At 38.1% G+C, this 288358-nt stretch overlaps 5 protein-coding genes and 1 non-coding gene across 8 annotated transcripts; 5 read left to right on the forward strand and 1 right to left on the reverse strand.

Annotated features, from left to right (window-relative positions):
* The first annotated feature begins 26152 nt into the window (after nt 1-26152).
* On the forward strand, nt 26153-39431 carry LOC145768671 (placenta-specific gene 8 protein-like). Of its 3 annotated transcripts, XM_082580232.1 has the most exons (6): nt 26153-26190; nt 33663-33746; nt 33919-34005; nt 34421-34700; nt 36673-36830; nt 38040-39431. In XM_082580232.1, the coding sequence occupies exons 3-6, from the start codon at nt 34000-34002 to the stop codon at nt 38145-38147; spliced, it is 552 nt and encodes a 183-aa protein (XP_082436358.1). In that variant the 5' UTR covers nt 26153-26190; nt 33663-33746; nt 33919-33999; the 3' UTR covers nt 38148-39431. The 3 variants fall into 3 exon arrangements, with proteins under 3 accessions (XP_082436358.1, XP_082436357.1, XP_082436356.1); XM_082580231.1 differs by lacking the exon at nt 26153-26190 and having other exon boundaries at nt 33507-33746; XM_082580230.1 differs by lacking the exon at nt 26153-26190 and having other exon boundaries at nt 33508-33746; nt 33907-34005.
* Nucleotides 39432-43873: 4442 nt separating this feature from the next.
* LOC145768935 (uncharacterized) lies at nt 43874-47693 on the reverse strand. Its single transcript, XM_082580537.1, has 3 exons — nt 45897-47693; nt 44800-45363; nt 43874-43999 (listed from the first exon to the last, which is right to left on the reverse strand). Exons 1-3 carry the CDS (start codon nt 47691-47693, stop codon nt 43874-43876), a joined length of 2487 nt encoding a protein of 828 aa, XP_082436663.1.
* An 18746-nt stretch (nt 47694-66439) lies between these two features.
* Trnar-ucu (transfer RNA arginine (anticodon UCU)) lies at nt 66440-66513 on the forward strand. The gene has a single exon. It is a non-coding gene; the product is annotated as a tRNA-Arg (tRNA).
* Nucleotides 66514-69398: 2885 nt separating this feature from the next.
* On the forward strand, nt 69399-201106 carry LOC145768217 (dynein axonemal heavy chain 5-like). The gene is made up of 89 exons (XM_082579705.1): nt 69399-69511; nt 74658-74720; nt 79461-79599; nt 83518-83615; nt 87083-87259; nt 87428-87614; nt 88151-88218; nt 88987-89178; nt 90046-90157; nt 91729-91897; nt 92320-92460; nt 93388-93478; nt 93924-94109; nt 94529-94702; nt 95080-95235; nt 95797-96029; nt 96706-96857; nt 101127-101280; nt 101837-101978; nt 102189-102315; nt 105490-105683; nt 106758-106898; nt 107077-107292; nt 107543-107701; nt 111753-111919; nt 113635-113832; nt 114198-114405; nt 115040-115243; nt 115540-115668; nt 118411-118610; nt 119133-119286; nt 120197-120359; nt 120974-121077; nt 122580-122708; nt 123034-123153; nt 123436-123531; nt 129887-130033; nt 130306-130478; nt 131008-131186; nt 131649-131836; nt 132034-132228; nt 133254-133496; nt 133899-134062; nt 134691-134826; nt 135562-135754; nt 136234-136353; nt 137034-137178; nt 137894-138024; nt 141051-141229; nt 142763-142906; nt 143184-143356; nt 144262-144454; nt 144678-144830; nt 149701-149841; nt 150281-150374; nt 150727-150875; nt 151733-151887; nt 152346-152499; nt 152925-153089; nt 153376-153564; nt 155757-155913; nt 156268-156425; nt 156975-157097; nt 157311-157406; nt 158362-158481; nt 158814-158981; nt 165343-165480; nt 165741-165857; nt 166585-166725; nt 170890-170949; nt 171854-171988; nt 175328-175483; nt 176115-176297; nt 176691-176837; nt 179871-180082; nt 180452-180642; nt 181110-181248; nt 182123-182291; nt 186977-187112; nt 189386-189525; nt 191197-191373; nt 191694-191882; nt 192603-192756; nt 193048-193187; nt 193543-193737; nt 194109-194258; nt 194858-194986; nt 198263-198469; nt 198977-201106. The coding sequence occupies exons 1-89, from the start codon at nt 69458-69460 to the stop codon at nt 199202-199204; spliced, it is 13755 nt and encodes a 4584-aa protein (XP_082435831.1). The 5' UTR covers nt 69399-69457; the 3' UTR covers nt 199205-201106.
* A 21785-nt stretch (nt 201107-222891) lies between these two features.
* On the forward strand, nt 222892-247100 carry LOC145768936 (tolloid-like protein 2). Its single transcript, XM_082580538.1, has 18 exons — nt 222892-223041; nt 230268-230439; nt 231055-231108; nt 231569-231753; nt 232980-233133; nt 233324-233362; nt 236398-236576; nt 238818-238971; nt 239873-239938; nt 240044-240082; nt 240248-240429; nt 240508-240658; nt 241398-241442; nt 242184-242365; nt 243382-243529; nt 245651-245704; nt 246318-246502; nt 246948-247100. The coding sequence occupies exons 1-18, from the start codon at nt 222892-222894 to the stop codon at nt 247098-247100; spliced, it is 2292 nt and encodes a 763-aa protein (XP_082436664.1).
* A 4933-nt stretch (nt 247101-252033) lies between these two features.
* On the forward strand, nt 252034-287054 carry LOC145768937 (uncharacterized). The gene is made up of 16 exons (XM_082580539.1): nt 252034-252079; nt 254131-254309; nt 254562-254706; nt 259374-259493; nt 260018-260205; nt 261577-261739; nt 265534-265736; nt 269704-269860; nt 270799-270975; nt 278880-279059; nt 279280-279357; nt 279445-279613; nt 284360-284438; nt 285286-285431; nt 285594-285699; nt 286388-287054. Exons 1-16 carry the CDS (start codon nt 252034-252036, stop codon nt 286517-286519), a joined length of 2268 nt encoding a protein of 755 aa, XP_082436665.1. The 3' UTR covers nt 286520-287054.
* Nucleotides 287055-288358: the final 1304 nt, after the last annotated feature.

A 288358-nucleotide genomic window follows, 5' to 3' on the forward strand; every position in this document is an offset into this window, starting at 1 on the left:
ATGAACATCAATCACAGTTTAATTTACATAACCTTTTCCAGACGCCTGTTCAATCAGTGGGTGGACCAATGCAATCCACACGCTTTCAAGCTGTTTCAGGAGGTCTCGGGGCCGCGGCTAAAGGTCTTTCGAAGGCTCTAGAGCCAAGGCCTGCGAATTATAACCGAAGGCCTGCGAATTATAATCCTCCCCCAGAGCGTACAGGTCACGGGGCCGCCATCAGAAGTAATGCTTTGCCCCCTTGACAGTTTTCTGCGCTGCTACTTTTTGATCGCCCAGCTACACGTAATTTGAGTGGTTGTGAAAGGCATATCGCGTCTTCTGATTTTAACTTGTGTAAGGAGCGTGATCGGGCTGTGCATGTGACTGAGCCCCCTCAGCCCTTTAAGGAATATAGCTTGTCTTCTCCCGCTAAATTGAGTTCTCAACAACAGGATTGCTTTTTTGAATACCAAAATAGTAGGACGTTTTTTGATAAGGCGGCCTTGATTGGTTATGATGGTAATAATATGCCATTTATCTTCTTTAAAAATCGTGTTACGGCCTTAATGGCAGCTTCGCCCTTTAAAGGAACTCGTTTGATTTTGTTACCAGCAGCTTGTGTTAGAACAGCTGCACAAACGATTGCTAATTTGGTTTCCGACACTCCTGGCTTGTCAGAGGAAGACAGGATAGAAATGTCGTTAACTCGTTTGTCCAACGTTTTGGAGTTCGTAGAAGTCTTTTTGCCGAACCAGAAATTAGGAAGTATACCGCTATGGTAGCAAATTAACTTCGATCTTTTCCAGTGATTTGAAAGAGTTTAAAGATGAATTGTCGCAGTGTTTGCTTTACGCGCAAGCTTATGGTCAGCGAGATAAATTGGAAGGACGTTTTGTTTTGGATTTGTCGAAGCGACTCACATTTGACGCTAAGCAGCGTTATCTTGACTTTTTAGGTGATCAGTATGGTAGCACTAATGCGTCTACTTTTCAGAGTTTGTTCGAATTTGTAGTACGGGAGGAAACGCGCAAGTCGACTGATTTTAGCATTATGCTAATGGGCGATTCTGGTGAGTCGCAGCATTTTAAAAAGTTTGGCAAAGGAAAATTGCCTTCATGTCCGGTTAAGCAGACGTCGGTAAAACCCCATGATAATGTGATGTCAGGGAGTTCGCAGCAGTGGCGTAGCAACGCAATATGCCGCCCTTGGATTTTTGCACGAAACGCCGCCCTTACCCCCTCTTGACACCGTCGTAAAAGCTGATTAAAATTCCACATAACAGAAGAATTAAAGCAGTTTTGTTTAATTTTATTGAAAGTTCAAAATAAAACCACTTCTTACTCAGATAGTTGAAGGATTCTTTGTCTCCTTTTACTCTAATCACTGGCTTGAATGGCCCTTCTTTATTCTGAAACCTTTCGGGCCCTAGTTTGATTATCTCAACTCTCAAGCTATGAGTTAATGTTTCTGGACAAGTAGCCACATCGTTATGAGAATAATAGATAGCATCTGTTTTATCTTCATCTGACAGTGTTTCATTCACAGGCTTTCAGTGGTCACTTTGTTATTGTTTTGCTCGAGATAGCCTACACTTCTTCTTCCGTCACAGTTTGAGGTACCGTAGAGATTTAGGCTACTGTGCTAATCTCTTCTGTTTTTTTTTAGCAGAGGCAATTTTTACGAACTTCAAAATGACTCCTTCATTCTTTTTAAGCTAGTTCCTCTTCTCTAGCTTTCTTTTTCTTTCTAAAAAAAATCTTCACTTTCTTTTACTCTCGTCATAGGCAAAAATTACCTTAAAAAATGGCAAACTTAAATCTTGTTCTGGAATCTGCAGCACATTAATTAAAAACAATAACCATAATTGCAAATTTGCTGAGTTAAGCTAAGTGATCTATTTCAGACCTGAAACTTTAAACCTTTCACTAACCTAACCCATCTTCACACATGAAGATAGAGGAATCCAGTCTATCTACCACAGACAGATAGGGTGGCAGTTGACTCGATGACCTCACGGTCCATTCCTGTCTCCTCCCGAAAGTGAATTAAACTTAAAACTAATCTGAACTTAACTACCGTACCAAAGCTAAATTGACTGAACAATGCTATAGCTTACAAGTTACAACCGACATTCTATCATTACTTCAACAGCATGAGTATCATTAAACCGTCACAAATAGGGGAGAGTGGGGTTAGTTGGAAGGCGGGGTTAGTTGAAAAATGATCATTTTTTTAACTCTCGATAACTTGTTTAAATATTTACTGCCAACATGACTGTGAGGTAGTTTATAAAAACACATAATCCATGTTAGTTTCGATTTGTTGAGTCAAGGTATACCTGTTTGGCTGACAAATTTCTATTTTCTTACTTTCAAAGTAAAATTTTTGGCATATTAAAAAACATCTTATGCGTCGATATCGTTAAAAATAGACAGAAGTTTTTTGGTGTGTGTCAGCTGTAGGTGTTCAACAACACTAAGACATAAACAAATTTTAGTCCAATGCACCATGCTTGAATATTTTAGGAAAATAGTTTGTCACATGCTAATGGGGTTAGTTGGAAAATAGTGGGTGGGGTTAGTTGGAAAATGGTTTGATAACGGTATGACTATATGTAGTACGATACGAGTATATCGTCGTGGTATAATAATAAGTAGTATAAGCTCCAATGGGTTTGTTTTAAGCAGACATACATTGTGAAATTGTAATTTGAATACTTTGGAAAGTGTTTATATACGGCATCACAAGTTTTAACAATGCGTTTATTATTAAAAAATGGTTTTACGATGATCAGGTGTAGAATTCATTGCATTTAATTTTAAAGCAGGTAAACATATTTGCTTACAACCCCATGTAAATGTTTGTTGGTTGAAAAAAGGGTATCCAGTTCATTAGTGGGCATTAAACTGACGTTTTTCAACTAACCCCAGGCATGGGGTTAGTTGAAAAATCAATTGAATGTTTGTTTATTTTAAATTTTCATTAAAAGCTGAATTGACTCGCAATACTTATTTTTGGTTGTATGATAGAGGACACCATAGATGATAATTTAAGCCACTTCACGTGGTCAGGTTATGCACCAATTGGTTTAAATTTCACTTTAAAAAAAAGTCTTTCCGACTAGCCCCACTCTCCCCTACCACATGGTGATTGGTGAGGCACAATCTAAAAAAGTTGCAAATTAGTTTATAGGCATAACTTGTTTAATTTTTTGGCTTCACTTTGATCAGTGTTAACTTAGGTCGTTTAAGTCTGAGTCTCTCCGAGAATAAATTAATGTGACTGTCTTCGTTCGCTTAAACTTGAAAACGTTATCACATTTTTTTGCCCTCTAGCAACGTGCCACCCCTGGATTTATCCACAAGATCCAATGGGTAGCCTAGTTACGCCACTGGTTCGCAGTACTCGACTGCTGTTGGCGCACTGTTCGTCACGGGGTCAAGTAGAATATCATTTTTTGTCTAATTGTAAAGATTTTTTGCGCTTGACACCTAAAGATCGGAGAGATGTCATTGTGAAAGCTGGCAAATGTTTGAATTGTTTGCGCCAGCATATGATTAGGGTTTGCGTTCATGCAAACAACTGTCATAAGTGTGGGCCTAATAACAATAGGAAACACATTTTTCTTCTGCATGATTTTTATGTGACGTCACGTGATTCTCTGGATTCGGTCGGCAAAGATGATGCTTGTGCTAGAGTTCCTGTGCGTAATGTTAAGATTGGAAATGCTAAAGCAGCCTTTAACCGCATTACTGCTGCTCGTGTTTTGAATCCAATAACTGGTAAATCGAAGTTGGTGTATTGTCAGCATGATCCTGGTTCGCAGTTGACGTTTGTTTCGAGTGATTTGGTATGCGAACTTGGCCTTAAACCGTACGATAAAGTGTCGTTTAAAATGGATACTCTGGCTGGTCAGAAAGCTACTTGTGCTGACCTTGTTAAACTCAAAATCAAGTCGTTAGAGACGGATGAACTGTTTTGTGATGTATCCTCGGTTGTTCAGTCTAGGGTGGGGTGAACCAAAAATTTTGCTTTGTTTCGTTGATATTTCTGTGGAACAACATAAAACGACCAGAAACCGAATTTGAAGAAATTTTGACCTTGGGAACCTACCCACTTTTTGGGTTGAAAATTCTGCCTTTATTAAAAAATATGCAAAACATGCTTATGAAAATAGAACTTTAAAGACACTTTTTTTGGCTATGTTCAATATACTATTTTACATTGCGCTAATTATGACTTGGACTAGCTTCTAATATAAGTTTTGTTTAGGTTTTGAGATTCGATTGCTTTAATTTTTTTGCAAAAACATGCAATTTTTTCCAAAAATCGAATAGCATTGCATTTTAAAATCACTTTTGGGAATATAGAATGACAGTCATGCAAAATCAACTGGATTCAACAGTCACTAATTCAATTGTAGCACAAATATACTAGCACTTGATTTTAGTGTTAACAGTATCTACAAATGTGCTTGGCTGTAGTGCGCCTTTGTGTCTGCAATAGGAATCAGATTCCTGGAAGCTATACCAGCTCGGATGAATCCATGTCTTCTATCAAACCCATACACTTTGTACGATGCATCAGTCATCAGCGGTTTGGATAGCTTTTCACTTCTATTTTGCTTTCACGGTATGAGATGATGTCATCAGATGTAATTGTGGTTGTGAAGATAGGTTCATAACATAAATCTACGGTGATGTCGGAATAATAGTTGGCCTCATAATTTATCGTTGGAACAACAAACTTCCAAACGGATCTATCATCAATATTTGCCCCATTGCGAATTTTCTATATTGCCATGAAGTAAGCACAGATAAGCCACATTAACTTGTGTCCTATCTTTTCTTCAATACAGTGAATTGCTCCTCCATTGCAACCAGTGTTGACGTTGGTTGAATCGCACCCAATCACTTTCAGCGCATTATTGATACCATATTTACCAGTGAACTCAAGAATGGCTTCACTAATTGCTGCTGCATTTCCACTTTGAACTGCTAAATGAGTAAGGTATTCACCGTGTGGTTGCTCCACCAAAACATAATGTTCTTCTTTCACATGTGTTAGCCCCCTTGTATCCTCACGATGAACAAGAGTCTGGTCTTTTCTGCCATCAAAATAGATTGCATCAATTTGTTCATCTGCATCATTTGGCCGAGAATCATCAATTAATTTGTTTTTGAATACATTTCTTTCCCTCCTCACTTTGTTTTTGTCGATTATCATTGTCTGATCTAGTTCGGCCACTAAGCCAAGGTCGCAAAGTAGTGCCGTAGGGGAAGCTCGGGTTAGTTGAGCCACTGGGTTAGTTGATCCACCCTTTTTAATTCTTAAATGTTGTGAGGTAACCACATTTTATCATCACGTGATCTTAAACTTTCTCATCGCGTGGTCTCCCGTCTGGTTTGAGTTGACGATTGATATTATATGTGGTGCTAAAGTTAAAAAGTTGTGTTTGACCTTGGAAAGTAGATTTCGAAAATAGACGTAGGCTATGTCCAATAATATTTTTTTATACTTGGTTACTGAGACAGTTTCATTTAATTTGTTTGGTAGCTTACCAAACAAGCCACATTCTGAATAAAAAGCGGCATGGTGTGCCATGAAGTTTTGCTGTAGTTTTAACATTTTCATGGTGGTATAGTTAAGGTGTTAGTTGAACCACTGCCTTCGGTGTTAGTTGAGCCAGTGTATAAGGGGGGTGTTAATGCTTACGATACCTCCACACACCTTACATAGATTGTAGCCGTTGGATAAGTTTGTTTACGGTCCAATAAATCTGTTTGAACTACATAAAACTTAACAAAAGCTCATAAACGTGGTCAAGCTGTAATGAAATGGTGTTATTTGGATGCCGTAGCAATACGTTCATTATTTTATCTGCACATTGAGTTACGAGCGACTCTTGGAACAATTGTTAACCTGTTTTCATACGTTGATATTATTACTTTAAATATAAACTAAGGTTTGGAAAAGAAACTTGGTTAAATTTGTGTTTTCAAAAATAATAAATGAGGCTCAACTAATCCCAGTTTGTGGCTCAACTAACCCTTACCGTGGTGTTAGTTGAGCCATTTGAATACTAGTCTTTAAACACCTGTGGAACCGGTTGTCGTCGTTCGATAAGGCTTGTACTTCCAACAAATATTGTTTAATATACGCAGAAGGTAGAGCACTGTGAACGAATAAATAAAAGCAACTCATATAAATAAAAAGTGAAAAAATGCAAAAAGTGGCTCAACTAACCCGACCTTCCCCTACATATTGTTGCAGTAGCACGGTCAGATAAACCATATCTATCAGCTTCTCGTGCGACGTGTTTTAACTGTAGTCTCATTTGGTCACCTAAACAGAGAAAAGAAACATAAATTAATCAGATTATTGTCTGCTAAAACACAGAATCATGCTTTCAAACTGCATGAAGTACCTGTGAGTAGATCAGTTAATGGCAGATATGGTTCATCAGAGATTGAAGAATCGCCACTTTCCGATGAATTATCAGTAGAAAATATAACACCGGTGTCTGGATCAGAATCTTTTTGCAAATCCACTTCCATGAGTGTCTCTTGTGAATGAGACTTAGCCCTTCTTTCCAATGTTTTGGCAATCTTTTTGGTTGTCTTGCAGTCCAATTGTGACATCTGCATATGACCTTTACTATCGATTTTGCGACGTTGATCCATGACAAACAATAATTCTTCACGTGGTATCTACATAAGGAAATTGAGAGGTTTAAGAAACAACCAATTTTCCAGCAGAAGGAGTGTTTTTTATGCATATAAGCATAACTAATTATCGATTTGGCCTCAAAATCAAATACAGCGGCAGAGTGAAGTTTTCCGATTTTTGAAGTGCTGTTGCCGGGAAATTATTCCATGAATAGAGAGCAGAGCAGAATGCCGCTGAATGGAAAGACGTCTTGAAATGAGTTGCTCAAGCGCACACCTCAAGAGTCGAACTTGCGCCGCGTGATCTTGAGCCGGACGGAGCTAAAGACTGCAGCCCTCGCTGCTGTATTTTTATACTCTACAAACACATCAAACGAGTGTAATTTTCAAAGGTTCTTCAATGGCGCTATAGTATTTATACCATTGTGTAGTAGGGCAGGTCGATTTTAAAATATGATATGGAATAAAGTACCGGTAGTTGCCAATAAGTGAAAAACATCTTTCGCAAGTAAAAAAAAATAAGTAAAGTGCAACGATCGCTGCGGAAATACAATTAAATTCTTAAAAGTTGCTCCCGCGTTTTTTTTGAAAAAAGCTAATATGTAGCGCCGTTAGCGGAAGTCGTCATAACAGCCGCAAACACGCGATGACTTTTTCCATACTTTATAGACGATGTAGGCCTACCTAATCACAGTAAGTTAGCAGAATTTTATAAGAATAGGAGACCTGAACAGTGAAAAAGTTATTGTTTAGCTCGAATTGAAATTAAGCACTTAATTCAGTGATAGATTGTAGGCCTAGTGCTTGTTATGAGCCTGACGCGTCTCTAGATACTTAGGCTATTCATTAGATTGAGTATCTGAAACCTGGAATATTTCAACAAAAATAGCAGAAAAGATTAATGCTTTTGAAATGTGGTGCTTCCGTAGAATGCAACGCATTTCATGGCTGGCAAAGAAAACAAATAAAGAAATTCTACACCAAGTGAACCAAACCAGAACTCTGTTAAAAAGTATGAAAACCAGACAATATAAATTTCTCGGCCATGTAGTAAGAAAGCAAAAACTGGAGCATCTCTCTTTAACTAGTAAAATTTTTGGAAAGCGGGCACCTGGCAGACAAAGACAAACACATCTGGAACAATTTAACGACAAAACAGAAACAATCATCCATGCAATATATAATAGGAACATTTGGTCTAATTATTCATCTGAGGCCGTCGATGCTTGGTGCAGGCAAGGCAATTGAAGAAGAAGAAGCCTAATCAGCTTATCATTACAGCATTGGAGATGTGCTTCTTATGAATATAATAGATCGTTTTGAGAAATGATTTGAAAAGCTAGTTAATCAGTCGATCTAAACAAAGCTTTTTTTAAATCTTATTTAATTTCAGCTAGTATGTGATAAACTTTCTTGTTTACAAACTCTTATTGAAACATGCCAAAAGAAAATCCGCGTTTAACACGACAAAGTGAACAGCATCATGGAGGAGGCCCTTGCGAGAATATAGATGCAAAACAATATATAACTGCTTATTCCTTTTGTGCCTATATATAGATAACTTATATGGTGTGACACATGAGCAGATACCAAGGCACACTACAGTATTTACGAAGGCTACTTTATATTTTACGCATAGCCTAGGCTACGACTTACCATGTAAATTAAACAGTGCTTTGTACCTGCTCTAAATAGGCGATAAACTTTTTAATCACATTGTGTAGCCTATGCTGACGACGTGCGTTGCATCTCTCCAAGCAGGGCCGGATTTAGCTGATGGGGGGCCCGGGGCACTTTTAGATCGGGGGGCCCCCGTGCAAAAAAATTTTTCAAGCCTACGGCGCGAAAAACCATCTCTACGTCTACAGTAGCATCAGTCCAGTACTGCACAGCATTTTGAAGAAACTTTAAAGGCCAAAAGGAAAAAAATAACACAAAATCACATTTTTTCCACATAGGGGGGCCCTTCAAAAGTCGGGGGGCCCGGGGCAACTGCCCCCTCTGCCCCCCCCTAAATCCGGGCCTGTCTCCAAGTATTGTCATTTCTAAAGTTTGCCATTTTCCTCAGAATAATATAGAAAAGTTTTGGTGTGTGTGTGTATTTATACCTACGTTTTTAAAATGTGTTCATACCTCATACCTGTGAGGAAGATGATAGTGAACCCTGTTTATGAAACTTTTTAAAAAGTTGTGAAAGGGCATTTCAGGCCTCAGCGACGGTCATGCAAGACCGTTTTACGAATGTCTTTGCATTTTAAAGGTTTGGGACCCCGGATTTTTGACTAGCAGTAAAATTTCTCAGGTTTATTAATGGCATAGTTGACGCGTATTGATTGACGTTGTGCTTTACGTTGGATTGCTATTCGTCATGACGCAAATTTTTAGCTTGAGTAAATATTAGAACAAACGTTGCTTTAGCACAATGGTTCCCAACCTGGGGGTCGCAGAGCATTTTATAGGGGATCGCGAAGCTGTTGCTCATGCAACAACAAAAGTGAATGTAAGTAGGACGAGGTACCGGTCCGCTAGTAGTATGTGCCAGGCTCCGTTTTAATGACGTTTCATTGCGCCCGAAATGAAAATTTTCCGTTTCGATTGGTCTGCCAGACTCGTAGTCTGTTTGCATGCGATGACCGAAATGAGATTCGTGGCGGTCTGGATTTCATATAGGTAATTCAACAGAAATGAAACCAAAATGAAGCGGTTGCGGGTGATGTAAACACACCGCAATGAGATCCTAGCAACGAGATTAGCCCTAGTGCTAATAGTTTGTGGTCTGTTTAAGTATTTATTTGTAGTGTAGGAGGAAGAGAGAACTTGAACATTACATCAGTGCAATAGCTTCGTGTTTTTGAAGTCATAATGATAGATATTTTCAACTGGTACTGGAATGCTGGTTGTTTAATTTAAGTGAGCAATTTGCAATTGCGAACCAGCAATACAAAGTCACTCTCTCAATTTTGGTGTGAAATGTATGATTCATACCCACAGATTTCTAAGCTGGCTTTTCAAGTATTACAGCCCTTCGCTGCGACGTATCTAAGTGAGAGTGGTTTTTCAGCTCTTCTGCATATGAAAACGAAGGAAAGAAATAGAATGGATGTGGAAGACGACATGAAACTGGCTCTGTCTAGCCAACGTCTAGCACGCAATCTCGAATTTCACGGTTAGCTGCAGACCTACAAGGTCAACCATCGCATTGATTTGTCAATAAATGCAAGAAAAACATTTTTAGTGCTGCCTTTTGTTGTATTATTTGTTAATAGTATACTTGCATTTAGGAAAGAATATAAGTGGGGGTCGCAGTATCTACGAAATTTTTTAAAAGGGGTCACCAAGACAAAAAGGTTGGGAACCACTGCTTTAGCATTTCTGCAATCTTCTAGAACTCGTTTGATTGCAGCAACTTCTCTGAAACATTGCAATAAATCTAGATTAACTTGTGGAAGTGCTTTAGAGGTAGGCACAATTATCTTGCAAATTTGGTAGCAAAAAAAGAGTTTGACTGCAAATTTTAGTGCTTTGATTGCAGACAGATAATGGTCAGCTTTTGCAGCCGCACTTGTATCACTTCACTCAGCAAGTCCCGTAGACTAGAGCTAAACTGTAAATGCCGAATAAGTTAAATCAAAGAAATACATCTTCTTTTTAATGATCTTTTCTACACCTTTTCAATAGCTTACAATCGATTACATGTACAAAAATATTTTGGGAAGGAAAGAGGGCAAGGCTATTGCTCTCTTTGCGCTGCCTTACTACACCACTGCGTACAAGTCAGACTTCCTGCACCAGCTAACACATCAAATCTAGACAGAAGTATTAAATTTCTGTCAAAAAAAGCTCTGGAGGAGAGTAGGCTACAGTCATGATCAATCATCAGTAGTTAAGGCACGACCTATTAGAAAACGGCCGAATATGAGACTATACCTCCAGGGTGCGGTTGGAAAGTCTTACAGTATTGCCAAATTGTGCTCATCGTACATACCTAATCTCCGATTATTAAAAGCGCCAACAACATGTTCATTCAGGTGTAAGTATTGTGTTATTTTTTTTACATAGCCTACTTTTGAAAATGGAAAAATGACAGGTTTGTTACGGCTATGATAGTAACAATTAAAACTATTAGAAATTTTCCCAAATAGCAACATATTCAGTGGTGTTCTAATAGGCGTGGTTGAAGTATTTCAAAAAAGGCGTTAGGAATACTTTTGAATATAAATGTTGTATTTCCAGACGTTTAATACAAAATAAGCAATAATAATAGTAGTAGCCAACCAAGTGAGAAAACCATTTACCTCTTGTACTTACTAATAATAATAATGTTATGGTTTTATTTATTGTCGCTCTACAACAGCTAAGGTCTTTTAGCGACAGGGCTCATTTTTAATTTATATCAGGTTTACGATGTTATCACATTATCACCCGACTCATTCTCACTGCGCTGTGCAGGATAGAACACAATCGGTACCGTTTTTAAAGTCTTCGGTTTGACCCGACCTGGAATCGATCTCAGATCTACCAGCACCAGAGCCGAAGGCGAAACCACTCGGCCACTGAGCTGGTGACTCTTGTACTTACTGATTCAGTGTATAAAAGCAACGCAATATATAGTAAGAAAGAAACGCAAAACAATCAACTAAGGAACGTGGTACAGAACGCTCAATTGATTACACGCGCAGTGCGGTGGTAATCAATTCCAACGTCTGTACCAGAAAACGCTGAATGTGATTATGTAGTGAGGCAGGTCACAAGTTTACATAAAATCAACGTAAATAAAATGACGACTATAACAATAAATTAGCCACAAAAGCCTTTAAGAAAATAAACTATAATAAGAAGATTTTGCCCCTTAACCAAAAAAAACAGCTAATAGGATCATCAGTAAACACGTCTGCACTGCCAAACACTAAGACAAATGTAGGATACTTTCAGTAGCCCTCACTGCGAATCTAGCATGCAGGATGTAGATCGCCTCGTCAAGGATTGCCCAGCCACAAAATCAGCAGCGGATATGAAGCAATGCTCGCATGTGTGGTGACCTCACTGTCTTTCTCAATGAAGCTCTTTAGCTCCTCTAAGCGTACACTCTCACAAACGTAATGCTTTTTTCTAATCGTCCACAAAAAGGAGAGATTCGACACTAGCGTCATTTAAATGGTACAGTGTTCTTGAATACCGACGTGATTATGAAAATACAGTGAAGCAATTACAATAAGCTCATTCATGGTCTGTTACGAGACTTATTGAGTTGTAGGAGTCGAGATCTAGAACTACAATAGTTCAAACAGGCCAGCCTAGATCCCCCACATGTGGTGACGTTTTTAAACAATATGGTTGAAGCTCCAAAGACACTGCATATGAGATGTGCAAACTTAAAGACTCTACTAGTATAAAAAAATTGTGAATACCGTTTTGAAACAAAGTGGAAAACGACAAAAATCACCAAGCTTTTCGTGTAATTTTTAACAAAAAGTTAGGCTACATGTTGCTTTTGACTCTTCAAATAAAATATTGATTTAATTACACCAACGAATAATGGTGTTGCATTGAATCAGCGCAAGTTTTTTTCTTGATGGCAATTAGGTTGCTGCGTGATTTTTTCTTGATATATATTATGACTGAACATTAGGCTACTGGTAGCTAGGCCAGTCTTGCTTGCATCGTTACAAAGCAATGCATATGTTTAGCATGAGCAGAAATTCTACTGCATCCTTATTGTGAAGTTCACAATAGCCGACTTTGAAAGAGACTCGTTTTTTTCGTTTTTGGACAAGCAACGAGTTTTACTGCAAAGCAAAAAGATTTAACATTCTCAGTCGTTTTCTTTGCACAACATTCAACATCAGAAGGCTCTTTTTGCATTTGCTTCATCTTGTTGCTAACTTTGATTGCTATTCTATTTTTTTACATTTTGATCTAGAAAACAAGGAAATGGAAACAGTTGTTCTTGGCTCCATTAACTTTTTAGCTACGTTTAGCTTGAATGTTTAATCATGATTGATCTATCACAAAAGTTTCGTCTTTTATTGTAGGCACACCAGACCATCAGGCAATTCTGTTATCACAATTTACGCTTTGGTTTTCAAAGAACTCTGCATGCTGCCACATGATGTTATTGTTTCTCATGATGTTATTGTTTCTCAAGTTCATGATGGAATGATGGAAGACTGTCTTTCATTCAAATCTTCCATCCCTTTTCATCCTTGACATTTTCCATCCCATCAATTGGTTAAGATCTACGTTAATTTGATGTAACTAAGCGAGCAAAGAGAGCAGAAAAGATTTCTGCATCTACAGGTGATTGATGCTTTTTTGGACCGGCTACTACTGCTATTGCTAGCATTAACAAACAGAGTTTGCACATGGAACGTTTGAAATATCCCGAAACATTCATTTGCTGTTCCGGATTTTTTTCCTTTTGCGCAATGTAAGGAGCCTGTTCTCTTCTATGCCTCCATGCAAAAAGCAACCAAGCGGAAATGGGAGTGCTCAACTGCTTGTTGAGTACATCACGCACAGCTACACAGCGAATAACCTTTTTCGTGAAAAAACTCTGAAACAGACATAGTCAGCATCGACGTTGAATAAACATTAAACAACATGGTATAGAGAAAAATGAGATGATCCAATTGGCAGTAAAGTGACCAAAGTGGAACTCAACTAAACGTATGTAAACGTGTGCCTCATTAGAGCTGTACTTTGTAATAAGCCTTGTGGTACAGATTGGACAAATATTGAAATATATGCTAGGCAAGTCGGGCCAACACAAAGGTGCTTTGGTGTTCAATTAGGTTTACAATATTGTTATATAAAAGTGCTGGTTATGTTTTAAATTGTCTGTTTCAATTAAAAGTAGGCTATTTCACCAAATAAAGAACAGTAAAAAAAAAACGATATTTAGGTAGATTTGATTGCATTCGTGAAAAATGTTAATAAGTGGAACTATTCAGAAACTGCAAGTCCACAGATCACATTGAAGCAGGTGTTTATTTGTAATTTGAGCATTTTAGCTGCGATATCAGTGACGAGAATGCATCTATCTCAAATACCATGCTTTGTAGCATTATAATTTTTTTTTATATTGAGTTATGCGAGTTTAAAAAAATCACAAAAACAAACTTATCTTCATAAATAATGTAAATTTTTCATGACGTCAAAGGTGATGAACTGTTTTATTTTGATCAACAACGCACCGGTACAAAATAATTGACACGGCGAGAAGACCACCATAGCCAGGTCAGGGACTTTAAAAAACCGGCCAGCCACATCCCTCGGCGGCGGGGAGCGGCGTGAATAAGAAATTTCTTAGATTTTGAAACGAAATTCTTTACAAAGAAACTTAATTCAAAACAAAAAAGGTAAACCGAAGCATTTTTGAGACGAAATCGAACAAGTTTTCGTTTTATCCTTGCAAAATTTGTTTAGATCAACCCTGCATTCGTTTTTAGTTAAATTGTTTCCGAAATCCGTTCATAGCCGTCATGCTTCAGTAAATGTTGCTGAAGCTCGCTTGAATGATTTAACAATAGCCTACATCACTGCGGGAATTTGGTCATGCTTGAAATGTTCTTGTGAAATTTGATCCAATATTTCGTCGTTTTTACGTTTAACGAAGTCTGGGAAAAGTTAAGTTACCTAACCGCAGCATTGAATGAGCCAGTTCAGCATTTTAATGGCTGCAACTTTCAAAGTGGAAAACAGACATAACGCGTCAGCGCCTGCCTGCCGCAGTGCTGAACTGCCGCGATGTCGTTTGTTCTGATCACACAACGTTTAGACCAGTCGTGAGTTACGTCCAACTCGCAGCCGAGTTGACGTTTTGTGCGGTTTTGTAGATGATGAAATGTACTTGGTTCAATGTCGAAAATGGAAGTAAATTGTTTTAGTGTCATCAGTTAATTTTTTTTAGTAGATTTGGCATACTGTCCACAGTTTACATAAAATTGTCCAACCTGTTGACCCAAACACAAAATAACTCTCTGAACATCACTTTTACGTCACAATGGTGTCTTTTTCGTGATTCAGAATTCAATCTGTATGCCTCAGGCTACTTGAAGGTTATTGACGGCTATTTGAGATATAGGACAAGGCAAATTTTACTTAGATGTGGCTATGCCTCAGATACTTTGGTCAAAACAATTCAAGTTTTTTCGAGATTTGGCTGAAAGTTGGTTTTGGGTATTTGCACCAACACAGTGTTCGATAGAAAGTTATCCACCGCGGCCACAGAGACAATTATTGTAAAAAGCTGTTACGTTAACAAACGAGTCTAGTTTCTAATTATGTGATTGAAATTTTAAGCTGAGCTATAGGCTTATCAGATTATAGACCAGCTGAGGGATAAGCTATGTACATTGTACAAGCCATTTGATCAGAAATGACACGAACGGCTAAAGATGATTACTGATTAGTTTTGTTTTAGACAATTTTTTTATATTGTCCTGGTAAGCCACTTAGCAGACTGCAGTAGCGACAACAATAGATTAGTAATAATGTTATAGGTTGGCGAAATCGCAGCTGCTCGCTGTACTAGTGAGTGCTCAGCCTTCTGCTGATAGCCGGGAAGAACGCCCCTTTCTTCACAATGTCCTCTGCCCTGGCGCCTGCTGGTTTTGTTGGCTCTTTCTTTGTTTCCACAAAGATAAGATTTAAACTGACTGGTAAAGCGGTGGTCGAATAAATTTGTGGCAGAATACGGTGCGATACTGATGAGCCCAGCCTCATGGGCGAAACACGTGTCTGTCGCTGTCAATTCTTGCTACAAATCGGCTGCCGAGAAACACAATGTTATGGTTGTTAATTGTTATGTTGCGTAACAATAGCTAAGGTCTTTTAGGGACAGGCTCATGTTTAATTTTATATCAGATGTACGATGTGCTTTGAAGGTAGTTGGGATAAGGAAAAGGGGACGTCCAAAACGAATATGGAAGGAACAGGTAAAGACTAAGGCATGCAATGTCGGACTAAATGAAGACGATAGGCCTACAATGGACAAAACGAGATGGAGAATAGGAGTGAAGGCAATCGCTGCAAGGAAAGAATCGGCCACCCCCACTTCTTCAATTGCCTTGCCTGAACCAGGCATCGACGGTTTCAGATGAATAATAATTAGACCCACGCTAGTGGAGACAAAACCGAATTTTGGATGATGATGATGATGATGTTACCACATTCGATATAGTTTTTAGTCATCGATTTGACTACACCTGGAATCGATTTCAAATCTACCACCACCAGAGAGGAAGGCGATAACTACTTGGCCACTAAACTGATTCGATAGGTTGGTGTTTGTAGTTGCGCCAGTTTTGCACTCGTGTTGCTGAATTGCATGCCTTTGTGAGTCAGCCAGCATACGTCACCGTCGCCACTGACTCTTTCAGGAAATAGCATCTGAGATCGAGCAGCGATGTACTTTAGTTTTCAGAGGTATCGCCACTAACTCTTTCAGGAAATAGCATCTGAGATCGAGCAGCGATGTACTTTAGTTTTCAGAGATGTTTAAAGATGCAAAAATTGCTTTGAGGAAATTCATAACATAAAATTCAATTTTTTAAAAACTACTCTAAAGTTCCGATTGTTTTTTTTTTTCCTGAGCATGATTATATGGGGGCATCTTGATTTCTGCTTAATGCTGACATCACAAAAAAGTGAAAAGAAACAATTCAAGATGAAAACGAATTATTGGTTCATAAGGTTATGCAGATATAGGCTACTAGGAGTACTGCAGTGGCGTAGCCAAGGGGGGGGGGGTTGCAACCCCCCCTTTGGCACGCGTGTGACGTCACGATATTGAGAATGATGCTTTCAGTCTAAAAAAAATTGCTTAATTTTAAACAAAATTGCATTAAAAGAGCAAGTTTTGCCAATACCAAACATCTTAGCCAGGAATTAGCAACAAGAAAACATAGAGACTTAGCTTTATTTTCGAAAAATGCTGAAGAAAACATGATCTTATCCTTTTGCTATACCACCAGACACCACCATTTTACAGGAATATTCGTAACTACATTTTTGTTGAAAATGCTCTCAGAATGCACCAAATTCAAAGTAATTTTTCAAAATTTTCTGGGGGAGGTCCCCCAGACCCCGCCGTTGGATCGTCAAAACCCCCCCCCCCCCCTTTCAAAATTCCTGGCTACGCTACTCCTGGAGTAGGATTTATCATAAACTGCACTTTCTAAATTGGCATTACGCCTTAAAAACTGTTTTCAGTGCCCGTTTAACATTGTCATGGAAGGAGTCAACTGAGAACCGCTAGCTTGGCTTCATAGATCTTCAACGGAGCTGTAACATTTCTTCTTTAAAAGTATTCAGCGTTGGATGATCTCCCCAGCTACAGGCAACAGTAGACATGGTGCATGCTTGCAAACTTTATCATACTTATGCACACCAGTATTTTCTGGTGAACCCTCGCTCTTCATCCCTTCGTACTTACGCCCCTGTGAGGCTGTTATGGCGCATCCTGGAGTGGCGCTGCCTTTGACGTTGTGCAATGTGGAAACAAGACCGCGCAACACCTCAAACATCAAAATAAAATGAACGAAAAAGTTAATATTGACTTGGTCTTGAAATCAATTCTCTTTCGACAATCTTTTGAAAAGAAAATGGTTTTTATTTTGTCGAAACGAAAACTTCCTTCGTCTTGTCATCGATTCTGAGCTAAGTAGGCTAATTTTGTTGATGTAAATTTTGTATAATTTTACAACTACCGTAAAATTTAGTGTAGGCCTATGGCCTTAGGCCATTTACTTTCAGCAAAGACATGAGTATACTGACGTAGGCAGACAGGATTGTTTTTGTAGGGACACAACATTTTTAAGATTACTGATTTTAATTGCTGAAGCAAAATGTGTTCAAAAGTATAGCATACCTCTGTAAAAGGCCGTTGAGAGAATATTTTGGGTATGGCACCAAAAAAAATTATGAAAAAGGAAGTCAATTTATCAACGAAAAAGGTTGTTTAGGTTTGACGTAATTGCATCATAGTAAAAAGATACTCGATGTTTTATTCCAGTTCCTAGTCTATTAGAAAGGTTCCGGACTATCCAAAAGTGTTCCCTAGGACTTCGACCACCCTATCAGCGCTACTGTAGCTTACAGTGCATTTCGATTTGTGTTTAAAAATACAATGCGTTGATACTGTTAAGCATAATATGATTTACGAATAGAGTATAAATTGTCAAATTTTACAAAGTGTAGCCTACAATACACTTTGTAGTGCTACTAAGCCTAAATTTCATGCAATGAAGTTATTTTACATTCAAAAAGCAGTGGGTTACAGTTACACAATATTTTCTCAAAATGAAATAAAACCTTTGCGTTGAAACAAACATTTATAATTTTCAAATTATTTTCATTTTGAACACCCCTATCTAATCAAAATGAACTTTTCTTTTAACATATTTTTCTTTTGAACAATTCTAGTCAATGCTGCCAAGAAATAAATTGGGTCTGAATGGCTTGTGACAAACGTCATGCCACTGTCACAATAATTACAAGTAGTTTTTTTTTCGCTGAGATTTTTCGGTCATTTTTTCTGATGAAAATATTTCTTTTCAAGTAGCTGATACAAACCAAAATTTACACTTCCTAACTAGCCACAACATTAACTTTGAAACAGCGTTGTGGTGTCATTTTGACCAAATTAACTATATATTTTTTCGGACATTTTGCTAAAAAATCGGTCAATGACCAATAAATGACCGAAAAAAAACCCAGCAAATAGCTCACTGAACTAAAGACGGTACATCTGTGGAAGAAGAACGTGGCGTAGCATCGTGAGTTGATCACTTTACTTTGCATACGCTTTGGGAAATCCCTTATGTAATAGCTTACTTTTGTGAAAATCGTTTGACAGGTTTCCTGTTTTTTTCGCTCTGTTTGTGTCTCACAGTCTCTCTGATAGCTTGTCAGTAAAACGTTTTGGTTGTTTTGAAAGAGTTAGTTGGAACTCAATATTTGATACTTTTATATCCGAAAATTGTACGGATTGCGGGTCAAAGTTATGATAATGCTGCCAATATGAGTGGCAAGTATAACGGTCTTCAAGCTCTTCTGCGCGAGAAATGTAGTGTAGCTTAATATGTCCCTTGCACAGCACATTCACTTAATTTAATCGGTAGCCTAAATGTCCTGTAGAAACATGCCGTTCTGCCGCTGAGCTTTTTGAATAGTTGCAAAGCCTTTATTCATGGCTCTCGTCTACTCATCGTTGGCAAGTCCATCGAAAATTCCTAGATGGTTTGCCTGTTTTGAAGACATTATCTGATACAAGATGGTCAGTTAGATATGATGCAGTTCTTCTTCTATCGAGTCTTCTAAAGTTCGTTGATACCGTACACTACAGATTGACACATTCTTCCGCAACGGAGTTATACACTGACAGGTCCCACCTACTGCACCGGGTGGCAAGCCGAGGGCAAACAAGAAGGTGATTTGCTGCATAGGCGTAGCCAGGGGGGGGGGGGGGGCGAAAAGGGCCATGCTCCCTAAATTTTCCAAGTTTGGATTCCAAAGTTGAGCCCTTTGTTGAAAATATAATAAAGTTTGTAGAAATTTATATCGTTTTCCAAGACATCTGGCTATTAACCCAAGGACTTGTTTTCGACACACAGAAAGACACCAATAAATTTTGCAAATTGTAAATCGCGCAAAATTTACGCGATTTACGTTTCTTTGAACTATTGTAATTTGTGGAAGCAATTTCAGAATGGCTTACTCTGTTGGGTTTTTGTGTAGTTATGGAGTTTTTGTGTAGCTGAGTTTTTAGTGTTCTCTCATTTTAGCCGCAGTTTTTGCCCGTTCGTGTGTAAGAGCTATCTTTAATAAGTTAATAGCTGTTTATCTGCTAATAAATTTCATACAAATATTACCCTAAAAGTGTTTTCAGAAAGCGCTATAATCCATTATTTAAGTGTAATTTTTCAAAATTTTTCCGGGGGGCATGCCCCCGGACTCCCCTAGAATACGCGTGCCTTCGGCACACTCTAACCCCCCTACCACTTTTATTGCTTCAACCCACCAGGATACGCCACTGCACATCAACTGGCAATGGATTTAAATCAAACACTTTGTTGTTCTCTTCAATTCATCAAATATTTGGCCCCCCACAATTTTTTTCTGGCTACGCTACTGGTCCGCTGTTTGGGGCTCGGTGCCACAGATACATGCAACTGGGCCCGTGTCATAGCTCCACTCCACTCCACCATTAATTTTTCGCGAAAAATGTCACTTGATAAGGGCCCCCATTTTCAGCTCAGCCCAGGGCCCCATAAACCCTTAATCCGGCCCTGGTAAAGGTTGTCAATTCAAATCATCAGTGTAAGTAGAACGGATAAAAATATTAAACAGGTTATACTTTGTGCTACAACAAACTTGCTGGTTGCATTGATTTGTCACATTTTGCAGAAATTTCCAGATTTTGCCAACTTTGGGCCACTGCTTAAATGAATTTTTTTTTAAATTATATTTTTGGCCTTTACTGTTTTCCCCAGATGACCCAATAGGGTTTAACATCATCAGATGTTGAAAAACAAAGACAATTTGATTTTGGAGGTTTTAGTCAGACTGTTAATTTTTCAATAACAGTCTGATTGAGCGTTTTTTGACTTATTTTTTCTGATTTTCTACTGTTTCCCCCAGGCATATTTAAAGAAGGGGATACGAAGGCTTTTAATACCTCTGACAGTAGAAGGGCTTTTGTTTATTGTCAATAATCTCTGTTTACCGTAAAATAACAGTGCTCACTGCATGCTCATGGTTCAGGCATCGCTAGCAGTTTAATAAATCTTGTTATATAATATCCTGCATTGCGCTACTAGCATCAGGCCTGGATGCTCACCGCATGCTCATGGTTACTTGTTAATTTCAACTACCCGTATAGTGGCTTTACTTCTAGCCTACTGCAAAGGCTTTGTTAAGAAAAACAGCTTACTGGTAACTTTTAAACTGTCTTTCCAAACAAGTAGGCTATTCTTTAAATATGCGCTATGTAACGTTTTCTAACTGTCTTTGGTAGCTGACCAGGGCGTCCGAGAGAAGTCAGCACTGGTCGGGAAACAATACGAAAAATGGGCACCATAATATTTTTTAGCAAATATAGCCTACAACTAATTTGTATCTTGCGTTGCACGTTCGTGTTAAGCTGAAATTAGCCTACTTTCCTCAGCATGAAAAAAACTTCGTCCAATGTAAAAATCATCAATAATCACTGAATTACACTTGCAGCTAAAATGCCATTGAGGCAAACTATTTTGTCTAGAAAGCTTTGTAATTTGTAAACATACAATAGGCCTACACTACAGGCAACGAAAATAGTTCAACCAAGCATTTAATTCAGGAGTGTCCAAACTTTTTCCCACGCGAGCCAGATTTGATAATAAGTGTTTGCGGGCCAATAGCCACAATAATTTTTCTGAAAACTGCAAGTTGAATTTATATGATTTTTGTGTGTCTGCAGGCCAAAAATAACACATTGTACAACAACAAGGGCGGGCCATAGAAAAACGTTTCCTGGGCCGGAGTTGGCCCGCGGGCCGGACTTTGGATATCCCTGATTTATTTCAACCCTTTCTGGACTTTTTGCAATGCAAAGTTACGGATCGCAGCATCAAATGATAAGATTTTGCGACGTCTGAACTGATGCACAGCATGTATAGTTAGGCCTTTCAATCGGTTTTGAGTCATAGGCCTACTGGAGCGCAAACAATTCTTTACAAATTTCAGTAATTGCTAAAACCACGTTCTCAAAGCGCAACCGTTGGAGGTAGCTACCGGAACACAAAAAAAAATCATAACAAAACTATTTGGAAAAACCTTTCGAAAGTTGCAATCCATGATTCCTTGTGTAGAGATTATGGGGTGTTCTGGTTTGCGGCTGAAGTTTGCTGTGTGGCTTTCTGTCAAAAGCACCAACTCATCAAAAATGTCTTGAAAAATGTCATTGTTGTAGCCTACAAATGGTTTAAATTTGTCCACATGCCCGCAACTGCACAACAGACATACGGTGAAATTTTCATGGAACTTCAAACTCATCGACGATATGTTTGAGTTTGTTGATACATTTGTCAATTCCAACAACTATCGAATCCTTTGCAAAGTACGGTAGAATCCATTTCCTTCGAATGATTCAGCTAGTTAAGTGGAGTTATAAAAGCGTTTTGTCCTCAGGAAAAAAAAATCATTTTATTTTAAATTTAGAATCTTGTTTAGGACCGAAAGGTAGAGTATATCGGAGCTGTGTGCGTCCTGCAATGCTATATGGTAGCGAGACATGGATATTGAGAGAAAGTGAACTGGCAATCCTGAGAAGAACGGAAAGGTCAATGGTGAGAGCAATGTGTGGGGTGAAAACGAGAAGGGAAAAAAGGACTGAAGAATTGTTGGATATGCTAGAGATGAGAGAGACCATAGACCAACTGGCAAGGGCAAATGGAGTAAGATGGTATGGACATGTGATAAGGAGGGAGGAAGGAAGTTTTCTTAGAAAGGCACTAGATCTAAAGGTGGATGGGAAGAGGAAACGCGGTCGTCCAAGAAGAACGTGGAAACAACAAGTGAAGGATGAATTTAAAAAAAGTCGGACTGAAGGAGGAAGATGCAAGGGACAGGGTGAAATGGAAAAAAGGGATTAAAACAATTGCTGCGCGGAAACAATCGGCCACCCCCACTAGTGGAGAACAAACCGACGATGGATTATGATGATGATGATGATGATGAATTGCCACTGCAACTTTAGCTTGCGAGTAGTAGCCTACTCTTCTCAGCTTTCTGTTACTTAGATTACATCTTTCTTTAATTTCATTAAGTTCATCAGTGAATCTTGTTTAGGACCGTAATCCACATAATGCAAAGCAGTCACAAATTTAAAACTGCTAGTTGTAGGCTACTTCAGCATTGACTCAGCTTCTGATCAAGCTCTTGTTGATTCCAACTTGATTCATTTAAGAAACGTCTTTCGAGCTTCAATTTCAAAAAGGTAATGTAAAGGATTGGGTTTGACCGCACCACGCCTTGATTACCCTCTCGAAGTCAATTTTCTTTGCAAGATGATAGGACAGCTTTCTTTAGATTTTTCAGAATTTTTCCTCTGACTGGGCTATAACTTTAAAGATACCACAAGCTTACAGATAAATAATCAATTACTCCAAAAATGATAAGACATTTGAACAACGCTGTCTGTAGACAACATTATGAATTCCAACTAGATTTAAGCAACAACATCCGTAAACAAAAAACTCAAATAAAGAAAAAACTCACTACCTTCCAAAATCACATCATGAGAAGCATGACCAACAAAAGGCTACTTGACCACACAAAAACAGAAGATCTTTTAACTATGACAAAATTACATCCAATTGCAGCAATAATAATAAAATCAAAAGTTTAGAACTGTTCGGCCACACTAAAAGATCACAATTCGGAATCAGCAAAATTTGCACAGAAGGCAAAGTAGAAGGAAAAAGAAAACGTGGCAGACAACCAAAACGATGGCAAGACAACATCCAATCATGGACCGGACTCAACTTGGCGACACTGGGCGACCCGGCTCAAAATCGCCACTCTTGGAAGCAAATAACTCATGTTGATGCGCAATCTGCTGCAGGCGGAGATGATGACTGATGATGATGATGATCCATAAACAAAAAATATACAGGATTTACTTTCTTTAATCGTGTTTGGACTGATACCTTTAACTTTCCCAGATAACTTATGTTGGATACAACATCTTATGCCTGGCCAACGCAGATTTTGAAGTTAAGGTTCAGTTGTCAAGCAAAAATAGTTCCCGCTTAGCTAAAACAGCACCAGTTTTCAAGTTGAAACTATCAATACAATCGAAACCGTTCAGTGATACAGAAATCATTTCAGCTTCAGATTTTACGTCTTGAAGCTGTTCAACATTGCCTACCTTAGCACGAAAATGATTTGTTCTTGATGAGAAGCATCGAGAGTGACATTTACAATGATTGAGAAATACTTGGAACTGCGCACTTCATTTAAGAATTTGTTGATTATATAGTTGGTACATTTTTACTTTAGTACGAAAAATGGGCCCCCCTCAAAAGTGCAAAAACAAAAAACTACTCGTTTTTCCTTTACAATCTTTTGCTAGGGGGGAAACTGGCCCGACTCCCCCCCTCTCGGAGCCACTGTAGCTGAATGTGCCAGCTGCACTACAAAACTTTCTGCAATTTTGAAAAGAACCTTATGTTTCACGCGCTACACACTACCGCCCAGGTAGTGTCATAAGAATAAGGCAATCGCTGTGAGCCTTCGCATCCCTTTCTTTAGATATCCCTGGTTTTCCCAAAGCAACAAAAAGCTTTTATGTATATTATTAAGAGACAGCAAAAAAAAAACATCTCAGAAAATGTCAGTCAAACACCAACAGTAGCGGTAATCAAAATCTGCAAAATGTAACAAATCAGGCCGCATCTCCAAGTGGCCATGCTGGTTGAAAAAAAAAAAAAAACTGACAACAGTTAGTCAGTTACACTGTGGCTGCTATTAAAGAAAACGAATCACCTATCTTTGGAAAAGCGTTTTGCGTTTGATTAAAGTAGCGTATGGTGCATATATAACGTTTCATTTTGATTTATCCTCATGTTGTAATTTTCATTTTACGTGTTGTAGTATCGTTTTTTAGAACATAAATATGAAGTTTGTCTCAGTGATGCAATTAGGTCGGATATAGCCTACTGCTGCCATAGGCAATGCTATTAATTTAGCAAATGACTTAGCGGAAGTAACTCACCACGTTCTGAGTCGTGAAGTGACTCACTTCGCTTGGTTGAAGTGTGATGCTTTGAACCATAGCGACCTTGCTCAGCACAGGCTCTGTCAACGTGAGATTCTTCGTTTACGGTAAATGACTGGAATCTAATGTAATATTAAATACAAAGTCTACAGCACAGGCATCCAACATGTTGGTCCCGGTCTATCGGGCACTGACCCCAAGTCGACCGCGACAGTTTTTTCCTGCACTGGCTTTTTTAGAAATCGCTTGTTTAGGGAGAGAGGCCGAAACGGACATTTGTTTTTTTAAAAAACTACAAATAAAAAAACACTTTTTGTCTATTTTCTAAAACTACTTGAATGAATATCCCACACAAAAAAATTGAAAAACTTTCGTGTCACACTCGTCAACCAAGAGGTCAAAATGGCTTTTTCAGTACGGTACCGTACTTTGTTATAAAAACTCGGTCTTCTAAAATGTGATGATATTTAGGTGTATTTTGAAAATTTCTGCTTTTCTTTTAGTTTGAACATTGGTGGACATGAATCAACATCCTTCAAAAAATGGGGTTTCTAGATATTTTAGTTTTGGTTATAATTAGGCTATAGACTTTCTTGGGTTGCTTATTTGGGGCAAAACGGACATATCGATATCACTTGCAGCCAGGGCCGGATTTAGACCATGAGAGGCCCTATGCTATTCCATTTGTGAGGCCCCTCCCTATTTTTGAGCTCAGAATTTCTCTCTAAACAACATCACATGTCATTGCTTAATGTTAAAAATATGAGTGCATTAAACTCTTCGTTCTTTTCATTTTCCACATTCATGGGTGCAAATTTTTAATTAATGAAATAAAAATTTAGTTTAGGCAGTTTTGCCTTTAATTTTAATTTTTTTGATCAAACAACCGTTACAATAATTGTAAAGTTTATTTACGAGGACATAAGAAATAGTTACAGCCATCAAATAGAGTAAGAGTACAATTTTGGTAAAGAGGTCACTTTCTTCAACCACAGACATATACAACAAAGCAACCACACGGCATTTAACATAATCCATTAAAATTGAACATAAACTATAAGCTACAAACGTTTTCGGCCATACACACGTTAGCCCTTATGAAGTAACAAAAAAATAACTGCTTATCATATCTACAATGAAAATGAATAACTGATCTAAACCAGTGGCGTACCGTGTCCACTTCAGTGACGGCAAAGCAACAGCGGGGGATTTGGGGAGTCTCCCCCAGAACATTTTTAAAATTAACATTGAATTTGGTGCGTTCTGGGAGCATTTTCAGCACAAATTCTGAACATGAACAGAACTGACAAAAATAATGTTGTCGGAATGGAGAAGAATACAAAATAGATATTTATTTGACAGCGCCTGTTGAATGTTTGAACGCCTATTGAATACATAATTAAGGTGTTTCAGCAATAAGGTACAATACCAGTAACATACAAACACTCTAATTACAAAACGATTAGATGTGTTGTTTTAGAATGCTGCATCAATGATATTGGCTGTTGCCATAAGCTTTGTTGCAGATTCAGACAAGCTAGTCCTACTTTACTGGCACTTGGTGCATAAAAAACATTTTATCTTATCTTGTTTCCAACTCTGATCACCTTAAATTCTAATCCAACAAGCTAAAACTTGCTATTACCTGGGATTCCCCCAATGACGCGCCAAGGTGTTCAGATCAACGAGTGAACAGCCTGGCTGAACTAAAACCATTGCTGTTTTCGCTGCCTTGTGACGTCATAGCACTTTCCAAGCTGTCGGTGCACACCCAGCTTAAAGGTAATGACCGAAAAAAATTAAAGGCAATGACCTTAAACGTTGGAGTATTAAAATTAGAAGGGGACGAGTTTTGCAATTGAAAAGAAAGCAATCAGCATGTAGCAAGATGTTAGAATATCATGAAAGTAAAGAACATCGACAACCAATGGAAATTTTCTTTTTTTCTGGATTTTTTGGGGTGTTCAGTGAACACCTTGAACACCCTAAATATACGCCACTGATCTAAACACTGATTTGAAAAACGAAATGCAAAATGAAACGGCAGAGCATAGGAGAAAGGCACATCACATGGCGTTTAAATTCAATTCAGTGTTTAGATCAGTTATTCGGTGGGATGGCGCAACGGATAAGGCGTTGGCTTTCCAATTATGCAAACCTGGTTCGACTCCCGGCTTCAGCTGGTTGTTGAAAAACACCGCTCACCTCTACCCAGGGTGTAATAAATTGGGTGGGCGTAGTTGCTGAAGTAAAGGCGGCCGAGAGAAAGGAACTGGCCACCCTACTCTCCTTAGTGCCGAAGGCTTAGTACAATGAGACCCTTATCTTCTCATACCCGACACTTGAATCAAGTATGGGACCCCCCTTTTATTCATTTTCATTGTAGATATGATAAGCAGTTATATTTTTGTTACTTGATAAGGGCTAACGTGTGTATGGCCGAAAACGTTTGAAGCTTATAGTTTATGTTCAATTTTAATGGATTATCTTAAATGCCGAGAGTAAGACTAGGCTCCCAAATTTTTTTTCTAGCTTTGGTCAAAGCAAAATCATGCAAAAGTTTATCAAAATTTATCTGTTTAAGTTTGTCACTCTCAATGCACAGAATGCTCAGTGCGGACAACCTTTCTTGAGACATTGTCGATCTCAATTTATTTTTGATGCTTTTGAGCCTTGAGAAAGATCTCTCTCCTGAGCAATTTGATTGATTGAATCTTTATCCTCGGACTGGGAAAGCTTCTTGCAGAGCTTAATCCTGGCAGTTTTGCATACTTGTAGAGGCTTTGAATCACTGACGCAGGCCCGGTCACCGAGATTGACAGAGTTTCCGATTGTTGAAGTCTTGTTGCCAGGGAATTATTCCATTTGCTAGGTGCCGCTGAATGGAGAGCAGTCCTTAACGTGCGTTGCTCAAGCGCACACCCCGAGAGTCGAACCAGCGCCGCTTGATCTTGAAGCTTCTTTGTTCTAGAAGTGATGTGCTAACCAATTGAGCTATCGGTTAGTGACCATTAAGCTTAGAAACAGTCTTAATATTGCTTCCACGTTAGGAAAGGCAGTGTTAATTTTTTCCTTGCATATAATTTCATAAAGATCTTCTTTTTTTTTTCTTTTTTTTTATTATCTTTATCCTGCATTGCGGGAAAGCGGACTTGAGCGCTATACATCGGTGTACGCCTTCCGGCGTACACCTGACCCACGCTGCAGCCGACGGCAATGTCTGTTTCCGGTTGCCTACTATACTTATGACTTAAATTTGGTACTACCCATTACTCGAATCGGATCACTGGGTAGAGGCAATTATCGTAAAGTTTCTTGCCCAGAGAAACAACAGCAAGTGCTGGTAGCTGGAGTCGAACATGCAGGCTCTCGACTGCGAGCCCAACGCGTTAACCACTCGGCCACTGCTGCCTGAGACAAGGAATCTCCATGAGACAAGGATATAAATTGCTCTTCTGTACCGGCAAGCTCTTGGTTTTGTGTTTGTCTCACGTACAAATAAAAATGTAGAAGTTCATCAGCAAGTTTCGTATCAACATCTTCCGGATACGCTTCCTTTAAAAGTTCTACGCCTCGTAGGGGAGATGCAGGACCTATCATACATTTTTTTTTTTTTGCTCTCATTTCTTCAGCTCATATCAAATATAAACAAAATATTTAGAGAATACGGCTCAGGTCAATGTTTATTGACTATGTAAATATCTTGGGAATCGAATTTATTTTTGTGAAGTTAAAACTTATACAAACTTTTTTGAAAAGTGTAGGTATAATAGGTCCTGCCCATGAAGAACCTATTATACACAAGCAAACATTGAAAAAAAACATGTTTTTTTACTTTCATTGCAAAAACAAGCGCATAAAAATGTGAAATAATAATACTTAATGTTTATAAACACTTTAATTGCCAAAGTAACAGAGACAATATAATGTTGCTAGAAAAGTAAGGTTTATTTTCAAAACATACAAAGTTTAATTCTTCAAGTGCCTTAACTTAATAGGTCCTAGACGTTACTGTGAGGATTCATTTTTAAGTCTTAGTTAATACAAAAATATTTACACGAGCAATCACTCTGAAATTTTGTGACAACTTAGGTTAATTACCACACAACTGCAAATAAATGCAAACTTTTGCAAAGAGCTTCAATAACAAAATTTATCGCCTTATTGCTGAACTCCCAAAAGTTTACGTTTTGACCCCAAATTGGAAAATCCTGTGTTTCTCTTGAACCGAAAGCTTTTATCACACGAAACTTCATACAATTTAGTTGGACTAAAATCTTGATCCAAAACCATAAAAACCGAAAACATTCATTTTGAAGTAAAGAAAATACTGCGCTGTATAATAAGTCCTTCTGTATAATAGGTCCTGCATCTCCCGTACAATTTCTACCTTAGTTGCTTTCAGATTAGCAAGAAAGAGGAACATTTCTGCAATGTCACTGTACTCGCTCTTCTTCTTAAATTGGCTTCAAGTGCGTCGAGTATAGAGATAAAGGAATTTATTTCAAACCTGTCCTTTGAAGAGAGTTCACTTAAAGCGTCAGGTGCATTTCTTTGTCTCTAAGTGACAGCTCTGTAGTTAATATTCCGTAAGGTTGCTTTTGCTTGCTGATCAAAGTCATCTCTAATTTCGCTTAGAAAGTCTGTCAAACCAATTGTGTATAGAATTTTTACTCTGAAAAGCATGATATATAAATACTTTAGGTAGGGTTTAAACTGGTCAAGTTTTTAAAAGAATTACAACTTCGAGACCGAATTTCGAGGCCCCTGGACGTTGAGGCCCTAGGCTTCAGCCTGTCTAGCCTATTGGTAAATCCGGCCCTGCTTGCAGCACAGCTTAAAAAAAACAATATTTTTTGGCGTGAAAACTGTTTTCAGACAGATAGCTAGTTTGTTTTGGAGACCTGAAACAGTTTGACAAACAATTCGTTTGATTCTACTTGAATAAGACTACCGGTACTGAAGAAGCTGGCTTTATGGCGGCGAAAGCTTTATTTAAAACAATTTTATTGGTTACCAAACATGACTGTTTTTATTCAAAGATAATCTTTCTAATAAGTTCACAAAAATTTGCTTGACCTTGACAACTAATTAACAAAATGAAATACGAGGCAGAGCGATCTTATACAATATCCGTTTTTTTCCATGCCCGGGGGCCGGGACAAAACAGACACCCACAATAAGAATCATTTTTTGTAAATAAACAAAAAGAAAAACACAAGAAAAGCACATTAACTTTCATACTCTGAGTTGTTGTTGTTAATTGACATCTTAATTCAAAAACCGCAATAGGTCCATAATATCCAATTTGTTTGCTCAAATAGAGCACTTTGAAGTTATCAAGTCCGTTTTGCCCCACCTTCTCTACCTGTTTTTGTAAGTAGGCTACCCCACTAAAAAGTTGTGGTAAGTTTTATACGTGGACTCAGTTGTGAAGGCTGGTTGTTAGTAGAACCAGGCCCGGATTTAAGGGGGGCAGAGGGTGCAGGTGCCCCAGGCCCCCCGACTTTTGAAGGGCCCCCAACGTGGAAAAAATGTGATTTTGTGTTGTTAATTTTTTTTTCTTTCAGCGTTTGAAGTTTCTGCAAAATGCTGTGCAGTGCAGTGCTGGATTAATGCTACTGTAGACGTAGAAGTGGTTTTTCGCGCCGTAGGCCCGAAAAAATTTTTTGCACTGGGCTCCCGATCTAAAAGTGCCCCGGTCCCCCATCAGCTAAATCCGGTCCTGAGTAGAGTCAATCCGGCCCTGAGTAAATCCGGCTCTGAGTAGAGCAATGGAGCTGTTATCGGTAATTAACTGTAACTTTTGAAGTTTTTAAATCTTGCAGATTACTGGTAGGCTACCATAGAAAGATATAGAAGACCACCAACGTGCTAGGACGTTTATCTTTTCGCACTGGCAAGCTCAGAGTAGACACAGATTTTGTGATTTTGATCTTGAAGAACAATAAGATCAAGATCAACATAGAATTGAAATTTAGCTTACGTCCAAGATAGAGGATTTTTTTTAGAACTCGTACTGTACTAGTGTACAAAGTGGCAACCACGAACATTAAGTCACTGTAAATATGATATGTGTTCAACAAAAGTCGATTTGAAGAATCAATCTAGGTAGGTCAGTGTTGCCATTTCAAAATTGAAAAAGTTTTTTGTGTTGATCATAATAAAGAAGTCAACTTCCATATCGACGGTCGAAAACAAAAAAGTTGTAAGTGCATTTTTATGCTTTGGATTAAAAGGTAAAAAAAAACAATTTTCTTTTCATTTTTTAAATTCCGTTAATGCTTTTACTTTGAGCATTAATATCTGTAAGTATAGTAGTAGAATAATAGTAGATAGCCCTAAGTGCATAGGTTTTGAAAATGCAAAAAAGGGAATTTCTCAAAATGTCACTTACGACTTTCTTGTTTTCGACCGTCGATATATACTTTATGATGAAGAAAGGATTCAACTTTGTTCACAATGCTGTTTTGTGAACAAACACAATTTTTGTTCTTTTTTGAGCCAATTTTAGACATTTCAAAAGCTTGGAATGGCGGTGCTAAAAAAATTATACTTTAAAGTCGACTTTAGTCATGTAAAGTAAATTATAGCAGTAAATCAACTAGATCAAGAATTGTTTAGTATAAATTGAGTCAAAGTATCAACAAATTTATCAAATGTAATTTGTAAAAACATAATTATTTCAAAACAAAACTTCGTTACTAAACTTTTCATCAAACTTTCTTATGATTCTACTAATGATCCAATAGGATGCTCAGTGTGACAAAACATTTGAAATAAAGTAAACAATATCACACCAAATCAGAAAAGTCAATTAATATATAGTGATAATAAATTCATTTTTCTGATTTGGTGTGATATTGTTTACTTTATAGTTAAAAACATATGCTGCCTCTTTATTGCATAACTTTTGTATTTTTTTTGGAGCGGTTTATCTCTCCGCAGACCTCTGAACTTTTTTGATAGCAGGCAACAGTATCAAGGTTGCTAGATGAGTAAATGTTGCGACTTTTTCAAAACTGTAATTTTCCTTGACCTTGGGCGTGATGTTGCAATTGTACGCAAACTATAACAACGATTGATAGGTCTAATAGCAACAGCCACTATTATTTTTTTTGTAACATCATTGATTGAAAACTTCATTTTCCCAAGTGCAGAAAAAGTGATCTTGAAATCTTCAAGATCACAATGTTTTGGTGATCTTGATCTTTAAGATCACAATATTTTGGTGATCTTGATCTTCAAGATCACAATGTTTGTAAAAGTGAAGATGTTGCAAGTATTGATGTTGATAACGTTTTCCATGTGCCCTTGCAAAAAGTGCAAACCCAAGAGTGCAAACCCATGCAAAGATGAAAAAATCTACTTCCACTCAAATTTGTATAATATGAGAGAAGTTAGGAGAAACGAGAAAAAAGACGTGTTTGTTTATTTAGTTTCTACATAATTTAACTGCTCGAAAACATTTTGCTACTCAGCCTGGTCAAGTTAGTGATGTTCTTGAACTTAGTGAGACTGAAAAAATGTAGAAAGATATTAACCTGAAATGTAGCCAATAAATACATCAGAAATTTTGACAGCAAGTGTGTTCTTCATTAGGCTACATGTCAAAAGTTGTCTTAATAGGATAGTTATTGTCAGGACCGGTTTAGCGAAATGAATAAGTAAGGAGTTAGATATAAAAGTACCCTTACTCTTATCAAAAACCAGAGTTAAAAAAATCCAAGGTCTTCATCTCCTGTAAGCTTTGAAAATTTGTATAGTTGGCTAAAAGTGCTCATGTCTCTAAAAAAAAGATTTCGAGTGCTTTCGTCTACAGACAAGTTATATCGATGCTTTGCACGAATGCACGTCACAAGGTATGCTTTGAAGAATACAGCACCGGTCATAAATGTTGAAAATCCCGTTATGTTTACACAGAATATGTGGAAATTTACAAGAAAGCTTTGTCCTAGTTAAATCATTTTACAGTGAATGAATTGTATACATTTCGAAAAAGCGTTTTGTAACAAGTAGTCTACCGCCTGTGATCTTGCTATTCGGTTTGGTGAAATGCAAACATCTGGATCAAATACGTGGGCTACTTGTTACCGTAATGGTTTCTTGGTGAGCAAATAATATAACGTAAATGTTTTTGATTCCTATTGTAACTAATAGAACAGATAGGGCTATATCCATAACTAGCCGGGTCTAACAGGATCAAGTCCCCTGCAATTCAATCTCAACACGTATCCATTAATTTATTGATTCTGGCAACTGGCAAGGTTAAATTCATTTAAGTTGCGAGTTGGTTGTGATCTGAAATTAGGTTGTCTAGTTGTCTAAATATTGGATTCATCAAGGACAGATGGCAATGAAAGCCAAAAGCTAACTACAAACAATCATAACCACATCACCATTTTTCTTGCATCTGTTTCATTTTTGATCTGTCATAATTAGCCAGCCGCGACTGTTTAGCAGAGCTGACATAGGCTACAATAGGCTTTGTCAACAAAGAAAAAGCAAAATCAATAGGGTAATAGTTATAATTGGGGAACCTATGTCAAACACAGTTCTCCATTTAGCGGCAACTATACGGAACAAGAAAAGCTTCATATCACATCAACATTTCAATAGCAACAGGACACTTAACCAATGTCGGTAACCGGGACTGCGTCACTAGTTAAAAGTCTCCTCCAATAGTTTGTGTAAAATTGCTAGGTTGAAACTTAAGAAGAGGCCATTTCTCTTCAAAGTTGAATAAATCAGTCAATTAACTGATGATCCTTAAAGATCTAGTCCCCCAATGGTAGGCTGATAGGTGAAAGATCATGATTGACACTGACAGGTTACCAGTTGGCAGTTTGTTTTTAATGTGCAGTCCGGAGGGAAGTCAGGGATTTACTTTGAGATGCCCACATCACTGCCAAGGGCACTGTGAGAAGCATGGAATTGTCGCTACAATTTTTTAGAAGTTTCTTTACAAATGCTACTAAATTCTGAAGTAAGGTTGAATTAAAGCTTGTCTATTTAAAACCAATCGAAAGACAATCCAAAATCTTTAAAATCCCCCCAAAAAATCGGAGCCAAAACGACATATTTTCTAGGTTACCAATTTTTCAAGTTCATTTACAAACACGATTGCATTGATCAGTTGATAAGAACCGCGTGGGGCTAATTTTTTACAACTTTAACAATTCCTTAGCTAGTATCAATCAATCAAGCTCTACTTGAGACAACATTTTTACAAGAAGTTTGAAAATATCTTGCAGGACATTTATTTGGCTCCCCTATTGGTTTTAGCAGTCAATTGGACACCCCGCACTTCCAAAAGTACGTTAGCTACTTGATTGCAGGTAACAGAAAACTTAATTTTCAATAGCTGTAAAGACATGACCAAGGTCAAAATGAGATAAAAAAAGTTGTTTGAAACAGTTTGACTTTTTACTTTTAGCCTTGAAATCTAAGTTGAGTTTTAACTTTGTATTTTATTTCTTTTTGGTGTTTTCATTACAGTCACCATTTCAGGACAATAGATACTACGTTAGGGAAAGAACTGTGGGCTGAATATTTTCTTAGTCAACGAGCAAGCAACCACAATTTTCTGAAATGGAAGTGGGTACTTGTTTTGTCATTATAGTAACTTGATGAAATTTATTTCAGCATTTGATAAGCCTAATTGTAAATGTCATCTGATTGCATACAAAACTGTAACATGTGAGTTGCCTAACTTGTTATCACACTTCAAGTTTCTCTCAAAGCAATTACTACTTGTTCCAATTTATTTACGTACAAGAATATTGGCTTTGCAAATAGAATAAACTTAGTTGTCTCGAGAAAACAAAATATCAGCCTACTTTATATAAAAACTCCGTCAACCCTTAGTTGAGATTTTATGAAGTTACCGTACTCAAGTTCTCGGTTTCTTTAATTTCTGGACGCCATTGCAAAACATATTTTTTTACAATCGTCCAATAACCCCAATGTCACCTCTTATACTTTGTGGTAAAATTCTATTTTTTGTTTCAAGTTTGAAAATAAGCTGGCCCTGGAACCTCAATCTCCACCTCAATACACTCAGACAAGCCAACCAGGTTACGCCCCAGCTCCACAATCAGGTTACGCCCCAGCTCCACAACCAGGTTACGCCCCAGCTCCACAACCAGGTTACGTTCCTCTCCAACAGCAACCCGCAGTGGTAGTGTCCCAGCCAACATCCGTGACTACAACCGTTATCACGACCCAACAGGGGCCTGGGACAAACGCTTGGAGTTCAGGAACTTGTGACTGCTTTAATGACTGCAAAAGCTGTAAGTAATACAAACTTCTTGGAAAGCAGGATGTCAAGTGGTTGTGTTTAAAGCGAGCAAATAGCGAGTTTAATAGATTCAAATTTGCATGTTAAGTAACAGGCATCTGCAATCTGCATTCTGCTTACTTTAATACACGAGTAATTTTTTCACTTTCTGGATATTTTTTTCTGTTTCATCTAGTTTCATCAAACAAATTTCATCGAATTGCAACCAAATGTTGGAAAAAAAGTTCAAATTTGGTGTTTTTCAAGTTGGTTTGTATGGTATATTGGCCATCAGAATCAAAAATGTTAAACTGACTAAACTAATGCCATGACTCTTCTTTTTACCTTGTGATGTTGAAAAACTACATTCTGTTACTTTTAGTGACTTAACATACGGTAGGCCAGTGGTTCCCAACCGGGGTGCCGCGGCATCATCAGTTGCAATTTGCAGTACTCTGAAATGCCGCGACTTATTTCTCATTTGACAATACCATAATTTGAGAAAAATAATTTGAGAAAAAAATCAAAAACAAGTTCAATCGTAATGAAAGTTTTGAAACATGCTGAAAGTTCTTGCCCAAACGTTCGACAAGGCCTAATTGGATAATTTGAGGTGCCGTTGCATTCCCTGCATCCCTATAGCAGCTATTACGCCTATGTGTAAGGATACCGGTAGGCTTACTTGCTTGCGATATAAATTTGTTACTCGTAATTAATTACTCGAATTAAATTTGTTCCATTGGATATGACAAAAGTTAACGTATTTTCTGAGTAAATTGCGGGCCCCCTAATTGGCAGGCCCTGTGCGATCGCACGGTTCGGACACCCCAGAGACCGGCACTGCTAACAGTATCAGAGTTATCACTTTGGGCTGGAGTTTATATCTTGTACCTAGAAACAGATAAACGACAATTGTTTATCTGTACTAATAACAAATAAGATTATAAAAGTTTTATGACAAAAATAACATTTCTATTAAAGAATAGAGATAAAGTGAGATACAGAAATGCTCTTTAAACGCTTGCGTTGAATAGATTACTGGTGTAAAAGTGGACTTATTCGTATGATTCGCACAAAGAAAATCAGCAAGCAAAAACTAAATTTCTGTCCTCGTTTTTTCACTTCTAATGACAGTAGGCTATTATGCATGACTGTGGATGACAGATACAGAATGTCTTCATAACACTCAGCGGATGCGGGATGCTGTTTGCGGAAGTATGCCAACGCTTCCCACGTGTGTTCCGCACGTGAAGCAATCAATATGCAGAGAAGCAGATTTCAACCAAACAGACGTAAATCTTTTAGATTTATATACAACAGCATCAAGAGCCCTTTAGCTCAGTGGTTACGCGCCGGCTCAAGATCAAGTATTTTAGGACTGCTCTCCATTCAACGACACTTAGTGAATGGAATAATTCCCCCAGCATCATAAATTAAGTTGTCTTTCATTGTTTTGTTTTTTTATTATGGAAGTGACTGTTCTTATCCTCTGCATTTTAACTTTCAGTTCGTAATAAGTAGGTTTGGTGGCAGTGCAAATTAAATATATTAATTTCCAAACACTGTTTTAGCGATGCATATTATAAACCTTTTAGTTTTGCCATTTTATTCTTTTGTTGGTGCCAAATTCGTATGTTTACTTTATCGTTCTTTTCTTTTTCTCGCCAGCAACGAAAAATAAAAATGAACTGAATGGGACTTGTAGAACAGACCCTTAGATGATTTTAGGGGTTCGCTGACCGCTGCGTATGTTTTCCATACAGCAGGTTTATTTTATTTTAGAAACAAGTATTGTTTTTTTTTTGGTGAAAAAAAACACTTTCTTTGATAATTTTATTGATATTTGCTCTTCTTAAACATTTATTAAGAAGCGTCTTGTGTTGGGGATCTAAAAATATCCTTGGTACAAATTGTTGCCTTTTTTCTTTCTCATTTATCCCACATTCGAATATAAGTATTTATTTGATGAAATCTGATTGCTTCAGGCTTGTGCGCTTTCTTCTTTGGCAATTGCTACTACGCATGCCTCGCGTCAAGAATGGGAGAAAACTGTTGTGTCGGACTGTCCGGTTACCCTGGAGGATGTGTGCCTGGTGGCCATCTTGCAATGAGATCCAGATTTAGAGGAACTCATAGTATCGGAGTAAGTTTAATCATGATTTATGATTGACAAAAGCAAAACCAGTTTGCTAATTGTTTTTGGTTTCACTTGTAGTTTGTTACTAAAATTGGTTATTATTTAAGTTACTGTATTGAAAAAAATCAAATCTTTATTAATGTATTACCGGTAGGCCTACTTAATGTGTTAATACTGTAAACTTTGGTAGAGAGTTCGCTTTGTTGTAGCTAGTACAGATACAATACGTTTTTATATGTCTTATATAAAAGCAAGTCGTCTAATTTAGTGCTGAAACCAGTAACTTTTGGTAACTAGTTTCATGATCGTGATTTAAGCAGTTGAAAACTAAGCTACAGTGTTCGAAAACACAGGCATCGATGTATTTTTTGTCATATCCTACTGTAAGTTGATTTGCTGAATTAATGGTCGGAGGAAATGGCGTTTAAGTGTAAGGCACCAAGAAAATACAATTCAGCTTGTTGAAATACATTTTAATCAATCAATCAATGTCAAGTTAGTACAGCTAGAAGAGAATAATGTTTTGCTGCTTATGGAGCATGTATTTAGCCACTGTTTCAATTTGCAGTTACTACAAGTAGCTTTGTAGGCCTATGTATTTTCCTTCACTTAAGCAATATTAACACAAAAGCATTTATATAGCTGAATAAATGTCAGTTCGTCGAATTAGGTTATACTTTTGTCACATGTGGTAAATTAGTGTACTTTATCAAGTTTAACATTCAATCCAAAGCACACAACCTAAGACCTTGCAAATTCATACCCAACGTTAACTTTTCCACATGCAAACAATCGATTGGTAACTCTTGTTAACACACCGTTTTTGTAGGATGGTAACGTTACAATTACTAGATAAGTTTTGATAAGGTTTGTTGTGACTGAAATTCACTACAATATTACCCTTGCTTTTGGATGTGGATAGCCTTTTAGCTCGTTTTGTGGGTTACAATACCAAACAGTGGGCTTACACTATTTGTCTATTAAAATCCAGTTGTGAAATCCTATTACTCCAGGTCTTTATTTACATCGCCAATCCATTTGCATTTTTACCCCATAAAATCATTGAGGTACTGTAAGGTAGCCTAATTGCTGATTCAATTACTAATAATTTTATTGCTCCAATGTTAACATTTGAGGTTGGCGTTTGAAATAAAAACAGTATATTTGAAAGAAAAATAGTACACAAGGATATGATTTGTTTCATGTTGTTTTCAGGGTGACATTTGTGGTGATTGCTTCATGACGCAGTGTTGCTTGCCTTGTGCAATGTGTCAGCTGTCACGTGAGATGGATCGGCTTGGATACCCGAACAACGGCTGCTAGTGATGTCATCAACAACACGTCACAAAAACCTCACACAATATTCATCGAGTGTAAAAAATGCAAACAAAGCTATTTACAAACATATTATAACCTACTACGCTTACATCAAAAGGGCGAAAAAAAAAGTTTTGTTTTGGGTAAGCTTCTAAAGCTTCCTAACAGAAAATCGAAAAGTTATACAAAGTGTGATGCAATCCTTTGCTTAACGTATTTAGCTTAGGTTAAATTGTGTTCATACTGTTATTGTGCACTAAGTGTTTAGTATGGTTAAAAGTCATAAAAATATTCCAGATGTGTAGATAAAGCGATCTGTTGCAAACTGATGCTGCGGCTTTGCTGTGGAAACAGCGGAATAAAATTACTTCAACTCGTAGTTCAATATTGCATTCACAATTTGTCAAAAGCAGTGGCATAACTAGGGTATTGTGTTGAACGGAAAAGCATAGTTATAGGACAACCACTAACCACATGCTTCGTGCAAATGCTAGTTTAAAAGTATCTGCAAAGAGGAGCTACTTTGTTCATTTTCCGTTTCAAGGCTCTGTTGGTTGTCTGCAATCAGATCAAGGTCACAACTGATCAGCATGATCGATCTGTTGAAGAAGATTTTATTGCCTCAATTGAGTAAATGTGATTGAATTGACTGTGTAATAACTGTAGCTGAGTTTTAAGACAGTGCTCCAGAACGTAACTAAGCAGGGATATCTATAAATATTGTAACAATCCGAGGTGATTGCTAAACGCGATCAGGTTTTGACCCTCAGCCACTCAGGCGCGATAATGATCATTCAACCTCATAGGTTTTTGCTGATAATGTCGTTAATAACCAGATTGTCCTGTCTACAATCGGATCATAAGCTAAATATCATAAAAAAATTGCAAGCATTCCTGGTTGATCGTCAGCTACGTAGCCTACGTCTCCTTACTATGTAGTTATGCCCCTGCTTTTGTAGGCTATTCTTATTTTGTAAATATAACTGTAGGTCTAAAACATTTCATCACAATCAATCATTGCATTGTAGTAGACTTTTAGTGTTTTTTATTCTTTGTATTTGCAACTGATTTTTTCATACGAACTTTGGCTGTACGAATTTGATTTTGACGAATACTTGGGATATATCATTTCTTTAGGTTTCAAAACAAAAGCGTTTTTATTTTGAAATTGAAACCAAAACTATGTGCCCATTATTTAGGCTTTTAAGTGTTCAGTACTAACACAATGTTTTGTTTCTGTACAAAATCGGCTGTCTTGCTTTTGTTTAGAATTAAATTCTTTGTGCAGAATTGTATTTTCATTTCAAGTAGTCCCAGCATAGGAGCATGTTTCGCTTGGCCATTCAATGCCAAGTAATGTTAGAGCGTGCGATTCTATAATTTTTTCTGATTGTTAAAATGAAGAAGGGGTATATACAGATTATCGATGATGAATGTGGCTTTACATATCGTCATCATCATGGCCATTTATAAGACTTTCAAGCAATCACCAAAACGTTGTTGTTGCGTCGTCATGAATAAATTACCGTAAGCAAGAAAACTATTTTCGCACAAAACAGACAAACAAAGTTCTTCTATACGAACCAATTGAAAGTTTATTTAATTGAAACTGCTGAAACATTCGTTTACACATTTGAAATAGTTGCATAAAAGCTACAATGGCCTTGAATTACTGCAGATTGTCTGCATTGTTTGTTTCTTGAGATTTTCAATGCTCAGCCTAACCTTTTAATGTCAACACAATTTATTTTTCAAAAGTTTTATTCAAATAATTTCATAACATACTTGAGTGCGTACTTGACGCTTAATATGTACACCCAAGGTATCTTTGACGTAGTTTTGGTTCTTTGAAACTATCGACAAAATTGTTTTATTTAGATTCCAGGCTTCACAAATACGCTAGTTCAGGGGTGAGAAAAATTTTTATCTCGAGGGCCGCATTCAGAATCTGAATTTGTTCGAGGGCCGCAGTAAAGTATACGGTAATTAAGATTATAAGCCAAAACATAAAGTCTGAAATACTCAAAACACAAGCTTATATTTATTTTTAAAGTGACAAAAGAAACGGAGATTTTATATACAGTAGCCTACATGTGTTACATAAAAGATATAAAAAAACGTTTGTCTCAAATATTTATTTGAATACAACCCACATCAAGACAACACTTTGCCAGACGTACTTTGAGCGAATTAAACAGAATACATCTGTGAGCAAATTAACATCCACGACTAAAACGAAAAAGGAAGTCTCATGATGCGACAGGCTGAAGTCAGAAATTTCCATTGTGACGCAATCGGCTGTTTAGCAATGGCTGCTTTGACACTAGTAATAGCCATGCATTCATGCAAGATCACATTGTGGCTGGGGAAACAAACTACTACAATGCGACAAAAAAAACTGTAATTTATCTTTATGAAGAAAAGGTTTAATTACATCATTTTAGTAATCAAACTTTTCAATAAGCAATTTTAGGATTATTTTTTTATATAATTGCTTCAGACTTTCGCGGGCCGCACAGAAAGTTGTTTTGGGCCGCATGCGGCCCGCGGGCTGTAGTTTGACCACCTCTGCGCTAGTTCATGTCTGTAAACCCGGTTAGGCCTACGCTGATGAGTCGATTTGAAATCATTTTTGATATTTTATAAAGTTATTCAAATTTTGGGAAAATGTCAACAAACTTTTTCTGGCTTTATTCTCCCTTCAAGTGGGATCACCAGTGCAGATTGCAGTCCTCCACATCACTCTGTCAGCAGCATCTTCCTCCTTCACTCCCACTATTTCCATATCTTCTGTCACACAATCTCTCCATATTCTTTTTGGCCTTCCTTTCTTTTACCTTCCAAATGTCTTATTCTTCCAACATAATCTTCGTCTCTCCTTACGACGTGACCCAATCATTTCAGGCTTGTCTCTCTCAGTCAGGAGAGTTGATCACTGCTTTTAACGTTGTTTGGTAATTTTTTACAGAAGAAAAAAGAGTTATGACAGAGGTGGGAACCACGTCATCAAAATGTATTCCCTAGCCCTAACCTTCTCGAACACGCTGGCTACGGCGAAACGTTCACTTAATCTATTGTCTATCTGTCTATCGGAGCTGTTCCTGTTTTTTTGTTCTACCTCTAACGTCCACTTACGTAATGACGTCACAGACAACTCAGCTTCTGATTGATTTATGCTTTACAGGCGCTTACATAAACTGTTCTGTTAAAGTGACTATACCAGTTGAAGAAGAACAATTGACTGAGCATGATACTTAAAACAACACAAAGCAAAACAAGTTTTGTAACATGCAAGTGTCTCTGTGGCGCAATGGATTAGCGCGCTGGACTTCTAATCCAGAGGTTCCGAGTTCCGGCAGGGATGATGCAACTTTATCTTAACTTTTGTCTCATGTGTCGTGATCAATGATCATTCACTATCACATGTTAGCTGATATTTCACTTGTTAAAAATAATTCAAAGTTATAATATAATCATTTTTATCTAGCAGTTTCCATTTCAATGTATTTACATCCATTTGCCAGGAAAGAGATGGCGAACTAAACTGGAACGCACAATTTCAAACATGAATTGGCCAAGTCGGCTGTACGACATGCATTCTGATTCAATCTTTTTTCAGTTTCTATTTCATTTATCGGTTTCATAGCCGATTGATGAGAGCCCTGGTTTGACGTGCGATAGGGCGCCGGTTCGACACCGCTCAAAAGCATATGTGGCTTTGTCTCAAGAGCATGCAGTGGAGAGTAGCCACCCCTTCGACTGCAGCCCTTCATTTCCCTCATGCTAATTAATTAAAAGTAGGCTACGCTGTTCTGGAGAGAAATGTCTACGGCCCTTCTTAGGGCGATGATCTACTGTGAACTTATTTTATGTGACAACTCATATTTTACTTCACTGCACCGAATCGACTTCTGTCAAAAGATGTCTTGCCTTCTTTCCCATCTACTTTTTCTATCAAGTCCTCTAAATAATTTCAACCTGGTCTGTGCTGCAGTTTGTCTATAGAGAAATGTCTATTACTATGTACTATAGGTGTCTTTCATCTCGTGTTTTGCTTAGCCTTTCAGCTGCACTGTTAATAACATCTTTTCTAATGTCTGGTTGTGCAATCAGGGATTCAGAAGAACGGGATTTCCAACTACGCTAAGATAACTGACAAGAAGAGCTCGGTAGGCACTTTAACGTATTCCACTTTCCCATGACACAGTCTACGATTCCTCGCAAATCAGCTGATTGCAGTCATGTGACTCAGCAAGTGATATTGTGAGCGTTCTTCTCGAAAAAATTTTGATACAGTACCTCAACCACAGACAGATAAAACCAAGCAACCACACGGCATTTAACATAATACATTAAAGTGAACATAAACTACGAACGTTTTCGGCCATACACATGTTAGCCCTTTTCAAGTAGCCTAACAAAAAATAACTGATTTTACATCTACATTGAAAATACATAACTGATCTACACAATGATTATTGAAAAACGAAATGCATAAGAATGAAACGGCAAAACAGGGAGAAAGGCATTTCACATGGCGGTTAATTCCGCGAGGCAAAAAGCGCATCATATTACGAATTAAAGAAAAGACGTTAAGCACATAGGAAACGCCTGCGGCAAACAACTGCGTATTGAGGCGAGGATTGCAGGATTTTATGAGCAAAGCCTCGTGGATTTTAGTGTCAAATTCAGTGAAACATTTACGCACAACTCTAAAAGACTCCAAGGATGGTTTGTTGTTTGAACATGTTCAGCAATCGAATATATGGTCTTTAATGGCATTTCTTCTGTTCAAATTAGTTAAATCTAAGTGCTCCCTCACTCTCGTGGCCAAATGTCGATTGTTTGAGGGACTTTGTAACGTCTTTTTCTACAGCAGCAAAGGTCTTTTCTTGTGATGTTATACAAAGATCATCGGCGTATACAAACCGCTTACTGCGTTAGACACACCAATTGTTCTGCTGTTGGCTTTCCATGTCAAAGGCCATCTTTTCCCATCAAATTGTAATACATGCACATTGCACAACTGCACATCAGCATGAAACTGGCAAAGAACAAACTTAAATATTCAAACTATCATAACATTTTCCATTATAGGTTAGGTACAGCTTATCTGTTTACTTTTTATCGGCATGCTACTCTAGGTTTGTACGTAATATTTTACAAGCCGTGTACAGCTCGGCTTGGCTAAGCGTTCTCCTTGTTATAGTCAGGATCAGGATACACCTAGCTGCGTCCGACAATATCTGCAACCTCCACTTTGTGTTAACGCGCGTCTTTCTCCTCACTGTCCAACAGCAACAGACCAATTGTTCGGAGTTTTAGCGGTTTTCTGTTAAAGAACGAAACACATATGAATAGGCTATTGGCACAGAATACTAAATAGACAGAACGCTAATAATTTTGTTTTAGTTAGTTTGACAATTATGGGTCTATGGTACTATAATAAATTCACAATGTTATTTACCAAACTATTTTGTGTCCACGGTGCAGATAATCCAAAGTGACGCAATTAAGCGGATGATTCCAATATACAGCAACAAACAAAACAATACCACTGCAAAGGTCTAATACAAAGTTTTGCTGTAAAATAAAACAAATAACATACGGTAACTACATTTCAACTATTTCTTTTCTCTGCATTATGACTACTAGGCCTACCTCTAGCTCTGACATTGCAACCATACTCAACAAATGAAATACTGTACATAAAACTCGGTCAGTGAAAGAATTTACATCATAGAAACGACGCTTTCGTTGGTGTTGTCCATCTGCCAATCTTCTTCGCCACACTCGACTTCCCAGAGATACCAATAAGATGAGGTCATCGTCTTTTCGTCGCCGAAGCGAAAACAATCCTTTAGCAATCCAATTTACGCTTCATTTAACTGACCAGCGTGATGACGTCGCACACAACTTACGGCACAAACAAAAAGATATAAAATATTCTACACTCCACCCAAAATATGGTACTACATCTAAACAACATATTTTACAAGCAAAATATTTTAACAATCATTTTCTCCTCTAAGTTGTTCGTCAGCAGGAATGATTAAACACAATTTGGTGATGGGACGTTTAATTTCGTTGTTTTTTGTTTTTACCAAAACCGACCGAACCACTTCATTTTTGTCAGGATACGTCTGTAGTACATGGCCTAAAAGCCATTGTGTTTTTGTTTGTTTGTCTTTATCCTGCATTGCGGGAAAGCAGACTTGAGCGCTATGCATCGGTGTACGCCTTCCGACGTACACCTGACCCACGCTGCAGCCGACGGCAATGTCTGTTTCCGGTTGTCTACTCTACTTATGACTTAAATTTGGTACTACCCATTACTCGAAAATCGATCACTGGGTAGAGGCAATTATCGTAAAGTTTCTTGCCCAGAGAAACAACAGCAAGTGCGGGTGGCTGGAGTCGAACATGCAGGCTCTCGACTGCGAGCCCAACGCGCTAACCACTCGGCCATTGCTGCCGACATCCGTGATCTCGTGATCTCGGATCTCTGCCGTGATCTCGGAACAGATTGATCAACTAACAAGACAATGTCATTTTGCTCCAGATTTTGTCTTAGCTTTTTCCACTTCTGACAATGAGCAATTGTTGGCAAATACTCCTTGATCCACCTTTTCCAAAAGACATCAGCGAGGTATTGTACCTGTCTCCAACGATTAGACCAGTTTACATCACTTTCCGTGGTCTCAGTCAAGGGCAAATTGTTATTTGGTTTTACCATTAGCAAATCGTTCGGTGATAGCGGTTTATCGTTTTTTTCTACAAAGGTGATGGGAGTCAAGGGTCGAGAGTTTACAATTGCTTCTACTTCCACAAACAGTGTGCTCAAATTCTCGTCCGTATATGTATTGCGTGGAGACAAAGACAACAAGATTTTTCGTACTGAGCGTATCAACCTTTCCCACGCTCCCCCGTGGTGTTTGGCTGAAGGGGGATTGAAATGCCAGTCTATTTCCTTCTGAAGAAGGAAGTTTTCAATCCTTTTCTGATTCCAGGTGCGCATAGCACTTCTTATAACCTTTTCCGCTCCGACAAAATTCGTTCCATTGTCGGAATAAATGTGAGCTACCTCGCCTCTTCTGGCGATGAATCGTCTCAAGGCGTTTATGAAGGAATCAATAGTCAAGGAATGTGCAATTTCCAAATGAACTGCTCTTGTTGTTAGGCAGGTAAAGATACATACATATCTCTTAACTAAACTCCTACCCTGTTTTACATTGATAGGACCGAAGTAATCAACACCCGTGGCAAAAAAGGAGGTTGATTTGTTTGCATATGACTTGTCGGTAAATCAGCCATCAGTTGCTCACCAGGTGTCGCATTCTGTTACCTGCATACTGTACAGTCCTTTATCACTCCTCGAATGGCAGAGCTACCTTTCTCCACCCAGTATGCAGTCCGTAGCGCTGTGAAAGTATGGTTTATACTAGAATGATCAGCAGTCACGTGAAAATGTTGAATTACCAGTTTAGTTAGCCATGAATTATGAGGCAAAATGACTGGATGCCTCAAATTGAAGTCTACTGGTGCCTCAGACAGACGTCTGCGAACTCTAAGGGTTTCTTCATGCAAAAAAGGGTTCAACTTAAGCATAGCATTAGGACAATTTTGTTTCGATGCATCTTTACCTTTGGACAAAAGTCGAAACAGTGCTGGGAAACATTTCCTTTGCTCATGTTGTAGCAAACGTTTTTCGGCTACCTTCAACTCATCTACAGATAGCCGCGGAGATGCATTTACCTTGTCAGAAGGCCTTGAACCTTTCGACTTAAGAAACTCAAAGTATCTCAGCCACCAGGCAGTTGCCTTTTTCAATCGATATAGCGATGAAAAACTACTAATCAAACGGTCGGTAGGCGTTTCTGCATTGAAACATGAAAAGACCTGACTGGTAGGAACAACTCGTCTTTCAAACATAGGAAGTTCATCCGACAGTTCAGATAGTTTCTCCAGCTGATACGGCCAATGTTCAGGAGACTCGACCAGGAATTGTGGACCTTTCAACCACCGAGAAGATTCGACAAGTGCACTAGCAGACATACCACGAGACACATCGTCTGCCGGGTTGAGCTTTGTAGGCACATACCTCCAGTTCGCAATCTCACTGTGTCGCTCAATTTCCGCCAGTCGGTTTGCTACGAATACAGGAAATCTCTTGCGGCTGTTGTAAATACTCTGTAACACCGCGGTAGAATCAGACCAGAACACTGATTCACAATCTTTCAACCTCAGCTCCTCCCGAAGTAGTACATCCAACCTCACAGCAGCAACTGCGGCAAGCAGTTCCAATCTTGGAATTGTAGTGGCATTGGAAGGAGAGAGATGACATTTAGACATTAAAAACGTACAGTACGCGTTTGAGTTTTGATCGACCATCCGAAGATATGATACGGCACCATATGCTACACTAGAAGCATCAGCAAAATGGTGCAGCTCATATTTTGTGATGACTCTATCGCCGGGGGGTTTCAGACATCTTTGTTCACGCATGTTCTCTAACAAGGGAAGACTGGCGAGCCACGCCCTCCAGCGGTTAGCATGCTCTTCAGCAATTGGCTCATCCCAGTCGTATTCATTCAAATTTCTCAAGATCAGCTTAGATTCAAGCGACACCGGGGCTACAAATCCAAGTGGATCAAACAAGGAGTGAGACATAGACAAAATCCCCCTCCTCGTATATGGTTTCTCAGGAATTTCCACTTTCACTAAAAACTTGTCTCTTCGAACGTCCCAGTGGACCCCAAGAACACGCTCGTTAGCGCAACTATCCATAGCTAAACTTTTGTAAAACTGAGAATGTTGGTCGTTGGGAACCTCATCAAGCACGTCTTCATTGTTAGACAGCCACTTGGTCAAATTGAAACCGGCCATGCTTACAATCGATCGGAGTTCCTTTATTAAACACTTAGCCTCATCTACGGTTGCCACTGACAACAGACAGTCATCAACATAGAAATTATTGTTCACAACCTCTGAAGTTTTTGCAGAAAACTCATTGCCAAACAGATGCGCGGCATGCTTCAGACAAAACGAGCAACAACTAGGCGATGACGTTGCACCAAATAAATGCACAGTCATCCTATACGGGACAGCAGGCTTCGCGACATCACCGTCAGGCCACCATAGAAAACGAAGTGCGTCTCTGTCATCAGGCTTGACCTTGACCTGATGGAACATCGCTTCAATATCAGCAGTAATGGCTATGGGCTCCTTTCTGAATCTATTCAGGACACCAACCAAGCTATTGATTAAGTCAGGTCCCTGCATAAGGTTTTGATTAAGCGAATCTCCTCTGTACTTTGCTGCGCAATCGAAAACGATTCGCAATTTTTCAGGCTTTTTCGGATTAACAACGCCATGGTGGGGAAGGTACCAAGACAAATCGTTCAATATTTCGTGTTCAGGAACTCTTTCCGCATAGCCTCGCTCGACGTAACCTTGCATCACAGAAACGTATTTCTTACGATAAGTGTCATCCTTTATCAAACGTTTTTTCAATGTCTTCAGCCTGCCTTCTGCAGGGGTCCCACTCGGCATAAAATCATAAAAAATCATAAAATTTTGCTTGATTTGGTAAAAATCATAAAATAGCATAAAATTTAGACACAATCATAAAAAATCATAAAATTTAGTTGTGATGGAGAACTGAGCATGTAAAAATCAAAAAATTGATATAGTGTAATGTGTAACAGTTCCAACCATGATAACAGAACAATTATTCGTGCAACGATTGTGACGCCGTCTGTTGAATGCACTGATTTAGGATAACATGTGGTTGCGTAATCAAGTCCAGCGTTGCCTGTGCAGCTGGAATTAGAAAAGGATCGTAGCTAGATACTTTCATTGCATGTTTTAAACGTCATTAGACATAGGCTAGACAAGTAAACGCTGACAAGATTTGATTGATTGAATCTTTATCCTCGGACTGGGAAAGCTTCTTGCAGAGCTTAATCCTGGCAGTTTCGCATACTTGTAGAGGCTTTGAATCACTGACGCAGGCCCGGTCACCGAGATTGACAGAGTGAAGTTTACGATTGTTGAAGTCTTGTTGCCGGGGAACTATTCCATCCATTAGATGCCGCTGAATGGAGAGCAGTCCTTAACGTGCGTTGCTCAAGCGCACACCCCGAGAGTCGAACCAGCGCCGCTTGATCTTGAAGCTTCTTCGTTCCAGAAGTGACGCGCTAACCAATTGAGCTGTCGGGGCGGACATTGCAGTTATTGTGGGTTATTCAAGACATTGCAGTTATTGTGGGAGAATGGTGAAAGGATAATTTGACAGCAATGTTTTGGGAAAAAGCGTAGGATTAGGCAAGGAAACTATTGAGGCCATTTGCAAGCAATGTGTTACTCAGGCCTCGAAATTCATGGCGGACATGTCCTTAAATCTTGAATGGGACTTCTGACATTATTTCCTGCAGTTTTTGCCTCAGCAAAAAAAATTCAAGTCAAACATTGCATCCACCCAGAGATACAAAAGGATTTCAGAAGCATTAAAAGATCCTTTGATTGAATATATTTCATTTGTATCATTTGCTTCTGGTGACTTTGAACGGTTTTTAGTCCTATTCCAATGTGAAGAGCCACTGATTCACATTCTTTACTCAGCAATCTGCTATCTGATCACGACTTTGTTTAGTAAATTTATCAACAACAAAAAAAAACATCATCCACAGAGTCAGAAAATCTTTTGCTTGATGTCACAAAGAACTTCAGAAGCCGTTGAACTTGATTGATGCTGGAACACGAGCAAAAATTTTAGTCAGTGATATTGCAGTCCTTACTGAAGCTGACAAGAAATTTAAATCTGACTGTCTGAACTTTTTTGTGGTTGCTACAAGTTACCTTTTACATCATTTGTCATTCCATTCATCTGTTCTTAAGCAGGCACAATTTTTGGGATGCAATCTCGATCTTTTCAGGAGGAAAATTTTAAAATTGCCGATACTGCGATCAACCACTTCGGCTTTTTTTTAATTTTTTCTCTTGATCTTTTCAGGGTACGAAATGAGGGTACGAAGTGTTTAGAGTACGAATTAGGTTGCACCCAATTTTTGTACCCAGAAAAATGAAATAATGTTGGAGCTACAACTTCTATCGTCAATCTAACTTGGACAGTCTCCAATTGCCTTAAAAAGTGTCCTGCAAATGCTTTTGCAATTGATGTACATCTGTTTTAAGAGAAGAGCTTTATGATAAGGCAAGACTGCAGTGGTTATGGTATCAATCTAAGGATATTCTAGATGAGTTTTACAAAAAGACTGATCTTGAAAGTAACAAATAGCTACACCAATTCCCAATCTTCTTACTGGACTCAAGCACTAATCAAATATGGTTTAACAGTAACACCCCTACCAAAAGTGTTTCAGAACTAAAAGGGTGCTCATACAAAGTATATGGCTGAGAGTAAGAAAGTGCTCAGGCTACTGTTGAAGCCAACAATATGGCAGAAAAACAAAAGGAAATCGAAAAAATTGAAGATGAAATTAAAAAAAACTGAAGCAAGCATTAAAGCTGCTGATGAAATTATTGGAGATGGGCATGCAAAGCTTCAGGAAGCATTGTCAAACAAAGCGTTGGATCGAAAAGTTTTTCAAGCAGCTGAAGCAAGAATTGACATCGCCGTAATCGTAAAAGAAAATGTGAGAAAGTGCTTGCTAATGCTATATAGGCTCCAACTGAAATAAAAAAGAAAAGATCGTAAAAGGGAATTCTTTACCAATTAACTTTGTCTCAACAAGTTAAGTTGACTTTGAAATTGAACGAACGCCATTTTCAGTCTTATTTCTTTTATTTCTATTTTGTTCGTGTTTCAACTGCCTTGCTGTGAGTGTGAAGTGGCCTAAATTATGCTGACTTGCAATCGGTATCTCTCTCTCTTAGTTTTTGTTTGCATTTTCTTGATCTAGTATGGCTTAGGTTTTTTGTACTTCAGAATCAGAAATTTTATCATCATCATCCTATCAGAAATTTTATCATCATTATCCTATCATTTTTCAATTCAGTGTTGTGAAGAGGCTGCTCTATACTATGAATGGCCGCTATAGTTTTTCATAGGGTCACTTTGGCCACTAGTCGAGTAAGGATCATTGGTTATGATACCTATGGAGGTTTATTTTAAGTTTAGAGTTAAGCCTGAACTTATTTAAAGTAAGGTCATGACTCGGTTCGAGATCTGAAATAGGGCTAGATCAGCTTTGGGTTGCATTAACCATATATAGTGGCCACTCGTATTTTAGAAAAGCCCCTATTAGTGTTAAAATATAGGTCTGTAGCTATTTGAAACTAGGTATTCTACTGTTCTTGCATTTAATTAAGTGACATAGTAGCCAACTAGCCATGTTCTACACTATGGTATTGCAGCTTCCTGAACAGTTGTTTCGTTTATTGTAAAGCACTATTGCATCACATATTTCACTTTCTTCACACATTACATATTCATTTTCTTTATTTTTTAGGCTGGTTGTAGTAAGAGTATAATAATATAATAACTGATTTACGGCACTCAGCAAAGCAGGGTGATCTAGACATTCAGTTTGACCATTTGAGTACCGGTAATGTTACTAAAAAGTTGGTTTACATGAGCCATGCTAGAAAGATCAAGCCACAGCAAATACTGATTAACAGGTCTGTTCCAAAGGAATTATGATAAGTTAGATTTCTGCAGAACCTAGAAGTAGCCTACTGGTTATTCCCAATGTCTTCGCAAGTCTGTTGTTGCGTTGATTTGATTTTTAAAGTGCAGCTTGCTCTGAACTGAGCTAAAAAATTTAACCATATTGAAATAATGTAAAGAATAACAAGCTTACAGTATATTATTATATGTTTTGTACTTCCACTCAAAAGCTGTAGCCTATGTTGGGTTTGACGTGATGACTTGCATTGATTGTTTTTCCGTAATCGCTTTTTATCCTTAAATTGTAAAAAGAAATACTTTAAAAAATTGAATATAACAAAACATCGAGCTCTGATGTAAAATCATAAAAAAAGCATAAAATTTTGATGAAAAATCATAAAATAACCAAAAAAATTCATAAAAAATCATAAAATTTTTGACTTTTTTGGCATAAAATCATAAAAAAAAATAGGAAACTTTTGAGTGGGACCCCTGCTTCTGCCATGGAGCGATTGTTTGGTAACTGAATATCTTTATTTCTCCACAGTAAAGGAAGTTGGAAATGTCCATCAATTAACTCAACAGACGTTTCCATCATATCCAAAGACACTCTATCCTCTCTAGAGTTAGGACAGTCTAACTTTCCAGGGTAAACATGTTGATGAGGTGGCAACAAGATCTCATCATCACGAGAAGCCGACAAGAACATGCAGGAATAGTCACACGTTTTCTCTAATGCGCCCGATGCTTTACAAATGGATGGGCCATACAACACCCAGCCTAGTGGAGTCTTCATAGCAGCAGGAGAGCCTCTTTTGCCGTAGCGACTATCTGACACAGACAGTAAAAATGGCGCATCGGCACCGATTAGAAGGTCAACCGACTTGTCTTCCAATTCGGGAAACCTTATCCCTTTCAGGTGGCTAAGCTCTTCAATTGCTTCAAAGTCCGGGACAGGTTTTGCTCTGACTGGTACCTTGCCAACAGTCAAGACTTCGGACAAACATTCCTCTGTTTCACCATTAAGTGGTTTCACAATCAGAGACAGCACCATGCCCTTCATTGTCTCACGTTTTGTTGCCATAGTCTGAATGGGTACTTCCCTTTCTTCCCCAGTAGCGTTCAATCTTTTGGCAACGCTGACGTCACAAAACGACATTTCCGAACCTGAGTCAAGAAAAGCGTAAGTGGTGACTTCCCTGCCGTTGCAGCTAACCCTCACTGGAACCGTGAGGAGGAAAGGCTTTCCAGAAGACCTTTCACCGTTCACGCTATGGCACGCGTTTGTGCATACTGTGGCATCTTGACCGCCGTCATGCTTGTGCAGCAACGTGTGATGTAGTCCCGTGCATCCTTCCACCGTACAGCTTTCCTTCGACTTGCAATCAGCGGCTATGTGCAATTTTAAAAGGCATCTAAAACACAAGCCTTCCCTTTTTAACATCGCAAAGCGTTCATAACGATTCAAGTCTAGAAATTTACTGCACTTGTCCAACCTGTGCTGGCCCTTGCACAAACAGCATTGTCCAAATCTATTAACACTAAGAGAGGGGGAAAGACTTTCTGGTCCAGTGTTGAAAACCCCAACGTTGTGACGTCGGACAGGAGGTAGTGGCTTAAACTCCTTAGACTTCCTTCCGGGACCGAACACATGACGACCAAATAACGAGTCTGCAATTTCAGACTGCTCACGTACAAAAGCAGCAAAGTCACAAAACTTTGCTTGATGACCTGTTTTTCTTTGGATTTGGACAGAGGTCTTTACCCATTCTACAGCCAAATCATGGGGCAACTTGTCCACTAAATGCAGCATGGTCCCCAATGAGTTGAGGCTCGCATACTCTCCACTGTCTCTGAGCGTTGTTAGAGACTTGTCCAGGACAACGCAGAATTTGGCCAACCCCTCTACATCTTGTGCTCGCAACTGCTTAAAAGCTTTCAGGGTCTCCTCACAGCAGTTCGCTATGATATGAGGCTGGCCATAATCATAGTACAATCTCTGTCGTGCAAACTTGTAGCCCTGAGTTTCATCGGCTGTGTAATGCTCAACCTTTTCTCGAACACGAGGAGAACATTGCTGAAGCAGGTATACCAGCCGCAACTCGTCGCTTGGCAGTTTTGAGGCGATATGCGCTTCAAAGTTATGAACAAACGTTGAATACTGCAATGGGTCACCATCAAATTTCTGGATAATTGGCCTTGGCAAAAAGGAATCTTCTATTGGGCCTCCGCTATGACGACTAGCTCTCTTTTCATCAACTGGTTGCCGCGATTGCGAAAACCCTACCACAGTTGGCTTTTCGCTTTCCTTTGTGTCATCAGTGGCAGGAACATAAACGGACCGTCCAGTGTCTAAATCTACACTACTGTCCCAATTACCATCCGATTGTTGGAGATATTTTGACGGCAGTGAAGCAGAATTATTTCGCATCGAAATAGGTGGACTGCGTTCAGTGGAATTGCGATGCTGGTTGACACTTTCAAAACCAGTCTCATCCAAAACCGTAAATTGGCGACCGCTCTGAGATTCTTCTTCCCAAGCTTCGGCTTCCAATTCAGCCATTTCAATTTCCCTATCCGCCTCTCTCATGGCGGCTGCCCGTTTGGCAGCTTCTTGTCTTTCAGCTTCCAAAAATCGCTCTGCTGTCTGTGCCTTTGCGAGTTTGGCCAATTTCACTTTCACTCTACTCTCTCGTTGCTTGAAGCGTGTCGACGACGCTGCAGAGCTGCGGCTGCCTCGCGAAGAAACATTTGAAACGCTATCAAAAGCAGAAACTGAACTTTCGGGCAAAGGGGGATAACCTTCTTTAACTGACATTTTAAATTTAGGTCTGACGAACAACTTGAGATAAAGTGAATAACAAAACACATGCAATTTAAATCAAACTAGTCAACAATAATCACAATCAGTAGGCTATGTAATAGCAAATATCAATTAAATTGAATTAGTCCACACAACAATAATAGACTAAACAGTAGCCACAGAATCTTACAACACTATAAAGTAAGAAAAGGCACAATTACCATCAGAATGTAATAGCAGATGTCAATTAAATCAAATTAGTCTACAACAACAATAATAGACTAAACAGTAGCCACAGAATCTTACAACACTATAAAGTAAGAAAGGCACAATTACACTAGTTTGAAAACTGATGTAGGGGAGACTGGGGTAAAGTGTGCAATGGGGTAAGATGAGCAACCCCTGTTTTTGGAAAAACGGGTCGGCGGAATTTTTTTATTTTTATTCTGGATGTATCACTCATAATGCCACTTCATTCAATGTATTTGTTATGTCCACTGAGAATTGCATTTTACAACGGCACGCAATTATATCAGATTATATTGCTTATGTCGAAAATTCGAAATTTTTATTTTTTTGCCAAAAACTGAATAACTTTATTGTTACACTATGTAAATCAAATCTGTTTTTTTGTATTGGTAAGCATAAAGTGTGAGGATATTCAATAAAACGTTCAGGTTGGTTAGTCTTGTAGTTTTTTAAATATTTGTAATTTTGTCACAAAAATCAGGATGGGGTAAAGTGTGCAATGCTAGTTGAAGTACTGTATGTTGGAGCAGTTGCTCAACTTACCCCAAAAGAAATAGCCTTAGCTTATTTAATGTTTAAACTGTTGAATTTGTGTCTTTTAAGGTTCGTATTGGATAAAAAAACAGTGTTGTGTTGTGAAGCATAATGCCTCGCAATTATACAAACAAACTGACAGAGGAATGCTTCAACTTAATCGAATTGCTCAACTTACCCCAGGTCACTGCTCAATTTACCCCATACAATTTATGCCGGGGTAAGTTAAGCAACACGCGAATAAGTATCAATATAAAAAAATATAAAAATCGCAAGGTGATAAAACTCAATCTAAAATGTAGCTGATTCACTAGTGCTTTAAGTTCACTCAATTAAAATTTTCCAAAACAAACCGTTCTTTTGTAAAAGCGACTTAAGCAAAAAGGTGCTCATCTTACCCCACCCTCCCCTACGTAATATTTTACAAGCCGTGTACAGCTCGGCTTGGCTAAGCGTTCTCCTTGTTATAGTCAGGATCAGGATACACCTAGCTGCGTCTGACAATATCTGCAACCTCCACTTTGTGTTAACGCGCGTCTTTCTCCTCACTGTCCAACAGCAACAGACCAATTGTTCGGAGTTTTAGCGGTTTTCTATTAAAGCTAAAACCTCAATTGCTAAGGTAACAGGGATCAGTTGTCAGTAGATGTTACAGAAAATATATTTCGCACTTATTCAGTGCATCGTCGGTTCTATGTGCCTTTGTTCTTCTTTTCTTCTTCTTTCTTCTTTCTTTTTTCTTCTTTCTTTTCTTCTTTTTTTTCTATTAAAGAACGAAACACATATGAATAGGCTATTGGCACAGAATACTAAATAGACAGAACGCTAATAATTTTGTTTTAGTTAGTTTGACAATTATGGGTCTATGGTACTATAATAAATTCACAATGTTATTTACCAAACTATTTTGTGTCCACGGTGCAGATCAGGCCCGCAACCAGCAAGTATTTTCGGGGGGGGGCATTTAATTTTTATCAAAGAACAAACATTAAAATGATACATTGTGACATTTAAGATGATGCATTAAAATGATGCATTGTGACATTTTTATAAGTTATGTCCACGACCATTGTTAAGGGACAAGAGTGCGTGGCACTACCATGTTACGGTTCAGTGGTCATAACTTATGTCAATCACGTTTTTGTTTAGTACATCATTAAAGGAAACTAGCCTTTGTAACCGTTTCTCATTTAGCTATGACTACCCAAGGAAGAAAATTACGATAATACAGTAGGCTAATGTGTTCAGTCGATTACAAATTAAATACAATATCTGTAGGCTACGAACTGCATTGGCACGACTGGAGTCATAAATTAATCAATAACATATATTTACATCAACATAAACAAACAGATACATATGACTAAACTCAACACGGTAATTACAAATTACAATCCTGAAACATTTTGTTGGCTCAACAAGTTTTTATGTTTGTAGGCCCAAAGAAGTTGACTTTGCAAATGCAAAATGACATTTTAATTTAGAGCATAATGTCTAACTTTCTACTTGATTTGGCAAGTTCGTTTAACACCAATTCTGCGCTTGGAATTTGAGTACGATGGATTTGCATGAGAGCTAGTCCAGAAAGCCTGTCGTGCCCCATAGTGCTTCTAAAGTAACTTTTCAAGCGTCGTAGACAGCTAAATGTTCTTTCTGCAGAAGCAGTTGTGACTGGAAGTGTAGCTAAAATTATCAAGAGTTTGTAAATGTTTGGATAAAACTCTTTTTGGTATTCTATTGCTGAGACCGCATCAATTGCTCTTGCTGGCCTTTCACCTTCAAGAATTCGTTCCCACTTAATTTTCCACCTGGCAAGTTCATCTATCATGGCTTTGCAGTCAATGTCTCCTTTGTAAAATTGTACTGTACTGTCAATGTCACTATACCTCGTTGAAGCGACATTTCTAGGGGGGGGGGGCGAAAGGGGCCATGGCCCCCCCCCCAAATTTTCAAAGTTTGGATTCCGAAGTTGAGCCCTTTGTTGAAAATATAATAAAATTTGTAGAAACTTATAACGTTTTCCAAGTCATCTGGCTATTAACACCCCAAGGACTTGTTTTAGACACACAGAAAGACACCAATAAATTTTGCAAATCGTAAATCGGGCAAAATTTACGCGATTTACGTTTCTTTTAACTAATTTGTGGAAGCAATTTCAGAATCGCTTACTCTGTTATGTTTTTGTAAAGTTTTTGAGTTTTTGTGTAGCTGAGTTCTTGGTGTTTTCTAATTTGAGCCGCAGGTTTTGCCCGTTCGTGTGTAAGAGCTACCTTTAATAAGTTAATAGCTGTTTATCTGCTAACTTAATAAATTTCATACAAATATTACCCTAAAAGTGATTCCAGAAAGCGATATAATCCATTATTTGAGTGTAATTTTGCAAAAATTTTCCGGGGAATCATGCCCCCGGACCCCCCTAGAATACGCGTGCCTTCGGCACGCTCTTACACCCCACCAGTTTTATTGCTTTCCTTGCTCAACCCACCAGGATACGCCACTGCACATCAGGTGGCGATGGCTTAAATCAAACACTTAGTCGTTCTCTTCAATTCATCAAATGTTTGGCCCACCCCAAAATTTTTTTTCTGGCTACACCTATGTGCATAGAACGCTTAAAAAATTTTCAAAAATTTCGGGGGGGGCAAATGCCCCCAATGCCCCCCCCTGGTTGCGGGCTTGGTGCAGATAATCCAAAGTGACGCAATTAAGCGGATGATTCCAATATACAGCAACAAACAAAACAATACCACTGCAAAGGTCTAATACAAAGTTTTGCTGTGAAATAAAACAAATAACATACGGTAACTACATTTCAACTATTTCTTTTCTCTGCATTATGACTACTAGGCCTACCTCTAGCTCTGACATTGCAACCATACTCAACAAATGAAATACTGTACATAAAACTCGGTCAGTGAAAGAATTTACATCATAGAAACGACGCTTTCGTTGGTGTTGTCCATCTGCCAATCTTCTTCGCCACACTCGACTTCCCAGAGATACCAATAAGATGAGGTCATCGTCTCTTCGTCGCCGAAGCGAAAACAATCCTTTAGCAATCCAATTTACGCTTTATTTAACTGACCAGCGTGATGACGTCGCACACAACTTACGGCACAAACAAAAAGATATAAAATATTCTACAAGGTTGTTCTATTTTGTGTCTAGCCCAGTTTGTTTTTAGAGTTTGTGGCCGTGTTAGAGTTACCTACGTTACTGTACACAAAAATATTTATGAACGCTTTTCCCAAAAAGAGTAGCGCTAGAAGGCTATGGCTTTCGACCAAGACAGCAAATCAATCGTTTTTTATAATGATTTAATATCTGCAGACATAGGCGTAGCCAGGGGGGGCAAAAGGGGCCATGGCCCCCCCCCCCCAAATTTTCAAAGTTTGGATTCCGAAGTTGAACCCTTTTTTGAAAATATAATATAATTTGTATAAATTTATATCGTTTTCCAAGACATCTGGCTATTAACACCCCCAAGGACTTGTTTTAGACACACAGAAAGACACCAATAAATTTAGCAAATCGTAAATCGCGCAAAGTTTACGCGATTTACGTGTCTTTTAACTAATCTGTGGAAGCAATTTCAGAATCGCTTACTCTGTTGGGTTTTTGTGTAGCTGAGTTTTTTGTGTTCTCTAATTTTAGCTGCAGTTTTTGCCCGTTCGTGATAACAGCTACCTTTACTAAGTTAATAGCTGTTTATCTGCGTATAAATTTCATACAAATATTACCCTGAAAGTGTTTCCAGAAAGCGCTATAATCCATTATTTGAGTGTAGCTTTGCAAAAATTTTCCGGGAGAGCATGCCCCCGGACCCCCCTAGAATACGCGTGCCTTCGGCACGCTCTAACCCCCCGCCAGCTTTATTGCTTCCCTTGCTTAACCCACCAGATACGCCACTGCACATCAGGTGGCGATGTCTTAAATCAAACACTTAGTCGTTCTCTTCAATTCATCAAATATTTGGCCCCCAAAATTTCTTTCTGGCTACGCCACTGTCTGCAGACGTCAAATCAATGTTAAAATGGTTGATTTGCTGTCTGAGGAGGTGTGCGCTTGAGCAACGCATTTAAACAAAAATAATTGAAAAGTTTCAAAAAAAAATTTTTTTTTCACTCGCAAAAAAATTAAAAAAAGGATGTCTATCCTAAATGTAAGCATAGATATCCAATACTACGTTACGGTATCAGCAGTGGCAAATTTTTTAAAGTTAACTGGGGGTAACCGGCTAATTTCATGGGACACATATAGCCTATTTCCTATCGGTCCTTAAAGGGTTGGTTTCCACTCAGCGGCACATAGGCTAGTGCAGTGATTCTCAACGTGGTCCAGGTGGACCACTGGTGGTCCACCAGAAATTTTTGTTGGTCCACAGAGAGTTCTATAAATCCTTTATAAAACGTTCTTCAAAATTGTATCATCTACTACAGTAAATTATGTAAGGACTGCATGCAGGTGTAAGAAAAGTATGTAGCAAGTATGATTGTATGTCAGCGTGATGTAAAAGTCCATTAACCATGTTTACTTTGTGATTTTTGTTCGATTTTTCTGGAAGTGCTAGATAAGCATAAGCTCAGCAGTTTTTGAACTTATTTTACTAGTTGACGAGTAGGCTATAGAACTGTTCAAGGCTTAAGTGAAAAGCTGGCAGGCCTAATCAATAAATCATATTTTGCTGTAATTGTTGTGGTGTTGTCGGTGCACGAAGATTGCGCTTCTTCATAGTACAAAGTTTCTTTGAGAGTAGAGCTATTCGCTGTTTCACTGAATGTTAATTAAATTATTTTATAAATGTCACATGCTATATTTTTTCAAACGCTAAATTAAGTAGCTTTCTGCAGTGCTTTCAAATTAACAAAATGTCAGAAGTTCCTGTTGCTGAGAAAGCAAAACTGACAACTGAGACATTACCCATAACCATTTTATTGAAACAATATGTGCATGGTGTTTTGTTAGAATAAAATTTGAAATTAAAATTATGTGTATTCAAGTAGTTAAGTTTGAGTGTGCAAATTAAGAGGGTTTTCTTAATTAGTTAATTACGTATTATTTTATTAAGGACTAAGATTGAACACGCCCTTGAGTTTTCTGACCTATGTGCAATACAGTTTCGACTAGTGGCGTTCATGAGGCGTCAACATAACAAAGTGGTCCATCGGATATATTTTTTTTAAATATGGTCCATGGGTCAAAAAAGGTTGAGAATCACATAGGCTAGTGGATGGAATAAATCACAAACAAAAACAAGCGGAAACTTTACGGTCAGTTTTAGTGATCAGACCTGCGTCAGTGCTTCGCCAACGCCCAAGATTGAGCTCTAAAAGTAGCTTTCTCAATTCCAAGATAAAGATTTCCAAAGTCGAAATCAATCATTAAGTAGGTAAAATTCAAATCAAATTTTATACAGATTCAGGAAAACCATAGTAGCCTCTACACATCACTTTCTAACAGGAAGCGATAGAGGAAAATATAATACTCTAATAAACTAACTAAGATTAAAAGTATAGCAAAAAAGCAGTATTTTCAAAACCAACTGAACATTAACAATAATGAACCCAAAAACATTTGGAGTATTATAAATTCTCTTTTGTCCAATAAAAGAAAACAACCCAAAATGTTGATTGTGTTTGCGTTGATGATAAACTGGAAAGCAATCCAAAAATAATAACTAAGAGTTTTAAAACTTTTTTTGCCAATATCGGAAGCCATCTCGAGGAACGAGTCGCACCTGATAAAACAAATAATTTTAAAGACTTTTTAGGTAAGTTTAATCGTATTTCTTCTATTTTCCTTGAACCACCAGACGTGCACGAAATAATAGAAGAAATACACCATCAAAAATTAAATAAATCAGCAGGGAGTGATGGTATCTCGCCTTATTTTTTTCGAATCTCTTCGAGTATCATAGCCTTTCCTCTTTCCATCCTTTTCGACCACGCATTTTCGAATTGCATATTTGCAGATGTTCTCAAAATTTCTAAACTCATTCTAATTTATAAATCTGGAAGCAAACTTGAAACAAATTATTATAGACCAATTTCTCTACTTGTCATGCTTTTCAAAGATTCTGGAAAAATTAATGTTCAAACGATTGATATCGTTTATAACGCTTTATTGATTTATTCAACGCGTAAAACATACGGTAACCCAAGTTTCTCATATTATTGTGACTTGCCACTATTACATCCCGGCTAGCGGGGCCTGTCATTTTTGCATTGATTCAACGTTTGCTGACGTTGGATCGGTGTAGAGGTGACGAGTTTAGCTGGCTGAGGTCTTATAATTAATTATCACTCCATCGACGTAACTTTATATCAAAGCACGCTTGATATCTGCAAGACATAACTCCCTTGGGTATAATTGGATTTCCGCAAGATGATGTTGTTGTTTTCGCTTGTTTGTTTTATTTGTTTTTGTCATTGTTTCGTGCCATCAAGTTGTAACTATTTTGTGAGTAGTGCAAGGCCTGGTGCGTTGCGCTTGAAAGGGCTTTGCCCGTGGTAGAATTTCTTTGTGGGGTTTTCTTTACCTACCTTGCTCTTCTTTGCTATGAGCTAAACGCATCGATGCGTTCCCCTCACGACCATCAGCACCCACTCGTGATAACGCACCATGGCTGATCTTCATAGCAAATGTTTATTTCTACAATTCTTGAAAATATCAGCTAAAGCTGTAGCCTAATATTTTGGGCTTTTTTTTGTTTTTTTATTTGTAAGATTTTTTTTTATTTCCCTTTCTATCTTAAAATTTTCTGAAGGTGTTGCGACCGTGCCAAATCATTTAACTTAATAATTTATTTCGGTCACAAGCACGTTTTAACGTTCGCGATTTGTCGCTTCTACCTTTTTCTCCATCTTTGCTATGTTGACCTGTATTATTTTTGCTGTGATGGTCAGAAATAAAAACAACTGAACTGAAACAAAAAACATAAATAACCATTCGATATTAACCGTTTTCCTGTGGAGGGGGCTTGGTACTTTTCAAAGCAATATTACTAAAGAACTACGCGATCAACACCTTTGAAATTTTTTTGATGACGTTGCTATGGTCTATACTAGTTTCAGAGATATGACATGATTTTAACAACATACTCTGATATTTTAGCTTGCTACTAGCTAGTTCTTTTGTTTTCAAATTATACGGATAAATATGATTGCTGAGCGCCGCCGTGCGTGGAACTGCGACGCAAATATCTCATGAGTTGGCTTTGTTGTAAAGCATTCAACCATAATGATTCCGCCTTTTGTTTGCAAACATAAGTCTTCAACTACCAATGCCAACACGAGTATACTTGTGCTTTGTGATGTCTAAACCTGGTCTTTTGATAAATAGATAAATCTGGTCTTTTTGTTTGCCAAACTGCATGAGTCTGACTGTTTTAGAAAGAGGAAGACTTGTATTGTCTAAAAGTTAAAAGAAATTACTAGGTTTGTATTTAAATTGTTTCTGCAATTATCAATTATTTACAAAAAACTGTCATTTTTGTGCAAAGTGAGGTATATCCAGTTCTTTCTTTGCAAAACGCGTCAACAACTTCGCGACAACCTTTCTGCTGCAAGCGTACAGTAGTACTTGCCTGACATCTACCGGTGAAGTTTATCGCAGTTTGAAGATTTTTTTCAGATATCTAAACGGAAGCGAAAAAAAATTAAAAAAACACAGAATTTTTGTAGTTTGTCAGAAATTTTAGTCATTTAAGGCATTTTAAAAAGAAAATACACAAAATTTGTAAACATACTGTAAAATACTGTTGAAAATGCTACGACTTTCATGTTTTGATTTTTTTTTCTAGCAATTACTGTTCTCAAAATACAGCAGTTCAAAATCAAAGCCTTTGCTCAAGCTAAATCCTGAAACTTTCATCAAAAAAGCGTGGCACTGAAAGTGGTTGCTTTGATTAATCTTTTAGTTACATTTAAGTTTCTTTGAAATTACTAGAGAGCATGCGATAAACCATGCTGAAAACGATGTCATTTTAAATTGTTTTCTATGGCCAATACATTTTGTTTAATTGTTTCTAACTTATGATAAGGAGCAGTAAGAAATTTCTTGACAAAACTCAGTTTATCTCATAAAACAAACCGACTGATGCGATAAGTTTTTGTTGATTTCTTGTCGGAAAGCAACAAAGAGCGAGTGCTTGACCAGCCAATAAACTTCTGCATGTACGGATACACTAGATAAATATTTATGGATGTTGTTAAAAAGTTTTATAAAAACTAGAGAATAAAGGATATTGAAAAGGACTTGATATCGGCTATCTAAACTTCTCTGCTCTTGTGGAAAAAACACGCTAATTACTGTGCTTTGACAAGCATTGCACATATAATTGTGTCAGCACTGAATCTTTACCTAAATGGCAATTTTGCAGTTGGTTGAGAGATTACAAAATTATTTTTTCTCCACGAGGATTCAAACGTTTTGATATATCTCAAGCTGAAATACTATCAGAATTCAATTTTTTTATTTAAATGTTAGTCTTCTAAAGCTTATTTTTACAAAAGCTTGCCTCAAAACGGGGTAGGCTTGTACCTTTTTCTCAAACAATTTGGACGTTTATGTCATTTGAAGCAAAGTTGTTTGTTGGCTTGTAAGAATCAGAATTCAATGTCTTTTTTGTGACGTATCGTAACGTACGGTAATTTATCAGTCAGCAGCTTTTGTGCCTGTTTGTTTTCGAAGATATTTCGTGACAAAAGATTGGCTTTTGTAATTACGCCATCAATCGCGAAGGTGTATTCTCTGACTGCATCTCAAACGCTATACCATACTCAGCAATTTTCTTGAAGAATTATTGCAAAAAAATAAATATCTGACAAAATAAGAGAAATACGTTGAATTGAATTATTCTTTATACGGATCGTTTTCCCTGTCTCGTAAAACTAATTAAAAACAAGGAAAAAACGATTTTCATCGTTTGCCAGGGAAGTATATAGGCTATATTGAGATTTACCTTGGTTTGCATGATAAAAAATAAAAATCATAACAAAGAATTATTCGAAGTGATTTCCGCAGCTATATGATCCTTCACGATGACATCAATTATTATAGTCTATCAGATGTAAGCTGTTCAAACTTCTTTTTTTTTTGAAAAAGTATGGTTATTCAAGAATATATTACTTAAAGCTTTGGTAGAGAGTTTGCTTTGTTGAACCATAGAGAAATAAAATTTATTTTCTCAATATAATACTTTGCAAATATAGGCTACTTCACTTTTGTGTTTTTACTTCGACTTTGTCACAAGTATGACTTTACACAAATCAACTTTAGTGTGAACCCATCCAGTAATGTCGATAAGTTACTTGCAACGTGAGTCGATTGATCAGAGTAGCCTAAGTGAATCAGAAAGTTGTGGCCAGAACTTCATTATTTTTTATCAAAATGTTTGCACATTGGGAACTGCAATCACTTTGTTCCAAATCAGCAAATCACTTTTTGTCATTAGTTCAACGTTTGCATACGTCTGAACCAATATAAAACAAAATTGGTTTTCTGGGTCTTTGGTTCGGAAAAACATCTTTATGATGTATTGTGACGTAGTCTATCAGTCAACAGCAGTTTGTTCCTTTTGTTTTTGGGTGTGTTTCAGTTACAAAAGATTGGCTTTTGCGGTAACGCCGGCAACCGGAAACTGCTTCTAAAATAATACTATTTCAAAACTTGAAGAGAAAAAAATCTTCTAATGCGTAAGAAATAGATTGCCACAAAATGCATGTCCAACAAATTAGAAAAAAAATGTAATAAATATTATATTGCAATTTACAAATTTAGCTGACGTCGGAAATTTATTTTTTGGATCGTTATGCCACGACTTTGAGTTAGTCACACAGAACGGGACTTCCATTTGGCAATATACAAACGACCTCTTCTATAGCCTACCAATACAATACGATAATATTATTATCCCTACACTTTATCAAAACTCTTTGCAAAATTATTTCATTCGGAGCAAAGTGATCATTGTTGGTAAGTATGGAAACATATCGCTTTTTTAATTCATCGTGACGTAGTTTTCTCAGTCAGGAGTTTTAGACGCTTTTTGTTTTTGAAGTGCATGAAGAGCTCCTCTATCTAACTACCTTTGCACACCAGGTTGTTGTTCAAATACCATGTGACACCATTGCCTTACTTTTCTGTATTCAACCGCTACCCAGAAAGCAAATCCAATACTTTTCACATCGATTCAACTTCTCTAAACGTTGAAACAATATTAAAAACCACTGAATAGCTGCCTGATATGATTTAACCAAATTGGACAGTGTGAGTTTGAAATAAAAACTGAACTAAAGACAATTGACACAAATAAGATGTTTACTCAAGCTCATTGCTTGATTACGTTCTGATATTAAGTGATGACAGTACGTTTGAAAAAGTGTAGACTATAAACATGTGGCTCAAAAATAACTTGAAACAGTTTTTTTGCTATTGTTTGGTCTCATTTTCTGCAAATGTTGAGACAAAGCAAACGATTTTTACAATGCCTCCGGCAAAACAACAAGCAAACGCAAGTCGGACGCCAATTACGATTTCATTGCGTGAAGCGTGGATCACGTTCACGCATAAAAATTAAAATTGAACACCAAAGAATTAGCCTGTCACATTCAATTATAAGGTGATTAAGAAGCGATTTCTCAAGTCAAATGAAAAAAATATGATCAACCATCAAATAATTTGATTTTTCAAGTTGTGCTGTTGAGCAAATTGACAAAATGTTCGATGCTGTGTTGTCATACTCTGTGTCGGTATACTCTCTAAATTGAAATATTTTATCAACCAAAGCTATGCTTCAGCTGTACTCTTCTCTCGTGCATCCTTACCTAAAATACGGACTGACAATTTGGGGCTCGTCATACAAAACACATATAGCAAAGCTTGGTGTTTTGCAAAATAAGGCAGTCAAAGCTGTTGAGAAAGGCAAATGGGCTGACCATGTCACACCCTTTTATAAAAAATACGATATCCTAAAGTTAAAAGATCTATACAACTTTGAAATTGTTAAATTTATGTAGCCAACCAGTTTAGTGTTAATTCATTACCCGGCACTTTTCAAGACTACTAAAATGCAACAAAATTCACAACCTTACTACTCGAAACTCGACCAACCTATAGATTACTATTATTATCGATACATACATAAAAAAAATTTCACCGGGCCCCCCTTTCTAAAAGTGCATCGGGCCCCCATCAGCTAAATACGGCCCTGGTACGTTATATAACGTCCGCGTTTTGTCGCTTCTACTTTTTTCTTGAGCTCTGCTATGTTTGGCATATATTATTTTTTCGGTGTGATGGTCAGAAATAAAAAACAAACTGAACTGAACTTAGGGTTAGGGAATACACTTCGATGACGTAGGTTCAATACCCACCCCTGTTATAACTATCTTTTTCTGTAAATGCCTAGAAAAAGTTTAAAGCACAGATCGTTCTTCTTTGGCTGAGTGCTAGAAGGGTCACAACTGGTTGGCAGCCACTTAAACATGTTCTGATTACGTTAAAGGCCTACTAAATGAAAATTTCAAACGGGAATTAAGCATTAAAATGCGTAAACTGAACATTCAAGAATACATTTCAAGAAATATTACCGAAAAAAAAATGTTTTCAATGGCGCTGGCAAGGCCCAAAAAGTCCAATGTTTTATTTATTTTCATTTTTTTTAAAATAACCAAAAGTGCAAACACTGCTCGAGAATACGTCACAAAAGACAGCAATAACAAAAGCCACGTTACCACATCTGATGGTTTGAGCAAACTGTCTGATGTTTTGATGTTGAAATCTGATGTTTTGATGTACTGTACATACATACATAGCCTACAGTCAAATCGCCTGCAGTAACAATCATTGCGAGATCAGCTGATTGCTAGTCTCTAGTGACGCAGACTGTACAGTCGCACGCTTCGCTGCTGAAGCCCAATCTCGTTTTGAAAGCTCTGACAAAAGCAAGCGCGCAATGGTGGTCAGAGCGCAATGGGGCAAAATTTTATTGGAAATCGTTTTATGGTAGCATGTTAAACAGAAAAAACGTGGAAAATCGCCAAGTCAGACAAAGCAAAACAAGTTTCGCAACATGCAAGTGTCTCTGTGGCGCAATGGATTAGCGCGCTGGACTTCTAATCCAGAGGTTCCGGGTTCGAGTCCCGGCAGGGATGATGCAACTATTTCTATTTAATATATTCCATTTAATCTAATTTTCTATGACAGCCGACTTGAAGACTATATATCACTTTGCTGCTTCCTATCGTCTGTTGTATCGCAGTGTACTGCATGTTATCGCAATGGGCGCAAATAAAAACACGATTATTATTTGATGTGTCCTGTTCAATCACACATAAAAATATTTTAGGGGCCATTGCCTCCCCCCCTTGATTACGCTCCTGCACGCAAGTGACAACCAAATTTTGTCATTTGATTGTAAACATTTTGTGAAATATTAAGGTAAAATAGGAAATATTAGTCAAAGAAAATAATTAACTAACATCGTTTGTTAAAAATAAGCGGATGATTTTCTCAGTGACTATGCAATAAAGCCATTTTCCAAGTAGCAGTTAAAAATGCAACTTTTAACCTTTGTCATATTTCCTTTCCATAAGAAACACACCAGAAATTTAATTTGAATTACGACATAAGTCAGGTCAATCCGTAAAAATACAAAAGTAGGCTATAGCTTTTATTCGATTTTTTGTCTCCTATATGAATCTAGCCAAGCTTGATTGGAAACGGAAATTGTCAAAAAAATGTAATACGAGCTGTAATAAATCACGAAGAGACATTTTTTATCTCAAAAGTTTAAACAGCGAAATGGGACATAAACTGGACGTCGTCGACATGAATCAAATTTAGTTAAATTCTGCTTTAAGTTTTCTTTTTACTTATAGGCATTTTTATGGTGGGCCGCGAGGATACGTTTTTTCTTCTTAGGGGGTCGCTGTGCAGAAGAGGTTGAAAACAATGGACTTCTGAGTGAGTCTGGCTGATAAGCACTAATAACTATGGTACGCCAATCAACTTTCTCTTTTTAAGTACTTACTACAGTACTTGACTGCACTTTGGCTATTGTTGCGTTGTAGCGTACTGTGATCAGTAGCACTGCTCTAACATTGTACGCCATCTTGAACGTCGGGTAGTTCTCTCTCATAGCAACATTTGTGTGAAGATAAAAGTTGTCATATAACTTTTACGTCATAAAGGAAAAGTTTAGTTGTCACATCAAAAAAGCAAATGACAATAAAACAAAGCAAAGAATAGCCTACTTGTAAGAAGAAAACCAGTTACAGGAGGCCAGCGGTGTCAAGCCTTTTTTTACCGAGGGCCACATTTAGAAGAAAACCTCAATGCTCGGGCCAGCTGCGAGGAATGGCACAGCAGACTCCTCTCTCATGCAGTGATGTTAGCTTATCAATATTTGTGAAGGGTGCGTTCTGAATGAACAAAAAGAAACATAGCCTTCAACACCGTTTTCCCTTCGAATTTATTTTAATAACAGACACGACACATAAATTGTTGAAATCAGCACAATTTAGTAGGAGCAGTGATGCTGCACTTTTGCATGGTGGCCGTGAAGTCAGGAGTTAGCCTGGTGGTTGGGGGGCAAAGAACATCGCTAAGATGCCTTTCAGTCATCTTGGTTCTTAATTTGTTCTACTGTAGGTTTGAATCAATAGAAAAAAAACATTTGCTCATATATACTATGTTGAGCCGAACAAACTCATTTTGTTTAGCATTGCGTAGCCTACCATCAAAGGAAACAAGCCCTTTCCAGGCTCGGGTAGAAGTCTTAAATCAGGGGTGGGGAACCTGCGGCCCGCGGGCCGAATGCGGCCCGCGTGACTTTTCCATGTGGCCCGCGTCAAAATTTCTTTACCCAAAATATAATGGAACAACAGCTCAAAAGAGACTTAATAATCATTCGCTATCTCCGCTTGCAGCAGATTCGGCATCAACATGGGTTACTTGACAGGGTTCCATGTGATTTTATGAGCCGTACTGCTTCCATGCTGGCTCAAGGCAGATTGGAAAAGGGTGATATGTCACCAAAGTCAACAAAAGAGACTTAAAGCAAGATTTTTGGACATAAAGAGTAAAGAAATGGAGTTAGATATTTTTTCCTCTCCTTTCAATGTGGTTGCAACTGATGGTTCCTAGTAACTTCCAACATGAAATAGTAGAGCCCCAGAGTGACGGTACGTTGAAAGCGATGTACCAAAACATTCCACTGCTCAACTTTTATCAACGCTACATAAATGCTGCTGATTTTTCAGTCATGCGGAAACATGCTAAAACCTCAATTGCTAAGGTAGCAGGGATCAGTAGTCAGTAGATGTAACAGAAAATATATTTCGCACTTGCTAGTGCATCGTCAGTTCTGATATGCGGAAACATGCTTTGAAATATATGTCTCTGTTTGGAAGCATCTACCGTTGCAAGCAATTTTTTTTTCCAAATTGAATCTAACAAAAAGTCGGCTTCGCTCCAGACTGACTGATAAAAACGTGGAGATGCAGTTAAGAGTTGCAACATCTTCCGTGTCAGCAGACATCACACGACTCACCAAAAATAAAAACTTTCAGCCATCCCACTAGCTGTGAAAGTGAAATAAATCATTGTCTACTTCGCTGCATTTTTTATCTGTAAATAAACTTTCGAAATTTTTAGTGGCCCGCCTGTGTTATTTCTCATTTTATGTGGCCCACAATACTAAAAAGGTTCCCCACCCCTGTCTTAAATGGAGAGAAGGTGATATGGATATCTCAATAAACTGTCACACTGCAAATCGATAAGTTCAATTCGCTCTTCTTGGTGGACTTAGATCAGTCTATGGTTTATTGGTAGATCGTTCAACTGGTTTGGCATCCCTGCTTTAGACGTAGGGCGTAGGCTAGGCAATATTGTAATGATCACAGAATGATTCAGGAATGTAAGCTAATGCCTTCATGTTTAATGTTTTTTTTGTAACCCTATCTCGTTACATCTCTTGTAGAAACTGTAAACCTACCTGTAGGCCATGCAACATTGTCCATATTCTGCAGTCATGATTTATCAAGCAAAATGACTAACTTTTAACACAACCAAACTACATTTGTTGCTCAATCAAGAATGACGTCATCAGACATACTTTTGGATGAGCGTCATCATTATCTATGTATGCAGGTTAGTGAGAGGTACTGTAGAGTAATTTTCACATAGCAAGCAAGCACATTAACGCATACGTGCTTATTAGATTGAAGTAGTTGATTTATGGCTACATAAATTTTGCGAGGGGGAAGGGGGCGAGATGGTGCTCACACCGCCCTGGTATCCACATCATTGTGAAAAGTTTGTACCAACCGAGATTGACGGAGTAAAGATGCCGTTTGTCGTATGTGAATTTTTCCATCCACTATGTGCCACTGACTGAAGAGAGCTGTCCCTGAAGTGCATTGCTCAAGCGCACACTTTGTGAACTGTCGTCTCTTGAAATTTCCACTTCTTCCTTTACGAGTCCAGGCATTTAACATACAGCGCTAAAGGGGTAGACTGTAATTAACAAATCCCATCAACCTCTTTGAAAAACGGCTTGGTGAAACAATGATCGTCAACAAGTCTACATATTTTTACATAGTCGTCCAGCCACAGTTTCGCTTTCATGAAGTGGTCACTGCCATGGATGACTTAGACAAATCCCTTCCTTATAGGAAGCCGCTCCACTTTGTATGTGGATGCGGTGTCCGAATGGTCGGGGACAACTATTTTTAACTTTAAATATAATATGAAGTATCGAGTACAAAAGCAGTAAACACTATAAAGTAGTAAGGGTAACATGATGTATAGACGTAGTAAGACTAGCCTATAGCAGATAGCAGTGCTACTCGAACATTTTTGTACAACGTACCGACAGAGGCATTATTGTCATTCGGCGTTCAGTCACACATTAAAAAAAAACAAAAAACTTACAATAACAAGTCCAATTTTTGGTTTACAAGTGAAGTCTACAAACATTTACAAACAATTTTTCACTAACATATTACCAACCGGTTGTGGTTTTCGAGCTTTTACAATCCTGAGTTTGAGAGTTGCTTTATATATGGTGCCACGCAGGGCTTTTATATTTATATGAGAGTGTCTCAGGGGCGGATTGACCTATGGCGCCGCGGCGCCCCCTAAAATTCCAATTTATTTTTTTATGTCTGCATGCAAATTTCCTTTTTATGCTATACTTTAACTTGTAAATTTCCATTTTACTAACGTAAAACAATGCGTGATGTTTAGTATCGGCAAGTAGACCTACTAACTGCTAATAACCGCTGATAACGGTACAAGAGGCAAACGGACATTAACTAATAATGAAACTTTTTTTAACTCAAGTTTAAATAGTATAATGCATGGTAGCAATCCAGATTTTATGGCAGTTTAGGCAGAGAGATAGGATGGAATGCCATACATCAACCTTTTGGACAGTGAAGCTGGATCATCTGGTCTTGAACACATCTCTGCTAAATTTATTACGTATTTTATTCAAAACATGTTTGTGATCGAATTACTTGTTTGAGGAAATCTAATGTCATTTTTATACGTTGTTAGAAATTACAATTACGTATTGAGACGTTTTTTGCAACATTATCAGCATGTGCGTTTGAATGTTTTTTCTAATGCATTTTTTTTGGGCTATGCACCAGTGAGCTTCAGGCACTCTAGGTTGGTGATTTATTGAAATGGATTTTGGTAGGCTAGTTGCTCCTTTTCATTCACTTGGAGCAATCACTGTTGGATAGCCTAAAGCAGGGGTCACCAAACTACGGCCGGCGGGCCAGAACCGGCCCGCCACGTGCTAAAGAAATAACAGCTGCACTACAACTGTTAAGGAAAAAAGTTACCTAAGTTTTTATAAAGGACTGACGTTGCTGTTTATCATTAGGCCACCACAAATGGGGACAGCCTAGGCCAAACTTGGAAAGATATAATGTTTTTTCAAGAGCACGATGCCCTGTAGTAGGCCTATATCACAGCAGGGAATAACTTTTCAGCAACCTTTCGAATTTCATCATAACTTTGCTATTCCACGGCTAACTTTGTTATTTATTGTGCTCAATTCAAGTCAATGGAGATTCTAAATAGTTGTATATCTTTTTGCAATTTGCATCCGGCCCGCAGCTATTAATCTCGCAGCAATCCGGCCCTCAGAGAAAAAAGTTTGGTGACCCCTGGCCTAAAGTTTTAGTGGAAAATACCTAAATTATCATTTCACGTTCGTTATTGCTTTTAATTGCCACGAGCGGCATTATGGCATTGCCTCAACTTTACAACTAATTGTCACTTGTGGTGTTGATTTGTGATGTGGGAATGATTGGTAGCCTACCTGACTTACAGTAGATAGGCGATTTTATTGATAAAAACGCAAAAAATTTTCCCCAGCCATTTACGGCGAGGTTGTTCCATACTTCTTTGGCGCCCCCTAAAATTTTGCCCTAAATCCGCCACTGGAGTGTCTATATATTTGTTTTTGGCAGTTTTAGTTTTTTTTTATTTTCTTTCCAATAAATTATTTTTTGGCTTTTCTTCATATTTTAAATATAAATGTTTCTTTAGATCAGCGCTCTTTTATCTCAGCGCTCTGGCTCACGCGGATGCGCTATGCAATGAAGTTTAGGAGCAGAAATCACATTAACTGCGTGAAATAAATCATTAAAAGAATATGTGTATGTTTATATTTGACCATGAACCGATTAGTTGTGTTTCCCAGTTATGTTAAAAGTTGACAGCTGTTGGAATAGTAACTACAAATCAGTTCATCAGGGTGCGGCCGAATAACTCGAACAAAAGGCTTTCCTGTAAGCTTTAGGTTTTTGCTGTAAGCAGTCAGTTAGATGATACGGCTCTGAGCAGGTTTTAGTTTAATGGAGACGAAACCGAATGGCTCTTTCAATGCTACAGGTTGCCGAACCGTGCTTTAGATCTACAGATTCAATGAGCCATTGTTGACCAAAACTCCACAGACATTGCGATTTGGGCATACTAGCATCATCTGTTGTTACAAAGCCTTATTTTAAATACAGTTAGTTGTACACGGTTTTCACTCTTTCACTCTTAGTTGTACACTGTAATCCATTTTTGAAAACCGTTTTCCGAATTCAAGAAAATTAAAAAACCTTAGTCGAATTTGCATACGTCTTCATCTTTGTCTTTTGTGAGTCCTTTTCGTTTTGTGCATATCCTATTGGTAGTTATTGCAAAATTGCATATAACCCAGTATTATAGCAAATAGGCTTAATTAGAAAAGAGAAAATGGCAAGGCTTATTGCAAATGTGTTTATGGCATAATGGGTAAAATTTGGAATGTTATAAACTAAAATTGCCTGTGGCAAAATTTTCATGTTAAGTTAAATATTTGTGCTTCTGGAGTGCCCTCCCCCCAATTAAATGAGTCACGTTATGCCATTGAATACTCCATTCCACTTCTAGCGACCGAACCTGATTAGGTCAGGTGTGCTCTTCCATTCGTTGTACGTGGCCGTACCAACGGAGTCTTCTCCACCACACAGCCTTTTCTACTTGGTAGATGACAAACTGTCTTTTCAATTTTTCACTTGATTATTGTCAGTCGTTTTGAACATATCCACCTCATCTTCATCATAGCGTAGTCATTACTGCTCATGCGCTTGATCTCCTCCGCAGTGACTGGTCAGAGGTCACGTCTCACTGGCATAAAGCATTACGCATTAAACCAGTGTTTCTCAATCTTTTTTGGCCCAACGCCCCCTTCATAAACTGGCAGAATTTTACAGCCCCCCCAACAAAAACGATTAATTACGAAAAGCGAATATAAAACAATGAATACTATTAATACTACAAAAAGTTCTCAATGCCAAGCAAAAAGCCAAGCAGAGCTATATAATTACATCAAATATAGGCTAGTTACCAGTCTCTAAAACCCTTACAGCCTGTTTTACCCTAAAAGGGGATCATCAGAAGGTCCTTATTCAAATAGAATTATATTTTTATTAGAATAAGGACCTTTTGATGACCCCCCTTTTAGGGTGAAACAGGCTGTAAGGGATTTATAGACTGGTAATTATATTTGATGAAAAGCAAATATATATTTGCGAGCACGAAAACAGCATAGGCCTACTCCTACTGGTAGTCAATGTGAACCTTGGGCTTGGTGAGAAAGTGCCAGTTTCTTCACATCCGGTGTAAAGGCAGTGAAAAACATTCGAAGATCACCTCTTATGGATATGTCAAGTGGGTTTCGCTGTTTGGTATGTAGCAGAACAACACAGCTGAATCCCTTTTCCACCAAATGCTACCACGAAGATACCAGCTCTTTGACGAAATCGTTACGCTGGGCGGTAGATGGGTTAAACCAGAATGCCCCCTAATAATCAAAATACCCCCCTTAAGCCGAGGTAATCATACCACCCCCATGCAAAATCAAAATGCCCCCCCCCCCCCGGGGGGCGGTACCGCCCCCGTTGAGAACCACTGCTTTAAACACACATGTTATAGGCTACACATGCCATCGAATTAGGAAGGAGATACTTCTGCTCACCAGAATGGAAAAGATATCTCGGAAATTCTTTCATGCAGACCTGATTCTAGCTGTAATGGCGTCCTTACATTCGCCTTTTTGACTAATCATATCGCCAAGATAGCAGAAGGCATAAATGCATTCGTACTGGCCTTTACCCAATTTCAAGTGCGTTATGGCATCTTCTAATGAAGGGGTTTCACTCCACATCTCTTGAACTGGGTAACTGTAATGACTGTGGTCTGTGGCTCATTTGACTTATTTCTTTAGTTAAAACTTCATTATAACCAACTGAACGTGATACAGTATTGCAACTGCTCAATCTTGTCAATACAATATCGGTAAAAAGTATCATGTCGTGAATGTGAACATTGCATATGCATATACTCCTACTTCTTCTACAGTTACATTATTTATGCTCGGGTAAATTGCAGATTTTTTATTAGTTGAATTACTTGAGCAAATTTTTATCTTTACTTAATACTTAAGTGAATACAAATCCTTTGCTTGAATCCAGCTCTAATCTTTATGTTTAAAAAGCATACAATGCAGTAAAATGTTGCAACAATTGGTGAACAAAGAAATCAAAAAATTTCGAATGGCCTCTCTTCCATTTGAGAAAATCTTGCCTACGCCACAATGCAAAAAACAAGATTACGTAATTATTTATATCAAACAATCACACTCTGCATTGATTTCATAACAATTGCGCAATTTCGTGGCAAATGTCGCAACTTTACTAAAGAATGAGTCGCATCATGCAGCACTGCTCAAATTGCTCGAACTGTTTAGGTCGGTCTTGTTCTGGATATGGAGCGACACGAAGTGGAAGCCATTCTTGTGAAAGATCCGAAGGTAAGAAGCCTTGTCTGCTGTAAAAAGTGTATTTTATTTACTTTATCAACAACAGCATGATGGTAGCACTTTAGTAAGCAGCGCATTTTGGTTGTTGTATCTCAAGGTTCAGAATGTAACAATACCTACCAGCTGTCAGAGTGTTGATCAATTACGCAACATTGAGAGTATGATGTTGAACTTGCCGTTAACAGACGTTCAGTCAATGAAAAAGCGACTAATTTTGTAGGCTGATAAGAAACAAGAGAATGGAAACGCCAAAGTTTGTAGCGCGATCAGTTTTCAAAAGGAATCTATAAATTTGAATGCCGCTTTCTTGTCGATCATTGAACTTCGTCCAGGACTTTGAAGCAAAATAATTAGGACTGTGTGAAACATATTTATAGCCTATTGGTTAAACTAGGTAGAATCTTTTAAATACTGTATTTTTATTTTGAACAGTTTGATTAAAGACGTTGCCTGCAAAATTTGTATTAAGCTTACTTGTCTTGCAATGGAAAATGAAACCTACGGCATAAATATTCTTGATTATGTAGTTCAGCGTTTCTTAACCTTTTCTGACTCTAGCACCCCTGTAAACAGGCCTGAACAGTCTAGCACCCCCTAACTATCGTTGACATACGACTACTACAGTGCCGACCGAAAGTTTAGTAGAGGCCGAAATTTTGACATGCCTTCAGATCGCTGGCGATATATTTTGTAATGAAGTCTCTTGTTGTTTAACAAACTGTGCAGTTGTTACAAAGTTGATTCAGAATTTGGTAGCCTATTTGACTTTCATTCACCAACATAAATTCAATTATAACCATATGTATAAGAATCAACTCTCTTAAAACAACAGCACAGTTTGTTAGGCGACAAAAAAATACAAAATATACCGCCAGTGATCAAAAAGCATGTCTAAATTTCGGCTCCGCCACTTTAGCCTGCACTATTGAAAGGAAAGCGATGTACAAATTGATCGTTTTGTTTATTCTTCAAAACTACTAACTGTTGTCATTGGTGATACCTGATAAAATAGGGAAACCCGAGAATAGTGAAAGAACATGGAAAAACTTAAGCATGCTTAAGCTACTCAGCTGGGTAACTACACTACAATGTGATTTCTGTTGTTACTTATGTGTGACCAATTTCTCTATTCGAGGCTTCGTGTTGGTCAAAGTTACTCTCATATCGTGGAGCAAAAAATGTTAAAGGCGGTTCCGGCCAATTGTTTTGATTTGGAGCATGGTGGAGAACGCCTTTTCACACAGGTAGGTAGTCGGAAATGGAACGACCAATTCCAATGCTGCTCGTGCCAATGCAGGATATGCTGTCAACTGATCACACCAGAAATCAGCAAGCGGAAGGACGAAATTTTGTCCGACAACTCTGATTTACCTGCATGTCAATCAGCTCCTCCTTTAGTCTATCACTCATGTCTGCCAAGAAGGGTTGCTGTATCCACTCTGGATATGACTAATTTGTGGGAACGTATTTTGCCATGGTGGTTGCTAGAAGCAACCACCATAGAAGCGAGAGGTGAGCAACAATATTACAACAAAGCACTCACCAGTAAGTTCGCACAAACTACTCAGGATCAATTTGCGTACTTGACTGGGAGATTACAATAACAGCAAATCATGTAAGCTACTTCGAAACAGCAATCATTGATATGACAACTGCTGATACTGGCAGAAAGACGAAAAAATGCAGAAAAGTAAAATGACATTTTTTTGATATTACACTGCATGCATTTAGCACCCCCTACAGTCTATTCCAGCACCCCCAAGGGGTGCTAGCACCCCCAGTTAAGAAACGCTGATGTAGTTGAATGAGTTTCGCTTTTAGCAGCATGATCGTTGCTTACTTTACCGTGTAGATTCAAACGATCTGTTATAGCTTGATGCTGCGGGTTCTTTTTGGCAATATCAAATTACACGAGCTTTCGGAACACAGTTCCCTAGTCATGTGCTATGACGAATGGTGTTGAAGTCAGTGAGTGGTTCTTTAAAGTGGCTCTTTGGTTTAGCTTGAGGCTGCCAGCTGTTGAGTTTCTGTGCTGTTAGGCGTTATTGCTGTGAGGTTTTGTTCGATCAGTTGATTAGTAGATTAGGTGACGTAGTTCTTCCCTTTCGGTGCGGTTGTTGATTTTAGGATTTTGTCTGCTAATGAATATGGCCTCTTTGAAACGTAATTGTACCGCGTCATTTCCTCTTGCAATAATTTTAAATTCAAAGTCTGCGTGGCATTGTTGTTGGTGATCAAATACCGAACTTTTATCCGAGCTGAGATGTAGACTTTGAATTTGAAATTATTGCAAGAGAAAATGACGCGGTACAATTACGTTTCAAAGAGGCCATATTCATTAGCAGACAAAATCCTAAAATCAACAACCGCGCCGAAAGGGAAGAACTACGTCACCTAATCTACTAATCAACTGATCCAACAAAACCTCACAGCAATAACGCCTAACAGCACAGAAACTCAACAGCCGGCAGCCTCAAGCTAAACCAAAGAGCCACTTTAAAGAACCACTCACTGACTTCAACACCACTCGTCATAGCACATGACTAGGGAACTGTGTTCCGAAAGCTCGTGTAATTTGATATTGCCAAAAAGAACCCGCAGCATCAGGCTATAACAGATCGTTTGAATCTACACTGTAAAGTATTCTTGATTATATTTTGAATTTGGTTTATTTTGAAAATGAACATCATTATCATTTTATTTTTTATCAGTAACGCGTCCCGGACAAAAAAGAAGGTACGGTAGGCACTTTAACGTATTTTACTGCGCCAAAGCTGTAACCCAATCATGCGTGATATATGGCTCAATTGTCCTACCTATTTCATCGTAATCATCATCATCATCATCGGCCATGCCTGATCAAGGCGTCGGCTACCGTGAGTCTCCATCGTAATAGATAGGACAATTTTCCTTACAAACTCAATTGATTGCAGTCATTAAGATCCTTCTTGCATTCTGTTCAGTTGCAGAAGAAAAAAGAACAATGGCAGGGGTGGGAATCGAGCCCACTCCATCGAAATGACTACATGCTGAGTCACATGACTGTGATGTCACATGTCATGCATGATGGCGTTACTGCTTTGGCGCAGTAGAATACGTTAACGTGCCTACCATTTACCTGCAACAGTCGATATACCAGCAGGTCAATCAGCCGGTAAGATGACAAAATCTTAAAAAGGTTTAAAACGTGCCTGATTACTAGATCAGGTAGTGTGCGGTTAGCACGGCCACAAAACCAAAAAAAAACAAACAGCAAAAAATAAAACAAAAACAAAGAGAAGCACACATGTAGTAATGAATGACAGCCTAATAAAAAGTGTTGTGGATTGAATTTTCCAGTTCCAATATTGATGTAGATGAGCGGTCATCATAATAATAGGACGGAGAAAGAAAACCGGACATAAAAGAAACCCATCCTCAGCCAAAAGCCCGTTTCTATGTGGCCTAGGAGAGCATAGTATTGAGCTTTTTCCATGGTCAGACTACACATCACACAGTAGCCTACGACGATCGAGATTCGAGATCTAGTGTAAGGTATTGTTTTTCCTCCTGGTGTATGGTGGAATGGATAAGCTGGTAAAGAAGATGATGATGTCCTGATCATCTACCCAGGGTGTAATAAATTGCGTGGGCGTAGTTGCTGAAGAAGGAAAGACGGCCGAGAGAAAGGAACTGGCCACCCTAGTCTCATTGCTGTTGAAGACTTAGCATAATGAGAACCTTATCTTCTCAACCCAGACATAGTCTTTTGCAAGCCTACAGTACAGTACTGTATATGTGTAGTTGAAAACGTTCGCTTTATTTTATTTTTGTTTTACAATGTTAAATGTCGTATTGTTGCTGAGCTATGCCTGCTTATGTAAATTATTTCGGATGATTTACTGAAATCTTCTTCACAAGTCTACAAAACAGTCTGACGTGATCTTCTATAGCGTGTCCGTTTTGCTGAGGTGTTGTTTTAGTTTTTGGACAAAAAGTGACTTTGCATCAATCTTTCTAGCCTAATTGAAGAAAGGAATTCGTTCTGTGTTTTCGCATCTGTGAATTTAAAACTAGCCTACTTTGTTTGATGTAAGTAAATAATAATACAGAATACTATAGCAAACAGAATCTCATCCTGTGATAAAACTATCAAATCTTTATATCTCAGCATGGAGCAAGAGCACTTTAAAGTTTGAAGTATAAACGCTCAACACTTTCAGCCTTTTAAGATTCTTGCACTCATGGCGACATATATGTAGATCGCCATACTTGTACGTATTGTTTTAAAGTTTAAACGCAAATTGCTTGAACTACAAAACTCTTCACTAAAAAACATATTTCAAAACGACTCTTCTACAAAATTATTTATGAATATTCCAATAAAAAACATAAAGTCGGTTTGATTTACTCGAAATTGGTGTAGTCCCCATCAGCAGAGTACAATATTACAAACCTACAGTTTGTTTCTGCTGTGGAGTAAAAGTAAGTTAACACAAACGCAGCCTTTTGTAAATTTGTTTTCAACCCTTCCCATGAAATTTTTCTGCGTACTCCAGTAGCCTTGTTTAGAAACGAAAATTCGTTGCGTTCGTTGCGAGACAAAATTCCGTTATCTTGGTTTTGTTCATGTTTCGGATCAAGTTCTATAGCAAAGAATTTTGCATGGTTTCTAATATAACAATCAGTGCGAACATTCTTACCTAGCCTAGGCTTGCGTATTTTTCCAAACTATGATGTCATATTGTTCAGTTTGATGCCTTCGAAGAGTTTTTTTGCGTTGGCGGCGCGAGAACGCTTTCCATGTTTCACCAACACCAGCCTCCCAGGTGGTATAGACAGAAAGTGACAACAGGACATCACCAAGCGAGAGGTGGACGCCCCCCTATGAGTGAGTGAAGTTGTTTTGTTATAAAATTGCAAATGCATTCGGTGCCAAATGCTTGATTCTTTAATAGTGGTTATTTTTAAGTCAATAGCTAAGTAGGCCTTCTACAAGGGGTGGACATTGCAATGATGGCTATTATGGTCAGTTGGTCACGCCCAAGTACAGGTCAGTTTAATCAATTTTAATCCAGGTTTTAACGACAGGTGTTTGACAAGAACTCTAAGCTAACAAATTTATACCGGTAGTTCACGTTTTGTATTGTAAAGGCAGGTTTATAGTTTAGCCAAAGGTGGGCAGAAACTAGTTATAAAAGTAACTAGTTACTGTAACTAGTTACTTTTGAGTAGGCCTAACTGTAACGGTAAATTCCTTACTATTTTCCAAAAGTAACGATACGCGGTAACTAGTTCCTATTTTAGCACTTTTTCAACAGTTACAAGTTACTTTTGCATTGAAATTTCAGTTTCTAGTTGCCGTTTGTTTCTCTGCACGTGTTTGTGTCTTGCTTTGTGCGTGTTTGCTGCGCTTTGCGCAATAATGCATTTTTCTCGCAGCTGTATCGGCGCAGCACTGCGCATGCGCGGTTCTACTTTTGTTTTGTGGTCTTGTGGAGCAGGGTTGCTATTTTGGCGAATTTATCGCCAAAATCCAGAAATCTGGCTTTTTTAACACGTTTGGCTTCATATTTATGATTTGGCTCTTTTTTGGCGATTTTTGATAACTGATTTGGCTAGATTAATTGTTTTTGGCGATTAATCAATATGCACCAAAGACAGGCAAGACAACAATACAACAGGGTTGAGCATTATAACAATATATTTTACATATTTACAAATAGTTTGACAGTCAAACGTTTTCGGTTTAACTTAAGCCCTCAGCAGGAACCTGAAAATATTTATAAAAATGCAGTAAATTTCAATTTCTTGAAGGTAAGTAACTAACTGAATATAAACATCAAGAAACACGCAGCGATTAAAAGCAATTTCTTGATGCTAATAGTCAGTTAGTTAGTTACCTTCAAGAAGTTGAAATTTATTGCATTTAATGTAACGCTTGCAATGCCTCTAAAAAGATTGTCTGATATCAAAACCAGCAACAGCATTGCTGTTTGCTTGCCGTTGGTGGGCGTTCTTGTGGAAGCAATACAAACCAGACTTGGACATTGGCAGTGATGTACGCGCATACAAAAATATTGACGCCGTCAGCGTAAACACAAACGTTCGAAACACCATACGCCGTATGCGTCAACGTAACTTGTAAAAAAAGTTGGCGGCATCAGCGTCAGCGCATACACTAGTGTAAACTCATTTTGTTTGCTAGGTGCCAAACATTCACACGGTATAAACCACTCGAAACAAACAAGTTTTATTTTGAATTTCCACGAAGAAACACAAACATCTGAACGTGTTCATCTGACCTTTTGCTGTGTTTTAGTATCAATATGTCTTTGCCCATTGAAAACATTCTTTCAACTGCAGCTCTGGAAGGTATTGGCATGTTGTAGCGAAAAAAAGACATTATAAAGTATGCGTTGACGCTATGCGCTAAAAAAACGCGAAAACTTTACGGCGTAGCCTCAAGCGACAACTCCAAAAAAATGTGGCCGTAAGCGTTAGCGCAAACAAAAAGTCTACGCCGCAAGTCTACGGCGTAGATTTTGCGGCGAAAACGTACATCTCTGGTCATTGGTTCGAGGACAGCGACTTTCAGCTTGCGACTGCATTCCACCCACAATTTAGACTTATCTGTGTTTAATGCCTGACAGTTAAGCGACAATGCTGAATTGAAGACCAAAATAAAACAGAACATGTTTCAAACAATTTTCAGTCGTGTTCTCATTGCTTTAAGAATTGGCGCTCCAGTTGTTCCAGGAACGAGGAGGCGACTGATTCTTAACTAATTCATCAACTTATTTTAAAGTATCAGGTTTGGTGGCCGTGCTTAACTATATTTATTGATGCATATACCGCAATATTAGATCCTTTCATGCACGTCTTAAACCATTATTAAGGTTTTGCCACCTTTTCCTTTTGTTAGTTTTGTTACTGTATTTCTTTTTCACAATATCATTTCTTTTGCATTCTGACAAAGAAAAATAAATTGAATTGAATTGAAACAAACTGCTCTGCTGAAGAGGGGAGTATAGCAGTGACACTGAAGTGGATGGTGGTAGAGCCACAGAGGACTTTTTTGCACCACTTTACGCAAAAACCAAGAAAAGAAAGCAATGCGCGTTGAATCTGTTACATGAGTATTTGGAAGCGGATCCTGAGCCCAAGTTAAGCGAATCTAGATTCACAAGCTGACCGATGACAAAACTGTTTTAAAAACATAACACTCCCATTCCGTCAAGTGCTGCAGTGGAAATATTGTTTTCATTGCAGCACTTGTTCATCACCAGACTTTATTTGTTCATCCCCGACGCCGATACACGCCCTATTGGCCTGATACTACCAAGATAGGCATGGGTGCGCCTCAACCGTCTCCGTACGGGCGTCGGGCTTTTCCGCTCAACCATGCACCAATGGGAAATGGCCTCTTCTTCCTCCTCTAGTGAATGTGGTGCCGAGGAACAGACCGCAGACCACATCTTAATCCTGGCAATTTCGCATACTTGTAGAGGCTTTGAATCACTGACGCAGCCCCGGTCACCGAGATTGACAGAGTGAAGTTTCCGATTGTTGAAGTCTTGTTGCCAGGGAATAATTCCATCTGTTAGATGCCGCTAAATGGAGAGCAGTCCTTAATGTGCGTTGCTTAAGCGCATGCCCTGAGAGTCGAACCAGCGCCGCTTGATCTTGAAGCTTCTTCATTCCAGAAGTGACGCGCTAACCAATTGAACTATGGGGGCGGACATTATCAATGACTGTACCATCTTCAAGCCACTTAACGGAGTGGAAGGTCTGCGTGTCATGGATGATGAAACCAAAGACTGGCTGCTCTCTAGTAGGCTAGCCTTCCAGTGTAGTCCGAGAACATCTGGGGCGGTAAAAGGATAGAGCCTCGACCCCAGAGGCTTACACGACGACGACAATTGGGCAAGGACATTTTAAAGCCCAAAAGGGTAGACCTAAGTGACGAGCACTTTGAAATGCTCGTATTTCTCAAAGGAAATAAACATAGCCTATCGTACTGTATAAGCCACTGAGTAATTTTTTTTAAATAAAACATTGTTGGTTTTATACTTGTGCTGTTAGGTTAGCATGGATGGCTCTAACACTATATATCAAACATTGCGGTTATACTGGACTTGCATGCAGAGCTGGCCAGGTGCAGAATTTTATGTTCAGATTTGTGAGTAACTGAAAGTAACTAGTAACTGTAACTAGTAACGGTAACTAGTTACTTTTTAAAATTGGTAACTATAACGGTAACTCAGTTACTATTTTGGCCAAGTAACTGTAACTGGAACTCAGTTACTTTTGAAAGTAACTTTGCCCACCTTTGAGTTTAGCTACCCTGGAGAAAGATTCAGGGTACAGCAGCTGACTGAATATGGAATATTCTTACTTCATTCGAGATAAAGTAATAATTTTAGAGTAATTCATTGCTTTGTGGTGAACTGAAGAAGTATGTGCTACCAAGCCTTGCAAAACGTACGTTCGGTGCTGTTGAATGGAGGAAAGCTGTTCTTGGTGCGTTGCATAGGTGCCCACTTTGATAGTCGAACCTCTTTTTGCCTTATGTTGTCGATTCTTTGTTCACAAAGTTAGGCATTATCCGACTGAGCTATCGATAACCTAAAAACCTCAGTGGTTGGAGTTACGTCGGTAGCGTAAGCCTTTTATTTATTGTAGAATTAAAACTAACGAGGTCAGCTTCCATGAGCTGCGAAGCTATCTTTGGTGTGACAGCAATATATTCACAAACTATCTGTGTATCAATATTGCAATTATTATTATTATCATTTCTTTGTTCTAGTGTCATCCACTGTCACTCTACAATCTGTTCCGGTGGCATCAACAGTTTCTCGAAACACTGACAAAAAGTATTTGTTTTTGACCAACGGCAGTGATGAGGTAACATGAGAGGAAATGTCAAATTATTATCACAATAAGTTAATTATAGTGATAGATGTATTTCTTTAAAAAGTAAAACAAATTTGTGCCTCGAATGTAGAGATACCAGAGTAGTCGGCTGCATAGCCGAGTGGTGAGAGCGCTGGAACGGCAATCGAAAGGGCGCCGGTTCGACATCGCTCAAGAGCATGCGGCTGTGTCTTCGGCAGGAAACTTAAAGGCATGCTTGAAGGTGGACATGAAGATTGGCTTCCTTGCCTTCCCGTCCACTTAATTTACATCTTCAACCACCAGGTGTAAGCCTGGATACGACAAACAAAAAAGACAAAGAGATGTTTAATTTAACTTCCCTAATATTTAGTAAAAAAAAAATGTTAAAAAGGTTATTTGTATGAAGCCAATCGCATCTATGTAGCAGTTTTTCGGATTAAAAGATAATGTTTAATGTGAACTATAGCATGTTTGCTCTCATGGCTGGTCAGTTGAACTTACTTGGCAATAATTGAGCTGCGATCGTTCTTGAACATAAAGAAAACTGTCTGCAAGTAAGTTAGTGGATTATGCGGCAATAAGTAAGCTAAAGTAAGTTAGTTACAAAAAGTAAAATCTTTTTCCTATCTTGGACATTTAATAACTGAAGGTGGGAGGTATGACCATGAAATTCTAAGACGGATAGAAATTGCAAGAACTACATTTGGAAAAATGAAAAATACTTTGACCAATCAACGTTTAAATTTAACAATTCGTCACAGGATCTTAAAATGTTATATCTGGTCAACCCTATTATACAATTCTAAAACTTGGACAATGTCACAAAAAATGGAGAAACGGATCGATGCTTTCGAGCTCTGGACATACAGGCAAATGTTAAAAATTTCATAGAAACAAAAGATCACTAACGATGAAGTAGGCTATACTCCAGATTCAGTTCAAGCAAAATTTTCTTACTTCAATTTTCTTCTTTTGACTATTTGTATTTCGGACACACAATAAGGCAAAACTCGTTACAAAGATCATTAATAGAAGAGAAGATAAACGGTAAAAGAAATTCAGGCAGACCAAGAATGATTTGGACAACAAACATCCCAAAATGGATAAAATTAACTTATGAAAGTGCAGTACGCACAGCTCACTGCCGAGAACAATGGCGCATTGTGTCCAACCCTCAATACGAGGAAGGAACAAAATAATGATGAAGTAAGTTAATGATGAGCAACAGAGAAAGAAGAATTATTGGAACTCGGACAAATTTAAATGATAAGATTTCTATCTGAGAAATTAAATTATTAGAGTTCAAGTTTTTTTTTCTGTTTACATTCTCCAAATAAAGCTTTGGTAGAGAGTTTGCTTTGTTGAACCATAGAAAAATAAAACATAGTAACTTTAGCGGGTTTAGCATACTTTATTTCACACAAAATATAACATAATTAAATAAAATAAACTCAAACGTTTTCGACACGTACGTGTGTCCTCATCAGGAATTAAATCTGCAATACATAAAATGAAAAATCGTAAGATAAATTTGACTATGCACTGTAACTGTAACGACACTCTGGACTGAAAAGCACAAACTGAACAAATGATACGACAATAATTGCGAGTAAATTATGCGGTGGGAAACAGATCACATGAGGTGTAGACTACAGGCATTGGACAAAACAATTAGAACACACACAAAAGGAACGTTGAGCCACAGGCGAATAACTGCCGGTTGAGAGATGGATTGTTACGTTTGATTCTTAAGGCTTCCATGATCTTAGTCTGAAAATCAGATCTGCCTTGAGAGATGATTTTAAATTGGTCGATCGAGACATTGTCAGTGCACGTTTCACAAGAGACGATGTGCTCTTTAATTGCACTTTTAGTTGTTAGGTTTGGGTTTAAGTGCTCCCCGGCCCTTGTCAACAACTGTCTGGTATGTCAACCTTGTATGTTCTGGTATGTATGTTCTGGTGCCTACAGATGCCTTCAGCTTATCTATGTGAAGAAGGATTGTGCAGTCTTGTTGACATCAAGTCAAAAATGAGAAACTTAAAACTGACCTTGATTTTTAACGCAGAACGAGAGAGAGAGAAAATTTTATTCAAATTGTCTCTGTTACTAAACATCATGCGTAAAATATATACCATTGACCTCGACAGTTGAACCAGCGACAATGACCCAAAGTTTGCAAAAAATACCAATTACCATTTTTGTCATTTTGCTTGGTTTCGTGAGAAATGCAGTCAGACCTAATTATTGTTCAAAATGTAACACGCCACCTAGTCCCAGTTTCTAGTTTTATTTATGAAGACAGTTAAATATTAATATGTGTGAGGTATACAAATTTTTTAATAAGCTTTAAGGTATGTTGTTAGAAAGATTGAATATCATAGGTCCAGATCCAGAATCTTAAACTGCATGCCGTCTATGTTCTACCAGTCGACAAAACCATGATTGGAAATCGATTCTCCCAAAAATCCTTGTTTCTCATTCAGTTTGAAAATTCACGTTTTTGCATTTTTCAGTACTATAAATGTAGGTTAATTATCACAAACGTAAATGAAAGCAATGTAGTCTTCGAAACGCTTGCTGAACAGGAGTTTAGTAGGCTATCCATATTTTAGGGTCTTTATTTCTTGATCAGAATACTAGGCGCTTCAACCACTTTGCTCCTAAGGTTTTTTTCCTGTCGGAATGCTATCAATTTCTTGTTGATTACAAAAGCAGTACCGTAACCTTTCGTTGCCATCTTTCTCTTCTGATGGTATTAGTGAGAGATGGCCGATCATCGCAGAAATTTTCAATGGTTGAGTTCTGCTTCCAGCTAATGTTGAGTGACTTTCTTAGAAACCTGGTAGGCTTATGGCATTTATTCAGACAAGCCCTTGGACTTTTTGTTGTCAAGCTGATACCCTAACCAAGTTGAAAAAGAAAGCACAAACTTCTCAGCCAAGCCTTTTTTAAATACTGTTCTGTTTGCAAAATTTTCGACCCACACTTTCCTTCCACAGGTACCTAGACTTCCCTTCCCGGTACATTGCCACCCCAAAATCACGCCGCTCCCCGCCGCCGAGGGATGTGGCGGGCCTGTTCTTTAAAGTCTTTGACCTGGCTATGTTAATTGTGTTCTTCTTGCCCTGTCAATTATTTTGTACTCGTGCGTTGTTGATCAAAATAAAACAGTTCATCATCGATTTTACGATAGAAAAAATATCTGAAACCTGTAGAAAAACTCGCAGAGTTAGCTTTATCAGCGATTTTTCTAGAAGGTAGCTGCTTGAATACCAATTTCGATGAAATATCATTCATCAATAGGCTACCAATTACTAATCAATTACCTAGTTTGGCTTATGTAGGCTACTTACACAACTTAGATAAACTTCGATTTTAGGACTGAAATTTCGTGATTATCGTAGGCCTACTTTTATCTTCAGCTTTTCTGTGTTAAATTTGTTTTTGACTGATGGAATGCTTTGTATTTTCAGCCTCTTCTAGGTCAGTGTTTCTTTTTTGTTCGGCACTCAAATGAAAAAGCGCTGACTACAGAAAACATACAAAAAACTTCCTACTTCGGACATTTTGAAGTTGAAAATAGAGATGTTCTTGGAGGGATTGAATTCTACTTCTCAAAAATTATGCTTCCTGCTTTAAAGGCTACGACGGTAAAAATTTTTAACTTTTTCAGCGTTGATTTGGATGGAATAAATTTGCAAAGGAAATACATTTGTTTTGTTCGTTTCAATAAGCAAATAAATTCCTCATATAGATTTTAATGAGAACGTAAGTAGGCTATTTTGCGTTTTGTTACAATTTCGGCATTTATTTTATAGAATTGGGGACGCTTGCAAGGAAGAAACCTTATAGAACATCGGGGAAAGTTTCTGGAAGAAATGGAAGGTTTCATAAAATGTTTGGGAAACGCACGAACCAGTGTGAAAGAACAACAATTTAAACTCACTCATATTGACTTGGGTGTGGACATTATTGAATGCAGTCCTGCTCACTACGCTTCCCTTGGTATGAATCGGAAGTTGTTGCATTTTTTGTTGTTAGCAGTGAGTAAACCTGTGGTAGACGCGTCACTGATAGAGAAACACCATGTTTCAAAATAAGTCAGCCTCTTGCATAGTCCTATACACAGTTGTACCTTTTACGGGTATAGGCTTACGCCGGCAACGTCCGCATATGTTCCGCAGGGATATCCTCTGCAGTTTAACGTGAAATCGTTTGAAATTTTTCCTATTTTGGGAGTTTGTTGGGAGATCATGAAATGCAAAACAATAAGTTTCAAAGTCGAATTTTAGAGCTTTGGTATTATTTAAACATATGGCAAAAAAAACTAGAAAAAATTAAAATACCTTCAGTAAGTATTATCCATGTTTGTTTGTGGATTGAGTCGGTCTTCAGAAAACTTGTAAAGGAGGGGAAGAAATATTCGGTTGTTCGAGCAAAGGTGAGGCAAGCTGCATACAGCGCGCAAAGCTGACCTGGTAATTTATTAATCTTCGTCCATATGCGTGTTCTTATTTTCCTGCTTGGCATAATTAATGCAGGTTCTGATCCTCAAGTTATTGAAGCACTTGAAAAACAATTGGACCTGTGGATCAAAGAAATAGATCAGGTTGGTGATGTAGATGTCTAAAAATATTTTGAATGACTAGCTAGGTTAGTCGATGAAAACACGATTTCCTTAGTCGATGAAAACCGAAATCGCTATTTCAGAAATAGCCATTTAAAAAAGAATATAAAACGGGAATCAGCAAATCACATCCCGTACTCAAATACTTCATCCAGCGTTCATTGTTAACAAAGGATTTTTATTCTCTGTGTTTAGAAAGGATTTTATTCTCTGTGTAACAAAGGATTTTTATTCATTGCAATATCACAATCATTACACTGTTCGGTGGGCTGGGAGGATCTGGCCGGCGAGTCGTAGTTTGGAGATCCCTGAACTAGATCAGCTAATAGCATAAATTTTATTTAAAACCGTACAAAGAAAGTGTGTAACAGCATATTTCTCAAATCCATCCTGGTGAAAAAATGTTTGCTTTTAGCAAATGACCAAGAACAAATACATTGAGTAAAACTTTTTTAAAAGAAGAGTTTTGCTTTGAAGTTGGCTCTTTGTCCACTCATTGAAAGGATTAACTATGTTTTTAAGTGAAAGTAATTTTCGCTTGTGAACTTGTCTTATTTGACTCGTGTCTTTTCTTACCCTTTTTCTGTAGGCTTATCATAAGTCAACCCAATAGATGTTTACGGGCATAACTGGACATGGATTCTTCTCATAATTGGGTTTACGCCTGACTTTGGGAACTGCAAAGTTTCTGTAATTTGTTTTTGATTACTATTCACAATCTTAACATAACCGAACACACTGCATTATCAGCTTCTGGTTGTGAGCGAACAAATTCAATGCGAGGCTGACGACATCGGCCCGGCCGCTGAGCTGGAGCATTGGAAACGAAGGACCGCTAGGTTTGACTGCCTCTTAGCCGAGATTCGAACCCAGATAGTGCGTTCGGTTACTGCTGCTTTGAATGTTCTGAAGTCGAAAAGCATTAAAAAGTGGAAAGAGATGGTGAGGGTGGTTGTGTGTACTTTTCCAACTAATTGGAGGATAGTGGACAAATTGCGTGTATTTTCTTTAGCACCCTCAAAAACTAGCGTTTCCCTACACCGATGTTTAAGAATTCCATTATTCCCTTGTACTGAAAAAATTAAACACTAGTTGTATTCTATCTAATGTTATATGGAAAAGCCAAAACAACCTGAATCTAAATTAGCTACGACACAGTATTTTTCATCAAACACTTATCAGTTTCAGCCACTCAAGCACGTGTTGTTGAGAAAAAACTAGCCTATTAAAAGCGTCCTACCGAAGTTCACAAGTGTTCTAAACTGTGTTGTCTCACGACAAGACACATTATTATAATATGCTTGACGAAAGACACAATGACTTTTTACAAATAGGCTTCACAAAAACAAAAGGCTTCTTTGGTTTCTTGTTCATTCAACCAATATTTGTAATGAGAAATATGTATCGATAAGACAAAAAAAGCTTGTTAAATGTTACGGTGCAAAATGAAACAATGACTGAGAAGTCTGACATTTGTGCGAACTGCGGGGAAAGCACAAAACGCAAAAATACGTTCAATCTGGCTGAAATTCGTAAAAGCATGCTAAAATGTTTTGCTCATATCTTATCAAACTTGCCCAAACTCTCGACAAATTGAAAAGTTTGGGGGAACGTTTGTACCCCAGTTTTTACACCTAGGCCTATACATATACATGATGAGATAGTGACTTTTGTGTCGTACTAAGATGAGGGTGAAAAAAAGCACGGTCACCGAAGTTAGCTGTCACAGCTTTACACTGAGAAAAATAGCTGTGAAGTAACATTACATTTTATCATTTGGTAATTCGGTTACATCCCTCTTTTGATCAGGATGCGGTCATTACTGACGCAACAAACGAAGCGAAGGACAACGTGAAGTATTTATACACTTTGGTGAAATATTTTGGTCCGTTGGTCAAATGCACACCAAAGAGTTTGCTTGGTGAGTTTCATTTACTATTTTCCCATTATAAATCTTACTTAACATATTCAGCATTAACACACCACTGGCGCACGAATGGGGTGTTTAAAGTATTGTTCTCTTGAAAAATTTTCAGGAACAATTTTTCGCAGTTTTAGGAACCAGCAGTCAAAAATTTTAAACTGCATTGAAATTGTAGCGGACGCTGTGGTCAACACGCGCGCTCATATACAGCCGTCCATGAGGACGGCGACATTCCTGGGCATAACTGGCGAGGAATGACCGAGACACGAAGTCGTCTTCTCTACTACCTTGTTTACAGCATACTGGCGTACTGCATTATTAACTTAATTCAATAGAAAGAATTTCGGAATTGAAGAACTTCGTTTTCACTTTCATTTACAATTGCATCTTGATTACAAATAGAATTTTATGTATTACATGTGGAATCCTTGATTACAAATAGAATTTTACATATTACATCTTACAAGTTACCTTTTACATATTACATTTTACAAGTCATATTTTACAAGTTAGCATCAGGAATCATAGTTTCAGTTTCTTAAAAAGAACTCTGGTTTTGATTGGAAAGGCGCAGCCACAGGCATTACATACTCTACACACGACCATATAACGCAACACAACGGTAGATCTACATGTCAACGAAGTACAGCAGGAACCTGATTCAGGCTCAACGCAAAAATTGATTACAAGACTGCATTCCGAGAGCACCCGGTATTTGTTAATTGGGCCAGAATATTCCAGAATCTGACTTCCCGTCAGTGAGGTGACGCGCGTTACGTCAGAGAAAAAAAACTCTCGAGCGCCACAAAATCGAAATCATCGCTTTCATCGAAACATCTGATTGGCAGGCATTTGTTGCATGTGGCTGAAGCTAAACATTTTTCTTGTAGAAATGTTATACACAAAAGCAGTAGGCTATAAGTTTTATTAGGTAGAAAATGTTGGGGAGTATTCAACACGGGGTAATAAACTTTTCATTAGCAGTTTTATATTGTTAGTTTTATTTCTTTACAATAACATGACAATTTTACTGGTGCTTTTACCCTTCCAAATAAATTTTTAACCAAAGCAAAGTTTCTGACAATGTCCTAAGTGGAATTTCTCTATCCGTAGTTGGAAGTACTAATTAGTTCTTGACACCAGTTAGTAAATTGCCTAGTTGCTGTATTTATCTATCCAAAGAAATCATTTAAAGTAAGTTCCAACTGCCAATGTATTTCATGAAGAATCACCCCGGCATATTGCATCCCCGTATTTATTTGCATCTATTCAAAGTACTAAGTCTAACGTGTTGGGGGCCATATGCCAAAATCCTTGTATTTAGAAAATCATTTTGGTCTCAAGTACGCTTCAACGTTCGCGTTTTGTCGCTTCTACCTTTTCAGGACCCTTGCTACGTCATTCTCATGGGATGCATTTTTGTTTTGATGATCGGAAATAAAAATATTAAATTGAAAACAATCATGTATTCAGCAACCTACCGCAAAAGAGCTCATGTAAAAACAACCACAGCCTACGTAAATACATTAGTTGTAGCTGGACATACATTAATGACACATTTGTCACAGACCACGTTCCAAACCTCTTGAGCAGCGTTCGAATGATCTACAGAGTCTCGCAATTCTACAACACCTCCGAGCGCATGACGTCACTCTTTGTCAAGATCACCAACCAAATGGTGGCGACGTCAAAAGCTTTCATTTATAAGGATGTCAAGAAAATTTGGGACCATCCCAGGTAATGTGACGTTCTATCAGTTTATTTTTTTCTTTTGTTTTGGTTATTTAGGAGCTGTTCAATAGCATTAGATACTCTTGGTAAGAGTAAAAAAATACTGGCGTCAAATGATATTTTAACAGCGACGTGTTGTGTGAATGTGAGTCTACAGAGTTTACTGTAGTCTACAGGTTCCACAAGAATGGGAAATTAAATGTGTGTTGTATGACAAGTTTAGTTACAGTTCTTGTCACGTCCTGCAAGATTTCCATAAATACATTCCCTTTGGATATGCAAGCGTTGGCTTATCCTCATAGCATAGCACAATTGGTAATTAGAGGTGAAATGCAAATAGATTACTGAAAAATATTTAAGCAATCTTTAGGTAGGCCACGAGTTTTCTTTTGAAGTATGGTATACTATAGTTCTTTTTTTTTACACAGGGAAGAACTAATCGATCGTATCGACGACTGCATGAAACTGAACGAAGCTTATCAGAAACGATTCCAAAAAATTAAAGAGAAATTAAGAGAAAATCCCAATGAACCTCAGTTCGAATTTAGTGAAAACTACATTTTTGGAAGGTAAAGCATTATTTGAGCGATGTTTAATATCTAGTTTTGAAAACATAAATTGTCTAACAGGCAGAATGGGCTGCAGAATTGCAATTTGTTTAGGAAAGTTCGATTCCTATAAATGTGATTCCTTGCGTACCACAATTGGAAAAATCAACCACGCTAAGTGGTATTAAGGCGTTATATTACATTAATACGCCTTAACACGTAAGGCGTTAAAAAAGCTCTCATGTACGATTTACTGCATGGAGGAGACCAATGTCGAAACAGTGGCGTCCTGTGTGTAGTTGTATATTTAATTAAATTAATAATAAAACTATTTCTAATTCCCAGTTTGATTTTAATTCCAACCCGACTATATATGCTACTTCCAAAGGGAGTTTGTTTTTCAGAATGTGGCAGTCCCAAACTTGAACGACAAACACAAATCATCATCATCACAAATGGCAGTTTGCGATTATTAGTTAGGAGGCGTCTGCCATGATTAATGGTTGTAAATAACATTGGTTGTAAATTTGAAGTATTATTTGCTACTGATACAGCTGCGGAATAAAAAAAAGTAAAGGAATATTTAAAACGAAAAGATAGTCTAACGTATGTTAAACGAGACTTACCTGCAAAATCACTGGTGAAATTCTAAAGCAAAAAACTTGAAAACCGACAATCCTGTAACAGGTTTATGTGACTTCTTTTTATTTAATTTATTTATGATTAGTTTTCAAACCTGGACAATCAAATGACCATCACAACACACCACCCAAACCACCTTTAGCAGCGAGGAGCCACATGTATGCTTACTATCTAAAGGTTGCCGCAAGACACAAAATGTTTGACTGTTTAGCATAATCTGCTGTACGTGTAGGTATATGTCCATTTGCACTCGTAAATAAAATAAACAAATTATTTTTAACTTTGCTTTCTTGTAAACATCCTCAGATTTGACACTTTTTGTTCGCGATTGAAGCAAATTCGCCAAATGGCAGTAACGATGGAACGTCTCAGCTGTCTCGGAGAGATCAAACTTCAGGTTGGATTCTAAGTTGTTGCAAAATTTTTCACGGCTTCAAACTTGTTATATTGTACCTGCAGACTTTTCACTAAGGTCAATTTAATTTTGTTTAACTAACCACCTCCATCTACCCAACTGTGGATCCATATCATGATTTAGTAAGCCTAGTCGAATGAGCAGCCTAGTCGTGCAACGTGCAGCCACGGCCGGCAAGACCCCTTTTCGACGCCCACAGATAACACCGGTTGTGTTTTGCCAAGACAGTTCACGGCATGCTGGAAGTTGCAGGGAAAGAAGATTCTCTAATGTCTTCCCGTTTACTTGACAAAACTTTCAAGCATAAAGCTTGATTGATTATAAAAAACTAAAAAAAATATTATTGTTTTCTTTGGAATAACTGTTGGAGATTTATTCTGTTATCTTTTACAATACACTAATCTCATATTTTGATATATGTTTTTAGGGAATCGATAGTTACGCCGCTAAGCACAAAGCGATCGTAGCTACTGTGAAGAAGAAAACGTATGACCATTTGAACCACAGATGCCGTGAGTTCGATGACGATTTCATAGATTTCCTCAGTCAGGTAGAAAGCATAAAAGAAGGAATACAGGGTCTGGTGGAACAATACTTCTCGCGTAACATGACGGTGCGGAATATAGTTATTTTGTCAGCTATAAATGTGAACCTATGTATCGAGTGATGAGAAAATAAGCTTCTCATTAGAAGATGCATTTAATACTAACGAGAGTAGGGTGGCTAGTTACTTTTTCTCGCCCACCTTTCCTTCAGTAACTATACCTTATTCATTACACACTGTGCTGAGGTGATCGATTTTTTTTTAACAACAAGCTTAAGCCGAGTGTCGAACCAGTATTGCATTGAAACGCAAAAGTCTTAGCCTCGTTTCTTGGCTTGGTAGATCTCCAATTATTTTAATTTTGTATTGTACGGTTCATTGTTATGTGCAACACTGTGAAGTGGCATGCCTAGTACCACGGTGGCCTCTCTTGTACAACGCCAACTCTTATTTTGGTTTTTCACATGCGGGTTTCCTTTTTCGTTCAGACAGCTCATGCTCTGAAGATTTTGTCAAAGTTCGAAGAAATCAAAGGAATTAAATTAGAGTTGTGGGACAAGTATATGAAAACACTCTTGAACTTTGGAAAAGAAGTTGAATCTACAAAGAAGATGTATGAAAAGCAAAAAGAAGACCCGCCCATTCCACGAAATATGCCACCAGTGAGTCAATAAGTCATGTTGAATAGTGTTCAGTTCATCATCCGTTCACTCGGTTTCGACACTCCATCACACTATAGATCTTATCCATCCACAGCTTTCGATTCCTCCTTCAGTTCTTACATACATGTCCATCCCGCTCTCACTCGTCACCGTATCGAGCCATAATAGTGTACCAAGCATTAACTTACATACTAACTGATCAGCAGATATTACTTAAATGGAGACTGGACAGTTGTTGATGAAGTAACTTCCAAAACTGTATATGCAAAGACTTGAATAATAATTACTTGATCTCATCGATTTTGTCAATTTACAAGCCGTAGATTGCTCTGATAGAACTATTTTGAAAGATTCTTCATTGATTTTTGCTTATACAGATATCCGGTCGCATAAAGTGGGCCCGACATTTATTTCGTCACCTTCAGATTTCTATGGATGTACTGGCGCGGAACGTAGAATTGATCAAAACAACTGATGGACGAAGGATCGTCAAAGCTTACAATAAAGTTGCTGCGGCTTTGACAGAATATGAGGTATTTTAGCGCCAATAAAAAGCTAATTTCAAAGGGGAAACGACGCGTGCTCCCTTTTAACTTTTGGACAAATATTCCGCAATCACTGTAAAGGTCAATAGGAACCTACTCTGCTCATGTAACTTCTCCGCTGCGTGGCTGAGTGGTGAGAGTCCCAGAGCGATGCTTAAAAGGAAGTTTGTTCGACACCGCTCCAGAGCACGTGGCTGCGTTGGGCAAGACAATTTAGGACATTCAAATTACTGTTACCCTATTATACAAACTGTGAAACTCAGTGATTTTTAACTGGTGTGCCGCAAAAATTTGCCAAGTGTTTTGGATTATATGTTGACTTCCAACCTTTGTCGTAAACCTTCATTGTGTTCATGGTTTTCTCACAATGAAGTTTAGATTTTTTGGAGTTTAGTTTGGTGTTGGACAAGATTTTTCAATGGCCTACACAGACATTTTACGCGTGCCACAAAAAAGGTGAAAAAACGCGAATGTAAAAACAGTCAAGAAGCATGACATAAAATAAATCTGTTGTTTGGTTATAAATAAAACTATATTCCGTTTTTGTAGGTGTTGTTCCATCGTGCATGGGGTCGTGGAGTTGAAAACATAAAGCGTGGACTCAACGCTTCCTTGTTAGTCAGGCATCCTGAAACACGTCGAATCTTTGTAAACTTTGACCCCAAAGTTGATGAGTTGATCAGTGAGACTCGTCATATGAAGATGTTGAAGTTGAGCGTACCTGACGCTGCCTTCAAGTTGCTGGCAGTCGACAGTGATAAGTTGAAGTCTCAAGCTGCCAGGTGACCTCAGTACCTGACGAGTGACTATAGTTAATGTCTACTGCTTTTATTTTTGGTTCGGTTTAATTTCAGGTCCGATCATCAAGAGTTTTTAAAACGATGGCTTGTCTTTTTGTGTACAATGCAATAAGGATGAGTCGGTGTGACTGATAATGTACTTACCTCTGTAGTATTACCTGTACACTAAGCTGATAGCGTACAGTTAGGCCACTTGATTCAGTTGTAGAATGTGAAGATAAAATCATCGAACATTGTTACTTTTGTCAGTGAAATCCACTGATCATAATTTAAAGTTAAACTGGAAATAATATTTAGTTAAATGTTTTGTCCTGGAAAAATGTAAGTTTAATCATAATATAACATTGGGAGAGTGCTTGGGCCTGTTTTGAAGCTGTTAAGAATTCTCCTAAAACCCTCCGCCTCTTCCAGTTTAGCTTGTTAAGATTGAATCAAAGACTTTCTTGCTCCAGGCGGATTGACCTCTTTATGCTAAAAATATTTTTTCGGTAAAGTCCACTGAAGCAAAGCGCTCCACAAACCCTCAGATTATTTATTTGTAAAGACAAGCAAAAACTGTTCCTTATGACGTTTGTTTATTGCGTGGAAGTTTTGCTTGTGTGGTCCGGCTCATCAGGTCGGGCTCATCACGTGTACCTCAAACCTGATTTTAATTCAGATTGCAAGGCCTTCTCTTCGACTATTATTCTCTTGTTGGGGAAATTCCTCTGATACTGCAAACTGTCACCGCAAGTCACGTGACCAATTTAGAAGAAGTTTTCATTCCTGGCCTTACGATGATGACCTGGTGTTCTTTGAATGTGGAAAAATGTAAGACAATGATCATATTATTATTCCTGTTTGTACAACGATCAACCTATTAGTCAAGAAATCGCAAAACTACGATTAAGAAGCAGTTGAAGGTCGTTATTTGCTAGAATAGTGTCCGGTAAACATATCAATGTAATCTAAGAAGATTTTCCCAAAATGTCGGGTTACCACTTTTACAAACTTGAAATAGGCTATGCAGAAAAATGGCAAATTAATATATAATAAAGGAATAGAATATATCAAGAGCCCCAGACTAAAGCCTCAATAAAGTGGAGATTTTGCCAAATTTGTCTGAAATCGATTCAAGATGAAGATCAGTGCCGTTGAGAGGTTAATTGAGAGTGCCTTGTACCAAGATTGCAAGACCGAAAAACAAGACAACCATTCAGAAAAAGAACAACAAATGAGGGTAAATAACAGCAAAATTATCGAGAAAAGAGATAGTTTTTATCTCAAGAAAAGCGAAAGTGATCTCTAAAACAAAATGGACTGGAAGCAAATACATCATGGTAAAAAAGGCCACATCTTCTCCAACTTCCCGGGCTCCTCGGGAATCTAACGTATTCGAAAAGAACGGCCTATACCCCCTGTCAATGCGACGTCGATTTTTTATCGTTACCGTATGTTATTCAGCCTTAATTGATGAGGCTTATTACAAGTATTGTGTGCTTTTTGCTCTTAAAGAAGTTGGGAAATGTGGCTGTCAACGAGTTGAGCAGCTTGTTACGGTACCTTCTAATAACTGGAAAAAGGCAACGAAAAATTTCGCTAAACATGCAAAGTGCAACTACCACAATCATGTGTTTCTCGGCAGTCGACTGTAGCAAGAACTCAGCGATAGACACGTGCTTCTATAGTGAGTAGTCAGGTAGTGCTGATGCCAGGAAGATCACTCCTTCTCAACTGTACCATAATCATGCCGTTCATACCGCTAACAGTTTATTGAATATTGGAACTGGTGCAGCAACATCAATTGATCGACACATCAACACTGCTCACACTGCTGTAGTTAAAAAAATCGCAAAAAAATGGTTCCTATAATTAAAACTGTTCTCGATTATGGACGAAATGCGGCTGGTCACTCAGGGGTCATCGTGATAACTGCCCTTTTAAAGTTAGTGAAAAACAACGGGGAAAAGGTAATTTTCGTTCACTGCTTTGGGTTCGTATTGATGCTGGGGATGTCATGTTAAAAATTCATTTGGAAACTTCTGCGATGAATGCTACTGGCATAAGCTGGAAAATTCAAAACCAAATTATAGAATGCGCCAATACGATCATGCTACAAAGCTTGTTTCAAAATTCAATCAATCCCGTTGTTTCACAGTTCTTTCTGATAAAACTACAGACGTATTTTGTGTGGAACAGCTGCTGTCTGTTTGCGTTCACTACTTCAATGAAAATTCCAAAGTACCCTGTAAATTTTTTTTTGCAATTTATAGCGGTAGTTTCCACCGCAGGTCAATCTTGGGCAACTGCTATTACTGAAAGCTTGTTAGCATTTGGAATAATGATATCAAGTATGTAAGAGGCTAGGGATACGATGGAGCAGCAGCCACGTCCGGTAAGCACAATTGTGTACAAGCCAATATCCGAACCAAATGTCCCTTTGCTATATATGTGCAATGTGCATTGCCCGTCACACAGCCTAAACCTAGCGATTTCATCTGCCACTGCAATTCGATGTATTCGCAATTGTTTTGGCATCGTTGAAAGGTTGCGTAACTTTTTTTGAAACACCCAAGCACAACAACGTTTTGACGACCCATATAAAAAAAATTGCCAGATGTAAAACGATCTAAACTGCAACGTCTTTGTCCAACAAGATGGTTTACCCGACATGATGCGGTAATGATAGTAATAGAGTTATTTTATTTTTTGTTGCGACCGTGTCATATTTTAAACTGATTGTTCTGCTTTGGTATCATGCACGTTAAAACGTCCGCGCTTTGTCGCTTTTACCTTTTTCTATACCTCTGCTATGTTTTGCATAATATTGTTTTTTTCGTTGTGATGGTCAGAAATAAAAACAAACTGAAATAAAAACAAACTGTTGTCTCCTCCCTTTGTGAAATATCGCTATGGAATGATAGAGAGTCCTCTTCTTCTGCTAAATTACTACTGTGCGGAATATCTAAACCGGACTTCATATTTTCTCTCCTGATATCGAACGAAATATTTTCGTTCAGTTTGCCACTTAGTAAGCAACTACAAAGCAAACAATTGGATGTGGCAAGTGCAATTACACACGTGAAAGCTCTTGAGCAAGTTTTAATTGACGTGAGGCTGGATGCTGTCGAAAAGTTCAATGCAATTTACACGAAAGGTGCAAAAATTAATTCTGATTTGTTTCAAGACAGCGTTGCACTGAGAAGAATTACTGAACATCAAATTTATCGAAACATTCTTGTTGCAGAAACGCTTGAAGATTATTACCGTATAAATATATTCATTCCATTTATCGACGATTTCATCTCCTAACTTAATACCAATTTTTTTAAAGCATGGCAACATACTTGAGGCGTTTATTCTGTTACTTCCCACTGGACGTCAGTTGATAAACCTAGATAGGCAACTTTTCTCAAATTTTTGTGGACTTTACTGCGAAGATTTGGAGTTGGATTCTGATTCTTTGCTGGAACGAACGGTTTCGCAGTGATGCTAATAACGTGCCTCGACCGACATCGGCAATTGAAGCAATATTGCTATGCGATTCGGACATCTACTGTAATATTTACAGATTGATAAAAATATTTGTTACTTTGCCAGTTACCACTTGTACAAGCGAACGTTCGTTTTCAACACTGAAGAGGATCAAAAGCTATCTGCGAAGTAGCGTGGTAGTGTTGTATATTTTGGTTTGTTTTCGTTGAAACAATGTAGGCTACTTTGCTTTCGTTCCCCTTAGGTCTTATCTTTTGCGTTTTTGTTAATTAGCGCTTCTCGTTTTGTTTCATAATATATTTTGGTTGCACGCCTTTTTGAAAGTATAGTTTGTTGGTTTCATTCTTGCGATTTTGAATACAAGTAGAAAACTTTTGTATGACTCTTGTTGAATGAGGTAAAAATACAACAGGAGAAAAAGGCTAAGTGGATTGGCAATGTTGAACATTCATTGGGAAAATCCAATTTCACCAACAGAAATATTAAATGAACTTCAGAAACATCAAAGACGGTTTGACATCAAATTGTATCTCGTTGGCTGTTGAATTTTGTTTTCGCTCTGGAGGTATGTTACAACCTGTTTCTTTTCGTCCACGAACTTTCTTTGATTTTGCATTTTTACACTAATTAAATGTTTAGCTTACACAAGTCATTGTATAAATGTATGATGGAGGTTAAAAAGTTTGTGTTTATTCTATTAGAAATTTAGGCAAATCAAAACGGGCAGTTTAGCAAAGTAGTGTATATTGGCCCTTATTAGGAGCCTTTAAGAAGGATGTAGGAGCTTGAACGCTCCGCTGGAACCCCTGGCACAGGTTGTGGGCCGTGAGTGCCTTTAAATATTAATCAATAGAATGGGCATAGGCCTGTTGTCACTGTCACTATTGCCGCAAATCACTCGGCCGACATTTCTGAATTAGCCCCATCCTAATTTTTTTTCTGGATGCACTACTGGATACAAATGCGACGCATTTGATATAAACTCAAGGTGGACTTGTGATTCTAAATGCATTTAATAGTTTGACCGCCTTCTGTAGGTTGTCGAGTGCTAGGCAGTTGTTTCAAAACCTACTCAGCTTTAACCAGCACTTCGCCGAGGACTTCTCATTTCTCAAGCCTAAAGTGTATGACACTTATGGTAGCCTACTTATGTGCGTTTCGACACTTGTTTGTGATTACTTCGCTTTCTAGTAGGCTACTCGCTTTTGTTGCATCTTTCCGACATATAACAGCATTGTAAAATAGTTTGTAGCGTATAGTGTAGTCGCAAGATCAACTGCTAGGAATAAAACTGGTCTTTTCTAAATCATTTTTAACTACATTTTAATGACGGTATGTTTTTACCGTTGATAAAATGGCAACCCTCATTCTTCATTTTGCTTACCTTTGCGTAGTACCTCAGATATGCAAATAATTTTTGTGCTAGATTTAATGTTTTGAGTTTTGTGTCTACATATTACGCTGTGTGTGACACGTTCAGATTCATAACTATAACTTACTTATGTATATAATTTTATTATGCAACGTTCGTTTTCGTCAAATCGACGTGCTGTACGTTAAATTGAATGCTTGAGATTAATCTCCGTTTGAAACGTCTTGTTTCAGTTATTGCTTCTATTGAAAAAGCTTTGGCTGACTTTCGATTTTTCGTGAAGCAACTCAACGACACCCTCAAGTGTCGAATTGAAACAATACTAAAAGAGATCGTGGAAACACAGCTCATAGTGATGCCCAAGCAGGAGCCGATGGATATCTATGCGTAAGTAAAATAATACTACAGTACCGGTACTTATTTTTAAAGTTGCAATTTTCATACGAAGAGTGCATCTACTCTAACCTGGTTGCTTAAACTCCAGGAAGAACAACTACATTTTTCTTAAATTTTGTATTTGTTTAATACTTTTTGATATAGAGTATACGAACAGAGTTAAACACGATTCTGCAAACTGAAGTTGTATTGTATTTTATATGGATAAATATTTACGGTTCTTTTTGTTTAACCACTTTTTGATAGCATAGGAATACATGACCTAGGCCAGTACTTCAGGTGAAAGACGTTATTTTGTAATGCACCATGCCTACCCAGACAGCCACTCTATCTGGTCCAAATCTTTACCAGAGCGGGTATGGATCTGGCCAGTCCCTCACCAGATCCGGGCAGATAAAAGTGGCTGTCTGGGTACATATCTAATTACTGTACCTAAGTAGTGAAGTAATCAAATTTACCTTACAGAAGTGCCAAGTTGTTTCATATTTTTTAAAAAGTTATCATCAACACATAAATTTGAAAATTCAACAGAAAACTTCATTTTTAGGTTTACTGAATCTGCAGCAAAGGCTTGCCAGAAAGGAACAAAAAACTTGGTCAGGTTGACAACAGTACTTGAACAATGTGTGAGAGAGCTAATTGACTTACTTAAGTTAAAGCTGAAGAAAAGTGACCGTGAAAACTTGCTGGTTAGTGACGAGAGATCTTTATTCGACTTTGTGTTTTTAGCTTGATGTTAATTCAACTGTTTTGGTTACCTTTTTTATGTTAGAAAATTAGTCCAGCTATAGAAAACCTTTGTCTTGTTGCTTTTACAAATAGAGATTATATTAATGCTTTGACAAATGCAGCTTTGACAAATGCATGCAGCAAGTTAATCTTTGACCCTTCCTATGCAGGAGCCGTATTGTTGCACCCATCCTGAAGCGAAGCAACGTGGGCAGAGGTGCCAGGAATGCTTGGCCTGTGTTTTTTTCAACACTTGCAGTCAGTTTTGTCAGAAGAACACCGACGCTCTCATCAAATGTAAATCTCATAAATTCATTTATTTTTATGATTTGTCAGCTCATCGATGGAGTGGTTAAGTTTGTGCTCATACTTTGGTAGGCCTGGGCTGCATACTATGCTCTTTGTACGAATACAAATATCCGCGTTTCGGCAATTTGGTATACTATAGTCTTCGTTACGAACAAAACTTATGAATATTCCTGCGAAGATATTTTTCTTCGTACGAATATTTTGATTTGTTTGTGAAAAATCACATCGTTTGTACGAAAAATTTTTGCTCTTAAAAAGAGTTTTTTATGCGTCATATCATCATCATCATCATAATCCATCGTCGGTTTGTTCCCCACTAGTGGGGGTGGCCGATTGTTTCCGCGCAGCAATTGTTTTAATCCCTTTTCTCCATTTCACCCTGTCCCTTGCATCTTCCTCCTTCAGTCCGACTTTTTTAAATTCATCCTTCACTTGTTGTTTCCACGTTCTTCTTGGACGACCGCGTTTCCTCTTCCCATCCACCTTTAGATCTAGTGCCTTTCTAAGAAAACTTCCTTCCTCCCTCCTTATCACATGTCCATACCATCTTACTCCATTTGCCCTTGCCAGTTGGTCTATGGTCTCTCTCATCTCTAGCATATCCAACAATTCTTCAGTCCTTTTTTCCCTTCTCGTTTTCACCCCACACATTGCTCTCACCATTGACCTTTCCGTTCTTCTCAGGATTGCCAGTTCACTCTCTCTCAATATCGATGTCTCGCTACCATATAGCATTGCAGGCCGCACACAGCTCCGATATACTTTCCCTTTCATCCTTAGTGAGAATTTTCTGCCATACAACATTTCCCCACATTCCCTGAACTTTGCCCAGCCCAATCTTGCCCTTGTTGTCACCGCTGCTTCACATCCACCACTTCCATTTATCCGATCACCCAGATAACAGAAGTCTGTCACTGTTTCGATGCCATGGCAGAACTCATCATCATGGCCTTCCACTTCATTCCTTCCTTTACTGCATTTCCCACAAACAAAACACTTCGCCAATCTTGTTGCGGCTCTCTTGACATTAGCACATCTTGCATGTACCCACTTTCCACATTCCTTGCATTGCATTGAATTTCTCATCACTCTCTTGCCACATATTCCACAGGGATCTACTTTGCTCTCAACAACTGTTCCTTCTGCTCCACTCACCATCACTTTTGTTTTTTCAAGATTCACCTTCATACCCTTGGTTTCAAATGCTTCTTTCCATTTCTCAAACTTTCTCTGCAGTCCCTCCATACTATTACTTGTCAAGACCAGGTCGTCTGCATACAAAATTTCACTCAATAAGCCCTCCCTCACTCCTTCAGTTACAACGTCAACCACAATAGCAAATATCAGAGGTGACAAAACTGATCCTTGGTGTACACCAACCTTCACAAAAAACACGTTTGAATAATTTGATCCAACTCTCACTTTTGTTCTTGCATCCTCATACATAGACATCACAGCTCTCACTAATACCTCCGGTATACCTCTTTTCCTCATTGCCCACTCCATCACTTTCCTTGGTACTCTGTCAAATGCCTTTTCTAAGTCGACGAAACACATATATAGTTTTCTCTGCTTCTCTCGGTATTCCTCTTGCATTCTTCTCAATATAAACAGAGCATCCACTGTACCTTTTCCTGGCATAAATCCAAACTGCATATCATTTAATTTCACCAATGTTCTCAACCTCTTTTCTAGTATTCGCTCCACAATTTTCATTCCATGCTCTAGTAGTTTTACACCTCTATATGCACTGCAACTTCTCACATCCCCTTTTCTCTTGAACAATGGAACAAGAGTACTATGCTTCCACTCCTCCGGCATTCCCTCTCCATCTAATACCCTTTGGCTAAGTTGTAGCATTACTTCAATTCCCAACTCTCCACTTGCTTTTATCATCTCTACGCTCACTTCTGATGGACCAGCTGCTTTATGCAGTTTCATTTGCCCCATTGCCTCCACCACTTCATCACGAGTAACTTTTCCCACTGGACCCTCCACCAGATCAACCTCTGTCATATGATCCCATACATTCTCCTTATTCATAACATTTTCCATGTGTTCCTTCCACACTTCTCCTCTGCTTTCCGGGCTGAAATGCAACTTCCCATCTCCACTCCTTATACATCTTCCCCCTATAATATCATTCCCATCCTTTTTCATTTGCTTTATGAGTCTGAATACTTTGTTTTGGCTTTCCCCCATTTTATTAAGTTCCTCCTCAGCACCATTCTTCATAGCTCTTGCAACAACCCTCTTTGCCTTCTTTTTCATACTCTTATACTTCTTTTAATTCTCTTCTGACCCATTTTTGCGCCACTGCTTGTATGCATCTCTTTTCTGTGAAATCGCATGCTTCACCTCTTCATCCCACCACCATGTGTCTCCACGATCCCTCCTCACTTTCTTTTTCCCACATACTTCATCACATGCTGCTAGGACACCTTTCTGAAATGAAGCCCACAAGTCCTGCGCACTCATGTTTACCAGTTCTTTTGCTCTTTTCACAAACTTAATTCTCGTTTTTTTTTCCTCCAGTTTCCACACATTTCTCACAAAAACTCGTTCTTTCTTCACAATTTTCTTCACTTTTTTCATATTTAAGTCTCCTACTACTAGTCTATGCTGCAACTCCCACGGAATTACTTTCACATTCTTCAAGTACTTTCTCTGTTCCTGCCCAACCACAATAAAATCAATTTCCGACTCATGTCCTCCTGAGCTGTAAGTCACCTTCCTTTTCTCTTTCTTTTTAAACCATGTGTTGGCAATACAAAGTTTCCTTTCATCACAAAATTCAAGTAGCATTCTTCCTTCCATGTTTCTCTCCCCAAAACCATACCCTCCATGAATGCCCTCGAACCCATTTGCTTGTTTTCCAACATGTCCATTAAAATCTCCTAATCCAAACACCAACTCTTTTGAACTCCGTAAATCCCATTCCTCTGCCAAAACATCATAAAAACTTTCCTTTTCTAAGTAATCCCTACCACATTTAAGTAATCCCTACCACATAGTTTTTCAAAAATTTTTGTAAAAATGGTACTTTTTCGTGAGTTTCTACAAACAATGAAAATTAAAACAAATTAATAATAAATTATTATTTTTCAAATATTTTCATACTCTATTCATTTTCACTGCACAATGATTGTTTATGCTTTGGAGGCACCAAAGAGACTTTGGAAGTCATAAGACGTCGACTAAGAGTTAAGAAATCTACTCCATTTGGGTCGTCGTCTTCTGCTTCTTCTGCATGCACAGAGATTCCTCCTCCAATGTTAAAGTCCGACATCATCCTCTCTCTTCCCAATATCATAATCAAGCCAAGCCTGGATGACATTCAACAAAGTTTGTTCAAGGTATACTCGCCTAGCGTTGAATCGTAATTTCGTCGATATCGGTTAAATCCGAAGCAGATGAGATTAACCTCTTCTGGTTTGATGTTCGATGCGCCAATATCGACTTTTTAAGAGACCGATTACGCTCATTGTTAGGTTACAGTAGTTAATTGAATAAAGATGAAAACATTTTCATACTCAGCTACTGAGCTTAGGCCTTGCGCAGGGATGGCGAATCACTGACCCGCGGGTCACGAAGTGACCCACCACTGGCATTTCAGTGAGTCACTTGAAGATTCAAATATTGTAGGAAAGTGTGAACAAATATTTAAGTGACGAAAGTTCTGTATTTGTAAATGTCATGCCTTGGTCTAATTCTAGTAACTATACTATAGTTACAAGAGTCCTTGTTTTCATACATGAATTTCATAAAATCGAGTACCAGGAATTGTCTCATTTAAGATCCATTCGCTTGCACTAACAAGAGTTCCAGGTTGACATTATTGGAAAGCCATCGCCTTATCCGCTACACCATCCAACCACGGAGTACTAAATCTGAGTAGCCTATAGCCTACCTGAGATAAAACATAAATTCAAATGCATTTTAATATTTTTTGCCTGATCTCCGAATCCATATATACCGACTTAATATCTAAAATTTATTTACCTCATCATTAGTACTTGACTGTGTTTTTTGTAATATATAAGGGACAGATACAATGACTACACAGCCTTTTCCTGCTGCTGTTGTGTTGTATATCTGTAGCTACATTATAGGCTACTGTATGTCACAATATTGTCACAATAGTTGCAAAATAAAATAATTATATATTTATTGAGTTCCACTAAGGATAGGGGGTCTCCTCACAACGAAGCAGCAGGCCAGCGATTCTTCATCAAGTATCAGTTCAGAATTTTTTTTATTATTATTTTTTTTATTCAAATAGAATCTATTTGAATAAGGCACTAATGGTGCTCTGCAGTAGTAGAGCAAAATGCATATGCCATAAATAGGGCTCTGCTGATTCTCCTTGCATTTTTAATAAAAAATACTAAAATAATTGTATCATTGTTATAATGTTGCCACTTTGTCAGATAATCCAGGGGATCCTACAGGCTTGCAAAGTGATCCCACAATGGCAGCAAAGCGTGGCAGCTCAGTGTGAGTTGGAGCAAACGATCGAAAGTCACCAAACTGAAGTTACTTCTCCTTTTGCCATCAAACCCATTTACAAGGCGAGTGAACTTGTCTGGTTAAACACATATTTCAGATGGAACTGAACAGGATTGTTTATCTTTGTTGTCAATCATTTGTTTATAGAGCCCACAACACAATTGCTTTATTTCCGTAGCCAGCCACGGAAACGGAACAAAACTTATCCTTGTTGTGTTTACTCTACGGACTTGTTTTTAGATCATCGGCGACAACAAAGACATAACGAAGATGACCGGACAACTTCAGACCGTGATTGGATCTCTAAAGTCTGAGTGTGGAAAAGTTATTGACAAGGTCAAGGAGGAAGGAGACTTTTCAGTGATCTGGGAGAAAGATGCTGAGACAAAACTTAGGGAGTTTGCGGAGCACAACCCAAGTCTGGCTGAATATCAAGACCAAGTCCGATATTATCATGTAAGGATTTATAGTGTACTGACAGGAACAAACCCCGACAATATAGTGCGATGCCGTTTTAAAAGCGTTGTATCTATAACGAAAAAACAAAGTTTAGGTACACAATAATTCAAAACAAGCTCTAACATATACATACACTGAATCACAATATTATAATATGTACAATGTACATATTTATGTTATTTTTTTTGTAAAACTTTTCTTCGTAACACGAACAACTTTCTATTAAAACTTTACTTTGAACGAGCAGAAACTTGGTGAAGTCGTGGACAGCGTCCAGTCCGAGTTTCGAGAGGGAGCAATGGTCTTCTCAACGGAACAATTCAAGTTTGCACTGAAGACTGAATGTCGCGCAGCTGAAGTAGCGTTTGGTCGGGAACTCAACGCCGCCTCTGGAAGGATTATGGATGTAAGCGCGATTTATGTTTGACATCACAAAATGCAAACGCAGGATCGTAACCAAACCAGGGACCTAGAAGGCGAAGCACCCTCGAAAGCATTTTGCCCTTTCTGTAAAAATCATGCTGAAAACATGACAAAATGTTTTCAATGTAGCCTATGCCTACATGCTTTTGTTTCCTCCAAGCATTGCAACTTAATTGTGATAAGCAAATCTCTACTTTTCATTGCACCAAGTCCCTTTTTTTGTTCTTCAACTAACGAGATGACATGGGTAGTAGGGTGGGCTGTTTTTGACTTTTTTTCGAAATTCAAAAACGGCTAGTCATAAAAAGTGGCACATGCATGAAAAAATTACGTGTGCAAAATTTTATCAGTTTGGGGGTGCATCTTCTGCCCCCGCAGAGGGGTCAAAATTTCAATTTTTTGAAAAAAAAAAGGGGAAATTTCACTTTCCGTTTTAACAGAATTTTTTTTATAATTTTTCTACTGGCTAGTTATAAATTGTAAGTGGGATGTACCCAGAACTTTCCTATGTAAAGGCATGTTCGAAGCTTAAGGTTTACTGCCCCCGCATCGACGACCAAAATGCTGAATTTTCACCAATTTGAAATGTTATTTTGTCATTGCTCAATAAACAAACTTGTCGCAAAAGGGCGAGATGGTGTTAACGCTGTACGCTCATTTATGTTCTGTCCACTGACTTTGCAGGATGATACGAAGTGACAAACTATAAGACGTCGTCTTGCTATTAAAAGCAATAGTAGCTTACGTTTGATCAGTTGCAGCTATAAAACGCAACCTATAATTTACTTCAGAATAAAAGCAATATGATCTGCAGGTTCCGTAAATGCAATGTACTGTACAGTTCCACGTGAATTGTTATCATGATTTTGTTTACACAAATTTGTCATTTACAAACCATTAAACGTTCACTTGATAGGCTACTACAGAACCACATACAAGAGTAAACTTTGTTTGACAGGAATGTAGCCTAACGATAAAAAAGAACTTGTGTTAACAAAAAAAAAACGAAATTGTGTTAAAAATACAACAAACAACAAAGTCTTTTAGCCAGTTCACCAGATTATTGCTCAAATTTAGTTTTGACTGAAGTTTATTGAATCATAAAATCTTGTTTCGACTGGAACCTAGGAATTTTTTTTTCTTGATTGTAATATTGCTTTAATGTAGGCTACCCATCTCTTTCAACGCTGTCCACCACATGTGATGAGCATCTGTTGTGTGTGGCAGAGAAAACGTAGAAAACAACTGTTGTGAAGGCATCTTTGTTTTGATGTGCTCTTTTATAACATTGCTGTCAACACCACGCATCGCTGGAGGTTCCTTAACTGGAATATTTTGCCAGTCTATCATCTCAAAGTAACGTTCGGAACTGAACTGCAATATTGACAGGGTGAATTTTTGCTGACGAGTGCTGTGAGATGATAATATTCTTGAATTGAAAATTCTTCTCCATCCTAGTTCCCTTACATAATTATACTCTTTGGTACAACATATGATTGCAATCAAAATGTTTTCAGGATGGGCATAAAACGCATACCTCTATATTACTTTGTTGAGGATATTGCGAGCTTTATTCAATAGCTTCTGAGCAGAGTGTAGAATTTTAAAGAAATGTTTTTAGCCATTAGTAAAATTGCTTTCCTTTATAATGGTAAACCATACTGGAATATAAACATTCATAATATAGTCCACACGTTCCACCAATACAGCTGACGCGTTAGATGCAACATATAAACGTAGAATTCTATTGGCTGTGTTCAACCAGCATCTTGAGTGGTTCATCATACCTGGACTCCTATATGCGAAATGAATTGATATATCTCCACTTTTCACTGCTCTGTGCATGTGTAGAAGATATTTTTGGTCAGTGCTGAGGTCATTTTCATCAATTTCAATCTCTGGTGCCGGAACTGCTTTATATTTTACAACATCTAGTTGTGTGACAGTGGCTAGCTGCTTTATAATGGGCCCAGTGAAGCTATCAGGTCTGCTAGTATTGCCACATCTTTTATAAGATGCCTAAGAGGCAATTCATTACTATGGAGTAGGCATATTAACCATTGAAGTGGCTTTTGGAAATGATCTTTTTGACCTGTGTTTATTCCGGTTCCATCGCATCCAATTGCCATTACATTATCGTAGCTAATTTTATTGGATCCAAGATATTCAAGAATCCCGGTAGGCTAGCTATTGACACATTAGATCAGTTGGCTGCAGCAAAATGACCAATGAAATGATAGCTTGGCTCCTCAAGTAAAGTAATGTGTTCTTCAACTGCGAAATGTTTTCGAAGTCGCCCAGCAATTTCATTTTGTTTGATGGTTTAATCTTTTCGGCCATCAAACTATATGCTTTGCAAATGTAGGCACATGATAGGCCTACTTTCCATTTGAGTTGTAAACCTCATTTTTTTCTCGCTCTTCTCACTTTGCTTTTATCTATGACAGATTGAGATTCGCTATCCGTTACAACTCCCGCATCTTGTAGAAATGATGAAGCAGTAAGTGCTGCAGACCTATCTGAAATACCAGTAGGCCTACGATCGCATGATTCAGCAAATACTACTAAACTGGAAGTAACCTTGCTTTTTCTGGGGTTTTCCGAGGCAAAACTGGGTTGATAATCAAAATCTTCGCAGCGTTCTCCATTGGATGACAAAGTTTCTGAGCTTGAATAAGAAATTAAAGGTGTTTTAACCAAAGCGCTACTTGTGCCTGCTCCTGGGTCTTCACGTAAAGAACGGAATTGTTCTGATCTTGCGACTCACCTCGGAAAACGTTTAAAATTAGATTTTGTGGCCGATTTATCATGTTTATCAATCACCATTATGCGAGTTGTTCTTTGATCAAGAAGGAACTGTTGTTCTGTAACAGCGACACGATTTTCCTGCGGGCAAGTACATTCCAGAAAATTGGAACACTTAGGCTACCACAACCGATTTTAAATGTTTTTGCTTTGCAGATTCTTTCATTTGGTCCAAATTTTGCTGAAATTTAGGCCCACCTTTAGAATTTGATTTCAAATGGTTATTCATTTTTTTTGTAACTGTTTATCATAAATATGTACTGATGTTCGTACCTCATTCGTATCATCCTGCAAAGTTAATGGATAGAACATAAATGAGCGTACAGCGTTAACACCATCTCGCCCTTTTGCGACAAGTTTGTTTATTGAGCAATGACAAATTAGCATTTCAAATTGGTGAAAATTCAGCATTTTGGTCGTCGATGCGGGGGCAGTAAACCTTAAGCTTCGAACATGCCTTTACATAGGAATGTTCTGGGTACATCCCACTTACAATTTATAACTAGCCAGTAAAAAATTTATAAAAAAAATTATGTTAAAACGGAAAGTGAAATTTCCCCTTTTTTTTCAAAAAATTGAAATTTTGACCCCCCTGCGGGGGCAGAAGATGCACCCCCAAACTGATAAAATTTTGCACACGTAATTTTTTTCATGCATGTGCCACTTTTTATGACTAGCAGTTTTTGAATTTCGAAAAAAAGTCAAAAAACGGCCCACCCTAATGGGTAAGATATATCTCGCACATGAAGAGCATGCATTCAAAAGTAAGCATCTCGTATCCAATCTTTTTAACCGAGCATTAACATCACTCTATTTTCTGATATTGATTGCTACAAACGTAATACCTCTACCACCACACTCTTTAAACTTATCTTTTAAAAGCTGGCCTGAAATACATAGGCTACTGTATTGATTGATGTATTACGGTTATTGGAAGGCTCGCGGTATTAGGAACTTCAAGCACCGTTCCCACATCTTCATGACGTTACAATCAGCTAATATTTCTGGGTCAAATTTTTAGCCAAAACCCACCACTTCAGACACTCCAGGCTTTTCGAAAATGGTGTACCATTTTCGATCACCCTCATGATAGTATGAACTGCTATAAGTTGAATATATATTTACATGTAGATCATCTCTACTATAAATCTGCAGTGTAGATAGTCATAAAGACTGTCACATCTATCGGCGCTGATAATGTAATAATAAGGCACCTCAAACTATTTCAGGAAATTTTCGAGTTTGTGGAAGTGATCGGCAAACGGCTATCGAGACCTCTTGACGACTTAGACAACGTCAGGACATCGATGGAAGCGCTCGGAGAACTACGTCACAATGAGATCCGTATTGACGGATTGGTTGGCCCGTTGGAAGAAACGTACGCTCTGCTGAACAAGTGAGGTTTGCCTACGCTGATGCACATTTTTCAGTTACTGCCTTTTACAGAGGTCATCAACCTCTTACATTTAACTCCTGCCAGCCTTCTAGATAGATTTGCCTGCACTCATTATAATTGGATCGTAATTGGAGCATTTGTCATACCGGCTTTTGCAAACTTATCTTTCCTGCTTTTGTAACTCAACTGATTGATCAAATTTATCTCCGGTTGTCAACTTTGTGTTTTTCATGCAGGTTTCAATAAAACAGACAGTTTTATAAGTTCTGGTAAAAGAAATACAAACTTGTAAAAACAACTTTTGCATTTCAAATATTGTCAGGGTAGGCCAACTGAAAATTGATTATTGTTTTATTTAAACTAGATATATTACACGTTTTTATCATTGTTGTACTGAATTAAAAACTTTGATTTGCTAAAATAAAAATCCAAATTTATTGCATTGAAGTTTAACGTTAAGATTTTTCCCGTTTATAAAACATTTAAAGCTGGTTATTATTTTCAGTTAAAGTCCGAAACTCCTTTCACTTGCTCGCATGATGCGAGATCGTCATACATTGGTATGATCACGCGACATTTGGTGACGAGAGTGGGAGAGCATTTGAATTTAGCTAATTTTAATAAAAACAGTGCAATTAAAGACCTTATTAGAAACTGCCAATCGTGCTCAAATAATAAACCGTCATTGCAGTCTTTCAAAATTGTACGTGAGTGTTTGTCCGAATTCGAAACCAAAATTCATGAGGCATTGATCATCAAATCTTTAAACCCAGGGCTCAACAGACAATTATTTGCTTGCGGAGCTTCTTACCTTTTAACAGTTTTTTGATTGAATTATCACGTCTTGTGCTTTTCGCATTACTTTGTTTTGTGCCACTATCTCTTGTGCTTCTGTCTTTCTTGCGTAATCTGCCTGAGTCCTTGTCTGAACAATCAATTAATTTTACCTCTGAAATACTTGACCCGTTGTGCTGTGTAATTTTCAGTTATCATTTTGTTTGAGAGAGGCAGTTTCTCAAATGTTTAGATTTGATCATATTTTTGCTGTGATACTATATGATTCTTTAGCATTTCTTTTAATAATGTATTTTTTCTTATAGGCTTGAAAAGGGCTATATGACTAGCCGAAAACGTTCGCTTGTTGTTTTTTGTTTTTATAATGTTAAATGTAGTGTTGTTGCTTAGTTATGTCTGTTTATGGTTTAAAAATGAAAAGTCAAGACTGTAGGTTGAAGCCCACCAAATTAAATTGCATAAGCTTTCTGTCAGGTGACCAATTTAGTTATTCGACTTGAAAATTACAAATTTGGCTGCTGCTACGTTAGGTTGTCCAAGTTTGCGTTTTGATGGGCACCTACCGTGTTCACTAATTCATGTTGATTTCTAAAGAATAGTTTTTATTGCACAACTTAGCCTATTTTTTGCTTTTGCGCTAATTTTTAGCTTACTTAGATTTTTTTAGTAAGTTTATTTTTTGTTTTTCAATGGGTGAAGCATCGATAAACAGTAGGCCAATGCTATTGTGATGATGTTATTTCAATTTTATCTTCTTCTTCTCTCTTATTGTCGCTATATGTCAGGGCATCCGTTGGTTAGCCACTGCCTGGTGTCGTCATCGATGGAAATTAGGCCTTCCATACCATGGGGTGGTCTATATAGCCAATTTTATTATTTACTTTCATTGTAAAAGCTGAACTGAAGTACATTTAATCTAGAATGGAAATAGCTTTTGATGATGGAAACTCTGAACGTGTCGACACGCTCAGTTACGCATGGACGACCGTCCTCCAACAGTCACGTGATTCACAGACTCGCTTGCTTGAAGTGCAACCCATATTCAAAGACGACTTGATATCCGGAGTTACCCAGTTCATTCAAGACGTTGATGAATTTGCAGCCAATTATGCAGAAAGGTGATCTGGGCTTGCACAACGTCAATTGTTTTGCTTTTAAATGTCACTTCATATTAGAAACTGGGCCATATCCTGCGTTTTTGCTAAAGCTTTTTACTGTATTACACTTTCCACTCTTTTTTATATCTCTGCCACAGTATGTTATAGCAATTACAATTAACCTAGCCTATTATTTTTTAGCTTTGATTTTCAGGGATAAACTGAAACTGAATTGTACAAGCCACATTACATGCTTTGAAAAAAGGAAATCTGACAATAGTTATTTCAAAAGTTTGTTTAACCTTACAGTATGTTTTTATCTACAAATAATTTCATAGAAAGTTTTAGGTTAAATAACGTAAGATTTATTGGTTATTTTTTCTTAGGGGGCCGAATATACAGGGTATTCCGCCACAAGAGGCAAGCGAGAGATTGAGTATTTTTCAATGTTGCTTTGACTCCCTCTGGCGGAAATTCAGTACTTACTCTGCAGGAGAAGAGCTTTTTGGTTTGAACAAAACCGAATACCCGTCACTGAATAAGATTAAGAAAGAACTCAATCTACTCTCCAAGTTGTATTCCTTATACAATTCGGTATGAGCGAGAAGTGTAGCTGATATTAATTTAAGCAAATGTACTTTGTCACAGGCTAGCCTAAAGATCACAGTGTTTCAAACAGTCATCTGATTCACTTTCATCTCAATGAATCAACGTTGAAAAGTTCATTAATAAGCAATCACAACACGCCATGTCGGCTGGCTATGAATGTCCAATGCTCGTTTGTTTATAGCTTATAGTAAAACTAAGTAATTCGTGTTAGGTATGCATAAATGCAAGTTTAATATAGGGGAAAAAAATTAGGGAGGACACCTAATGTTAGCCTTCTCTTGAAAAATAGACACCTACGATATTTCCGGATTATGCGTTTAGCCTGCAGTACTTCTCGCTATGCATTAAAATTTGTTGCTTACTCCCAGAATTTATCTCTGAACATTCATGAATAAATATTAAGAGGATTTCCCAAAGCATTTGAAACTCATCCAATTATTCAACAAAGGTTTTAAAAACTTAAGTGTGTTAATTTTCCTTACTAAATGTTGATTAAAAAACATCTGCAAAACCACGTGCTTACTTGCTTCTTTCCAGACTTCATCCTACCATTTTGTTCAAAAGAACGGAACTTCCCAACAACTTTGCTTCTGAATAATTATTATGTAAATGTTTTCAGGTTAACAAAAGTGTAGACGGCTACTATGGCGTCGCGTGGCAAGAACTTGATATTGAAAAAGTCAACGAAGAACTTTCGGAATTTCAAAATAAATGTCGTAAGCTGCCACGTGGCCTCAAAGAATGGGAAGCCTTTCTTGACCTCAAAAAGAAGATTGATGACTTTTCAGAATGTTGTCCGCTGCTTGAAATGATGGCGAACAAAGTATTGTGACACTTAATGGATTGCATCTGTAATTGCTATTTCATCGTACTGTACAGTGCACATTGTCCCAACGGAAACGAAATAAAAATAACGACTTAAAAATGCAAATAACTAATATAACATTATTACTATTTGCATCTATAGTTTCTCAGAAAAAAACTATTTAGCCGTTGAGCACACAGATAGCAAGTCGTTGCAATTCTGCTTAAATCAGTTGTAAAAATTTAGTTGTTTGAGGAGATTTTGGGTGAAATAAAAAAAATAATTATTATCAAAGTTACTCCATCTATCCGCAGGCGATGCAAGCGCGACACTGGGAACGAATCGCCAAATTGACCGAACATCAATTTGATGTGGAGTCGGACAACTTTATGTTGCGGAACATTATGGAAGCACCGATTCTGCAGAATAAAGATGACATTGAAGTATTTAAAACTGCGTCTAGATATCTTGAAATTCTTCGATCATACAGTCTTTATTCGTTTGTAAATTGCGTCTTATCAAGTTTTCTTGTGCTTGTCTGCAGCGTGTATTTCTCTTTTCTAGACGTATAGGAATTACGTCTGCAGCATGTGTCACACCGTTTCTGCTTATTGCTCTCGTTCCGGCAGATGTGGGTTTTATTCACTGTCAGATCGTACTAAAGATTCATAAAGATAACACCAAATTTCACACTTGCTTAGCACCCAGCATTTAAAGAATGAATTAATGGCAATTATCATGGCCATGCAATTATGTAGTCTACTTGGCTGCGACTTATTACGGCTTAACCGAAACTGAAAAACGTAACACATTATGCTATGGGTACTGCACTATAAGAAAACACACGATATTGCAATATTATGACACCACGAGATAGAGTGTTCAGTGTTCACTTCTTCGTCGTATGAGCTGTTCTTCCGGACTATATGTTTGGGCATGATGTCATCAGCCACTCGACAGTCTCGTCATCCAGGGCCTTCAGTCCAAGCGTTCCATGTGGTGGTTGATGGATTGGGCAGTCATGGACGACATGATCTACTGTTTGGTCTGTGGCGCCACACTCGCATCCCGGTGAGGGAGCCAGACCCCATCTGCACATGTCTGAACGAAAGCGACCGACGCCGGTTCGTAGGCGGTTAAGCCGGACCCACGCAAGTCTTGCGAGGGACATTCCCGGAGGGTGGGGATCGACGTCGGGTAGGAAATCACGGAGTCGGGAGGTGTTGTTTTGCCACTCCATGTTCCATGTGTAGTTCGTCCAGTGTGCCGCACTTATTCCAAGATCTTCAACGTTGTTCAGAAGCTGTCGTGCGGCGGGCACAAATGGGCGTCTTGATTTCAGTCGCTGCTGTCCTCCAGGTAGGCGCTGGAGTGTACTGTGGAGGAGGTGGTCGGGGTCCAGTGCGCGACGAGCAAGGGAAATCATGGCTCCTTTACGGCGAAGCTCAGCAGGTTGGATACCTGCAAGGATGGGAAGGCAGTCCGTTGGAGTGGGACGCAGGCATCCAGTCACAGTGCGTAGTGCGTCATTGATGGCGGTGTCAATGTGGCGGGTGTGAGAGCTGCGGCACCACACTGGTGCGCAGTACTCAGCGGTAGAATGGACGAGGGCCAAGGTAGCTGTGCGAAGGGTTTTCGCATCAGCTCCCCAGCCGGAACCCGCCAGCCGCCTCAAAAGTGCAACGCGCGCAGATAGTTTTTTGCGCAGTGACTCCAGGTGTCGTCGGTACGTGAGTGACCTGTCCAGGGTTACGCCGAGGTAGGTAGGTTCGGCGCAGTAGGGGAGGTGTTCGTCATCGGTGGTAACGTTGATCTCACGTTTTGCTTCCTTGTTGTTTAAATGGAAGGCCGCCGACACTGTCTTTGCCTTGCTGAGCTGTAGCTTCCATTTCTGGAGATATGTTGATATAGTTGACATGTCCTGGCTTAGGTTCCTCTCCATTGACTGCCAATCTCCGGCTGGATGCAGGAGAGCCAGATCGTCTGCATAAGCATACTTCCTGGAGATGGTGTCAGGCAGGTCGTAGATGTAAGTGTTAAAGAGGAGGGGAGCCAGGACAGAGCCCTGTGGGACGCCGTTCCTGAGTCGACGAAGTCTACTTCGTCGGCCGCTACCGGTGGAAAGGGTAAAACTGCGGTTTTGCACAAGTTCCATAATCATATGGACCATGTGCCTGTCAGGAAGGAGACGGAGTAGTTTGCAGGTAAGGCCGCTGTGCCATACAGTGTCGTAGGCAGCCGTGAGGTCGACAAACACGGCGCCAGCCTTCTTTTTTGCCGAGAAGCTGTCCTCGATGTCTTGGGTCATCAAAGTGACCTGGTCTACGGTTGATCTTCCGTGGCGAAAGCCGGCTTGTTCCCGAGGGAGCTGAGGGTCTATTATCGGTTCGACACGGGCGTAGATAAGTCTCTCGAGTATCTTGAAGGGGATACAGAGCAGAGAGATGGGGCGGTAGCTCTTCGGATTCCCTGGGGGCTTCTTCGGCTTTGGGACTGCAACCACTAGGGCTCTTCTCCAGATTCTTGGGATGCGCAGGTGACGCAAACAGCAGGAAAGGAAGTCTTTTAACCAGGACCTCATAGAGGGGGCAGCTTGGAGTATTAGTTCCGGGCATAGGTGGTCAAGGCCCGGGGATTTGCCTGGCTTTAGGTGCTGGAGGGCGGAGGCAAATTCTTCTGGGGTAAACTCACCAGAGATTTTGCCCTCGACAGGTGTTGGGACCAGTGAGTCTCCTGGAGGAGGATGATGAGGGCTTGATGCTTGGTGGCCAGGTGCTCGATGATGTTGAGCTTGCTGGCCGTGATGCCCTCGGTGTTCAGCTGCAGTACGGTGGGTCGTCGGTACTTTTCGACAGTGCGAGCACTGCCGTGCCTTGAAAAGGGCATTTCCCTACCCACCCTGCGCTGAACAGTCTCATTAGCTCTTGTTTGACAAGCTTCGTTTCGCATACGTATTTTGTATAATTTCGTATGTTACTGACGGGGGGGACCACGTGAAGGTGCTTGTCTTCCTCCCTGTGTTCACTGTTCAGATAAGTCGTTCTTTTTTTTTTATTAATTTTCGATAAGCAAATGTCTAAAGCTGAGCGCTGCCAGTTCTGTAAGATAAACGAACCTATTGCTTTTTTCTGTCATCAACAGTTAAACTCAATAGATTTTGAAACATTACAATTATTCTTTCACAGGATATTTGCATCTCTGCAACAAAAGAAAAAGATATTGAAGCGAAACTGAAGACTTTGGTTGCTGAGTGGGATGGACAAAACTTCACTTTCTCCACTTTCAAGTCCAGAGGAGAACTTCTCTTGAAGGGACAGGACATCCAAGAGATCGTTACTCTTCTAGAAGACAGTCTAATGGTTCTTGCATCATTGCTAAGCAACAGGTTATTGCTGCTATTATATTCGTTCTTGCTGTAGTTGCTACATAAAGTCTGCTTGTCAAAACTTCATGCAGGCTACTGACAACAATATAAAGTTTTAAGAGGCTCCAATATTTTTGGTGCATCTACTGCGTTGAAGTTTATTTTATATTCAGACTATCATGTCGGTTTCCAGTGAAAACTTTTTCTTTTAGATTTAATTTGTTAGACTATGTAGTTCATCTTGTTTGACGAGTTTTCAGTCGTGATATGAACGTATAAACAACTTGCAGATATTTGATAGAGCAATGAATATGTATTCCACATGAGAAAATTTCTTTAATGCCGTTTAGATTGTTTCTTAGAATATAATTGTTTTGTTCTATTTTATTTAATAGACAATCCAACGCTATAGTTATTATTATTATTAAATTATTATTGCGTTGAAGTTGGATCACCACTTTGAGGTTTGACAACCCTGTGTGTTGCTACTTCAAATTCACAAATTTTTCTATTTAAATAAAAAAAAATTTATATATATCACAGATACAATGTTCCATTCAAGGCCAACATTCAGTTGTGGGTTAACAAGTTGAGTGGCACAACAGAAATCATTGAACAGTGGATGACTGTGCAGAATCTGTGGATTTATCTTGAAGCTGTTTTCGTTGGTGGAGACATTGCCAAGCAGCTGCCTCAGGTCAGTTTAGTAGAAATCTTTGCTTTGTGAACCCAGATATTGAACTCATATAATGTGCGAACTATTAAACACCAGTAGAACTTTGAATCCAGAAGCACCGAGCGGTCATTTTTGAACATTTTTCATTTTTAAATGGATATTTTAGAATCTAAACTTGGAGCTTTTACGACTTTTAATCATTTTTCCTCAAGTTTACTTCAATCGGGCAAAATTTTTTGTAACAGTTTTAGTTTTGTGGTATTTAAGCTAATATCTATAAACACTAAGCGATAATTTTTGACCGCTCTTGCATTTTGTACGACCTGGTTATACAATTTGCTTCATTGATCTCTTTTTTGTAAGACTTTTACAAACAACGAAGTTATCATATTTTTGCGTGAAGCAACATCAAACCTTAGAAACATAAAGCAATTATTACGGTATTTATTTTTCTTGCCTTAGGCTAGTCCTTACTCTGCATGTATGTTACTGAAAGTATTGAAAGGTCATTTCTGACCGTCTTTCATTTTCTGCTAAAGGTCTATCTTCCGTTTTAAAACCTGGACTTGGAGCATCCCCGCGACCTTTTATTCATTTGAAAAATGTTTTATATATTTTAATGTTTGTGTTGATTAGTGTACGCATGCGAAACAATATAGGCTAACATATTGCACACAAAAATTCGTTATTTTGAAAGAGGTCGTAAGTGACCACTTTTTTTTTTTAATTGGACAAAAATCTCAGTACTTCAAGCTAGTTTCAACTAGTAATTTAGTATTTAAAAATGAGGAATATGGAACTATTATCATTCAAATGTGCATTGACGGTGTAATAAATAATATAAACTACTTTTCAAAAATTGTTTGATACTACTTTGTTTAAACTATTCTTACACATTATTGATTCACCTTTCACAATGTCCATTGTTTAGGAAGCGAAACGCTTTTCCAACATCGACAAATCGTGGTTGAAGATAATGCAAAGGGCACATGAGACTACAAACGTCGTCTTGTGCTGCGTGGGAGATGAGACACTGACTCAGCTTCTTCCTCATCTCCTCGAGCAGCTCGAAATCTGTCAAAAATCGTTAACAGGTAAAATCATATGTTGGGTATAACATATAAATATAACGCCGTCAGCTGCATCTCCACTGCTTATTCTGTATTCCAAACTTTTTGTGCACAAGCCTATCTATGTTACAAATTAATCTGGATGACCTTAATCTATGGACATTGTTTCGACATTTTTTTCGCGCAAACCCATCCATTCGATGATTTTATTGAAGTGTATTAGCATTTCTCAGACTTGGAGCATTTTTCTCACAGAAAAAGAAGACGCTTTGATCTCAGTTGTTTGTGTTAATGATGAAAGTAAATTTCAATTACCTCAGCAAAGAGTGAGTTACATTCTATACAATGCGACCTTTTCTAACGTTTATTCTACCACAGACGAGGCTTTTGTAGTGACATTCAACATCGGTATCTGTTTTAATAATAATTATAATTAATCTATCTTAACAAGAATCTCAAGTTATTAGCCTACTCTGTTGAAAGCCGAAACCAACGCTTAAAGCGACGACAACTTTCTAAACAAAATTCATAAATAGTAATAACTGTTACTCATATTCACAAATAATTTACAAAAAATTGTTGTTGGTAATCGAACTGTGGTATCTTGCTTCTTAATGAACTCATACTGTTTCCATTAGGATACCTTGAAAAGAAGAGGCTGGTGTTTCCTCGTTTCTTTTTTGTATCCGATCCAGCGTTGTTGGAGATTCTTGGCCAAGCTAGCAACTCTCACACCATACAGGTTAGTATGCTATATTAAGCATTAACCTATCTGATCCGGCCCGCAGCTCCTTTACCAATTATAGTAGGATATTATATGGCCTGCCTAGTAGTATGTTATTTTACAATCGAATGATGTATGGATGGTCATTTTATTTTTGTTTGGATGCGAAACGTGCATAAAACAAAGACGTACAGTGTGCATCCAACGATCTAATGAGAGAGTGCGAAAGACCGTAGCCCTGAAGGCGTATGAGGTCGTCGAGTCTGCACTCTCTCATTCAAACAGTTATGCGAAAGGAAGTATTGCGTTTTTAAATGGCAAATTGACACAAAAAAGAAGAGGGAAGGAAAAACAGAAAAAAAAACAAATACAGATACAGACGCAAGAAATATAAAAAATTATAATAATAACAATGGACATAAAGTCAGGTAGTGGATGTCTCTTTCGCTCTTGATTATTAAAGGAGTGTTTTTTCACATTTTACTGAACAACTTGTAGCCTTTTTTCAAGTTTTTTTTCATATTTTGGGGTAAATTGTCCCATACCTTGATTCCCATGCATTTTAAACTTTCTTGAAATAATTGAAAATTTTGAGAGAGACAGTACTTATCATTAGGGAGTTTGCTAGGCCCACGTCTTTGATTTGCTGCGTTTCTGTTTTTGTAAACAAGGCATTCAGCATAAAGCGCACTAATTTTTCCCAAACACAAAACGTGCTAATTTTTCCAAATTAGTGGGTCAAGCAAGGTAAGAAAAACTTAATCTACTCAAAAATATCTCAAAACAGTAAAGTTCCATGTTTCAAAGGAAAGCCAATGAATCGGAAAATAATACTGTTGCTAGCTACAAGGTAATACGCCACAATTAATAGCAGAAAACAAGAGAGCGTTTAAGATGGCAAATTCGTGAGCGTTTAAGTTGGCAAATTCGCGATAAGATGTATGATGGATTACAAAGAGGGAAGCCTTTTCCTTGGCTATCAGCACAAGGCTGCTGTGGTCGATAGTGTGTGGAAGAATTAGTGGTGCAATACTAATGAACCCAGCCTCATAGGCTAAATGTGGTGTATATCGCTATCTAGCTACAATCGGCTGCGAGAAACATGTGTGATAAATGTTACTGAAACCATATTTCCCAAAAAAATACTCAAATAACACCACAGAACCAACAACTTCACTAAAACCGTAACCCGTCGAACAAAAGAGATGTTTGAAAGCGTAAAATGTAGCCTAACAAATTCTTGAAGATCAATAGTTTTTTCTCAATAGCGATAGATTAAGGCTCAGACACCACATTATTTGTGGGTTGAGTAAACGTTTTAATGTTGTTAAAAAAATTGTTCTGTTGATTCTTATCAAAGGGACTACCATAGGAGCCGATATTCTGTAGGAGTTACGTCAACGTCTTGAAGTCATAAATCTGAATTTGTCATAACTGATGTCATTAGTCTATGGCCTGCCAATACTTTGTAGTTTGGTTTTAGCACGCAGTTAGAAAATGGTTGCTGACCTCTACTTTAGGCTCACCTGCTTGGAATATTCGACAACGTATGCACTGTGACGTTCCACGACAAGGATTATGACCGCATAGTTGGCATCAATTCCAGGGAAAAGGAACATGTTGATCTTGAGAAGTTTGTTATGGCTCAGGTAAACTTATTGAATATTGATGTTGAATTGCTTTAACAAAATCGTTTGTTTTATTATGGTGTTTAAAACTACAATAGCACATTGAAACTATAAATCATTGTATTTTGTAGTCCACTTCTTTCGTAATCGTCTTTTTGATACCAGGCACCAAGATACCAGGCCTGTGAATCATTGTATTTTTGCCGCTATGGTGGGAAGTGGGCATAACTTCCCAAGAAACATAATTATCTGAAGAACATAAACATCTGAGGAAAGTAAATCCGAATAACAGTAAGAGTGTCGCATAACGATGGGGAGCCAATTACGTTTGTTTTTCATCATGTAGGGAAACGTTGAACTGTGGCTGGGAAATTTACTCAAGGAAGTCCAGAATAGCATTCACTGCATTATTAGGCAGGCTTACTACGGAATTGAAGATACAGCTTTTAAAATGTTGGAATTTCAAGTTGGTTTTATTTCAAAATTGTTTTCAGTAATATGATGTTTGATTCAGATAACGTTACTGATATTACAACAGAAAATACTTAGGAGGAAAATGGTTGGAATGCCTGGCTAATCTAATAAATTAAAGAGACCAATTTTGGGTGCTTATTTTATTAACTTATTTTATTTTAACTTATTTTATTAAAAAATGCTTATTTCATTAATTTATTTTATTAGAAAATGTTTATTTTATTAACTTTTCAACAAGTTTGTAACAATCAAGTCAACATTATGTTATTTTCAGTCGATGTTTCCCGCCCAAATTGGTTTACTTGGTATACAAATGATTTGGACTCGTGACAGTGAAGTTGCTTTGAAAAGCGCTAAAGTCGACAAGAAGGTATTTTTTATAAGATATTTTGTACATTCATTTAACATCTGCACATGTTAAAGAAGTACAATTAAGGATGGATTTGCTGATTGTGTCTTGTGTCAACGATGATTCATTTGACCTCGTTCATCTGCGTTATGCTCTCTAAGAATACGCATTGCCATTGTGCAAACTTTAGGAAAGCACTTTAAAACTTTTCTATTTTTTTGGTTGCAAATCTATATTTTTATTGAAACTTTGCTATAAAAATAAATATTAGCATACCGTCATTGTTAGCAAGCATCGATGGAACTAAGTGGGACTTTGTTAGACTTAGCTTGATTGAAGATTTGACTATCAAGATATTTTTTATTCAATTTAACACACCGATTTTTTGAAGTATCTAGATTTCTAACTAAAAAGGGGTTTGACACATTTAACCTTAAATAAACGTAAAGTTTGTTAAGGGATCCACGTAAAGCAGATACTTATGCGTCGAAAATTTAAGAAAAAAAATAGGTTGAATACTTTAACATATTAACGTCCACCTTGTTTCTACTCTACAAGGTGGACGTTAATATGTTAAAGTATTCAACCTATTTTTTTTCTTAAATCTAGATTTCTGCCTGGAAGTTGAAGATTTATATTAACCCCTCGATACTCAAACTCAGATGCGCATAGGAATTTATATTTGTTTGATATTCTTGCAGTAGCTGCTGACATTCAACGTTTTGGAATATTTTTTTTAAATAATTTTTTGTTTGTTTTTGTTTAATAAGTCGTCGTCGTCTGAGCTTCTGGGGCCGAGGGTCTATCCTTTTACCACCCCAGATTCACGATGTTCCCGGACTACACTGGAAGGCTGCTAGAGAGCAGCCAGTCTTTAGTTTCATCATCCATGACGCGCAGACCTTCCACTCCGTTAGGTGGTTTGAAGATGGTACAGTCATTGATGATGTGGTCTGCGGTCTGTTCCTCGGCACCACATTCACAGGAGGAGGAAGAGGCCATTCCCCATTGGTGCATGGTTGAGCGGAAAAGCCCGACGCCCGTACGGAGACGGTTGAGGCGCACCCATGCCTGTCTCTGTAGTGTCAGGCCGATGGGGCGTGTGTCGGCGTCGGGGATGAATGAATGGAGTCTGGTGGTGCTTGACTTCCATTCAGAATTCCATTTATGGTCCGCCCAAGTAGCCGCAGAGATGTCTTGTTCATCAGCTTCGTTGATCAGAAGCCGAGCGGCTGGCACGAATGGGTGTCTTGATTTCAGTCGGCGGGGGTGCCCGTTTGGGAAGGCAGAGATCTTGTGGTGGAGAAGATGGTTAGGCTCCAGTGCCCGTCGACCGAGGGACAGAGTGGCTTCTTCGCGACGAAGCTCAGCAGGTTGGATGCCAGCGAGAATGGGGAGATTGTCCAATGGTGTGGGACGCAGGCATCCGGTCACTGTGCGCAGGGCGCTGTTTATGACAGTGTCGATGTTGTGGCAGTGAGCACTGCGGCACCAGACAGGTGCACAGTACTCTGCTGAAGAGTAGACAAGGGCTAAGGCTGCTATTCGCAAAGTGTCAGCCCTCGCCCCCCAGCTAGAGCCTGCCAGGCGCTTCAGTAATGCAGCGCGGGATGTCAGTTTCTTGCGCAGTGACACCAAATGGTGGCGGTATGTGAGCGATCTGTCTAGTGTCACCCCAAGATACCTTGGCTCGGGGCAGAAGGACAGAGGTTTTCCGTTGTTGTGGACATGTAGCTCACGATCAGCTTCCCGATTGTGTAGGTGGAAAGCTGCCGCCACAGTTTTGGTTTCGCTGAGTTTCAGTCGCCAGTTCTGGAGATAAGCTGAGATGGTTTGCATGTCCTGGCTCAAGGTGTCTTCTAGATTTTCCCACGACTTTGTGGAGTGGAGAATTGCCAGATCGTCCGCATAAGCGTATTTTGCGGAGACCGTGGTTGGCAGGTCGTGGGTGTAGATGTTGAAAAGAAGGGGAGCCAGGACCGATCCCTGTGGGACGCCGTTTTTCAGGCGTCTCAGTCTGCTTCGCCGTGGGTTGCCGGTGGTGAGGGTGAAGCTTCGATTCCTGACGAGTTCCATAATCATATGGACCATATGTCGGTCAGGAAGCAGGCGAAGCAGCTTGTAAGTAAGGCCGCGATGCCATACAGTATCATAGGCAGCTGTGAGATCTAGAAAGACAGCGCCGGCCTTCTTTTTTGCCTCAAAGCAGTCCTCGATGTCTTGGGTCAACAGTGTGACCTGATCTACAGTGGATTTTCCGCGCCGAAACCCAGCTTGCTCTTTTGGAAGGAGCGGGTCGATGATTGGGTTGACGCGGGCATAGATCAGTCTTTCGAGGATCTTGAAAGGAACACAGAGGAGGGATATCGGACGATAACTCCTTGGGTCCTCTGGTGGCTTGTGAGGCTTAGGGATCGCAACTACTAAAGCTCTTCTCCAGATTTTTGGGATTGTGTGGTGGTGCAGGCAGGAAGAGAGGAATCTACGTAACCAGGACTTTAGGGCATGGCCAGCATGGAGCACAAGCTCAGGGCAGATCTTATCGGGCCCTGGAGACTTGTGTGGTTTCACTAGGCGGAGGGCGGTGGAGAATTCCTCTGGAGTGAAGTCTCCAGAGATTGTTTCTTCTGGTGGTGTTTCCACTTGCCATAGGGCAGATACTTCCTTGGCAACAAGGCGGGATGCCTTACGGTCCTTTGTCTTGTACACCCCGTTCTGCACTAGCTGGGAAGCGATGGCATTAGCAGAAACGGGGCACTGACGAGGGGAGTTTGCTGAGCGCCCAGTGAGGTTGTTGATGATGCTCCATGCTTTGCGGCTTGAGTGTGAGAAGTCGATGGTTTGGACAGCTTCGTTCCACCGCTCAAGCTTCTTTGTGTCCAGCCGCTCAAGTAGTCTGGTGGCGGCGGTGTTAGAAGCAGCACCACTTGTGGCGGCTAGGTATGAGCGGTAGAGAGATTCACACTCAGAGTCCCAGCATGGTTTATAGCTGGTTCGATGGCCACGTGGTATTGTGGCCTTTGCCGCAGTTATTATGGCATTGCAGAAGTCCTGGTATGCCTCGTCTGCGTTGCATGTTTCAGTCGGTGGTAACTTTGCAGCAGACTCATTGGTCAGGAGGCTGTATTGATTCCAATCGGCTTTTTTGAAGTTCCATCGCTTCACCGGTGAACTCGGGACAGGAGCCACAAGTTTTGGGGCGATGATGAGGGACGGCCGGTGTTGGGACCGCGGGAACTTCTCAAGCACACGTCTGTCTGGAAGAGAGCTGTCGACACTCGCGAAGGCCAAGTCAGGGTTTGTCCCTGTTCCCCAGCGGCCGGAGTGAAAACTGGCTGGTTCCTTTGGATTGAATAGGAGGGCAAGATGGTTTGTGGAGGCCCAGTCAGCCAGCAATTCTCCGTCGCTGCTTGTGTTGTTGTAGCCCCAGTCGATGTGCTGGCAGTTGAAGTCGCCAGCGTAGAGACTGGGGGAGGGGAACGTTGGAAGGGATGATGGCAACATTCGCGAGGGTGGGGGCTTGTAGATGTTGACGATGTTGTAGTCTGAGATACATATGCACACCCACTCAATCTCGGCATCAGTTGGAGATTGGTCGACAAACGTCCACTTCAGGCTCTCATGCACAAACGTGGCAATGCCGTGCTTCCTGCTTAAGGTAGACCCAGCTAGCATGTAGTTGGGAATGGCTAGCCTATCTGCAGAAATGCAGTGGGTCTCCTGGAGGAGGATGACGAGTGCCCGGTTGGTATGGGCAAGCTGCTCCACAACTTTGGTCTTGCTTGTTGTGTAGCCTTCTATGTTGAGCTGCAGAATGGTGGGGCGTCTGAACTTGCTATCAATTGCCCCTTGCAGCTGTGCCGTCCGGGTGGAGGCTCTTTGTTGACAAATTTCGTTTCTCATCTGGTTGAAAGCAGATGGTACTCACAGGATGGGGCACGAGGAGCCATTTGTCGTCCATTTAATAAGTGTGTTCCTATTTGGGAATATTGGGAACTCGAGGTTAAGGAAAATTTGCATGTTTGTGCACTGGGCTCTGCAATGTGTAAAAGAATAGTCAAAGTCACTTGTGTTTGTTGTGTTTCCACGCCAATGGTATAGATTTAAATGCATATGTTTTACAATATAACAAAATTGCAACAAGCTAAGTACATTCTCCCTGGCCCAGATCGAAGTGCTTTACCCTAAGTATTTGCTAACAATGTTCGTGCGACATCTCTTCTGAATTGCAAGTGGTTCATATTTTTGCCAATCTCCTTGTGAAAGTGCCAAGCTACAACTACGGACATGTTAAAAAAGTGAAGAAAAAGCACAACCAGCACTCCTTATTTGGTAGTCGAGGTTGGTAGCCAGTGAGAAATCAATCAAGGACATCGACTTCTCCCATGAATTTATTGCAATTTTCCATCATCATAGGCTTCCTGTAACTGTTGAGGTTTGCCTTAAGGTATTGTGACAATTTCCTAATTTTTTCCATGGTATTTTAGAAACTTTCCTTGGTTTCTGTTTTGTTGTGCTGCTTGGTTCGGAGCAACCTTGTTCGTCTTTCAGGCTCGGGTGGAATACCTCAACCTCTCCTGTAACCTCATGCATAACATAAGTTTCTAGCAAATCTTCGTCGTCATTTTCTTCATCTGTAACATCACTCTACCTTTCTGGCAGTAAAACCATCAATTCGCAATTCTCTGTATCCCTCATGTCATCAAGCACATCAACTACTTCTGAAGCTGTCAGAAATTGTATGGACATATTCAGCATATTAGCTAAAAGTCGCTTATTCCTTAGATTTGAAATAAGGTTTCGTCTTTGAATATTACCAACAAAAATTTCTCAAAGTTGATACTCTAGACAACACACACATAACCTGCAACACAAATCACCTGGAGGATATCCATAGCAAAGCCACTGCTACGACACAAACCTGTTTGTAAGATGCATTTATTGCTTCACGAAACTTAGTTTTGCTTTACTTTTACTACAGTGCGTTGTATATAGCATAATCACGAGTTCCCAATGTTTCCGTATGGGAACATCACAAAATAATGCAAAAATACCATATCTTATAATTCTTGTACAGACATGAAAATGGGTATGCATATACCCGAAAGGGTATCCACATAAGATTACAACTCAAACGTATTATTTCCACTTCCCGCCTTTAAAATAACGGATAAAATGTGAGACTACCCTTAAAACCAGGGTTGTTGGTATTTTACCCAACCCAAAAAAACCCGGATGGGTTTTTTTAATAAAACCCACTTAAAAAAACCCAAAAAAAAACATAAAAAAACCCAAAGCATCATATTTGTCCAGTTTTTATTGGAAAATTAAAAATTTTTACAAAAACACTACAAAGCACTTACAACAAACTTTAAATTAGGACTTAAGGATGTGATTGTGAAGTAATTTCCAAGAATAAACTGAAAACGCAGTGGATATTGCACAGTACACAAAAATCAAGTAATGTCACTTTGTGTATACTACACTAAAACTCATTTATGCAAGAAGGCCTTATAGTTAAATTGGTGAAAGTACCGTACTACTCTACTGTAGTCTGTATATATGATGTGAAATGCAATTTAGGAGGCTATTTACCAATTACAGATTCTGGATTCTAACGCATGGTTGTTTCAGAGCATTTGCCTAATTGGCCACGCAATCGCTCAATTGCTCATCCATTACTAATTACTATATATAATATATATATATATATATAAATGATAAAAAATATTTAAACATGATGGCATAAATGCTCCTTGCCTTCAAATCTAAACAAATGATGCAATAATGTGATTTCTACCACAGTAGCATCAACTTGGTATAGAAATCAGTGGATGATGCAACATCCAACTTGATCTTGAAACTAATGGATGATGCAACATTCAAGCAACAACAGCCCTAGTGCATTATTTTATTGAGTTATGCAAGCATGTACTGTGAGTGAAAGGCACTTCACTCGTAAAAAGTAGTTTTGAGGTGAAATAAGCATGAATCTATCTTTTTTTGCATCTTTTTTAAAAAAACCCAATAAAACCCCAAAAAAAACGGGTTTTTTTAAAAAAACCCGGGCGGGTTGAGCTTTTTTAAAAAAACCCGGGTTTTTCTCAACCCTGCTTAAAACTCTAATTTTTCCCGAACTTCGACCTTTACACTGGTCTGAATAAACAATTCAAAATAATTTAAATGCGGTTATGGTATAGTGCCAACCTTGTTCTACTTATATGTATCAAAAGATATTCAAATGTTTTTTTCTTTTCTTGCCGCAAATCTGTGCAAAATTTTTGTTCCCAGTTGAGACCGACAAAAGGTCGTCTCGTTGAAGAGTCCAACAGTGCTTTGTAATCATCTACAATATCTTTGCTTCACTCGTATTCAGATCATGCAGACGACCAACCAGCGGTTTTTAGATATGCTCAACGAATTAATCGGCGTGACTACAAAGGATTTGACGAAGATGGAACGAGTCAAATATGAAACACTTGTCACTATTCATGTTCATCAGAGAGATATATTTGATGATCTGGTACGTCTACTGATGTCATTAGATATAAATCGACCCTTTTCTGGTTGACAAGTTTCAATGATCTCAATGTGTTAATCGTTGTATTGTGTTTTTATTCTTTTATCCCTTTTCAAGCGATGACGCAATTGCTTTTTGATCGAAACATTTGTTATTAACCAAATTTGACAAATGGCATTGTCCAAACTTCAAATTTTGATTGCTAACCATGGGTTTATACAGATGTTGTGGTGTGTTTTATCACCTGGCTAACTTTTTACGCTTTTTACCCTCAGGTACACATGCACATAAAGTCGATTGCTGACTTTGAGTGGCTGAAGCAGTCAAGATTTTACTTTCAAGAAGACACAGACCGATGCATTGTATCGATCACTGATGTTAACTTTGATTACCAAAATGAATACTTGGGTTGCACAGACCGCCTGGTGATCACTCCTCTTACTGATAGGTAGTCATAGTTTGTATTTTATAATACAACTTTTTTAAACAAACTTTTTTTCTATTATCAACGCGTGCAAAACGAATATGTACAGCCTGCAACATGCGAAACATTAGCAGGCCAATGAGAAAAAAGGTGCCAATTCTTGTAAGGTGCCAATTCTTGTAAGGTTTGAATTTTGTCTGAACTGTTGTTTTGGTAGTGAGATGCATATCTATAGATAGCCTGGCCACTAAACGTACGGAACACTTCGATCTACAATTTGTGCGGTGTTGCAAACACCGGCTGAAGAATACTGGAAACAGAAATACAAATTAGTGCTTATACTAGAACTTCGAATACTCAAACTTCATTTTTACGTGTTCACAAGGGTGCTTTACTTTTATTGCACTCCCTTTAAAGAGCGCTAAAAATGTTTAAAAATGCTCAGAAATATTTTGTACGGTCACAACAAACGACGGAAGCGAGGAGTTGCGTCTTGGCCTCACTACGAGGCCACGAGGCTACTCTTGTGTTTAACCCTGATTTTTTTCTGCAGGTGTTACATCACACTGGCTCAAGCTCTAGGTATGAGTCTAGGGGCTTCCCCTGCAGGTCCAGCAGGGACAGGGAAGACAGAGACTACAAAAGATATGGGAAAGTGTCTGGGAAAGTATGTGGTCGTTTTTAATTGCTCAGACCAGATGGACTACAGAGGTCTGGGTAGAATCTATAAAGGTGATATTTTTTTTTCTTTTTTCAAAACCTTAGTGTCTGCAGCATGAATTAGTCAACATGGTGTGAAGGTTTCAGAAGTGTCAGCTTTTTGTTGTGTTAATAAAATGGACCCAAGTGAGTGCGAAAACAAGAATGACTGTTTATTTGTATTACTGTGTTTTTAATTTATGTCATAGTGACACACAGCAGGGTTTAAATGAAGTTATTCCTACTTACCCAGCTCTTCTAAGCGGTTCTTCTATGTGCTCACATAAACATTAACTGTGGAAAGTAACACGTTTACGAACTCTTGTGCAGCTGCAAGTTATTGTATACACACTGCTAGAGCACATCATTGATGTTGTTTATTGCTGAGAATCTACATATCTAAATATTTTGATTGTCACTTGTTATCACTGAATTCAAACAAACTGCATGACAGTTGCTCACTATGACGTTCTTGCGAATTATGATCGTTTTTAGGTCTGGCCCAGTCCGGTTCTTGGGGATGTTTTGATGAGTTCAACAGAATCGAGCTCCCCGTCTTGTCAGTGGCTGCCCAACAGATCGCTATCGTCCTCACTTCCAAGAAGGAGCGAAAGAAGAAGTTTATCTTCACTGATGGTGATGTTGTGTCTATGAACCCGGAATTTGGAATCTTCCTCACAATGGTGACAAAAATGTCATTGTGTCGAAATAATAGTTCACTTTATCTGAATTACTTTTTGCATAACAGTATACATTTGAACGCTACCCAAATTCTGAAAAAGTGAGTAATCTATTGATGCTGTAAAAAACAGGGAAGATAAAACAGATAGCTATTGGTCAACTTATCCAATTAAAGTTCATTTACGATTGGCATATTTAGAATCCTGGGTATGCTGGCAGACAGGAGCTTCCAGAAAACTTAAAAATTAACTTCCGTTTGGTGGCGATGATGGTACCAGACAGACAAATCATCATGAGGGTGAAATTGGCAGCTTGCGGCTTTGTAGACAACGTGCAACTTTCTAGAAAGTTCTATACTCTCTACAAGTTATGCGAGGAACAACTTACAAAACAAGTGAGTGAAGTCAATTCACCAAAGCATCCAGCTGACCCCACTCCAATGGTTTAATTTCTGTGGGAACTGTCTTCTTGCTTGACACATTATACAGAATATTTTACATGTGATATTAAGCTTTTTTGAGGATGCAAACCTAAGCTAAAGGTATTGTACTTATGTTGAATTTTTTAATCATGACATGTGGGAAATTAGAACAAATTATTCTGGATTATCTAATGTAGCGTTACTGTTGACAGTAATCCACCCATATACAGTTGCAGTTAGCGTAACAACATTCCGAGCACGATAGTGGTGAGGATGTCCTGAGAACAAAGTCTACAATTTTGTGTAGTAGTTTATTGCAGTAACAAAAAATCAACTTGACACCATCAGAACAAAGCGGAAAGACCGATCTGACGCCCAGAAGTTAAACCCACAACAGAGTGCAGAACTGATTGAAATCAAACTTAACACTGAAGTCCATAACAAAGCTCTCCGGCACATGTCGATACGTATTGAAACGCACTGGTTGCAAGCTGGAACATATACTGATCATCTTGAAAACTATTGAAACTACTTTCCTACATTTCGGCTACATATTGAAACTTCTCGGAACTTCTTGAAACATGTATCGAACTTATGTATTGAAACCAACACATTTTGTAAACTATTGAAGCTTACATATCAAGAGTTAAGAGAAGTCAAGACTTAAGACTCTTGAAGTTCCGGCTTAAGAACTAATTCTAGATTACAAACTTGACCACAAATTATTATTGATTACAAACGGCAAGCAACCAACTAACAACGTAGATGGACGCAAAACTATGTATACCTTATGTAACGCAATTGTGTGAGAGCGGCCACGCGCTCTGGAATTCTAGTCCTAAGGGTTGTGAAAAGCGCAGGAATAAGCTATAAGCCTGCAAGAAGTACACTAATTCCAGAATCAATTATAAGTGACGTCAGAGAGCATAGAAATGATGTGTGCAGGGCTCACAGGAGCTGCACAAGCACTAATTCCAAACATATTTCTTCATCTTAAGGTCCACTATGACTTCGGCCTTCGCAACATCCTTTCTGTTCTGCGAACTCTCGGAGCAGCCAAGAGATCTTGCCCAGGAGATTCTGAAATGAAGATTGTGATGAGAATCTTGCGAGACATGAATCTTTCGAAGTTGGTGGATCAGGATGAACCGCTATTTCTCTCTCTCATCAATGATCTCTTTCCTGGCATCCAACTGGAGAAAGCAGGATACCCACAGATTGAAGCTGCCATAGAACACCAGGTGAAAAAACTATTTCCACAAACTGAGTTGTAAAACTTGAAATATATTTTGATGAACATTGCTTTGGCCTTTAAATAAATCTGGTGCTTGTCAAGTTCAAGTATCAGTTTTGAGGGAGCGTCATGTTGCCAACTTTAACCCAGTTCCGTAGCAGGTGTCTTTGTTGGACACCGAGGTCGATCAGTACAAAGACTATCATCTTCGGAAACAAGGAAGAGTCATAATGTTGTGATGGCATTATTCGAAGTTGCTTTTCTCAACTTTTCTTTTCAGCAGACGCAAAATGATTCCAGGGGAACGATGGCACAAATACAAAACAAGTGTATTAAATAATTTTCAATGAATTGCAATGCAGTCAATATCATATATCACTTTATCTCAACGTTTTCTCATTCATTGCAGACGAGTGAAATGGATTTAGTCTTCCATCCTCCTTGGGTACTCAAGCTCATCCAACTATTTGAGACACAGCGCGTCCGCCACGGCATGATGACGCTTGGGCCAAGTGGGGCCGGTAAAACAAACTGCATTCATATCCTCATGAAGGCCATGACAGAATGCCAAAAGTAAGTGGTGTAGTAGTGATGGTAAACCGACGGGCAGACATTTATTGCTGACCCGCACTTTGCGGCATAAGCTATTGCATATGGACAATGTCAGTCCCAGATAATCAACATTGGAATGTGGGTAAAATGTGGTCCGTCCAGTTTTTTCTGCTGTTGTCTACGGTCGGTTTCTTTTCATTTAAAGTACATTTAGTCACTAGCATGGAGTCTGAATTCTACTTACTGCTCTGGAAAATGCGTAACTTTGATGACCAAGTGGTCTTTCGCCGCCATCCAGTATCAGCACCATACCATGCCGCTGATCATGATCTATGTTGTATCTGTATTCAATGCTTAGTTGTAGTGAAAAAGAAAAAAATCTGAGACTTTTGAAATGAAACATTATTACTTAGAACGGAGTCTACATTGCTGTCAAATTTATAGTTTAATTTTCTCTATTTTCTAATATAGAGACATTATCAAAAATCACCATTCAGCTCTTTATGATATGCTTCATCAATAGTCTTGCTAAGTTACATTTTTTCCTTTAGTTCTAAACATTGGCATTTTCTTTGCAATAACGTCAATTTCGTTAGAGATGTCATCTTATTTAAATAGAATATTAGATGCAAGATCTTTTACTTGTTAGTCCTCACCGGGAGATGAGGATGAACCCGAAAGCCATCACTGCTTCTCAGATGTTTGGATCACTGGACGTGGCGACCAATGATTGGACCGATGGCATATTTTCAACTTTATGGAGGAGAACACACAAGGCTAAGAAGGTATGGAAAATAAAAAAATAGCCAAGGTTTTTGTTCAGAGACGTTCAGTTTCAAAAACTTGAAAACACTTAGTTAATCTGTATGAAAGTATTAGAGCCCATAATACAAAAGTATTTACGACATGTATCCGAAAATCAGAGCTAGTTGAACTTGAAATTAATACCCCTCTATTTATGGCATGTGCTAAGGTGAACGCGGAGATTGATTTCTTTGTATTTTAGTATACTTAAATTTAAAAGTTTTTCCCCACCGGACGCAAGCCCGGATAAGTCTGAATCATAAATATTATTTGGGCGTTTCGACCTCTGTATTTTTTGTCGTTCAGTTTGGTGCACAACGTAAGACAGCTGCGCTATGAAATACAGGAACTTAATCTGAGCAAACCTGGTCACAAAATCTACAATTCTAGCCAGCAAAAAGCTGCCATTTTACATTGTTTTAAAGTTGCTAGACGTTTTACTGGCTAGGATAACCTAAAAGTGTATCGAGATCACATTCAACATATTGGAAAGATGAAACGTAACTTACCAAGTGGTGTTTTTTGCATATTTAACAATGCTTACACATATTGGCCACACTTTAAATTACACTCCTCCCAGTCTCTGTTACACCTTACACCGATTTTGTTTGAGGTATACTACTTCGAAAACTTACTATACTGTACACAGCGTTGAAGGTGTTGGTCAGTGATGTTTCAAAACAAGTGACTAAACGGTATACAAACTTTCAAACCAGGGCGAGAATATTTGGCTTGTGCTTGATGGGCCGGTGGATGCGATTTGGATCGAGAATCTTAATTCCGTTCTAGACGACAACAAGACATTGACTCTCGCGAACGGAGATCGAATCCCCATGGCGCCTACTTGCAAAATCATATTTGAACCTCATAACATTGATAATGCGTCACCAGCCACCGTGTCCAGGAATGGTATGTGTTTCTCAATTCATTGTGATACCATTGCCGTGTAATGTATGTTAATGTAATATAGTGTATTATTGTTTTGCAATAGAGACCAATTCTATTGTTATTGTATGTAGTTTTGAGTAGCGTTTGATATTTCGTATGCTTGAAATTTGGTTGGACAGTAGAGTTTGCTTTTATGATTCATAATATTTTTACCCCGTTCTTTTAATAATCGCTTTACTAGAAAACATTTTCACGTTTTCAACGTTTATTTAGATTTTCCTATACATTACTTTCTAAGTCACAAATAGTTCGGCTATCATAACCAATTACTTTTAAAGCTGCTGATGGTTTCTCAGTATTTATTTCAGTTTCCAACTTTCCGAATCATAACAACATGTAGGAGATAAATTAACCTTTTTGCACAGACATTATGCAATGTACAAGAATAGCACATGCATTAGTTCACCTAAACTTAAACGCGTGATTTTGATTCCATGTAGGAATGGTATATATGAGTTCCTCTATCCTTGATTGGGATCCCATACTGACAGCCTGGCTGAAGAAGCGTCCAGCGGTGATGACAGAAGTGCTACTGGCAGCATTTGAAGGGAGTTTTTGCGGTAAGATAATTTTAACAATATAACCTGTGGAAATTCTAATTTGAATGATATCCAATTTCATTACCAGGAATGCGATATATTATGATGTTTACTGTATTAATTATCAAGACTATTAAACCAGATTTTATCTGGAACCGAAATTAAGGATTACAGGAAACGTATGGTTTCCTTATCAAAAAGAACTCTTTAAATCTATGTAGACTGTAGGCCATCATTTGACTATAGTCAAATCAGTTAGTTTAGTTTATTCATAATTTTATCACCAGAAACAATTTGATCTCATTATCACCATTGGCCATGCCTGGATAAGGTGTCGGATAAGGTGATTTTTCCGTGATAACGACCAATGGTTCATTGTTCTTATTGAATTTACAAAATCCTGGCTTGATCACGTTAAAAGATTTTGTAAAATTGCTAAACGTGGACACCCCCGGTGCCTCTGACCAAGAAGCCGTTCCATTATTGCCGAGTGCTCATAATTTTAATCACCAGGAACAACTTGTTCTAACAGTGTGAAAAGTTGATTAAAGCAGCTTAAGTTGTGTTGATATCGCTTAAGTTTATGTAAAACAGGTAGCCATTCTAGCGCTTATTTTTAACCTCTATATGTTTTACCTTCAAATCAAATAACCTTTGTTTAATTTAGAATTAACTTTACCAACCACAAACATTCGTTATAGCGCTTTTTCATTACGTTGAGACCAGCCTCACAGCCAAGATGCCGGTGTTGGAGTGTATGTACGTACAGCAGCTTCTCAGTTTATTAGAGGGCGTTCTACCTACTCATGATGACAATAAAACAATTGAAAAACAACACTTAGAAAGGTAGACTTGTTAAAATACAGATGCAGTATATTTGTACATTATTTACATATTACATTCTACTGTACAGGTGAGCATTTTTTCTTCAATGGCCATGCCTGAACCAGACATCGACGACCTCAGATGAATATTTAGTCCAAGTAGGCTAATTTCTTTTGAATGATCTATGGATAATGGTTTTTGCCTTGTCATTTAATTGTTTCATGTCATTAAAGCGTCTGTTTGCCAAATGCCAACTTTTCCACAATTTTATTCTTCAAAAATAGAGGTGATAAAGCTTTGGTAAAGAGTTTGCTTTGTTGAACCATAGACAAACAAAACAAGGTAACTTTAACGGGTTTAACATGCTTTATTACAAAGAGATATAACATAATCAAAAAGTCAACTCAAACGTTTTCGACACGAACGTGTGCCCTAATCAGGAATTGCGTACTCATGGGGGAGCACTTAAACCAAAACTTAACAACCAAAATGTTTTGCGTTGGTGGCTAATTAAACTTTATTTTTATTGCAACATTTACAAAATGTAGGACAAAAAGTGTTCACTGTTCACCTTGCCTTTGCTGAGAACAAATAATGACAAAAGTTTTGTATGCTTCGTCTTACTGTCGTGCCATTAGAAATTCCATTTTCATGTTCACAGTTCAAATTCAAGTTTCCTGTAGCCTATTTAAATTCACTTTTTGAAGAATTCGTTCATGAGTTAAACCATTTACAGACTTTATGTTTTCTGTTTGATGTGGTCACTTGGAGCGTTATTGGAACTATTAGACCGAGAGAAAATGGAAATTTTTCTCTATAAATATCAAAAAGATAATGGAGGTTTGAATCTGCCTGTTGTACCCGAAGGTAAGCGTATTCTTACACTGAGTCATAACTAGCAGTGGCGTAGCAATGCAATATACCGCCCTTTGATTTTTGCACGAATTGCCGCCCCCCTTTCAGGGGCGCGGGAACTATTTTTCTCTAGGGGGGGCTGAAGCTGCCGTAGTGTTGTCAGCTTCTGGGGTCAAAGTCCCCAGACCCCCCTTATGAAGGAGAACATTTAAAACTGGTAGTGACCATTAAGCCCCCTCCTGTGTAAAAAACGACGCCAAAACACACACACATTGTAATTTACAACAAATGAAGAACGGCAACAACAAAGCAGCTGTTCAGGAAGTTTAAATGAAAACGAACAAATTAGAAAGTGATATGGAAACGACAGTTTGTGGAAATGAGTTCTCACACGTTTCCGAAGATTGGTTTTCGCTCAGGTGTTTTCTCTATGAACTGTGTCATGAGTTCTTTGACATCGACACTTCGACAGTGTCCAAAATGTTTTGATGGACAACTGGACATGCATCAACCCAAGTTGATTAAGTCTTTTTTGCATCATTAAGCTTCTCAACCACGTTTTCAGGAGTCTTAGAGCAGAAAAAGAACGTTCTGATGATGCAGCTGAAACCGGGAGGCAAAGGCAGAGCTCCACGAATTTTCGCATTTCTTTGAAAAGATCTAGTGCGAGGTTTTAATTGCGATAGTATCTCAGCAACCTTTTGAACAGAGTTTGTGGTTTTTCCACTTACAACATCGCTGAGCAAGGTAAGTTCCGTTTTTAGGCGATCTTTTCTGAGGGCATAGGGTAAGCTGATCTCAGTATCAGATCTTTCCTCACCGTTTGCACAGCTCAGAAGGGCCTTCTCTCTGTTGGCTGCTGTAAGCAGATCCACCTGGTCGAATCTTCGATCAAGCTCAGCTTGAACCAAATCAAGGGCTTCGATGTATTGCCGTTTCCACGCTCCTTCTCCCGCAGACGACAAAGCATCCGATTCCTCTGTGTTGCAAAATCTTGTTGAAGTTTTATTCACTCGGAGATCCTTTGGCGTCTTTAGGTTATTGGCAGAAGCAAAGACGTTCTCTGCTTCCATAAGCTTGGAAACGGATAGCTCAGTTGGTTAGCGCGTCACTTCTGGAACGAAGAAGCTTCAAGATCAAGCGGCGCTAGTTCGACTCTTGGGGTGTGCGCATGAGCAACGCACGTTAAGGACTGCTCTCCATTCTGCTCAATCAATCTTTTTTTAAATTTTTGATCCGCTTGCGGAGAATGGTGATGGATTCCAAAACTGAAGAAGCAGAGATCTTGTTTTGGAGCTGCAGTTGATCGCAAAATAAAGCCGCATCATGTATTATTGTAATGTTCAGAAGTACAGCGTGAAATGTACAGTATCATAAATATTGCAGAATGATGTCCAATAAACGATGAACCGCCGTGTTAGTAGAGAGGGTGGCTAGTACCGCTACTGCGAGGTTGCGAATGATGAGCGTGACCAGTCACGTAACAGGAACTCGATTCATCGAAGCAATTATTGTTCGACTAATTTTCAGAAAATATGTTATGTACCTTAAATTGTCAGAATTTTCTAGGTGGGGGGGCTCAAGCAATTATCGAAAATTCCAGGAGGGGCTGAATTAGCTCTAGGGGGGGCTGCAGCCCCTTCAGCACCCCTACTTCCCGCGCCCCTGTCCCCTTTAACACCGTCATATTAAAGCTGATTAAAATTCCACACAACAGACGAATTAAAGCAATGTTTGTTTAATTTTATCGAAAGTTCAAAATAAAACCACTTCCTACTCAGACAGCTCAAGGTTTCTTTCTCTTTGTGTCCTTCTTTAGTCTAGTCACTGGCTTGACTGGCCCTTCCGGAGTGGCTATCCGAATATAGCAACCATGATCTGAGAACTTCATCACCATTCTTTAGCGTCTTATAAAACCACTTTTTGCTCAGAAAGCTCAATTAAGGATTCCTTCTCTTTGTCTCCTTCTTTAACTACTCTGATCGCCGGCTTGAATGGCCCTTCTTTATTCTGAAACCTTTCGGGCCCTAATTTGATCATCTCAACTCTCATGTTATGAGTTAATATTTCTGGCCAAGTAGCGACATCGTTATGAGAAGAATAGATATCATCCGTTTTATCTTTATCTGAAAATGTCTCATTTATAGGTTGACTTCTTTTAATGATCACTTCGTTATTGTTTTACTTGAGGTACACTTCTTCTGTCTCAACTTGAGGTAGCGATTTACTGTGGCTGTTAACCTCTTCTGTTTCTTTAGCAGAGGAAATTTTTACGAACTTCAAAATGGCTCCTTCATTCTTTTTTAGTTCCTCTTCTCTAGCTTTCTTTTTCTTTCTAAAAAAAGCTCCACTTTCTTTTACTCTTTTCATATGCAAAAATTACCTTAAAAAATTTGCTACCGTACTTAAATCTTGTTCTGGAATCTCCAGCACAACAGTTATAAAACAATAACCATCATTGCCAACTTGCTGAGTGATCTATTTCAGACCTGAAACTTTAAAACTTTTCCCTAACCTAACCCATCTTCACACACAAAGATAGAGGAATCCCATCCATCTACCACAGACCGATGGTAAATCCAAACTTAACTACCAAAGCTAAATTGACTTAACAATGCTATAGCTTACAAGTTACAACCGACATTCTATTATGACTTCAACAGCTTGAGTATCATTATACCGTCACAAATACCACATAGTCAGTCACAATCCAAAAAGGTTGCAAATTAGTTTATACGCATAACTTGTGTAATTTTTTTGGCTTCACTTTGATCAGTGTTAACTTAGGTCGTTTAAGCCTGAATCAGTTTGAGAATAAACTAACGTGACTGTCTTTGTTCATTTAAAACGTTATCACATTTTGCCGCCCTCCAGCAACGTGCCGCCCCTGGATTTATCCACAAGATTCAATGGGTAACTACGCCACTGATAACTAGCACATGAGTTATTTATGTTCGCAAGCGATGTACGTCAGTTGCGGCAAAATATTAATAATAAGTAATTAACAATAAAAAAAACTTGGTTTGTTTCATTTCCAGGTAGTGGTCAGACCATGTTTGAGTACTTTGTAGATGAAAATGGAAATTGGAAACACTGGTCTGAGAAGGTGGCTTCTTACGACTATCCTTCGGACACTACTCCTGACTATCTGTCTATACTTGTTCCTAACGTGGACAACGTCAGAATGGACTACCTGATGCACGCTATAATGAAGCAGGTATAAAGCTTTTGTCGTTGAGTAAAGCAACAAGGATGACGCAGTAGATACGTAGCTCATTTTACAATTATGCGATCTTGGTTCGAATCCCAGGTCAAGCTGATTGTTCAAAAAAAGTCTCTATCCAGGTGTAACGAATTGGGCAGGCGTAGCTGCTGAAGAAAAAGCGGCCGAGTAGAGTTGGACGAGGTTCTATAACTGAGTGAGGCGCTAACTTTTAAAACATATTGATTAACTGTAAGAATCTTTGTTCTCGAACTGAGGTAGCTTTGATCAACAAGTGAATAAAAAAAATGTGGACTAATATACAAGAAATTGGATACTAGTGGCACATTTAAGTATTAAGATTCAAAGAAAATTGTATCCTTTATTGTGGATCCATCTCAGACGATTGTTATGTCCTAGCTTAGTGACAAATTTCTGTCTTCTTCTCAAGTTTTTATTTTTAACAAATTCCATTTATTGCTTAGCACAACTTTTCTCAATAAAATTACACTTTCTAATTGGCGGTAAAATTACGTTTCGCTGGAGTCCGAAATTAAAAATTAAATCAATTCTTATTGGCTTATTAGATTTATTCTTAGAAACCATCATCTCAAATTTTCAAAACAACTTTCTACTGTAATTTTACTACACTGAAGAGATCGGAACATCAAAACACTGGCCACTGTCCGTAGCTACTTTTAATATTGTCTTTGTAAACACTATTTTTAAAGAAATAAAAAAGAGTCAAAAGTTATGCAATTTCAGTTTGTGTGGAGCTACATGTGCTTGAGAGGTTACTGTAATTTTTTTTATTCACGTGTTGATTTATGGATATCAGTTGGTATCCTGTGTGGATCCTTTTCTTGTATCATGGGCCAATCCTATAGATATTTGCTGGTACAACCGTTCATTTTCTTTGAGATACCTTTCTTTACAAGAATAATTCTGACTGTTTCGCATACTTGCAAACGCTTAATGAAATTTTCGCTTGGTGTCTGTAATTTGTTCGATCTACTAGGTGTCGTTGAATGGAGATATGTCCTTGAAATGCGTTACTCAAGCGGACAGCTGCACACCCAGAGAGTCGAACTAGCGCCGCTTGATTTTGTGGTATCCTTCTTCACAAAAGCGAGAGCTGAACTAACTAAGTTATCGGAGTGGATAAATATGCCACTATTTCTGAGTAAAATGTGTGATCCCACGTTAAGCCTAAATCGGTCGTTTTATTTATATATTGAGTTGTTTCTGTCATATCAGGTATACTAATTATACTAAAACAATTAGAAACTAAAATGAAATTTAACTGTCAGCACTTAACTGTCTACCAACAACAACAAAAATACTTAATAGCTGCTTTATATACATAGTCTACACTCTACAGTAAACTACTATTTGCGACAATCACCAAATAAGAGTAAGAATCAGAACCATAAAGTCACCTGTCTCTACTGAAGAAGGAGAATGTATTTAATAATTACTTTTTGTTATTTTGCCAAATGTATCGTTTTGAAGGTATAATATTAACTGTACTTTCTGATGATTTTGCAGAAGAAAGCTGTGTTACTAATAGGCGAACAGGGTACAGCAAAGACGGTGATAGTGAAGGGATACTTGAACAGCAAGTGTGATCCCGAATTTCATGCGACCAAGACTCTCAATTTCTCATCGGCCACAACTCCACTCATGTTCCAGGTTTGCGCCATTTATTGGTGGTGCCATTCGCCTAGAAAGTAAATTTTTTTGAAATTACTTCCGAACATTAAATTAATTACCGTTACAAAATTAAATGTTTCAATGTTGCACTTAAGAAAATTTTCATATTTGAACTAATAAAATTTTAAACAAAAATTATAGATAGAGCAATTGCCGTGCCTGGCTTCAAACGGTTTTTTTGGAGATTCTTTGATGTAACCGTAACTTTAATTTTGATTTGAACTATACTGTTATGCTTGTGACTTCACATATCTAGCGCACCATTGAGAGCTACGTCGACAAGCGAGTGGGGACCACCTTCGGCCCTCCTGCTGGGAAGAAGATGACGGTGTTTGTTGATGACGTCAGCATGCCCGTCATCAACGAATGGGGCGATCAGATAACAAATGAAATAGTTCGGCAGCTCATTGAAAACATGGGGTTCTACAAGTAAGTCATAACTAGATATGTCACAGACGTATGCACATAACTCAGTTTGATCTTAGTGCTCAACAAATGGCTTGAATTTGTTGAAGAAAATTTCACTAATCTAAGAATCTTCTCGCTGATCGAAAAATATTCTCAAGAAAACGTAGTTGTGTCAACGCATCTGACGACAACAAACTTGGTTTTCTTGTATCCAAACCTAAGCTTTGTGGTTGAAGATTTACAGTAGGCTAAAAGAACTGCAAGATGAGAGAGTGAGAAAGAGAGAGAGAGAGAGAGAGAGAGAGAGAGAGAGAGAGAAAGAGATATATGTTTTTTTGTTTGTTCTTTCAACATGGGAAAAATCGAGTAGTTACACAATAGAACACAAATATAATGGTGAAAGGACTGGGAGCACCGAATAATCTTTCGATTTCCTAGTCGAGGTGCTGCCTGTCATTTAGTAACAGCAGTAGTATCGATTGATTAAAAAGTACAATCACTACGTGTAGCACATACAAAGAAATTACACAATTAGACCGACATAGTCAGTTCACGAGTAACGTCATTAAACTAATTAATAACTTTATCTTATGCTGATATATGGAAGCAGAATGAAGGTATATTGAAACCAATCTTAGGGGCATTTTTGTGTAAGTTTGTGACAAATGGAGCCCTTTGGAGACAAATTGAGTCCTTTCGAGCTTCGTGCAGCAGCCCGCAAGCCGCCCAACTTGTTAGGCTACTAAACGTTCAGTTTAAACCATCAAGCTCGAATTAAAATTACCCTAGTCTGTGAAAGTTCTTAAATATTCTGCCATCTCTGCATCAACAATACGACGCATTCCAGTGATCATTTGCTCTATTTAATAATAGCCTTCTCTATGAAATACAACTGAATGTTTTTGTCTGTGTTTGTCGTCTTGTAGTTTGGAGAAGCCAGGAGATTTCACCCATATAGTTGACATCCAGTTTGTGGCTGCTATGATCCAACCAGGAGGAGGAAGGAACGACATCCCACAAAGGTTGAAGAGACAATTTGCCATCTTTAACAGTTGTCTTCCTTCTAATGCCTCTATTGATAAAATTTTTACAACAATTGGCTGTGGATATTTTTGCGAGGTAAGAACTTAACAAAGATCTCGTAGAAGGTTAATTGTGTAGGCCTGTAAGTGATGGTGTTATATAGCACAATTGAAGCCTCGAAACATTGGGTTTCAAACTTGGAAATGACCCCTTATACTCATTAGAAATGTAAGAAGAAATGATTGACCATTTAATTCCTAAAAATTTTTGTGTAACTATTTGACTCCATTTTACATCGGTTAAGCTTTCGTTACTTTAGGAGCGTGGATTTCGCGAAGAAATCCGTGCTGCTCTACCGCTCTTGGTAGCAACCACTCGGCGACTGTGGCAAGCAGTGAAAGGAAAAATGCTTCCAACTCCTGCAAAGTTTCACTACGTCTTCAATCTGAGAGACCTGAGTCGCATTTGGCAGGTAATGCATTGGGTCTTGGAAATATTAGATTCACTTTTAGCTGCATATTGTGATAAGTGCTCATGTCTAAACCGACAAGCAATATTAAAACACGAACATGTCATAGATCTTTGAAATATTTGCAATGAATTTGATTACTACTTGACAATCAGAATTGAGAAAAACTGTAACTAAGAAAATGAACTTTTGTGTTCTTCGTCATCTCAGGCCAGTCTTGTTATTTTGATATTATGGAGATTTTAAAACAAGATGCCAAGTGCCTCATCAAACGCCATTTAAATGTATTAGAATTTAAATATGCTTGTTGAATATTAAATATGCAAGTTGACTAAAGCTAAAGCTTTAGTATTGGCTTGGAAATTTAAAGCTTTGCACATTTGCAAAAGAACCAGTGACTACGGATTTTAAGGTTGATAGTTCACGTGTCGTATGGGTCATTTCATTATAATTTTAAGAGAATTCATGATTTTTTCCACAGGGTTCTTCAATATTCATCATTTTTTTTATATGTTAATCTGTGTAAAAAATGATGAACAGTAAAAAAAACAATTTTTGAAATTTGTTGAGTGGTTTTCGAGATATAGCCGTTGGAAAATTTCACCACTAGGTGGCGATTTTATGCCCGAGCGAGGTGGTCCAGCAAGTCTTTTTGTTAATATATGATGTGTTAGTGACATTTTGAAGTGTAAATATATGTATCCCCCTATTTTTGGGGTCAAGGAATCCAATTCTGAGGTCTAAAATGCATTTAGATCAACCCAAATGGGTCTAAATAGCATTTCAAAATCAATTTCCAGACTTTGCATATGCCGAACTTCTGGAGCCCTTTTTGGCATGTTTGGAAAAGTTTGGGAATTTATTTATTTTTTAATCATGATCTATTAATCCTATTCTACTAGGAAATACATGATTTATAATTTAGTATTGACTATAGAGAAAGTTAAAAGTCTTACAAATAATCTTGTAAATTTCATGCAAAATATATAGAAGTATAATTAACACATGGATTATATATATACTTTTTAACTTTGTCAAGAAATTTTTTTTTTATTAAATCATCAAATTTAAATTACATGAATGATGTACCTGATGCCTTATTCCCTATTTGATCATTAATTCTTGTGACAGTATATATTGCATTTTTCTAGAATTTAAGTCTTACATGATACATGAATTAATTTATAATATTCTGTATTAAATTGTGTTGCAAACGTCAGTTTGAGGAAGATGGAACCCTGCAGTCTTGGAGTTATATTGGACGATGAAAATTGTCACAAAATGAGCTATGTGAGGAAAATGGAATTAAAAGCATTTGCCGAGTATGGGGATAGTGACAAAAAATTAATTTTGTGGAGATCTGAACTCAGATACACTCACAAAGAGTCAGACCTATCAAAAATTTGTCTCCATCATGAAAAACTATTTCTTGGAATTGTCTTCGAAAGAAAGTTTTCTAAATGTTGTAATATACTTAATGTACACAAAAACAAAGCAAAAGGAACCCATAAAATATCAATAAAAATTGCTGAAAAAATGGAACAGAAAAACTTATTTGTCATACCAGGATGGAGAATGTGTGCGTCTTGTTACAAGAACATTTCAGCACTGGAAATACCACGTGTAGCTTCATCAGATGATGACAAGAGCATAACCTCAGACGATTCAGTGGATGCTGAATACTCTAGTGAATTGAAAAAGATAGTCAGTAAGGCTAAGGTTAACAATACGTTGGATGCACTTGACTTGTCACCAATGCATAGCTCACATGGTCTCTCAAAACGCCGTAGAACTGATCAAGGGATAGAAAAAATAAACACAGTTAAGAAGAAGCTAGGGGATTTGTACAGTGGATTGCTTGAGGTAGAAAATATTTCAATGGAGGAAGATATTGTCATTAACATGAAAGAACTTGCCCTGTTGAAGAAAAAGGCTGCTGCACATGATAGATTAAATGAACTGATAAGAGATAAATTACAAGCCACCAAATCTTACGATGAGCAAAAACACATTCTCACATTAATACCGGAAAACTGGACAGTTTCTGAAGCTGCAATTTATTTTAAAGTTTCTGAATATCTAATCAGAGAAGCAAATTTAGTACGAAAAGAGCATGGCATACTGGGACATCCAACACGCAAAACAAGGTTTGGAATTGATGATGAAACGGTGAAAGCTGTATTGAAGTTTTACCAAGATGATGAGAATAGAAGATAATGCCTGGAAAAAAAGACTGTGTTAGCATTGGTAAAAATATCTATGAACAAAAACGTTTGCTTCTTTGCAATGGGAAGGAACTGCATGCCAAATTTTTGGAAAAGCATCCCTTCAAACAAATAGGAATTACCAATTTTTTTTCCCTGAGACCAAAGTGGTGTGTTAATGTTTCGTCCAGTGGAACGCATTCAGTATGTGTATGTGTACATCATCAGAATGCTTTGCTATTAGCTAATGCTGCACACACATCAGATAACGATGACTACAAGTCCTTAATGGCAAAGATAGTGTGTAATGTTGATAATAGAGTTTGCATGATGCATCGGTGTGACAACTGCCCTGGAAAGGAAGGTCTTCGAGAATATTTGGAACAGGTCACACCGCTTGGCAAAGATTCTGATGAAGAACAAGAGATTAAGTTCCAAAGGTGGCAATCAACAGACAGATGTAGCCTTGATACACTAATTCTGCCTCGTTCTAACTTCCTTGATTCATTGGTTACTGCAATAGATGACTTAACTTCCCATTTGTTTCTGGCAAAATGCCAAGCAAGATTTCTCAAAAAACAGAAGGAGGAACTTGATGACAAATCTGTAGTTCTTTTGTTAGATTTTGCTGAAAATTTTCAATTTGTGATACAGGATGAAATACAATCATATCACTGGAATCAAAATCAGTGTACACTACATCCGGTGGCTATGTATTATTTGGAAAATGGTGAGATTAAACAACAATCCCTGTGTATTATATCTGATGATTTGGATCATGATGTCGTATTTGTGTATCAATTGATGGAGAAATTGTCAACTTATGTTGCCACGCAATTTCATAACAAGGTCAAAGTTCTAAAATATTTCTCTGATGGATGTGGTGGGCAGTACAGAAACTATAAAAATATGATGAATCTTTGTTTTCACAAATCAGACTTCAAAGTTGAGGCAACTTGGAGCTTTTTTGCCACAAGTCACGGCAAATCTCCTTGTGATGAGATAGGAGGTACTGTTAAGCGTACGGCCGCCAGAGCAAGTTTACAACGTCCATGTCATAACCAAATTTTAACTGCAGAATCATTGTTTAAATATTGCAAATTACACATGACAGGAATAACTTTCTTTTTCTTTGAGCATTTTACTTTGAAAAAACAACGTGTTGTAATGGCCAAGCGTTTTAAACTTGGATCAACAATTCCTGGTACCCGTTCCTTTCATCATTTTCAACCCCTTTCTTGTTTTTCTATTGGATACAAGAGAACAAGTGAGGATGAACATTTTTCTGGAGTGCACACATTTAATGCTGTACCGAATGTTATTGATATATTAGATACAAATGTCAACGATTATGTTGCTTGTAAGTTTGATGGTCAATGGTGGATAGGTCTTGTTGACGAAATTAATCAAAAAGAAATGGATGCACACGTTACGTTCATGCATCCACCTGGACCAAGTTTAGATTTCAAATGGCCGACTGATAAAGACCAATGTTGGGTTCCATTTACAGAAATTATCTGCATAATTTCAGTACCATTTGCAGCAACTTCAACAGGACGTACCTTTCGAAGCAGTGACAGTGACCGGAGTAACATTGTTGCTAATTTTGATTAATTTGCACCTTGTCAAAATAATAACAATTTCTTCATTTCTCTGCTTGAACCGGTACCTTGTATTAGTTGTTTGTTTCAAGATCATTGATTTACAGTGGCTTACAGCTACAGGTATGAAACTCATTGTGACAATTTAGTAAAATGTTTTAAACATTTCATATTCAGTTGTGTGCTTTTTAAGATAGCAGAAATGAAAATAAGACATTATTTGTATTTTCGGTTTGTATTTGATGAACGCTATATTTACACTATATTAACTATATTAACTATAAGAACTATATTTACACAAAACCTTGGCACTATCACAATAATTGTAATTAATGATTAAATAGTGAATAAGGCATCCTATACATCATTCATGCAATAGCCTATAAATTTGATGAGTTAATAAAAAAAAGTTATTTCTTAACAATGTTAAAAAGTAATCCATCTGTTAATTGTACTTGTATAAATTTTGCATGAAATCTAAAAGATTACTTGTAAGACTTTTAACTTTCTCTATGGTCAATACTAAATTATAAATCATGTATTTCCTAGTTGAATAGGATTAATAGATCATGATTAAAAAAAAAGAAATTCCCAAACTTTTCCAAACATGCCAAAAAGGGCTCCAGAAGTTCGGCATATGCAAAGTCTGGAAATTGATTTTGAAATGCTATTTAGACCCATTTGGGTTGATCTAAATGCATTTTAGACCTCAGAATTGGATTCCTTGACCCCAAAAATAGGGGGATACATATATTTACACTTCAAAATGTCACTAACACATCATATATTAACAAAAAGACTTGCTGGACCACCTCGCTCGGGCATAAAATCGCCACCTAGTGGTGAAATTTTCCAACGGCTAAATCTCGAGAACCCCTCAACAAATTTCAAAAATTGTTTTTTTACTGTTCATCATTTTTCACACTGATTAGCATATATAAAAAAGAGAAATTTTTGGGTACCCTGTATTTTCTCTTAAAATTATAATGAAATGACCCGTATATATGACGCAACGCTTCTTCAAAAAATGCTCTCGAACCAATAATAATCATCACTTCTCTTTCCTAGGGGATGCTGCAAACCACCAACGAATCGACTGAATCTGTGCTGGGTTTGATGATGTTATGGAAGCACGAATGCAGCAGAGTGATTGCTGACCGATTTGTGGGGGAACAAGATTGCGAGTGGTTCAACAAAGCAATGAAGCAGGTAAGTAACAAATTTTGACTTTAACGTTAATGCGTCGTTGCTGGATGTTAGATTGCATCTATTTATAATTTTTAAACGTGTAATTTCGTGGTACAAGTTAAGCTACAGTTACTTTAGGGTATCTAACAATGTTTTAAAAACTAAAACAAAGTTGCGTGGCTTACTGTAATTTGCCGTGGCAAACTACAGAGCATTAGATTATTGGTTGAGATTTCCGATGACAGAATTGTCTATTTAATTTGTGCAGTGGTTGACCACTAAGCCTACATCTCCAGATTAAGTTGTTTTATCAATAGAAACAAAAGTTTTGAGACCGTTTGGCGAAAACACTTTAGGCTACTGTATAATGATCAGCGCTTATTGCATATGGGCAGGATTAGTGGCACAACTAATGTTGTAATGACAGAGACGATCGTTAATCATGAATCATAATTTACAGGTTGTCTTGGAACAGATGGGTGCTGAGCAAAGCAGTTACGTAACAGGCGAACCTTATTTCGTTGATTTCCTGAGAGATGCACCTGAAGCAACAGGTGATAAACTTGTGATTAAATAAATGTGTAAAGGATTCCACTGACATTCCAACGGACGCAGCTCTGTGATGTTCCAATTGTTTTTATTCAGTCAATGATAGTATATCAATAATATACATATCGTGATATTTCAATGTAATGCAACTCAACAAAAGTTCTATTGATTTACAATAATTGTTGACTGATGATTTGTTGTTGATTTATCGTTGTGTAAAAATAAAGATTATGATTTCACAATAGAAACATGCCATTACACAAAGACTGATACTGGCTAGATTAAGAATTCCTAGAAGCTCTTCTTGGGAGACAACTTTTGTCAGGTTGTCATACCAACTATAATAACGTCACGCAGGTGAAGAAGAGGACGACGCGGCATTGGAAGCTCCAAAAGTCTACGAAGCAATCCAAAACTTCGAACAGTTGAGCGAACGACTGCAGTTCCAGCAGTCTATGTACAACGAAGCTATCAGGGGTGCTTCAATGGATCTCGTTTTCTTCAAAGTGAGTGAACTTTCAAAGCACAGGTTTTCAACATTACATTGGGGTCTCGCACGAGTTGGAAACAATGACGAGCTGGATGACTTCATTAAAGTTATTTTTTTATGAAAACATTGAACATTAGTTAACTCTTAAGTGATTATTTAAGGGGATTTCTTCGCCCTCCACCAATTTGTGAGGCATATTTGAAACCCCCTGCTTACCACAATTTGAATATAGATGTTCCCGAAAAGCCTACCTTTCCTACTTCCCATAATGACATTCTTGAACCAACAGTTAATCAAAATGACAGTTGTTAAGACGAAAAGGAAATTTAAGGATTAATTTTCAATTGGAAATAACCTAAACTGCCAAATCCCCAATAGCTTAAATCCCGTAAAATCCCCAATCCCGCAATGCATAAAATCTCTTTTTCAAATCCTTTAAATCTCTAATTCGCAATCCTGATCATCTTGTCTTTGATAAACTGTTGTAGTGCTTCCTCATTAGAGGGATGGCGTGAGGAGACCATGGAATGAAGCAAATACAAATTAATTACATTAGGGTAAACTAATTGTCGGAAGATTTCAATAGACCATACCCTTAAGAAGGGCGTAGGCATTTCTCTCATAATCATGAGAGAAATCAAGAGCTATAGTCAAAGGGGCGCCAGCACTCCGCAATAGACTGTCAAACTAATTGTCAGAAACAATCATTGAAACCTGGAGTTGTTATTGTTAACTGTGATGAACATAAATATCAAAGTCGCGCTTCCATTTGTTGACAGTGACTAATTGATTTGATACTTTTAATTGTGTTCTCATGTAGTCAAAACTAGGTTGTTCCTACTAACGACAAAGGCTAATATTTCCTCCTTGCAGGATGCCATGGTTCATCTTGTCAAGATATCCCGAATATTGAACACAGCCCGTGGCAACGCGCTATTGGTTGGTGTCGGTGGGAGTGGCAAGCAATCTCTCACTAAACTGGCATCATTTATTGCTGGTTACAAAACTTTCCAGATAACTCTTTCCAGGTACGAAAGTGAAAGACGGTTATTCAAATATTCTAAATGAAAAAAAACTTTTGCTTGTTGGCAGAGTGACCAGGTGGTGTTTCACTGCTTGACTGACCAAGTCTCGAAAGGTTGTGAGTTCGATTCCTAACAGGAGCACATGGGTGTGTCATAACAAGAGGCTTAATGACTATTTTTAAATCTGACACGAAAATTGGCTTCTTTGTCTTTACGTTCATGACATCATCACGAAAAGCCATGTGACTCTGCTTGATAAAACCATGGTGGAAACTCTAACCGTAATTTGGTTACTAACTATTTACCATTATCACAGCTGTAACTGAGGATCCTACAGACAATCTGCATTTGCTAATTAGTAATCCACTAATCCCAACTATGGGATAACACTACTTAACCAGCAACTTCATGAAACAATAAGCCAAACTGCAAAACTTTCCTTTATCGTCTTTCTACTTTAGGTCGTACGGAGTAAATAACTTGATGGACGACTTAAAGCTCTTGTACAGGACAGCTGGCCAAGATGGTGATGGCATCACGTTTATCTTCACTGACAACGACATCAAGAATGAAGCTTTTCTTGAGTATTTAAACAACGTTCTTGCATCCGGAGAGGTTTGAAAGAGCTTTCACAAAACAGAAATACTATCAACTTTGTAGACATAAAACGTAGTGCAATGTTAATGCATCCTAAACTAATTAAGTAGCAAAACCGTGTGCCGACATCAACTAATTGAGCTTACAACTCCCATGCTCCTGCTTTGCCGTTGCTGACATCATAAAATTGTCAGCTACATGCTGTGTGTGGCCGAGTAGTTAAAGAGCATCTGGTGGGCACTGTAAAGATAAATGGTTTGACACGTAGCCTACCACAAAGAGTGGACTGTTGTGTCTTCAATAACATGTTTCTAGGTGAAAAAGATGGGTTTCCTTGCCTACTCTCACCACAGTTTACCAAAGCAGGTGGTCACAGTGGTGACTTCACATATCTTGGGATTTTACATAAGCAGTAGCCTGTATTGGAATCTGTTTCCTTTCAGGTTTCAAATTTGTTCGCACGGGATGAGATTGATGAGATGACGCAAAACCTTGTTCCTGTGATGAAGAAAGAGCACCCCCGACGTCCACCAACAAACGAAAACCTTTATGAGTATTTTCTTTCGAGAGCTAAAAGCAACCTCCATGTTGTCCTGTGCTTTTCTCCTGTAAGTGGAAAACATAGCGTTGAAAATAAATCACTAAGTGTTAGCCTATCAAGAAACGAACCATAGCACGACGCTTACAGGTTTCAAAGTAAAATTTGAATTATATCTGAATCCACTAAAAGACGTTTTTATGTAGTCTATGCTCAGTTCAACTCATCATTGCTGGTTAACTATATTAACTACAAGAATGAAAATGTGAACACTATTCGCTGCCACGACTCTTGACACCATTGACACATAATTTGTCAGGTAAATTATTTCAATTTAACAAACTTTGTTGCATTAGGTTGGAGAAAAATTTCGCTCACGTTCCATGAAGTTTCCTGGTCTCATTTCCGGGTGTACAATAGACTGGTTCTCACGGTGGCCACGTGATGCGTTGGTGTCTGTTGCGCGACACTTCATATCAAACTTTCCAATCAAATGCACAGACAAAGAAAAGCGAAGTCTGTTTGGCGTCATGGGCTCTTTTCAGGTGAGACATGCATTATTCTGTGATAAAGGAAAAAAAAGAAATTATGTGATAACAATAAGATGCCCAAATAAATAAGGTGGTTTGTTTCCAATCATACGATTCTGGTTTGATACCAGCTAAGTTGGGTGATGAAAAATGCCGATAACTTGTACACAGGGTGTATAGATATAGTGGATGTGGTTTCTGACGAAGCGGTGGCCGAAGTGGAGAAACTGGCCACTGTATGCTACTCTCATTAATTATTCAAGGTCTACAGTAACTCTTGGAAGTGTCTGCAGCAATTTCTTCCTTGAAAAACCGTCGTGCTGCTGGCCCTGATAACGTCAACAACGAACTCTTCAAATTCTCCAAAGACATAACTTTTGGTTTAATATCACAGATTATTAATGAATCTCTCAAACAACACAAACCAGTAGACACCATCGGCGAAGGCATACTAATTGCTATACCAAAACCCAAGAAACCAAAAGGACCACCAGTTAATCTTCGACCCATTGTGCTCCTCAATAGCATCAGAAAAATCCTCTCCATCATCATTTTGCATCGGATTAGAGACAAAATTGACAGCTTCACTGGACCCTTCCAAACCGGTTTCAAACGTGGCAGAAGCTGTGCTGACATTGTCTGGGCACAACGTATGCTCGTTTTAGTGGTAATGGCCAGAAATGGGACTTCCACAAAATGGGAATAGATATGTCCAAAGTCTTTGACACCATCAAACGCAAAAAAGTCCTTCAAATTTTAGACCAAGCTGGTTGTGATGAAGATGAACTGCGACTAACCCGCACCCTGCTAGCTGGCACGAAACTGTATGTGCGCATTAACAACGAAATGTCCGCAAACTTTGAGACAACCATCGGTTCCCCTCAAGGAGACAGCCTCTCCCCAATACTCTTCACCTGCTACCTATCTGCAGCATTGAGCTCAATGCGAGAGCAGTCCTCCAGACCAAACCCCCATATATCTGACACATGCATGCCTTTGGAAATGGAGTATGCAGACGATGTTGAGTTTCTGGATGAGGAAAGACAGCCACTTGATATGCTACAATCTATTGCTACAAAGAACCTGAAAAACTACAATCTTTTCATGAATGAGACTAAAACTGAATTCACCCACATATTTCTTGCAGACACTAGTGAAACTGATGCTGATAGCCTACCGATTCGAGGAAACGAAAAATGGCGTACACACAAACTTTTGGGATCATCATTGTGCAGCACTGCCGATGTCAAATCTCGCTGCAATTTAGGCAATGTCGCTTTCAGATCACACTGGAAACTATGGAGCAAGAGATCGAGAATCCCATTACAGTTGCGACTAAGATTGTACAACGCGTACTGCATCTCAATTATGATCTACAACTGTAATAGCTGGTCTGTTCCCAAAGCAAGTCTTGAAAGATTGGATGCCTGTCATCAAAGACATTTGCGTGTCATAACTGGTCATACTTGGCCAAACAATCTTATCTCGAACAAAAACCTCTACAAAATATGCAACAGTGAACCATTGTCTTGCAAGATCTCCACCATAAGATGGAACATGTTTGGACACATTCTGAGACTTCACCAGGACTCACCTCCCCAGAAAGCCCTTGAATTTGCGATAATTGGCAGCAAAAAGTACCAAGGCCGAATCGGACGTCACCGTACCAACGTATTACAACTGCTGAGATCTGACATCAGAAAAGCTGGCCTGGGATCCCTGCTCAGCACACCACATCTCCATCGATTGCAAAACATCGCAAAGGACAAAACAGAATGGAGATCCTATCAACCTTGTTGAAAGACTGGTCGAAGCCAGCGGATGCCAAACGATTTGGCTACACTGGCGGCAGAGACAGTTACAATAATAATACAGTAACTCTATTAATACATTGAGAGCCATATAACGTACTCAAATTACCAAACATGGAATTACCTTTTTGTATATACAATACAGTCTAGCGGTGGACTACACAAACATTGATTTGATTTGCCGCAATGCAGTTTGAGTTTGTCTGTTACCGAGTAGGTTTAATTCACATAATCATTAATCAACCAATTAACTTTACTACAGTGGGCACAAACCTTATAGTTTCCAACAAGTCAACACTTACCATGGAACACCTTATCAGTAGCTACAATAATTTATTCTACACAAAGACCGATTTACCTTTCCGGTAATGCAGTTTGAACTTGATTTGATTTTAGGATTTGGTTGCCGAGACCTGCACTGAATACTTTGAACGGTACCGACGTCAGACTTATGTCACCCCCAAGTCATACTTGTCCTTCCTGGAGAGCTATAAGGTTGTTTACAACGAAAAGCTGGCATTTATTGGCAATTTGAATGAAAGGATGACCACCGGTGGGCAGCAGTATTTTTTTTTTCATTTTGAACGCAGTCAGTTTTCTTTTATTTTTTGTGAATACATCAATGCGGTATTTTTTGTAGCCTATCTGGTTTTACCACTTGATAAAGTTAGTGTAGTTGTGAAGAACGAAAAACGCGGGAAATAAAACTGGTTAGGGTTTTCAACATCTTGCCAACTAGCCTGTAGTAACCAGAAGAGCATAAAAGTCGTGGACTAAATAAAATGAAATTAAACTGACCATTCGAAAGTTTATAGATTTCAATAATAACATCTTTATTTCACGTTAAAAACTGAAGTACAAAGCAAAATTGTGGTGAATTTTTATTTATTTTTAATTTTCTTTGCAGGTCTTAACAAGCTTATAGAAGCCACCCAGTCGGTCAACATTCTATCCAAGCAACTCGTGGAAAAGGAAAAAGTCCTCGCCGTAGCTTCGAAAAAAGCGGATGAGGTGCTGGTAGAAGTCACCGCATCGGCGCAAGCTGCTGAAAAAGTCAAAAGCAAGGTGATAGATTAATTAGTGCTCGCGAGGAAAGTGAACTCTATGCTTTAATTTTGCATCAACAATGTTGCACCAGGACAATTGTATGAAGAGCACGCAGATAACTTGGTTGAATTGTTTGACAACATGTGCCTCTTCTATAAATGGCTTTGCTCTTTTACTCAAGCATTCAATTATGCTTTAGTTGTGACTTAATCACGTGTATGAAATCTTTTTAGTCGCGTCAAAACACTTTTTATCTAACATTGTACCTATACTCCGACGCATTCAATTCGGTTATGCAAGTGTATATTTGTACAACAGAGTCGTTGTTATGCTGTAATATTATTTCCACGTAATACTTTGCTCCTGTGGAAGATGCGTTTTTCATTGAATCGTTGATAAAAATCATCGTAGTACCTTATCTTTTTTGTTGTTTAGCAATTCCAAGTCGATAAATAAACAATGCCTAAGCAAAATAAAATATGTTTAATTCCTCTTGCTGTTCTCTGTTACCATGTAACCTATAAAAACCTCTTATGTACAAGAAAGAAAACCTTTATGACCTTTCAGGTCCAAAAAGTAAAGGACAAGGCACAAGGTGTGGCTGATGTCATAAAGGCTGATAAAGCGGTGGCTGAGACTAAACTGGAAGCGGCGAAACCAGCTCTAGCAAAGGCAGAAGCTGCCCTGCAGGTTAGTGATGTAAACTAAAGGTTGGTTCAAGTCAGTTTTGTTATTGATGAGATCTGGTTGTGATGATGCACAAAAAAAACATACACAATGATAACTCAAAGTCAAACTAAGTAGTTCAAACGCAATATGTCTTACTTTCATGACACACAGTGATAACTTAGTAGCCTACATACATGTCATTTAAAATAATCATTATTTTTTCAATATTTTAAGACCATCAAGCCAGCTGATATTGCGACGGTTCGTAAGCTGGGGAAGCCTCCTCATTTAATAATGAGAATCATGGATTGCGTCATCCTACTGATGAGGGTAAGAACTACATGAAATCGTTTTATTGGGGTAGCTTATTAAATGCACAATGAACATGTTGTTGTGCTTCTGTTTTCTTCATTCCTGGTTGGTCAAAACTTCTGATTGATGTTGCCGAATCGAAACCTATTGAGAGCATGTACGTTAGCAAGACACTTCATGATATTCTTGAAATGGACATGAAGATTGACTTCTTTGTTCACATGTTTGGGTCTCACGATAAAGTGTCAAAGAGTGATAGGGAATCGAACACCACATGTTGTGGTTCAGAGTCTATATAGAGTCTCGCTTGGAGCCTGTTTCACAAGAATAAAGGCAAATAAATAAATCTCACAATGAATTGAAGGTGAATAAAGTTTATTGTGTTGTATGCATGCTTTCAAGAATCCTGTTAAATATCTTGTCATTGCACCCATCTGAGCGTCGTGACTGGCTCTCACAGCTCTGCTACGCAGTCTACTTTACTTTGTGAACCAACACCACAACTGGTAGATTGCATGCATTTTGTGCTGTAGTAAGCTAATATTTGCAGGCCTGAAAGTTTGAACTTGATTATCTTCACAACAGACTAAGACCAATGGTTTTTACATGCAAGTTCAAGTTCGGTTTCATTTATTATAGACCACTATCTTTTTTGTTATGTCACTAGACAACTGATCGTATTTTTCATTTTGTCATTGTCCTGCGTTAATAGTACGTCATTCTCTTATTTGTTTTATCAGTGATGAATTGTGTAAGTCTGACACTTTTGCGACGATAAGTTGAGGTTTTTCTTTCATGTTTGGAATTGCTGGTTTATGAGTGATACTTTTTAGGCTATCATACGTTTCAGACATACACCAAGGATATTCTAATAAGTCGGATTTACATTTGTCACAACTTTCTGCCATTCCACAATCCAGTTTCACAGAATACTTTTACAAATTCCGATCAGTAAACCCTCTTGTTTTCTTAGCGACGCATTAACAAAGTAGAGAGTGACCCAGACAGACCATGCATAAAACCGTCTTGGAATGAAGCGCAGAAGCTCATGAACGACACAAAGTTTTTAACCATGCTGCTGGAGTTTAGCAAGGTGCTTTATTAAGTTGAAGACTAATCCGTGCTCTAATTCTTTAAGTTTTTGAAAGTCTTATTTAACTTTTGGTTTGTCTTTTTTTTTTGGTGTTGAGCAGGGACCCGAATTCAATCAACTTTTATTACATGTCAAATTTGATGTCTTTTAGTTTCAGTGTTTTGCAAAACCTAGTTTAATCATATTTTGTTGATTTGTTTAGGAGCAAAATGTAAAGTTTTTCACACTAGTCCGGAAAATTTATGTCAATGGCTACTGGATGGAATGGTAGATTAAAAACTATTTTATTTAAAAATTACTAAATCTGCAAACCTTTTTTTGTTTGAATTTAGGATTCCATAACTGGAGAGATGGTTGATCTCCTGGAACCTTACTTGAACCAAGATGATTACAATTATGATTCTGCTAAGAAGGTTTGCGGCAACGTAGCTGGACTGTTATCGTGGACGGAAGCAATGGCATATTTCTATGGAATCAACAAAGAAGTTCTGCCCCTCAAGGTATGCTTTGGTGTACTGCATTACTGCATTGATTTATACGTTATAGATAACTGCAATCTTACAATTAAATGTAAAATATGTTGAGTTTGACACAAATTTCTTGCCGTAACTTATTTTTTATCACGCTATCATTAGTCTATCTGACTTAGATTTTGAGAAATTAATGTCAACGTATCAAAATTTATCTCAATGTTCTTGGAATAAGAAATGAATGCTAAGAAAAGTTATAGATTTTTGATTCAAGATTTTATTTTTATTGAGTGATTTAATTTTTTTTTGTTATACAATGTACTTTAGGTAGGTGGAGAAACTTTACTATCAAAATATTGTGATAGCCTGTTTTATACAACAGTAGCAGCACAGAAGTTGATTGATCGGTCTATTGAAAGTGACACAGCATGCCAAAGAATCATACACTTCATCTTCTTACAAGTAAATTACAACAGGAAAATGAAAAGTGCCTACGACGGTTTTTGATTTGTTGAGCCAGCTTCATAACAAATATAACAAAAGCGCAAAGAGATAACAACGCAGACATTATACTCATCAGCACATCAACTAGACTGGGTCGGCAACCTTTTTTGCTCTGCGGACCGGTTTCAAAATGAAATTTTTTCGCGGACCGGTCTTTAAAAAAATCTAATGTTCAACAATGAAAATTTATTGCAGCTCATATACTGTAAGGTCATTATTTAATGTGGGCCTTGGGCTTGTTTTGCCTCAACGAGACGATCCCACCTAGGAAATATAGAACTCAACGACACCCGCAATGTTTCTCTCACGTCCAATCTGTTTCGCGGTTTCGTCTTTGTTGCTGCCATTACAGAAAATCCAGACTCGCATAAATAGGATGTCGGAAATGGCAGCAAGGTTTTTAATGCTTTTATGGCAAGGTCAGGGTATTCCGGCAAGACTTTCATCCAAAACGTTGGTAGAGTCGTTGTATGAAAAATAACTTTCAAGCTACCGTCATTAGCAATATCCAGGAGCTGGTCCTGTTGTCGAACAGGTAAGGTCGATTCACCAGGTTTGAAAATAAATGGATTACGGATTCAATCCTTTGCACTTCGATGGTCTTTAGCGCTTGGAAAATAGCGCTTGAATTCCATTAAAAGAGTACGCAAGTGTCTGCTCACAAGTTCGGAGAACTCTTGCTCAGGCTCACTGTCTTTCAAAGTCTCTGCTAATGTTTGAAACATGTCAAAAACCCCTTTGTTTACGCGCTGCTCCCACAATTTTAGTTTTTCTGTAAACGCAGCCACTTTATCTGCCAACTTGAATACAGTTGTCATTTTGCCCTGAAGTGAAAGATTTAGTTCATTGAGCAGATTGAATATGTCACACAAGTAGGCAAGTTTGAGAACCCATTTTTCATCAATAAATTTGCTAGCAAGATCTGAATTTTTCTCCAAAAGAAACCTTTGCAGTGGCTCACTTAGTTCAAAAACTCTGTTCAGTGATTTTCCTCTGGTGAGCCACCTTACTTCTGTGTACAACAGAAGGCATTTGTGCTCGGCATCCATGTCCTCACATATCTGCTCAAACAGCCGAGTGTTCAGTGCATGCGCTTTTATAAGGTTGATCATTTTTACTACATCATTGAATACACTATGAAGCTCGGATGATATTTTTCGGCTAGCCAGCATTTCTCTGTGAATGAAACAATGAGTGGCCTCGCACTCTGGTGCGACCTCCTTAATTCGAGCAGTCAAACCAGACAGACGACCAATCATGGCTGCAGCCCCATCCGTACACAGACCGACACAAAAAGACCAGTTTAGCTTCCCTATGAAATATTCATTCAGAGCCTTCCACAGTTCGGAGGCTGTGGTTTTTTTTGGCAAATACAAAGCACATAACATGTCCTCATGAACATCCTCTTCATAAAGATATCGAACAAAAACTAGCAGCACAGCTTTGTTTTCGATATCAGTAGATTCATCACACTGAATCGCAAACCATGGTGACTTCACCAACCGCTCTAACAGTTGAGCTTCAATGTCTATCGCCATGTCCTCAATACGTCTCGCAACAGTGCGCGCAGAAAGCGAAACCTGCGCTATCTTTTTAGCTGCCGATTCTCCTAAAACTTCACGGCAAATATCACTACACACTGGTAAAATCAATTCTTCTCCGATAGTAAATGGTTTATTAGTCTTAGCGATGCGGTGAGACACCAAGTACGATGCTCTTAGAGCATTTGGCTTTGTTGATAAACCTGTCCTTAGTAATCGTTTTTCAGCTTCGTGATCACTTTTTCTTCTTTCAAAAAAGTCCAAAGGTTTACCTTTTAGTTCGGGATGTTTTGTGTGCAAGTGCCGAATTAGTTTTGAGGGCTTCATAGCGTCGTTTGATAACTTGCTGTTACAAATTAGACAGAGCGGATAAGATGTTTCGGAATCACAAGTTGAAATGAATCCGTACTTTACATAGGACGACTTATAATGGCGAATGAAAGAAGCCTTCCTTTTTTTTGAGGTTGTAGATGTAGACCCCTCGTTTGCGACATCAGATTTTTCAAATACTGTTGGCCCACGGCCATTTCCAAAAAAAACTCAACATAGATGTTTGTTTTGTACTCATTTTTCTCGGATAAATCTGTAATATTTTACCAATTAAGTTTCAGTAACAATTTCTTAGGTCCATCTAATTTACTGAGTGTCGGAATGAGGGTTAATTCACCGTACTACAACCAAAAACCAAATCCAAACCCTAACCCCAACCCTTACTTAATTCTAACCCTAATTCCGAAAAATCGGATATTTCCATATTTTCCTTTCCGACGTCAAGTGTCGGAATTATGGGAATGTTACGGTCTACGGAAACCTAACACTAATCATAACGTTCACCATAAACCTAAATCTAATCCTCAGTCCCCACCCTAAGCTTACCCATAACTTCCTGATAAATTAGCTTTTATTCTAAATATTCCGATACTCCGACGCTCTTTAAATTAGTTGGACCCCAATTTCTGTAGCAGCTGCTTTGTTAAGTGTTATGCTGGTATTACAGTCTAGTCCTACCATAGTTTGACTTTATGAACTTTTAATCAATAGTCAAACTGCTACTCCCAAAAACTTCTGCACTCTATCTTCTAATTTCACACTCACAAATGAATGGTCAACGTAAAAGTTAAGTCACTCTTTTTGAAAATGAATCGCACAGTAACTGTTGCAAAATGGCACCTAGAGAAAAGTTACTATGACGTAATAACAGCATTGCTGCCTCGCCAGTCTCAACAAGCTCAAGAAAATGCACGTGGTAGAGGTTAGCAAGTTTAATGAAGAAAGGACGCCTCTACATGTGTATTGATTAAAAAGATTAATTTGAATTTTTATCAGTTAATCTTAGACCACTATAATAATTCTGAACGTTCACTTAATTTGTAAAAGTATATGAACTCTTCGCGGACCGGCTATGAACTCCTCGCGGACCGGCAGCGGTCCGCGGACCGGTGATTGCCGACCCCTGACTAGACGTTGTCTATGGACGTTACTATTTTATGTAGCCTACAGCAGTTTCCTTTCAGTTTGCGCTTTTTAAGTTCACAGACTTTACCGCAATCCTTCTCTCTGATTGCATATTTCTTTGATAATTTGAATAAATTTAGAAATCATCAGACCAACTTTGATTATTTTGAATCGATAAACAACATATCGCACAGTTTGCAGTTGCAAATAGAATTTTAGTGGTCTTGTGGTAGGCCTATAACTGGATACCTCAGTTTCGTTGATATCCAAGAGAAAACATCTTTCCACTAGTTTTGCATAACATAACATTGGTACAATAAATCTTCTTCTTTCGTATGAAAGGTTGGTTTTTGGACTACGTTTCATTGAGATCAAATGTCCGGGCATTCTTCGAGCAGCCACTTAATTGTAGAGTCCTCCAGCGTTGACAGGCCAACTGCCCTTGGAGGAGTAAACGTCGGGCAGTGGTAGAGGATGTGGTCTGCTTTCTGTTCCTCTGCACCACAGTTGCATGCCGCAGACGTTGATAGGCCCCATTTGTGCATCAAGGATGCGAAGCGCCCAACACCCGTGCGGAGGCGATTCAGCCGTACTCAGGCAGGTCGGTTGAGCTCGTTTCCTCGTGGCATGGGCCCAGCGTCGGGACAAAAGTGTGGAGTCTGGAGGTGTTGTGTGTCCACTCCTCTTGCCAGGTATTGGTGATGGTAATCCAGGATGATGAGGCACTGGTGTTGTACTCCAGCAAGGATTGTGCTTGAGCAACAAAGGGGTTTCTCGATTTGAGGCGTTTCTTTATTACCGATCTGGTGATGTAGCTGTGGAGCGCGTGGTGTGGCTCCAGTGACCGGCGAGCCAGGGAGAGTGTGGCAGCTCTGCACAGGAACTGGTAAAAACTCAGTAGGTGTAGGTTTCAGGCATCCCGATACAATACGCAAGTCGTCGTTGATGGGTTTGTCGAGCAAGTGAGTATGAGCACTACGACACCATAACAGGGGCGCAGTACTCCGCGGTGGAATGGACAAGAGCCAGGGTTGTGGTGCGCAGAGTTGTTGCTGTCGCACCCCAGCTCGTACCTGCCAGTCGACGAATAAGGGCAACGCGTGATGTTACTTTCTTACGGAGTGATTCCAAGTGGTGTCGGTACGTGAGAGTCCTGTCCAAACTAACACCGAGATAGACTGGTGTGGGGTTAAAGGGCAGGATGTTTCCATCGATGTTGATGGTCAGCTCACGCTTTGCTTCCTTAGATTTACTGAGCTTGAGTCTCCACTTGTGGAGGTAGTCTGACATCTTAGCCATATCTTGAGTTAGGGTCCTCTTCAGTGGAGACCATTCCGAAGCGTTATGTACCATAGCCAGGTCGTCTGCATAGGCATACAGCTTAGATGTTGTTGGTGGAAGGTCATGGATGTAAACATTCAAGAGGAGTGGAGCTAAGACGGATCCCTGAGAAACACCGTTCTTGGGGCGTCTTGACCTGCTTCTTCGTCCGCGTCCGGTGGTGAGGGTGAAACTACGGTTGTAGACAAGCTCCATAATCATTCTGACCATGTGCCGGTCGGGAAGAAGGTGAAGAAGTTTACAGGCAAGGCCGCGGTGCCACACTGTGTCATGTGCTGCAGTGAGATCAATGAAACAACGGCACAACTGCACCAGCCTTTTTCTTTTACTCAAAACAATCCTCTATGTCTTGGCTCATGCCAGTGACCTGTTCTACAGTTGATCGGCCACGGCGAAAACCTGCTTGCTCTGGTGGTAAGAGTGGGTCGATGATTGGATCGACTCGGGTGTGGATGAGCCGTTCGAGGATTTTATAGGGTATGCATAGGAGTGAGATAGGACGGTAGCTCCTAGAGTCATCCAGGGGCTTGTTGGGTTTTGGTATGGCTATGACGTCAACTCGTCTCCAGGTTTTGGGTATTTTTAGGTGGTGCAGGCAGGAGGATAGGAAAGCGTGCAACCAAGATGTCAGTGCTTTGCCAGCGTGGAGGATGAACCCTGGGCATATATGGTCTGGGCCCGGTGCTTTGCCTGGCTTTAGGAGGTTTAGAGCATGCTGGAATTCTTCGAGAGTAAAGTCTCGGGATATCTTTTGCTCATGTAGTGTTGGAATCTCCCACAGTTCAGACACTTCCTTAGCCACTTGGCGAGCCGTGCTTTTATCCCCTAAGTGGTATACCCCATTATTCACAAGTTGCGATGCAATGGAGTTGGCTGTAATGGGGCGTTCTCCAAGCGGTTTTCTGGACCTGCCAATTAGCCTGTTAATCGTGGACCATGCTTTACGGCTTGAGTGGGTGAAGTCGATGTTTTGGACAGTCTCTTCCCATCGCTCTCGTCTGTTGTTATCAAGCCTTGTGATTCGTTTGCTGGCCGCTAAGTCTGATGCGTTGCCAGTGGAGGCTTGTGTGGTGCGAAAGAGTGTTTCACATTCTTTATCCCAGCACGGTATGTAGCATTTTCTGCAACCACGAGGAATGCACTTTTTTGCAGCGTAGATGGTTGGGTCGCAGAAGTTCTGGTAGGCTTTGTCCGCGTTAGTAGCGTCTGGGGGAGGAAGCTCTTTAGCGAACTGGTTGGTAATTGTGCCGTAGCGCGTCCAGTCAGCTTTGCGAAAGTTCCATCGCTTTACGGGCTTGCTCGTTATTGGTGTTGCATGACGAGTGGAGGTTATAAGAGAGGGTTGGTGTTGTGACCGTGGGAAATTTCCTAGCACTTGTCTGTCAGGGAGTTGGCAGTTATTATTGGTTCACGCAAATGCTAGTGAAATCGGTAGAATAAATAATGAGCAGTAACTGTAGGCTACCTATTTTACAACTGTACAAGCATTGTTCTTCAATAAGGTCACAATGGCCCTGAAGTTCAATTTTGCAATGTTTTTTCTCATGCAGGCGAACTTGGTTGTGCAAGAGCGCCGTCTAGGGGCTGCAATGTCAGATCTTGCGGAAGCTCAAAAAGTTCTTGATGAAAAACAAGCAGAACTAGACGCAGTGCAAGCCACGTACGACTCTGCTATGAAACACAAGCAGGTTTGGCAAGCGTTATTATGAAACTTTCAATGTTCCAAATTGAGCCAAAGCTAATGATAAAAAAGTCGAATATAAACGTATTCGTGATGAAATCATGGTGGATGTAGAATTGCAGATGGTAGTTATGTGCTCGAGTATCAATTGTTCACTGCTTGCAAAGTGCCGTTTCTTAGTATACAGTAATAAAAAATATATCATACAATCTTGTAGTTTAACATTCCTCCCTGGTGGTCTATTTAACTCAATACGTTTTCAATCAGGATCTAATTGATGATGCAGAAGCTTGCAAGCAAAAGATGACAACTGCAAAGGAACTGATTGGGGGATTGGGAGGAGAAAAGATAAGATGGACAGAGGCCAGTAGAAGATTCCAACAGGTGAACAGTGTCTACATTGTGGCTATTTAAACAGCAAGATTTCTGGAAGTTTGTGCAATTAGAACAAATTTAAGGCTTTTAGAATAAGATAAAGATACTTTAACTGAGTTAGGCTATACCATATTTTTTTTGTCATTAACGTGTCGTTGACAGAAAAGAGAGTACCAGAATCCAAATTAACGGGAAATGGTAGCATAAACAAACAGTGCTTAAAGCATGTATGTAATTTTCATGTATGTTTTTTTGATGATGTAAAATGCATTTCTACAGATTGCACGACTAAAAAACTCAAGATGTAATTTTAACGCATCTTATAAGAAAATACGTGAGACTTGCATCATAGTTAAAATTCTGGTTGCATGTTCATTTGTTCATGTAGTTTATTAGCGAACGGTGTTTGATTTTTTGTTTGAGTTTCTGGGTTCGAAAGTCTATGCTTCTACTACCTTAGATCGTCGATGTTTGGTTGATTGTTGTTGATAGACACAAGCATGTCCCATCAATTATTTTCAAGTGTATGTTCTCAAATCAAACTGAATTTCAACATAGGCTAAGCTCAAAACTAGCATTCATTTTAAGAATAGAATACACACCGAAATATAACAGATACTGCAGCTAATTTATAGAGTCGTGTTAATGCTACGCGACCTTGAGAAACGTTATCGAGATAGTTATTGAGAAACTAAGAATTCTGAATACAAACTTCACTGGTTCTTGCATTTTCCAGGAGATTATTCATTTGGTGGGAGATGTTCTTCTTTGTTGCGGGTTCCTTTCTTACTCCGGACCATTCAAGCAGGAGTTCAGAAGCCTCCTCATCGACAGTTGGAAGAAGGAGATGAGAAGCAGTCAGATTCCCTTCAATGAGGTCATTTGATCAGTTTTTCTGATTGCTACAGGAATCACTTAACCTTTGGTTTGTGACTAGAATGAAAGCAACAGTTGGCTTCTCCGTTTTGTAGAAATTATTTCAACTAGAAAATTAAAAAAAATAACCTCGCGATAAGTCATACAAAAAATTTCGATTAAAGTTTCATTTTGTTTAGTAAAAAAAGTGACTTGATTTCGAAAGGTATTTTTGAAATTGTTTTCCACACTTAGGCTAGTAATCTTCAACAGAAAAATATAACACTTTATTCAAATCCGTTATACTCTACTGACACTAAAACAAAAAATCATAGTTTTAGGCCTACTTGACTAAGTTGCTTCGCTGAAACAAACTGTGGTTTGCATCTGACGCCATCAGAAGTCAAATGTTGTTGCATTGCATCTTTCAAATGCTTTATTATTCTGTTTTTGCCAAACCAAAGCAAAACGTCATTGGATGCAACTGACACAACCGTTATGATTTTATTTATTAAACTACAGTTTTCAAGTATTTCTTCTCATGACTAAATTGTGACTAGATTTTTAATCTGTGGTAATACCCATCTACGAGATCTTGTATTCACAAGATCTCATAAGAAATACTTGTGCTTAACTTTCTCGGCGTTTGACAGCATTATGATTTGTTTTGGAGAGTTCTTGCACCCGAGAATAATCATTGTAGAAACATCATTCATTTCACATTTACACTAGTGTGCTTTATTTGGGTCAAATTGCGCTCAATGAAGTAGTTGTTTTATTCGATTGTAAGCCCCGGTTTTACATTTATGAATCATACTTGCTGCTTGGATTTAAGGATAGCTTACAATCGAGTAAGTTCAACAAGCTTAAGTACCGACCACTACGTATTAGTCATCTTCAAATTAGTATTCTCCATACTATTAATCTTTTTTCCCGCGCTTTTTGGAATCCGCAGTAAGTTGTTTGTTCTCCAGGTCTAAATGTAAAAGTTGAACTCAACGACAAAATAGGCTTAAAGACATCCCATTTTGAGGAAAATTCAGTAGAAATTTTGTTTATGGTCATTTTGATACCAAGATGAAGAGAATCAGTCAGGGATATCTATAACTACGGGATTGGAAACTCTATCCAGTGCTATACATCAGTAGGGTCATCACCCCAGTCAGCAAAGGTTCGTGGGGCCCACTTGGGCTGCATATGGGTTACCCACATTGTACTGCGTGGGCCCCAGTACCTATGTGTCCACGGTTTGCAGAAATGTCCCAAGTGGGCAGCCCACCTACGTCTAATGGGTGGGCAGCCTACCATGAAACCATTATTAAAATGTAAACCGCCGTCGCATTGTATCGTTGTATATATTCAATTTTTATGATTATTGCACTTTAATATAGCATAATGGACCGGTGCAAACGTATATTTTATAATTTTTCATCATGGTGGGTAGCCCACTTCATGCCCACAGAAAGTTTATTTCAAGAAATGAAAATAAATTCCCAGATACATTTTCATGATATGATAACATTATTAAGATAAATTCAATAAAAGATGTCGGGAATCGGTTGTAACGAAAAAAATATGAAGTAGGCCGCGCACTTGGGGCCTAATCGGAAACATCAGATAAACTCACCTTAAGCCCACAAGCCCACGAATGCCCATGGAAATCCCACGTGGGCCCCACGAACCCTTGCTGACTGGGACATTACTACGACTACACAAAGATTAACAAAATAAAATACCGACTAACAGATATTATACAAAATTCGATTTTACAATAATAATACAAAATGTACACTCACATTAAAACTTAATTGATTATAAAAGTACATTTACGCTGCTAGAAAAAAAACAATGAATCCAAAAAATGAATGAATGCAACGAGTCCAAAAACCGCCTACTGTTGTTCTTTAGCATTTTGCGTACTGCAAATTGGATCAGAAGTAAATGAGGAGTGTTCAGCAATGAGTGAAATATGCTCTTGTATCATCAACTTGTTCACAGACCAATCCAGTACGAAACCAATCCGTTTACGATGTCATCAGAACTTAAACCAATAGTCATTCTGGAATTTTTTTAAGCAGCAAACAAAATACAACATGACTGCACTAATGGAATACAAACAAATCAACAAACCAGGCAAGCGTAGACCTTTCAATTTACAGCAGGTGAATTGATTGTTACACTTTTGGTTGTTTGTTTAGCCTACTACTTGCTGCCCTTTGAGGTCAATTTATGTGATTATTTATCAAAGCAGCGCACAAAGAAAAGTGACCCTACTGGTGTATAAAATGGTTTTCAGTTCCACATAGTTTCCAATCCCGTAGTTATAGATATCCCTGGAATCAGTGAAAAATTCGACAAAAAAACGCAATTCAAAGAAGCTTGTATTTAGGCAAGCTATGCGTGTGTTTACTTTGAAGTTTTCTACATGTTCGCGCCAGCAAAGAAAAAGTAAATTGAAGTGACACATATTGACAATTAAGATTGGACATCCGGCATTCTTATCTGCGTCTTGATTACGTCAATTTTGTGGAAGGGCACGAGTAAAGTCATCATTATCAATTTAACCGTCATGTTTTAAAATCAGTGTCGGTGTAAAGATCATTGAAAGCACAGTAGCATCATTTGACAATGTTAAGCTCTTCGTGAGGTGAGATGTTAAGCTTTAGCTGCATGTTTACAGTTTATCATTAAAGGTTCATTGTTGAGTGATCAACACAGTAGCAATGTCATGGTAACGGCATGGTCAGGGCCGTTGACAGGATTTCTCGAGCCCGGTACCAATTTATTTTCGGGCCCCCTTCATCGACAATGTTATGAACATAAAGGTTGTGTACAAACTTTTATTGATGTCGTTTAAGCATGGTCATTTAACAAATCTTGCGCAATCTAAAAATTTCTTGAACCGCAAAACTTACTATCTACATCTAGCGCAAGGGTTCCCAACCTGGAGGCCATGGCCCCCTAGTGGGCCATGAGCCTTTTTCAAGGGGGCCATAGAAAAATTTGAAAAATAATAATTTTTTTAATTTATCATCTCTAAGTCCACTCCAACACTATGTAACAAAAGAAATAAATTAAAATTAAATAAAAATACTAGTACTTTGCCCAAATCTTCATGAAATGGTCTTTAATTCCCGATTGTTTCAAAAATAATAATATAAGATTTTTATGTAAAGTTGACCACATTTTGGGAAAAACTAAGCAAATCGTACCCTAAGCTTATTGAAATTGTCATGCCATTGCTGTTGCCTTTCCCATTAACATATCGTTGTGAATGGGGGTTTTCAACAATGTTACTTCTGAAGACAAAGCAGCGCAGTGTCTTGGATATTCAATATGACATGCGGCTTGCTCTTTCCACCACTAAACCAGCAATTAAGACATTCTCAGAGCAAAAACAAGCTCAACCTTGACATTAACTGCATATGTAGGCCTACAGTAATAACTAATTAATGTACTATCATGTTTATTGTGTGTTGTATTTATATCATTTTATCATTCTAACTACCGGTTACTGTATAAACTAGTTTTTTAATTAAAATGACGTTTCTTAATTTTTCAAAAGGTTGAAAAAATATGGGGAGTCATTGATTTTTCAAAGGGGGTCACGGTGTAAAAAACGTTGGGAACCCTTGATCTAGTGGTTGCTTTTTTGAACTTTTATTCACATGGCGCTAGAGTATGACTTCCCGATTCCATTGATCCATTGATTCCATCCGGCCCCTTTAAATATTCCGCGTCCGAGTGTAAAAGTACCACCTAGACCCCCCTGTCAACGCCCCTGGGCATGGCATCAATGTCATGTAACAATGTCGTTGTATTGTTAAGTCAAAGTGACCAATCTAATGACTGCCATGAAATATGGTCTTGTTACTGAACACTACAAACAGTTTACCACCTTCTATTTTCATAAATTTCGCTAGCATAGCATCCTCAGCATGATCATGTCAAGAGCCTGTTTTGCTGGGTTGGTTCACAAAAAGAAAAGTCTTATCTGCATGAAATAAATGGAAAACGTATTTCTGCAATTTTTTTTTTATTATATAACTTGTAATCATCAAAATCCTTATTATAACTCATCACACAGGACCAACTCAGTACTAACTTCGATTACAATATAGAATCAACACAGTAACGTGGTAGCCTATTAACGGCCTTAATAACAAAGTTATTATGACATCTTTAGAGTCTCGATGTGACTTCAATGCTTGTAGACAACAACACTATCAACGAATGGAACCTGCAGGTAAGTGGACGATCTCAGATGCAAAGGATATGATATTTTCGGTTGATTGTGTTCATTGTAGCAAGGTTGTCATTGCGTCAAGTGGCTATCTTTGTAAATTGTTTACAAAATTAAAAACACAAAAATTTAATGTACATTTAGATTTGTCTTTTTGCACAAGTATTTTTGCTTATCGTTTACTTATTATTTAGTGACATCACGCAACAGGTTCTTAAAAATGACACTTTTGTTCATCTGATGTGAGCCACTGCAGTGGCTTACGTAGCGAGAGTTAAAAAAGTTGCACTCGTCACTAAGAAAACCAGTTTCTCACAGAAATTAATGCCGATTGTGGCGACGTAGTCATTTTAATTGTCTTACGTTGTTAGCTGAGCTACGTAGCCCTATCTCGAATGATTTTAGGGCTGTCTTTCTGCAATTGTAACCTTCGCCGAAGGAAAAGGGGCATTCCCTAGCTAATCAACGACCAATGGCTTGCTGAGTTAGCGTTCATAGTTGTTATCACCACACATCTTCTAATGCCAAATTACACTAGACAACAAAATCAAGAAAGATTGAAAACCACGGGTTCAGGGAGTACTACTACCCGGGCTCAAGATGATTTTAGGAACCCATAACCTTGACAGGTGGCCCAAGAAGTTGAAAAAATACTGCATATTTTTCTGTAGTGCATTAAATCATTTTTATTTTGGAAAAAAACGCTTGCTTTTTGGGTGCAAAAACTTGTTCAGGTTTAAATGCCTTTGTTTTTATTGTGTCTTGACTTGTGAGCTAAAGCTTGTCATTGGGCCCAAACTTGCCTTTTAACGGACAACGCACATCGCATACGACATGATTATCTTCCATTGTCTGATCACAATTTGTAGACTAATGAAATTTTAAGTACGTGCCTTGCTCATTGCAGGGGTTGCCTAGCGACGGTTTGTCAGTGCAAAATGGCATAATCGTCACAAAGGCCGGCCGCTATCCCCTGCTTATTGACCCCCAGACGCAGGGCAAAGCTTGGATAAAGAATCGCGAAAAAACGAATGAGTTGCAAGTAACTTCAAGATTTGTCATCATCACTAGCATTACTTACATAGCCGTACGAGACCAAACCATTTTGGGGGGGCAGAACGTAAATTAACCCAAATCTGCACGCTTTTATAGAAATTGCCAAAATATAATGTATGCGGTGCAAGATAACAGTGAAAAATTAACATAACAAGATCACTAGCGGATCTTCTGGAGCATTTGTTTTAGTTGTAATTACTTCCTGATCATTTGACCAGTGCCGGTCTTAGGGTATTTTGGGCCCTGTGCGGAATGTGCTTTGCGGGCCCCAATGACAATGATCCAATTCAATAGCGTAGCTAAGTATTTTGAAAGAGGAGGGGGGTTTGACGGCTGGCGGGCAAAGCCTGACGGCGTGTTTGCCGACGGCGACACCCAACGGTGTGGGGTCTGGGGGGCCTCCCCCAGAAAATTTTGAAAAATTACTTTGAATTTGGTGCATTCTGAGCGCATGTTCAATAAAAATTTGGGTATGAATATTAACTGTAAAATGGTGCTGTCCGGTGGCATAGCAAAAGGATAAGATCATGTTTTCTCTGGCATTTTTTGGAAATAAAGCTGAGCCTCCATGTTTTCTTGTTGCTAATTTCTAAAGCCGCAATTGACTTCAAGGATAACGGTACTTGCTTGTGAATCGAATTTTTTCCATTGGAAATGACAAAAATTACTGCATTTCCTGAGTAAATTGCGGGCCCCCTAATTTGCGGGCCCTGTGCGATCGCACGGCTTGCACACCCCAAAGACCGGCACTGATTTGACACACAATTTTCAATAGAATTATTACTTTCTGCTTCCTGGCTTAAATCCATAACTATTGGTTCTTTGTTTATAATCTCGGCAGATAATTCTTCCTCATGCAAATCATGATCTAGGCCTACTATTTCTACATTTCTGGCAGATGTCAAATTTACAATTGATACATGAATGGCTTCAGTATTTTCCATATCCTTATTAGTGTTTGCTTCATTAGCAACCTCGGCAATTGTTGACTCTTCATCTGCTCTAAAGCTTGTGTCACTGCTGGAAACATTCCGAGATCTTGTTGTACCGATACTGAAGGTTAACTGCCGTTGCTTTGGATCTTCATTGACTTTTATAAATTTAATGTTACTGTCCTTACTGTGTATCCTCTTCAGGTGTTCTTTTTTGTAATCAGAGTAAAACCTTTATTTGCACACTGTATTCTACCTTTGTACGATATTTTTCTAGAATCCATTGCTTATCTTAAAAATAACTTATCTGTGTTAAAACACCTCATTGAGTATGCATTCAAGTGCTTTAATTAATTCTCCATTGTATAATATTTATGCCAATGAGGTAATATCAAAATTAAGATAGGCATACACATTACACAATACACATCCAGATATAATGTTTTAGGTATGTTGCTCTCATAGTCAAATTTCTGCAGTATTGCAGGCGCTTGCTAACTGCTGACATCAGAACCAAGGGCTATACATCTGCAGTAAACTATAGTACGGTACACATAACCAATGCATGCCATCGTGCAGCAGTAACTGTTGAATGCTTGAGCTAAAAACTAAAAAAATATGCTTTCTACATCATCACAAGAAACACTTTCTATGCATGCAACTTGCCAATTATTTTTTTGCAACCAGAAAAAGCAGGTCAAGGTAATGCAAACAACTGGATCTGTCTCCACAGAACAGAAGTCAAGATATTAATTTAAAAAAGTGGAGCTGACATGTTTCACACAAGATCTTGCGAAGCAAATATTTTGCCAACTTGCATGGCAGGTTTTGAGTTTGGAAAGCTTTGAAATAAATGAATATATTATGATTGGTTTGAGATTATATATTTCAGCAGTAGCATTTTAAATGTTGGTGAAATTAACATGACACAGTTGCATAAACAAACTAAATATATTTTTTTTTTTGGGGCGCAGCTGCATCATTTTAATTTGGGTAGTTTTATAAAAGTAACCAAACAAAGCTAAACAACACCACAACATTTACATTACATTTAACAGGTATAACATTTTTTTGTTAAATGTTGTGGTGTTGCTTAGCTATGTCCGTTTTACTCTAACCTCTCCACCCGAATTGTTTTATAAAAGTATTCACCAGATTTATATAAATTCATATTTTGTAGTTGCCCAAATCAAGATGATGCATTTATGGATATTATGAAAAAAATTAAAGACTTCGTAAATTTTGATGCCGAGGCAACTGCATCATGCCAATTTGGGAAGTTTTATAAATAGACTATGATCAGATACCGTAATTTCATATTTTTTTGTTGCCCAAATCTAAACGATACAGTTATGTAGGCCTAAATAGGAAAAATTAATGAATTTGTACATTTTGGGGAAACTGCCTCACGCTAATTTGGGCAGTTGCATAAACAGACTAATCAGTTTCATCAGATAATTTCATGTTTTCAGCTGCCCAAATCAACACGATGCATTTGTGAAAATAAAAAAAAATAGCTGTAGCCTATAGCAAATTTTGCGTTTTGATTTGGGCAGTTTCACAAAAGTACCGGTATTAGAGACATATTTTGGTGGCTGCCCAAATTGGCATGATGCAGTTGGTTAAATGCATTTCGTACTACAGTTTGATCACCATGCAATACAATACATCAATACAGGTGTGCCAAATGAAAATTTTGCGGCACATTTCTTGTGCAAATAAGAGGCTGTACTTAGTTTGATGGATAAAAGATATTAATTTATAGTTTTTCTTAATTCATGCAATTTTGTAGCTTTTCATATTGCAATTTTTGCCCTAATAATTGCAAGATTTTGCCCGAATTCACGACGTTTTGAAACAACAGGAGGGGCAGCTGCCCCCCTGCCCCCTGGCTCGTACGGCTATGATTACTTATCTGCTCTGCAGTCATCGGTTGAAACTTGATGATCAAGCATTACGAGAAGACCATTTTCCCGATAGTTCAAAGTAGGCCTACAACCAATTCTGAGAATAAAACAAGACCAAGTGACGGTGGTTCAATTCTTGGTGTGTGTTTGAGCAACAGACTTTAAGAAAAACTTTCCGTTACCGACGCCTAATCGAAGGAGTAATTTACTGGCGACGTCACCTTGCTACAGACGGGATAGGCCTATTTGTTGACGGGGTCTTCAGTAGTTCAAGGCCTCTCTATTAGTATGCGAAGTTGTTAAAGTGTAAGACCGATACAGTTGCTTAATGCTTATACGTTATATTTAATGAACATGAATGAGTGCTGTTAAATTTTTTGTTAAGGAAGCTTACAGCATATATAAGAATATTTTTAATAATGATTTGCAATAGTCACAGTCTTATACAATATACATGGTAGTATTCAAAAGCTTGTGTTTATTGAGGTAACCACTCTCAACCATAAGTATTTTCGCACTCATCTTGAAGATGCTTTATCTCTTGGTCGCCCTCTGATGGTAGAAGACATCGGCGAGGAAATAGATCCCGTTCTGGACAATGTCTTGGAGAAGAACTTTATCAAATCTGGCTCTTCGTTCAAAGTAGGATAAAGATATGTTTATATTAATACACAGAGTTTCTCAGCAGGGTGATGAAGTCAACTTTAGGGGAACTGTGAAATGCCATGGCCACCTGGAGATGGAAATGCTAACAAAAACATTGCATTAGTAGGCCTTAGTCTGCTCTAATGTACACCATTACTATACTTTATTAAAACAGTGCCTACTTTAGTAGGTGAATCAGAGAAATCAAGAGCGCAGGCCTACCAGGAAGAATAACTTACTCCATTTTTGTTCTGAGAGTAGCGTGCGTTATGCAAAAGCGTTGTCAAATCTTCTGTAAATTTCTAAACAAACAGCTATTCTTATAGATAAGCCTTGCGAACGTACACGCTAATATTGACTAGAGGCCGATGCAATTTTGATTTTGAACTCTGTGCTAAATATACTTCATATCTCTTTGAAATGATAGTTTTGAGAATCTAAATAGCGAAGGTGTGACCGAAAAATAACAAATCTTTCTATGTTTGCAGTGTTACCAACTTATTTGAGCGATTCTGACTGTTTTCACGCGAAGCCTCCAGTCAAATTTGGAGCTCGTACTGTATGTCGACATGTATTTAATATACTTTGTTTCTTTTAAAATGTATTACTGAGTGCTCTGTAATCACAGGTCAAACTTGGCGATAAAGAAGTTGATGTTATGGAGGGTTTCACTATGTTTCTCAGCACCAAGTTGGCTAACCCAGCCTACACCCCAGAGGTTAGCGCCCGAACATCCATTGTGGACTTCACTGTGACAATGAGGGGGCTAGAAGATCAATTGCTTGCCAGGGTTATTGTGATGGAAAAACAGGTATAGAAAGTAAAAAGTACCGTATATGTAATGTGGATCTTAAAGTAAAGAAATTTTAGTAGCAGCTCATACAGTTATAATGCTTAAAAAGCTTTTAAAACTTACAGAAACTTGCAAACCTGATCAAGTAGTTGCTGTCGATAAAAAAACTGTATCGATTAGCTTGCTTTAGACAGATTAGTTTAAAAGATAGTTTTTGAAATAAATTGCATTTTTTAAAGTAAGCGATGATGCAGTTGTTGAATCCTCCCACCGACACCTCGTCACAACGCGTCATCAGTTATCATCCTTTTAAAAATCCAACTAGCGTTGCTTCCCATGTGCATGGCCTCCACGGAAGGTGATTTTGCTATAATTTAACAACGTGATTAACTGATTATTCAACTTCCCAAGGAACTGGAAGCGGAACGAATTAATCTCTTAGAAGATGTGACTAAAAACAAAAGGAAAATGCAGGAGCTAGAAGACAATCTTCTTTACAGACTTACATCCACTCAAGGATCTCTAGTGGAAGATCATAGTCTGGTTCAAGTTCTTCAGGTAAAAAACAAAAGTAATTTCTTACTTTTCACTTCACATTAAATACTGTAATTATGCTTTGGTGGTAGACTACTCTGTATCTTGGTCTTTGCGCTTGAAAAACGTTAGTGAGGAAAGTTTTTCATTTAATAGATTCTAGACTTACGGTACAGTAAGAATGAACTCCACACACAAAGAAAAGACGGAAACTTCCCTCGGTCTACCTCAGCGACTGAGTCTAAGTCTCTATAAGTTTACAAAACTTGCAAGTTATTCGTAAACTCAATTTTCATCTTTTGTTTGTCAAAAAAATAAATGTGTTCACATGCAATCATAATGCATTGAATATCGATGTAATAAAATATCAATTCGGTGTCACTTTGTTGCCATGTAGTGTTAGACAGTATTTATACCCAGCCAGCAAGCCCAACTAGGGCCCAGTGAAAATGCAAGTTGGCACTTGGGCTTGTGAGCATACCATGTAGGTTATTTATGGGCCACAAATGTGTTAACACAAATCCAATTTTTCATGTTTGTTTAATAATAAAGCTCCAAAACGAGCCCCACCTCTTAATTTCAACTTCTTATCATTTTCTTGTTGTTTGAAAATGAAAGCAGGAAATGTGAGCAATAATGTGAGTTGAATTGTGTGTAGCCCAGTTGTAAAATCATCCTAACATGAGTGATAAATGAGTTCCCAAACGGAATGGCCCGTTTCGGTGAGTCCGATTCGGTGAGTTTCCTATTCGGTGAGAGCCTTTTTCGGAGAGTTCCCTATTTGGTGATTTTTTGAATTTTTTTTTAAATTATTGCGCACCGTAGCCTAATTATCATTGCCGTTTTAGGGTTAGGGGTTAGGAGTTAGGGTTGAGGTTAGGGTTGGGGTTAGGGGTTGGGGTTAGGGTCTTATTTCAACGTTTAGCGACGTTAAAACGATGTAAAAGCGGCAATGATAATTAGGTAATCGAATCGGACTGACCGAATCGGACTCACCGAATAGTAGCAGACCCGTTCCCCAATATAGAAAAAACGATTTTACAAAAGAAAAATATTTTCATTAGCTGTATAAAAATAACTTTTTCAGTGTTATGTCTATACAGCCAATAATTATTGCAAGGATTACTGTGAAATCTCATGTGGTTTCAGACTGGGTAGCCCATTTGCACAACATTTTACAAAATTTAGGCTGAGTTGAATTTTCCACATTAATTCAGAATAAATAATTTAAATTAATACACCATCTGTTATCATGGAAAAATAGGTATTTTTACGCATCTTCTTCTTTCACCTTCCCTTCAACCACAAAGAAAGCTGTTTCCATTACCTCTGAACTCCTTTTTCGGCCTAAGGTTCAGTGGCACATCGCATCCGTCTGTGATCCAGATTGCAAAGAACATCAGATCGACACCACTTGGAAGCGTTTTTTTTTTAATTATTTCATACTGGGATGTCCAATTGGGTAGGAACTTGACAAGTACAGTGTAACTGGGACCCAGTAGGGAAGTTCAGTAAGAACCCAACATATTTCTCCTTTGGTACCCAGATGGGCCCCAATTTTCTGGCTGGGTATACATCTCCCTTTTTCCTTCTCTTTAATGTTATTTCTCAACGTCTATATGCCATTACAACATAAAATTGCTGCGTATGATATATAGGCACTAGGAAAATTGCCCGTCAGATAATTGCCACCCGGAAAATTTCCCGCCGGAAAATTACCCGAGTGGGAATATTGCCCGCCAGAAAATTGCCCGTGTGGGAACATTGCCGTCGAGAACATTGCCACCCGGAAAATTGCCCGTCTTTGAGTAAGAAATAGCTGCGAAAAAAGTCCAGCTGTTAGTCTGTATTGAACCATTGTTCCTCTAATAATTTAAACTTAGCACCCAGCTGTAATAAAAGGCGTGATAAATTTTAATCTGTAAATGCCAAACTAAATGAAAAAATGCTTCTGGGGAATATAAATATCAACTCTCTATTTCATACCGACAAAAGTATAGGCTACAGCTTTACACTGAGTTCTGAGGACAGTCTTCTTTCAGATTCCGTTATTGTCTCAAATTTTGTCTCAAATTTTGTCACCCCAAAATGGTGACCGTCATAAAAAGTGAGCGCGGAAAAGACATTCTTGTAGATGAATCACAATTTATGTATCATCGGAATAAGACGAATGAAAGTGGTATTACGATTTATTGGGAGTGCAGTGAAAGAAAATCTACAAATTGCAAAGCAAGATTACACGCGAACTCGCATATTGATGTTGTTATTGTTAACTAAGAAGTGAAAACTTGCTGATCTGCCATGCACAACGCACATGACACGAACTGTTATGTTGCCACCCTTCTTAATTGTTTTGTATATTATCATGGAATCGTCCGGGTGTTTTGATGGATGTATTCTCATTATTTGCCTTCTGTATGATCGCTTTGGTTAACACATGAGCATTGAGCAACAATAGTAATCATGTAAGTTTCTGATATCAATTAAACCTTCCCCATACTTGTCATTCCCGCATGAAAGTTGTTGCTACTTTCAATGTCTAAATGATAAATTTATGATGTGATGTGCCTTTATTACTGCGAATTACCTAATGTACATTTTCAATCAAGTTTGCTACAGATTAAAGTAGGCTACTTCATGAACTTCGCTTAATATATGACAAAGATCAGTGTCAAAACGTGATAATTAAATCTCGTCGCACCAATCTGGTTGCAAGGGTGCTAAGTTTAGACTATTTGAGGAACAATGGTTCATTACAGACTCACAGCTAGATTTTTTTCGCAGTAATTTCTTACTCAAAGACGGGCGATTTTCCGGGTGGCAATTTTCTCGACGGCAATCTTCCCACACGGGCAATTTTCCGGCGGGCAATATTCCCATACGGGCAATTTTCCGGCGGGAAATTTTCCGGGTGGCAATTTTCCGACGGGCAATCTTCCTGTCACGGATATATATATAAGCAAGAACCACTAATCTTACAATATTTAATATTGCTTTAATGTATAAGAGTGAAAATAAGAGCGAAACTGCATTAGATTTAGAAACGGTCTCCTGCAGGTGACGAAAACAACGGCAGAGGAAGTGAGTGAGAAGTTGTCGATTGCGGAAGAGACGGAGCACAAGATTAGCACGGCACGAGAGGAGTACAGACCAGTGGCTAGTAGAGGATCCATCTTGTACTTCCTCATCACTGAGATGAGCTTGGTCAACGTCATGTATCAAACATCACTTGCTCAAATTCTCGAAGTTTTTGACCAGAGCATACAAAAGTAACGTTGGTTCAATAAAATTCATTGATTTGTAGCAACAGTAAAAGAACGGTAACAGTTTATATCAGTTAGTTGGAGTTGATTGCTTTTTGTTTTATTGGCGCTCTCTTACAGTCTAAACTTGGTTTGTCCCAGCCTATATTGTCCATCCGATTTCGTTAAATGACAATCATCAATGTATGATGGTTGGTGATGGTGATTAGGTCTCAGATCTTTTCATTAAATGAAATTTGACAAGCTTTTTCTCCAAATGACCTAAGATTCCTTGTATCGGGATCAATATTAACGCAATAACGAAACGAAAGAGGTGCTTGGAAGGAAAAAACTGTCGCTAAAATTTAACTTGTGGCATTAACCTATTTTTTACAGATCCGCCAAATCTCCAGTTCCTGCAAAGAGGATTGCTAATATCATAGATTATCTCACTTACGCTATTTACTGCTACACTGCCAGAGGTTTTTATGAGGAACACAAGTATCTTTTCACTCTATTGTTGGCGCTAAAAATCGATCTTCAGTCGGGGAAAGTATCTTCCACTGAATTTGACATTTTGATAAAAGGTAAATTTATTTTTTATATGTATGCAAGGTGTTAACTTTAAGCTTTAACTTTTAACCAGTCTAGCATGAACAGTTATACTGCGACTAACCAACTTCAGCCTCTGGCATTACTATGATGAAATCAAGATATCCATGTGACAATGGTATGCATAGCCTTATGGGAGTCATCGGAAACAATTCATTAACGATAGTTTCTGTCACTTAAATGAACTCCGAGTTAATTTAATTCTTGCTTCGGTCAAAAACCTCTTACGTTACTTGGACTTGTTACTCATACTGTATTATCAGCTAATCAAAAGTTCTAGCATACTTGCAAGCTCTGTACAATGAAAAGAAGGATACCGACCTAAAAACCACCATATTCAACTGTAACGTTGATGCATATAGTCTATACTTTGCACAAAAACTATTACCTTTTTTTACCCTTAATTTTCATAACATTTATTTTTGGTTTCTGAAAATACCAGGCGGGGCTGCTTTGGACTTGAACTCTGTGGAAGCGAAACCCAAAAAGTGGATACTGGATGTCACGTGGTTGAACTTGGTTCGTCTTACTTCACTGCCCATGTTCAAACAGATCACAACTCAAGTGACGTCAAATGACAAGTAGGTCATTGTTGCAAGTGTCAGTCAAAAAATCCATCATTTTCAATGACTGTAAACGCAGATATTGAATCAATATAAAAATGACAAATTTTTCTGTCTGAGAAGATCTATTCATTGCCGAACTTAGCAGTTTCATTATTGCACGATTTTTTTATGTGATGGTCAGAATGAAAAAAGACAAAATAAAAGTGACAAACCTGCTGTAAAGGTGAGATCTAATGAGCAACAGATTCTTTTCATGTAAAATCGGTTTTATGTCTTATTTACAGAGTTTCCAGTTGCATTGCATAGAAGGAACAACCAAAAATAAACAAACGTGTTTTAAAAAACGCCTTTCTGTGTTTAAAAACACATATTACTTTGTTTAGGGACAGTGGAATACTGGGACGACTCAGTTTACTAAATTTTACCGCAATATGGACAGCTGTAGGGTCACTGTTAAATTCAAAAATTGGCAGAACTGCACAAAGTTCTCTTTGGTTTCACGTTAATGCATTCTCATGAAATGAAATGCTATATTTTGCTTGAAATTTGGGGTGTTAAAACATCGGTAAAACCTTACTGCAGCAGTGTGAGGCTACTTACCGTTACCACTGTAGCGTGAAGTCTACTGCTGCATTACCATGACTTAAATAGTATAAAACAAACACGATATCACGAGTTTTGATAGATTTATTTTTGCAATACACACTTTGTACAATGTACATACGTGACAGATCACATGTATTGCACCTGGATATGCAATATATAGAGGTAGACGTCGAGCTGTAGTTGCATCAAATTTTGTCATAACACTATGACTCTCCACTTGTCCACCTTATTTTTGATTGAGCAATCCCCTACTTCTACCATCACTAATTTTGTTTTCACTTAGGGCATGGAAGTCATGGTTTGATGATGATGCCCCTGAAGAGAGGGATACTCCAGATGGGTACAGCAAATCACTAGATGTCTTCCGAAAGTTCCTCTTCATCAGAAGTTGGTGTCCGGATCGGACAACAGCTATGGCTAGATACTACATCGTCGATTCTATTGGAAAACGGGTAAAATATGAGAAAAATGAAATAGCACAGTATATTCTGCGTAAGAAACAAAAAAAAGTTATTATCCATCACCAACTTAATTCAATGCAAAAATTTAAGAAAAGTATGTCTCACATTGTTTTTGCGTCTTATCTGTGACACAGTGACTAAGGTTTGGATACAACAACAGCAGCCATTCGACAAATTAGTCAGGTTCGTTATGTAATTTCGTTCAAAATTTTTGGAGATTAGCAAACCTATACATTTTCGGAAAGCTTAGACCATGAGGAATCCGAAAAACGTTGATTACATTTGCAGAGATGTCCACATGGCCGCCATTTTGAATTTTTAAAATGGCCTTTGAATTTTTAAAATGACAAAATATATATTTTGATATGTTTTGGCTCCTAATAAACTTAGAAACTTCATCAAACATGCTAATTCTATGTTTTAAGGGTCAAGAAATCCATTAGAAGCATACCTAGATACCAAGCGTTAACCACTTTGCAATTATCCGCCATATTGGTTTTCAAAATGGCCGCCGAAAATATATTTCGTTACATTACTACTTATATACAGTGTTACGTCGTATTTGTCCGCTTACAAAAAGTATTTGTCCGTAATTAAGTATAAAAATGAAAATAATGAAATAAAAAAGTATTTATTCATATTTGTTGTCTGCCTGCTGAAAAGGCACCACACATGGAACAATCATTGCAGTATATCAGAAAGCAAATGTTTCAGGAGAACTAATCGTACCAAAGCTCGAACTTACTGCAGTAAAGAACTTATTAATCCTTCCATATCATGTGCCCATTAAGCCATGTGCCAAGCCAAAGCCAGAATTTGACAACAGAGCGCGGAGGTTTGAGGCCAACACAACAGGTGCTGCTCAGTCATATGAACTGACCCAGTTAGGGTGGGTCACAGCATCTACTTTGTCTAGAACAAGAGAAAATTATGAACAGACCAAGATCCACGGATGGGCAGGATACAAGTCACTCATCTCATCTTGCCAACCACTCGCTCATGTTGTGCCCTGCCCCTGCTACCCGAAGTTGCTCACGAGTGGCCTACTATGCTGACTGTGATTCTACAAGTATCCCAGCTGAAGACGTTAGTCGTTGGTCAGGGGTACCCAACTGTGATAATCTTCCACATGGCCCTCTACGAAAAGGCAGTACAGTTGCTAGACGCACGGGTCGACCTGAAAAGAGAAATTGTTTCCAGACTGGGTGATCTGCATGCTGTGATGGCTGCACTAACAGCTCTCGGAACTTCCATAGAGTACTCTGGGATTGATGATGCCTGGATCGAAGCCGATGTGTATGGATCTGCGACCACAAGACAAATTCTCAAGTGTGCGCACTACAAGAGAACTCTTCGTGCACACATCCACACTTACATAGCTTTGCATGAACTGGCCTTGGATCAGTTTTTCACAGAGAAGCCACATCTGAAGATTATCTGCTCAGATCAGAAGATAAGGTCCAGGAGGCATGTACATCGTTATCTGATAACAGAAACATTACTCCTGAATCCATCTCGACTTCTCATGACCATCTGGAACGAATCCTCATAGATGAAGATGTGATGCAGCAATCGAAAGCATGGGAAACGGAGAAGTCCTCTAATGCGATGTTCAAGTCAATGATGAACTATGTTCACCGTGTGGAAACGATCTTATTCTTTGTCAAGGTATCCCGGAATGCAGATCTCAATCTCCATTTGCAAGCTGGTGAGGAACTGAATAAACCCTAGATCGGATAAAGTACAAGTGCCTTTGGCCACGGTATATTGCAGATATGCATGACCTGAAGATCAACCACCCAGCGACTTGGTGTGAACTTCAAGAAGGCAATGTGTCTTTTACCAAGGGTGAGATCCCACTTGTGTCCATTGGTGCAGATTTTGCATGCGAGCAGTTCAACAAGATGATGAAAGTCCGCTCTGGACTAATTGGCATTTCTAACAACAATGCCTGGCAACGGTTTTTCCTGGCTGCACCAAAGATGTCGCGCCTCTCAGAAAAGTTCAAAGAGCAGTTTGGAGACATTTCTTCCAAAAAAAATTCACCCTAAAGTACAACCAGCCATTGTCAGGAAAGAGCATGAAGCTGTTGACAAGATAAAAGCTACCATACTGAGTCATGGAAATCTATTCGCAGTTGAAGGTGATGAGTTGTATAACTTCATCACAGACGCATGTGTTCCACAAAAAAATGTCAAACAGATCCTGACCGTCGATGAGCAGGGACAACAGCTCTACAAAGAGTATGTTGCAGAACGTATTAATGGTGATGTCAGCTTATGGGCACCAGTTATGAAGCAGAACAACTCCATGTACATGTCAAGAAACAAGAAGCAAACAGTCAAGGTTCGTGACCAGACGGTCGATCTGAAAGAAACAAAAGATCTCTACGGGCGCTTCATGGTCCTATCCAGATCAAGCCGGGACATTGACCAGAAGAACGTTATCGGTAACTATGAGTTCACCCTCACACCGAGAGCACTATTCGCTCCAGACGGATCAGTTCTACCATGCACTGATAAATCAAAACTCATCCATTGCCTGCAGCATCTGGTTGAAACTGATGGAACAGAGCATGATGCGCATGAACCAGCATCGGGTGGACAGAGAGTTGACACTGCCAATACAGAACTGTTACCATCGGCATCGCACATGAGTCAGAAAATTTCCATTGTCAATAGCATGGTGGTCGTCCAGAAGATGACAAAGAATACGGGGCCATCACGACAGTCAAAGATCTTAGCCAACACTTCAATGACAAGCTCATGACGTTGACAGCAGAGTTTGACGAGATTATCCTGGTGTTCGACACATACAAGTCTGACTCTTTGAAACAGAAAACAAGAGCAAGACGACGAAAAGACAAAGATCCCGTCTAATACCAAATCATGGATGACACCAGAATCAAGCACATACCACTGAGTAGGTTCCTGTCCCATAACCAAACGAAAGCAGATTTGACACAGTATCTTGCTGAAAAAGTAATCGGATACAACAAGCATTCTCCAAAGCTGGTGATAACTTCAGCGTCAGGCCACACCAGAAGCAATCGGAACATCACGTTTGAAGTGAACAATCACGAAGAAGCTGACACCTTGATGATCTGCCTCGCAGCATCAGCATCACAGCGGAGTCCTGGTGCGCAGTTAGTCTTTTTCAGTCTGGACACAGACGTTCTTGTCCTTGCTGTTGCAAACTACGACCAACTCTGCAAACACTCGTCCATTTCCATGCTATCAGGTACACTGGTGATCGCACCAATATGGAGAGCTCCAGGACAAGAGAAGGCGAAAGCATTAGGCTACCCGTATTCCATACTTTCAGTGGAGCTGATAATGTTGGCAGATTTCAGGATTGGATAAAACCAAGTGGTTCCAACAGTACTTGAAGGCAGGAATGGAAACAATCAATGCACTAATTCAGTTACCTGAGTACAGCACACTATCTCAGAATGTGAAAGAAATGCTGGCCAACTTTGTCTGCACAATGTAGGCTACTGCCCGAAGGGTGTCCACATAAACAACATTCCAGAACTGAGATGGCACCTGTTTTGCAAGAACTTGGCGGAGAATGAAAACTTGTCTCCAACGATTGGTGCATTAGAGGAGCACGTTGAACGCGTGCGAGTTCAGAGTCGTGTCTGGTGCCAAGCCACTTTCAAGTGGCAACAGCTCCTTGATCCACTTCGGCATGGCTACCATCAGCATGAAAGTGGGATTTCACCTATCACAACAAAAAATTTACCTGCACCACAAGCCATTATTCAGCTAGACCGATGCCAATGCAAAACCAACTGCTCAACCCAGAGATGTTCGTGTCGAAGGAACAACTTGACCTGCACCGACTTGTGCCTGTGTGGGACAGACTGCGAAAATGACGTTGACTGTAATGCTGGAAATAAGACTCAGGACAGCTGTTGGAAAATTGAATTGTTTTTTGTTTGTCCAAAATATGACAGTGGCGTGCAGGCTTGCTTCTAATGAATTCCTTAGTCAACATAACTTAGCACTAGCATGTTGAATGAACTTTATATCTCAACTAGTTAGTTGTAATGTACCGTAATGAAATATAATTTCGGCGGCCATTTTGAAAACCAATATGGCGGATAATTGCAAAGTGGTTAACGCTAAGTATCTAGGTATGCTTCTAATGGATTTCTTGACCCTTGAAACATAGAATTAGCATATTTGATAAAGTTTCTAAGTTTATTAGGAGCCGAGATATATCAAAACATATATTTTGCGGCGGCCATTTTTTAAATTCAAAATGGCGGCCATGTGGACATCTCTGCAAATGTAATCAACGTTTTTCGGATTCCTCATGATCTAAGCTTTCCGAAAATGTATAGGTTTGCTAATCTCCAAAAATTTTGAACGAAACTCTTTTTTTTGACATAGTGAACCTGACTAAATTAAGCAAATCAGGCGTTTACGCGCAGCTTAATCTGCAAACTACTGTTTTTTTTACGCACCAACGTTTATCTCTTGATGAAACCGCCGATTACTGATTCACAGATAAATGTCGCGCAAAATGATTCTCAATTAACTAATCAGAAGATTAAGTTAATCGATCGATTAAAAAATCCAGTGTTGGTGCATCTAACAAGTGTCTCTATTTACAATCTTGTCATTCATAATTATATAATGACCCAGTGATTATGTTTGGTTTCCCCTCAGTATGCAGATGGAGTTACATTAAATCTGGAAAAATTGTACGAAGAGAGCAACATCCGAACTCCGATGATATGTCTTCTGTCAATGGGATCTGATCCCACAGAGCAAATCGAAAAACTGGCCAAGAAACTAAACACAAGTGAGCAGAACATAGTCTTACTGGGTGTGCTTGGTTTTGTTGACGAACTGCGCTACTGCTCATCCCGTTGATATTTTTCATCACTAGTATAAAGGAAATTCTTTTTTTTTTTACTGCACTTTTTCTTTAAGCCATTATAAGCAAGATCTTCAGCGGTTACTGATCGTGTGCTTCAAGTAAACAATTTGGGCCTTGAATTGTTATCAATGTAGCAAACAATTATAATTTAGGCTCTAGTGATATCTAAGGGAGTCAAACTAGGCGACAATGCGGTGACGGTGCCTTTGGCAGTAGTTTCTTTATGGCCAGGATTAATATTCTAAAGAGGCTTTCGTAGTCTGAGGATAGAGATCTAACATTCTGTTTCAACAGTTCACAAACAATGCATAGACAATTTTCAATGCATAGACAATTTTCCATCAGCATACTTTGAAGTTAGGAGCTAAATAATAGGTTTTAGAAATCACGCTATGCCTATTGGTCCGTAAAAGTTGTGGTGTTGCAAAGCAAAAAAAAAAGCTCCGCTCTGCACGAAATGAATTGCAAGCTTTTTATTGCTCACTGAGCCATTTAAACCCAAGAAAGGTTACCTTTTTTTTAAATTGCAACTTTTATTTGGTCTAAAACAGGGTTTCCCAAACTGTGGTCCGCGGACCACTGGTGGTCCGCGACGACTGCCCAGGTGGTCCGTGGCCATATGACCAGAAATTAGAAAGTCACACATATACGTTGTACAGTACGTACCCTGTCAAAGATAATTGCCGCAGTTCTTTACAACTTAAATGATTTCGAAAGCTTTTGCTATCCAGTATCGTAAATCTTACTTGTTGCATCTTCGTTGCAGTTTAAAAGTTGTTTTCGAAAAATTCTCGTATTCAACATTCTCATTTAACTTGTTCGAGTGAGGTGGTGTGGTATGGGCATGTTTTGAGAAGGGATGAAGATGATGTTTTGAGAAGAGCGCTGGAGTTGCAAGTGGAGGGTCGTAGAAAACAAGGAAGACCCAAGAAAGCGTGGAAAGGGCAAGTTGAGGAGGAAAGCAGCAAGGTGGGCTTGACAATAGAGGACGCGTTAGACAGATTGATGTGGAGGCAGAGTGTGAAGGCAATTGCGGCACTTGGAGGTGAATCCGGCCACCTTCGGTAATGGGGACATCACCGGATTAAAAACTGGACTACTAGTAAAACTTGTAGCACGCGTATTTCAACTGCGAGAGTTCACTAGTAGCCGATGAAATTTGGCTTGGGAAACTTGCATACCTGGCAGACATTCTTAACTTTCTAAACCAATTGAACTTGTCACTTCAGGGAAGAGATGCGAACATTTTACTGACTCAAAACAAAATAACAGCATTCATCAAGAAACTCAACATATGGAAAACAAGGATAAATGATAATGTTGTTGATATGTTTCCTGTTTTGTGTGGCTACATTACCAAAAAATCCTTAATTAATACAGAGTTGATTTTCTCTGACGTTACACAACATTTGGAATTGCTTTCTGCACATTTCAAGAAGTAGAAAAGAGACATATGAGAATTTTGACTGGATTGTAAACCCTTTTGTTGTTACAAAGACTGATCTGTAAGGAGGCGAAGGAGAAGAGTTAGCCGAATTGTCATCTGATCGAACTTTAATGCTTAGTTTCAATCAAACAGCTGTTGCATTTTTCTGGTTGAGTGTTGTGGAGGAATACCCATTGCTATCTCAAAAGGCAACTAGAATTTTATTGCCTTTTTCCACGACCTGCATGTGTGAGACATCATTTTCTGCTCTTACCAATATAAAGACAAAATACAGGTCCAGACTTTCCGTGGACCCTGACTTACGAGTTTGCCTTTCACAAATAACTCCGAGAATTGATGACTTATGCAATAAGAAGCAATCCCATCCGTCCCATTGATGTTGTCAGTTTTTTAAATAAACAAAATTCGGTTTTATTTATTTTTACCTTTGTATTGGGGGTCCGCGAATAAACAGATTCACAAATAGTGGTCCGTGGCCCAAAAAAGTTTGGGAAACCCTGGTCTAAAAGCTTTAAAACCAAATACAATGTGAAATCTTTATGTTGGTAAATTCATTAATCTAAGGTCTATCTTAACAGTGGTATGTAGGCTATCGTCAAAGTTGAACCATCGGCACTTGGTCTTGCTACGTTTTTCACACGGCAATATGAAATTAAGCTTGCTTAACCGCATTCGTGCGTAGCTTAGAGTCATTAGACTATGTTATGCTATTTCTAAAACGCAAATTGATTAAAGCAATGAATTTTAGGATGCCAAGCAATATCCATGGGGCAGGGTCAGGAGATACACGCTCGAAGAATATTGCAGCAATCCATGCAAGATGGAGGATGGGTGTTGTTCCAAAACTGTCATCTCGGTCTCATGTTCATGGATGAGCTGCTGGAATCTGTAAGTGATCGGATACATCAAGCTATTTTTACTGGTTTGTGCTAGATGCATTGGTAGCCTACAATATTTATAACAAGACCAAGAATCGAAACCCCATCACAAGTAGCCTAAACCAGAGGCTGTAATGATATGTCTTGCATTAAGATGGTCATAACTTGTTGCTGCAACCAGCAGTTGTCAAACATCACTTAGCCCACTTCAAGCTAACAATTACCTCGGAAATAATCCGAAGTGAAGTAGACTATCCTTAATAGCAATTACACCACTGTAAGCAGTGTTGTACGCGTCAATGAAATAAATTGACGGCGTCAGCGTCAGCCCGAATTGCCTAAAAACTTTACGGCGTAAAGTACTGCGTCAGCTCTTAAAGAAATTGACGGCGTCAGCGTCAGCGCTAATCTCTAGCGCTATTTTAGCCAGGGTCTCACAAAACGAAAGCATTTCAACCAAGTTTAGGCTAACAATAGCTAGCCTATGAATAGGCTAAAGAGCAGATATTCTGTTTTGAGACTGTATTGTAATTAGCTGCTTAGCTTATTAGTTATTTCCTTGTAGAAGCACAAGCATTTCAAAACGTTTGTCTGATAATCTGCTGCGTTTCGGACGCATAATGTCCTTTCCAAGTGAAAACATGTATTCCACAGCAGCGCTGGATGGTATTGGTGTGTTGCATTTTAAAAAAAAGTCTTGAAAAGTTTCACTCGGAAAGGTATCACTGTTCCAAGCGTGCTTTGATAGTTTAGCATATATACTGTAAATCTTGTAACGATGTCCATTGCAACAAAATCGCTCTTTTCAGGGGCATACAGCTCTTGAAATAAAGTATCTTCAACCTCCGCGATGACATTCATTGATTTTTCGCTTTCGCTCTCCGAACCCTCGTTCTCGATAGGCTACTACTCACAATATGAGTGATCACCATTTAGCGCACTTCTTCCGCTTGTATTCCAGGTAGCCATTCCAACCAACGCGAAAGCCGGTAATTCAGCTGAGTCGCGCTGGCCAAAATACATTGTAAAACTCTAATTGTGAAACGAGATAACAAAAAGTGACGCATAGCGCTTGACGCTTAAAATCGGCAAAATAGTTGACGGCGCTATCACTTCCGTCAATTAAAAAAAAAATGACGGCGCTAGCCTCAGCGTCAACAAAAAGTTGACGTCGTCAAATTGACGGCGTCAACGTACAACACTGACTGTAAGTTTATGACAAGTTCTTGGCATTGACAAATACATGACACAAACTCAGACAACATGACACAGATAACTTATCGATAAAGTGTGAAGCACAATACAGACTAAGTTTGTTTTTGTTATGTATTGCAATCAAACAAATTAATAGGAATGTTGAAGTGACAGCTTTGATATCACAAATGACATGGTAATAGCACGTAGTTCTGTGCTCTGAAGTCCACTACAAGAACAGTTTTCAGTTCAGCTTGATCTAGTCTAGTGGATGAAATAATTCACTGGCTACAACACCAACAATACGTGGAAACTTTTGAGGCTTTTTCAGTTCGAGGATAAAAATTCCCACAATAAAAAAAATCCATCACGAGTTGTGCCATTGTCAGCTGACATTGAGTTACTTAAAAAAACTGAGCATACTTTCCTTTGATTGAAAGTTCTAGCAGAAAAATGCCGTCTAGTCTAAAAGTAAATTACTGTTTAGCTGCACGGTATAAACAGTGAAACCTGCCACCCCACGATGAGGATATTTATCACTACGGAGGTCAACCCTAAATTTCCCATTACCCTCCTCCAGTCATCTACCAAATTTACAAATGAACCCCCTCAAGGAATGAAAGCGGGGATTTCCAGAACATATGCCTCTGTGACGCAAGATCAGGTAAATAAAATAACTAATTGCTTGCTTTTTTTAACTTCGATTATGTTATTTTTAAAAAATTAATACCATAGGTTATTAATCAAGCGGCAACCGAAACGAAGTTTTGTTTGTGGTATACCTTTTACTCAACCTGAACTATATAGCCTAAATGCGAGGATTCGATATGGTTGCATTTGTGAATTTTTCTTCTGTTTAATAATGGGCTAAGTGTTGATAAATTGAAAAATTTATTTTAACATTCAGCAAATGTTTATATTTTTTTCTGTTTAATGACTTGTGGATTCAAACAAATCTCTGTATATGGCGTCACTATGCGACAGCTGGAAGTAACCAACATGCCGCAATGGCGCCCTCTTCTGTATACGACTGCATTTCTTCACTCGGTGGTACAAGAGAGGCGCAAGTTCGGTCCATTGGGTTGGAATATTCCATACGAATTCAATCAGAGCGACTTCACGGCTAGCGTGCAATTTATACAAAATCATCTTGACGACATAGACCCGAAAAAGGTGAGATGCGCGTGTTCGCCAGATTTCTTTCAGTCTCCAAAGTTAAGGTTTAGATTGCTTGGATCAAGATTGTTGAGGCATTTCTGGTTTGAATAGTCAACAGTTAGCGATTACTCTTTCGTTTCTGACTAAGAAAACTAAGTCATTTTTCGAATTTCTTCCTTGAATATGATCAATAATTTCAATGCTACATGACGTGTAGCCTACTGTTTATACTGCCATAATCACATCATTCCAACAAAAATATTTAGCATTTTAGAAAGTATATTCACGTTTTTTTACTACTTTTTTTCATCAAAACAATATGAAGCTAATATTTTTCCTTATGCCATAAAACTGTTAACAGCTTAATTCTGTTTCACTCCACATAAATTATTGCAGCAATGCTGAATACATGCTGTGGTGAATTTTCAGAAATAATTTGCAGTAGTCCCCGCTTATTAAGCCCACATCGGGACCGGACGATTTGGGACTTCATAAATGAGTAACCTATTAACCTTGGGTTTAATAAGCGGGGACTACTGTATAAGTAAATTCCAGAAAAAAAATAATAAATGACCAAACGCTTGGTCTGATCCACCTCTAAACAAAATATCACGAAATATTACAAGTTGTTCCATGAGGCTGAAATTTTGCTGTGATTCATTTAATGAATTTATACACCACACCAATTAAAATTTTCAGCATGTAAATATATCACTAACCTTCATACTGATGCAGGGCGTGTCCTTCAAGACGGTGAATTACATGATAGGAGAGGTCAACTATGGGGGACGTGTCACCGACGATTATGACAAAAGATTACTCAACACCTTCTGTAAGGTTTGGTTCGGGGAACACATGTTTGATCCAAAATTTGCTTTCTTTGCTAAAGGTAAAACAAATTTCTATACATTTTATAAACCTTATTTGCTTTTGTCGTAGGTAGTGTACTCTAAAATTCACAATTCTACAAATTCATTCCATATGTTTTTCTACTTAAAATGTTTTGGACACAAAAAGCATAAGAGACAAGCCTACAGAAGTTTGAGCAAGAAACTACAATAAAACTCTTTGTATGCAAATACCCTAAACGCAACCCACACATAATTTCAGCAATAAATCATTTTAGCGATACTTTTTTCATCAAAAACATTCCTACAAGTCAGTGCAATATAACGAACAGGTGGCTACGTCATACCACGCTGCATGAACATTGACGACTACCGGAGTGCCATCAGGAATCTTCCGGATGTTGACTCCCCGGAAGTTTTTGGACTCCACCCCAATGCTGATATCGCGTACCAGACGGATTCTTCTAATAAGGTGAATGTAGTATGGAAATGATTCTCACTAACAAACGCATTCCTTTTACGTCTGTAGATTGATCATGGAGTGAAATATATCTTTTTTATTGATTTGTAAGATACACTATTTCTCATGTACAGTAATTATGTTATCGTCTTGCAACGATGATGACTGTATGCTCTTTGACTCAGGTCAGAACTTTCTATAAAATGAAGTGAACCTACGACATTATAAAGCTATGGTTAGTTTGATAGAAGTTGTGGCGCGACGTTATGACATGTAATAGTAACCATAACATTATTTCTTTAAAGATGTAGTTTTACCCGATACAAAAAATTAAAAGAGCTTATTGCACATCTGTTAACCTTTTCAGGTTCTATCAACCATCCAGAGCATTCAGCCAAAAGATTCATCTGGAGGAGGAGGGGAAACCAGAGAGTCGGTTGTGGATCGCATGGCTAGTGAGATGCTAGAAAAGTTACCTGTTGACTATCTTCCTCATCAAGTCAAAGAGAGGATCATCAAGATGGGAGCCACGGACCCTCTAAACATATTCTTACGACAGGAGGTTGGTCATGATTGACATGAAACTGCAATAAAGCGACTTTTAAGGGTGAAATCAGCTAATGTCACAATAGTTGGAATAAGCAAAACTTAAAAAGTCATCTGGATGAAGAGCTGCCGGAGTAATACATGTTTAATCAAATCAAATAAGTATTTCATATTCGTAAGGGCTCAATCTTTGTTACGGCTAGAAGTAAACTTTTGTGTATTCCTGCTAGCATTTCATGAAGTGTTTTAACAAGACAGTGTCGCGTACTCTCTATGAGGATTGAGGAACCAACGGCCTTTGGAGTGCTGAATAAATATTCTTCGTTCGGCCGCTCAGCCAATAAATTCATTCCCTGCAGTGACGTACTTCTCTTTGATCGGTTGCAGGTGGACAGAATGCAGCGCGTCATCGGCTGCGTGAGGTCGACCCTATCCGACCTCCGTCTCGCCATAGAAGGAAGCATCATCATGAACGAAGCACTGCGTGATGCGCTCAATAGCATATACGATGCTCAGGTCCCACAAACATGGGCCAAGGTTAAAAAGCGGTTATGCTTAGGTTTTCTTTTCAATTCTTTTTTTTCAAATAGTTGTTTAAACTTCTCTTTCCTTAGTGTTTTTTCTCGTGATTACTTTACTCAACGAAATTACTGATTGATCTGCAACCTGGGATTATAATTTGCAACAACCCTGGTCAAAATGTGATTACTGGTAATATTATTCTTGTAGGATATAAAGTGAAGAACAAGAACTCAAATAACGTTATCTTTATGCAGCGTAACTGTAATGAAAATATTTTGAGGAAAACTTGTCAAGTAGGCTACGGTAGAGTTTAGAAAAAGTAGACAATCCACGTAACTCTCGCAAATCATCATTCATTGGATTCATATTGAGATTAAAAAAAAGTATCTAGAAATAGCATCATGTGAACAGTATACAATGAAACTCGAACAACACTCCTGAACATCTTTGGCAATATCAAATGAGATTTTCATCCTAAAAAGAAATTTTTGAAACAGTTAAATATAACGATCAATAGATACTATTCTGCATAAGGAGGTCTAAAGCTTGGAAACTGTGAAAAAATATTATCACTCTGTCAAAAAAGTAAACATTTTTCTGACAATGTTTAACAGATCTCTTGGGATTCCTCCAGCATTGGATTCTGGTTCAGTGGCTTGCTTGACCGCAACGCTCAATTCCGAAGCTGGCTTTTTGATGGCAAACCAAATCAGTTCTGGATGACTGGTTTCTTCAACCCTCAGGTAACTCGTATCAGTGTCATAATTCTTTCTAGTTCTTACACGTAAAGCCACTTTGAAAAGATTGATGAATTAGTGATGGTTATCACGGCAACATTTGTTCTCCGAATGTCTGTCGTCAGCAACGCACTCCCTTGCGAAATGCCGCGTCTCCCGCATCGATAGCAAACTCCAGATGGTCATCACTTGTATCCTCTCCATTTCGTAATGTCCGCAGTGATAAGATTGTTGCTGATGCAAATCATCTCCTGCAGAATAATTTCGAGCAAAGTAACCATTCTTGCCACAAGAATAACAAATCATTTCAAAATTTCTCTTAGGAACATTTCCAATTATAAGATCAGCTAAAGGTTTGTTTAAACATAACGCTTTCACAGTCCTTCTACGATACGGAGTTTCAAGGTGTGTATCCTTGCTAACAGTCCTTGTGTTAAAGTGTTATCAATTGACATCACATGGCCGACTTTACCAGTTAACTGAGTTTCTTTTATTAAATCTCTCTTCACCATTGTCCCCGTAGACCCAGTATCACGTAAAACTTTTACCTCTTTATCTCCAACTGTCCCAGTCACTACTGGCATATAATTTTTCAGGTATTAATAGCTTCTTAATCGTCTTTTCCAAATCGTCAATCCAAAACGTTTTACAGCAGCCTTAGAAGAAATTTTTAAGCAACTTAACTGGGAAGAAAAAGGAATCAAAATTGATGGTGAATACATAAACCATTTACGTTTTGCTGATGACATCATCCTTATATCTGAGCAACCTAAACAACTACAAACAATGCTAAGTGAACTCAATACAGAAAGCAAAAAGATTGGCCTTCATATGAACGAAAGTTATGTTTAACAAACTGGCAGACATCGACAACAATATTCTTTTGGACGGAGCGACTATCGAAAAAGTTGATCACTATATATATCTTGGCCAAAAAATTACAACCAACTCCAATAAAGAAGATGAAATCAAAAGAAGAATATCACTTGGATGGCAAGCCTTCGGAAGAGCAAGTTCGATATTTAAGTCAAAACTGCCTCTTTCTGTCAAGAAACAAGTCTACGATCAATGCATCCTTCCAACCGCTACATATGAAGCAGAAACTTGGAACCTTACAAAGAAATTAACATTTAAACTAAGAACTATGCAGAGAGCACATGAACGAATCATGATGGGTTTAACATGGCGAGATAAAAAGATTGCCGAATGGATCAGAAATCAAACGAAATTACGAGATATATTAAGCACAATCAAAAAACTAAAATAGTCCTGGGCAGGTCATATAGCAAGATATCAGGACAATAGATGGACTAAAAAATTAACAACATGGACACCACGAGAAACTAAAAGAAAGAAAGGAAAACCAAAAGTGAGATGGAGGGACGACATTGACAAACAATGCAATACAACCAATTGGTACCAACTAGCACATAATCATGTAAATTGGCATGAAAAGGGGAAGGCTTACGCTCTGCAGTGGGCTCTCACAGGCTGAAAATGATGAATCGTCTTTTCCATCGATGAACGACCGCAAATCTGATTGTCCAACTTGTGTCATTGTGAACAATAATGGCAGAAGTGTTACTGCCATAGATAGCACACCGATATTCAGCTTCTTGCTTTCCAAACCCAGTCTTAATTTTTCTAATTCAAGTTGTGCTCTCTTTTCTTCAGATTTTGTATCCCTTTGTGCCCTTTTCTCTTCTGCTTTACTTTGAGCTCTTTTCTCTTCAGCCTTTTCTTGCGCTCTTTTATCTTCAGCCTCTAGTTCACGTTGAGCTCTTTTCTCTTCAGCCTTAACCTGCGCTTTTTTCAGCTTCACGTTGAGTTCTTCTCAACATCTCGTTGCGCTTTTCTCTTCAGCCTCCAGTTCAACTTTCCTTATTTCACGAGCAGCTCTTCTTTTCTTTCTCTCTTTAGTCAGCTTCTCACTAAGCTTTTTGCTCCATTATCTTACCATATTCTTCAATCACAAACTGGGACTTCTCATTGGTATTCAGGCCCATTTGTTCAGACGTGCTCTGTAAATTTTCAACCATCTCAGTTTTGACAATATTGGTCATTTTGACTGCTTTCTTGATTTGTTCTTCGGTATCCCGCACGAGCCCCCAGAATGTCACAATTCTTTCTAGTTCTTACACGTAAAGAGACTCTGGAAAGATTGATGACGTAGTTTATTGGGATATAAGACGTTAAACAGTCTGGTCGAAAAGTTCTACTTGTGAAATATGAAAAGTTCTTGTGATAGATGAAAATTCTTGAACTGACGAATTGGTTCACCACTTCCCGCACATAAAGAAATCAAATTCTGAATAGTAAACGACTTTGTCGATTTCAAAATAAAGATGCACTACTACTTGCAACAGTTACTTTACAATTGGCAATAACTTTCAATTTTACAGTCTATTCAATATCGGCTAGAACACTCTACAATCGTCTTCTTTATACTTTTCATTAAAACTTCTAATCCCCATAATAAACAACTCTAATCACAACTCTCAACACAACTCTAATAATAACTGTGATCAGATCATGCGCCTATTTATAATAGGTTTGCTTCGACCAGAAGCTTCCAGAGACTATAGGATAATATTACATCGCAACTCATTCTTTTGGTCAACAAGTCAGAGAAGTTTCGATAATTAATCGCACGTATGCAGAAATTTTCTAGAAGCAAATTTCACAATAAAAGATTACGTAGCTAAAGGTTACTATCAGTTAGTAATCGTCGAAACACCACAACTGACTGACACAATAAAATAATTCACCTCTTCTAGAACAATAATGCAGCCTGCTGCCCGAGCTAGGCATATTGATTGTGACCATCAGCGAATGGTTTTTATGTTTTGAATGCTAAAATTGTGATTCTGCCGAGTTGTTTGTGTTGTTAGGTTGTTACATTTGTTGTAGATCCAAAATTAATGTGCTATATACGGTAACACAACATAGATTCCAACACCTGTTTTACCGTCGAAGCTATAAGCTTACTGCTCAAACAATCGGCTTCCGAAAAAAACGACACTCTGTAACTCTAAATAACTTCTTATTTTAGAGTTTTTAGTTTGCGTGTACAGTAAGAATATGATAATGAAGAAATCGACTCTACTGTGCCGAAACCTTTATTCTTGAATTGTAGGCTACAAGTTACCCAACTCGGCTGGTTTTATTTATTTACATGCAGAGAGGTAGACATTTTTAAATCAAATATATACAGCATAAACAATAGAAATCCTCTAGCAGCATTGTCAGTGTTTCTCATCGACAAATACTTACTCCCACCAGGGTTTCCTTACCGCCATGAGACAGGAAATAACACGTCATCACCAGGGATGGGCGCTGGATGGAGTGGTTCTGCATAACGACATCACTAAGATGATAAAAGAAGACATCACGTCACCACCAGAGGAAGGGATTTACGTGTATGGATTGTTTTTGGATGGGGCAGGATGGGATACACGCAACATGAGGCTGAAGGAACCGGCAAATAAAGTTAGTACTTATGAATAACTTTGCGCGTATCATTAAATTGAACTCTTTCAGGGCAGCTTCGCACAGTTGTAGCCTACAATACGTAATAGATTGAAAATGACTTCTTTAGTGAAGTCCACCGATTATACGGACTACATGTATGATTAAGGGCGTAATAAATAGATGTCAAATAATTGCTTGACAACTTAGGTCTAAAATTATTGACCTTTTTCTTATTTGTTGGGTAAAAAACTTGGCACTCTCGTTAAAAATTGGAGATATGCATATTTTTAGCCATTTTCCATTTTGGACGAATTTTTATTTGCACTGCTCGCAAGATATAAGCATGCTGATGTACTGACACCTACAACAAGTTAGCAAGCTTTCATGGACACAACTTGTGAACATTTGCATCAATAAATACAAGGCCCAAGGTCCTTACATTAGTTCACCTCTGCGACCGAGGACCTGTCCTTTTAACATGCCAGAAAGTCAAAGTTATAAGAGTGCACTTAATTTATTCGTCAGGTCTTGTTCACCAGCCTTCCTGTTGCTCATGTTTACGCCATCAACGCCACGAGCAAGGACGCCGTGAAGACACGACCCGGGCACGTCTACTACGACTGTCCGGTGTATAAGAAGCCTAGAAGGACGGACTTGACCTACATTTTTCCATTGAAACTTCACACCACACAGGCCCATGGGTCTGACAGATGGGCACTAAGAGGCGTAGCGCTTTTATGTGATACAAAGTAGGCCTAATCCAGAGTAAATGAGGTAAACTACACCCTAAAGTATAATTGTATAAAATGAATTTCAAAAAACCTAAAATCTTTTTTTACCTTGTAAAGTATTTTTCTTTGATTGTGAAACAAACTCATTGTTTAGGCTATAGAATTCAATCACTTTTCGTGGCCCTTCCATATCATTGCAACATGAAAATCATTGACTTACTGTATTTTAATCTTACCAGTGAACGTAAGCTGACTGAGTTACGAAAATAACGATTGATATATTTTTTTCCAATATTTCTGGTGAACATGGAACTCTAACATGTAGACCGGAGTTTCTAAAATAATAATCAATGGGATTTTAAACGTTGTTTTGACCTTGCTGTAACCATGGAAGTGTAGTTAGAAGTAGATGTGTTCTCTGTGAGTAGCAGTTTTTGAGTGCTGTTTTTCGTTTGTAGATTATAGTCTCACAACATTATTTGCGTACCACTGTAGTGCTCCGATCCTCATTCTCCCATTTGCTTAATAGCAAGAATGGGAGGCGTTCATTTACATTACGTGTATTGTTCGCATTGCCAGTTCTTATTGCCAGACACGTGGACGTTGCTATAATAGCATCTGGACTAGAAGTCAAACGCTAGGCATCATCTTGGCAGTAAACAGGATTGCCATATTGGCGGTTTTGATGCCAACTTTTAGAAATTTAACGTTTTTTAATGGATTCTCGGGTTAAAATATAGCACGGTTGCAACACCTTAGGCCAGGGGTCGGCAACCTTTTTCGCCACTACAGACCGGTTTTAGGCAGGCATATTGTGCGGACTGGCCTTTAGTAAAATACAAATGCTTGTTGCATGCAAATATATTCCAACTCATTTAGTCATCGTAACGCTGTTTTCATTAGAGCCCCGGGCTTGTTTTGCAGCAACTAGCTGTTTCCACCTAGAGATTATGGTAGTCAATGCCACCCTCAGTAAGTTTGTTATGTCCAGCTTACTTCGTAATTTTGTTATGTTTGCTGTCACCACAGAAAAAACCAGCCTCATGATAGGATGTTAAAAACGGTAGCAAGAATTTTAAGATGGTGATGAAAAGAAAGCTGTCGGTTTATGTATTTCTAATCTCTATTATGCTGTTATCGAGTTACAAATTACCTTTATTGCCTATCTTTGTGGTTGTCGGCCAGCTTGGAGCAGCGTACAAATTATGTGTTTATGGCATGCTCATCACGTTATGGCTCCTGCAAATTTCACACAAGGTCTTTGTCTTTATCGTGATATTTTTGTGCCTTTCTGTTCTAGACTTGAAGTCACTGTACAACACAATCCACATCGCTTTTTCGACTCAATCTTTATTAAAAATCTCTTTCGTAGTGCATCATGCCAAGTAGTGTCTTCCCCTAAGCTGTTACACAAACTGCACAGAACTAGGTTGACTTTGTATTTTACAGCCATTGAGTGGCCATTATTGTGTGTGTGAAATTATTTATTAGGTGTATGACCAAATTTATGATAAAGTAGAGCAAATTCTGGTTTCAGGATCCCTGTCGTTGTTTACAGTATTTTCTATTCATTAGGCAGCATTTTTCAAAGATAAACGAAGATGTCGGAATTGTTTGTTACTTAGATTTACCTGCATTGTTTAATCATTCTTTGATCCATTAGTCTGTCCCACGTTGTTACAATAGGATAGTTTATAAATGGCGGGTCTCACAATAGTCGGCCTCTACATTGGCGTAACGTCTTCAGATGTTGAATCAATTATAAAGAAAGCTGGCTTGTTTGTCTTATGTGACGCCTGGCATTATCAATTTTATTTTTCGCCCATTCCAGCAACGTACAGATCACGGCTAAACAAACATGCAGGACATAACAACAAGTAGGGTAGATAAAGCAGCAAAGGGACATGTAGTCATCAAGTCAACTGGTCAGTGTAAGATAAGTGTCATAATTTTATTATTTGTCTTTGCAAAACCGCCATTTCTCCAGTTTATTTCAAAAGCATTTGTGGTGATACATTTCCTGAGTTGAAAACTTTGTCAAAACACGAATGAGAGAATTTCCATAAAATGTTTATTTCTAAACTAGGTTTTTCGTGTCATTACCCAAGGGATGGCGCAGGGGGTAAGGCACCCGCTTTCCAATCATGCATGCAATCCTGGTTCGACTCCCGGCTTGTGCTGGTTGCTGACAAACACCGCTCACCTCTACCCAGGGTGTATTAAATAGGGTGGGCTTTTTGCTTGAATAACTGGACGAGTTTAATTTTTCCCTCCTAGGAGAAAACATCAATGTTTTGCATTGAAATCTAAAATTGATGCGTTGATCAAAACATTAAACATCTGAAAACAAAAAGTTCAAAATGATTTATTTGAAAAACTTAATTCCAATGCAAAAACAAAGTAAGCCTACCAAGCACCTCTCTCTTAAATCTCAGGAAAAACTTGCTGAACTATCTTCTGACTCTAAGTTGCGGCTTGAATTTTCTGGAAAAAAACTTCACACTTTTTTGCTGAACAATGTGAACATTGGAGTGGAATACCCATCATTAACCACTTTCTCCACCCTAGTCTGTACGCAAGCAACCCCAGCGTTAACCTAGAAGCCTACAGGCTTATCTACGACACCGAGAGCAGATTGCTCGGCGGTTGCAAACAACGGGGAGTACCTAAGCCCGCTCTTCTACTGAGTGCCAAGCAGGAATGAAGATTTAACATCATTTTTAAAAGATCTTTGGGATGACCCGATGCGGAATCGAACCCGATATCTACCGACGAAGAGACGAGCACTCAAACCACTAGACCATTCCGTAGGTTTGGTTTCGTTGTTTTCGTCACGATATCTGGAGATTAACTGAAAGTGTTTTGTGTCAAGGCTCGTAAAAGCTTCTCGGATATCCCACCAAGTTTTTGATGAGAAATTACCGTATCATCGGCTTAATTAAGTGTTTTTGAGACTGTGTTTGGTCAGTCGTAGTGTCGATGTTGAGAAGTGATGTCAGGACTTTCTTTCCTGTAGGTCTAATTGAGAGAAACCCGATCGATTCATTCTTACTACAGTATTCCAAGTTGTTGAACTAATTCCTCATTTCTTAATAATTTAATGTCTTGAATAACTTTTTCTCCAGGAATCAAAGATTTTGTCTCAATCAATGAGCTTCATGTATTTATAAGTTGCAAGATACAAGTTTTCCATATTTTTCAAATAACCTCGTAAACCATGCTGACAATCGCTTTTTGGTTTTCATTTTTAAAACTTCGGCTGATGAATTTAAATGTTGTTTCAAATAAATTGAAAACGTATCTAATTTATAACTGTAGCGTAGCGTAACTAATTTAACACCATTGAGCTGCAAAAGTTTGCTTTTGTTTTGTATTATTGTGTGGAATTTCAGGTATTAATCGATTGAAATCTTACTAGAGATGTACCGATATATCGGTATCGGTGATATCGGCCATTTTTTGAGTATCGGTATCGGCATCGGTATCGGCAAAATTTGGCCGATACTGTGGCAGATACTAAACATGTAAAAAAAAGGTGTTTGCTGCGGATTTTCTGCAGAAGCAAAGATATAGATTTTTTAAAGTAGTAACTAACGTCACATTGATGTAGAAAAATAACAACCTGTTCAAACTTTTGATACCTCACACTCCCATGACTTCATGCGCGCACCTTTTGGCATTGTTTGCTTAGTGGTTCTTTCATTCAAACAAAACGTTTTGTTTCAACAGTTTTGCGTTGTTTGATTCTTAAGTTGTGAAGGAGACTCAATTTCTCCAATATTTATTATTTGTGTTTCTTTTTTACTCTCAGCAAAGGATAAAATCAGGCCAAGACTACCCTGGTAGCAAAAATGTATAATTTTGCATCGTTTTTACATTGCTAAACGTTTAAAAAACCCATGTAACTTTGTTGATTTTAGTAAGCTGGTTCTATCAGTTTGTGATTTAATTTCCACCTTTCGTTGTAATAAACTCACCAAGCTCAAACAATGTCATGGCAGAATAAGTAGGCTCAAAATGAAAGCAATGGGACTACGAATCCTCACTAAACTAATCAAAATGGTCTTGTTGCGTCTAAGATGACAACCTCATTGTGAACAAAGGAGCGTTTTTCCCGGCTATCAACACAAGGCTGAGCACTCACTAGTAGGCTACAGCGAGCTGTTGCGATTTGCTACACCGTAATGGTTAGGCGATTGCCTAACCATTACGGTGTAGCTTCCACGCTAGCCATTTAGACCATCCAATCAACTATATGTTTCTCGGCAGCCGTTTTGTAGCAAGAACTGACATCGACAAAAATTGAAATGGCTACTGTGGAAGCTACACCGTTGTGGTTAGCGAATCGCAACTGCTCACTGTACTAGTGAGTGCTCAACCTTGTGCTGATAGCCTGGAAGAACGCTCCTTTCTTCACAAGGAGGTTGTCATCTTAGGCGCAACAAGACCATTTTGATTAGTTTGGTGAAGATTCGTAGTCCAATTGCTTTCATTTTGAGCCTACTTATTCTGCCATGACATTGTTTGAGCTTGGTGAGTTTATTACAACAAAAGGTGGAAATTAAATCACAAACTGATAGAACCAGCTTACTAAAAACAACCAAGTTACACAGGTTTTTTAAACGTTTAGCAATGTAAAAACGATGCAAAATTATACATTTGGCCTGGCAAAAGCTTTGCAATCAAATGACAAGCGCCCTAGGTTGCACATTACTTGTGGAATAGTTTTTGTACGACTACGGTACACAAATCACTTGGTTTACATTTTACATCTTATTATCCATTATTATGATAGCCTATTTGGAGAGTTTGCGCAAACCCTTTATTAATTTTTCAGAAACCCCAATTATGATGTAATGTTTCTTCCCTTATACCCCAGTCCTCAATTACGGTGGTCTATCATTACTAAAACCTACTATTATGACACAACAATGCGGCTGAGATTAGATTCTTGAATCTTTAATAAATTATGCCAATTGAAAGCTTTTTTTAATAGTTTTATGCAAATAAGGTAAAACTTAGCATTTGATATAATTCCTTGCAAATACCAAAATTGCTTCTTTTGTAACACCAAAGTATCGGCCAAAATATCGGTATCATTATCGGTATCGGCCTAAAAAAGTGATATCGGTATCGGCCAAAATATTGGTATCGGTGCATCTCTAAATCTTACATAGCCTATTCATCTTTTCCCTCACATGGTTCACCTGATTCCTAACCGCGGATAAATTGGTCGCCAGGATGGGGTCAGTTTAAACAAGTATTTGACAAATTAGTGCAGCTGACTTCCTCTCCTCTCATACATTTTTTTTTCAAAAAATGATTGATTTACTCGTGCAAACGCATCGTTTACAAACGCTGTAACATATAATCAACGTGCACAGATAAAACATGTCGTGGTGTCACACATTCGTGATCACTACCGCAGCTTTTTGTGCGTATGTTCTCTACTCAGGCCTTTGATAGCACCATCCTATATTGTTCCATTTTTTTCTATAAGCTGGCAGAAATTGTCAAACAGGCTACGAGTTCATTACATCTTAGGCTACATCCTTTCGTTAAATTTTACCTTCCTACGTCACTTGCAACGACACACAAAAATGTTGTTTGTATTGGGTTTCACCCATCGAGAAACCAAAAAAAAACTCATATAGACTGAAGAGAATTCCACTATTCAAAGGCTACCTAAATCGCATTTTGTCATAACAAAGTGACAAATATATGAAAGAAAAATGTTGTTATTTTCTCAACGTAAGTTAAAAGTGAATTTCATTGTTTAAAAATGAGACAAGATTTTTTGATAATTTATCATCGTGATTATTCAATATTATGCCGCTGAACATCTCACTGCTTTACTCTGTTAAGTTATACATGACAAGAAAAGGTTTGTATATATTTCTTATCACGAAAGCATGCCAAACAAAATTAATCTCAAAATCGATCTTTTGTGGTGATGCACCTGGCCTGACTCACAGCTAGACATGCTATCCTACATGTTAATTATGCACTATTTTAAGGCAGAAGTGGCCGCTACCCAATGGTTCAACTTTGAGCAATTTTTCGAGGTCATATTAATGAATACTTCAATTTATTAAATGGCCTAATTGTCGGCCTTGTGATAGCCGTAGGATACCTTGATTCTATTTTAAAAGTTAACATGACTTACGTAACATTTCAATATAAAATCTTGTATCGCAATATTAACTTGCAATACAATTTGTTTATATATCTATAATACAGTAGTTGGTCTCCCCAAACAGTAAAGCAGAACGGTTTGAAATAACTTTCCGGTTCATCAAAATCTTTTGAATAGAATAAAACACACTGGGTAACTGGCTTTTGTGTTTGAACGCAGTGGGCCTTCAATAGTTATTGAAAGATCGCTTTGGACTACACATGGCGGGCCACAAAGTTTACAGACCCCCGATTTATAGCGTAGGCTAACTGTTAGATCTTTACAGTGTAATATAACAAGCAACTATGGTAAACATGCATATCAAATAGTCTATCTCTTGCCAATATTTTACATGTGTGTGTACTAAGAAAATACGGTAGCCTACCATTGGTAACTGACCATACAAAATTTATTCTCACCGAACAAAACTTAAACGATTGTCCAGAAATCTGTTCAGTGTTTGGTAGGCTAGCTTACTAACCATAATACCAATAACGGATATATGACCTTGTAATCCCGAAAAGCTTGCACAGTAGGGTAATCCCAGGTCGAGAAGTGGTCGATTGCGAAAAACACAGTTCTTAGTCATTTTTTGCAAAAAAGGAATTGAAATTTCACCCCCCGAAAAACGGCTTGCGACCCTTATTCAAATAAAGACTGATGATGATCTCCCTTTTGGTAATCTTTTATGTATTTACGAACTTATTGAAATCACTTTAAATGAGATAGTTGATGCTGCATCATTCTTTTTATCAAGCTTGTCAACACGTGGAACTGTTGTTGAACTTATATACAAAGAGTAGCCTACACACTGAGGTTTTTCAATGCCGTTGGAAACGATGCTGACAAATCAATATTTGACATAGGATTACAAATGACCTTGCTTTTTTGCCATAGCGTGGTTACTGGTTAACTTTGGTCTGCACAAAGCAACGTACAAGAACGACGTGAAAAATATCGAATGCTTTTTTATTGCAACCTCTGAGAGCAGTAGGGTAATCCCAGGTCAAGGAATGGTCGATTGCGAAAAACACAGTTCTTAGACATTTTTCGCAAAAAGGATTTGAAAAAATACATTGATTTTCAAGCGTCTTGCTACCCCTGTTAGGGTTGCCACCACCAGGTTGAAAACCACTAGTCTAGGTCAGGAAGACTGATAGGTGGACTGCTAAACACAAAAAAACTCTTAAATTATAATATACAAAGCAAGTTCGATCCAAAAATAAACAAAGAGCTGTTTTTCAAGCATGCAATATTCATAAAATCTGTACGCAGTTCACAAAGCTCAGCCAACGTAATATGCAATTCTGGTTAACAAAAACATCATTAATCTTATGAATTATTTGTAAAAAAATATAGTTTTTAAATTAAATTTTTGAAACTTGTCTAAGCCAAACAAATCGCAGGGCATTAATTATGTTGTTTGTGTCAAAACATGATTTACATCTGCATCTCGAATGATTGTTTCTCCCTATTCCTTTCACAATTAATATGTCGAAGTATTAGAGAAAGGAATTTAGATAACGATTTTTGTCAACGTTTAACGATGTGTTTCTTATGATTAGTCTTTCTTTAGTTTGAAAATATAATATTACTGGTAAGACGTCTTCCATTTAGCAATCTTCAAAAGACGAGTATGTTTTCAAAATCTTTTACTGACCATAAACGATGGAAAAAAGTTTGAAGATGTAATCAGCGAAGCAAAGATCACCTACAAAGCAGTGGGTTGGGCTGCAGGTTTTGCTGGCACACAACACAGCTCTGCAGAAAAAATACTAAGAAATAAAATGGCTGTGAGCTAGCAATACTTAGCCAACTAATCGATATTTGAGTTAGTCAGCCAGAACGTCAAGGGCAGTTAAATACGTACACTCGTACAGTGCTACAGTATCAGCACTACAATATAGTCGATAGCGCTGCAGTATTAGTGAAATACATAATGCACTGCAGTACAATCGATATGCAACTAATCCATCGTTTGCGAGCTGAAACACAACAAACACACAGTAACGCGTTTAAAATAGGAAAGCTTTTAAATCTACAATATACCGTAGCCTAATTATAAAAAATTTAATCGTCATTGAATTTTGATTGGTTTACCAAAACAAAACAAAAAATGGTTTTTAAAATAGTCTCAGCAAAGAGAACATAAAAAATATATCTGAAAAGTTTTCTAAAAATAAAGTAGGCTACTGTATTCTGACTAATTATTATTTTTCTAAGGCGGTCACGGCTGCAGCAGGTGGGGTTGACAAGGGAGTTCAAAAGATATAACCTAATTTTTGAATGGCCAATTATTAGCCTATTTAACCTTCGTCCAGCGGCATAGGTACAATAGTGGCCTAACTTTTGCGTTTTTAAATTCTGATAACTTTTTTACTGTAAGCTCTATATTGACCTGAAATTTCCTGACATCTCTACATTTTTGAATTAGATTGTGTAAGCCAAATTTCAGAAAAAACCTCTGCTCGTTTCTGGGATAGGGTGCAAAGTTGTTTTTACACCCATGCGGCATAGGTACAATTGCACCTCGCTTAGGTATTTTGCATGAAATTAGCGCAAGATAAAATAAATATAAATTTTATTTTTGAAGGAATAATTTTTGTTACAACAAAACAATACAAAACATCTTGCTTACAATTTCAACTGTAACTTAGGGAGCTTTTTTAATCATTTTCACAAAAAAACACACGTTGTCTTTGCGTGTGAATGTTCTTCGCAAATAGGTTGGACCCAAACCACACAGTTTTTAAAGTGTTACGTTGTTTCCGTTTGTGGTTTCGGCAGACATAGCAACTGCCAACAATCATATAGGATATGTCTGAGTGGTGTATTGAAACGTTCGGACCAAAAAAACATATGGAAAGTATACCTACGCTCAGTAGCGGCGCCACGGGGTGGACTGGGGTGGACATGTCCACCCCACTCCTATTTAGAGTCAATGTTGTAATTGTTTGTTTGTTTGTTTGTTTATCTTTATCCTGCATTGCGGGAAAGCGGACTTGAGCGCTATGCATCGGTGTACGCCTTCCGACATACACCTGACCCACGCTGCAGCCGACGGCAATGTCTGTTTTTCGGTTGTCTACTTTACTTATGACTTAAATTTGGTACTACCCATTACTCGAAATCGATCACTAGGTAGAGGCAATTATCGTTAAGTTTCTTGCCCAGAGAAACAACAGCAAGTGCGGGTGGCTGGAGTCGAACATGCAGGCTCTCGACTGCGAGCCCAACGCGCTAACCACTCGGCCACGGCTACGGCCACTCGGCCACGGCCACCACTCGGCCACGGCGGAGTGTATGCGGGGGGTTAGGGGGGCCTAGTGACAGCGTCATAAACTAATTTCAACTTCTTACGTAGCCTATGAATTACTATTACTTTTGCAGCATTGACTTATACGAAGAAATGAAGAATCTTCATTGTTATCGCTCTGTTGTATTGATTGATGATTGTAGTTTAATTTTACCATTTTGAGGTGATGGCTTTTGTCACGTCACAGCTGAGACACAAGCTTTTGTGGTGTTTGCTAGCTCGCCACTTTTTTTTTGTTTCGTAATTGTGACGTAACATTCAAAATATAAGAATTAATGGAAAGAGTCGATGGCCACCCTCAGAAGTCAAAATCTTAAATCAGTAATCATTTATGAGTTAAGTTTAAGTGAAGGTCAATTTTATTTGGCTCGAAGAGGTAATTGGAATATTGCTTCTCTATTTATTTTATCAAAATGTCTGAAAGGGATCAGCCGTCTGAAGTTATACACAGCGATAATCGCGAATTTGTTGTTAAATCTGGCTTCAGCCACTGATAGTTTTTCCGCAGTCGGAGCAGTGCAAAAAGAATTACCGATTTCAAAAGCAATGGTGCCGTATTCACAGTTTGGGTGGAGTACTCGACTTCGATAGATGCTGCATTTTGTTTTATTTGCCGATGTGTTGGCACGCTTGATAAGTTTATCGCTTTCTGATCGCTATGGCATTGAGTTATCCCAGTTGTAGGCTACAGTATAATGTTACAGTTTATGTAGCAGCATTCTTTTGCTCGAGTTTCAATTTATCGGTAGGCCAACCTCCCTACCTGAAATTTAATAGAACAACAGGGGTGGGCACAGTTGTTCAAAGAAAGAGCCGCTTGCGGATAAACCATAAACACCAGCCAGCCGCAAAATCAGCAATAAATGACATATCAGCAATAAAAACACAAGGATTGCTTATCCATATCAGTTTTGTACTTGACTCCCTAATCTCTGAAAATTTGGAGGATGAGTTGTTAATGCTGTGCGATTTAATTCTTCCAAGTGTTCATTTGTCAAGGTTGCACGATGCTTTGATTTTACAAAGTTCCTTACAGAGAATAAAGATTCACAACAATAAGTTGTAGATAAAACAGAAATGAGTCGTAGGCCTACACTGGTCTTTTTGAGTTCTGGATATTTATTCTCTGGAACCTGCGGTAGAACTCAATGGTAGAGTGGCACTGACTGAATTTTTTTAGAACCACGTCTTCTTGCATGTCAGTCAGTTCCATTTCTACAGCGGACATGTTAATGGCGAAAGGTTGGCGAATTGGACAGCAATCCCTGACTACATTAACGTTGAATGGATTGTTGAGAAGGAGCGATCTTCCTGGCGTCAGCACTACCTGACTATACTCACTATAGCAGGGTTTCCCAAACTGTGGTCCGCGGACCATTGGTGGTCCGCGACGACTGCACAGGTGGACCGTGGCGATATGGCAAAAAATTGAAGTCACACATATAGCCTACGTTGTACAGTACGTACCCTGTCAAAGATAATTGCCGCAGTTCTTTACAACTTAAATGATTTCGAAAGCTTTTGCTATCCAGTATCGTAAATCTCACTGGTTGCACCTTCGTTGCAGTTAAAAAGTTGTTTACGAAAAATTCTCGTATTTCTCGTCTACGACGTAATAATATATTCTTATCGCCATTCGGGATTAGCGGTTTTGTTGAGATCATTTCAACCGTTTGCCTACGCAAAAGTTGGTGAAACGAAGATTAGTGAGCGAAAAGTTTGTTGTGGGATAAAGATGAGAAACCAAGTGAAGTTATCGAATAATTTAATTGTGTAATTATACTGCCATTGAATTAGCTGTTAAGTTCAGTATCTTAACTTTAAATTTTAGTGTTGTAGCCCAGTTTAAAGTTATGGATAAATTTTTAAAACGAAAAGAAGATTGTAATGATTCGGAATGTGAAGCCCAGTAGTATGTTTTGTCCAAAAAGAAGAAGAGGATAAGCTTACGAAGATACAATGAGGAGTATATTAAGCTTGGCTTTATTGAATGTCCTTCTGATAATTAAATAAGCAACCTAAATAAGAAGCAATCCCATCCGCCCCATTGATGTTGTCAGTTTTTTAAATAAACGAAATTCGATTTTATTCATTTTTACCTTTGTATTGGGGGTCCCTGAATAAACAGATTAACAAATAGTGGTCCGTGGCGCAAAAAAGTTTGGGAAACCCTGCACTATAGAACAGCGAGCATTGTGTTTCGCTAACTATACCGGTATAGCCTCCACACTAGCCATCAAGACTTTTCCCAAAAACATGTAGCTGAGCCCAGCCTCATGGGCGAAACACGTGTCTATCGCTGAGTTCTTGCTACACTCGACTGCCTAGAAACACATGTTTTTGGGAATAGTGTTGACTTTTTTTTGCTATTTGTTTTTTGGGTTTTGTGGCCGTACTGACATACATGATTTTCCATTCAGGCACGTTTTAAACCTTTCAAGGTTTTGCCACCTTTCCCATTCATTACTTTGTCGATTTTTGTAGTTAGTATCTTTTTCGTCCCGGACGCGTTAATGACGAAAAATAAAATGATGAATGGATTTACAAGGAATCCAATGCATAGCTTTAGCTCCTGTAAATTTACAACGTCACAATTCTATTGTTTAACAAATGGCTACAGTAAGAGACTCCTTTTTGATCTTTGTATTGGGCGCAAATTAGATTTTGAATAAAGTGTCACAAATTTTAATTTTTACCAACCGATTTTAACGCCCCTATCAATGTGGCGCCCATGGCTCAAGCCTTGCCTGCCATACCCTAGGAACGCCACTGCTTGGTTGACAGCGCGAGATAACATTTATAAAGTATAATAATCTTCAGGTTTTTGTAATATTACGATTCAATACAAGAGCCACAAAATTTATGCTGTCGAGCCGCATGCGGCTCGCGAGCCGCAGTTTGCCCACCGTTGGAACAAACTAATGATAGGAAACTGTAAAGCATTATAATATCGGAATAGCGTATAAATGCATTTAACATTTTAAAAGTCATGAAAGCGAAGCTGGAAAGTTTTATTTTAATTGTTGAAGAAATTTAAACCTTGCACATGTTAGCCTAATCTAAATGGTGCTTTAAAAAAGTTTTGAATGTCTTGTTTTGTGCACGTGGAAGGGCGCTCTTCTAGCTGCCTATTTAATTGGTGCTGCCTGGTTGTGCTTCTGTTTATCGGGCTAGTGGCGGTGACACCGGCCTTTGTGCGAATCCTGGCAGAAACTCGTGTCGTGTTGGACTGATTTTTACGATGATAAAAGATGTTCTCTTCTTGGCATGAATACAGAGAAACTATGTTTTTTGAATTACAATTTGAAACTGTTGAACTTTGATTATTGAATTGAACACAAAACAGTAGGCTATTGCGTTTGGTTGTTTCTTTTTTGTTTTTTTTGTTTTTTTTTGTGATTAGTGAGTGATTTTTCCATTACAGCAACCAAAGCATAAACTTTCTTGGACTGGTTTATTGCTTAATAACTTTGTTGGTAACAAAATTTTCGTAGTTGATATATATATCGGTATCGGCCTAAAACTTTCATAAATATCGGCATCGGCCTGAAAAAGTGATATCGGTCGAGCTCTACCCGTGGTTGTGTTTGCCTTCACTTTTGAAATTGTTTGAAAAAAGCGATCTTAATCATTTGTACAGCGATTTGTTTCAGATTATTGCTACTGTTGCTACTTTGCCCGTGACTGTGGCATCTTGTGAACGTATTCACAGCAAAGTTAAGATAATAAACAATTATCTGCGAGCTGCCATGTCATCACAAAGACTTGAACATCTGGTGCAGATCAGCAGTGAGCGAGACATTGCCGATAGCACTGATCTTCAAAAATTAGTGGAAGCTTTTAAACTGACCTGCGAGCGCAAAATAAAACTCTAATGTAGTGATTCTTTAACCTATGGCTATAATGGGTATTATTGGGTAGTAATAGCGCGGCTTCTTAAAAATCTGTTTAAGGGGCCACCCAATAAATTTTTATGAGGCCGCCTATCATTGCAGCAGCTCCATGACATGAAATAACGACATGCTTGCTAACATCAAGATCGTAGTCGGCAATTCTATGGACCGCAGAGGAAATGTATGGGAGCGTTTGGTCCCATAAAACGCCTTAAACATTGGTTATAACCAGCGAAAACTGAATTTTGATATGACACCAAGATTTTGGTAATTTTTGATACCTTCGTACTTTATAAAGCGGATCACTTCCGTTTTATCTATTCTATTGTTCATAATTCAGAGTGCTCTAAATAGAAAACGAGCTTTTGCCCCCTTGCAATTTCTTTTGTTTATTTTTCAATAAATTTCACAACCGAGCTGAAGTGAATCACATCGCAATCGGTAATTTTAGTGACCACACTTTACGGTAGTAGGCTATATTACCTCGAAATATTTTTGTCCACCCCACTCATTTTTGGCTGGCGCCGCCCCTGCCTACGCTGATTTTGATGCAATATATATGACGGTACAATTGTACCTATGCCTTATGTTAGCTTTGAAAAAGTTAGGTCGCCTAACGAAGCTTGAAGGTGTTCAGAATCTTTTGTAGAAAACCCTAAAACCGCTGCAGAATAGAAGAAGAGTATGTTACGGAGTCATATTGTGATATAATGGATTAACTTTCATTCCCGTTTATTTTTTTAATTATACTTTTTATTGTTAGAAACTCTTTGATTGATGGATTTACAGTATGACACGCAATTTCCCGCAACTGTACACTTGTATAGGCTACAGTCTAAGACTAAAACTGAAGATTTGGAAATAACGAAATCTTATTGCTGTAGCACTAAACTGTGTGAATCTATTTTAATAGATATTGTGCATAATATCGATTAGTTGTCATTTTAGCAATGTTGTGATGCAAGAGACAAGTTTTTTTCTGTAAATTAAATGATAAATTCATTTCTATCTAGATTGCCGGTCGCAAAGGAGACTTCAATTTGCAACAATTTCGGACTGGGTGCATTGATAGCATCAAATATTCAAATATTCCAAAGTTGTTGCGATGTGCATCAAATGCTTTGTTACAGTAACATTGACATTTCCTCCAGATTTCGAAAGTCATGGATTGATTCGTGTTTTTGCTAATTTCGAACAAAGATTAAACTCCTGAAATATCTGAATAATAGAAAAACCTTGTAGACTCGAAAGCCTGTTCAACAAACTAGCCTACTCAATTTACCATTGTTTTCATTTTCAGTTATGCTGTTTATAATATACCTACACATTTGATGTATTATAAGCATGGTTGAAAAGCATGGTTGAATAGGAGCGATCTTCCTGGCGTCAGCACTACCTGACTACTCACTATAGAACAGCGAGCATTGTGTTTCGCTAACCATACCGGTGTAGCCTCCACACTAGCCTTCAAGACTTTTCCAAAAATATGTGTTTCTCGGCAGTCGAGTGTAGCAGGAACTCAGCGATAGACACGTGTCTATCGCTGAGTTCCTGCTACACTCGACTGCCGAGAAACATAATATAGCATATTAGTTTGATCATATATTACAGGTTTCTAAGAAAATATCGATAAAATCATCGGTTTTGTGTGAAACATTGAAATGCTGTATGCCTGGACAAACTGATGCTCTAAACCCGCTGAAAGTGGTCAAACAAAATATTAGAATAATTTTTATGATTTCATAAGCATTTTATAACTATTAGTTTGTGTAGATTTTAATTACATAAGAATAAACGAAAAATTGCTCCTTTTTTACAAAATGACCAATAAGTTGTCCATTAGGCCTACTGTAGCTATATGTAGCCAGCAATTTATTTATTGACATGTTTTTTTCTTTAATGAAAACTGTATTGTGGTTGCTAGAATTGTAAAATTTAAAGAATAGTTTTTGTATTTATTTCATCGTTGGTTAGAATAATCTAATAAGCAACTAACCAACATCGACCTTTTCACGATTTTAGAAAGTCAATATCAGCAAAAGCAGCCAACCACTTCTCAAGAACATTGGCATTACTATTCGTAGCCTATACTTAGCATTATTACGCTTATTGGCAGACTACTAAGTCTACGCTTGCTGTTAGTTTACTCTTGTGATGGGTAAAGCCTTTCCTTGTTATGTGCAGGATCAAGCAACATTAAAGTTCCTAAAGATGTATGTTAGTTTTATTTTGCTCGCCACAGAGGTTTTACAAATTCCGTTCTAAACTTTGATGCTTCTGAAACCTGCGTTGCGGGCGCTGATGGATGATGTTTGACTGCTACATCATTGCAAAATCACTACGTTGAATTTATGCAATTTTAAAGCTACAGTAGATTTTTCAAAGGAATGTTTGTTGTTTGATGTCAAACAGAGATAAAATCAACTTTCATGAAATATCCTGTATCTTTTTGTTGTAAAAACAAGAGCTGATTTTACCGTCATGTTTTCAACTTAAATTCTTTTCACCTTTGAAAATATATTAGTAAATGTTTTTGTGACTTACTGATATAGACCATTTCATAAGAAAAGCTATTCTTGCGATATAATGATTCAATGTAGATGGTATCCCAATTGCCCAGTATTAAAGATAGCCCAAATCTCTTGATGTCTTTGTGTTCAACTATAAAACACAAACACTGATTAGCAGGGTAATGTTAACCCCCTGGGGCAATGTTAAATTCAATTTAAAATTATTTTAAATATGAGAGAACATAACGTACAATATCTGCCAAAAGCTCAGAGATATTGAAAATGTTAAGTTTGATTTGTATACGGTACTTCCTCATTTCCAACCTTTGAATTCAAAATGCGAGACAATCTCAACTCTCTTAGATCAATGTTTTGTTGAAGCACCAGAGAAAACATAGAAGTTCCCATCAGCATGCATTGAGCATTCAAACAATGGAAATAAAATTCGATAAACGTGCATTTCTAAGGTTCGCTCGTTGTCTTGCAGTGTAAAGCTATGGGTATTGAGTAGGAGAATTACAGTAGTCTTTATTTTTTTTTTAATTTCGCAGACCTTTTAGTCTACATTGTCATGAATCAAAGACTTCCAGCAAAACATGAGAAAACTATTACTGGTTCAATTTTTAGGAAGTTTTGCTAATTGCAAACATATTACAGATTGCTACTTCTTTCTACCTATTCAATTAAAACACATGGAAATAAAATGACAATGAGTAGGCTACCTTGTTAACTTGTGTCTTGATACCAAAATGTATTTTATTTATTGCTGTAATTGTTGAAGATTTAATTTCGTTTTAAGTTTTGTCAAATTATCTTAATTTTATAAAAAATGCTGTTTGATCAAGAATTAACATAGACAGGGGCGCCGGAAGCGGGGGGGCAGGGGGGGCGGACGCCCCCCCTGCCCTTAATTTTTCTGCAGATGGAGGGGCAAGGGGGGCAATGGTGCCCTTTTAAAGTCATGTAAGCTACTGCACATTTTGCAATATAACTATTTCTGCTGTTCGCTTTTAGCCTATTTATAATCTTTCATTTTGCCTTAAAATAATATTTACGGCACAAAATTTTGCACTGCAACACAGTACAGGCCTTAAAACTCGTTTTTTTTTCGGCAGCCATCGTGGCCTACCGGGAGCTCCTTCTCGGCGGCCAAATCTGCGTGCTTGGAGGCCAAAATACAAAATAAAAATAACGATAGCACAAGTAAATAAAATTAAACTTGCAACAATGCTAAAATGATCACTTAGCGTTGTTAAAGTCTGGGCCTGGGCGACGTCCTACAATAGAATCGTTGCACCACGCAGTAACTGCTTTATCGGGATTGTAATCCAGTAGTGAGGGACCACTCGCACGAGTGTCTCCAATGTGGCTGATTTTAAAGAAGTTCGCCACTCCCCTAGAATTCTTTTTAGCAACGAAAAACAACGTTCGACATGTGTTGACGATGACGGCAAGGTAATGAAATAAGTATTTCAATGATGTGAAGGACATTACTAAAAGAAGCATAATTTTTGCAAAATAAGTTATGATCAAAAAATTTTTCCCCTTGAATGTCAACTAACCTAGTTCTCCTTTTTAACAACGATTCAATGTCCGACAACATCGAATCGACATAAAAACGACAATATTGCCAGCCGATGTAAATATTAGCACTTCGGATTAAGACTTCGTTAAAATAAAAGTCGGGAATTACAAACAAGACTTACAGCGCTGGTGATCACAGATGGATATATTCCATCAATAACAAATTCCCGCACAATGCAACAGTGGCGATTATGACGCGCCGACCTAATTTTGCGTCACTCTTTGATACTACATATTTTCGACAGTTAGTCCACGATCATTCTATTGCGAAATTAAATAATTGGCTAGAAGAGACCGGCGGCCAAACTTGGCCGATTGAGGAGGTAGCACCAGCGGTCATTCAAGCACTACTTAGCGGCCATGGCCGCAGGCTGCTTTAAGGCTTAACAGTAGGTTACATCATTATAACATGGCATGATGCCCTTCTTTGTATACCGGACACTTGCAGGCTATCATTACTCAATACATAGTGAGCTGATAGATTAGCATTGTCGCTATATCTTATCTTGAAACTTAAAAAAAAATTTGGCCTTTTAGTAAACAAAAGTGCCCTTTTTTCGTAATCTTGCCCCCCCAGTCAAAAATCGTTCCGGCGCCCCTGAACATAGACCTAATTTTTACGAATTTTAAAAACAATTTCTCGCTTTTTTATTAGTTGTCTATATCTTGTTACAATTATCGTCATGGCGAAGTGTGAGCTGTGCTAAGCTGCTGACTAAAGTTTGTAGTTCTAAATTCAGCATGGATTAACAGTCTGCTGCCATGAAAGAAGGAAGTTGAACATAGATAGCATGTAATAGAAAAAATGTCTTTTTCTCATGAAGTTCGTTTAGTTGAAAAAACGAATCTATGTTTGTGCTACGTTTTTTGAAATTTTAAACGACACGCCAGGGCGCCCCACAGTTTAAAAACCATTGCTGCGTAAACAATGCAAGATGCAGTAATGTATTCTATCAACAAGATATCAAAAGTAACAATCTTGATAATGTACTGTTAGGATTTTCACAATTTCTTGTTTTAGAAAACTTGCAAAAGCAAGAGAAAAGTAACCATCAGCAATGTGTTTAACATTTACGATGAAGCAAACCTATTACCTGGCCCATTCTGTGGTTACTATTATTTGGAAACAGCCGGTTGCTTTCGTTTATGTGTGAGACTTGTTATGAATAAAGGTTTTCTAACAATGGAAAATAAAAATATTATGCTTATAATGCATAATAAGCATAATATAAAAAAAATAATACTTATTATGCATACACTATTTCAACTGTAGTCTGTGTAGTATGTTACTACAAACTTTAATATATTGCGTGTATTATTAGTAGCCTAACCATAACAATTTAAATAAATTCAGATCTCGATCGATTGTAAATAAAACATAGCCTACTTGGGTAAATAGCCAAGAAATGCAGGTCGTATTTCATTTTGTTGCGTTTCGACCTAAAATTTAAGTACAAGATCAAGTTTCATCTACTAGAAGTAAAAAACGTAAAGTGGCTTATTTTAAGTCAGTAAATTGAAAAACTTGGCTTCAAACGCAAAATAACGTCACAAACGCAAAATAACGATAACGTCAATCAACTTTTTAATATTGCTAATTTGACTAGGTAGCAGTACTGACAATCCGACATGGTTTTGGTTATTTTGAATCGGGTATATGTGTTCTTTTTATCTGCAGTTGTCGTAGCCGACCTAGCGTTCTACGACTTCTCTAAACTTCCTGGTAGCGAAAAAATAATAGCACGAGAAAGAATGATAGCCTATATTATGTAACAGGACAAGCTTTTTTTCAACCGTTAAACTTTTGTTCTGGTAATAAGCAGTAGGGTAGGCTACGTTTTAGTTTTCCTAATTTAATAAGTTAATCAAAAGCTTATTTTTATTTTGCACCAAACAAATCAATTTTTTTAAATCAAAAATATTCCATAAAATGTTTTTTTTTTGTAGGCGGTGAACCGACTCGTGAGAAAAACTCATGTTTCACAATTTTTTTGTTTTAGCTCCCAACTGGTGCTATAATCAAGTCGTATGAAATAACACGCGATGTGGTTGTCACGAGGCCTAAAGATGATCTTTTTGGTCGAAACGAAATGCAATGCCTTACAAAAATTAATTTGAAACACAACGAATAACTATAATAGTTTGAGTTTCGCTTATAGCAGCATGATTGTTGTTTATTTCACAAGTGTGGATACATTTTTGTAGCGAAACGAAACATTTCTGTTCTGAACGCTCAAAAACTTGAATAATAAGAACTGGCAAGTCGAGTTTCTTTTCGTTTGAACTGTCCATAGTTATAAGACTTGCCTTTTTTTTACATAAGACGAAACCAAGATGGAGAATTTTGCGACAAAATTTCTGTTTTGATCAATTGTAGTTGGTCAAAAAAGAGCAATGGTCCACTTTTCAGTTAAAAAATTTGTAATTCAGCGCAAACATTGGTACAGACTAAACTTTTTATTCATGTTTTGTTGGTTGATTTAATGTTCGAGAAATTCAAGAAATATTAAACTGTAGGCCAAAAGTCAAATTTTCGATAGGTCAATAAAGTTGTTTTTATTTATAGTTAGTGAGCAGCTTATCTATGGCCTGATTGCACATCGCAGAGCAGTCTAGGACGAATAACGTTTGGAATTGTGAGTTCCAGTTAGATTATCGTTTTTCTCCAATCGATCAACGTGTAAACAGCAAAATTGCCCGGTATGGCTGAGTGGGTCGTGGGACATCCCCAACACAAAGATTTTGTTTGTTGTAAAATGTTTCTTAGTTGCTGTTGAAATCTACAAAGATCAGAATAGGGCGCAAGCAATCCGCAATGTTGCTTGACATAAATCACTTTCTTTGATAGTTGAAATTTCTGCACTCATATACAACTAACTAACACAGACGGATATACATTATAAGCATTACTAATGTAGACAAACTATATCATATTGAGTTAAACGTACTTTTACAGAACTCAAGAAAACACTAAGTTCTTATTGCAAATATTATCAAAAGTGTGTTTGCAACTTAATTTTTCAATAAAAGCACATATTATAATCTGTTGGTTGGAAATAAGCAGCGTCTGCACGCGCTGCACTATGTTGGATTTTTCTAAAAGGTTGTGCTCAAGTCTTCTGTTTCTGTTTGGTCTCATTTCAACTTCCCAATGTCAAAGAGGAGGTAAAAATATTTTTATTTGAAAGGTATTGGAATCATTTTTCAGAAATTTAAGCAACTTATTAAATTTTCACTTTTTTACTGTGCAAGCTTTAATGTAAACTGAACTTAAACAAACTGCGACAACTTGAACACAATTTTCGACTTGTCCTTCATAAATTGCTTAACTGTTTATACAGTGCAACTTAGTGAATTGTCAGGTATCGTAGAATTGCTGAAACAAGTCAAATTAATTTTTAGAAAGATGCTCACTATAATAAGCTAATATCTTGCTTTGCATTTTTGACAGTTTGAAACGAAAGATAATATTTTGTAGTTAATTAAAATATTGAAAGTAGAAAAAAAAAGGAAAACTTTTTCATTTGCGTTACACCAGAGATACCTTCACATAGCATTGATTCAAGAGCAATGGTCAAGATTTGTTTGCTTGTAGCTTTTTTAACTTCCATACTACGAATAAAGAAAACATAGTAAAATCAAATATGCTATAGTACAGAGATTAATTACTGAAAACGAAAGTAATTTTGGGAGATAATTTGCTGTTTTGTACCACAGGCAAGTAAGGCAACACAATACATAATTTTCTGGATCCTTGACAAGAGCTTATGATATGCTAAAAACTTTTCACTATCCCAATTATTTGTACAGGTGTATATGCCAACGCTCAATCCCATTGCGTAGTTTTGCCTTGCTTGCCAGAAAAGGAATAGCTAATAGATGTGCAATATTCAATAACTAGAGATTCTGTTTCCTTACCACTTACTTACTTCTGTACTAAGTTATTACTTTCATAATTCGTGTTAGCGTAGACTATAATTTGTTTTCTTCGTAAACTTGCCCACAGGATGTGGAGCAACTAACATACAAGCATCCCTCTATAGTCCACAATCAATATCTTCAAGGAACCATCCCAGATCGTATCCATCTAATGAGAACTGCTGGTGGACTATCATTGTTAGAGAGGGAGAGAGGATTGTCCTCACCTTCCAGACGTTTCAAACAGAGTCATGCTGCGACGTTCTCACGGTAGCCTACCTAACATACTTCTGGATTACTGACCTGTTTTATGTATAATGTCTGTAAATAGTTACAGTTGTGGCGTTGCTTCAATTCAAGTTATTATCGTCGGCTGCCAAGTCGAGTGATGCAGGATACTTAAAAGGTATGTCTGAAGGTGAACACGAAGGTTGCGTTCTTTGCTTTCCTGTCCACTCAATTTAAATCTTCAACTACCAAGCGTAAGCCTGAACAAGGCAAAAAAAGTTGTCATTACAAACAACATCATCAGATTAGCCTACCACGTGAGCTTTAACTACACTAAACCTAAAACAAAACTAATACCGGTACTACTAGTGATTGATGTTCGGGTGTAATTAAAAAAAACTTGCATTTTCTAGTATTGCTAATAGACAACGTAGGATTTTTATACACATCCTGCATCAACGATCTTAATTTGAAAGAGCTAGGCTACTTCACATAGATTTTGCCTTTATATTAAGCTATGAACCGTAAGCTATGAACAGTAATATGATAGAAAACTGAAACGTCTCGGCCTAACGACTTGTGATTTTGCCGGACCAATCTTAATGGCATACCTCATTTGTTTATTGCCGAGTTGAAGCAATCAGCTTTATGTAACAATTAGCAGTCGAGTTCAATCTACTTTATTTTTTATCACTAACTCTGCAACAAATGACTCAACAACATAGAAAATAAGTTATAGCAGACCTATTAGGCTACGAGTCAATAAAGTGCCACACAAGCAGTGCGTAGATGAGTTGAGAATATTTAGACATGATTTTAGCTTTTTAACATTTCCGATGAGATTTTGTAGTTTTGCAGATTGCTACCAATTTTTCAGATTTCAGAACCACCAAAATCTTGGCTCAATGCTCCTTGCGTGATTTGGATCTTCTTCACAACTATCCCTGAAACGCTAGATTGAGATTATGAGAAGAAAGTACTGTTGCCTGATTTTCCACTCGCAGAGTCACGAATGAAAAAGTCTTAATACTTGATTGGCCAATGCTAGGAAAGCATACTCTGTTTTTGTATAAGGCTTCTGAAATACAAAGATGAACTTAGACAAAATCAAAATAATGTTTCATTCACTGGAATTACTTCACTGTCATTATTTTATTAACGCAAGTTCTTACACTTAAACCCAAATACATTCAGACTGAATGTAACGCAGCCCAAAGTAAACCAAACGACATTAGGCCTACAATTATCAATTAAACAAATTTTCCTCTGATGGTTGACGTTAAATTTCTGCAACGTGTTTTGTCAATCCGCTGTGTCATTCATAGCATTTGGACCAAATTATATAATGTTATAAATGTGAATCTACAACGGCATTGTGATGTTACGTAGGCTAATACGCAAAGTCAGTTTTATCGGTCAGAATAAACTTTAAATGTTTAATGAATGGTGTAACTTCAACTTCTAGGCCTATTGTCCTACACCAAGCAGTTGAGAAAATCATTTTCAACTTATCCATCGTCTCACTTAAAACAACAATAAACCACTATAAAACCGTATTAGCAATATTTCTTTAGCAATTTAGCGAAAATACTTCCAAACAAGATTGTCCAGGTGTATAACCTAGGGCTACCATATGTCCTCTTTTAAGAGGATTTGTCTTCTTGTATCAAGAAAAATGAATTGTCCTCGGAGGACACTAAAAAATGCTCAAATGTCCTCTTTTTTGACAGTTTGGGTTTTCATGCTTATATTTTCAACGGGATTATATTGCTTGATGACGTTTCAGCGACGGCTTGTTGGCTATTTGTTTTCTAAACATTTTGTATAGGCTACCAATGTGGCCTTAACCTGTTGATTTATAAATTCTACAAGAAATTGGCGCATTTTATGGAACTGTTGTTGAACGTTCATTGCCTGGTTCATTGTAAGATATTAAACGACATTTTAAAGGCCATGCTCACACTTTCACAAAAAAATTATTCTTTTACCTACATACGTTTTATATTGATACAACGCTTGTAGACGTTGTTGATTAGCCTACCAACTGAGTTTAGCTCGTTTGTTACTTGAAAAAAATCGAAACGAATGTCTAAAAGTGCTCCACTCCAACTCCACACTCCAACGCTGTTCGTTCAGGAGCAACTCATGAGTGAAGGAATTCACAGACCCCCTCCATTTCTCACTCTGTCAATCCCAGTGAACGGGTCTGTGTCGGTGGTTCAAGGCCTCCACACAGTGCAGCCTACTGTTTTCGTATTTCTAGCAAATAATTTAACAACTTCGTTAAGGCTGACCATTCCTTGTTGAAAAAAGTTAAGGCTTGACCTAGAGGTCGTGCTTGATATGTCACATTTTGCAGATTTTGTGATCATTGCTGTCTGACTGAAACTGTCTAAAAATTAGGTCTTTTTTTCACTTTTTGCTGACTTTTCAAAATATAAAATCATTTGTTGTCTTAAGGAAGCACTAGAAATGAGAAAAAATAAGTTAAACGTTCAGTCAATCTGTTTTCTTGTTTTTTTTTTTTGTTTTTTTTTGGTAACTTTTGCTGCGTAGGCCTATACAGTAGCCTACTGTAATCTAAAAACATGCAAAAAATTCTTCAAGCGTAAAATTCTACTTGCTGGCGAAACGTGTCCTCTTTTTAGGCGAAGAAAATATGGTAGGCCTAGTACAGGGGTTCTTAACCTTTTTTGTCTCGTTTAGGGGAAGGGAAGGTAATTTGAAACGGAAGGTAATTTGATACACCCCCCCTACAGAAGTGTACAAATAATATTACTCAAAAATATTGTTATTAGGTGGAAGATCTGTGAAAATAATGCCTACAAAAATTGCACCATGCAGCAAACTCGTGTTTTCATGGCATAAAATTGCAAAAATGTGTTTTTTGAGTATTTTCGTAAAATTTTTAACTCATGATTATTTTCGTCTGGAAAATTAAAAAAAAGTTTCTGAAAGATAAAACCAAACTCATTTGACAGTTCATTGATAAAGCTTCAAGGGCATGTCACGTTTTTTCTGCAATGTGCATGCGAGCACACAAAAATCAGAATTTGATAACTTTTTTTGAAAAAGGTAATTTGATACATGTGGAGAAGGTAAATTGATACAGTATATTAAATTCTTTTTTGTGACTGTAGTAAATGTTGTCATTGATCTAGTTGATTTTAATAAGTTATTCTTTATTAACAAGACCTGCTACTTTGAGAAACAACTATTATATAGGCTTTCGTAGGCCTACACGCTGTCTGCTGTCAAAAAATGAGAAAAGCGCAATGCTCTCCCCTTGAATAAGAACTCTAGCCAATGATCCTTCCCATGTCCATTTCGCTGCAGAAGCTTCGCCGCACACATGGGCCTCAACAGTCGTCCTTGCACCCAAGTACGCCAACCACATATTAAATTTTCATTTATTGCTTTGCTGTCAAAGGGGATTCCTGTATTAGCTTTACTGTATCAAATTACCTTCCGGGTGTATCAATTTACCTTCCGTGGAAGGTAAATTGATACATTTGAGTGACGTTTTTAAAATTTCAATTAAAAAAAAAGTAACAAAAATAGAAAAGTGAAAATGTTTTTAAAAAGTGTGTAAGGGATCAGACTTTCATTTCAGCTTAAAATCAATAGTTTGTGTCACGTAATTTTCAGTTAACAGGCAAAAATGTTAAAAGTGTATCAAATTACCTTCCCTTCCCCTACCCCTTGCCGAATAAAAAAAGTAAAATTTACCCCCACCGTTTTGGTGGCCCCTTGTGATATCATCGTGTCCAATCAACCATGCGAAGAAATGCAAAACATCATTTTTTGTCTGGATTTATCTTGACGGGGTCCTGTGAAAAATAATGTCTACTCAAATGACTTCTGTGCTTACTTTCCACGAACACTTTTGGAGATTCTTGGAACAGTCGTTGAAAGAGCTACTCGCATGTCGTCTTTGGGAACAAAGCGAGATCGATGTTTTGTTTTAATAGTTAACAATGAAGAGAACCCTGCTTCACACAGATAAGTAGTTGGAAAAGGTATAATAACTTCAAATGTACGCTTAGTCAGCGTAGGAAACTCTTCGACTAATTCACACCACAACTTGGAAAAGTCACCATTGCACGATAAGAATTTGGAACAAAGCGTTGTTGAACATTGAAGATCAATCAATTCATCTTTGCAAAGATCATCGTCAGCAATACTTTCTAACTTGGCTTCGAAGGGATGAGTTATCCAAAGAGCAGTAGCCTACTGTTAAAACTTTCACCTTCAAAGTAACCGTCAAACTAAAGTTCTTTTTTAAGGCGGCAAAAAGCTGGCATATTTCGACTTCGAGGTCAGAAATCTCGTTTGGAGAATTTGTGTAAATTCCTTTTTGAACTCTTCTACTCCACAGATCTAATTTTGTATGAAAGCCCTGAATTTTATCATGTACAGCTATAATGGTAACACTTTTTCCTTGCATTTGCATATTGAGCTGGTTCAAACTTGAAAAAATGCCTGTCAAGTAAGCCAATGCACCAATAAATTTGTTGTCGCCAAAGTGCTTACTCAACGGGGATTTGCGTTCTCGAAGAAAAACTTCGATTTCACCATGTAGTTCGAAAACTCGAGACAAAACAAGACCCCTATAGAGAGCCACCGAACTTCGGTGTGATAAAGGAGAACAAAGTGTTCTGACCCCATCTGATTACAAACCACTTTGAAAAGACGATGATTAAGAGCATGTGCCCTGATAAAATTCACACATTCAACCACATGCTTCAATACTGCTTTCAAATATTCTGGAAGGGTTTTACTTGCCAGTGCATGTCGATGAAGGGCACAGTGAGTAGAAATGATGTTCGGTCTCCGTTCTTTCACCAGAGTTGTGAAGCCAGACTTAGCACCGAGCATAGATGGGGCACCGTCTGTGCAAAGTGAACCCACATTATTCAAGGATATATTATTTTGTTGAAAGAAATTATCAATTTTTTCCAGTTTGCCAGTATCCATTTTTCCAAAAATGTAGCACACATAAGCTGCTGAAATGAAACTGGTAGTCTACTTGTGTGGAGATAAAAGAAAAAGACGAAAACTTACATTAAGCATAAATTTTGAATCAAAATCGAGTGCAACACTACCAGTTTTTTAATAACTAAAAAAATGAAGTTTGCTTTAATTTATGATTCAGTAAATTTACCCCCTCGGTAGGTGAAATTTACCCCCAGGGGTAAGTTTACCCCCGGTTAAGAACCCTTGGCCTAGTATAACCTAATTATTAAACTGTTAGCCTACCATTTACGTTTAGTTTAGCAGGTTGTTCTCTGGGCAAGTCTTACAAAACCAGAAAAAGCATCACGAAGTATTAAAGTGACAAAACACGACAACGTAAAGAGAAAGCACATTTTTGACTTACCTGCAGAATGCGAACCTAGGTATGCAGCCTATGTGAGATTTCTTGAGCAATCGCAGCACAATATAAAATAGATGCTAACCAATAACCTTGACCTTGAAAAGTAACAGAACGTTAACAAATCAACGTTGAATAAGTTATGAAAATTTATAATGATACTATAAAATAAACAACACTACAACAATTTATGCACTTTCAGTTTTTCTCAGTGCGGTATCTTGGGCCTGTTTGGATGAGTACAAAGTTGACATTCAGACAGGAATAGCAAAAAGACAAACGTGAAGCTCTTGTGATTTTTGAACGCTATTCCATGGAACACTTGTCAAACTCATAGATTTCTAACAAAACACCTGACGATCTTTCAAGAAACACCGGTTGAAAATCACTATTGTAGAGTCTGTAGACAGTGCCGGTCTTTGGGGTGTGCAGTTGTGCACACCGTGCGATCGCACTGGGCCCGCAAATTAGGGGGCCCGCAATTTACTCAGAAAATGCAGTAATTTTGTCATTTCTAATGGAAAAATTCAACAAGTGAATTAGCAACAAGAAAACATAGAGACTCAACGGGTGCAACCTATTTCGTCCCCTGAAAAAATCGAGAAAAAAAAACAACAGAGCCGAAGTCGCTGATCGGAGTTGCCACAAACATTTCAAAATTTTTCTCGATCTTTTCAGGGGACGAAATAGGTCGAAATTTGATTTTGTTACTCTGATTTCAGGGTACGAAATCGGAGTACGAATTTTTCAGGGGACGAAATAAGTTGCATCCAGACTCAACATAGAGATTTATTTCAGAAAAATGCCAAAGAAAGAATGATCTTATCCTTTTGCTATGCCACCGGACAGCACCATTTTGCAGTACCGTAATATTCATACCCAAATTTTTGTTGAACATGCTCTCAGAATGCCCCAAATTCAAAGTACTTTTTCAAAAATTTCTGGGGGAGGGCCCCCAGACCCGCCGCCGCTGGGTGTCGCCTTTGCCGATCACGACATCAGGCTTCGCCCGCCGATCGTCAAACCACCCCCCTCCCCTTTCAAAATACCTAGCTACGCTACTGAATTGGACCATTGTCATTGGGGCCCGCAAAGCATATTCCGCACAGGGCCCGAAATACCCTAAGACCGCACTGCTGTAGACTACTGTATTTTTCTTCATTTTATAATTTAAAAAATTATATTGTATTTAGTGAAATTTTCAAGCAAAAGATAATAAGCAGTTTTGTTATTATGTGATAGTAACTTTTAAAATCTACTGTACTGTGGATAGTAGACACATGGATTCGCAACCCTCTTGGACAACAGATACCAAACGATCAAATGAAGTATAGGCCTAATTCATATGAATGGTTATGTTTAAAATATATAGACAGAAAACGTGCTTTGTAGACAGCCCAAACATGTTTCACGCTCTTATATTTTGTATGGTAATCACAATCAGGCAAGTTATTTTACAATACAGGGAACAAATACCAGAAAAGGTAAATTTGAAAACAAATAACGCCGAAGATCTGTGACCTCACATATGACTGAAGGTTTTCTACTAAACCAGTTTTTCTTGACAAGACTTGTTCAATGGTAGATTAAGTTCTGTAATATAAAATTAACGCCTCTTCTGTGGGATGATGTTCTAGATTAAAAATTTTGCAGTGTATCCTATATTTAAACTTCAAACCAAACCAAACACGTTGTAGCGGCTATAGGCTACGTTTGCGTCAAATTAACATTTGTATGCAGAGCCGTCTGTTTGCACTAATTACATGTCCTTTAAAGCGATTTCCTATATAGCCTGGGGAAAAACAATTGCCGACCATAGCCTTGTTTGTATCTACTCCAAAGTTTATCTAATTGATAATATTTTTGATTATTGTTAGTGACAAAAACTGACAAATATCCATCAATTCATACCCAGATAACAAAATCGGCCATTTTTACTGTACATTGATTTAACGGCTAGAGTGGTTGAATCCATGTAAAAATGACGGATTTTTTCTGTATGGGTACTGTAATGTAAAGTTTTAGAGTTAAAACGTTGAAGGCTACATTTGAGGAATATGGCAGAGATTACAAATGTCTAACCAAAAACTTGAAAGAAAAACTTTTGCAATTACACAGGACCAGGGGCAGATTTAGCTGATGAGGGCCCCGGGGCACTTTAGATCGGGGGGCCCCGTGAAAAATTTTTTTTTGCGCCTGTATAGTAGCATTAATCCAGCACTGCACTGCACTGCACAGCATTTTGCAGAAACTTCGAAGGCTGAGAGAAGAAGAAAAAAATAACACAAAATCACATTTTTCCACGTCGGGGGGGGGGGGGGCCTTCAAAAGGGGGGGTGCGGGGCACCTGCACCCTCTGCCCCCCTCTAAATCCGGGCCTGCACAGGACTGCAGTATATCCTACAACAATCTTCCTGCATCGGGCTATTAGTTGAGCTAAATATCGTTAATTGCCAAAGCACTAGGAAATATTTTGTAAAATATTTTATCTGACTAGACAGCACACACCGAAGTACACAAGTAGAGATTCCGATAAGCATCCAATATAGCCTACCCAAAAAGTGGATCACCAAAATAAACACTTATAATGGGAGACAAAAAAAAATTCTTGTCTGTGAATGAGACATGAGGCTGCTTTTTCATTGCATAAAGCAAATGACTGACGAATTATGCTTTTTGAAAACATGTAAGTTGCTTCAGCAACAACTAAAATTAGTATAGGCTATTTATAAGCCTAGTCAATTGTCAACGCTTTTAACAAAAATAATTAAAAAATAAAACATAGAGAGAGAGAGAGAAGTTCTTTTATTTGCATCAACAGCACATGTGGAAAAACAATACAAGATTACAATGTGAACTAGGTTGTTTTAATGTTTGCTGACGATGATGGGAGTGGCAGAAGGACCGAACTGGTCATCAAGTCTGCCACACCCGTGTGGTGTCATAGCTTATTTGACATGGAACGGTGTCGGAGTTGAACGCAAATATATATTGTATACATTACAAAATAAAAAACAATACACACACGAAATTTAACAGTACAATATTAAACAGGAATACAATAGAGACTGATCATATTAACTTATTGTTTTATTTTGCGCAGTAGCGGATTTAGAAAACAAAATTGTTGGAGCACCAGAGCTGCGACAAAACAAATTTGTTTAGGGCAGTTTAAAATTTGAAATACAAAGACACCGGTATTGTACGTTTTGCGAATGTTTGACTTCAATAACAATGCTTCTTGTTTAATGACCATGCTTTTATTGCCAATGTGGCGACAATGGTCAAAGCTAAATTTCTGTAGAAGATCGAGTTAAAGTTTTGGTTTAAAACTTTTAAAACATCCATTTTTAAATATTGTTTGATTGTGTTGCTTGTTTTCTTTTTATAATAATAAAAAAAAAAAATTCAATACTGTACTATACTCGACTGTCAGTCACATAGTCAGATGTGTATACATAGTGACATAGTCACATAGTGAGTCACATAGTGACATAGTGAGATGTGTAAATGAAGTCAATAATCTTTAGAATGCTCCACAATAAATTTGAATACATCCACTTATTGTGCCACTCTTTATTTATTATACTATTTAGATGGGCTGTAAAGGTCAATATTAATTTGAACTTTTCTTATTCAAATACAATTTTTATAAATTAACTGTGCTGAATATATTAAGATACATGTTGAGATGAACGAATCAGTAAACTAAATTTACCTTAGTATACTGTACAGTATTTATAGCTGCCATTATCATTTATCGGATCCGTTAAGGTTCATTTTAAAGGCATAGTTTTTTGACTGGGTCCAAAATATCATTTGTCTTCGCTATTGTCATTTATGCAAATTCAGGCTGTGAAAACCTTTTAAGTCTTCCTCTTGAAGTTGAGACGTCGTTTCACTTAGCAGAAACCTAAAGGAACCATCGTTAGACGATATGTTGCTTCCAGATGTTTCATAACATTAGCGTTGAAGTTAAAAGTTTTAACATTCATGGTGTGGTCCTGAACTATGCAGAGTGCCTTTATTTAAAAACTATTATCGAAAAACTTACTTTTCGACTATTTAGTTCCGAAATTGCTTCCAGATCTACGATTCACAAGAGGCTATTCAAAGCTCCTCGGCACAAATAGAACGATTGTCTGGGACCATTCGAAGAGCATTTACAGTGACTTCTTTAAACAACTTTGTTGCCATCAACTTTGCGTCTGACAGATCTTTACAATACCGGGGTTTTCGTTTTACCTACCAAGCAATAAGTGAGTTCTTGAGCATTTATTATTTGTAAACATTCATGATTGTATTGCTGCCATAAACAAACTAGGTGAGATACAAACTGTAAGACAACTGATAAGTGGGCTAACTGATAAGTATTAAAAAACTAATTCATGTATTACTGCAATGCGTTGCTTTGCACTAGCTAGCCGTTTATCCAACTTTACCACAGTGAAAGATTGCGAAATTGTTGGTTTGTTTGCCTACATTATTAATTTTTGAACTAAGATTGATTTTTAAGCTATAGTACGCTGTTGTAGCATAAAAATGTTGTCTGCTGATTTAACTGGCAGAATTTCTATTGAGGTATTGAGATATTAGCTATGCTGCTAGTTGTTGCTCATTATTTGCTGAATTGATTTGTAGTTTCTCGTTTATCTGTTAAAAAGTACTAAACTTTTCGTCACTCTTGGGAAGAACCTTAACACTTACCTACTTATAAGTGCGTCATGAATAACGTATTTATTGATATACTGCATAGCTACTACATAATTAAATTGCGCGCAGCTAATTCATTCCTTTCTGATAGGTAAACATACTGTATTTGAATGAAATCTAATGAAAATACTGTTTTAGTATTTCTGTTCTTCATATTTTAGTTGATGCTCCTACCACAGCAGCGATTCCAATCTCCGTCGTAGCAATAAATCGTTGTAAGTTCAATATTTTGCACCAAGACTTTCATCTATATTATAGCCTATATGTCCTTGCTAGACTTCAAGTTACAATATTCTCAAATAAATAAAGTTGGAGATGGATCGTCGTGACGAGATGATGCATTTAAAGTTTCTTTTTATCATCATTGCTATGGGGCAGTGGCACAAAGTGTTTGGCTGCATGCTGCAACTTAGATATCTGTGATAGAACAAAGACGAAATCGATGGATCTCTTTTTTTGTAACTCTTAAAATGAGTAGTAATTTTTATCTGTGTTTCTGTGCTTTTCAGAAAAGTCTTAAATCATCTTATTGATCATATAAAGCTCAGTTTCTTGTTACAAATAAATGTTAAGTAACAGCTAATTTACTACATTGACGGCAGATTTTTAAAACTTTCTAATCGCTTTGAGGTTAATCGCATAACGATTTGAATATTTCGAAAAATAATATTTAAGCACCCAATTCTTGTGGATTTGAGGCTCTGGCGACTGGCGACCCTAGACCATTAAGTTTCCCAGAAATACCTGGTTTGTACAGAAGTAACTCGGACTGTGAATGGAACATTCGTACAGACATTGGTAATATTGTTCAATTTACTATCGGAAAAGTCCATACTGAACAATGCTGCGATTATATTGAGGTAAGTTGTGTGAGCCGAAAAACATGCTTCGATGTTGGGTTGTAGTTTTCAGCAAACTAACTCACTTGAATAAAAATACTTTCAAAACAGATAATAACAAAAACTCTTTTGTGCATTGTAACCAATCTACGGTAGATATCGTTTGAGATCTTAACGAGCAAGAATAATTATGACTATGACTGAGATGTTTGTAATGAGTTTAGGCATTCTTTGTAAAACTCTTTTAACTTTTATGTAAAAAAGTGCATGCCTGAATCATTTAGCAGAGGAAAAAGAGAAGACTCTTCTTATTGGAAATCTTTTTGCCGAAGCGTAGCTTAAAGAAGTGTTGATTTAAAATTGACTTAGTCAAATGTTTAAACTTAAATCAAAAAGTATCAGAGGGGAAATAATCGTTGATTTTAAAAAAAAGTTTATGTCGATCCGCAACCGTTTCAAGAATTATTTTAATGTTACAAACAACAACACAATCTACAGCAAGTCTCTAATATAAGTAACTCATCAACCTGTTTGAATACTTTCTTGCTATAAGGTTGGCTTAAATACATCTTGACTGCCACTGCGAGACATTAACAATTGTAGATATGGTTGGACTTCATTACGATGTCGCACCACACACGACATAAATCGTCTCCTATTGTGGTCAAGATACCAGATCTTTCGTAACATGAAACGTACTTAATTGAACTTGGGATGAAAGCTAAACAGAATCGTTCAGTTAACACGATGTCATTTTCAGAATAATCCATCCAAATATAAATGCCTCAAAACAACTGTAGTATTTAATGCACCAAATTTTGTTGTAACTAGTGTAATAATACCACTATTTCGATGATATAGATACCTATAGTTTGTATGAAATAGTATTATTTGACTGTGAAGAACATTTAATGTTGGCAACGGTTAGGTCTTGTCCTTGTCCTCAATGAATATATCCCATAGCAACTCCAATAAAATTTTCTTTCTTCAATGGAAAAAGAAAAAAAATGATAGATTAAAATTTATATAGAATGTATGAACTTAGAGTTTTTTTTGCAATTGAATTTCCAGGGTTTTGCTTTCATGTGATATTTTGTGTTTTTCTAGCCATTTGTCAATCTGAAAGTTTAATCCAACCCTATAATTCTTTCAAAAATTCAAGCAAATGTAATCCATTGACCTCGGATTTCCAACCACCTATCTTTATTACATAAAATTTATCGTCTTTTATCGGTTTGATGTTTCAGATATGGGAGGAAAATACACAAGTAATTCGTTTGCGTGGCAATTTAGAAGGGATAATCAATACTTACAGCTCCTCCACACATAGAGGATTTCGCATTGTTTTTCATTCAGATAAAAGTGTTAACAGAAGAGGATTTCAAGGTGTCTTCAGAGGAGGTATGTTTCTAGCAATTAAACTTAAAGAAAGTGATTTATTTCTGTTGGAAATGTTAGAGCAGACTGTTGCCGTTTTGTATTAATTTAAGTAACCTGAATGGTAACTACCCTTCATGAAACTTTATAAAACGGAAATGAAGTAGGGCTATCACCACAGATAACTAGTAATATATCTTTTTATTACTTTCAGTTCCTGATCAAAAGCCGTATCCAGGACTTGAACTTATATGTGAGTAGGCTACTAATGTTGAATAAATAACATCTCTTCCAACATCAAACTGGGCCACTAACAAATCACGTGCTAAAGTTAAAGCCACTGCGTATAGCCATTTTATTACGTCTGACAAGCAAATTTTGTTTGTCTTATTTGGAGATTGGGGTAGAGCAGTGCTTCCCAGCCGGTGGGCCACGACCCAGTAGTGTTTCCAGTGACGCTGCTTTCAGGCGCTGTTTCCAGTGGGCCACCAAGCAAGGCATAAATCAAAATAACAAATTCATATTAATCATCATAAATTCAGTCACTAAATTCTGCACTGGAGTGTGCTCATCGTATCTACAATTCTACGTATCAGCAGAAACTGTCTTACAAAAACTATTGCCTTTCACCACCACATGGTTGTGTGAATGTGTGAGTCAGCCTTCTCAAGTTCTCATCCCTCATCATCATCATCGGCCATGCCTGAATAAGGCGTCGGCTACCATGAGTCTGCACAACGATCAATTGTCCATAGTTCTTAGTTTACAAAATCTTGGTTTGTCCTTATTAAAAATTTTTGAAGACATTCAGCGACTGCCCACACCAACCAAAGAATCAAAATAACAAGGTGGAATGTCAAAACCCTCGCAAAACCTGGACAATTAGAAAACCTACTCGCAGAAAAGAAGCGCATGGACATTTCCATTATGGGAATAAGTGAAATGCGTTGGAAAGGAGCTGGTAAGAGCATTCGGGAAGAACACACCATCATTCATTCCGGCGGTAACTAGGCCATGTACGGAGTTAGTATGTTAATTGACCAAAGCAATAGCAAAGTGCATCGCGGGATACTGGGCACTTTCTGATCGTGTCTTACTTGTCTAATTAAATGCAAAACCCTTCAGTCTGTCAATCATACATGTGTAGCCTATGCATCAACATCATCAGCAGAACCGAAAGTTCTCGAAGAATTTTATCTCATCCCTACTGACTGTGACATTCAAGCAGCGCAACCTACTTGATGTTAAAGACGACATACGCTGCGTACTTTCATCGACTGAGCCCAAGATTCAAAATATTCAATGAAAAACACAAAGCGACAAGATGCAACAGCAATCTTCTCATTAAAGTTGTGTGAACAAACTGCTAATTAACATTTTGTGTTATTGTCACTTTATGTTTTCCATTGTATAGCTCAATTGGCCACCACCAAAATCATCCTAGTTTATTGGGCCATGAGCAAAAAAGGTTGGGAATCACTGAGGTAGAGAAATAATGGTTACAACAGAAAGGAAAGGCATACGCAAAGGCCAAGTTGAAAATAGTCATAGTCGTTTTTTAATCAAGCTGCTTTCTAATTTGGCATTAGTGCCAAGATTAATCAAACTTGATCTCTATCACACATGATAGTGTTGGCTTTCTGCCATTGTACGTGTACAAAACAACAAGAGTAGTGTGGTTGGGTTATTTTAGTAGCGTACATTTTTTTGCAAACACGTCGTGGCCGAGAAATTGTTGGAAAAGCTTGAAAATTTGTCAAAAGAGTAAGTCTATTGGAACACAAAGCATCGTACTATTATGTTCAAAAGAAGCGGTATCAATCCGTTTAGGAATTATTTGGGAACCAATCTATTAATGTAACGCAATAGAAATTGTAACATGCGGTCCATTAATAAAGAAACGTAAAAATCATCATAGACACTCACATGACCAACAAGAGTGATTACCGGTACTGCAATTTTTCTTTTTATAAATTATCCCAATGGCATTACCACTTTTAATAGCATACCAATTTTTAGTTCCGTCTTTTAATGAAAAGATGAATTTTACTTTTCCTTGTTTGTGCATGCTTTAAATTCTATTCGGATTCTTTTAAAATATCTTTAGCTTTGTATCAGGCTTTGTCAAGTCGTCAAAAACGTTCGTGAAGATATCTTTTAACGCGCTATTTCACAAGTTTTGGGTAGTCGACTTCGAAATGCGTCATGCAGTGTTTATTGTTTTGTGTACAAACTGTTTTTATTTAGAGCTGTTTAAGCTAATAAATATCGAATTAGTCAGTAGGCAATGCATTCTAACCAAGAAATCGACAATGCACCTGTTACTGTATAGTATAATATACTGTAGTTGCAGACTACGTCATATAGTTTGTTTTATTCTTTTAAAAACATTTTGTATACTACTGTATATGTGACAAATAAGTCTTACTGTGTGTATGGAGTAAAAAAGAAAACGATTTTTGCCGATTTGGTTCCTAAAATTTGCTTTTTATCAAACAATGCGTTAAAAAAACAAATTTGCCCACGAAATAACTAATGGAAACCATGGCCACCTGGAGATGAGACCTGATTTGTCACATTTTTTAGATTTTGATTACCGTTACTGCTAGTGTTTGATTGACATTTTCTGAGATGTTTTTACTTTTTGCTGTCTCTTGATGATATAACAGCTTTTTGTTGCCTTAGGGAAGTAGTAGAAAATGAGAAAACATAAGTTGAAAAACCCTCAATCCGACTGTTATTGAAAAATTAACAGTCTAACTAAAATCTTCGAAATCAAATTGTCTTTTTTTTTTCAACATCTGATGATATTAAAACCTATTGTGTCATCTGGGGAAAACAGTAAAGAAGGCGAAAAAATATAATTTTTAGAAAAATTCATTTAAACAGTCGCCTAAAGTTGGCAAAATCTGGAAATTTCTGCAAAATGTGACAAATCAGTCCGTATCTTTAGATAGCCATGTGGAAACCTAAACTGTTCTGTTTGACTCCTTTGTTAAGAGCGTAGCCTATCTGCTATTGTGAACAAAATACGTAAGAAAAACAAACTGAATTATACAGCATGATAAATTTATTTGTCATGTAGCCTACATTTTTTAGTCTCTCTATTGCGTGACACTAAAGAAACAAAAAACTGAAATCAGTGTGCTATAAATTATTTCATCGTTGTTCAAAAAACATAGTCTGTCATGCACCAAAAGTAGCCTAGTACATCTGTAAAGGCATGTCTCAGCCCCATGATAATCAAATCATCAAATGAAACTAATTAATAAACGATTATACTTTCAGCATTTTGCGGAGAAGATTTCACTGCTCAAGAGTCTCGACAAGATCTTCACTCACCTAACTGGCCTTCATTATACCCTTCATCTGTTGACTGCACGTGGAAGATCACAGCTAGCCCAGGGATGGTGATAGAATTCACTATCTTTGTGGCAAGTATAGAAACATGTTGCGACTATCTGACGGTAAGAGAGTGGGCGGATAGCCATTTTAAGAAAACAGTTTCAAAAAAAGCTATTTTTAAGAATTAGCGTGTTTTATACCATGTCAGTGAATTTCACAACTTAACAACTTGATTATCTGATGACGCAAAACACAAGAAGCTTTGTTAAAAATACTTATGAGATCGATAGATTCAACTTCTCAATTATTCTTGTGATCTTGTAACGTTTTTATGTGATTTAGGACTGTGTACATTGCTTACATTTTTTGCTAAGTGTTAGTGTTTATGCTTACAATTGATATAGGCCTACAGTTGGTCATGAATAGTTATAAACTTTATTACTTCCCACCACAAACAATCTACTTGAACGGAAGTTCTCAATTGGCGGAGGGAAGGCAATTTCCCATTAGGGGAAAGTTTGTATTAATGCAAGCAATCATAATTGAGTAAAACGTCTGTTGTTGGTGTTATATTTATGATGCAAAAAGCAATTGTAATAGCAATTTTTTTTTTTTATTAAATATAGTATCAAGCGCCATCCTACGTTTCCATGCACGTGTCGGCGCTACAGGTACGGCGCCAAAGCAATGAATGTAGGGGGCTAAGTTTTTAGCTGGGGGGGTGCACAATTCTTGTCGAATTCGCTGAGTGCATATGCACATCGGTGCAAGTTATCAACAAAACTTATTTCAAAACCAAACCAGGTACATGTATATCGCGATAAATTATTTACGAAACTTTCTTTTATTATAAAAGAGGAGAGCACGATCGTCTATCAATTGCAATGTAAAAGATACAAAAATAAAACCATATGATCCTAGTGGAGCTCGAATAGCAAGTTACTTGACATGTGCTAGCTGCCGATTCAATATTTCATGTTTTATTCACATGAAGAAGACATAGCAAATTGTTTGCTGTGGCTTGTGATCACAACTACGATAAGTTCACGACGAAGTTCGAAATGTTTCGGCTATGTCGCACATTTTTTGTTATCGTTTACACAGTAATTATATAAAAACAACTTCGACAATTTCTTATCGCTAATTACAGAAGCAATTCATCTTTGTCAATTTTTGGTGCAAATTGCTTTTAAAAATGAGGCTGTAAATAAATTATCTTTTTGATCTTAATCTTAGTCATAGATTGAAAGTTAACAATTTGTATTTTACTGAGCACTTTTGTAGATTTTATACTTATTCATCATAGTTGAAACGTGGTACCACACTGTTACCTAGCAACACGTTTTGAAATAAAATTACAGATAAATTTCTCAACTTTTTCCATATATCTAAATAACTAGTTTTACATTTTATGAATTTAAGATAAACTTTCTAAAAAAATTATTTGCAACTCTGTTTCATGTAGGACTGCATATATAAAAAATTTAACGTAATAGAGAACAACTAGCCTACACGCCCAGTCAAGCCAGTAGTAAAGAGATGCCCAAATAGTATTCGTACGATGTAATGCTTGGAAATTTTGTGTTCAAGGTAAATGTATTACAAAGTCCAAATATTATTAATTATTATATAGTATATATATATTATTATTGTTTCTCGGCAGCCGTTTCTTTACAATATATTATTATTGTTGTTTAAATATAATATATAATAAAATATTATTTGAACTTTATCGTGCATTTATGATGAGCACAAAATTTCTAGGAAATGCATCCTTTGAATCTGTTTTATGTACTTTGTAAGTTATTCGAAAACAACCGCACTGCAAACAATTTTTGTCTGACCCGATAACGCTGTTGGTTAACACAACTTTGCGAACAAAGCATTTGCAAAAATAACAAACCAGCGTCATATACTTTCGAATAGCGGTCTTGAGCAACGCACTTCAAGATAAGTTTTTTCATTTAGCAACACTTCGTGGAAGGAATAATTTACCAACAGTACCATTTTAACAAGCGAGCTTTGTGGATCTTTGTCAAACTTTAAATATAGGCCTACATTGTTAATCTCGGTGACCGGACCTGCGTTCCTAGTTCAAAGCCTCTATAAATATATTATGGGCTAACGCATTTTTAAGTCATAATAACTGCCCACCATCGCCAACCTCTCACAGGCAGTCATGCAGACTTTCAGAATATGAATACTCATATACCATCAAATATCGCTAAATGAACGGAATTTTGTAACATTTTTATCTGACGAGAAAATCACTGTCTCCCGGGCTATTACACTTCTTCTTGTAAGTTTGCATGGCGCATCACAACAAATCAAGACAATAGCCTTATATGTAAATTTTGTCATAGATATCTGACGAGAGCGGCATCACCACTCGTATAACGGGGACAATATCCACAGCTTCACCAAGGATCTTTATCTCAAACTTTACCACCTTGAATATTTCCTTTCACTCTGATGATACCATATCACAACTTGGTTTCCATGCGTCGTTTAGACAAAGTAGAACTTTGCTTATTGTTAGTTTCGTTATATGTGTAAACACTTACGAGTCCAGTTGAATTCGATGTCATTTGATTAAAATCGTACATGCACTAGTATTTTATTCTATCCATGTATCATGTATGTTAATTATGTTACATCCGACGTAAAGTATTGTTTAGGCAATTCACTAGGAATTTGTAAATAACATTTGACCCGTTTTTTTTTTAGCGCCATTAGATATATAACGAAAGTTTTAGTTTAGGCTTTGTTTAGTAACGGGTTTAAAAGCACAAGCCAATTTTATCGTTTTATATTCAGCAACAAAAGCAACAAAATTAGTCGAAATAAATTTTAATTTTTAACCTCTAAGCTTGTTGTCAAGTATGCGCCAATTACACTTTCAGTCAACTGTGTTGACTTTACAGTATGCTTTTACAACTTCTTTTACATTTTTGTATTTGTTTGTTTGTTTGTTTGTTTATCTTTATCCTGCATTGCGGGAAAGCGGACTTGATCGCTATGCATCGGTGTACGCCTTCCGACATACACCTGACTCACGCTGCAGCTGACGGCAATGTCTGTTTCTGGTTGTCTACTCTACTTATGACGTAAATTTGGTACTACCCATTACTCGAAATCGATCTCTAGGTAGAGGCAATTATCGTAAAGTTTCTTGCCCAGAGAAACAACAGCAAGTGCGGGTGGCTGGAGTCGAACATGCAGGCTCTCGACTGCGAGTTCGACTCCGCCAAGCCGTTTAGATACAAAGCGCCAAGCCGTTTAGATATTTTCTATGAATTGTCATGACATACTTCACGTTTTACAAAATACTAAGTAGAAAATTGAAAGATATAAAATTTTTAAAAATCTTGTATGAATAGTTTGAGTAATATTTTAATCTTGTACATTTTTATTTCAGTTTTACCACCAACTACTACACCAATTCCTGCCACAACTGTAGCCACCATTGAACAGACTACTATAGGTAGTAAGCGATTTTTGTTTTAGTTTGTTTCACATAATATGTTAATAGTTTGACTTCATGACTCCCAATGCTACTTATATTAATATTAATGTATTACCGTTTCAGTGTTGGCTTTCCAGTCTATTCTTGGTCTTCCTCCTGTTGGTAAGTAAATTGAGCAACCTCTTGTTGCTAATTCAGTAAAATTGTTGATGGTTGACATCAATCATATTGTGAAAAAAACTATAAGATGAATTATGACCAAAAAAACAGAACTTTTAATTCAAATTTTGATGCTTTTTTAATGAACAAGGTCTCATATTACTTCAGATAGAAATTGCGGATCAGACATTCGAGCTTCCAATGTGACTGGCAGTATCACATCACCGGACCATCCAATCCGGTATCCGTCTAGGGCTAATTGCGTTTGGAGAATATTGCCAGAAGAAGGGGAGATCGTATCTTTTCTAATCGGAGAGATTGACACAGAAAGTTGTTGTGACTACATAGAGGTAAACCATACACGCACTTTTAGAATAACAGATAAAAAAAGTTGAAAAATTAAAACTTCCTCTAGCAAATATTTTCAGATATTCAACGACCAGACAAAGCTTGACCGTTTGAGCGGTCGAATCAACGTTGAAAAGACATACGAATCCGGAGTTAATGCTATGCTGGCCGTTCGATTTGTGTCCGATAAATCTGTCAGCAGAGGAGGGTTTCGAGCAGCTTTCAAAAGTGGTGAGAATATTTATTTAACTTCACACCAAGTATGAAATTGCTCTAACAAATGTCCTAAAGTCACTGCGGTATGTGCTAAGAATTTGATAACATACTAATTTAGGCCGCATAGGTTAACTTTCGAAGCCAATAGCCTACATATACCTTATCCAAAGTTTTGACATACTGTAGATTGCAGTTTAGTTTTTAAACCGTATTTTTGTTACATAATGCTATAATCTACAATACAGTTCATGATTGTAAAATCAATAAATACAGTTTATTTAGCAGCAGTGAGTTTTGCACTTGGTACACAAAATATTATTTTCCCTGAATTTTTAGTACTTATGCATTGGCAATATAACAACAGTCATACAATTATAACCACAATAGGCACATGAACAATTAATCGTTGGTACATCAAGTACTGCAGTCAGACAGGTCAACACTCAAACGCCCATCATATGAAAAAACAATAGCAATTAAGCATTTAAAAACCAAAGCTCTTGCTCTATAAGATGCACGACTTAAAATACAGCACATCTAGGAACTACAGTACAGTAGCAATGTAATAAGTTACTGTATAGATAAAATCAAACTAGTTTTGTTATAAAATGACACTACCGCTGTTTAATTGATTTTTGATAAAAATATTAATCACTTTTCAACATATATATAAGTAACATAGGCTACCGATTAAGTGCAAATTCTGAAGTTGGTTTTACAGTTTAATGTTTTGAACAACAGTTTTCTTGTTTAGTGTCAATTGCAAAGGACTACAACGCACTCACTTTGCCTCCTTTAAGTAAGTGTAAATCTGCTTTTGGCTTTTAATTTATTTTCTCATAATCTTAGAACAGGCAACATCAAGCTTGTGTCACATAAACTAAGAAAACCTGACCAGGTGGATTTGAACTTTTAAAACGTTTTGGCCAACGTGATGTGGTAGGTATATAGTAGTATGTATAGCTACAGTAGACCATGGCCACATGGAGATGAGGCCTGATTTGTCACATTTTTCAGATTTTGATTACCGTTACTGCTAGTGTCTCACTGACATTTTCTGAGATGTTTTCATTTTTTGCTGTCTTTTAATGATATAAAAGCTTTTGTTGCCTTGGGGAAGCAGTAGAACGCTCAATCAGACTGTTATTGAAACATTAACGGCCTGACTAAAATTTTCGAAATCAAATTGTCTTTGTTTTTCAACATCTGATAATTTTAAAACTTATTGCGTCATCTGGGAAAAACAATAAAGAAAGCGTAAAAACATATACTTTTTAGAAAAATTCATTCAAACAGTCGCCAAAAGTTGGCAAAATGTGACAAATCAGGCAGTATCTTTAGGTAGCCATGGGTAGACAAAATACAATAACGAAAAAATTCGAATCTTTGACACTAAGACTCAAAGTTATTTTCACCTTACTTGAGAGATGATTATAAAAGATTATTATTTACACTGACTAAAAAGCATCTTATAAAAGTACTCGAGTTTTGAATGTTCCCAAAATGTTGAATCGTTTTCCAACTTTTTCTAAATACTCAGTTCTGTGTGGTTTTGATTCGGAGGCTATTGAAGAGCCGAGAGATCTTCAGACTCCTGGCTATCCAAGAGCATATCCTCACAGCGTGGAGTGCAGTTGGAACTTACGAGCAGCTTCTGAAAGAATGATTGTCCGATTTACGATACTGACAGGAAAAACAGAACCATGCTGTGATTATTTTGAGGTATTGACAGTCATGCAAAATGCTTTTTACATTTGGCAAAAAAGTATTTTTGCTAGATGGGTCAAAAACGAACCTAAATTTTAGAATCAACCTGCATTCATTTTGTCGCTTAAAACATCTCTATTTATGTAAATTTTAAATGATTGAAAATTAAAACATCGGATGCGTTTTTTAAGAAAAACAAAAAATGCATGAGCCAACTACACAGCTATAATCAACACAGCTTTAATTCAGTAAATTACTTTTTTCAACATAAACATTTTCAGTATATTTTTAAACATATACAATTTCAAGATATTTTTCAATATTTTCAACTTGTACCAAGATGGTTGGTGCGTATCAAACAGAGCAAAGTTTATGTTTGCAAGTACCACTCGTTATTCTTATCAATGCTACATTTGTTGGTTGTTGTACTCGGCTTGTTTGTGTGCAAACTGTAATGTCTCTCATAGCTCATCTTTTTATGAAGGCATAATTTAGCCGAAAACCTTGAATCTAATATGTCTGTAAGTTTTTTGTATTATCTGAATAATGCTATTCAATCATATTGATTTGTTGTCAACTAATATCCGCCCCGCCCCGATATCCGCCCCGATAGCTCAATTGGTTAGCGCGTCACTTCTGGAACGAAAAAGCTTCAAGATCAATAGCGGCGCTGGATCGACTCTCGGGGTGTGCGCTTGAGCAACGCACGTTAAGGACTGCTCTCCATTCAGCAGCATCTAATGGATGGAATAATTCCCTGGCAACAAGACTTCAACAATCGGAAACTTCACTCTGTCAATCTCGGTGACCGGGCCTGCGTCAGTGATTCAAAGCCTCTACAAGTATGCGAAACTCCCGGGATTAAGCTCTGCAAGAAGCTTTTCCAGTCCGAGGATAAAGATTCAATCAATCAACTATTTGTTTGTGGTATTGCAAAGTTATTTTTATTGCAACGCTTTTGTTTTTCGTTCTCAAACAGGTTGTTAAACGAAAAATGTGTAAGCTATTGTTTTTCTGTATTTGGAGTTCAGATATTTGATGGATTCAAAAGCCTAGGGCGTGTCAACGGAAGTATTGCCAATCCAGTCTCCTTCTATTCTACGGGAAGGTCGCTTATGATTCACTTTCAATCAGATGCCAACATAAAGTTTGAAGGATATCGTGCAACATTTCAAGAAGGTGCCTTATTCAGTAGATTAGTAATGTACTGTATTTGCCAGTTTGCATAATCAAATTGAAATCTTATATTTGATTTTTTTGGTTTCTTTTGTCTTTCAATTAATTGTTCTCTTCTGCACGCTGTGCAGTAGTAAAAATTAATTGAATGCTACGAGATATAAAACTTAGATACATTCAAAAAATATGATGCAATTGAAATGTTAGTGTATGTAAAAACAACCATGAAAAGGCAAACACTTGCAATATTATTTTAAATGCTAGCATATTGAAGAATCACTCAGATTACAGTAAATAATGTAGAGACATGTCCTTGAGCAAGAATTTTACATCGTATTTACGTAATGCTTAGTATTTCAGCACCATACATTGCTTGTAAGCCTTATAGCCTACAATATTTCCCAGTTGTTATACGTTTCCTACAGGTTTTTCATGCACGCGCACGGATGAAAAATTAAAACAGTTATTTGTAGCATAACAAGTTTAAAAAATAAGCATTCGCTATGCGATTAAAGACTATAAACAATCAACTTTACTTGCCAATTCTGGTTTCAAATCTTTGTCTAGTTTTCATGTGTTGTGAATGCCACACTTTGTTAATGGAGTTTTTTATGTTTGTATACCCGAGGTGGGAAATCTACGGCCGCGCGCCGGATCCGGTCTGCGTGCACTCCGTGCAGCTTTTGTGCGGCCCGCGACAGTATTCAAAACTGCTCTATGTATCCGATCCTTGACCGCATTAAAAACTGTTGTTTTTTCTTGGTCGGCCAGATACAATTTATGCTATATATCTCTTATATATACCAACGTGTTTTTAGGTTACAATAAGACTTGTAAACTAACCACTAATACTGGTAGAACTAACCCCTATGTCTGTAGGCCTATGAAGGTATTATGTACAATTGTACATCATCAAAATTCATATTGTAAAATTATTGTGCGTGCATTAAAACTGTGTCACTCATACAGTTGTGCTGAGTGGGCAAAAGATAAGACACGATAAAATTTGTAGACTCGCAAAATTTTTGCAGTAACAGTGTGCATTCTTTACAAAGATTTGCACAAAAGGTGAAAAAAAATATTGAAGCGAGTTACGCAATGTCAAAGTTGACAGTAAAAAGCATGTGTGGAAGGAGAATTTTTAAAGGAATGGTTGATGGTAATTGCAGACTTGTTATTGCAGAGAAAAGGCCGTTACTTTCAATGATCGGTTTCTCCAAGGACAGTTACGACGAATTAAATATATCTCTGTAAACTTGAGGGAGCTTAAAGTACGCAAAAAAGGACAAACTGAAAAGAGCTAAAAAGACAATACGAGAATAGATTGATATTAAAGCAATACGAGTTAAATACTAAAAGTTTGTTCTCCTACTCTTATGTTATTGAATAAGCATCGCTGTGGCCGGCCTCAGCATTTTCACTACTTCATTTGGTCCCCTATGCAAAGGTTGCCCAACCCTGTTGTATACAATAAAATCATCATCATCATCAGTCGTTATCTCCGCATGCGGCAGATTGTGCATCAACATGGCTTATTTGCTTCCAAGAGTGGCGATTTTGAGCCAACTCGCCCAGTGTCGTCAAGTGGAGTCCGGTCCATGATTGAATGTTATCTTGCCATCGTTTTGGTTGTCTACAATAAAATAATCCGTGGATTAAAAGAAGTTCTTTCAGTTACGGCAGCAGTGGCCGAGTGGTTAGCGCGTTGGGCTCGCAGTCGAGAGCCTGCATGTTCGACTCCAACTACCCGCACTTGCTGTTGTTTCTCTGGGCAAGAAACTTTACGATAATTGCCTCTACCCAGTGATCGATTTCGAGTAATGGGTAGTACTAAATTTAAGTCATAAGTAGACTAGACAACAGGAAACAGACATTGCCGTCAGCTGCAGCGTGGGTCAGGTGTACGTCGAAAGGCGTACACCCATGCATAGCGCTCAAGTCCGCTTTCCCGCAATGCAGGATAAAGATATGAAAAACAAACAAACAAACAAACCCCTGAAGCCGGGTGATAAACAGAATTGCATTCAAAAAAGTTACATTATGTTAAAATTACTAATTAAGTTACATTATGTCCTCCCTATATCTACTATATTTGTTTTAATAAAAGGTGAACTTTTTATTTAGTCATTTCACCCACCCTGTCCCCTACAACAGCAACTGCACCAACAACCGCCACAGGTCAGTTCACATCGTTAAAAAATTTGTTCTTCCTAAGTCTACGTAAATTCACAATGCACAACAAAGTGTTAAATAAACCAAATATGCTGTTAGGCAATATAGAATCCCAATACGTTTAAAAACACGAAATGTGTGTTATTATAAAGACTGTATTTATTTACATGGAAATACAACTTTGAAGAAATGCTTTTCTTAAAAGTTTTAAGTGTCAACGTTTTACCAAAAAATGCTTTTCTGATCTAATACAAAAAACATTTATGAAGATCACAATGCTACGCACGTAGCCTGCGGAATGGTGTCCAGAGGCTATCACTTTGATTATCACACAAGGTCATTTATGTAGAAATTTAAAAGCATGGAAAATTTTGATAAATCATAATGCTTTTTACAAAATATTGCTTGCAAATTTTTTCTTGAAAATGTTCTTACCATTTTAGCGCGTTCGTTAAAGCTTTATTTCATATTCATAAGCGGCAGCATTGTAATTATGTGCAGTATTATTATTTCCATACAGCAAAACCCATCATGTTTACATTGATTCAGCGTCTGCAGACGTAATGTGAAAACGACTGATTTTGCTGTCTGGGTTGCCATTGATTTGAGTAATTTGCAGAACTCTGTGATTACGAAGTCACAATTGGATCGGGAGATACACGATTCATATCCTCTCCGAATTATCCATTGCCGTATGATGCCAGAGCAAATTGTATTTGGACTGTTCAAGCACAAGAAATCACAAATCGTATTCGGCTGAAGATAGTTGAAATTCGAACAGAACCTTGCTGCGATTTCGTGGAGGTAAATTCAAGCAAATACAGTATCTTCATCAGTTTGAAACTACGCTGTGTTGTGATCTACTTTAGTCCGCTGAACCATTGACCACTAAAAGCAACAGAATACCTTTAGAAAATATGCCTAAATGCCTAGTCCATTAATCAAAATAAAAGAAATTATGATTTACTAAAGAGCAATTGGATTTTCAGTAAGGTGTACTGTAGTTTTATATTTTTGTTTGTGCGTGTGTGCAAGCTAAAAGTAGATTCCAATTGCTTTTTGCTTTAGTAAACTGTATTTTTTATATTTAAACTAGAATAATGTAGTTTTAACAATTGAACTTCATAACGATCAAATTTCATTTGTTAAAAAGTTGCATTTTAAAGCAGGCCTACTTTTGCAATATTGTATGTAACATAACCTTCAATGTCTTCAGTGTCTTCTCATACCTGTTTGTCTTTTTTTTCAGGTAGCATACTTGTCTGGTGATCCTGTCGGCCAGTACGCTGGAACATATTACAACATCACTTTCACCTCACCAGGACCACAAATTATCCTCACCTTTCGGTCTGACCGCTCTGACCAAAGAAAAGGATTCTTGGTCTCCTTTTCAACTGGTTAGTATATCAGTTTTTTTTTTTTTAAAGAAAGCATGAAGGTTTATTAATAGGATAGTCAAATTATGTTAAATGGCGTGTAACAAATTATTTGCTATTAAGTATAACCGGCTTGTAGTAAGTACAGACCCAGTGCACCTACTTAACCGAATTTAAGCGAAACGTCATATACAGTATACGAGTGATTAAGCAAAGACTTCCAAAACAAAACTTTGTTATTAAACTTTTCATGAAATCTTCTAATGATTTAACAGTTTAACTGATGGTCTGATTAGAATGCGTGGTGTGATAAAATGTTTATGCTATAGATTGAGTTTTGCTTTTAGCAGCATGATCGTTGTTTACTTTAAATTTTTGGTTATAGGCAAATTCTTCGTAAGCAATTGTTCCTAAAACAATTGTTCGTAAACTGTTTTTCGTAAAATGAAATCCGTAAAACAATTCTTCGTAAAGCATTTCTTCGTATACATCAAATTTTAACTGCATGCACGAAAAAATGCCTTAAGAAAAATTTTTTTACGAAGAATTAATTTTACGAACAATTGTTTTACGAACAATTGCTCACGAACAATTTGTCGGACAACAATTTTTTTATGTTTAAGTGCCTACCACTGCAGTAATTTCTGAAGACTGGCCTGGTACTCGTGTTTGAGTGTACCATAGATAGGCCTACTTATTAGTCTAGTTTAGGAGAATAGCTGATCATTTGCAGAACATTTTCGCTGTTAACGGGTAGGTTTGGTGACAGTATTAATTAAACGATATTGCAATAGATTAGTTTCGCTTATTGTAGATATATTAACAACCTGTTTTAGCCTGATGCTGCGAGTTCGCTGTGGTAATAGCGAATTGCACTAGCTTTCGGAACACAGTTGGCCAGTCATGTGCTATGACGAATGGTTTTGAGGTCAGTGTAATTCTTAATGCGGCTTTTTTGTTTGGCTTGAGGCTGCTGTCTGTTGAGTTTTTGTGTTGTTAGGCGTTATTGCTGTGAAATTTTGTTGAATCAGTTGATTCTTCTTCTTCGTCGTATGAGCTTTCTTCCGGACTATATGTTTGGGCATGAGGTCATCAGTCACTCGACAGTCTCGTCATCCAGGGCCTTCAGTCCAAGCGTTCCATGTGGTGGTTGATGGATTGGGCAGTCATGGACGACATGGTCTACTGTCTGGTCTGTGGCACCACACTCGCATTCCGGTGAGGGAGCCAGGCCCCATCTGCACATGTCTGAACGAAAGCGACCGACGCCGGTTCGTAGGCGGTTAAGCCGGACCCACGCAAGTCTTGCGAGGGACATTCCAGGAGGGTGGGGATCGACGTCGGGTAGGAAATCACGGAGGTGTTGTTTGCCACTCCGTGTTCCATGTGTAGTTCGTCCAGTGTGCCGCACTTATTCCAAGATTTTCAACGTTGTTCAGAAGCTGTCGTGCGGCGGCACAAATGGGCGTCTTGATTTCAGTCGCTGCTGTTCTCCAGGTCGGCGCTGGCATGTACTGTGGAAGAGGTGGTCGGGGTCCAGGACGCGACGAGCAAGGGAAATCGTGGCTCCTTTACGGCGAACTTCAGCAGGTTGGATGCCTGCAAGGATGGGAAGGCAGTCCGTTGGAGTGGGACGCAGGCATCCAGTCACAGTGCGTAGTGCGTCGTTGATGGCGGTGTCAATGTGGCGGGTGTGAGAGCTGCAGCACCACACTGGTGCGCAGTACTTAGCGGTAGAATGGACGAGGGCCAAGATAGCTGTGCGAAGGGTTTTCGCGTCAGCTCCCAGCCGGAACCCGCCAGCCGCCTCAAAAGTGCAACACGCGCAGACAGTTTTTTGTGCAGTGACTCCAGGTGTCGTCGGTACGTGAGTGACCTGTCCAGGGTTACGCCGAGGTAGGTGGGTTCGGCACAGTATGGCAGGCGTTCGTCATCGGTGGTAATGTTGATCTCACATTTTGCTTCCTTGTTGTTTAGATGGAAGGCCGCCGACACTGTCTTTGCCTTGCTGAGCTGTAGCTTCCATTTCTGGAGATATGTTAATATACAGTAGTTGACATGTCCTGGCTTAGGTTCCTCTCCATTGACTGCCAATCTCCGGCTGGATGTAGGAGAGCCAGGTCGTCTGCGTAAGCATACTTCCTGGAGATGGTGTCAGGCAGGTCATAGATGTAAGTGTTAAAGAGGAGGGGGCCGGGACAGAGCCCTGTGGGATGCCGTTCCTGAGTCGACGTAGTCTACTTCGTCGGCCGCTAACGGTGGAAAGGGTAAAGCTGCGGTTTTGCACAAGTTCCATAATCATATGGACCATGTGCATGTCAGGAAGGAGACGGAGTAGTTTACAGGTAAGGCCGCTGTGCCATACAGTATCGTAGGCAGCCGTGAGATCGACAAACATGGCGCCAGCCTTCTTTTTTGCCGAGAAGCTGTCCTCGGTGTCTTGGGTCATCAAAGTGACCTGGTCTACGGTTGATCTTCCTTGGCGAAAGCCGGCTTGTTTTCGAGGGAGCTGAGGATCTATTATCGGTTCGACACGGGCGTATATAAGTCTCTCGAGTATCTTGAAGGCGATACAGAGCAAAGAGATGGGACGGTAGCTCTTCGGATCCCCTGGGGGCTTCTTCGGCTTTAGGACTACAACCACTAAGGCTCTTCTCCAGATTTTTGGGATGCGCAGGTGACGCAAGCAGCAGGAAAGAAAGTCTTTTGACCAGGACCTCATAGTGGGTGCAGTTTGGAGTATTAGTTCCGGGCATAGGTGGTCAAGGCCCGAGGATTTGCCTGGCTTTAGGTGCTGGAGAGCGGAGGCAAATTCCTCTGGGGTAAACTCATCAAAGATGTTTCCCTCGACAGGTGTTGGGACCTTCCAGAGGTCCGTCATTTCCTTGAGGACGGACTTGTCTGATTCACGGCCTCTCGTTCTGTGCACTCCATTTTTCACAAGTTGTGAGGCGATGGCATTTGCTGAAATGGGGCATTGGCGACGTGGGGCACGTGATCTGCCAGTGAGGTTATTGAGTGTACTCCATGCTGTGCGACTGGAGTGCGTGAAGTCGATTGAGTCGATGGCTTCTGTCCAGCGCTCCTTTTTCATTGAATCCAATCTTGCCAGCAGGGCTGTTGCTGACTTGGAGGTGGCGTTGCCCTGGGGGGAACGGAGGAAGTCGCGGTAGAGCCTGTCGCACTCTACATCCCAGCAAGGTATGTAGCTTTTTCGTCGACCTCGCGGGATGGAGTCTTTTGCTGCAGATATGATTGCATCACAGAAGTCCTGGTAGACTTCGTCCATTTTGATGGTGTGTGGGGATGGGAGGTACTGCGTAGCTTCGTTTGTGACTTGTGAGGAAGCTGTAGTATTCCCAATCGGCCTTTCTGAAGTTCCATCGCTTGACAGGCTTACTCGGAATAGGTGTGGCGAGCATGGGGGACGTGATAAGCGAGAGTCGATGTTGAGACCTTGGGAACTTCTCTAACACCCGTCTGTCCGCTGGCGATCATCGGGGTCATCACTTGCGAAAGCCAGGTCTGGGTTCGTGCCAGTGTTCCAACAACCGGAGAGGAAGCTCGCTGCGCCGTTAGGATGGTATAAGAGGGCGAGGTTGTTGTTGGTTGCCCAAGCGGTTAGATTTTCTCCGTCGTTGTTGATGAAGTTGTAGCCCCAGTCAGTGTGGTGGCATTTAAAGTCGCCAGCGTAGAGGCTGGGGTGGGGGGAACATTGGGATGGCTGTTGATGTGATTCGCGAAGGTGGAGGCTTGTAGACATTGACGATGTTGTAGCCTGCTACATCTACACAAAGCCACTCGATCTCCGATTGAGCTTGGGATTGATCAACCAAGGACCAGCTCAGCCGATCATGGACAAATGTGGCGCGGCCGTGTTTCCTGATGCAGGTTGCGCCTGCGAGTGTAAAGTTGGTCAGTAGCAACTTATCCACAGATGTGCAGTGGGTCTTCTGGAGGAGGATGATGAGGGCTTGATGCTTGGTGGGCAGGTGCTCGATGATGCTGAGCTTGCTGGCCGTGATGCCCTCGGTGTTCAGCTGCAGTACGGTGGGTCGTCGGTAGTTTTCGACAGTGCGAGCACTGCCGTGCCCTGAAAAGGGCATTCCTCTACCCACCCTGCGCTGAACAGTCTCGTTAGCTCTTGTTTGACAAGCTTCGTTTCGCATACGTTTCATTTATGTTTCGTATGTTACTGACGGGGGGGACCACGTGAAGGTGCTTGTCTTCCCTCCTGTTTTCCTTTCCCTCTTGTCAATCAGTTGATTAATAGATTAGGTGACAAAGTTCTTCCCTTTCGGCACGGTTGTTGATCTTTGGATTTTGTCTACTTTTAAAAATAGCCTCTTAGAAGCGCAATTGTACCGCATCGTTTACTCTGGCAATGATTAGTAAACTCAAGTCGGCGAGACACTATTGTTGATGATCAAAGACCGAAATTTTATCTGAGCGTCTTTTATCTGTTTTCTGAGCGTCAGAAGAGGAAGACCTTCTTTATTTTACGATCCGCGTCGTCGCTCATAAAAGAAAATTCAAAATGTATTGGGTTATTTAGTGTTTTGGGGTTTTGTCTATTTTGCTGGTGTCGTCGTTGTCTGGGTGGTTGCTTAAGAAAGTCCTTGGGGGTATCCGTTGTCCTCGATCGTCTTCTCGAATTTCGTCAGGTGTGGTATTGCTCTGTTGGGTGAGGAAAATCTGTACTTTCTTCTCTGTATTTCGTTTAGGAGTGAGTTCTTCTTCTACGACGATCGAGAACATCGGATACTCCAAGGACGTTCTTGCGCTGTTTCCATCAATATCGTGGTCCATAAATAATATCGACATGCACGACTACCAAGAAATCAAGAGAATTATTATCTATCTGGAGAGTAGGCTATATTACACTAGGACCACTACGCTATTCGAACGTTACCATTAAATAACCACCAAATATTTATCTTAGTGGAATATGATGAAAGTATGACAACAACCACAACAGCAACACCAGCAGTAACTTCAAGTTCTGGTCAGTATTTACAACTATTTATTCATACTTTTCTGCATAGTCAAGAAATGAATTCAATATCACTTGTAATGTTTTTGATGCAGTTTAAACTTAAGTTTGTAGGCTATGAACTCACTTTGTTTTCAGATTTTTGTTGTGGAACGTCAATTTGACAAAATAAAATTGTTTGATACTATTTAACCGAAATTTGTGGAAAATATAGATTATTTGTAATGACAACAGCCTTAATTTTTAATAAAATACGAAGTCGTCGTCGTCGTCGTGTGAGCCTCTGGGCCGAGGATCTATCCTTTTACCACCCCAGATTCACGATGTTCCCGGACTACACTGGAAGGCTACTAGAGAGCAGCCAGTCTTTAGTTTCATCATCCATGACACGCAGACCTTCCACTCCGCTAGGTGGCTTGAAGATGGAATAGTCATTGATGATGTGGTCTGCGGTCTGTTCCTCGGCACCACATTCACAGGAGGAGGAAGAGGCCATTCCCCATTGGTGCATGATTGAGCGGAAAACCCGACTCCTGTACGGAGACGGTTGAGGCGCACCCATGCCTGTCTTGCAAGTGTTAGGCCGATGGGGCGTGTGTCGGCGTCGGGGATGAACGAATAAAGTCTGGTGGCGGTCGACTTCCATTCAGAACTCCATTTATGGTCCGCACAAGCAGCCGCAGAGATACCCTGTACATCAGCTTCGTTGATCAGAAGTTGAGCGGCTGGCACAAATGGGTGTCTTGACTTCAGTCGACGGAGGTGCTCGTTTGGGAGAGCAGAGATCTTGTGGTGGAGAAGGTGGTTAGGCTCCAGTGCCCGTCGACCGAGGGACAGAGTGGCTTCTTCGCGACGAAGCTCAGCGTGTTAGATGCCAGCGAGAATGGGGAGATTGTCCAATGGTGTGGGACGCAGGCATCCGGTCACTGTGCGCAGTGCGCTGTTTATGACAGTGTCGATGTTATGACAGTGAGCACTGCGGCACCAAACAGGTGCACAGTACGCTGCTGAAGAGTAGACAAGGGCTAAGGCTGCTATATACGCAATGTGTCAGTCCGCGCCCCCCAGCTAGAGCCTGCCAGGCGCTTGAGTAGCGCAGCGCGGGATGTGAGTTTCTTGCGCAGTGACACCAAATGGTGGCGGTATGTGAGCGATCTGTCTAGTGTTACCCCAAGATATCTTGGTTCGAGGCAGAAGGACAGAGATTTTCCCTTGTTTTGGACGTGTAGCTCACAATCAGCTTCCCGATTATGGAGGGGGAAAGCTGCCGCCACAGTTTTGGTTTCGCTGAGTTTCAGTCGCCAGTTCTGGAGATAGGCTGAGAGAGTTTTCATGTCCTGGCTCAAGGTGTCTTCTAGATTTTCCCACGACGTTGTGGAGTGAAGAATTGCCAGGTCGTCCGCATAAGCGTATTTTGCGGAGACCGTAGTTGGCAGGTCGTGGGTGTAGATGTTGAAAAAAAGTAGAGCCAGGACCGATACCTGTGGGACGCCGTTTTTCAGGCGTCTCAGTCTGCTTCGCCGTGAGCTACCGGTGGTGAGGGTGAAGCTTCGATTCCTGACAAGTTCCATAATCATATGAACCATATGTCGGTCAGGAAGCAGGCAAAGCAGCTTGCAAATAAGGCCGCGATGCCATACGGTGTCATAGGCAGCTGTAAAATCTAGAAAGACAGCGCCGGCCTTCTTTTTGCCTCAAAGCAATTCTCGATGTCTTGGGTTAAGAGTGTGACCTAATCTACGGTGGATTTTCTGCGCCGAAACCCAGCTTGCTTTTTTGTGAAGGAGCGGGTCGATGATTGGGTTGACGCGGGCATAGATCAGTCTTTCGAGGATCTTGAAAGGAACACAGAGGAGGGATATCGGACGATAACTCCTTGGGTCCTCTGGTGGCTTGTGAAGTTTAGGGATCGCAACTACTAAAGCTCTTCTCCAGATTTTTGAGATTGTGAGGTGGTGCAGGCAGGAAGAAAGGAATCTACGTAACCAGGACTTTAGGGCATGGCCAGCATGGAGCACAAGCTCTGCTTCAAAGTGAATAACTTATTAATATTTTCCTTGTAGAATGTGGATTTGTAGCTGACGCAATTACGTCTCCTCTTCCTATAAATTCTCCTGGAAGACCTAATAGATTGTATCCAAGCAATCTAAATTGCCAATGGATCTTAAGAGCTCCTGCTGGTGGGAAAATCCAATTGAATTTTACTTTTGTGGAAACGGAAGAATGCTGTGACTTTATTGAGGTACATCGAGCTGCAAAAGATTGTGCTAACGTTTGGTTTAAAAAACAAAATAATTTAGGTTTTCCCGATCTTCTAAGCTAGAAGCCTACTACAAGCTTACAAAATAATAAAATATCGTAGTATGATTGAAACAAAATTTTATATTTAGCGATAGAACTGCATCGAAAGTAGATGTTAGATAAGTAGCCGACTCCAATTTGAAAGCAACGTGTTTTACAAATGCTTAAAATTAAATCTTGTTGTATCCTTCAGGTTTGGGAAAATCGAAGTTACGTCACAGGGCTTAGTGGCAAAATAGATTTTCAATCGATCACCTCTTTAGAAAATATTCTCTTTCTCAACTTCACTTCAGATCACAGCATCCGAAGAGCTGGCTTTGACGCCAATTACCTGTTAAGTACGTGGCGCTAGTTGTAGGCGTTTTCCTAGAAGAAAAAAAAAAACATTCTTTGATTTGGAAAATAAATAAATTAAATAAATAAAATAAAATAAATAAATAAATAAATAAATAAATAAATAAAATAAAATAAAATAAAATAAAATAAAATAAAATAAATAAAACAAATTTGGAAAATAAAAAAAATATACAAAAAGGCAAAAAAATTAAAACCAGAAAAATCAACAGACAACTTCCTGTTTAGCCAAGATGGCAATATGCGATTACAGCCCTACTGGTCAACATGCAACTTGGTACCTCAAATATTTGCATGTAGCGGTTTTAGAATAAATTTGGAGCGTTAATTCAGAAAATAACAAAACTCTTTTGCATCTGCTTTATTGAGACATTGCATATCTATTACATTTATACTTTTAGTTAAAAATGTTTTTCATATCACAATTTTTTCTTGTGTTAACTACAATGATTATATTTGATAATGATCACAATGAAGTTTTGCATTTTGCCATGGTAATTGTCATGATCGGGAAATTTATCATGCGCAACTGCTATGGCATGTAACTACCTTGAAGGAATATTTTGTTGCGTGTGATCCAGGTACGAAAAAAAAATAGAGCTGATGCGAAATATCTTATTTAAACTTTTGAAGCAATGCCACCAATAGGTTACAATTCATAGCAATCTAATGCTTAATGCACCGCCGACAACTGTTTCTTGGCATGTCATTATTGACTATTGAAAGAAACAAAAAAATATATTAGGGGAGAGTGCCCAACAGTGCCCCGGGTGCCTACAGTGCCCCTCCCATCGTTTTTCGCAATCCGTGACAAATTATACACTCAACCGTGCATTACCATGGACACGTGGTCCGTAGAAGCTGCTGAAACGAAGTTAGGCAGAAATAAGTCATTGCTTGTTGATGGCAGAAATGAAAGTTTGTTTTAGGTGGTAAAAAGTAAATTTTCAGAGCTTTATAACTTTTTTTGTTACAGTTTTTACGGTGGCTTCAGGGCTGCTTCACAAGTTTTTCATGCTTGGTCAGTCACTAGACTAGGTTTCAGTAATAACGTTTCAGATCGTAGGCCTCGGTAAAAAAAAACTGACGCCCTTTTATCTTGTAGGCCCGTGATTCCAACAGTGCCCCACCCTGAGGTTTCCTACAGTGCCCCGGTGGAGCACTGTTGGACGCCATGAGATTTTATTAATCAATGTACAGTGCCAAAATGATTATCCACATTTTATGTCATATCAACAATATTATACCGGTAAGTGTTGGGGAGTATTTGGTATCTTTCTAAGTTTCGGCTGTGGAAGAAGCTTCCAGTGCCTGAACTATATGTAGGCCTGTTGTTTAGTAATTTTGTCTGTCAAATTTGGTTATTTTGCTGGCTATGATCATCTCCAGAACTGGCGACTGAAACTCAGCGAAACCAAAACTGTGGCAGCAGCTTTCCACCTCCATAATCGGGAAGCTGATCGTGAGCTACAGGAAAATCTCTGTCCTTCTGCCTCGAACCAAGATATCTTGGGGTGGCACTGGACAGATTGCTCACATACCGCCACCATTTGGTGTCACTGCGCAAGAAACTCACATCCCGCGCTGCGCTACTCAAGCGTCTGGCAGGCTCTAGCTGGGGGGCGAGGGCTGACACATTGCATATATAGCAGCCTTCGCCCTTGTCTACTCTTCAGCAGAGTACTGTGCACCTGTTTGGTGCCGCAGTGCTCACTGCCATAACATCGACACTGCCATAAACAGCGCACTGCGCACAGTGACCGGATGCCTGCGTCCCACACCATTGGACAATCTCCCCATTCTCGCTGGCATCCAACCCGCTGAGCTTCGTCGCGAAGAAGCCACTCTGTCCCTCGGTCGACGGGCACTGGAGCCTAACCACCTTCTCCACCACAAGATCTCTGCTCTCCCAAACGAGCACCTCCGTCGACTGAAATCAAGACACCCATTCGTCCCAGCCGCTCAACTTCTGATCAACGAAGCTGATGTACAAGACATCTCTGCAGCTGCTTGAGCGGACCATAAATGGAGTTCTGAATGGAAGTCAACCGCCACCAACCTCTATTCGTTCATCCCCGACGCCGACACACGCCCCATCGGTCTAACACTACCAAGACAGGCATGGGTGCGCCTCAACCGTCTCCGTACGGGCGTCGGGCTTTTCAACCATGCACCAATGGGGAATGGCCTCTTCCTCCTCCTGTGAATGTGGTGCCGAGGAACAGACCGCAGACCACATCATCAATGACTGCTCCATATTCAAGCCACCTAATGGAGTGGAAGGTCTGCGTGTCATGGATGATGAAACCAAAGACTGGTTGCTCTCTGGTAGCCTTCCAGTGTAGTCCGAGAACATCGTGAATCTGGGGTGGTAAAAGGATAGACCCTCGGCCCCAGACGCTCACACGACGACGGTTATTTTGCTCCATAAACCAAGCCATTTCTTGTGAACCACATGCTAATATAGGCCTACTAAAGTGTGTTGTGTCTGTATCTTGTATTAATTATACCTTCCATGTAGGCCAAATCAATGATGTCTTTAATATCCTGCATTGCATGTTCTTTCACTGATTGACTGTTGAATAAACACCTTCCTTGTCATTGCAATTGGTAGTTAAGTCATAACACCAAAGTTTTTAAAAAGGTAATTACAGCTCTAATTAAATCAACTTGGGCTGTTCTATAAACTACAGCTCAGTGGGTTCGTATGGTTCTTTGAAATCTATTCGCTATCTTTCGTTTAAGCACAGTCACCACGACGGGCAGATAGCATGTCCCACATGCTATGATAATTGTTGCTGTTATATTTTGTGTCTGTGATATTTGCAGAGGTGGGCACCCGCTACTTTTAAAGTAGCGCGCTACCCGCTACCGCTACTTGGGCCAAAGTAGCGCGCGCTACCGCTACCCGCTACCAATTTACAAAAGTAGCGCGCTACCCGCTACCGCTACTCGGGCCAAAGTAGCGCGCGCTATCGCTACTTCTTCCGCTACTTTTGTCTAAAATGACACTAGGAAACACTCAAGTCCCTAGTGACGCAAAAATGACCTTGAAAACGAATGTTATCATTCGTTTACGCTGTCATTTTAAAGTCGTTATAGAAAACACATACTAAGGGAAATTTATTGTTACGCATCAGGGATATCTAAACACGAGCATTTCAAAATGAGAGTCTTTAAGTCCTGCCTGCTTTCGCTTAAGCACATTTTTTCCAACAGAGAAAAGTCTCTCCACCGCAGCACTGGAAGGAATGGGGGTGTTGTATTTAATGAACAGGTGTTTTAACTCGGTATTCGAAAAGCTCAAGGACTTGCTCCTGTCCGTAAAAAAGGCGTCCACAATTGCTGCTTCCTTCTGCACCGACGTTTCACGGAATGGCGCCAACACACCAAAAAACTCATCCTCGGAGTCGTGACTGGTGTTGGTGTCACTCTTCTCGGTAACAACCTGGCTTGCTGTCTCCCGCAACAGTTGACGCAACGACCGAAACTTTGCAACCAAACCGATTATATAGCTGCTTGACCACGCTCAACAGTCGAATTACATCTGTCTTGACTTTTTCTCGCAGTGCGTCAGCATCATCCGTAGAAACGTAGTGCAGAAATTGTAGCCACGACGTCTTGAAGGAGGGATGAAGACATGATGCCATAACGCATTTCATGTTGTTGAAGCACTTGTTGAATCGTTTCTTCACCCCTTCAAGGACTTTCACTTTCAACTCCTCACAGGTCACAAGATCACTGATCTCGGTCAAATTCTTCTCGCAAATTGTGATGGTTGGAAGCAAGACTCCGTAATATGCCTTGGACTCGCCCTGAAGAATGTCTAAAGCCTGGCAGATCGGCTTCATCACACGGAGATATTCGCCGAAGAAGTTGACGTCAGCTAGAAAAGACCAAAACTTTGCAACCAAGCCGATTATATAGCTGCTTGACCACGCTAGTATTGCAAAAAAACAAGCATTTTTTTCAATTTAAATTAAAAAGTAGCGGGTAGCGGGAGTGCGACTGAAAAAAAGTAGCGCCTCTCCCGCTACCGCTACTTTGGAAAAAAATAGCGCCGCTACTGCTGCCGCTACTCCAGCTAAAAATTAGCGCCGCTACCGCTACTTTTACCAAAAAAGTAGCGCCGCTACAAAAGTAGCGCGCTACTGCCCACCTCTGGATATTTGTGTAGCCTATGTACCACTTTTATAAGGTTTTGTCTTGACCTGACCAGCTCAGTGACATCCATCATGTGAAACATTACCGGTACTAACACAAGTTTCATACCTAGGGTAATCATTGCAAAAAGAGTGGCTCAACATTGCAACTAAAGACACCAATTAATTTGATAGGGGCACTGTTGGATCCTACCCGGGGCACTGTTGGATACCATATCCAACAGTGCCCCACTTTGACAGGTGATTTTTAACGCCTGATTATGAAATTTGTGTAAAACTTTTAAACTTTTTTTTATGTGGAAATACTAAAGAAAAGGAGGAATTTTCATAATAGAAAAAAAAATTAAAAAAAATTTTTTTTTGATGTCTAAATCTCAATTTTCCAAAAAGCGGGGCACTGTTGGACACTCTCCCCTATATCACTTTGTCCTCAATGTTATCTTTGAATTGCATGAAAAGTTAATCTTTTTAATAATAATTTATCATAGTACCTCCCCCAACTACTACGACAACTACAACTACTACAACAACCACAACAACAATGCCAACAACTACAACAGAACCAATTACTACTACAACAACGCCTATGCCGACCACGACTATAGCACGTAAGATTTTTCGTTGATCCGTTAAATTGATTTGTGCAAATTTCTGCCAGTGATAGAATGCTCTATAGTAGAAATGCTTTCCAAAGCGATACTGTATGCAGCCTATTATTCAAATAAAACCCAATGACATCAAAATTAATGCTAAACTATCATAGCAATGTACTGCTGCATGTGCAAACGTGAATATTTGTTTGTGGAGGCCTACTTAAACTAGCCAAGTTATAGCCATGAAAGATGTAGGCCTATGTCTTCCGGTTCAACATCCTTTGTGCTATAGGCTACTGTACATACCAAAGAAATTTTGTAAAGTAATTGTACATCACCTTTACTAAAAGATCTTTGCAAAAGATTGAGTTTCACTTTCAGCAGCATGATCGGAAGTAACAGATGTTTGTTAAACAAATTGTATTAGTACAGTTGCGTTAACTGCATTACATATGGTGTAGTTGAAATGTTGATATTCTAACTTGATAGTTCACAATCAATGACTCTCATATTGTTACTGATAATCTTCGTCATTTCAGAGTACGACTTATGTGGATTTGTTCACATACCTCTTGGAGATGCTCCCATTTACATTTCGTCACCTTACTATCCTTCTCCTTATCCCGATAGTAGTAACTGCTCCTGGACGATAGAAAGTCCACCCGGTAGACAAATTGAAGTAGAGTTTGACCACATTGAACTTGAAGCCTGTTGTGACTGCGTAGAGGTAACATTCCCTGCACTTTCTTTGTTAATGCAAACTATTTTGTTAGTAATGTTCCCAAAACGATACGAAAATAATTTGCTAAAAAGGCCAACGTACAGAAAAAAATAGCTTTGGCAGAAACCAACTCATTTTTAAGCATAACAATCCTTTTCAACCTACCACGAGCTGATTTACACACAAGTTTCAGCTGTGTAGCAGTATCTCTTTATACGATTACATAAAAAATCAAAGTGATGGAAAACAACGATCGTTTGTCAAATAAATAAAACTGAGTACAAATTAGTCACTAAACATGATTGATTAATGGAGAGGAGTATTCCAGCTTCAACTGTCCCACTTCTCCCTCGGCTCCTCCGCAAATCAAAAAGCCGACTTTCAGCAAAAACATGCTTTGGCAGAAACCAACTTATTTTCAAGCATTCAACCTACCAAGAGCTGATTCACACACAAGTTTCAGCTGTGTAGCAGTATCACTTGATACGATTAAAAAAAAATCATGAAAAACAACGATCTTTTGTCAAGAAATAAAACTGCGTACAAATTAGTCACCAAACATGATTGATTGCCAAGCAGGCCAATGGGGAGGAGTGTTCCAGCTTCAACTGCCCAAGTTCTCCTCGGCTCCTCCGCAAGTGGCGGATCAAAAACAAACAAAATGTGTTTGGACACAATAATCCCGACAAAACCAACTTTGTGCTTGACGATGACCATCAAGGCAAGATTTCTATAGCACTTGAATTAGTTTAAAATTAAAGTAAAGGGTGAAAAAGGATTTACAACAAAATAAATTTCAGTAGCCCACTACACCTTGAAAGGTTCAAAAAATAAAAAGTACGATATGACGCAAACTAAATTCACTAATCAGCTACAACGTAAATATTGAAGGAGACTGTTCACCACACATTTAATTAAAAAAAACATGGTATTTTCTTCTGGTATCAAACAAGCTAAACCAACTGCCTGTTACAGTATAGCTTATTTTGCAGTAAAAGTATGTAGCCTGATTTGGTTTTTAGTTTTTGAATCTTTATCCTCGGAGTGACAAAGCCTTTGATAGGTTATTCCTGGTAGTTTCGCATACTTGTAGAGGCTTTTGACGCAAGGTCCGGTTACCGAGATTGGCCATTGAAATTGTGTTAACAGAGAATTATTCCATGCACTAAGAGCCGCTGATTGATCACTTCTGAAATGCGTTGCTCAAGCACACACCCTGAGATCTGAACCTGCGTCGCGTGGTCTTGAGTCGAGCGCTTATCCACTGAGCTACCACAACTTTTTAAGTCAGTCCATAATTATTATACAGTCGACTGTAACTTTATTGAACAGTTTATGCTTTTTACCTATTCTTATCGAACTAATATTTTTCTTCAGCTTAAAGATGGGATAGATGGCCGACTAATTATTAGGTCGAGTGAAGGCAACACTTTGCAAAAGAAAAATATCCTTTCGTCAACCAATATCTTGCGATTAGTGTTTATATCCGACCAGTCCGTAGCAAAAAGTGGATTCTTTGCCAGAGTCCAATTGGCACCAGGTAACATCAACACAGTTTACTTCAAACTAAAATTTTATTTTGTTAGCTGTGCAGAATAAGTAGTGTTAGTCCAACAACAACAATCAAAGGACTAATTAACATTTAATTATTCACGCAAATGACAGTAGACTGCCTGGTGAATTGTGAAAAACTATAACTTTGAAGAAATAAGTTTTTCTGCCGTTGCCATTTGAGCTTCTGGGACCAAACTTATTTTTTTTACCTTACGACGCCCCTTTTTTTGAAAGATAATATAATAATCACATTAAAAATTATGTTCTTTCATGAGAAGTATAGACCCTGAACGTGTCTAGTTTACAACGTTTAAACTTTAAACCAAAAATCAACTATCTTGTGGAGATATTTAAAAAAAGATAAGATACAGATGTTTTCAAAGATTGAGAGCAATTTTCTAAAACTTTGCTTTATTTAAATTAGGCTAGGCTACAATTAAGAAGGGGGGAGGGGTAATTTTGATTTCAAATTGAGCCCTGGTTTTAAGATGCAACAGTATATTCTAAGACCTCTGGTATAATTTTGTTTTTTAATTTTTGTCCAAAACCTCCTCCCCAAGTCCGAAAATTACTGTTTGCGTAACATTGCCTTGTATCGCATAAATGTTATTTTTTTATTTATGGCATTTAAAGTTCAATGATTGTTTGCTGTTGTACTAAACCATGTCAAAAATGTTGCAAGACAGCCAAAAACATTTTTTAGGTCTAGGTTTCATTGTAAATCACGGTAAAAGGTTGTTTCGATTGGTGCTCATGACAACGCGCATGCGCAAATGCCTGACGAAAAGTAGCCTACAAATATTCTGATTGAAGAAATAAAGAGTAGGCTACCACATTAAATTGATCCGAAGGTATTGCACAGCTTTTGCCACACAACAATAACTTCGTTAGTATATTATCATTCTTACAAACGCAAAACTTTAAACCTTCTTCTTTGATCGGCCTAGTTACTAACGAAAAAGTTAAATACGGTATATGTAAATATAACTAGCCTATATCCAGTTAAAATTTATTTCGAAGTTCGAAACTTTTACAGGCTTTTTACTCTTTCGTGCACTGAAGTGTATGAATATTTCTAATTCATTTGTGTGCGAATATAATATGTAAAATCTACTCCGGGTCAAAGTGCCTGAAGGCACCATGTTATTGTTTATAATGGGCGTATAGCCTAGGCTATGCAAACTATTCTCCCACGACAAAATAGTCTACTTTCAGACGGGAAATAATTTTCCCCAGAACAAACGTCGAATTTTTTATAGAAATATTTACTTGCTTTTTAAAAACATGCTGCATGTTATAACATAAAATTACGTTTTAAACACTTTAAAAAGTTTAATGACAAAGTCCAATGTAGGCAGGGCCGGATTTAGCCTAAGTGCTGCCCTAAGCAGATGAGAAAAAAAGTGCCGCCCCCAAAAAAATTTTCGATGGTGATTTTCGATTTTTCGATACAATACAGGCACTTGTTCTCATTTGTCCTCAATGCCGCCATTTTTATAAAACTTCATGAAACTAAAGTTCTTTCGTATACTAGTCTTACTTTTTGGCTTGTTTACATACTTTAAGCATCAAGGCAAGTACACAAAATAGCCTGCAACTTTTCCATCAACCTAACATTGACTAAAAACATTTTTTCTAGGCTTCTTCAAATTTACTAACAGTGAAACAAACCGAACAAAAATTAATAAAAATTGCACAGACAAAGCCTAGTCCTCCATACTAAGCGAGACAGATAACTAAAAGAAGCGCTAAGCAGCACATATTGTTGAAAACCAATCAAGCGTAAAGTACTCTAGGGGCGATGACTTGCCATACATGACTTGCCGCACTGTTTATAAATGTGTGCAATGTTATAACATATTTATTAATTGCTATATATCTGAATATATCTGTTGTGAATTATTATATTCACGTACAGTGTTGTCAAAGTAATATATTCGTATAATTTGCCGCCCTAGGCAACTGCCTACTGGTAAATCCGGCCCTAATGTAGGTCATACCCAAAGGTATGCCTGATGTCAAGGCCTATAAGAGGGGGGTATGGAGGGTACGGCGTACCCTTGATGGCCCAGGCCTGTTGTTGGGGGGCCCGAAATTGTGGTTTTATAGTTTACGCGCAAAAATGTTTGGTTAAAACTATCCTAAACGACTGATTTCAAGCATAAAAGTTGTTATTCTTTAGTCCTGGGGGGTGCTGTAATCTAGCAAAAGGGCCCAGAAAGGTAATTGAGTGCTTTGCGAGCAAATTAGGGGCCCAAAGTGATAATTTAATGCTTTAGATGCAAAAATGTCCTGTTAAAAACACTCTAAATTAAATCATAAAAGTTAGCTATTCTCCTGTCCGGGGGGGGAGGGGGAGCATAGTGTAGCAAAAGCAGGTTTGAGAAAAACCCGGGAAAAAAGCACGGGTGTTTTTTTTCTGCTTTTTAAAAATTATTTGACAAAGGTAGTTTCACGCTTATTTCACATCAAAATAAATTTCGGAGTTAGAGCATGAGCCGGAGAATACTTTCGGAGCAGGACCGGAGCCGGAGTAAAAAAAAGTGACTTCTCTCGTTCACCTCTGCTAGTGCTGGGCATGTGCTAAAGTTAATGAAGAAAGGTTAGGATTGGTAAGATGATTAACTTGATTATGTTTGAACAAGATGTTATGTTTGAGCCTTGGTAGAGAGCTTGGCTTGTACCAGATACATATAACACTCAGTAACGTTAACGGATTTAACATTAAACACACAAAAAAAAAACATGAAAAACCTACTAAATCCAACGTTTTCGACACCACATAGTGTCCTCTTCAGAAATAATTATAAGCTACATCTAAGAGAAATAAAAAAATGAATTTAAAAATTTTACATTAAAGATGTACAAGCGACACCTCTCAACAGAACCCTCAACAACTGACACACGAATTCAATGCAGGATACACAAATTGGCGAGGGACAGATCACATGATATGCACAACACAAAATAATAGTTTATTGCAGCCTGATACTATTATTGCGCACAAGTGTCCAATTCTGCAGTAAAATGTTGTGTGGTGTGCAATACGCTTAAGCAAACATCACACTTTTCGCCCAAGACAAAGGGGGCACGGAGTGAGAGGGGGGCCCGGAATGACTCTTCGTACCCCTAGTGAAAATTTCTCTCAGAGGCCCTGCCTGATGTACCGTAATTAGTGATGTAAATTAGTGATGGTTGTACTTGTAACCTTGCTAAAAAAGTAAGTAACGGCAATCAGCTACTTGTAATTATAAAACAATTCAAATGCGCATCTATGAAGGTAGAGTCAAGCTAGTCAATATCTATGGCTGGCTGACCAATGGATATAGGGTCACGGTTAAATGGATATACTGTACAGTAGGGTTAAACCTGTGGCTGGTCTTGTATTGCTGGTCTATGCAATGCAAGGCAATTTTACGCAAAAAGTAATTTTCAAGGTAGGAGGAAGGGGGATTTGAACGGAAATTTCAATTTTTTCAACAAGTGTCTAAGAATATAGCGTACTGTTGTATCTTAAAATCAGCGCTAAAGTTGAATTTGAAAAAAAAAATCGATTAACACCCCTCCCTCTACTACTATTTTCAATGTTACTGTTTACGACATCCATCTGAAAGATTAATATTGCCCTTACAACAAAACATTATATAAACGCCACATAATCTCAAAAAAATGGTGCATAAAAAAGTAAACTTTCTTATTTATGCTGGCTATGTGTTTCAGCAACTAGCTTTACCTTCTTGTCAAAAACAATTTAACATATTATACCGTGTGTTAATTCAGAATCTAACCTTTCGAACCCTGGAACTTGCGGTTTCACCAAAGTGGCCTCTGATATATCATTCGATTTCCATTCGCCTGGATATCCCAATGAATATCCTGCCAACATGGAGTGCAAATGGTTGCTAATCGCTTCTGCTTCCAATCGTCAAATAGAATTGAAAGTTGCAGACTTAAAAGCTGAACAAAGTTACGATAAACTCGAGGTAGGTAGCTGTTCTTTTAGTAATAATGTGAAACACGTTTTAGTAACATTGTAGCAGGCTCAACAGCAGATAGCAATGACGTCGAGAGTAAGACTAGTGTGTTTTGCAATCGCTTGTTCTAGTCAAGACTCTATACCAGTGCTACTCAAACTTTTTAATACAGCGTACCGGCAGATGTAGCCTATTATTCTTATTCGGCGTACCGCGCGGTGACACATTTCAAACTGAAAAAACTAACACTAAAAAGACCAATCTTGGTTTTGCAAGCCTACAATGAATAAATTCACAGTTTTTACTAACGGTGTGTGGTTTTCCAGCTTTTACAATCCTAAGCGCTACTTCATAAGATGGACTTAAACGATTTTAGGTATTTATATGAGAGTATCTGTAGGCTATGTCTGTTTTTGCGAAGCTTTTAATTCGTATCGTTTCATTTCAATTTTTTTTTTATCTTATGTCTAATTTTTGTGTTTTGACTTTTGAATATAAATGTTTCTATAGGTTTCAAGGTTTCATTGAGTCATTGCTGAGCACAACTTTACAAAAGACACATTGCGGTTTTGGCACACCAGCACCATGTTGCTTTAAAGCCAAATTCTGACAACGATGTAGCGTTTGGCTGTTGTCGAACCAAACTTGAACGAATTTGCTGTTGTTGCTGCCAATAGTTTGGCATTTCTAATATAGGCCTAACTTCTTTCATAATCGGAATCAATTAGGTCTGAAAGTGTTTGTTTGTTATTTATGTAGGCTACATTTCCCTATAGGCTACGACCAAGCTTTGTCATTTGAAAAATTAAGTTATAGGCCAGAGTTTCGAACCCTTTAATTGTAAGGTATCAAAAGAGACCTTAGCCCTTAAAAAACAAAAGTGGGTCATGAATTTAATAAGGAAACATGCTAACACAGTATATTAATGCAATATAACCTAGGCTACTTACTGCTGCACCTTTTCAGCAAGTCTTATGATCCTTGGCTGGTATTGCGTATAGTCTTTACGTTCACACATGCAACACTCATATCTGAGTTGAAACGATTGCGTGTGCTTGCATAAAATTCAAGTGCGAAAATAAGAAATCGCACGAATATGAACATCCAAACAACTTTAACAAACTACTGCAAATCTTTTCATGGTTTGAAACAAACTTGGCAGGAAGTTTCGCTTTGTAAGGATTACTGCATATTTTCAGAATGGGTTTCAACAGGAGGTAAGTCACAACCATCTTACATTCATTTTATTTTCAGACCACACAAACCCTAAATTGCCAAGAAGCGTGCAGTCACCGTAAAACGATTTTCAAACAATCAAGAGCACTATAGCTTCACAAAAACTTGTCATAATAATATTCCACTAAAAGGCCTAAATTGCATCAGACTGCTGTATGGCAATTCTGCAGGCTACCTGATGAAAATAGTGTGGGCCTCATTCCAAGTGCTTACTGAAACATGTGTTGTTTTCTGAAATATTTGATTGTCATTTTTATAAAGACAAGCGGATTGCTGTAAATTTATGATGGGTCACTTCGTGACCCGCGGACCAGTGGTTTATCATCCCTATTATATGGGTAAATCGCTTTAGCAACATAAAAAGACATGAAAATATGCCGAGAAAGAAAAACAACCTGAGCATGGTGGAAAACTCAGTCTGATCAAAACAATGCTCCATAAATTATTTTCAAACTAGTTGCGTACCAGCAGTCAACCGGTACGCGTACCACAATTTGAGTAGCACTGCTCTAGACCAGGAGTCCGCAAATACTTGTGGGCGCGACCCAGGGGCGCCGGAACGATTTTTGACTGGGGGGGGAAAGATTACGAAAAAAGGGCACTTTTGTTTACTAAAAGGCCAATTTTTTTTCAAGTTTCAAGATATGATATAGCGATAATGCTAATCTATCAGCTCACTATGTATTGAGTAATAATAGCCTACAAGTGTCCGGTATACAAAGAAGGGCATCATGCGATGTTATAATGATGTAACCTACTGTCAAGCCTTAAAGCAGCCTGCAGCCATGGCCGCTAAGTAGTGCTTGAATGACCGCCGGTGCTACCTCCTCAATCGGCCAAGTTTGGCCGCCGGTCTCTTCTAGCCAATTATTTAATTTCGCAATAGAATGATCGTGGATTGACTGTCGAAAATATGTAGTATCAAAGAGTGACGCAAAATTAGGTCGGCACGTCATAATCGCCACTGTTGCATTGTGCGGGATCATTTGTTATTGATGGAATATATCCAGCTGCGATCACCAGCGCTGTAAGTCTTGTTTGTAATTCCCGACGTTTAGTTTAACAAAGTTTTAATCCGAAGTGCTAATTTACATCGGCTGGCAATATTGTCGTTTTTATGTCGATTCGATGTTGTCGGACATTGAATCGTTATTAAAAAGGAGAACTAGGTTAGTTGATATCCGAGGGGAAAACATTTTTTGATCATATTTTGCAAAATTTATGCTTCTTTTAGTAATGTTCTTCACATCATTAAAATACTTATTTTATTACCTTGCCGTCATCATCAACACATGTCGAAAGTTGTTTTTTGTTGCTAAAAAGAATTCTAGGGGAGTGGCGAACTTCTTTAAAATCAGCCACATTGGGGACACTCGTGCGAGTGTCGTTAGATGGTCCCGCAGTAGCCTACTGGATTACAATCCCGATAAAGCAGTTATTGCGTGGTGCAACGATTCTATTGTAGGACGTTGCCCAGATTTCAACAACGCTAAGTGATCATTTTAGCATTGTGGCAAGTTTAATTCTATTTACTTGTGCTATCGTTATTTTTCTTTTATATTTTGGCCTCCAAGCACGCAGATTTGGTCGCCGAGAAGGAGCTCCCGGTAGGCCACGATGGCTGCCGAAAAAAAGAGTTTTAAGGCCTGTACTGTGTGGCAAAATTTTGTGTCTTAAATATTATTTTGAGGCAAAAATGAAAGATCATAATTAGGCTAAAAGCGAATAGCAAAAATTGTTATATCGCAAAATGTGCAGTAGCTTACATGGCTTTAAAAGGGCACCATTGCCCCCCTGCCCCTCCATCTGCAGAAAAACTGAGGGCAAGGGGGGCATCCGCCCCCCCCCTGCCCCCCACTTCCGGCGCCCCTGGCGCGACCCAAAACACAATCGTTCTAAATATTCGCGACCCAAACGTTTCGGAAGCGTATAATTTTGCGCAAAATACTTTGCAATTTAATATGAATTTTAATACAGCCGTCCCCGCTTGTTAAGCCTACATCGGAACCGGACGATATTGGGCTGATTAAGAAGGTGGGCCTGTTAAGCTGGAAATGATTCTCTGCCACTTCTATATACATTCAGGAATTCCGGAACGGACCAAATTGGGCTTGATAAGCGGGGGCTACTACTACCATTGAAAGTATAAATTTTCTTGTACAAAATTGTATGAAACTTAGCGCATCAAAGAGTATTTGATTGCATTTCATTTAATTTTGCTAAACAAGTCATATTTATAGCAAGTTTAAACTGTTTTGCTACCCAGAGTAGATGGTCTCGCTACGACCCACTATTTGCGGACCCCTGCTCTAGACGACTTCTACACTGATATTCTCAGTAATAATTGTATATTTTACGGTGAGGACTTTGCTTTCAGTTTCATGGAAAACGTTAGGCCTACTACGTTTTCGGACCAGATGCTGGTGACAAGTTTCATTTTTATTTTAAAAACTCTTCAAACCTATTTTTTCTCTTATGTTCGATTTAATGATTGGCACCCATAGTTGACTTTGCCCAGATTCGACAAACGCACTTTCGTAAAAAACAAAAATACTATATTGTAGGCCTTAGCTGTGTGTTTTTTCAACTTGAGTTGTTTCCAACCTTTTAAATGTCCCATTCCAAGTGAAACAGACTGATGATTGATACTTTGATGATAGCAATTTTATGTGCTTTCTGCTATTGCACGTTCAATACCGTTTTGTGTTATGCCATTCATTCTAGATTTATGTTTGTTCAGATTCGAGATGGAAGAAATATACATGCCACTTTGATAGAAACTCTTCACTCACTCAACAAAAGTGGGATATATTCCTCTTCTTCTGGTGCCCTTTATCTAAGTTTTACTTCAGATTTCTCAACAAACTTTAGAGGCTTTCAAGCATCCTTCAGGGAAAGTCAGTGCAAAAAACATTTCACAATATATTTTTTTAAACTGCGTTAACCTGTAAGGCAGCAGCTGTTGCATAGACATTTTGTTGCAAAATGCTGTTTTTTGATAACATATGCTTTAGTGTAAACTTGGCTATATTCATTTTTAGTGCAAACATGCAGAAAAGCAGGTAGACCTAGTTGTAAACAAAGAAGTAGCCTACATTATATATCGAATGCTCAGCCTATTGTTATTAATAAATTATGATGGTGTTTTTGTATGCTTTTCTGCACTTATTACAAAGCTAATTCCAATTCAACAACTAAAAAATTAGTTATCATACAAAAAGTATTCAAGACCCCAATAAATTAAACCAGTTATGTTTGTATGGTGCTGCTCAATCTGTACGAGCACTAACGGATTAAAAAAAAGTTAAGTAATCGGAGTTTTGACAAAGCAACAAACTATCAATAAAAAGTGAAATGAATTTCTGTAAACGTTTCAATTTGATTTAAAATAGAAGTCAAGGTTTGGTGTATAATATTTAATAAATATATTTTTCACGACCACAGAAGGATTTCACTAATTTATTTGTTGGTAATGCTTTGTAAAGTTTTGTGCAGTCTTTCAGTGACATATCTAAAATCTGTCCGCGGCTTCCCTCCTTTTCCTCATAGCCTACACAAGCATATTTCACCTTCCACATCCATCAACACCTGAATTAGTCAATTTAATTGATAAATGGCTGAGTGAGAAATAACTTTACTTCGAAATATGTTTTTATATCTTTAGATGTTGAGACGCACAACAACAATTGCCACCTCTTAATTCCACTGCTGAGAACGCGCGTTCCTAATGCCGCCGGTTGTAGCCTACTAATGAAATGAAACTGAGGGAATGCATGTTTTTTCTTGCTTTTTTTTTTTGTTTTTTTGGTAGTATCTAGTCTTTCTGTTTTTTTAGGCAAGCCAACGAGAGATTATCCAGAACAATGTTACGACATCACCCACATGAGCATTGGAAGTATAGATGTAGTGAAAAATAAAAATCTTATTGCATGCTCCGTTAATTCATCGTGCGTGCTAATAAACTCTACATTCATTGCTGAAAGCCCACAAACCACTACAGAGTATTATGAAGGTAAGTATGCTGTGGCCGTGCATGATGTAGTAGGTTACTCAATTATGAACTTTTCACCAAGCTACGGCACAGCACATAACTTTGAAATTGCGCTCAAAAACAGAAAAAAAATAATAGGCCTACCGATTTTACTAAACTGTTGCATTCTTGAATGATCACTGTCATCCTGTTATTTTTTTAAGACGACTAGTCAAAGGTGGACATCCGCTACTTTAAAAGTAGACCGCTACAATTACTAGTAGCGCGTGCTGCCTCTAATTACCACCAGTCGATAAAAAGTAGTTTGTTCCCAGGACCGCTACTCGGACCGAAAGTAGCCCGCGCTATCGCTAGGTTTTCAGCTATTTTTGTCTAAAACCGACACAGGAAGCATTAATTATTCAAGTAGCCCTACCTTGTGAAGTGAAACTAACCTTACCTCGTTATAGCCTACTGCCCAGTAGAAAAAACTTTTTAGGTGAAATTTATTTTTATGCATTTTTCAAAAATAAAAGAACACAAGCATTTCAAAATGCGAGTCACTGAATCCTGCTCGCTTTGGTTTCAGTCAGCACGTCTTTTCAAACCGAGAAAATTCTCCCCATTGCGGCACTGGAAGAAACATAAGGATGTTGTACTTATGAACAGACCATCCCTGGAACAGATGTTTTATCTCGCTGTTGGGAAAGCTCAAGGACTCCCTTCTGTACGAAAAATGCCACCACAATTGACTTTAGTTTCCGTATCAACGTTTTCTATGATGGCACCAACTAGAGATGTAAAAAAACGTTTTTTTTGTTTTAAAAAAAAACGAGCTCGTTTTTTTTGTTTTTTATCGTTTTTTTTTGTTTTTTATTCGTTTTTTTTTGTTTTTTTTACCTATTTTGACATTAAATGTCACAATATGCAGCAATTAGGGTAAACTCATTGCAATAGCGTCTCTTTCAACAAAGAAACAGTCTCATTACTCGTATAACTTACTTTAAATCAGACTATATGTCTGGTATAGACCTATTTTTTCATTGCAATTTTGTAGATCCCAAGTCTCAACACACGAGCCATAAAGATTTCTCACTGTCTCAAATAGTAGTAACAGTGTCCTATGGTTGGCACATCTCAAGTATTGTCTGTAATTTGGTCCAGCCAGTTGTTAAATGCAGTACCACACTCGTGTACAGTTTCGAAGCCACCTGGGATTTTGGTTAATGGGCATGTTAGGACCAGGTGGTCAGTGTCCTGTTTCTCTACTTAACAAAGGCACTTTTGACCAGCACTCCACACCTTTTCCAGTACAACGTCAAGAGGTTGTTCCAGTTTATGTGCATTTAGTGCAAACTTGATGAAAATCACACAAGCGGTTCTCGAGTTATAAGTGAAGTAACCTTAGCCACTAGGTGGCTTCATAGATAAGGAGCAATAGAAAAATGGCAATATCTCAAGAACCGCTCAACATATTTGGATAATTTTTAGGTCTACCCCATGTTTTCTGGGGTGGGCTATCTGTTTATGAACATTAAAACAAGTTTTGGCTACTACTTTTTCAGATAAAAAGAAATTAACCTCTTGTCGTTACGCACCAATAAAACCATGATGCGTAACTTAAAAAAAAAAAATTTTTTTAATCGAATAGAGGAAATATTGATGAAAAGTTTGGCAAAAGCAGTGTAGTGCTAAAGTCCCAACTTTTAGCCCAAATCACATTTAAATGTAGTGAAAAATGGAAACATTTTGATGTTTTTTATTTTCCCTGAAGAGGTTCAATACTCCTTTGTGATGTCATAGTCATGTTTGTTTTCCCTTAATCACACAGGGCAAAGTTCAGGGAATGTGGGGAAATGTTGCATGGCAGAAAATTTTCACTAAGGATGAAAGGAAAAGTATATCGGAGCTGTGTGCGGCCTGCAATGCTATATGGTAGCGAGACATGGGTATTGAGAGAGAGTGAACTGGCAATCCTGAGAAGAACGGAAAGGTCAATGGTGAGAGCAATGTGTGGGGTGAAAACGAGAAGGGAAAAAAGGACTGAAGAATTGTTGGATATGCTAGAGATGAGAGAGACCATAGACCAACTGGCAAGGGCAAATGGAGTAAGATGGTATGGACATGTGATAAGGAGGGAGGAAGGAAGTTTTCTTAGAAAGGCACTAGATCTAAAGGTGGATGGGAAGAGGAAACGCGGTCGTCCAAGAAGAACGTGGAAACAACAAGTGAAGGATGAGTTTAAAAAAGTCGGACTGAAGGAGGAAGATGCAAGGGACAGGGTGAAATGGAGAAAATGGATTAAGACAATTGCTGCGCGGAAACAATCGTCCACCCCCACTAGTGGGGAACAAACCGACGATGGATTATGATGATGATGACACCATTGTGCTGTCATAGACATTTTTAAAAGAAGTATGGTTGCACTTCATCCATCCAATTTGAACTACTGTAGTTTGCAGGACTTTGAGACTTTAGCACTTTTCTGTTTTTGCCAAACTTTTCATCAATTTTTCCTCTACCCAATAAAAAAAAAAATTAAAGTTACGCATCATGGTTTTATTGGTGCGTAACGACAAGAGGTCAATTCTCACTCCTTTTTACTCCAGCGTAGTTCCCAAATAAAATAAGTTTTCATCTTTGATGTTTGTTTTGTATCTTTATCCTGCATTGCGGAAATATGGGTAAAACTTTATTCTTGTCAGGAAAAGTATTATGAAGCATTTATTCACTATGTGAACACTGAGCAGTGCTGAAAAACTCCACTTCAAAGGGAAAATTTCTTCATTCAGGGTTGGTAGTTACTAGCAATAGTCAGCATGGGTGGTGGGCATTTGAAAGGAACATTAATCTAAACCTTTTCTGACAAATGCACTTACTTTTGACAGCTAAAAATATCAGTGATAAGATCTCTTGCATTATGTCACAAATGATCTGCAGGAAGCAGCATGACAAAGTGTCTAAGACCTCACAACACACGAAAAGAATACTTCTGTTGCAACATTTATAAAGCATACACATCGTTGTTAAGCTATCAGTTAAAAAACATGTTTAAACAAGCTATTGGCAATAGCTTGCATTAGTAAATTACCACAAACAAGGTAATGTGTGTTCTGAATATTGCCATCTTGTTTTTGCCAAAATTTCGTCAACCCATTGAGTGTGTACAAGAATAACCAGCAGGCCTAACGGTATACTAACATCGTAGGCTACCTTCCATAAAGGGCACTTCCATAAAAGGAAAAAGAAATTAACTCATCTACATTATGGCATGTATCAAATTGCATTAATTCAATGTTTGTCAGGTCTACTGCCACAAACATGCCTGAGAATGAAGAAGAAAGTGAAACAAGGTAGGCTATAGGGCTATGCAAAAAACATATGCTGCTGCCAAGCACACACACTTAGGAATTTCAGCACCCCTATAAAACCAATTTTACTAGTTTAATGTTTTTCAAAAGCACTATAATGAAACTAAGCTGCAAATTGTAAAAAATTTGCAACTTTTCCAGAAAAATATGAAAAAAAAAAAAAAAAAAAAACGCGTGTTTTTTTTTACCCAAGTTTTTTTTGAAAAAAAACACGTTTTTTTAAAAAAAAAAACGGTTCGTTTTTTTTGCATTTACAACTCTAGCACCAACACACCAAAAAACTCATTCTCAGAGTCATGACTGGTGTTGGTGTCGCTCTTGTTGGTATCAACGTGGCTTGATGTTTCCCTCAACAGTCGAATAATTTCTGTCTTGATTTTTTTCACGCATTGCCTCAGCATCATTTGAGGAAACGTAATGAAGAAACTGCAGCCATGACGCCTTGAAGGAGAAATAAAGACATGATGCTAGACTGCATTTGATGTCATCAAACCATTTTTTAAATCGCTTCTTCACCCCTTCGAAGACTTTTGATTTTAAACCATAGTAGATCACAAGATTACTGATCTCGGTCAAATTTTGGCACAGATTGTGATTATTGAAAGCAAAAGTCCGTAGTACAATTTCGACTCGCCCTGAAGTACAGTATATCCAAAACCTGGCAGATAGACTTCATCACAGATAGATCGGGTACTCTTTAACCCTTTGTCCTGTGGGGGGGGGGGGGGGTCGGGTGGGACTTGGCGCTTTTCAAAGCAATATCACTAAAGAACTACGCAATCCACACCTTTGAAATTTTTTGACTTTTCCTAAAAATTATTCAAGTATTTATTTCGCTTTAAATGACATTGCTATTGTCTATAGTTTTAGAGATATGAAATGATTTTCATAACATACTCGGATATTTTAGCCTGCTACTAGCTAGTCCTTTTGTTTTCTAATTATACGGATTAATAGGATTACTGAGCGCCGTCGTGCGTGGAACTGCGACGCAGATATCTCGTGAGTTGGCTTTGTTGTAAAGCATTCGACCGTAATGATTCCGCCTTTTGTTTGCAAACTCGAGTTTTGAGTTGCTTTGATTAATCTTTTAATTACATCTGGGTTTCTTTGAAATTATATCAGAGAGTAAGTATACGATAAGCCATGCTGAAAAAGATGTAATTTTACATAGTTTTCTATGGCCAATACATTTTGTTTCTAACTTATAACAAGAAGCCGTACGAAAATTTCTTGACAAAACTCAGTCTATCTCACAAAACAAACAAACTGATGTGGGAAGTTTTTTGTTGATTTCTTGTCGGAAAGCAACAAGGAGTGAGTTTTTGACCCGCCAATAAACTTCTGCATGTACCGGTACACTTATATTCACATAAATATTTATGGATGTTGTTAAAACGTTTTTATAAAAACGAGAGATTGAAGGATACTGAAAAGAACTTGACATCGTCTATCTAAACTGCTCTGCTTTTGTGGAAAAACACGCGCAGCGAAATTGTTGTGCTTTGACAAACATTGCACATACTGTATTGTCAGCAATGAATCTTCACCTAAATGGTAATTTTGCAGTTGCTTGAGAGATTACAAAATTATTTTTTCTCTACGAGAATTGAAAAGTTTGATATAACTCAGCAGAAACACTATTAGGACCAACTCAATAATTTCAAACTTTGTTTTCAAATGTTGATCTTCAAAAGCTTATTTTCACAAAAGCTTACCTCAAAAAGGTGTAGGCATATATCATTTTCTCAATAAATTTGGATGTTTATGTCATTTGGAGCAAAGTTGTTTGCTTGGTTGAAAGAATCTGAAATCAATGCCTTGTTTTTGTAACGTATCGCAACGTAACCTATCAGTCAGCCGCTTTTGAGCCTTTTTGTTTTCGAATACATTTCCGTGACAAAAGATTGGCTTTTGTAATAACGCCATCAACCGCGAAGTTGCATTCTCTGACTGCATCTAAAACGCGATACCATACTCAGCAATTTTTCTAAAAAATTGTTGCACGAAATACATATCTGACAAAATAAGGGAAATATGTTGAATTGAATTATTTTTTATACGGATTGTTTTCCTTGTCTCCTAAAAGTAACTAAAAAAAAATAAAAACGATTTTTATCGTTTGGCATAAAAATATGATATTGAGGTTCACCTTGGTTTGCATGATGAAAAATGAAAATCGTAACAAACAATTGTTCGAAGTGATTTTCACAGCTATTTGATCCTTCGCGATGATATCAATTGTAGTTTCTATTACATGAAACCTGTTCAAACTATTTTTTTTTAAAACTGTGGTTGATTCAAGAATATAATACTTTGTAAATATAACTTACTTTATTTTTGTGTTTTTACTTCGACTTTTTCACAAGCAAGACTTTACACAAAACAACTTCAGTGTGAGCCTACCCAATAATGTCGATAAGTTATTTGCAAAGTGAGTCGATTGACCAGAGTAGCCTCAGTGGACCAGAAAGCTGTGGCCAAAACTTGATTACTTTTATCAAAAGGTTTGCACATTGGGAACAGCAATCACTTTGTTTCAAATCAGCAAATCACTTTTTGTCATTGGTTCAACGTCTGAACTAATATACAACAAAATTGGTTTTCTGGGTCTTTGGTTCGGAAAAACATCATTATGATGTATTGTTACGTGGTCTATCAGCCAGCAGTAGTTTATGCGCCTTTTGTTTTTGGTTATGTATCAATTACAAAAAATGGCTTTTGCAGTAATGCCGTCAACAGCAAACTGCATCTAAAATGTTATTTCAAAATTTGAAGAGAAAGAAATTTTCTAATGTGTAAGAAATAGCTTGACACAAAATGCATGTCCAACAAATTAGAAAAACATGTAGAAAACCTTATCTTGCAAATCTAGTTGACAACATAAAAATGCCGTTTCAATCGCTTAGACACAAACGTGCATTTTAAAAATACCAAAAACCTTCAATTTTGCCGAAGAAAAAAGTCAAAATTTTAGTGATTTTTTTGTATGATAATAACAATCAACCTAAAAAAGATTTTTTTTGCAAGATTTGATATCTTGCTAAATGTATTTATTTTTCCTATCGTTATGCCACGACTTTGAGTTTGTCACGCAGAACGGGAGTTCCCTTTGGCAATGTACAAACGACCTTTTCTATAGCCTACCAATACGATTTGACTAAACGATTATTGTCACTTCACTTTATCAAAATTGTTGCAAAATTATTTCATTCAAAGTAATCATTGTTGGTAGGTATGGAAACAAATCAGTTTTGTAATGCATCGTGACATAGTTTATCAGTCAGGAGTTCTAGACACTTTTTGTTTTTGAAGTGCATGAAGGTCCAAGTTGGAACGAGCTCCTATCGAAGCAAGTAACTACCTTTGGATAGGTTGTGGTTCAAACACCATGTGACAACAATAGGCTAACTTACTTTTCTGTATCAACCGCTAGCTAGAAAGCAAATCAGATACTTTTTACATCGATTCAACGTCTCTAGACGTTGAAACAATGTTAAAAACAAATAAATAGCTCCCTGGGATGTGCTGTAAACTGCAAAGTGTTTCTTGATCATGTATAACCAAATTGGACAGTATGAGTGTGAAAAAAAAACTGAACTGAACACAATTGTTACAAATAAAATGTTTACTAAAGCTCATTGCTTGATTTAGTTTTAATATCAAGCGATGACAGTACATTTGAAAATGTGTAGACTATAACATATGGCTCAAAAATGACTTGAAACAGTTTATTTTGCCGTGATTTTGTCTCATTCTCTGCAAATGTTGAGACAAAGCGAAAGATTTTTGCAATGCCTCGGGCAAAACAACAAGCAAACGCAAGTCAGACGCCAATTACGATTTCATTGAAGCGTGGACGACGTCCACGCGTAAGAGATTAAAATCCAACACAATTGAATTATCCCGTCACACTCAATTATAAAGTAATTAAGAAACGATTTCTCAAGTCAAATAAAAAAATATGACCAACCATCAAATTATTTGATTTTTCAAGTTACTCTGTTGAACAAATTGCAAAAGATTTTCGATGCTATGTTGTCAGATAAATTATCTGCATCATGTGAAAATTTGATTGATCTATTTTGCGTGGTTTTTGAGTTACACGAGCTGAAAGTGATAGTGTCGAACCGACCCCCCCCCCTCCGCAAGTCAACTGGCCAAAATACGTCACAGGAAATAGGGTTAAAGAATACGGAAGTAGATACCTTCTTTTATTACTTTAAATTGGAAAGTAGCGTGAGTGCTACTGAAAACAATGTTGCACCTTTCCGCTACCGCTACATTAAAAAAGCAGCAGCCGTTCCTCCAACAAAGATTCAGCGCCGCTACTGCAGCCGTTTTTCCAACAAAAATGCAGTGCGGCTAGTGCAGCCGTTTCTCCAACAAAGATGTAGCGCCGCTATCGCTACCAAAAAAGTAACGCGCTAGTAGCGGAGCTTCTGTTCACCTTTGTACATAATGGTGTAGACGTATGTATAATGTAATTTTGATTTCACTGCTGTCCTTACTTCCCAGCATTATTCTTCCAGTTATGTGAATAAATATTGGTGTAATCTATCGCTCTTTTCTAAGGTGAAGTGGTATACGGAACATGCATTCCTACATCACAATGCGAATCAACTACGTGTGACCAGCTGGAATCAGTTGTAGCTGATTTGGATGCGGGATACCATATTACTGTGTCGGAGTGTACAGTGACTTGCTGCTCTGGTGATCTTTGCAACAATGGAATTGACTTTGCACCAAGAGCAGGTTTAACATGTGCAGTACGAACTCATGTGATCATGACTAATACAAACTCACAGTTCAACATCGAAAACACAAACTTCATATATGACAGTGCATGATTGTAGTATTTACGTTATACGCATGCACATAACACCAATGCATTGATGTTTATAATAAAAAGCATTTGTAACTTTAAAATCTTTATAATATTGTAAATTCAGCTAAACAGTTAGCCTTTGTTCAGTTCCAGAACCAATGCCACAACGACAAGATAATCCGACCACGTTGACACCAACACCTCTTCGACCCACCAATAGTGATGGTAATCATACATTTTAAAAGCAATGTTGTTTAAAAGGATTAACATAAAATATACTGATAAGAAAATACATACTTGGTTAAAATATAGGTTGTTGGAGATACACGTTGGATCTTGCTTTTCTTGTTGATGGTTCGGGTACGATGGTGCAGGCAGATTTTGACAAGGCGCTGGAATATGTTGGGAAAGTGGCAGAAGGTTTTGATCTTGAGCAAGTCCATGTTGGCGTGATGCAATACTCTTATTGGAATCCAGAGAAGTAAATCAACGAGTTGTCTTTGCTAGTGCAAATGTCGATGAGTTTTTTTTTACCATACATATTATAGTACAATTTGGGTAGAGAGGTAACTCTTTTAAACCATAAACAGACATAACTAAGCAACAACACTACATTTAACATTATAAAAACAAAAAACAACAAGCGAACGTTTTCGGCTAGTCATATAGCCCTTTTCAAGCCTATAAGAAAAATACATTATTGAAAGAAATGCTAAAGAATCATATAGTATCACAGCAAAAATATGGTCAAATCTAAACATTTGAGAAACTGCCTCGCTCACACAAAATGATAACTGAAAATTACACAGCGCAACGGGTCAAGTATTTCAGAGGTAAAAATAATTGATTAATTCATTGCATTGCAGTCATTGCCGTCATTGCCGTCATTGCAGTCTTTTCAAATTGTACGCAAGTGTTTGTCCGAATTCGAAACCAAAATTCATGAGGTATTGATCATCAAATCTTTAAACCCAGGGCTCAACAGGCAATTATTTGCTTGCGGAGCTTCTTACCTTTTAACAGTTTTTTGATTAAATTATCACGTCTTATGCTTTTCGCATTACTTTGTTTTGTGCCACTATCTCTTGTGCTTCTGTCTTTCTTGCGTAATCTGCCTGAGTCCTTGTCTGAACAATCAATTATTTTTACCTCTGAAATACTTGACCCGTTGCGCTGTGTAATTTTCAGTTATCATTTTGTGTGAGCGAGGCAGTTTCTCAAATGTTTAGATTTGACCATATTTTTGCTGTGATACTATATGATTCTTTAGCATTTCTTTCAATAATGTATTTTTCTTATAGGCTTGAAAAGGGCTATATGACTAGCCGAAAACGTTCGCTTGTTGTTTTTTGTTTTTATAATGTTAAATGTAGTGTTGTTGCTTAGTTATGTCTGTTTATACATATTATAGGCTACTATACATATTACTGTCTGAAAACTAGAGGAAAGATGCTCAAACTAGCAACATGGAATGTACGAACATTGCATGCTATAGGGCGTTATGACAATTTAAAACAGGAGATGGAAGAAATGGGAATTGACATTATGGGAGTTAGTGAAACACGATGGAAAGATAATGGTAAAATAGCAGATGATGGTTTCGTAATGATCTATTCAGGCGGATGTAAACATATGCATGGAGTGGGAATTCTAATGAAGAAAAGCGTGGCATCTGCATTGATGGGATATTGGCCAATGTCCAACAGAATTATAATGATGAAACTGCAAGGAACCCCTTTCAACATAAATGTTATACAGGTATATGCACCAACACAAGATCATACAGATGAAGAAATAGAAAAATTCTATGACAATATAAACAATGTTTTATCATACACCAAAAGGAATGAAATTACGTTCATAATGGGAGACTGGAATGCGCAAGTTGGAAACCAATATGAATTTCCAATAACAGGACATTATGGTTTGGGAGAAATGAACCAACGAGGAAGACGACTATTGGAATTTTGCAAACTCAATCAGCTGGTAATAGCAAACACTTTATTTCAACAACCACCTAGACGACTATACACATGGCATAGCCCTGGAGATCAATATCGTAACCAAATTGACTTCATTATGATAAATCAAAGATTCAAGAACTCAATAAAACAAGCCAAAACGTATCCTGGAGCTGATATAAACTCTGATCATAATCCAGTTGTTGTAAAGGTGCAAATAAAACTGAAAAAAATGAAACGAAACCCCATTTTGGAACAGTTAGATATGAATCAACTTACAATTGAAGAAACGAAACGACAGTACAATCTATTGGTGAACAACAAATTTGCCTTACTGAACAAGGAATCTGAACCACAAGAAGGTGACACTGAGAACATGATTGAAAACCAATGGCATGAAATACAGAAGAACTTGAATGATGCAAGCAAAAAAGTTTTAAAACAAAAGAAAAAAGCCTCTAAGCAACCATGGATGAATCAAGAGATTCTAGACTTGATGATACAAAGAAAAAGAAACAAAGACAATAATATCCAGTATTTTAAGCTACATAAAGAAATAAATCATAAGTGCCAAACAGCAAAACAAAAGTGGTGGGATGAACAGTGTGAAACTATAGAACAATTAGAAGCTACGCACAAGTCACGAGATATGCATCAAAAAGTTAAAGAAATGACTGGTAATAGAAAGTCAAAAGCAAGACAAAACAATTGCATCAAGGATAAATACGGAAAAATGATTTTCGACCGAGATCAGGCGACGCGAAGATGGGAAGAGTATATTAGCGACCTGTATGGAGATGAGAGAGGAAATATTCCTGCTATTAATAATGAAGAAGGTGAACCAATACTGGAATCTGAATTTGATGAAGCCATAAATGAATTGAAAAGCGATAAAGCTCCTGGTAAAGATCAAATAACAACGGAAATGATAAGAGCTCTGGGTTGTGAAGGACTAAAACATATTTATAACTTATGTAATAACAGCTACATGAATGGCCACATACCACTAGAAATGAATGAATCCATTCTTGTCAAACTGCCGAAGAAGCCAAAACCCACACAGTGTACAGAATTTAGAACCCTTAGTCTGATGAGTCATATACTAAAAATTTTGCTGAGAGTTGTTCTCAGAAAAAATAGAAAAATCATCGAAAATGAAATTAATGAAACTCAAAGTGGTTTTATGCCTGGAAAGGGAACACGGGAAGGAATTTTCAATATGAGAACTATATGTGAACGTTACAACCAAATCAATAAAGATGTTTATACCTGCTTTATAGACTATGAAAAGGCCTTTGACCGAGTTAAACACGAAAAATTGATGCAATGTTTGGCTGATATAGGTTTAAATGGAAAAGATCTGCGACTGATAGCTAATCTATATTGGACGCAAAAGGCGTTTATTCAGATGGAAGATGGTTTATCTGGTGCAATGGACATAAAACGTGGAGTTCGCCAGGGATGTATACTATCTCCATGTCTATTCAACCTGTATACTGAAATGATTTTCAGACAGATTGATGGAATGGAGGGTATCAGCATAGGAGGTATGAACATATCCAACCTACGGTATGCAGACGATATTGTTTTATTGGCGGAATCAGCAGAAGCTCTCCAAACAATAATAGAAAAAGTGAACAATATTGGAAAGGAATATAACATGAAAATCAACACAAACAAGACGAAAACGATGATTATTACAAGAAAAGAAAAAGTACCAAGTTTAAATATTACTATTGACGGAATGCTGGTCGAGCAAGTCAAAAGCTTTACCTATCTGGGACACACAAAAACTGAAAATGGCAGATGCGATACGGAAATATTGAGACGAATAGAAATAGCAAGAAACAACTTCGTAAAAATGAAAAAGACATTAACAACACGCAAAATTAACATCACCACTCGAAAACGAATTGCGAAATGCTATATATGGACTATGCTACTTTACAATGCAGAAACATGGACACTGTCATCACAGATGGTTAAACGACTTGAGGCATTTGAAATGTGGATTTATAGAAGAATGCTTAAAATTTCATGGAAGGATAAAATCACAAACAAAGATGTACTATCCAGAATACAAACCAACATGGAAGTTCTACAAACAATTAAATCAAGAAAATTAAAATATTTTGGCCACATGATTCGCAATAATTCTATTCAAAGACAACTACTAGAAGGAAATATGAACGGCAAACGAAATAGGGGCAGACCACCAAGAATTTGGACTAATGATATTGAAGACTGGTCAGGACTTAACTACAAAACTGCAGTAGAAAAATCTTACAACAGAGAAACTTGGCGTCTCATTGCCTCCAACCCTCGACGAGAGGAAGAAACTTAATGATGATGATTATAGGCTAATTTATCTTAAACTTCTTAAGTAGGCTATATGTAGCTCCACACAAAGTGAAAATTACATGACTTATTGACTCTTTCTTAATTTTTAGGAGATAGCCTAATGTCTAAAAAGACACTTTTTTCTGAAGACAAAAGCCAATTTTTTGGTCTTAAGGGTCTCTTTACAGTAGTGCAGTGAAATGAAAGTAGAGAGTTGTCTTGAAGTTTCGGATGAGATGATGGTTTTCAAAGGTGCTGATTAATGAGCCAATGAGAATTAGATTTGATTTTTAATTTCGGACTTCAGCGAAACGTCATTTGCTCGCTAATTGGAAAGTGAGAATTTTTTGAGAAAAGTTGTGCTAAGAAATGATTTGAGTTTGTTAAAAATAAAAACTGGAGAAAAGGATAGGAATTTCTCACTAAGCTAAGAATTAACAATCATCTTAGATGAATCCAAAATTCACGAAATTGTCTGTCAAATTGTCAAATTGTTAAGATATTGTTTCTAAAAAGAGTTAATAAGTTACGTAATTTTCAGTTTGTGTGGAGCTGCATGCAGCCTACTAGAGAGATTGCTGACATTTTTTCGTTTACTTGTTGATTTATGCATAGGGCAGGCCTATCAGTTTGTATCCTTTGTGGATCCTCATCTTGTACCATGGACCAATCCTATAGATGTTTGCTGGAACAACCCTTCATTTTCTTTGTAGTTTGTCTTAACTTATTTTTTCTAGCAAAGTCTTCTTGCAATATAAAATGCGAAGACTACACAGATTCACTGTTTAAACTCTTGTTAAAGATGTTGAGCTAGGCGAGTAACTTTTACGCACATATTGTGTACTCGATTGCTTTCGCGTAGCCTATTGTACGCATAATTCTCTCACCAAAATTGTCCTAGTTTATTTTTCATCACTTTTTTTCAGGCCGATGACTACTGAAGATCAAGAGTGGCTTGACATGTTTATACCAATCGGACAATACGAAAAGTTAGAAGACTTGGTGGTAGGTTGGCAATAGCTGCTATAATCTGGGGTACGATATGATGCTTGTCCAAGATGTTTACACAAAAGCTGAGTGCCCATTAAGTCAGCTGTTAATGCATGTCATTCGTTATAGAAATGAGCCTTAAAGTTAACTATGAAGACTATACCACATTAAGTACCCGTATGCATAACACCATAACGATAGCCAACCGTGATAAAATTGTTACAGTTACTGACTTAAGGGGAATCTGCACCCCGCTTATTCTGACCAAGTATTTGTCAACAACATCTCTGCAGCAAATCGTCCTCTCTTTTAAAGAGAGAAGTCAAGCAAGAGCTGCAACCTGAACAAACATGATGCACCATGACATTCTTCCTCGCTGTCAGAGCAAGTGCCCATCATGTCAGAGAGCGATGCCTTAGGCATATTTAGGCTACTATGGTACTGTCTTCGTGTCAAGGCACATTGTCATAGTGAGCAAAAGCCGTTGCTTGTCGATAAACTTTTTATGTCTACCACAGAGATGTAGCAACAGGGCTTGTGGGGTCAATCGCTCTGCGTCAAAATTAATTCTTACTCCTTTAAAAAAATATGTTTTCATACTATTACGACATTTATACCATTGTAATTCATGTTGAATGACGTTTACAACCCAACAGTTACTTTTTCCCTCCTCAAATTATTTTTCCAGCCACGTCACTGATCTATTCTATCATAATAACAGCAAATCCAAAACCTGGTTGCATGGTTAATTGGTTAGGCTACAAAAGATACTTTTGTTAAGTTTTGCATCACGATGTTACTTAGTCGGATTTGACGAATTAGTGTTGGACTACTGAGCAAACAAATATTTTGTGCTTTCCAGAAAGCACTCACCAATGTTACTCTACACGGGTACACAACAAGCACAGCACATGCAATTGAAAAAGCTTTCCTTATTGATATGCCAGCTTCTTTGAGATATGGACAGTCTTGTACCAAAAAAGCAATCGTGGTGATTACTGACTCCAGGTAGGCCTATGCACTAAAAAATCTTTGTTTTACATGGTGATTTACGTACTATTGGGTCACTTTTGGGCTTATAAAAAGCAATGAAATTTGCATGAAACATTTTGCCATGTATTTTGGTTATCTTACATAACAATTTTACGTACGATATTGCTTGTTCTTTAGAGCTCAAGATCATGCTTTTCTCTACACGTACTCCGCGATAGCGCGTTCGGTTGGTATTGAGCTATATAGCGTGGGAATAAAAGACTATGATCCCATGCAACTTCAAGTAAATTAAAGATTAATTTAAGCACATTTTTATTTAAATTAGTTCAGTTTTTAACACTAAATTTAAAAGAAAACTTGTCGATACAAATAACAAAGTAGACCACACCACAGTACCGAATACAAGGTTTACGACAAAACGGTCTACATCTACCACGGAAAAATCCACTCTGGTAAATAGCTCTCCGAAAAAAATCCAATCTGGTAAATATCCCCCGAAGAAATTCATCTTGGTAAATATTCTCCGGAAAAATCCACTCTGATAAATATCACCCCAGGTAAATTCTTCTGGTAAAAATTCCCCTCAAAGCAAATTGAAGCTATTTAATGGGGGGATATTTACCGACAAAATATTTACCAGGGTGGATTTTTTTCAGAGGGATATTTACCAAAGCGGATTTTTTTCAAGGAATAATTTTCCAAGAAGGATTTTTGCTGCTGAGATTTTTAAGGATTTTTGTTCCTAATTGTAGCCTACTTGTTTTGATTGATTGCATATAGATACCACTCCGCAACTTCCCGCTGTTACAAACCCGATGCTCACTTGTTGTTCTCTTTGTTACGCTGCACATGTTGATAAATTTGCATTTGTGATAAATTTGAACGAATCTGCTTAGCTTAGGCCTACAGTTTGCTTTGGCACTTGCTTTTAAGATCAGTAATTGAGTAGCACAAACAAATTTATAATTTAGGTGATTACATCGGGAGCAGCTGGTGGTTTCCAAAGAGTCTTTACTGTCAAGGAATTTGATGACCTTTCTCTTTTGATTGAGCCACTTCAACGTTCTCTACAAGAATTGTACCATTTTCAACTTCAGCTTTGACTAAGCTCATTATCGCATATCTTTGTCGTCAAGAACAAATAAAGCGGAGCGGCTCTCCATAAAACCTTAACAAAACTGTAGTTTCTGTTTAAATTTTTCTCTCTGAAGTCTCTCATTGATACGAGAGTTGCAAACGTGAAATTAATGAACTTCAAAACTAAAACCCTCGAACTCTAACCTCAAACAGGGAAAAATGAATAAGCCTTTATGTTTCAAACAAGAAAAATATTTTTCAATCTTTACAATAAGCCCACTACTTCAGACTATGTGAAACGTGAGGTTTGTTTCTAATGAAACATCAAACATTAAAAATCAATCTAAAATTCTCGTCAGCTACGCAAACTTGCAAAAAAAAAAAAAACGTTTAGGTCTACGCTTTTACCAAATTAATCAAGTTTGCAGTGTTGAACACTACGGATAGAGAAATTTCTTTGCAGTTGACTATGTGAATTTCTATGTAACTTGTTTGTTGCGAATCATCTTTATTTCCGATTGTTGTATCGACATAAAATAATAAAAGAATGATATCGTTTAATTAAACCAATAACTTGGTACGGTACGTTTCTGAATCTGCGAGTTGATGAAACCATTTGGTCAATTAACTTGCAAGCTTTGACAGTAAATACAGGTAGCCTACCTAAGAAATATTGATCAGTGTGTAGGCTATAAGACGTTAAAATGTTTTTGCATCAAGAATTAATTGGACTTTTTCAAAATTAAAATTTTATTGAAGATAGCCTAAATCTTAACAGTTGACCCTTGATTTACAAGGTAGGCAATGTGTGAAAATAAACTAAAAATAACATATTGACGCACAAACTGCACGTGCTACATGAGTTGGGCTACGGCAAGTTTGCTAAATATGCCTATATAGTTAATGTATTTTCTGTGCTGTTACTTTTAGTTTATCCCGTAGATTAGTATTTTTTGTAAGGTGGAAAACGTTCATCTGCCTACCTTTTTAAGCTAACAGTGGTAGGCTACATAGAGAACGGCGTTTTACAAAAATCCAAGGGTGACCTATGCTGCTGCTAGGCCACTGGTCCCAAATACATACACAAAAAACACAGATAGGCTATTGAACGTTTCGAATATAAAATTAAGTAAACACAGATATTTATCCAGCCACATCTAAATGTATTGAAGATAAAACTAAGTCTGTACATGTTTGGAAACCAAACATTTGCTCGTATCAACCTTTCAGTCCCATTTGTCCAATTGCTCGCAACCTCGGCCTGTGTCTCTTTATGTGGAATGACACGTGAAGATGGATATTCCATTCATTCTACCATGACCAAATTATAGCTTAACTTCGAAAAAATATTACGCTAAGCGAAAACGTAGTCACGTGTAGTTGTTAATCATTAAATTTCAATTTTTAAAATTGTAGTCAAAACAGCAGCATGCCGTTTCACATTTATAATATTTTAATTGAAAAAACTGAATGTTTTTCAGTCACATGAATGTCAAATGAATGGCAATAAAATAAAACCGTTTCAATCCTTATCAGAAACCATGATACTTTCAGAAGCAAAGTCAAATCAGAAGCCAACTGTGGATTTTCACAAGTATCTTTTCCAGGGGCGTATCCTCAATGGAAGCAAGGGAAGCATTACTTCCCCTGTCAAAATTGAAAAGAGAGAAAATGATATTTTTCAGTAAAACGATTTCGTAATTTCTTTACTTGAATACAAATTAGAACGGTTTCTAAGTCATGTCAGCGTGTGATTTCAGCTCGGTTTTAATTTTAAAAAAGTTGGTAGCTTACGGAAGCAAAGATTGGTATCTCTTCCCTTGCTCTCGTTTTTGCTATACTAAGAAACAAGTGAGAGAAAGGAA

The sequence above is a fragment of the Aplidium turbinatum genome, chromosome 4, assembly GCF_918807975.1.
Source record: "Aplidium turbinatum chromosome 4, kaAplTurb1.1, whole genome shotgun sequence".
In the NCBI taxonomy this organism is placed as follows: domain Eukaryota; kingdom Metazoa; phylum Chordata; class Ascidiacea; order Aplousobranchia; family Polyclinidae; genus Aplidium; species Aplidium turbinatum.

Bases quoted from the DNA above. Each gene is read 5' to 3' on its own strand.
- LOC145768217 (XM_082579705.1), top strand. From the start codon at position 69,458: ATGACGTCATCAGACATACTTTTGGATGAGCGTCATCATTATCTATGT. The intron at 107,293-107,542 runs GTAAGGATTTAT...TTGAACGAGCAG, and splicing joins ACCAAGTCCGATATTATCAT to AAACTTGGTGAAGTCGTGGA. The intron at 158,982-165,342 runs GTATGCTTTGGT...TTTCTCATGCAG, and splicing joins AAGAAGTTCTGCCCCTCAAG to GCGAACTTGGTTGTGCAAGA.
- LOC145768937 (XM_082580539.1), top strand. From the start codon at position 252,034: ATGACAACAACCACAACAGCAACACCAGCAGTAACTTCAAGTTCTG. The intron at 260,206-261,576 runs GTAACATTCCCT...ATTTTTCTTCAG, and splicing joins CCTGTTGTGACTGCGTAGAG to CTTAAAGATGGGATAGATGG. The intron at 285,432-285,593 runs GTAGGCCTATGC...CTTGTTCTTTAG, and splicing joins GTGGTGATTACTGACTCCAG to AGCTCAAGATCATGCTTTTC.
- LOC145768935 (XM_082580537.1), bottom strand. From the start codon at position 47,693: ATGCCGAGTGGGACCCCTGCAGAAGGCAGGCTGAAGACATTGAAAAAA. The intron at 45,364-45,896 runs GTAAATGCATCT...AATGTAAAACAG, and splicing joins GTTCAAGGCCTTCTGACAAG to GGTAGGAGTTTAGTTAAGAG. The intron at 44,000-44,799 runs GTACAATACCTC...GGATTGCTAAAG, and splicing joins GGTCTAATCGTTGGAGACAG to GATTGTTTTCGCTTCGGCGA.
- LOC145768936 (XM_082580538.1), top strand. From the start codon at position 222,892: ATGTCTAAAAGTGCTCCACTCCAACTCCACACTCCAACGCTGTTCGTT. The intron at 245,705-246,317 runs GTCAGTTCACAT...AGTAATTTGCAG, and splicing joins TGCACCAACAACCGCCACAG to AACTCTGTGATTACGAAGTC. The intron at 246,503-246,947 runs GTAAATTCAAGC...CTTTTTTTTCAG, and splicing joins CTTGCTGCGATTTCGTGGAG to GTAGCATACTTGTCTGGTGA.
- LOC145768671 (XM_082580232.1), top strand. The intron at 34,701-36,672 runs GTAAGTAATACA...TGATTGCTTCAG, and splicing joins CTTTAATGACTGCAAAAGCT to GCTTGTGCGCTTTCTTCTTT. The intron at 36,831-38,039 runs GTAAGTTTAATC...TGTTGTTTTCAG, and splicing joins GAGGAACTCATAGTATCGGA to GGTGACATTTGTGGTGATTG.